Source organism: Chelonia mydas, chromosome 2 (genome assembly GCF_015237465.2).
Source record: "Chelonia mydas isolate rCheMyd1 chromosome 2, rCheMyd1.pri.v2, whole genome shotgun sequence".
In the NCBI taxonomy this organism is placed as follows: Eukaryota; Metazoa; Chordata; order Testudines; family Cheloniidae; genus Chelonia; species Chelonia mydas.
The window spans coordinates 185196310-185484667 of record NC_057850.1 but is presented as its reverse complement, the minus strand read 5'-3'; the positions used below and the strand labels follow the sequence as shown (position 1 = coordinate 185484667).

Below are 288358 nucleotides of genomic sequence, written 5' to 3'. Positions count from 1 at the left end.
AAAATCATGGCTGAATGTGACTGTAGCAATGACCGCAAAACTGATTACTGAAGCAATTTCTTAAGTAGTTTTCTTCTTTTGCAAAATTAAGAAGTTAAATAGTAGGCAACCGTAACAAGAAACTTAATGAAGTCAACTTATCCAAATACTAAAAGTGTACGGAGATGACTGGTATATTAACATAATTATACAAATATTGGGTGTACAAAAAAGACTGCAAAAGAGAGAAGCTGTTAAGATTTCAAAATACAGAAAAACCCTGTTGCCTTAATCTGTAACAGCACACTTGCTTCTCTACTAGATATCAGTGATGTACAAACTTTGATTTATAGCTAGTTTATCCATCCACGTTATAATACATCTTAATCTAAGATCTCCCCCCCCCCCCACTCAGAATAAAAAGTTGCTAGATAAAACCAGGTAGGTCTCCACAAAGTGAACCCCATCTCAAGAACTTGTTACAAATATTGTCAATCAAAATGCACTAAAATTAAGCTAAAACCAGGGAGTTTGAGTGAAACTCTGTCCAAGAGCTGTAACCAACTTCAAGTGAGTTTATCCCAGCACTACTCATTAATTTTCAACTATTACTACCAAGCTATTTTGACCACAAACCTTGGATGCACAACATATTTTTCCTTTCACTACTCTTGATTCTACAGAAGAAAATGTCTTCTAGGAATTTGCACAGTGCCTAGCACAATAAGGCCCCAGCTCCAATTGGGGTCCTGGAATTCTACTGCGATATAAACAAATAACTAGGCAGCAGAAAATGTTCAGTTAGACTGAATTTGTCTACCAATCTTAATGATAAATTCCTACCAAACAAGATAGATTCACGCTGGAGTTTCGAGAATGGCCAATTCCAAGAACTCAAAAATCATGAGACTTAGAAAAAGAAATGTGGGTTTCTTTTTATTTGCGGCCTGGTTCTTGAGCCTTTACAGTTCACATTTTCAAGCTTTTCTCCCAGTTACAAGGGCTAGAATTCTATAATGAACACTGAGATTCCCATTTCCCACCCCCCCCAATCACATGAGTCCATGAACTGTCTCTTTAAGAAATATACCAATTATTGCAAGACTTGTGATTAAAATCTCAGGAGTTGCTAATGTTGCTATTAGCACAGCCTTTCCATAACAGGGCTGTCCCACTATCTCCCATGCATATGTTATACCAGATTTCTTCTCCACCTCCTCATCCCCATGTGGATGCAAAACAGTGAAACTTCTTATAGATCTACACAGTAAAAGACCCCCTCAGGGGTTGGGGTGAACCTACACAGCCTGGGTAGACTCATGTTAGCAGAGCTTGAGCTATGGCACTAAAAATACCAGTGTGGATGTTGCAGCTCAAGCTCTCAAGCCTAAGGGATTGGGTGGGTTTGAGATCCTGAGCTCCAGCCCAAACTGCAATGGCTATAGTGAGTCAGTGTACTTGGGCTCAGAGGCTCACTCCCAGCTGCAGTGTAGACATACCCTGAGAGGCCGAAGGGAAGGGAAGTGTATACATTTTTCAGTAGTCCACTGGTAGTGGTAGTCTTATGCTATAGCTATATGAGGTCTTCTCCCCCCCTCCCCCCAGGTGTGTGTGGTCACTGCAATTCATTTAAGGGAGTCAGAAGGATAATTACTGACACTTCTGTTGGAAAACTGTAAACACTTGAACAGCCTGTTAATTCAAAGTCAAACTAAATCTGATAAATCATTTGCTTTCCATTGTTCCAGAAACAAACACTTGACTCAAAGCACTATTAATCTAAAATACTTGAGGAATTTAAAATGTATCAAGTACAAGATAAATAAGACATTTGATTTCCTTGTCACTGAGTATTTGTGACATTACCCAGTGTACAATCTCGATGGTTGAACAGCTGGGTCCCCTTAATTCTCTAAGCTGGGGTGCCTTTTACACTGCTTTGCTGTCAGAACATCCACTCCTGACCTGCTCACACAGCCTTCAGCAAGCAAATTCACTCCAAGGTAAGTACATGAGCACTCTGACCAGTCACTCATGAATTTAGCTGCAGGATGACACCCGCAAATTCTTAATCCCAGCCTTGTCTACCAGAAATGTGCATTTTTGTACTGTCCAGCATGCTACTGAACAATGCAAGCTCACAAGTCCATATATCACTTTCCTTCGATGAAATGATGCACCATCTTTGCTATCCCAAATACTTTTACCATACATCTTAATCCAAACATACTAGTTAAGATAAAACAATAAGATAAGCTTATTAACAGAAAGATAGAATTTAAGTGATTACAAGTATTGGTGCATAAGCCAGGATTGGTTACAAAAGAAAATAAGAGGTATTAGCTTGCGTATTACTAATTTAAACTAAGTGAACTTAAAAGCAAAGGTTTTGTCTCGCCATATGCTGTTGTAAATTTCACAGGCTGCATCTCCTTTCAGCCTGGGACCTCCTCCCCCTTAGTTCACATTTTGAATCGTTGATGTCATGAGCAGACAGATGGGAGGAGGAGAGGTGAAATCAAGTGTTTTTTCCTCCCTCTTTATAATTCAGTTTCTTGTATTAAAACATCTTTGAGTCATGGTGACATGCAGTCTGTTGTGAACGTGAGGTGTGAATCGTCCTTGTGATGAAATGTAAATTTCTTGTCTATACCTTCCCTTGGCTGGAGGATGGTTGCGTAAGTAGGTGATTGCCCTTTAACACCTGTCTGAAGTGCTAGTGTGCCCTTGTCTTTGAAAAACTGCTTTCTGGGTGTTGTAATTCTGGGTAACACATTTAAGTAACACAGACTTATAGAGTTTAAGGCCAGAAGGACCATCATGATCATCTAGTCTGACCTCCTGCACACTGCAGGCCACAGAATCTCACCTGCTCCTGAAATAACCTCTGGCTGGGTTACTGAAGTCCTCAAATCGTGATTTAAAGACTTCAAGTTACAGAGAACTAACCATTTACACTACTTTAAACCTGTGAGTGATTCATGCCCCATGCTGCAGAGGAAGGTGAGAAACCCCAGAGTCTCAGCCAATCTAACCTGGAGGAAAATTCTTTCTGGACCCCAAATATGACCATCAGTTAGACCCTGAGCATGTGGGCAAGACCCACTAGACAGATATCTGAGATTAGAATTATATGTAGTAACTCAGAACCCTCCCCCATCTAGTGTCCCATCTCCAGCAGCTGGGAATATTTGCTACTGGAAGTCATCGATGGTCCACATGCCATTGTCAGCAATCTAGTCATACCATCCCCTCCATAAATTTATCAAGCTCTGTCTCAAAGCCAGTTATGTTTTGCCCCCACTGTTTTCCCTTAGCAAGCTGTTCCAGAACTTCACTCTTCTGATCTGATCTAATGTTGAGCGTAACTTGTTGATGGCCAGTTTATGGCCACTTGTTCTTGTGTCCACACTGGCACTTAACTTCACTCCTCTCCCTGCCTGGTATTTATCCCCCTGATGTATTTATAAAGAGCAATCATATCTCCCCTCAGCTGCCTTTTGGTTAAGCTAAACAAATCAAGCTCCTTAATTCTCCTTTCATAAAATAGGTTTTACATTTCTTGGATCATCTTAGTAGCTCTTCTCTGCACCTGTTCCAGTTTTCATTCATCTTTCTTAAACGTGGGAGACCAGAATTGCACACAGTATTCTAGATGAGGTCTCACCAGTGCCTTGTATAATGGTAATACTTCCCTGTCTCTATGGGAAATACCTCACCTGATGCATCCTAGGACTGCATTAGCCTTTTTCACGGCCGCATCAAATTGACAGTTCATAGTCGTCCTGTGATCAACCAACACACCCACGTCTTTCTCCTCCCCTGTTGCTTCAACTGATATGTCCCTAATTTATAGCAAAAATTCTGGTTGTTGTTGGTCCCTAAATCCATGACTTTACACTATTACATTTCATCCCCTCTATTCTCCAATTTACAAGGTAATCCAGATCTTCTTGTATGAGATTCCAGTGCTTCTCCATATTGGCTATACTTCCCAACTTTGTCATCTGCAAACTTGATTCACACTCACTTTTTATGCTAACGTACGTAATAAAAATGTTAAATAAGATTGGTCCCAAGACTGATCGCTGAGGAACTCCACTAGTAACCTATCTCCAGCCTGACAGTTCACCTTTCAGTATGACCTGTTGTAGTCACCCCTTTAACCGGGTCCTTATCCACCTTTCAGTTCTCATATTAATCACAATCTTCTCCAATTTAACTAGTAATTTCCCATGTGGAACTGTATCAAATGCCTTAATCTAATCTACCTGGATTTCAGTTACTGCACTTCCTTTGTCTAAGAAGTCAGTTATCTCAAAGATCAGGTTGGTCTGGCATGGTCTACCTTTTGTAAAATTGTTATTTTATCCCAATTACTGTTCACCTCTGTCCTTGACTACTTTCTCTTTCAAAATTGGTTCCAAGACTTTGCATACAACTGAGGTTAAACTAATAGGTCTGTAGTTTCCTGGATCGCTTTTTCCCTCTTACTTAAAAATAGGACCTCTATTAGCAATTCTTCAGTCAGAATGTCTGACCCTGAGTTTACAGATTTATTAAAAATCCTTGCGATTGGGCTTGTAATTTCATGTGCCAATTCCTTTAATATTCTTGGATAGAGGTTTGCCTCCCTCCCCAATTTAGTCCCATTAAGATGTTTGCGTTTGACTTCCACCTCAGATGTAGTAATTTCTACCTCTATTTCCTACAGTAGAATCTTATAACTTCACATATAGTGTGGCTACACGTTTTAACAGGATAATGATATTCAGCAGATTATGAATTTTCAAATGAGACCTCACAAGACCTACTTTGTACAAAATTTATCATAGTCTTGTGAAAATGGTGACTATAATATAGACTGTTACAGTATTCAATAACTAAATACTTTAATTTTTTCCTCACATCGCGTTTGCCATAATTTCTTGATCACAGTTCTATGTGCTTTAAGCCCAGAGGTACAGTGACTTGAAAATAGGCTCACTGACATCAGAACTTGTCTTGCTACAAAGCCAGCTTTCTCATCAAACTCTAACACGACTCTGGCTTCCAATACAAACAGTAAAAAGCACTATGGATAGTAGTTTCTTAATCCTCACATCACTTCAATGACCAAGTGAAGAAAAGGCTCAAAGAATTGTGTGGGGGAGATGGAAGGACTTGTCACAATGATGGATTTCAACTAATTTAAAGAGCTAAGACAACACAACTGTGAAATTTTAAGTCCTGAAACTTTTACAAACTGTTCAAAATACACTGGGCCTACTGGAGGTTTTCTTCCCCGTGAAATGGAAGTACCACCCTACAACTATAGGAAACTACATCAGGGATTTTATGACATCTGCATATGCACAGTGTGCATCTTGTAACTAATCCAGGTCACTGCTCAGCATCGGGGCTCATCAAGATTCTCAGAGTTCTGACTCCTCCCTAGATGGCTGACTTTCCATATAGCACAGACAACTACAAAAACTAGAAATGTTTAACATTCTGCATGTTGATATTTCTTTCTTCAGCAAATCAAATGAGTGACCATTTTTGCAGGGGTACTACAAAAACACTCCATGCCAGAAATGAGCTTCTGAAATCTGAACATAAACCTGTAAATTGACCAGAACCTAGCAATATTTCAGATTTGGATGACTTTAAAAGTTAACGGCAAACATAAAAAGAAACTATCTTCTCCCAGACATGTATGTTTATTGCCAATTTTTGAAATCTAGAAACTGAGACACCTTTTAATTCTGACTTAAGGGACGTCACCTAGTCCTGGTTTATAACACACAATGGGAAATTTATGAATATTTTACTGAAAAAGAAACTTCTTCCTTCAGAATAGGCATTTGAAATTATGAATTTGTATAGAATGTCCCCCACTACAGATAATAGGGAGGATTCAAATTCACTTGTAATTAAGCACGAGTTTAACTCTTGAAAATAAATTAAAAATCTGGCCCCCGCACTTTCTGGTTTGCTGAAGATATACAAGAATGTGATGGATAACACTGGTTGCAGTATGTAACCTTGTATCCGCCACAAATATATGCTAGAATATTTTCAGTAAACCAGGAGAGCTAGCAGACTTCAAAAGAAGGGTGGGTATACACACAGTCTTATTCCTTGCCCTCTCCCTGGTCAAACTCCATAGCTGTATTGGCAGAGAGATTAAGAGTAAAATCTTGCTTTCATCCACTTCAGCATTTCATGTTATCTTAAAGCTACTGGTCTTTCATTCTAGAGTGTGTACTTTCTATAGAAATAAAGACAATAGCAACATGCTGCAGAAATCATTTAATCTGACTTTAAATAGATCTCTTCTAAAAGGGGTGGAAGAACCTCTAAGGGAAGGATAGATTTCTATTTCAGTGTAAGTAGTACTTTTTTGTAATAAAGAATGTGAATTGTCCTATAAGACAAAAGTTTAGAATAAATCTTTTGCCAAGCAAACTAGTATGCTTCCACTAGATTAAAATTTTGGCTCGGAGTCTGAATGAATTTATAGAAACAAACCCATCACCTCTAAGAACTCATCACTGAAATCTTACAAGTAGGTAAAGATCTATTCATTAACTTTATTATATAAATCCTCCTCCATCCCAATTTTCAAGACCAGAACAGGAATCCTGTAAATTGTCTTAAGTGTTGAGACAAGTGGCTTTCTCTTTTAATGTATGCAACATAAGTGAAATTCTTGGCATGTTAGCTTGGAATCAATTGAAACTAAGCTGCTCTACCACCACTAATTATTTTCATCTTGCTTCATAGTCTTATTGCTGGAATGTCTTTATGCTCCGCCACCAACACTTCAATACTGTAACTGAAACCTTTTAATAACACTCTGTGCTGGAGTGCTCTTCTTTATACTTTTGTTTTAAATTCAAGGAACAATCATAGTTTTTCCTCTGAGCCATAAAACATCTTACTCCTCTATGGAACTGGTAGTTATCTTTCATCCCTGCACTAGTACAACATCATGGCTTTAAGCCATGGTTGGTGTTGAAAGGATGTGGTGTGGCAATATTGTAGCAAGAGCCTCCATTGCGGCTGTCTCAGCTAGGCGCCCCGCTTGGCATATGATGCAGTTTAAGCTTCTGTTCCAGGATGGTGTATAACATGCACTTTCTTCCTAGCCTGGCAAGCTCTGTTGGCTATTTCTGTGAGAAGGGTCATGGGACTCTGCTAGTGTGTGTGAACAGGGGTGTTTAGAGCCCTATGTACAATAGGAAGATTCACCTTCTGTGAAGAGTTTACACTTGAGAACCCAACTTGAACAGGGGCAGTTGAGAACATAACAGCTGAAGATCCTTAGTTGTGTTAATGTAGGGGAAGAGCAGGCTGTCTGGAAAACCTACCCCTGAGTCTTTGACCTAACCCAAAACACAAGCTGCTGAAAGAGAGGATTAGCTGTGGTGTGCTCTGTATGAACTCTAGAGGAGAAACAGAAGATGTTAAGAGGAAAGAATGTGAGAGCGCAAAATATTATGAAAATGGAAGAAGATTAGACCTCTTTCCTGATTACAAAGTTAGAAAATGAATTCATCTTGTCTTGCTGACAGAGAATTGAGATGCTAGAGTCTGAAACCTTTATAATTATGCCACAGGAGGAAAAGAAATTTCAACAGTCTAATGTTTAAAGAAACATTAGGCATTTTAGTGTTGGTGGTCTCGTATTACTTGAAATGAATTATAAGTATATGGTTACTGCATTGTCACTACGGAACTAAGGTTGTTTGGGTACCTCAGTTGTGCATTTTTTACATGTGCTTAAACGTATTTTAAGCAAAACCTTAATTATGATTTTTTGGGGAGATTTATAACACTTTGTGAAAATTTTCAAACATCCCTGGAACCTTTTTAACTTGCTGGTACATCTACTCAAACTTTACTCCATCTTAGCACAGTTTTCTATTCTGGGAATTCTATACATCAGGGCTTCTCAAACTGGGGGTCATAACCCTTCAGGGGGTTGTGAAGTTTTTGCATGGGGTGGGTCTTGAGCTGTCAACCTCCACCCCTAAACCCCACTTCTCCTTCAGCATTTATAATAGAGTTAAATATAAAAAATGTGTTTTTAATTTATAGGGGGGGGGTCGCACTCAGACGTTTGCTGTGTGAAAGGGATCACCAATACAAAAGTTTGAGAACCACTGCTATACATAGAGCTGACGTGCCTGCCCCATTAACTGTCATGGATACTGTGATGGGGGGGGGGGGGAGCTCTAAAAATGATACAAGCCACTTACAAAATGTGCATTGCTATAAATGGAGATCTGCAGTGCCAAACTTTCTCCACCTGACTGTAGTAGCATAAGCACTTTGCTTTAACTCTCCTCCACAATGTAAGAAACTGGATTTACACTTTCTTCAATCCCTTCCACCAGAAAGAGATTCTCTTGTTATGAGGGAACATTTTCCTCCAAAAAAAAGCCAGTTTATGAAGTAGGAGGGAACAGGGTGCTCCAGGAGGCTGAATTCTCATACTTGGAGTAAAGAAGTAAACCTTTTAAAATGTATTTTAAAAAAAAAAAAAAGAGGAAGGTCCCAATGAGATTTCCTCCATTTCCCCAAATTGGATATCAGTGTCTCAGAACTTTGCTTCTCTCTTGGCATCTCTAAAGGTATAGACCATTTTAAAAATCCAGGGGTGTTTTAAAATATAAATTTAATAGTTTTAAAATTCTGTAAAATATTTCAGGTTATAATGTGTACAGATTTTTTTTAACGTCTCATGAGTAAAACAAAGTCCTGGGCAAGCTTTATTCTAGAACTTCTCAATGTCAATAATATTTAAACAAATACATCTTTAAAAGGATGCTTCAGTGTTGGTTTTGTGTGTGTGTCTGTGTGGGGTGAGGGTGGGAGGAGTTTGGATTTTTACCTTGAAGGAAAGGCGAAAGTGTTTCAGAATATATTAATCAAAATGCAAGTGAGATGGGAATTTTTTGAAATGCAATTTCAATATAAACTACCCCAGAATTTATTTCAATAAATGTTCTGATTCTACTTTCATATCAAAGATTTTTCAAATACCCATTGGTGTTATGTACTTTTTTGTAAGATCATTTCTCTGAAACGAGTTTAGTTGTGGAGCTTGAATATCTTTGTGGTTCTCCCTTTCCTGTTCCAATTAGCAGTTAATCACCTTCATTCTCCTTTTAATGATTCCGTTGGAATTGAAACAAAATAGAAAATATTACTCCTTTGTTTTGCAGACTAGTATTCTATTACAAATAGTTTGAAAATTGGGACACACTACTCAGGATTCTCAAAATGCATAGGACTGATGACCACAAATGAAAAACTTCCATTTTTATTCTGATTTCTGATATTTATCTTCAGGCTTTTAAAAATCTATTCCAACAATGTCCTTTTTTGCCAGATCGCTCCTGCTAAAACTAAAGCTTTCCAGTGGAATCTGAAAGTAGTAAGGCTGTCTTGACACTTTGGTTTGTGTATCAGGCTCATATTAGGGTCAGAAAACTTCTAAAAACTGCTGCAGTGGATGGAGTTTTACGCTATTATTATCTAGGATTTTTTTAATAAGCAAAACCCTGAAGGTAGGAGTAGGGATGTTGGAAACCAAATTAGTCACAATTTTTTTCTTATAAGCATTCTTTAAAATTCAGATATCACTAAATAATAGTTTACATTCAGTCAGAGACTGAAGTCCTATGGTTTAAAAATGTAAACACCTTTTTTGTAGTATGTGGATCTAAATATTAGCAAGAGCTAAAGGGCTTGCACTGACTTTTTCTTTAATCTTTCGCAAGGAAAATGTTAAGAATTGCTGTAAACTTACATACTTTGCCTTAAAATAGCAGTTGTAGTAGCTTTCACAAATTAAATGACAGGTTGTCCACTAAATGAGTCCTTATGCTCCTGCATTAATTTACTTAGTAAACTGAATTACCCTAGTTAGTTTCCCATTTATGCCAATTCCATGTTCTTCTTTGGTCTAGCTCATTGTGGCTCCTTGACTACTGCTGATGATAGCAATGAGAAGAGATAAATATGGAGGTGCACACATGCAAAAAGCATAAGAATGGGCAGGATATGTTTAGCTGTGATGCTATTCTTGCACCTTTTCCCACTGGAACTAAGTGGGACACAATTTTACAGATGAATCACTAAAATCTCTGTTGGTGACCCACTGTTACAATGGTAGTCTTTTGGGATACTTTGCAGTGGCATCCCTAAACTCTACAGGCTCACTTTCAGACAGCATGGACCACCATCTGTCATGGCAACTATTTGGGCAGAGCCTGAAATCATACATTTTATATTTCTGGAACAACTAACTTACCGGTTCTCCTCCTCCTCCTCCTCCTCTGAAAGCAGATATTTTTCTTATCTCATAGTAGGTTAAATCAGAACTTCTGTACTCCCCTCCCCCACTGTAAACAGTCAGATGCAAATATATCTGCATATAAACAAATTTAAGTATTAAAAAGAGACAAGCATTTAAATCTGATCTTGCCTAGCTGAGGCCTTCAGAAAGCCATGCTAATGAGTTATGAGACTTAATTTTAACCTTTGTAATTTGGTTGCTGTAAACACCACTTATGAACTGACAGATTGATTTTTGGTTCCCTGTTCTCTTGCTGAAGACTGATTAGCCTGTCACTTCAGCTTTGTTTGACAAGCCGTCAATGAGATTCCTTGTATGACCATCCTTTATATTTCTTTAAAAACCAGGTGTCAGGCCTGCATTAGCATGCTTAGATCACACTTTGACCTTGAATGACAAAACACATCACGTACTCAATACGTTATCTCCGAAGGAACAATCCTGTTTAAAAGATCTACCCTGGATGCTTAACACTTTCATTGGCATCCCAAAGGATGCCCTCCATGTTGTTGGGGTGTATATAACCTCTTATTAATAGGAAGGGTTGGGAGTTATATTTTCACTCAAAGGAAATAAAGATATCCTGTAGTTACACTCTGGTTTAAAATGTCTAGTTTTTAAATGTACTCAAATATTCCTCTTTCTGGTGGCTGGAAGCATATGCTAGCTAGCCTTCATAGATTAGTATATGATACTCTAAAGCAGTGGTTCTCAAACTTTTGTACCGGTGACCCCTTTCATAAAGCAAGCCTCTGAGCGCGACCCTCCCTTATAAATTAAAAGCACTTTTTAAATATATTTAACATCATTATAAATGCTGGAGGCAAAGGAGGTTTGGGGTGGAGGTTGACAGCTTGTGACTCCCATGTAATAACCTTGTGACCCCCCCCAGGTCCTCACCCTCAGTTTTAGAACCTCTGTTCTAAAGCATCAATTCAGTGTGTGATATTGGCCTTCATAAAAGGTGTGACTGACAGTCTTAGTGAACACCATAAAAGTAGCAGAGGAGAATTAGTTGGGATTGAGTCACAGGGACGAATGATGTTGATTTGTGGAGGCCCTGGGCTGGGATTTAAATATTTAGGTTTGTTGATAAATTGCATAGTCAAGCAATTGACTATGCTTTGGATTGTTATGAAATATACTCAAGACCAAATAACCAGTGTCAGTCAGGTGTATTAATAGGGTACAGGAAAAGGGGTTTATCTGATGCCAGTCTCTGAGAAGCAGTCCTGTGCAGCATGGTAAATTAACCTTTTGCAGAAGGTATGCTCACCAAATTACACACCTTGCCCAAGGTCACTTAATCTGTGCCTCTGTAAAATGAGGATAATGATGCTTACCTTCTGTGTAAAATGTTATGTAGTACTTTTAATCAACAGGTCTCAAAATAGCTAGGTATTAATAGATTGTAATATATTTGGGACAGAGACTGTCACACTGTTTGTACTGTGCCTAATATAAAAGAGTTTAATCTCAGTTGGAGCCTCATGATGTGACTGTAATACTAATGAATGAGGTGGGCACCATCCATCTCTCTACTTCCTTATCTACGAATCTATGAATGCGCTAACGCCAGTTTCAAGAACCAGCATCTCGGATATCAAAATACAGTAGCAAAGAGCGCTAAGGCTCAATCAGCCCCTTGGAATCAGGCCTGGTCTTAGGGTGCTGTGATGCCCCCGCCTCCAGGAGCAGGCTACTGTGAAAGGCAGGTTTCTTAGGTAAAAGGATTTTAGCAAGAGCACGAAGAACGAAAGGGGAGGTGGTGGAGCATGCAGAAGGGGGGGCCTTACTCAGGAGTGGGTGTCTACGGGCAGTGTGCGATGTGGCTCATGGTGGGTGGGGATGTGCAATCAGCTGGGGTGGGGACACCGAGGTGTGTAGGGAGAGGGGTGGGCACTAGAGTAGGGAGATGCTCAGTGCCATGGGGGGGGGGGGGGAGTGTCTATGGGGCACGATTGACGGGAACGCTCACTCAGTGGGGGGGGAGGGGCAGGGGTACGTAGCCGCTAGGGGGCAGGCGCGCGGGGGCGGGGGGTCGGTGACCTGTAAGCGGGCTGGGGGAGTTCAGGGGGGCGGGGCTGGAGCGTGCAGCAGAAGGGTTCCCCGGGTCTCGCTGAGGTGCTGGCGGGGCACGCGGGCGCTCCCGAACAGGTGGCTGCGGCGGGGGTCCGTGCGGGAAGGAAGTCGCTGCTCCCGAGACTGGGAGTGGCAGAGGGGCGCGCGCGCTCGCTCCCGACCTTGGGCCGCGCGTCTGGGTGGGGGAGGGGAGGGGAGAGGAGGAAGCTCTGAGGCGCCTGCGCATCTACAACTCCCTCTTCCCGAGCGGCCCTTCCGTTCCCGGCCCCACGGGTAGCGGAAGTGGATCGAGCGCTCGGGGAGCGGGGATGCGTCCGTGCCGCCGCCGCCGCCGCGCGGAGCCCGAGCAGTGAGACGTGCTCGGGGGCGGAGGAACCGCCGCCGCCGCCTGCGCCACAGGCGTCTCGGGTGAGGCCGGCGACGCCAAGCGGGGGAGAAGTCGGTGGTGGGGGGCAATGAGGAGTTGCGCGGAGAGACTGGGGGGGGGGGGGCGGCGGCGGCGGGGGGGGGGGCGCGCGCGGTGTATCGGGGGAGCTGCGGGGGCGGTGGGGCCAGAGGCCCTCCCTAGGGGCAGGGAACGAGGGTGGTCACAGGGTCCGAGTCTCTTCAAGCTGCCGCCCGGCGTGGGGAGCGGTTCCGGGCGGCAGGGTGAGAGGGGGGCGGGGGTGGGGGATTTCGTGTTGACGGGGGGCGGCGGCTATGGGGCTGCCGGGAGCTGGTGTAGGAAACGCGCCCTGCGCTCTTTCCTCGGGCGGCTTCTGTGCTGGCTTCGTTGCTGAGTCTCCCTCTTCGGCGTGGCTGCTGGGTAACTAATCCTCCCGTGGTAGCTGCCAGCCAGCTCGCCCCGTGAGCGTGTTTTGTCTCGGTGCGGGAGGCGGTGTATGTGCGTCTAAGAGAGCGAAGGGACCCGGAGATCTGCTTTTACTTTTGCTAGCGCCCGTTTCTCTTGCAGATGTTGCTGCAGGTGGGGGCAATGGGAGCTGTGTAACTGCCTGGGATCTGGGGCGGCTCCCCCTTCTCCTCTGTGCCAGCTCCGGTGCTGCTGTTGCTAAAGTCTTTGTAACTAACAACCCAAGTGCAGTTTCGATGGAAAATGAAGGTAAAGCTCTCATCAGAGTCACTGACTTCATTGGAGCCCAGAGGGGAGGGGGGTTGCACGTGATTTGATGGTGGTAGGTCATACAGCTGTTTGTACACCACTCTAGGTTTACACTGCTGCTTTGACTTGTTCATCTAGGAGCAGAGGGTTTTATGAGTTGCTGGGTCTTATTCTGCAATCATACCTTATGCATTATAAAGCTATTATCTTTGTGGCAACATCTGTTGAACATACTTGTGGTGAAGTTTTTATTTTGTTTTTGTCATCCTCTGCAAAATATAGTGAAATAAATTCTCCTCCCAGAATGTCTTAACAGTAAGTAGATCTTTGTGGTCTTATTGACATTGGAAAATGCACCTTAGTTGCTTTGAAAATAATGAATTAAATATGTATCCTAAAACTAGTGAATTCTTTTGTTGCTGGTTATTTGGATTGCCTGCTCCTTAGAAAGAGAATTAATATTGGAAATACTTTTATTTTCTTTAAATTGCGTAATTGTAGTTCTGTTTTATGTAGAGGAAACCTGTTTTAACTTCATACTGTGAATAAGTCATTACGGTAGTCTTTCAGCTCTGTTTTTTCCTAATTGAGTAACAGATGTTATGGTGTTGTGATGGTTATAAAAATACAGCACTGAGGAATCTCATGTTCATAGTATCTCTTGAAACGTCATACATAAAGATATAATGTGTCGATCTAAAAACAGGCTGCTTTGTTGCCATGTCACTTCCTTTTAGGTAGGATATCTAGGTGTTCCAGTAATAGAACTACTAATAGTTCACAGATGCCATAGTCCAGTGATGACCCCACCCAAGCCTTTCCTATAGTTTGAACCCCCCCATGCACATAGCAAGCCAATCCTAGAATTCTTAAAGCAGTGGTTTTCAAACTTTTTTTCTGGCGACCCAGTTGAAGAAAATTGTGGGTGCCCGTGACCCAACGGAGCTGGGGATGCGTGGTTTGGGTGAGGGGTTCAGGCTGTGGGATGGGACTTGAGTTTGGGGTTCAGGAGGGGGTCAGGGCTCTGGGCTGGAGGTGCAGGCTCTGGGGTGGGGATGAGGGGTTTGGGGTGCAAGAGTGGGGCTCTGGGTTTGAAGGGGAGGCTCAGTGGTGCAGCTGCGGTACAGAGGCAGGCTTCCTGCCTGTCCTGGAACCGTGGACCGTGCTGTGCCTCAGAAGCATCCAGCAGCAGGTCCAGCTCCTAGGCAGAGACACGCAAGCAGGCAACAGGACTTTTAACGGCCCGGTCAGCAGTGCTGACCAGAGCCGCTGCGACCCAGTACTGGGTCGTGACCCACAGTTTGAAAACCACTGCTCTAGAGCAGCATGGTTGTGATCCCAGAAACACTGATACTTCCCCCTCACCCTGGGCTGAGAATCCCTGTTATAGTTGATGACAAAGTCAGTCTGTTGAAACTTGTCAGTGACATCTGGATCCTCTGCAGATTTTGGATAGGTATGTTTGTGGCTTTGAAGTTTCCTTCAGCTGAATTTAGATTTTTTTTTTCTTCTGACTTCTACAGGTTCTGATTCTAGAGAAAGCACTGTTTGCTTAGCTTTAAATAGAAGTAACTCCAAAATCAAGACGAATTCTACTCACAATGGAATGGGTTCATGAGACTGTTTAAGATAGACATTTTTTTAGTCTCTAAATTGACCTGAGTGCTGTTTTTCTTCCTCATTTTGTGTCTGAAGTATGTGTAGTTAATTTCTCTTGATTGTGTACGTCTTTCAGGCAGCAACGGGAGAAATTATTTTAAAAACAAGATAGTGATTGTAGAACCACAGAAATTTGCAGTGGCACTGGAGCCACTTGTTGTTTTTTAGCCTGTACAAAGTTTTAAAAAAATCTTTTAGTTCATTACTTTGAAAACTGAGAGTTCTACTTTGCCACTCTGATATTGTTAATGAGTTTCTTGTATGGAATTTAACATTTTAATTGTCTTCTAAGGGAGTACTGTACTCTAATTGAAGAGCATTAATGTGGAACAGCAGGGCGTGTGTACTAGAGAGAACACATCATAGTAGGAAATAGACTACCCATTTGCAACCCTAGTTAACTTGTTGCATTGATTTTTCTTCAGTAATCTGCATTTCAAACATTTTTATTGTAACGAAATATGTAATTTGTTCTAAAAATGAGACTATTAGAGACTGAGTGTAAAAGAGATGAAAATAACATGTTATCAGATGAATGCAGGTAAGTGTTCATCCAGCCTGAATCCTCTATGCTAGAAATAGATAACAAAAAGAAGGCTTATAGTTTTTATAACTCTATTACACTGTAGAGGACTAATCTAGTTCAACTCTTCTTAATATCAGTCGCACAAGAAGGGGATTTCTTAGTCAATGCACAGTGAGGAAAATATCTATAGGAATAAATTAGTAAAACATGTAAGTTTAATGATACTTCCACTTTTTAAAATGTAGCTTTAACTTCTGGAAAAAAGGACAGGTTTCAGAGTAGCAGCCATGTTAGTCTGTATCCATAAAAAGAAAAGGAGTACTTGTGACACCTTAGAGACTAACAAATTTATTAGAGCATAAACTTTCGTGAGCTGTAGCTCCTTTTTCTTTTTACAGAAAAAAGGAGACATCTTAAAAGATGAACAGTTTCAACTCTGTTAAATTTAGATAGCGAACACTTGCAGTGTTAATACATGCTTTCTGTCTGCTATCAGCTCTGATTTATTTTCTGAATTAATTTAAGAAATGCCAAATCTGTTTTGTTCTTGCTGCCAAGATATCTCCTAAGCAATTCAGGTACTGAACCTGTGACTAATACAGTATAGTCTTACTTTGTGAGGACAGATACATTAAAAGATTGTGTAGTGCTTTGAAATTAGTGTGACCAGATGTCCCAGTGTTATAGGGACAGTTTTGATATTCAGGGCTTTGTCTTATATAGGTGCTTATTACCTCCACTCCCTGTCCCGATTTTTCACACTTGCTATCTGGTCACCCTATATGAAATCTCTTAATGGATAAATGCTATATAAGAAGTAGGTGGTGGTGGTATAGTATGAACGATGCTACACCTATCTCATCTGCCTTAGGGTTAGTGAGAGAAACTGAGGTGCAGGCAAGGGAAGGGAGTGACATACCTGAGATAAAAGGAAGTCTGATCCAGAAATATATGTACAGTTCCTTCTAAGTGATATTTTATAATATCAGTTTTTTAAATTAAACCGTAATTCTTTGTAAGTGCAGGTCCCTTCTTAATAGCTATGTTGTGAAATGTGAATGAAGAAGTGTTCAGGGATTGAAGTAATTGAGGAAGCCATGGCATTTATGAAAATGAGACGTACACAAATTTTCAACATTTTATTGTCCTGTTCTTCCTTTCACTTTTCAGTCTTTGAATTAGCTCTTCCAGAGGTTTAAATGGTTCTGTTAATAAGCATATATTCTCTTGTTTGCACATCTGCTGTTCTCTGTCCCTTTCCCTCCCCACTCTATTCCTTTTGCTGTTTTGAGCTCTTGTCTTCCTTCTCTATCCTGGTCAACACTTTTTACAGCTAGATACTAAGAGCTTTCATTTTAGTAGCTCTACTAGTTATCCCATCTGAAGTAGCACTTAATTTTTCAAGGAGAGAAATGTCAGTAAAGATTGCAGTTAGAACTAAAACCTTAGTTTTACATTTTTGAAAAAGGATATTAAATCTGTTTAATAAGATCTTGCTCTGAAACACTACTACTTTGGGTCTTGAAAGTGGGTTTTATTAGTCAGAGAAATGAGTTTGAATGGTTCACCTTGAAAGCAAAAACATTGTTCTACTAATTGACATTAGCTTCTGAAAACTGAGTTTTGGTAAGCAGTGATGTATTAACATACAAGTATGCTTCCAGGAAGACAACATTAAATACATTTCCCCATTTATAATTCCCTAATGGGGTCAAAGTGAATGAGAAAACCGGGAATCCCAGAAGCTGGGATTCCCACCAGTGTTGTCCCAGGACCTTGCTTATGCCTCCCTCTCTTCTATTGAGGTTGACAAACTAGGAATGTTTAAGCTGAGGCTTGAGAAGAAGCCCCAAATGTTTCCTGGTTGGTTGGAGGATAAGGGATGCTCATCTCAGACAGTTTTTACCCAGCTCAACCCCCTCCCCCCAGTCAGGGAGATGAGACACTCAAAAATAATAATCATGGAACACAGAACATAATACAAAATTCACTTAATAAGCAAATACTTATTCCTTAGTCATATGCTGTTCAAAATAAAAAGCTTGCAGTTCTGTACAACTCAAATTTAGTTCTCTGCCTATGAACTAGTTAGGCTTAACCACTTTCTTGTACCTGCCCTTAGATACAGATGCACTTTTACCAATCTATCTTGTTACAGGATTTTGATCAAACTAATCTGAATGTGTTAACACTGAATTTTTGCTAAACTAGAGAGAAAGGAATGCAGGTTTCTGTAAAACTAACTATTCTGATTCATCTCTGTAGTCTTTGACTTTATTCCCACAGTTTTTCACCACTTTGCAAGAAATTGTGACAACTTTTTTTGGCAGACATAGGCCTGGTGTAGAAATCTGGATATACAACTAAATGCTAGGAAAGCAGAAAGGAACCCAGGGTTATTGTTCAGTTACACCTCTTCATCCTGTTCTGAGCTCAAGCTATAATCTCTGTATTGGGGATCAATCACGTTGACAAGTGATATTGTATAAATGCTTTTCACCAGTAGATTTCACTTTACAAAGGAGATAACTATACTTATCCCCATTGTGCAGATGGCAAAACTCAGGTGAAATGATTTGCCCCGGGTCACACACTAGGCCAGTGGCAGAGCTGGGAATAGAACCCAATTCTCTTAAGTTCTGGTCACTTTCTGAATTATTTTGTAGCTATTATCTAGTCATGTTTCATATTTGACCAACCACCTCAGAGTAACATCAGTATTGATGCTCTACATTTTTAACATTTCCTTCATTTGCAGCATCTAGGGGTGGACCTGCAAGTTTACATCTTTCTGGAAAAGTATATTCAGGATGAAGTTGCTCATTTTATTTTTGTTGCTCGTCTTGTGCTACGTTCAAAGTGACTTTGTCCTTTTGAAAAAAGACTGCACCTTTCCTATCAAGTCTTAGCTTTTCAGTTGTTAATCTTGAACGTGAGATGCAAAAAAACTCCCAGATTAATGTGATGAAGGGGAGTTGTTGGAATGTCTGGAACAGGGACTTTATCGTTACAGCTCCACCCATTTCCCTTTTCCTCTAGGCTTGTAGGCAATTTAATAACTTTAGTGGTGGTATACCCTCTATTAGAAAACTATTCTCATCACTTCCCTTTTAACTTCTAGAATTAAATTAAAACCAGTATTTCTGGTTTCCAAAGCTTTCATATGTTCATACAAATACTTCAGTGGGGTATTTTAAAACAAAAACAAAGCCTCAAGCTGGCTTGGATTTCTTTTGGGGAGTGGGGGAGGGAAAGGGGAATTTCTTTCATAAACCTGCCTCCAAGCAAGCTTCAGTACCCACATCTTTGTTCTAAATACTGTCATTGTCCAAGCTGGTCGTGTTACTAGTTATTGTATTTATCCTAGCACTGCCTTTCTACCGTACTAATCAGGCAGACTTGTTTCCCAGATCCAGCAACCAGTGTCTCTTGTCTGTCTGTGGTGCTGCTGTAGTAGTATAGCTTATACTACACTACTTCAAATACTTTCCCTTTCCCTCCAGTGCCAAAAAACTTCATTTATCTACAGTGGCATGGAAATAGTTTTGAGACTGAATCTGCTTTTGAGTCAGGCTTTCATGAAAGCATGCCAGTGGGATCCTGTTACTAGGTTGTCTATTAAGACCTATTTGTAACTTAAACAGTTGTTGATGAGGCAGGAGAAAGTAGTACTCCTGGGGGCATTCTGCACCAAAAAGTTGAATTGTATACACAATATTTTAAAATTCTGCAAATTTTATTTGTCAAAACACACAATCATGCCATTTTCAATTATTTTGGTAATTTATTTCAAAATACCTGTCATCAAGTATGTCCAACTATACAGACACACACAAATTCCCCTGGGAGTAGAGAGTTAAAGAACCACCCTATGATAACCCAGTTCCTGTTCCTCTGCCCCCTTCCCTCCCTGCCCAGAGCTCAGCTGCGAGCCCCCCTCTCTCTCCCCCCCGAGCCCAGATAGCCATACCCTGTCCCTCGCCAGAGCTCAGCTGTGTGGTGGCCCCCCACCCCCCAATAACTTTGCAGTAGCTGCTCTGAAAAAAGTGTGAGGAATCAAGCTAACTCTTCCACAAGACATGCAATGGACCTCAATAGTGGACTGTTTTGAGTACTATATCAAGAACTGGTCTAATCTGATGACAGTTTGTGAACAAAATCGTGAGAAAATAGATGGCACTGTCACAGCCAAAGTTCTCAACATTGGGCTTAAGAGAAATGTTGAACACATGCTGAGTACCCTGAAGCCTATTTCTATAACCTTGAACAAAAAGCAGGGAAATAGTTCCTTCCAAATTTCAACAATGTCAGCAGTAAAACAGCTGAGTGAGATCTTAAAGAGAAATATGCATGACAGAGTTAAATTACAAGCATTAAAAAAAACAAATGGGAGAAGCACTCTCCCCGGCTCATTTTCTTGCAGATATTCTCAATACTCGGTACCAGAGTCAAATCTTAACTGCTGAAGAAGAGTTGGCTCTGACATGGACATCCAGCCATCATCCCTCCATAATGCCAGCTATAATAATCTTCAGAGCTAAGGGTGAGCCATTCAAGAAATGTTTGCTGATGATGCTTTAAAGAAAGTCACCCCAGTGAACTGGTGGAAGTCACTTAAGCAGTTGGATTCAGAGACTGTTGAAGTGATGATCTCACTTTTAACAGCAATAGCTGCTTCTGCTGGTGTAGGAAGAAAATATTCTTTCTTTTGACTAATTCATTCCAAATTGAGAAATTGTTTGGGACCTGAAAAAGCAGGCAAGCTTGTTTTTTCTTTTCCAGATTATGAACAAACAGGAAAATGAAGGTGAAGACGACAGTTAGCTGCAGAAGCCAATATTTTAAGTTTCTCATGTTGACCTGGCTGACCTAGTCGATTTCATTTTTTTGTTTTTAAAAACAAATATTTCATTAACTATTTTAGTTAAAAACAATTTTAACAAAAACAAACCTGATTTTAAAAAAACTTGAATGTTTAACTAAATTCAAAAATTCATATGCTTGTTTTGTTAAAATATCGTTTGCTGTTGAAGAAAAAAATCCAGAATACATAATGTTGTTGTTTTAGTTAACTAAAACAACAATGTAAATGTCTGTCTGGTGAGGTTCTCCTCCTAATACAGCATGGCAAGAAAATCCTCCAAATATTAATGGTAACCTGTTGAATTGGAGGTAGTTCACCTCCCAATGACTTCATAAATATCTGCTTCAGTTAGCTTTGGTAAATGAAATAACCAATCATTCATTTTCTGATATAGCTGTAAAACTAATCTGAAAAGTTTTTTCAAAATAAATCACTTAAAAATGTATATTGTCTGCCTTCTAAAAATGAAACCTACATCTATCTCTGAGTTGTGAAGAATGTTTTTAAGGTTATAACAACCAACAGGAATGCACTTTTATGTAGAAATCCATGATTAAATCAAGTTTTCCTGACTAGTGATTTAAATCCAATTGATTTAAATCAAATCCATCTTGTCACCTCGATTTCAGACTTCTCCAAGAAATGTGTCTCCACTATATGCAATGCATCTTTGGTATGGTAGACATCCTTTGAACTTTGTAGACTAGAAGATCCACATTCTTGGAAAGTTGAAAGCTAGATGAAAACCTCTTATCTGTTTTTGTTCTTTGAAGTTGTGTGTGGTTATAACAGATTATGCTCTCATCCTTCTCATATTCTGAGTTGGGGAATGGATGGTGGAGAAAAATGTTTTAACGTCTTTATTGATTTACAAATAACATGAGGGGCTTATGACTGTCAAGACTACTAGTTATGGCTCGCATGCAAATGCCTGCTTTTGGTTGGTGTCCAGAGAACTTGGAACAAAGCATGTACCCAAGACTGTGGTTTTATCATTGCATGCCCTTATAACAAGAAATAAAGAACTATATTTCTTAATTTGTCTTGAAGTAGAGGATTAAATTGCCAATATATCTAGTAATTGTAGATTACTTCGTAGAACTCATGTGAACTGGGTGTATATATATGCAGTGTAGTTGTAGCTGTCTGTCCCAGGATATCAGAAACAAGGTTTTCTGAGGGTACTGCAGGAAACTGCCATATCTGACACAGAAGGTACTTACACTGTAGTGAAGCCATCTCTGTAAGTTGTTTTCTGTAAGGTATTTTCTCTAAAGCTTGAATCATTTTTGACTTTTCTTTACCTTCCTTTTTAAAATGTGGACACCAGAACTATATGCAGTATTTGTCTCACCAATGTCATATGCAGTGGTAAAAATCACCTAAATGTATATCAGTGTCCTACTCACTGCTCCCCTGTTCATACATTCAAGGATCACATTAGCCTTTTTTGCCATAATATTGCACTGGGAGTTCATGTTCACTTGCTTGTCTGCTATGGTCCCTAATTTTAACTTTTAAACTTATGTGGTAATGGAAAACTTGAGGATGTAACTAGAAAAATAACCTTCTTTAGCTTGTGAAATGTAATGTTGAATGAAACTAACAGTAAAATAAACCAAGTAGGGAGAAAGCTGGGATCTAACAGATTCTTCCCTGCAATTTAAGTAAAACTATACATGCTGTATTTTGTAAAATACAGCACATCATTGTCTATTGTCCAGTCCTGACTGTCAGAATCCCTTTTGTTCCGGAATAAGTTATGATAAGCAAACTAACCAAAATTAGTCTGGTTTAATATTATGTATTTTTAAACAGATGTATTTGACTTGCATTTCTGATTCTTTTCTCTGACTAGTAAAGTCTACACAAGACTCTTTGTCTGTGATGCTAGTTTGTGAAGTTCTAATTGGTCTGTACAGCTTTATTGTCATTGATGTTACTGAGTTGTTACTCTGAAAATTGCTATACCATTGAATTCCCCTCTCTGTAAATCCACCATGGGCTGCCAGGAGTTACCTTTTCTAGTAGGGAAGTACTGTAACTGTTCTCCTGCCTTCAGACAACCTCTTCAGCATACCCATTATATAGTCAGAATACAGTCATTTAGGGACAATGGAGAACCATTTTTCTCCAACCCCTCAACAGGGATCTGCCATTTTAGAGCAGTGGAAAATTCCCAACAGCATAACAAGGGAATCGGGCGGTGGTGGTAGGGCATATAAATTCTAGGGACTCAGACACAGGAAGTTTTGGGCGGGTAGAGAGGAGCATATGCTTTTGTAGCATGGGCGTGGTGCTTGGTCCCACAGCCAGATCAAGGTGAGAGAAAGCAAGCCTGTCAATAGCTCAGACATAAGTGAGAGGTTTTTCGCAGGAGTGGGTGGGTGAAATTCTGTGTCCTGCGTTGTGCAGGAGGTCAGACTAGGTGATCATAATGGTCCCTTCTGACCTTAGTATCTATGACAGGCTGAGAGTCAGAAGTCAAGCCAGGAGCTGTAGCAGAAGGTTGCTGGACATCCCCCCAGAGAACCCCTGCCAAAATAATGCTCCAGAGTGGTGACAAAACTGAGGCAGGGAGATGCATGTACGATTTATCTTTTTGTACAGATGTCTGCATTTCTTGTGCCATTTGAAGAAAGAGCAGTGGTGTCTTACAAGAAGCCTATGCAAAGTCTATATGTTATGTGCTACACCTGTCATGTCCCTGAAAAGGTAAACTAAACTGGATGCTCTTGTTTTCAGGTGGAGTGCTGAGAAAGGGTGTCTTAAGAAATGGGGTTGTCTCAGGAAGTCAGCACTAGTTCCAGGGACTGGGCAGTTGGAGCATGAGGTCTCAGCTATCAGAAAAGGGGGCTAGATAGAGGATCTGCACCCTGCGAGTATGCTTAGGAACCCCAAGGTGGGCAATACCTGCGTTCTGTTCAGATTCTGGAGGCTTAAAGCACATGGGATCCAGCAGTTTCCCTCCTATCAGGCTGGTGGGTGCCTGAAAGAGGGTATTTGACTAAATCTGTGACATAATTGGAGTAAATTCTCCAGAGGGGCAAGATCCCTTTGTTCTGAACAGCACATGGACTTCTGATTTGGTGTGAAATTGTCTCTCTATTGAAATTATTTTTGCCTTTAACTTCAGTGGACCCGTGTTTTCACACTGGGGTCTACATCTACATGCAACTACATAGCTTAACTTTTAAAATAACAAAGTATTGTTGGGAGAATTTTGCCTTTGCCTCCTGTCATAAATATAAAGGGAAGGCTAACCACCTTTAAATCCCTCCTGGCCAGAGGAAAAAACCCTTTCACCTGTAAAGGGTTAAGAATCTAAAGATAACCTCGCTGGCACCTGACCAAAATGACCAATGAGGAGACAAGAACTTTCAAAGCTGGAGGGGGGAACAAAGGGTTCTCTTTCTCTGTGTGTTGTTTTTGCCGGGACCAGAGCAGGAGTGCAGGTCAGAACTCCTGTAAGTACAATCCTGTAATAAACAATCTAGTTAAATATGCGTTAGATTCTGTTTTGTTTAAATGGCTGATAAAATAAGTTGTGCTGAATGGAATGTATATTCCTGTTTTTGTCTTTTTGTAACTTAAGGTTTTGCCTAGAGGGATTCTCTATGTTTTGAATCTGATTACCCTGTAAGGTATTTACCATCCTGATCTTACAGAGGTGATTCTTTTACTTTTTCTTTAATTAAAATTCTTCTTTTAAGAACCTGATTGCTTTTTCATTGTTCTTAAGATCCAAGGGTTTGGGTCTGTGTTCACCTATGCAAATTGGTGAGGATTTTTACCAAGTCTTCCCCAGAAAAGGGGGTGTAGGGTGTAGGAGGACTTTGGGGGGAAAGATGTTTCCAAGTGGGCTCTTTCCCTGTTATATATTTGTTAGACGCTTGGTGGTGGCAGCAATAAAGTCCAGGGGCAAAAGGTAAAATAGTTTGTACCTTGGGGAAGTTTTAACCTAAGCTGGTAAAAATAAGCGTAGGGGGTTTTTCATGCAGGTCCCCACATCTGTACCCTAGAGTTCAGAGTGGGGAAGGAACCTTGACACCTCCTCTTAGTTCCCTACTTTTTGCTAAATCCTCTGCTGATTATCATCCCTGGTAATCAAAAAGACAAGTAGCTTTAAAGCTAATGTTTCTTGTTTGAGAATCTCTTGTGATGCTTATGTAAAGTTCATCTGGGAGTTAGGGGGAGAAAACAATAGTGGACAATCCCCCTCAATCAAGTTGACAGCTGCATAGTGTTTCAAATAGTCTGCTTTGTTGTTTTGAATAACACTTTTGGTCTCTCTCTCTTCCCCCCCCTTGCACCTCCCCTTCTGCTCCCCCCATCATTTTTGCTACTTATCACATCTTCAGTGTTCACCTTGGGCAATTGATTAAAGTCTTTTTAATACTGGTTTGATATTTTTAATACTGGTTTGGTACTGTATTAATTTCCCACAATAAATACCAGTAAAAGCTGTTATCTGGCACTTTACCAATCGGAAAGCTCTAGAAACTGGCATTTCTGGTCTCCATTAAAAGTCTGGCTATCTGGATCCGCGTGGTTCCCTGGAAGGGGGAACGTGTCCCTGCTGTTCTAAGGCGGAGGAATGGCCAAGGGGCTCCGTGCACTGCCTCTGCCCCGACCTGAGTGCGGGGTTCTGCAGTTCCCATTAGCCGGGAACTGCAGCCAATGGGAGCTGCGGGGGCACACCTGTAGGGCAGAGGCAGTGCGCAGAGTGGCATGACGTGCTTCCGCCTAGGAGCAGCAGGGATATGTCACTGCTTGTGGGGAGCCGCCCAAGGTGAGTGCCTCCTGGATCTGGCACCCTGAAACCTCTCCCATGACTCGGCCCTGAGCCCCCTCCCGCACCCAAACTCCCTCCTTCCATTGGTAAGTATAATTGTTAATTAACTGGAAGTTTTGACTAACTGGCATCCCCTATTCCCACAACATGCCGGATAACAAAACTTTTACTGTACTTGTCTTCATAAAACAAATTTTTCCTCCCCCTGCCCTGCACAGAATGACTCTCCTTTGGAAATAGGATACATCTGACCTGTGGAATTCAGAGGTGGGCCAGCTTTTCTTGGTGCTCCAGGACTAAGCCTTGCACTTCAGGCCACCAGAGTTTCAGCCTCCCGTGGTGGAACAAATTGGCAATTCAGTTTCTCTCAATCACTTTTGTATTATACGTAACTTCAACGTTTTCAACTTCTAGCTGCACTGTCCCTCTCCTCAACTGAGCACTCATTAGAGCATTAAGGCTCTAACCCTCTGGTTCCTCCAGTGTGATACCACTCTAGCAAACTCCTGCTGTACCTCTCTGCAGCAGCAGAGAAGCTCTGTAAACATCAAGCCAAGTCCAAGAGCAGGTTTTCAAGAACCCGAGGGAAAGCTGTGTCCTGCTGTTGCAAGTCAGTGATCCCTCTTGTGCCAAGACATGAGTTTTGAGTTTGGCACTATGCTGGAGCCTCGCCTGAAGCTGACTGTGGGAAGGTTTGACCAAGAGCGCCTCTCAGCCTGCATACTTGAGTAATTCTTGGAAACTGTAGAGGCTCTGGGTCCTCAAAAGACAAAAGCATTCCCTTAAGAAGCTGGCAGAGCTTGTGAATGTCTTACAGCCTGACGCACCTCTGCAATTGTCTATAGATTGAACAACTGGTTGGCATCCGTTAACAGTTTCCAGGATACTGCATTTCGTCTAGTTTATCCTTCCAATAGATTAACATATCCACACCCTGAATGACTAGTCTCCTGGACAGAAGGAAGAGTGGTGGTGGAGGAAGAGGGAAGTCTGAGGAAATGGGGGCATCCACATGCCCCCAAGGACTTATCTGTACTTAACATATTTCTGTATAACTTTACATTGTTCAGGAGTTTGAATAATCCATATCCCTGAGCAGCTTAAGTTGTACCGATTTTAAGTGCTTGTGTAGACAGTGGCTTCTCCCACCAATATAACTGCTGCCTCTGTGAGGCAGAGTTGTTATACTGATGGGAGAGTTCTCTCCATTGGCTTAGAGCATCTTCACCACTCTAGTGTAGACTATCCCTTAGTATGGGGGGAGAAATGGGGGGCACACAAACCCTTGGTGGGGAAGAGATTGGGCATCCTGGTATAGGTGAAGTGGGCACACAGAGCTCCATCCATGGGGCAAGAGAAGGGCATCAAGCAGGGGAAGATGTTAGTCTTTGCCCTAGGACTGAGGGCTCTCACAGTTCCCTTGTCATGGGGACCCTATATGGGAAAGGGAGAATAGAGGTGTACACAGAGCTCCTGACATGGGTCAAGTGGGGTTACACAGATCCCCTGGCAGTGGGAGTTTGGGGAACCTTGATGGGGGAAGAAGACAATGGAGGACCCACAGCCATGGAGGAAGGAGAGAATGTTGGTGTATGCAGGGCTGCTGGTGTGGGAGAATGGGGGGATCGTCCTATGGGAGGAGGGAAGGAATGGGGGTTGCAGAGAACCCTGGATGGGGGAGATTGGGAGAGTTGCAGGGAGCCCATAAAAAAGAGGGGAATGGATGGGTGTCACACAAGGGGGGCAGGATGTGAAAAGCCCCTGGTGTACGCAGTGTGCTGGGCCTACATAAGATACAAAGTGTCGGGACCCTTGCCCCCAGCTTATACTGTTAATGAGCAAGTGATATAAAAATCAGGGTTTGAACCGTTTTTCCTTGGCCTTCCACACTGAAAGAGTGTTTACTGGGGCTTCTCTCCTCACTGCGACTCTCTGTGCGCTATATCGAGCTCATTACTCTTTTCCCTACTCACACAATCATGTTGCCATTTGGGGGTGTGCAGAGAAGCATTTTACTACTGGGAAGCCTTGTCTCAGGTAGCTGTGGAGTGAGAATTGTGGGTGTCAACCTATGTACCCTGTTAAGGAGCACTTAATGCAGCCTGTGCTCGGAACAGAGGCACATAAGGATGCAGCTATGCCATAATGGGATTTCCTGGGGTGAGTGAGAAATCAATTCCCTTCCCATGTTAAAATGGCTCCTGACTTAGTAAAGCCCTGAGTCTTACTAGGTCTCTCCTAAAATACTCAGTGTTAATGCTTTCAGCTCCCCCTCCCACTCTCCCCAAAAGAGAGAATGCAGTAACTTCTCAGTAAAGGAAAGGAGCTGTTCAAGCATTTTTAGAATCAGGATTTTTCCTGCACATACAGGCTTTGAGGACATAAGACCCAAGTGGGTACTTCTGGTTAAAACCAAATGTTAAACTAAAATGTTACATTAAAAGTAACTAAGTTGGGAGATTCCTAAATCTGCAGGTGGATACAGCTGCTGCTCTACTATTGAGATGCAGCCATATCTTCAGAAGGGGACTTTGTTCCAAAAGATCCCTTACAAATGAGGACACTACATAGAAACCTCAAAGCCTTGACTGGAGCCATTCAAGCCAAGTATTTCCTATCCTTACAGGGAAAAGCTACTTGATGGAAAGCAAGTGGCTCGTCATCTAGCGGTATGATCCTTGTTTTGAGCATGAAAATGAAGGGAGGCAGCAACCCTCAATATCAAATGTAGCATAGGAATCCTGTACCAACACCAAGATTATTCTAGAAGGGACTGTTACCTTAGCAAGGGGAAAAATCTAGAACAAACTCCCAAGGAAGGCCTAGATTATATTTTCTTCCCAAATCACAGGAGCCAACAAAATCCTCACATGACAAACAAACAATGAGCATCTATATAAGAGCTTGCTATTCCTCTGAGACTTTTCCTTTTGACCTACCCTCTGCATGCAGAGTCTGAAACAGTGCTTGGTAGTAGTCATAGCCAGGCTCACCTTGCACATTATGCAGCTATACACATAGATGGACAATATGCCAATGTGTAGTGTTCAGAGAAACAGACCCACTCACAATTATCCAGGTGTTGAAAATGATTAACCCATCAGTTGAAAAAAGAACTTTCTGAACCCAAGAGAATGTTCAACTCGCTGTCATAGAAGGCATGGCTGTGGCCATCACTTTACCACCATAGTAAAGATTTAAAATCCACAGCAGCTCCTGGTGATTTTAAAAAAGCCTACAGGAAGGTAAGCCTTGGATTGGGAGTACGACTCAAGGTATGGAACCTTGGGGGAAGCTGGGAAGGCTGGGGAGTAGATGACAAGTGACTTGGGAAGCTGCTTGGGGCAGGGGAAGGTCTGCTGGTACCAACTGGGCCAAGAAAAGCTTGTGCTGCTTTAGAGATCTCTACAGGCACCGTGACTTGGAGTAGTAGAGAAGCCCTAGGAGCAAGGAAAATGCCAATCCAGTTGACAACTTCTTATTGCTTTTGGCAACTGTATCCTTTTAATTAATCACTTGTACACTTGATAGCTCATCATAAATCCAACATCACCGTAATGTTCTTTGCATAAAGTAAAAGTAGCTTTGTAATCGTGCCTGTGAAAGTCATGGATTTCATGAGCGTCTAGCTCTTTTTTTGGTGAAACTTTTTCTGCCTCCATCTTGTTGGTGGAAGACTTAGTCTGCATTCCTGCAAAGAAGGTGGTGCTAATAAAGGTATTACTGCCATTCCTATGAGGACAACTGCAAATCAAGCCTCCCCCTGTAGAGGAGAGAGGTTTTTAAATTAATCCAGTAGAGAGGTACAGTGGCCTCTGTAACCTGCTGCCTAGAGGGATCACCATTGAGACAAGGTTGCTGTTAGTAGAAGGATGCCTCTGAACAAGTGTCATCATTTGGTGGGTGGGGAAGAGACATTAATCCCTTCGTAAATGCTTATTGGGACTTAGAAATGCTTTAAGAGGGATGTCCAAGGGGAGTAGCAGATGCAGAATTCACTTTGCTGCTATGAACGGTGCGTTGAGGATTGCTCCTGGCAACACTGTTGCTGGCATAGAGAGCAGATATGAAGGGAAATGAAGATGTCACTGTGGGATCTCTTCTTTGAGTGGAAGGGAGAGGTGAAGATGTTTCCATAAGTTCAAATATCTGCTCTAGGCAACTGTCAACCATAACTGTATAGAAAAGCTACTTCCTGTACATAAAGGGTTCTAGGTGTTGTGTGCCTTTATAAGTGTACATAACACATACATTTGCAAATACGTAATTTGCAATCTTGGATTTCTTGGTATTTAGAAATGGCTAAGCTGGCATTAGCAATTTTGAGTGGTTGTCCAACTAAGACCTGAATTCTTAATTTGAGAGGAGGAAACTGCTTTTTTGGTGGAGAGGGGATGGAAAGGGGAGGTGGGAGGGTGGCAGGAAATGCGCTCAGTCCTTAATAGATCATTTACCTTCTCTGCAATTCCGTTAAATATCTTAGCCAGCAGAAAAGAAGCATCTTCAGTACTATGCTGTCCCATACTACTGATATTTCACAGTGCTAAACATCTTACTGCTCTCCACAGTTTATGAATTATGATGACATGAGACTCTTATCACACCTGACTGATTATAATACTGGCTCGTGTAAGCTTTTTCCATGTTACAACTTTTCATTTTGGTTTGTTTTACAAAAACTTTTAAAATTTTCTCTGTATCCTGCTTTAAAGAGCAGGCAACTTATTGGTATACTCTTCTTGAATTAGCCAGCAGGGGACATAGAGCATGGAGTGAAATCCATCAGGGAGTTGTCAGCATGACTTCTGTTTTGCTCAGCCATTAAGGATAGTGAGCCAGAGAATTATACATACATGTAATCATTAGGATTTACTTGGTGGAACATTTGCTACTTGTAATTTTCATGCCATTAAACATCTCCTGACAGTCACACAAACTTAATCTTTTATATTGTGCTGTCACTGCATTAAGCTCTGAATTTCTGAACGTGCTTTCTCAAAGTTAATATAAATAATTTGTTTGAGTTGCCTTTTCATAGTACAATATTGTATCATTACTGGATGCCTCATTTAAATAAGTGTAACAAAGTGAGTGTTCCACTGATTGTTGAAATGGACACATTAGTATACCTTGAAGTTAGCCAGATTTGATCACACTGGAGTGTAATTATTGCAACAGTATTAACAGTGGCAATTTTTGTATCTTAGGTTGCAGGTTTTCAACAAATACCTAATGGTGACAGTGAGACAATGATTCCCGTACTGACTTCAAAAAAAGCAAGTGAATTGCCCGTAAGTGAAGTTGCAACCATTCTTCAAGTAAGTAGCAAGTAAATGGTTAAAACAAGACTCTAGCAGTATTGTAGCAACTATTTAAGAGGCTATTCAAGGACCGATTCTATGTACTCTTTTATGCAAATAGATACAAACATTGGCCTTCAGCTTGATTTCAACTATTAGCTATTTTGAATGCAAGCCTGATTTTTTTTTTTAAATTGGCAGTTGAAACTCTGTTTTGAGAAACCTTTCACTAACATTTCAAGCACCATTTCAAAATAAAGTAGAAATTAAGAGCAAGTGTCTCATAGCTTAAATATTTTTAAAAATTCATAATGAAAGTACTCTGCCGTCTCTAAAAATCAAGTCTCATGAAAGAAAAAGTAGGTACCTTTATCACTGCCTTTGAGAATATTTAAAAAAATAAACAGAATTGCTCTGTTCTTACAGACTTCTTGGACTAGGCTTTCTATCTTAATAAGTAAGATGTTGAAGGCTTTTTAAAAAATATTTTTCCTTGATATGGCTTTTCTTAAATACTTTATTAAAATTATTTCCTAGACATTATTCTTGAAGCAGGTATCTGTCAAGTTTGGAAGTGACTTAAGTCTGCAGTTGTGTGTGAATAAGATTATAAATATTTTTTTAGTTTTAAAAAGGCAAATATTTTGCTTTGGAATTGCCAGTTGCTTGTGAGACATCACTTTTTTTTTTTGTTTTCTCCTACCAAGAAATGTCTTCCTCCTCCTTGGAAGCACTGGCAAAATGGCTGTTTGTACACATGCTATAAAATATATTTCAAGAGCAACTTGACTACATTAGACAGTTTAGTTTGACATCTAATAGCAGTTGTGTTAACTTAATCAATTTTTTTAAAACAATTTAAAAATCTGGTGTGTATTGGGGACCTGTTCAGCTTTAAAGTGTTCTGAGTTGTGCAAGCTCTGTAAGGCCATGAATGTTGGCTCTGTATCAACAGGAAAGGTTGGCTTTTTTGTGAAACACCATATTTTCTGCACCAGTTTCCTGCACCACTTTTTTCCCTTCACCTATCCCCCATATATCCTTAAAACGCTTTAGCAGCCCTCAGGATGGGTGGAACACTATCAGTGTCCTGAATCATCTTCCAGCTGCCACTTGTTCAGAGCTGGATGATCTGGCAGTCGCTGCGGTTCTGGATCCAGACGTTTGTACCAATGCTTCAACATTGGATGAAGTAAAGTGTGTCATCTCTAAACTGAAAAACGGATGTGCAGCCGGTGCTGATAGCACTCCCTCAGAGCTGCTAAAATGTACTATTGATCCTGTAGCACAATTACTTCTGGTCATCTTTCATCTAGTGTGGAGAACTGGAACCCTGCCAACTGCCTGGAAGGATGGTATTGTGATCTCACCCTATAAGGGCAGGGGACCACGCAGTGACTGTAAGAGCTACAGGCTGATCACCTTGCTCTCCATTCCAGGGAAGGTGTTGGTGCATGTTTTGCGGGCACACCTGGAGCCTTTGCTACATCAGCAGCATTGTCCCCAACAGTCAGGCTTTAGGAGGAATAGGTCCACATTCGATGCCATTTTGGCCCTTTGCTTGTTGTCAGAGATACACTGTGAGTTCAGGAAGCCCGTGCATGTAGCATATGTTGATCTCAAGGCTGCATTTGATTCAGTAGACAGTGTCGCATTATGGAAGGCCTTAAAGGGCATAGGTGTCCTTACCACTCTGCTGGACTTGATTAGAGAGCTGTATAATGAAATCACTGCCCATACTCATCTGGGGAACCAGATGTCAGCACCTTTTAAATCAGTATCTGGTGTTAGGCAAGGTTGCGTTTTGGCCGCTGCACTCTTTTGTCGGGCAATGGATTTCATAATGCAGTATTCCGTCAGGTCCAGAGGCATTGAGATTGGTGATCTCTCGCTCACAGACCTTGACTACGCTGATGATATTCTTATAGTACAACGCCCCGACAGGTTTCGTGAGGCACTCCAGCGTATGGAGGAGGAGTCTGCTAAGATTGGTCTCAAAGTTTCATGGTCAGGGACAAAGCTACAAAATTTAGGACCAGGTCCACCCATGACTCCAATCTCTTTGAACAACGAAACCATCGAATAGGGTGACCAGATGTCCCGATTTTATAGGGACCGTCCTGATTTTTGTGGTGGGTTCCCCCCCTTCTTATATAGGCTCCTATTACCCCCCCCCCCCCCCCCCCCCAATCCGCTGTTTTGATTTTTCACACTTGCTGTCTGGTTACCCTACCATCGAATCAGTTCTATGCTTACTAGCTGCTCTAATTCTCAAACGGCAGTTCTCCATAGGATTGGAATCGTAGCATCTCCCATGAGCTGTTTACAACAGATATGGAATCAGCACCATAGTATGACAACTAAGTTCAGGATTTATTCGAGCTGTATCTTTCCCATACTGTTGTACAGCTGCAAAACATGGCACTACGCTGCTCAGACTGGTTAAAACTGGAGGCTTTCCACACAATGTCCACATTGTATATTGGGCATAAACTGGAATGACTTCATCTGTAGTGCAGATGTTTATGGTCGCTCGGGCCTACAGACTATAGGGGCCATTGTCTGCAGGCAGCGCCTTTATGCTTTTTGGGCATGTCGCAAGGATGCCATGAGACATTCAAGCAAACGCTATTTTCTGGGTGGCTTGTAACATCCAGGATAAAATTCCACCAACCAAGGGGTGGAGGGGGCACAGAGGCAGACCCCCTATTACATGGGTTCATCAAGTCTGTTCCGATGTTGGACTCTTAGGCCGTCAAGCCTTTGCAGTTGCACAGGAACAGACCGAATGGCGAACGATTGCTACAGCTGACTGTTTGGCTACGTGTTGAAGAGGATGAGTGGAGGAAGGAGGACTGGGAAAACGGCATGAGGCTGAGGCAGCCTCATAATTCCTTATTCATGGTGCTAACTCTGACCAGGTTTTTGTGTCCATAAATCTTGGGTCAACTTTCAGGGCACATGGTCTTTTTGCTGCTGCTTTGATCCCAAAGGTGCACATGCTCTCTTGGTTAATATGAAATGGATGGAGTTTTTGGCCAGTAAGGGACCAGTACTTTCAGAATATGATCTTTCTAAAAGTGTTGACAAACTGAGTCACTAAGCCCCTGACCTAATCCTCAAGAGCCTGAATGCTGAATACATTTTGACAGTCTATCTGGGTGGGGTGAGTGGGTTCTGCAGAGAATGTGTTAAGGATGTGGAGCAGCATCCTGTACTATAGTGTTTATCACTATATATATCACTACAAAAGTTTTTTTTTTTCTCCTGCTGATAATAGCCCTTAATTGATTAGTCTCATTATAGTTGGTATGGCAACACCCATTTTTTGTGTGTGTGTATCTTCTACTGTATTTTCCACTGCATGCATCCGATGAAGTGGGCTTTAGCCCACGAAAGCTTATGCCCAAACAAATTTGTTAGTCTCTAAGGTGCCACAAGTACTCCTTGTTCTTTATAGTATTTGTGGGCTCTTTTGTATATACCATTCTGGTATAATCTGAAGAGCGTAACTTTTTGCTGCTGCTTGTAACCCCCCAATTTTTTTATCTCCTTATCAGTATGTGTGGAGTCAGTAATTGCACATTCTCTCCATGTTCCAATAGGCTGATCTTCAGAATGGCTTAAAAAACTCTGAAGTTTGTCATAGGCGGACATTCCATGGATGGAATGAGTTTGATATCAGTGAGGATGAGCCGCTATGGAAAAAATACATTTCTCAGGTGAGTATGTGGCATTCTCAAGGCACTCAGGACTGAGTGTCACCTTGTTACCCCTCTGACATCAGCAAGTGGGAGTCTTGCCTGTGCTTGGTGGCACCCAGCCAGCCTTTCAGTCACTGAAGCACGCGCTTCTGGGCTATGCCAGCCCTGTCTTTGCCTTGCAGGTTAACAGTAGGTACACCCCAGTTCCTGAGTCCCTTTGAATTGCTCCCCTGTAATATACAGCCCCTGATACTGGCTGCTTGCAGAAATCCCAGATCCTCTATACCAAAAGGTACAGTTTACCACCTTTTGCCTTAAATCACCACTCCTGTAATCTACACAGCACTTGTGAGCACTCATAGTAAAACAAGAACAGGTTTATTTGAGAGAATAAAGATTTGACTAGAAATAAGTGTGTGCTGGAAACAAATAGGTACAATAAAAATCACAAAACGTAAACCTGGTTCTATGCTTATTTATATAATTACCTTTCCTATCTCAAAGTAGTGCCCCCCCCAATTAAAAAAAAAAAATTCAGAGCCGTCTGGTTTCCCAAGAACCAGGATCCAAACATTAATGAAAACCCCTGCTCTAGAAAGGGTTTCTCAGTGAATGCATTGAGTGTTTCTCCTTCCTTCCTCTGTGCTATACTGAACACAGCCTTTTGATTCTATTCACAAACAGGGTAAACCCTTGTCTTGTTTTATAGTTCCTTTTGTTTATCTTAAAAAATGGTTTTGATTGTTTGCAGTCATCTCTGATTGAAAGTTTTAGTGTTGTGCAAGTCTAAACAATTGAGTCTTGCATTGCACCACTGGCTAAACAGGGCAGGGTGACACCCCAAATGAGCCGTTACCAAGACACATTATCCCCGGTTACTAATTTAATTCAAAGTCCACAAAGCATGTTTTCAATATAAATACATTATTCCTTAAAATATTACCCATGTATACATCTCACAATAATTATGAATCCTGACCAGTAATGAGCTTTCTGTAGATACCTTTATGGATAAATATCCTGTATCGTGTATTTGGTGTGTTGAGTTTGTCAGATCTAAAGTGCAAGTTGTTTGTAAAGAACACCTTTGCTTAGAAGCCCTTGTCAATTGTTTCCTCCACTTGGTTTTAATTTTTAGTACTTTGTAAAGATTGCTCTCCAGTCTTCAGTTCTCCACTTTCTTGGCCTTAGTACAGTGATCAGTTAGGAATCTGTAGTGTAAAACAGTTGGTTTATGTATTGTAAGGCCTTTTATTATTTAGCAGTACTCAGAGGTCTTAATTAGACATAATTTGTTTCTGAATCTCACATTCATGAATGAATAATCTAACCAAATTGGAGCTGGAACAATTAAGAGTTCTTTGGAGGCTAAAATGTGAACATAAATCACCCCCTCTAGGTGATCATATATAATTCCATATGTGTCTTTGACTGTTGGGTCAATGTTTGTGCCCTGTGTAAAGTACAGACCCCATGTAGATAAGACAATTAAAAAAAAAAAAAAAAAAAAAAAGGCAAGCCTGGGGATTAATGCACTGGTGTGAGGACTTCACCGCAGTGTAAAGCAGTGCTGCCAGATGAAGAGCAGCGTTTTTCATGTCAGCCTTGGCTTGTAGGTGTGTGAGCCTAAACATTTCGTATGAGTGGTGCAGGAAGGTTAGTTCTTTCCTTCCTTTCTCCTCCATAGGTCTACTGCAGCAGAGTACTCATCCTCTTCTCCCTGGCCCAAATCACACGAATCCCACACTACACACAATTTTCTGGAACAGCATAATGTTGTTTACAAGACTGGCCAGTTTGTTTCCTGAAACTTGTCAGAACAGCAGACTGTTCTGTATTTCACTGAGAAATGAGATGGTTTAGATTAGAGAGAGTACTGTGCTTGAAGTTACACTAGAAGCATATTCAATCCTCTGGTTTTGGTGGGAGTGGGAAAGGCTTGACCCCCACCCCCATTCCCCATGTACAGCTTTGGGGGATTCTAGTAGTGCTTGTAGCTTCCACCACATGGAAATCTAGTGAGTTTTGAGGATGTTGACCTCCACAATGAAACACCAGATTTTTTTTTAAACTACTGTCAACGCTTTCCAGAGAAACTTCCCACACACAATGGGCAAATTCTCTTCTACCCCCATTTTAAGTCTTGACTTCATTGAACTAGAAAAGGGGTTGACCATGTCCAATAACTAGTGGCACTACAGCATTATTTAAAAATTAATAGTAGTAGACTGTCCTAAGCTATCGAAAATAAACTTTAAATTTCAATTAACATATCTATCTGCTATGGGCATACTTCTCTAACAAATTGCTGATGGCCACATGGCCTTTCATAGTCATGTGCCCTTAATTTAGGTAGTGTAATCTCTGTTTGGACGGGTGGCATTTGACTCTTGTCTAAAAAGAAGAGTAAAACAAGAAAGGCTCCTATAGATCTGAAGCAAGTATGATGTGTATCTAACAAGAAATCTGTATGTACTATAAAATAAGAAAATGTGAATTGAAAACTAAATGCATATTTCTGCCTTGACACCGCAAAGTATTGGGAACCAAGTTTCTTTCCTAATTGTAAAGCATTTTAATCCAGTTCAAACATTTTTAACAGTCTTTCAATATAAATCAGTCTAGTTTTAAAAGGTAATAAAAACAAATACAAAAAAATTACTCTCATCCTGGGAAGACGGAAATCAAGAGATTTACATATCCAAATCCACTGTTGTCTTACATACTGTTAAGAATTTCTGTATTCCCCGAAGAGAGCCATTCAGGTCCCTTGAGAGAGTAAAGTTGTTCACACTTGTTTTAGCAAAATCTCTGTTACCATTTGAAGACCTGTTTCTAAATCACTCATCTAAACAAACTTGGTTCAGTTAGTTCAACTTGACCCAAAGGCAACATATCAAACTTGCTGTGATAGGGAGAGTTTGTAATCACTCTTCCAGAGTGTTGCTGAATTACTTTTCCTTTTTTTACTTTCAGTTTAAAAATCCCCTTATTATGCTTCTCCTGGCTTCTGCAGTCATCAGTATTGTAATGCATCAGTTTGATGATGCCGTCAGTATCACTGTGGTAAGAAACTGAAATTTGCTTTGTCTTTGGGTTTTACTTTTAAAAAATGGGTATTAGGTTCCAGTAAAATGGCAATTAGCTTGGAAAACACTGGAATATTAAAGTTAATGTGCACTGTATCACTCCTTTCTAACATATAAGACAAGTTACATGCTGCTGTTCAGTAACAGCCTATTCTTAATTGCAAAGGGAAAATCTTTTCCACAATGTACAGTTAATAAAACTAGATCTTACGTTTGTTAAAATGTTTGACCAATATATTGACTAGCTCTCAAAGTATATGGACAAAACATTTACTAAATTAAAACAAATGCCAGATGAACTAAAATTACTGAAGGTGTCTGACATGTTTGTTTGCAACTGCCAAGGTAGCAATAAATCTGTCCAGTATTTCTCTTTGATAGGGATATATGTTCCAAATCTTACTGACCTTCAATCCTAAATTGTGGCTGCATTACACAATTGAACCATACTTCCTATCAATGACCTATTAAGAGACTCCTTGTTTGTATGTTAATTAAGTTCTTTGAAAGATGCAATCTAGAGTCATCAACATCATAAAAGTACATTTCAATTATCTTCTTTTCATCTAGCGAGAAAGAGCAGAAGATGATGCTACCAGAAAAAAAAATCTTTATAGAAGTCTGTAGATAAGAGTGAAATAAGCAATACACTAGCGGGCCAATAAAATATTGCTAATTAAATCTGTCTGTCTGCAGTAAAGAGGAAATTGTCACTTTTAGTGACTTCAAAAAAGTGGTGTCCTAAGTATGTTGTAAATTGTGATATAAGGTGGGTGAAGCGGTAAATTTTTTTTTTTTATTGGATCAATGTCTGTTGGTGAAGAGACAAGCTTGAGTTCTCTGAGGTTGTCTTCAGGTCTGGGAAAAGAACTGAGTGTTACAGAAAAGATAGTGGCCGATTAACACCTCTGCGGTCAGAAGACAAAAAGAGAGGGTTAGTGGTTACAGATTGGATCTGTGGCTTATTACAGTAGTGTCTCTGTTTTGTCCATGATTTTTTCTAGCAGAATATTAAGCTCCAAGGCCCGTCTTTTGAAATGTTGTGCAGGTTTCTTTTCAGGATCAGGACTGAAAGGTCAGATATACAGTGTTTGCTTTGTGTAAAGTGTTCACGCTCAAGTGTTTTATCTTTTTTTCCCTGTGTTGGCTCATTCAAGAGTATGAGGGTGAAACTAGACAATCACTACAGTTAGGGCATTTAGTGCACTGGATGAGGTGCACCACACGTTGAGAGATGTGTAGGATCCACTGTTCTTTTTGGGGGTGTTGACCATTGTAGTAGTGGAGATATGTCTGCAGGTTTTGCATCTGTTCTGGTAGGGTTTGGTGCCACTTTGTGGTGGTGTGTCCTGGTCTGTGGGGAGTTGTTTGAAGGCCAGATGTGGGGGTTCAGGAAAGATTTCTTTCAGGATGGGGTTCCCATTGAACATGGGTTCCAATGTGGGTTGGTAGGTGTGCAGTCAGAGGAGGTTTTGTTTATGTTTTGAAGCAGGCTCTCTTGGTGTATTTAGGTGGCTTGTTTCATGATGTGGGCTACTTCTCTGGTGGTATCTGTTTGGCAAAGGTGAGTCAAGGTGTGTACTTTTGCTGGACTTTTTCTCCTTGGTGCACGTTCTGTGATATTGGAGTGCCTGGCTATAGATAACCGATTTCTTTGAGTTTCAGGTGCCTACTGGAACTACAAAGATAGGTGTGGTGATCTGCGGATTTCTTGTTTGTGGTTGTCTGTAGGGTTCCATTGTTGAAGCAGACTGTGGTGTCCAGGAAGTTGATGCTAGTGTAGGAGTGATCCAGAGAGAGTTTAATAGAGAGGTAGTGGTGGTTGAAGTTGTGGTGGAAACCTCTTAATCTTGTGGTTGCTAAAATACGCTCTTCTGGAAACTGTTGGAGAGGCTTTGTAATAACTTTTTAGATGAAAGTGCAGAAAATCTATCCAGCCCCTTAACTTTGAGTAACTTGTCTATAATAGTACACAGAACCTCAATAAGAAAATCAATACTGCTGGAGAGTAACCATGCCATGAAGGGGTGTAGAACATATAAATTTCACACTAAAATATACAATGCTTTGTTTTCAAAACCAGCATATACTTGTATATCTCAAAAGTGAGGCTTAAATATATTCCTTAGAGTAGTTACATAGCTCTTCTGGTTGCAAAGCTGTAAGTATCTTTCTTGGTTTTTTTCCCAGTAGTTAGAGTACATAACTCCAGCACTTTTGTAATCCTCTCTTCATTCATATAGATATAGGTATAAATGAAAAGAACATGACCAGTATACCAGCTGGACTGTGTACCTCTCCAGTATCTTTGTGTACATCTGCCTCTTGCCACCTTTTAGAAATGTAGCACAAACAGCATTTTTTCCCCAAACTCTGAATCTCCTTGTTCAAAACATGTATCTGCTTATGTGCTTGAAATTCACATTGAAATTGTTTCTCTGTAACCCAGTTTTATGAAGGCTTTAGATGTTCCCCAACATAATGATAAAACTGGTATAAGTTGCCCTGTTTTTAAAATAATCTATCTGTTTCAGGTAGTATGGCTTTACGTGTACTGGCAAATATAACTAAGCTAGAGCTAATATGACTGTTTACTCTACCTGATATTTGGAATTTCAAAAACGTAACTGCTTTTATTTCTGTTCAGGCAATACTCATTGTTGTTACAGTTGCCTTTGTTCAGGTAAGAACTCTATTTTGCCAACTTAAATCACATTAGTACTTCATATAAATTCTTCTTCTATGTAAGCAATTGCTGTAGTTTTCCTAGGGATATTGTGCAGTTGTGAATGGCAGAGAAGATTTGTCTGTTTCTCAATTTTTTTCATAACAATCTTAGATCTTGTCTATAAACAGTACCGCTTTAATCAGTGTAATAGTTAGTGGTACACTTACCCAGGAATAGCTGTGTCCACGCTATGGGGGTTGTACTGCTTTAATTACATTGGCAAAAAATCACAACACTAATAGTTACAGCAGTACAAAAAACACTCTTGACTACATAGTTTCTTTATTTTTTTGAGTGACCACAATAGGTTTGTCTTAACAGACTGGTTAACTTCTAAGTATGGACTTCCCTGGCTGTTTCAGTGCAAGTTATTTTTTCACTGAGCAGATACCATACTGACTCAAGCACTTATTTTCCAATTTATGTGGACATCAATGTGCAGAGCAGTCTTCATTTTTTATCTTGAAAAAGTTGACTGAAAAAATCATACTTCACAAAGCATATTTTTATTGAAAATTACATACAAAATACAAACTTGAGTTTTTGAAGCATCTGCTCTCCAAAAGTGTAAACTATCTATTTTTGTAATCCCAGAAAATGGACTAGTTTTCAACACTGTAATTCAAACACAAGAGTAGTTCCAAAAATAGCATCTGAGCTGAGAACCATCGTGAGAAATTTCAACTCAGAAAGTTTCAGTTTAAACTACTGAAAACATGAGCTTACAATGAAAGGACTATCTCAGCAGTAACTTAATCTTTGCTGGAAGCATTGCTCTAATAAGAGCAAAGTACTAAAGGATAAAAGAAGGAACCTACAGGATTCTTTCAAAAAAATTGCATATAGGCAAACTAGCGATATATTAAGATTGTGAGCTTGTCAAGGCTCGCAGTATACTTTTGTCTTACTCCTGAGAAAATTCTGCGCCAAAAAATTCTCTGCAAAATTCTGCATTATTATATTTGTCAAAATAATGCAATATAATCACACCAGTTTCAATTATTTTGGTAATTGATGTAAACTAAATACAGAAAAAAGTGACCACTATTCAGCATTTCCGGAACACATGAAAGTTAAGTTACAAATACTTGGTAACCAATACCCTGCATTCCAGTTGTAAACCTGGTTGGCTATTTTGGGAAGTGCTTGGTTCTGTTTGTCCTGATGTTTTGATTGCTTAATAAACATTTTATTTGCCCTCACTTTTTTACTTACCCATTTAAAAAAAAAAAACAGATCCTGAGCTGTAATCTAACCCCATTGTGCCACTCAGGCACAGGAAAAAAGCGAGAAGGCACAAAGGGAATCCTCAGCTAGGAAAATCTTACTGTCATTTACAGTAAGGCTCCTTTACACCCCTCTGGCAAAGTAAATGAGCCTTAAAACTTTTACACATGTTTTATGCTCCTAGGGGAATTGATTAAGAATGGAACATTAACAATTATGCAGGCAGGTTGCTACATTTCTGCTCTGCCTCAGGGGACGGAGCCTGCCTCACGCTTACCTCCAAACAGCCCAAAGCCCTACCTCTCCATACCTGGCGAGGCACAATAGCAAGTGAGGGGGCAGTCTCTCTCGCTCCTTCGTGCACATACCCATTTCCCCCCCCCCCCCCCCCCATTCCCTACTGTGACTTGCACTCTGCTGGGTGCTTGCACAGATGTCCCCAGGTTGACAGGGAAGGAGCTCATGTTCCCCTCAGATTTCTTTGCTTCCTCATTTTTTCTGCAGGGGATCAAAGAAATTTGCAGACTATATGAATTCTGTGCCCCTGCAGTGGTGCAGAATCCCCCCAGGAGTAGTCTTTGCAACACCTAGCAGCTTCTGGGCCTGATTTGGGTTATCTGGGTACCACCTTTAATACGTAAGGCTGGCTTTAAGTAGTAGGTACAGGTTTATAGAAAAAACAAAAAAAAAACCCACCCCTGTTGATTAGTAATTTTTTCTCTCTCATTTATGTGGTCAGTTTCAAAGGCTTTCTCTCCTCTAATTGCATCTTTTATTTCACTGCAGGAGTACCGCTCAGAAAAATCTCTTGAAGAGCTTAGTAAACTTGTACCTCCCGAATGCCACTGGTATGGCACCTTCTACTGTTTCAGACTTAATTTAAGTGACAAAGCTGGTTACGCATTAAACTTAATCTGCTGTGAGTGTAAAGGCACTTCAGGGAAAAGCTTCCTGCCATTTACATAACCCTTTGATTTCACATTAGCATGTCAAATTGTTACACTATTATAGAGCATGCTAGAGGAAAGGATTTCCAACCATAAGGATAGTTAAGCACTGGAATAGGCTCCCACGGGACTTGTGGAATCCTCATTATTGGAAGTTTTTAAGAACATGTTGGACAAACACCTGTCAGGAATGGTATAAGTTGGATGCAGGAGTCTGGACTTGATGGCCTCTGAATGTCCCTTCCAGCCTTACATTTCTATAATTCAATGGATCTGACTTTAGAAATAGTTCATTTTTAAAGCTTTTTAACTTAAGCATAAAATATCACCATGTATCAAGACACTTAGAATGGTGCAAATCAGGTTGTTTCACACCACAGTAATATAAGGACAATCTTGTTCTCAGTGTCCTTGTTTGAAACTAAGGTCTTTGATTGTAATGCAGTGCTAATCTTCTTAGAATCAGTTTTGTTTTTATCCTGCCTGTAGTAGTATGTAGTAGGGATTTCTGCCCCAAACAAAATACAGGGAAGTAATTCTTAAATTGATGATGCACTTCCACTTTTGATTATATATTTGTTCTCCACAGTGTACGGGAAGGTAGGGTGGAACACACACTTGCCAGAGACTTAGTTCCAGGTGATACAGTCTGCCTGTCAGTGGGAGACAAAGTCCCTGCTGATCTACGCTTGTTTGAGGTATGTGTTTAGAAAATTGTCTATTAAAATTGGTTTGGAGGGGGAAGGAGGCAGGAGGGACAGAAAAGGTAAATGAAAACGTATATACAGGAACAAAGATTATTATTGTCTAGTGGCTAAAATACTTTGTTTATAGAGAATGCTAGTGTTTTATTTCAAAGATTAGATTTTTGGGGAGTGTGTGGTACACATACATATAGGTGGTTATTAGTTTTCCTGTAACATTTGTGAGGGAATTGGGAGGACCTGATTCTAAATACCCTTTCAATTTTTACTCCTATTTACTGACTTAATTTATTAGTCAGTTAAGTACTTTCCCTAAATACATAAAATACAGCAAGTTGTGCAATGATCATTTTGTTTTCCAGTCTGAATCATCAACCATCTGGCAGTTGTTTGTAGCTGATTTTGATTTTTGTTGAATCTTTCCTTATATTAATCTTATTGGTTATAACTTAAATGTTCCAGTTTGTTCATAATTGAGTATTTAAGACATTATAGATGCTTATGTAGTTGTGCCATTCTGTTTTATATCCTTTGCATCAGAAATGTAATCTATAAAATTGCGATCTATAAAATTGCCTAGTTTACTAAATATCTGACTTCTATCACGAATATGAGTAGCTGTGTTTAGGTGGTAGCAATAACACTGATCATATTTATAAATCCTCCAAACACCACAAAAAGTGGGATGTATGTTCCTTTTGCTTTCTGTGATCCTTACTTCCCTTGAAGCTGAAAGGTGGTATGTTCTTAATATTGGTCTCATCTCTGATGTTAAACATATTGAATCTATTTCCCCATGTTAAGTATCCTCACACCACCTTGTCAACTGTCTAAATGGGCCATCTTGATTATCACTACAAAAGTTTTTTTTCTTCTGCTTATAATAGCTCATCTTAATTAGCCTCTTACAGTTTGTATGGCAACTTTCTTGTTCTCTGTGTGTGTCTTCTTACTGTATGTTCCATTCTATGCATCCAATGAAGTGGGCTGTAGCCCATGAAAGCTTATGCTCTAATAAATTTGTTAGTCTGTAGGGTGCCACAAGTACTCCTGTTCGTTTTATGTCTGATGTTAGGCATTTTGAGGCTGATGATGTCAGGGCTCTCACATTAATATTTTCAGGACTCTTGTTGAATTAATTGGAAAAGTCTTAGAAGCACTTGCTGTTTGTTAATGCAGGTTTTTCTATGCAGTGTCCTGTCCAGTTCCCTTTTGAGACTTCTTTTGAAAAGCTAGTATCAAATATAGTTATTAATCTACAGTGCATTTTTTCATTGCTCCTGTCTTATATCTGTCATCAGCTCCCTCTGACACACTGTCAAGCCATGGCTTCTTTTGCATTCCGTAGTCTCTATCCTAATGCAGCATCTGTTGTGCAGCATCGTATGTTCTGCAGAAGTGGCATAAAAACATGGTGGTTTTTTTGTTTTGTTTTGTTACGCACTTTCCCTGATAACTGTTTTTTTGCTGTTGTCTCACTCATAAAATTTACAGCATGTTGTGGTAACACTACTTGTCTCAGCACCTTTTCTGTCTTCAGAGTTGCACCTTCAGTACAATCAGTCATACATAGCAATAGGCCAGATCAGTGCTTACCACCTTGAGTTTCATAATTACTGATGCTCTTATTTTCCAATGGTTTTCTAATGATAGCCATTCTCCTTCATCAACCATTATAACACCTCCCTTTCCAACATGGTTGTGGAGTTGTATATGTATGTCCTCTCCTGATTTTGTACTTATTGGGTTCTAAATGTCCCTTCTCAGAAACTTGAAGGCCAATTTAGGTTTTTTGTGGGATAGCTGACCAGGTTAGTATATATCCTGATGGTATACTTGACTTGGACTCTTGTTCTGAACTGTGTTCTTTACGTTCCTGGTGTGGCAGAGTACAGTAGATACGCTCAGTTTTAGCATAGGTACAAAGGCATGATGGCTGTAAGCTACTATAGGTATTTTCTGTTCCAGCAGTGCTAAGGGGTTGGATGGGAAAGGGTGGCCTTGTAGGACCAAATCTGCATCTCTCATCTTTTGGTCTTTGTGTATGGAGAACTCAAGGGAGACGTACCAAGAGAAGTTAGAGGAAAACTACTAGATTCAAACTTCTGAATTTCATACAAAATTGAAAATTTTTACTTTAGATTCAGTGTTAGAGTGGCTTTAAGCATTTCCATTTTAAAGTGTCTTTGACAAAGTTAGAAGCATTTGCAAACTTCTAATTTTGGGCTGAGATTTTGTTCTTGATTTTCATTCTGAAAGCAAAATTTTGGCTTTTTCGCACATGAAAAGTTAAGCCCTTTGGTTTTTTTGCAAGGTGGTTGGTTCAAAAAAAAAACACAAAACATTCTAGTGCTTATGCAATTTGAGGTAGAAAATTGAAATTTGACAAGAACCCCTAGGTAAAACCCTTCAGTGGTTTTGTGAAAATTTGTTCTGACTGGGCCACAGTAAAGGATATTAAAACATGAATTTGCCATGTGCACTGGTTTTTATTATGGCTTTACTACTTTCCCAATGTTCCGTTGGCATAGAGCATGTGTGCATAAGAAAACGGTATGGGGGTGAAGGGAGGCAAGGAAATTCCAACAATTTTTCAAAAGAACAGATTTCAAAGTGAAGACTCAAAGCCAGTGAATGTCAAAGATAAGGTTACCCATGTGAACTTAGGTCTGCCCCCTTTTCTGTATCTGTCCCAGTTTGATCTTCAGTTATGTTATCACAGATATTTTTTTTTCCTTATGAGACCCCTGCCTCATTTGTCAATGCAGGTTGAACAGTGAATGAAACAAGGTTACGTTGTGAATGATGCAAGAGTCCTGCAGAAAATGACTGTGGGCCAGATTCTGTGCTATGTCCAGAAGTGCTGTACCTGGTAGGGGAGAGCAAGTGTGATTTTTGGGTTGTCTGTGCCCTTGGAATTCTGGGTCACTGAAGGGACCAAAATGGAGAATGTAAGCATTCGTATGGGTTGCCCTAAGTAATGGCAGCTTCCCTACTGCTACCTGTGGCCTGCAGCACAAGCTAGAATGGCTGTAGCTGTGTGCAATGTAGGTCTGGATCTTTCCACTCTGTCCCTATTTCGAGGCTTTTGAGGTGCTTAGAATCTCCTATGGAAACTCAATGCGGTGCCTGTGCCAAAGGTATTGGTCTACAAGGAGCTGTGGGAGACTTTTCAGCTCATTTTCACTGGTGGGGTTGCAAGGTGGAAGCTGCAAGGGGAGAATCCCTCTGTTTTCTAGATATGCTCTTGTGTGCCAACGGTCTGTCAGGTGTCCTACGGTCTAAAATTGGGTTGAAATATCCACAGGAACCATGATTAGAGGCAGACCATGTAGAAAAGATTAGATTTATTGCCCTTTGTACAGATCACCCACCAACTAGGTCCTCCAAAAACACTTAAGTTTATCTTAAGCATTATGAATAGTATACTTACCAAGTGAGAAATGCACTGTTTTTTTTACAAAAGAATATAACCATGTTGGTTTGACCGCTTCCAAAAATAATTAGCAGGTGGGTGAACTACATGGTCTGGGTCGTTGAATCCCAGATAGCATCTGGCTGGATTTAGGAGGTATGGCCTTAATTGGGATCAGCTTTATAACAAGCGTGTAAATCCAAGATATCTGAATTTCTGCTGAATAGGAAGAAACACTTAACTATTCTCTTCAATTTCCTTAAAAATGAAATGGACAACTTTAACAGCCTGCAGACATTGTCAAAGGTGGTTTGCTCTTTGTTGATTTCTTTGCATGCACTCATGTAACAAAATGTTAGGATTTGTGAATTAGTTTTTCTTCAGAGGGATTGTAGACGCTTCTGATCAGATATATTCCATTACGTAGAAAATGGAAACATAACTACAGCTGTGTGCACTGTACTGTATTGGTTTTAAGTCATTTGTCTAGCTTCTGTCTGCAACTCAGTGTTAGATTCTTTATTCTCTATCAAGACAGTCACTTTTTTTTTTCCAGCTGCCTTGAACCAATGGAAGTAATTTACTGTTAAGTTTCATAGGCGATTTCTGGAGAAACAAAAGACTGCGTTTATTTGCATTGTATGACAATTTAAAAAATTAGCTTTGCAAATACTCGGAGTGTAAATAGTTTAAAAGCATATTTTTGAGTTCCAGTATTCCTAGCATGACCTTTTTAACAGAGGTTGCAGTTGTACATGAGCATGTTGAGGTAAGGGCTTTTTGGGATAAGATCAAATCTGCTTGACTTTAATGACCTCCCTTACATGTATTTGGATCTCATTGAGAATGAGGCTTATTTTATTGGATGCTTAAGACTTCCACTAAAGGTATGCATATGTCTAAGAGTTTATTCTTAGCCCTTTGTGTCTACAGGATTTGACTTGTTTCATTTATAAAAAGCATTGCATTGTTTGTATCTTAGTAGACCTTTTGCTTGTCTTGTGCTTTTTTTAGATGAAGTTTAGTCCAATTCCAGCTAGTCTCCTAGATCTATATGGGCCTATCCTTTCACTTCTGTTCTTAATCAATGACAGATGTGTTTTTTCTTTAAAAAACACAGTAACTGGTTATTTTACAGTTAAAACCCTGGGAAAAATCATTTTGTTGATGACACATTAGTGTTCATCTGCACAGCAAAGTAGGCCAGTCTAAAAATGTGTGGGATTTGAAGATGCAATGTAAACATGTAGTCGACTTCATAATATTTTAGCATTATTAGAGAAACCTCTGCGAAGATGTGACTGCTTAAAGAGGTTTTTTTGATGCCCTGGGATTTAGACCAAATTAAATGAAAAGCCCACAGTGTGAATCTACATTAGATGAATATGTGGCTTTGCAACTTATTTGTAGGGAAGTGACACACACAAATGATCTAATATATTAGAAGGGTCCTAGAATAAAATACCTAGTTTCTTGCTTGATCATGTATGTATATACATGCATATAGATAATTGTTATATTTTCCTTTTTATTTATAGATATTCAACTGAAATTGCATTTGCTCTGACAAAACTCAATAAGTTAAACCTGAATGAGGAATATAGATTTAATGAACTGCCTGTTTTTTAGGTGATTGGAATTAAGAGTAGGTTTTAGAAAGGTTATACGCCTTAACAGTACTAGTCAGAGGGGGAGGAGGAATAGGACAGTTGAAAAACTAGTTGGTTTCAGAATATTTAAACAGCTTCTAAATCTTCAGTCTAATCTTCTAGTTGATGACTGTCTTAGAAAACTGCAGAAATTAGAGTTAAACAGTGTTTGTCCACTAAAGCATTTCAGGTATAAGAAAAAAGGAAAAATCTTTACTGAACTAACTCCCACAGCATTTGCTGAAAATCTCATTTTTCTAAAACGTGAAATTTGAAACTGCCTTTGTAATCTCTATATACTAATGAGCTATCCATGTATTCTGCTAATCCTCTCCAAAAATCAGAATGTAACCCTGACAAATAAAATATTGCATATTACAGTTCAGGCTTCAGACAAAATATCTCTTGGGAATGATTATTTAAATGTTTCAAAGTCTCATTATTAAAGCTGAACAAGGAGACCAATGCAGTTTGTTTTTTAATTCCATAGATAGACTTGAGGTACTGTACTGTTTACATAAAAAAAGTAGCACTTTCTGTAGCTGTTCAATTCTAGATTTTATTGATTTATGATTGAAAGATTAGTTGCAGTTTTTGACAAGTGTTCCTTTTCCTTTATTGATACAGCACCAACATTTTAAAAATGGGCACTGCCCTGGTAACTATTTGAGAGAATAGCAGGAAATAGAAGGGATATGGCTGATCACAAAGCGCTTTAGTAAAGGTACTATCCTTTTTTAATGTTAACTACATTTTTATCTAGTGATCTATATTCATCTTGCTGTCCAGCACTGATAAAGAATACCCAGTACATTAAAAATGGCAACATTTTATTTTTGAACTGGAAATACCTGAAATGCTGTGATCTGCCACAGCGTTAGCTGTTTTGAGTGCAATTCAATTGGTCCATGTTTACCTTTGGAAAGACCTCCTTTTGATGAGTTTAGGTGTTTTAGTGAAGGATCTTCCCATCTGTCCTTAAACGCTGTTCCTCAGGCAGCTGGCTAAAAGTGTAGACTGATTAGGGAACACCATTTATTTGTAATCTATTTAATCAACATCCCTTTACAGAGTGATTACAATCAGGGGAAGACTAGAGCAGAGTAGTCCTTTGTGATTGACTTCCGGCTCATTCAAGAGGCCAGAATAACTCCCATTAAAGACCATGGGAAAGCCTTTAATGGGGGGTTGGATTTGACGCCAAGACCCTTCTAGGTGATATATTTTTATATTAAGACTTCTATTTTTTGCTTTGCACTACCTTTATTTCTTTACCCCATGTCTTAACCTGTCTTATTTTTCTTAATACTAATTCTTCCTCTTTCTGCCAGACTCATTCCTGGGCGGTTCTGCTGATTAAGGGAATCTAGACTAAAGAAACATGATTGCATAGATGAAAATGTATCTTCTGAACAACAAGGCTGCCTTGACTATTGACAGGGAATGGTATTTTTTTTTTCAAGAAATTAAGTGTGAACAAGCACTTTAGGGAACAGGATTCTTGTTAGGAGTTGCCGAAGAATGAAGCTAAGAATTGTCTCATAGGTGAGAGTGAAAGGATGATGCAGCTGTGCGTATGTACTTGCAATCCTAATCCTTTTGGTTGGTGGTTGAATGGATCACAATAGCAGCCCTTCTTTGGGTGGACCAATAGGGATACTAGGGTTTGGGAATCCAGTTGGTAGTGGTTTTAATAAAGACAAGTGAATTGCATCCTCACTTATAGTCAGTACTGTGCCTCTACAGTTTTTTCCAAGCTGTTAGAGTATCTGTTTCTTGTTTTTCTTCTTCTCAAGTTTTCCTCTGGTTTAATACCTAAGATCCCAAAGACTTCTGCATTTATTGAACTGGAGGATACATTCTGTACAACAGCTTGTTCATTTACTTAGTTTTCAACTCACTTCAATGATTATAAGAGCATGTTTAGTTAACGTGTAATTTCCTTACACATATGCAATACATTTTGTTTCTAAGAAGGGAATCTGAGGGAGAATTTTTAACTGTCTCAGCATTCTGAATACTTTGAAAAACTCAGTGCTGTGGAGATGGACATGAAGCTTTTTACTTAGTCAGTATGTTTTGTTCCCAAAGGCTGTGGATCTTTCTGTTGATGAATCTAGTCTGACAGGCGAGACTGCTCCTTGCTCTAAATCGACTGCTCCTCAGCCAGCTGCTACCAATGGAGACCTCACCTCCAGAAGCAATATTGCTTTCATGGGAACACTGGTTAGATGTGGAAAAGCAAAGGTAACATCATATTGGTCGAGAAGAATGTACTGCATGTCTTAATTATTTCTAAGCTGTCAGATCTACTTTAAAGTTCATCCATCTATTGACAATGTAGCTTAATAGCTGTACAATATTTACATTTTTCTTAAACCAATATTTAAAATGCATGACCTTTTGTAATTAATATAGAAGTGTTTAACTACCTGATGTACTATAGCAGAACTTTTTTTTGTAGCTTACTTCAATTACTTGGTTCCAATGACCCATAGGGGGCAGAAAGTACTAAAAGGGGAGTGTGTGTTTTGTGGGGGGAGGGGGTGGAAATTGGCCTGTGAACACCACAAGGTCTCCCACATCGCATGAGCACAAGGCCCATCTGCAAAATTCCAGGTCTTTTACTTCTGGGAACCATTCCTTTCAACTGCACTGGAAACCAGCCACTGGGGGTGCCAGCGACTAGCTTGGTCATATCCCACCCATATTGCCTGGCATCAAAACTCCTAGTGATCCAGTCCCTCACATTCCAGAGCCAGATGTCTCTCCCAGCGTCATCCCTGAAAAACTCAGGCCAACTGTAACAGGTTTCCCTGTGCTGAACCACTAGTCTCTATGAATATCCTGGTAACCTCATGGTTCACATTCTTCTGGGCCTTATCCCCAGGAGTCAGTTCATCAGCTCTTTGTCAAACCTGCTTTCTGACCAGACCATTCTTATGTCTGGCCACAATTGCTTGATCAACCCAACATCCCTCTGAATTCAACCCCTCCGGTTGACTACAGTGCAGGCCCCAAGATCATTTTTCTCCAAGGTGAATAACCAGGACTTTAGGTGGATGCTCATTATTCATTAGTGAACCCCCCCCCGCCTCTCCTGCCGAACCACTGAATGTTTACAGCTTTAGTCTTGAAACTCAGCTGCAAATCACCTGACCATCTTCTTGTGGGTCCAGTGTGCTATAGAGAGCTGGCAAATCCAAACATCAACTGTGTTTTGGATGTCCCCCTCCCTTGGGGTGGACATAAACCTTTAACAATTCAATTTCCAGTGTCCTATAGCCTGAACCTTTTGAGACAAAACTCGCTGCTGCTGCACTCCTGAAAGAATGTGTACCAAAGTTAGCCAGGTGGAGACAAAAATAGGCAAACACTTTTTACATAACTGCAGCAAATAGCTTCCTGACAAGATATCAATCACCCTTGTACAAGTAGCGGGCCTGGCTCCTGATTATATATTGCTAGGAAAGTTTTAACTGCCCTTATGGGACACTGGTATTCATTCACACATTCCCAAAACACCACGAAGACCCCTTTCTTGTTCTGGTCTGTTTTTGAATACCCTAAGTGCAGTGACGCTGCTCTAGGTGACAGCCATATGTCCAGTAATTCCAATACCTGCTTGGGCCTGTCTGCAGCTGCTTGAGGCAGCTCACTTACCCTGAATGCAGCTGGAATGGAACAAAGAGACTCCCCATGGCCCAGACTACAGTTTAAATTAATGAAAGGGGATGGTGAGGGAACAATTGACTTTCTCCTCTGCTGGCCAATGAATGGCTAAAGCAGTAGTCCCCAAACTGTGAGGCGCACCCCCCCTTGGGGGGGGGGGGCAGAGGAACGTTCAGGGGGGAGTGGCGTTTATGGTGGTGTGCCACCCAGCCTTGCTCTGCCCTGGCCCCCTGCTGCAGCTGATGGGGGAGGAGAGGCACAAACAGGTGTAAGAGGGGGCATGAGGTAAAAAGTTTGGGGACCACTGGGGTAGAGCCTCTAGAGGGGGAGGGGCTACCCCTGCATTCCTAGTGAATGCTATCCTCCTTTGTGCTGGGGCTGTCCCAATCACTGCTGCTCCTATCAACTTTTCTGTCCATAGAGGCAGATGGGTGGCATTGTATTCATTGAGATATTACCTGAGAAGTTACTGAATACTTCAGCAGAGTGTACAAAAGGCTTGCAAAATGCTTTGCAAAAATGCTTATCCGACTTGTCCAGAGCACTGAGAAAGCTTTAATAAAAAAAAAAAAAAAAAAAATCAGTACAGCCAACTAGTCAGTATTTGATCCATAGACTGTAAACAAATTGTCAAGAACTATTAACTGTTGATGTAAAGTCTCAAATTGGAATGAATTTTATTTTTTAGGGGATAGTGATTGGAACTGGAGAAAACTCAGAGTTTGGGGAGGTTTTTAAAATGATGCAAGCAGAAGAAGTAAGTATTAATACTTCAAGCACAATACACTTTTTGTAAATGTAAATACTTCTTTCCACCAAAAATTTTGTTAGTGGAGCTTGCATTGGTATTTTAGCACAGAAATATGGAAACCTTTTCTCTTATTGGTGTCACTGTCTTTTAATTTTTCTTCTCTTACACGAAAACAAGTCTGAACTCAGAGCATGAAAGCAGTAATTGAATTCAGATCAGCAAACTAATCAAAATTGATGTAAAATGTGCAGATAATTGAAATAAGATTCTGAACTTGTTAAAGATTCATTGCTATGCTAGAACAGTTCTTAGAAAAATATGTGGAAATGTATTCACTGGGAATTGTTTCTATTTACATTAAATTGTCCTGATGCTCATCATATAGGATGTAATGGTTTCATAACTTGCTGAACAAAGGTTTTCCAGAGAAATGACCAAAAATCATGTCCTATATGGTGGTCAGAATTTCTTTAATCCTTTTTGGCTAAAGGGTCATTGTCAAGACTGACTGCAGCAAAATGTATATATCTTTAAATTCCTTTTTAAAGCACAATTTTCTTCAGAGAAAAATTACTTTCAAAAGTCAGCTTGCCCAAACAAGGGCTTCAGAAGAGAAACGTGTGTGTGTGTGTGTGTGTGTGTGTGTTTAAAATCTGGGCAACCGGCCAGAAACACAACAGTGCTGCAAGGTTTCTCCGGATTAATGGATTATTGTCGTTGTGCTCTGCTTGCCACTTGGTGTGGGGTTGAGGGGGAGAAGGAGGAAATGCCTTGTATTGAAACAAACAAAATCTTGAATTCACAAAACTTCAGAAAGGAGGATTTCATAAGTGATGTCTTTGCATTTGTGTATCTTCTTTTCTTTTGATTTAGAAAAACAAGCCCCCATACACAGGCTCTGAACACACCCTATCACAAAATTAAATATACATTTCAGTGTAGTGTTACAGTTAATTAGTATGTTTCCATGTTAATTGGAATGCAAAACAATCAATTACAAATGTTAACCCCATGCCTCCAACCAAAATAAATGTAATTATTAAAGTCTAAGCTCTGTAGGTGGAGGAGGAAAAAGCTTGGCTCAATGCACTTATATAACATTTTAATGAGTAGTTGATGTGTGCTGGAAAAGAGTGTTTTGTGAAACAGAAGAAATTGATATCAAACAAGTCATAAATCATAAACTACATCTTTATTTTTCCTTGATATGGAGATAGTTTGTTAAATTCCATAGTGAATAAATGTTAGATTTTACCTTGGTCACTTTCTGCACTTTGTTTACCTAATGTCTCTCTGCAGTTTTAATTGGCTATGGTATTCGTCACTTCCTTTCTAAACTGTTGTGCAATATTGTTGCTGTCCACTATTTTAAGCAATTTAAAACTATTGGGTTTCACTTATGTAATTGAAGTGACCCTAGTGCTTTTTCATCTCTAGTTTGTATGGAAATTATACAAAGTTCACTTCATAAGGTGTTCCATGCTGTATTGTCTGTGTCCTTTATGATGATTTAGTTAAGGCATCAGTGGTAATGGTTCTTAGTTAATGAAACTGTGAAGTCTGTTAATAAATTCTCTCAAAATAGTTCATTTTCTATGACTACTGAGTGTAAATGGTACTCAGGAATGAGATACCAGGGTTCTTAAGTTTGTCTGTAATGCATTTATGAGCCCACTTTTTTTAATCCTCAGAAGTATTTGTCCATTTTCTCATCCTTGTTGCAGTCTTTTTATTGCTTTATGTTCAGCCAGATATGGGAGAATTGGGAGGGTCTGCAGTAGGGAGCCTTATTTGGTGCTGCACCAAAATAATGTGATAGTTAAGGCAGTTCCCTCTTTGCTCTCAGCGGAGACCTGAGGTTTCTCTCTTCTCTTCCTGATAACAGAACATTTCCTAGATGTCAGTTGACACTGCAAAGTTCTCAATTATACCGTGGATATTAGGAAGTCAGAACACTTATCCTTCTACTTCCTGGGCACCTAAGCTAGACATGATTGCATCCCTGAGCTCCCAGATCTAATATTCTGTTTTAAGCCTCTTTGGGGAAAATACTTCCCATTGTGTTGGAGTTAGGAATGAGTCAAAGTACTATTCAGTAATCTGAAGTACCAAGTCAACTTGGCTATTCTCTGTGCAGTTGTATCCATAGGATTCTGACCCTTTGCTTTTACTCTAGTTTTTGGAAAGCTTTTCTTAACTACTTAATAGAGCATTCAGTATCTGCTATATGTATTTTTCATACCATAGTTTAACTTTTGTGTTACTGTGTAGATGACCATTGGAACATCTAATGTAAGTGTCTGCTTTCCTGTCTCTTATTTTATGGTTTCTAACTTGCTTTCTACAGAAGCTGGTTTTGTATGCAGTTGTCTGTTTTTTGGCATTAGGTGTTATGTATCTTTCTATGGAATGACGAGTTCTGAATCTCCTCCAGATGACCCAGCAAATCCCCTGGGATATATAGTGGCCTTTCATGACTCTGATACTTGTTTAGATCTTGAAAAAGTCACACTTGTTCCTCTGTTACCTGGAACCATGGGGTTGTCTGTCTGTTTTCAAGAACTACAGGGCTTCAAATCCACTTTGCCAACTTGTAAATACTCAAGATAAATAACTTGGTACATTCAAAGCGCTAGGAAGCTGCTAACAAATTATGTTCTTCACTCTAATGAATTATTCTTTGATGCTTGACTTCCACTTCTCGTAAGAGTGGAACAGAGCACTAGATAATGCATAGTGCACAGATATTTCTATAACCTAAATGTGGCTGATAATTGTACATTTTGGTGGTGTCAGCTTTGACAGAGTACCCATTACACTTTTACATTTTAGAAACTTAGTGTCATACTTTGTATTGTAGTGTTGCTTACATTTTTGTTTAAACATTAATGATTCAATTGTCACCCTGAACTCTTGCATTTCATCAAGGCTCCAAAGACACCTCTGCAGAAGAGCATGGACCTTTTAGGAAAACAGCTTTCCTTATATTCCTTTGGTATAATAGGTAAGAACATATCTGTATCTGCATTTCAGGTTTTTAGGAGCATTCATAATTAATTCCTGCTAGACACTTATGTAGCTGTAAACGAAAAAATGTTGGTCTTGTGAAATTTTGGGATTTAAAAACACTTTACTTTTCTGCTTGCTTTTAATTTTATGGGTCGGTGCTTATTGGTATGGAACAGCAATTGATTGAAAACTGCTAAACCAATGTTGCTTTCGTACTTGTAGATCTTTATTTGTTGCATATGTCCTGCTGACTGCTACAGATCTCTTCTCCCACTGTCATATTTTTCTGATATTTTCCTACTCTAAGTCTTCCTTTCCTTTTAGATGGCCATTTGTGCCTCCTATTTTAGTTCTGAGTCTCAGTGCCAATGCTGCTCAGTGGTTTAGCTGACAGAAATTTTATTTCACTTTTGATGCTGAAGGGTATCGCCATGCTAACAGACCCGCATCACACTGGCTAAGGAAACTAAGCTTGGGTTCTAGAGCTGCAATATATAGCACAAATGACAAGTTTACATGTGTTTAATGTTTGATCATCCCGAAGCCCTTACATTGTTTTATATTTAAATACACCCCTGCTTTGTTCTGTTTGTAGGTATTATTATGCTGGTTGGCTGGTTGCAAGGAAAGCATATCCTTGATATGTTTACTATTGGTGTGAGGTGAGAATTTCATATCAAAGTGAAAAATATTCTTCTTTGAACACTAAAGCAAACACTTGAAAATCAGTTGCATATGTATTTTGGTATGTCTGTATAATACATGCTATGCTTTTAAGCCACTTACATTTCAAATAAATGTAACAGATATTCTGCTATGACACGAGAATGGTCAGTCACTTCCATTTTTATGTTAAAATGGTATGTATACTGTGCTTGAATTATTTAAATCCCTAAATCTATGGCCTAATCTCTAGATGTAGTTGCAAATTAAAACACAACTAACATCTGTATACATACTGTAATAACCAGAAGTTTAGATTCTGTTTAATATAACCACTAGAACTCACATTTAAGCCCAAAAGAATAAAATTCACTAATTTGATGGACTCTGGTGAATGCTTGAGTAAATAAATATCTTGCTTCATGTCCTAAGACTGTCTCCCTCCCTCAGGGTGGTAGAGGGAGTAAGTTCCCCAGAAAGAGTCCTTCTGTGAAGAATGACCCTTATGTTAGGTGTCCCAACGATCTACTCTAGGAAATCTGCCTCACATACTAACTTTGGTAGTGCATAGGAAAAAAGGTGATCTTTTTGGGAAAAGACCCAGACCATATAGAGTTTTATATGTCAAACCAACACTTTGAAGTGCATCTGTGAGAAACTAGGAAGTGCTAAGTACTCTCTGCACCAGCTGAATTTTTCAAACATCCATGTAAGATCATCTTAAATATAGTGTATTGTTGTACCCCAAACTGGAGGTGACAATGATGGATCATTGATGCAGCCTGCATTAGAGAGGAAGTTTGACATTTTCCTAGAGGGATATATATGGAAAACGGACCCACGAAAGCTTATGCTCAAATTTGTTAGTCTCTAAGGTGCCACAAGTACTCCTGTTCCATATATGGAAAAGTTAATGATGTGCTGAATTACCTTTCTTACCTGCTAATTTGATACGATTTATGCACAATTCAGATTTTATTAGTTAGGGTTTGAGGGTCTTAGATGGGGCGGACACTTCAAAATTGATCTTCCATCCTTAAAACATTGTCTCTAACTTGATTGATTATGCTTCAGTTAGTACATTGACTTCTAAGCCAGTGTGTTTTGTTTACATTTTTATTGCAGTTTGGCTGTAGCTGCAATCCCTGAAGGACTGCCTATTGTGGTAACAGTGACATTGGCCCTTGGTGTGATGAGAATGGTCAAGAAAAGGGCTATTGTAAAAAAGCTACCTATTGTTGAAACTTTAGGTATGACTAAACCAAATAATAAAGAATATTGTGATATTAATGTTAGAGTTAACAGAAAAAACAAAGTTTAAAAAGTCTGTTCAACTACTGTTAGCAACAATTTTACCAAGAACATGGTAATACTTTAAATACAGAAAATTGAAGCATTTTTTTTCAAAAATTATTATACTGTTGAATTTACTGCAGGACCTGTGATGCATTTTCTCCAGGTTCTTGAGCCTAGCATCAGGACATACAGAATTCATTGGCCTATGTCATTATCAGGCTGTAGTTTCACAGGTGAAACATATGGAGGAAAACTGTTCACCAATTAAAACACTATTCTCTTTCCTGTGCTTGGTTAAATAAAATACTGATGCTTTTAAAATTGGCAGGTTGCCATATATTTAGGAATAGTACCATTGAAATATTTGTGAACACTTCTAAGTTTCAGTACTAGAAGATTGCATGTTGCATCATCAGGAAGTCTGTGTATTACTTTTCCAGTATGTATGATCTTAATGTCAAACATGAAGCTATATTTTAGATATTAAACAAGGACTCGCATCTATATCCTATGAGGTGCCTCAGTGCATTGATACTAATGGACATGCAGAGTGCTTCAATGCTGCAAGGTTCTCTTAACCCTTTTAGAGTTCCTGAAATGTCAAAGGCACTGAGAAGCACTATCTCAAGGTGCCATTATTTTTCTTGCATTGTATGGTTAATAAATCACACATTCCAAAAATCTCTGCCATCCAATTAGACATTCAGATTTAGAATAGTTTAAATAAAAAAAAGACAAATCAACTTTGACTTGAAATTTTAAATGCTCAACTTAGGAAATTCATGTAGATGCAATATCTTTGCTAGAGTAATAATAAATATTATTTGTTGAATGTAAGGAAGAACTTGTGGTTGCTATGGAAATAACTGCATTAAACTTTTTACTGTTCACAACGTTTTCTGACACTTCCTTATTATAGTTGTTTGTCTTCCTATTTACTGAACTACAAACACTTTGGAAAATTATAGTTCTTAGCTGCATTCATAACTCTTTGCATAGTTTTGTTGAACTATCTATTGACAATTTTGTGGTGAATCCTTTGAATCAGTTTACAAGTGACTAGAAATTTTTTGCCTCTGTGCTTAAAAAACAAACAAAACCTGCATTGAATCTTATAAAATCTAAAAAATGGAATTGTAATCAGGTAATTAGTTTTACTTTTTGGCATATGAGAGTTCTGAAGGAGATAGTGAGAAATTAAAGCATAAGTGAAAATTGTAACTGGCTAGATATTTTAACACCTCCCTCTAATGAAGTTCTGTAACATGAACATCTTATCTCCAGTTCCAAAGCACTTTGAAATAAATTTGTCTTCAGTGAGGTTTGTTTGCTCATAAACTACTCATGTTTCAAAGAAGACTTCTTGTTTAGTTTAATTTGTTTTTTTCAGGTTGCTGTAATGTGATTTGTTCAGATAAAACTGGAACTTTGACCAAGAATGAAATGACTGTTACTCATATTTTTACTTCAGATGGACTGCATGCTGAGGTATGTGGTAGGAATATATTTTTAAACTTTTTCTCTAGTGACTTTTAGTGCAGATGAAAGGTGCCAGACTGACATATGTTAATTACAGCAATCAGTCCTGGGGGAGGGGGAAACCCAGACATCAGCCCCTGCCTCTGTCCTTGGGCTCACTCTCACTCTCACACCCTGCTTCTGTGTTCAGCAGCACAAGCATTCCACATTAATGGTTTGCTTTGTGTCGTGGAGCAGATCAGCACAGCATGCAAAGGCTGGCAGAAAGGGTGCTTTGAAAGGTCAGGGGCGTGTCTCTCCAGGGCAGCTGGGTTCAAAACAATGAGCAGAGCGGTCATTTGAGGCATTATGGGACAGCTCTGGAGGCCAGTTACAGCGCAGAAAGCAATCAAGTGTCAACTGGCAATAGAGTGCAGGAGCCTCTGCACAAATAGCCTTACGGCTCTCCTCGAGGTTTGTTTGTTTTTTTAAGCACTGCAACAGAGGGGTTTCCGCACACAAAGTGGCGTGGCAGTGTGTACATGTCTGCAGTTTGAGCACAAAAAGCTGCTTTACTGCACAGAAACTTGCCAGTGTAGACAAGGCCTAAGTGATGCTGTGTGATAAGGCAGTGAACAAATGATAAAGGTGAAATCTTGGACTTACTGAAGGCAATGGGAGTTTTTCCATTGACTTCACTAGGGCCAGGATTTTGTCCTGTAAGTTTAGTTACTACCAAAAGGCCACATTCTCCAGCTGAACTCTACAAAGTGCCTATTAACAAAGTGGAAATTCCATTTGACTGTGAATCATTGGAGACTAACTTTTCCCTTCAGCCAACTGATTACAATTAAAAATGAAATTCTGCCCTCTCCACTAAAGATATAGGGTATGCTCTAGCCAAGTAATCAGAGTTCTGATTGTTACTAAGCCTGAATACTGGAATAAGCGTGCTGTGCCAAATACCTACTGAGTCACTTGTGGTGAACTGATAATGAAACATAAGCAAACTCAGTGGTGTCTCTCCTTGCATGTTTCTGAACCATATACCTTAGATTAAGAAATGTTTTTACAAAACATTTCTTAATCACTCACATAATCACTTCTGTGGGTTTTTTTGCTGTTGATGTGGATATTTTTGTAAAACGACAGTTTAAACAAAGCTATCATAACATCTGTTAAACTGAAATGGACTTGTTGCATGGAGTCAGGATATAGGAATGACGTTCTGATGCATAACTATAGATCAGAGCAACTCTGAAAATAAAAATATTTGGGAAAATGTAGTTCAAATCAAACTCACTCATAATTTTCCATGGAAAATTTGCCTTTTTAAAATCCATCCCCCCCTCCCCCCCCCCCAGCTGCAAGTCTTAAATATTTCAGGTTTGGGCTTCTTTGAAGAGCCAAAATTTGTCTCCTTTCTATGGTATTTTCCACAGACTTAGTCAAAACCCTGGTTTTCTGTCAAAACAGCTTTGGGAAACATTTTTGACCAGCCCTACCATATAAATTTTCCAGTCCTGCAGTTCTCTGCATGAATAGTTATTTGTCAATAACTGTAGGGTTTTTGCAGTCAGGTACTCGGATCAACTTACTCTGGTTGGCTCCTGCATTCAGAATTTCCAGCTGTTTACTATCTGTAACAATGGCTGCCGAAGTGTCACTCCCCTTCAGCTGAAGCAGAAAACTCAGCTACTCTTTTCTTTTATGCCAGTTTTATACAGAATAGGAAGAACTGAAAACTTAAACCAGTCTCAATTTCTTTGACTACTTTCAGGTCTGATTTTGCTCCCATTGCCATCAATGGGCATCTTTTCTTTGACTTCAGTAGAAGGAGGATGGTTTATCTGTTACCTACATCCTTTCTTCTCTCCTTCTTTCGACAACCACAGTCTTGTGTTTATATTGGGAGAAACATATAGTGCCTCTTTTCTGATTGAGTTTTGAAACACAGCATAAGCAAAAGTATATTGCTGTTATTCTGGGGAGAAGAACCTTACTGAATTGAAGGGAAAAGAAGAAAACAAAGACAAAGATGAGGGAATGAAAGTGGCAAAAATTAATTTTCAAAACAATGTACTGGTCAGCAGTTTGACAACTTGCTTAGTTTCTTGTCTTTTTAACTTTTTTACTTTTTTTAATTTAAAATATCAGTGTGGAAACTTGGAGGGCTCTATATATCCCTCTAATTACTATACCCAGAGTTACTAAACCAACCTTCCACACAAACTTCCTCGTGGCTGGACTTTACTAAAACTAGACAAGCCATTTACAACATACATTTTGCTTCTCTACAAAAGAAAGGACACTAAACTATCTAAACTACTGCATGCCACAAGAGGCCACAGCAGTGGTTCCCTTAACCCACCCAGCAATATCGTTAATCTATCCAACTATACTCTTAGGACACATTCTGCTGGGCTATCTCGGGGCCTCTCCTTCTGCCCCTCCACCCTCACGAACATGATACAATTCTGTGGTGACCTAGAATCCTATTTTCGATGTCTCCGACTCAAGGAATATTTCCAACATGCCTCTGAACAACATACTAATCCACAGAGACCTTCCTACCAACACTACAAAAAGAAGGATTCTAGGTGGACTCCTCCTGAAGGTCGAAACAACAGACTGGACTTCTACATAGAGTGCTTCCGCCAACGTGCACGGGCTGAAATTGTGGAAAAGCAGCATCACTTGCCGCATAACCTCAGCCGTGCAGAACACAATGCCATCCACAGCCTCAGAAACAACTCTGACATCATAATCAAAAAGGCTGACAAAGGAGGTGCTGTCGTCATCATGAATAGGTCGGAATATGAACAAGAGGCTGCTAGGCAGCTCTCCAACACCACTTTCTACAAGGCATTACCCTCTGATCCCACTGAGGGTTACCAAAAGAAACTACAGCATTTGCTCAAGAAACTCCCTGAAAAAGCACAAGAACAAATCCGCACAGACACACCCCTGGAACCCCGACCTGGGGTATTCTATCTGCTAGCCAAGATCCATAAACCTGGAAATCCTGGACGCCCCATCATTTCAGGCATTGGCACCCTGACAGCAGGATTGTCTGGCTATGTAGACTCCCTCCTGAGGCCCTACGCTACCAGCACTCCCAGCTATCTTCGAGACACCACTGACTTCCTGAGGAAACTACAGTCCATCAGTGATCTTCCTGAAAACACCATCCTGGCCACTATGGATGTAGAAGCCCTCTACACAAACATTCCACACAAAGATGGACTACAAGCTGTTAGGAACACCATCCCCAATAATGTCACGGCAAACCTGGTGGCTGAACTTTGTGACTTTGTCCTCACTCATAACTATTTCACATTTGGGGACAATGTATACCTTCAAATCAGCGGCACTGCTATGGGTACCCGCATGGCCCCATAGTATGCCAACATTTTTATGGCTGACTTAGAACAACGCTTCCTCAGCTCTCGTCCCCTAATGTCCCTACTCTGCTTGCGCTATATTGATGACATCTTTATCATCTGGACCCATGGAAAAGGAGCCCTTGAGGAATTCCACCATGATTTCAACAATTTCCATCCCACCATCAACCTCAGCCTGGACCAGTCCACACAAGAGATCCACTTCCTGGACACTACGGTGCTAATAAGCGATGGTCACATAAACACCACCCTATACCGGAAACCTGCTGACCGCTATTCCTACCTACATGCCTCCAGCTTTCACCCAGACCACACCACACAATCCATTCTCTACAGCCAAGCTCTATGATACAACTGCATTTGCTCCAACCCCTCAGACAGAGAAACGCCTACAAGATCTCTATCAAGCATTCTTACAACTACAATACCCACCTGCGAAAGTGAAGAAACAGATTGACAGAGCCAGAAGAGTACCCAGTAGTCACCTACTACAGGACAGGCCCAACAAAGAAAATAACAGAACGCCACTAGCTGTCACCTTCAGCCCCAACTAAAACCTCTCCAATGCATTGTCAAGGATCTACAACCTATCCTGAAGGACGACCCATCGCGCTCACAAATCTTGGGAGACAGGCCAGTCCTTGCCTACAGACAGCCCCCTAACCTGAAGCAAATACTCACCAGCAACCACATACCACACAACAGAACCACTAACCCAGGAACCTATCCTTGCAACAAAGCCCGTTGCCAACTGTGTCCACATATCTATTCAGGGGACACCATCATAGGGCCTAATCACATCAGCCACACTATCAGAGGCTTGTTCACCTGCACGTCTACCAATGTGATATATGCCATCATGTGCCAGCAATGCCCCTCTGCCATGTACATTGGTCAAACTGGACAGTCTCTACATAAAAGAATAAATGGACACAAATCAGATGTCAAGAATTTTAACATTCATAAACCAGTCGGAGAACACTTCAATCTCTCTGGTCACTCTTTTTCTGACCTAAAAGTGGCTATTCTTCAACAAAAAAAACTTCAAAAACAGACTCCAATGAGAGACTGCTGAACTGGAATTCATTTGCAAATTGGATACAGTTAACTTAGGCTTGAATAGAGACTGGGAGTGGTTGAGTCATTACACAAAGTAAAACTATTTCCCCTTCTTTATTCCCTCCCCCCGCCCCCCCCCCACTGTTCCTCAGATGTTCTTGTTAACTGCTGGAAATGGCCCATGTTGATTATCACTACAAAAGGCCCCCCCCCCCCCGCCCCCAGTCTCCTCACTCTCCTTACAGTGTGCATAATAAACACCCATTTTTTCATGTTCTGTGTGTATATAAATCTCCTCACTGTATTTTCTACTGAATGCATCCGATGAAGTGAGTTGTAGCTCATGGAAGCTTCTGCTGAAATAAATTGGTTTGTCTCTAAGGTGCCACAAGTACTCTTTTTTTCTTTATACCCAGAGTTAAGGTTCAGTAACTTCAGTGTGAGCACAGTCATGCCCCAAAGGAGGGAAATGAGTGAAAAGGCTTCTGAATTTTAGTTTTAAATTCTTCCTGTATGTTTCTAAATAGGGTTTAAACTAAAACTGCCACAATCGTTCAGATCAATGGTTCATCTAATTAGATAGCCTGTTTCTGATAGCAACCAGTACCAGATGCTTCCATGGAAGGAACTTTAATCCTAAACCTGGACACATAAACCAAATACCCACACTACTAACCTAAGGGATTATTGTAGGGCCCCTGATTGGGGCCTCTAGGTGCTACTGCAATACAGACACTTAATAAATATAAATTAATAAGTCTTCAGTCTAATCTCTCCCAGGCCTCATCTGCTTTGCTGTTCTTCAGGCAACCCACTTCCTGTAGCTATACTTCTGGCTCTCATTGCTTGACCCCCTGCAGTGGGTATGCATTGTAATCCACTTAACTGCCCTTGGGGGATGGTGAATGAGAGCAAGGCTATCTTTACAATAGAGATCTTACAGTGGCGCAGCTGTACTGCTGTAAGGTCTTCTTCTGTGTAGCCACTCTATTCTGGCAGAAGAGAGCTCTCCCATTGGCATAATTTAAAACACCCCAATGAGCAGCGGTAACTATATCTGCAGGAGAGAATCTCCTTCTGACATAGCACTGTCCACACCGGTGCTTCTGTCAGTGTAACTTATGTCACAAAAGTGCTAATGTAGACCTAGTCTGAGACAGCGGCTAGCGGATCCTGAGGGGCAGGGAAACCAATATCCTAAGCTTTTGCTTACCACTGATAAGCAGTAAGAATATAGCAGTTGAAGAATACTGAATTTGAATTACAGATTTGGAAGTTGTGGTCTGATAGTCTATAGAAATATTAAACTGTTCACAGATTGAGTTAAATACTGTTTTTAACCTAAACCCTCTGCAGTAGAAGCTGATTAGGAAATGTTGTGTGCGTGCACTTTTCACTTGATATAATTGTTCCATTTTTAAATTACTCATATTCCATTATCTGTATGGGGGATTATGGATTTATTAAACAAATTAGTAATCTTGCCTTTCAGGCTTCCATTTTATGCTGTTTTGTGTCTTACAGGTTACTGGAGTAGGCTATAACAGGTTTGGAGAAGTCGTGCTGGATGGTGATGTTATTCATGGGTATAACAACCCCTCTGTTAGCAGAATTGTTGAGGTAAGATCTCAACACAGTAAGCAATCTATTTTCATTGAATTAGTACAGGAACTGTATATTGCCTTGACCTCTGTTTTGTTTGTGTCTTTTTAGGCAGGTTGTGTGTGCAATGATGCCATAATTAGAAACAGCACTCTAATGGGAAGACCAACAGAAGGGGCCTTAATTGCACTTGCTATGAAGGTGTGCACCGAATTCATGGTGGTTCTTCTCCACATGTCAGAAACATTGTTTGTAGGAATGAGTGTTTAACTATAGCACTAATAATTAGTATGTTTTCACTGAAAAAACCTCATCTCCATATAAAGAATTTTTTATTATGAAAAATTTCTGGGAATCCTAACAATTTAGATAATGAATAGGAGATTAACATGAGTTTACTTCAGTTCCATTTTCATGTTTGGATCTGATTTTTAAGTTTATGGTTCAAAAATGAAATTTAACTTATATCGAGAATAAAGTAATTGATAACTTGTCTATTTTTACTTTGAATTTTTGACCGTTTACAGTTTAAAGTTGTCATTTAGTTTGGTGCTAGTCCACTTATCAAGTAATCAGCATCTGTTTTGAAGCTGGAGTGGATTAGAAAAGATAAAACAGTAACACATAAGCAATTGCTCATTTACTGGCACTTTAATGCTGCAACTCTGAAAGGTGCTATTTAAGTGTTGGATACAGGGAATTTCAGTTGAGTAATTTTTGGTTAAACAAGATTTCCTCTATATGCTGTGCCAATGAAGTACTAAGACTACTTGGGCAGGTGACAGTGAACCCTGGTACCTAATCTTTCTATGACTGTTTGGTCTTGCTTTATAATTTTGGGCAAGTCACTTAATGCAGTGGTTCTCAAACTTATTTGATTGGGCCCCTCTTCTTTGTGTCTGTAGTCATTCATGCCACCCCGGGCCCCAAGTTCATATGCCACCTCCCAGCTCCGAAGGCAGGGTGGAAAGCGCAGCGGCTGTTGGCCGGGTGCCCAGGTCTGAAGGCAGTGCTGCAGCAGCACAGAAGTAAGGGTGGGAATGTGAAAAGTGATATTTGTCAATATCATTCTTCACAGCAGATTTAGTGCTACCTTGAAACCTTCTGTACTACTGCTGCCAGCTGGAGCCCCACAGCTCCAGGTGTGGGGGAAGGAAAACCTGAGCCCAGAGCTACCTCCTGTTGAGGCATGTGGGGGGGAGGAGAGCCCAAGCCTGGGTGGTGGGGCTCCAGCTGTCTCCTTTATTCCCGCTTCCCAGGTGTGCACAACCCTTCTGCATGAGCCCCAGCCACCTGGAGCTGACAGCCAGAGCTCTTTTTTTAAAAACACTCCCCACATACACACAGTTCTTGTCTCCCATGACACAGTCCCATGCCTCCCTTGGGAGCTCGCCCCATAGTTTGAGAACCGCTGACTTAACATGTCTGCCTCTGTTTCCCAGAAATGCAATAGATGTAACACATGCCTATCTCAGGGGTATGCAGGCTTGAGTCATTGTAAAGTGCTTTTTAAAACCTGGAGAAGGGGCTATCGAATACTAAAGTATCTGTGTTCTAGAAGTTGGATATGTCTTAAAGAGCAGTGTGCCACAGCAAGATCTGTGTTTGCACCTAGGTATGACTGAGACACTGAGGTCTTTGGATGAAAAGCAGAATACTGTATAAGAACAAAGTAGATGTGATTTGAAAATGTAAAAAATATGCTGTTGGTGACTGACATTGAAATATAAAAAGGGGTGGGTTTGCTCATTGGTGTTTATCGAAGCTTATATCTAAGCTGGACTAGTGTGACTTGCTTTTAGTTTTAATAGGGAAATAAAAACTGAACGGGTTTATAAATAACTAAGAATGCAAATGAGCCATTTGAACTTGTGACTTGAAAGGCTAGTAGCCTGGCTAAATGAATAAAAATGGTTTTGATATTACTGTTACATTTTACACAGATGGGTCTAGATGGACTCCAGCAGGACTACATTAGAAAAGCAGAGTATCCCTTCAGCTCAGAGCAAAAATGGATGGCTGTTAAATGTGTGCACAGGACACAACAGGTAGGCTTTTCCATGGCTATTTCCTCACCCAGTGATGTTAAGTAACTTCCTGAGCACAGGAAATGGTGTACGAGCTATCTCTGTTTAACTTCAGAAGTTGTGTACAGGAAGGGAGTAGCAAGCCAGCAGCACAGCGCTACACCTGTGAGTGTGAAGGAGAAAGTTTGGTAGTGAAACTAGTTTAATTTTCTGTCTCTGAAGTGGTTGTTGAAAACTACAGGGAGTTTGTGCAAGTATACAGTGAAATTAAACATTTAAAATCCTAAATTTGAGCTCCTCCATAGAAATCTCACGAGATTCTGTTTATGTTCTGATGTTTTCCTTGGCAATGTAGTTACACGGCAAGAAGGAATATATCAGTTTAATAGAAAAAGGAATTTTATTACGTGAAATAACCATTTCATTTGGAATAATGGGGAAAAATAGATATGTTATGGAGAAAGTTACCTGTATGTTTATCTCCTCTCCTCCCCCCCCCCCCCCCCCCCCCAAAAAAAAAAAAAAAAAAAAGTGTGAGGTGGAATATTTTGGTATAAGTGAAAGTAAGAATCGCTGTTAAGTCTGACCAGCATGAAGTAGCCATAGGCTCCTAAACAGTATGTGTCATGGAAGGCAATGGATCCTGGATTTATGGAATATCTCCCTAGTGCTTACGGCAAAAAAGTTAGCTTGCTGTTAAAGCTTCAAAATAGCACCAGAAACTCTCTAGTTGTGGAGATGAAAGGTTCTAATTCGTGGCCTGCCCACTTTCCATGCTGCACTGCTTCAAATTTTCAGGGCATTAAGTCATCAGCTTTAGGATAGAGTCTGCAGAAGAATTAAGGAGAGCATAGCAGCCTAGATTTGACTTCTTAAAAATTACCTTGGAAGCCAGGAGGATGACAGGATTCCCTATCATATACTACAGGTAATCTCTTCCCCTACCCTCAGTGTTTTGGTGTTCTTGTTAAGTTTGAACCTTTTCGCTACTCCCCCTGCTGATCTCTGAAACAAAGGTCAATTGGGGAAAATTACAATACAAACAACTTGACTACCTACAATAACTTAAAATATCCTGGCTTCACCAAGACCTGAAACAATTAAACTCTATTTATTTGTATAATGTATAGAGGATTTTAACATAGATATTTCTTTGACTGGATAGCTGGCCTTCTAATTTAAGGCCTTGGATGTGGGCTCAGGAGATCTGAGGCTACCTCTGCACTGCAAATGGGGTTTGTATAATTTGCAGTTTGTATGGATATACCTGTGCTAGCTTTAATCTAGGGAAGACACAGTGGCATAAGCTGTATGAGCCTGCCTGACTCCCTGGGTAGGCCATACTGAAGCCCATGCCACCGTGTTCTCCTTGCTATGTTTAGCAAACTAGCTAGATTTAAAGCTATCACAGGTACATGCACCCCCTGCAAATTACACTCAGTTGCAGTGTAGATAGATTGTGTTCTGTTCCAGGTTCTGCCACAGGCTTCTTTCTGTGCTGCAGTTTCCCATCTGTTTGCCGTTAGTGCCATTCAAAATGTTTTTATGGCAACCAGGTCTCTCACCTGATTTTATTCTTTGAGATTACAAATTTGATAAAAGTAACTGCATAAGTCTAATATATTTAGACTTTGTACTACACAACTTGCTGATGAAAAAATTAGGACTACACAGTATTGAGTACACATTAAATGGATCAAGAACGGACATCTCAAAAAAATAGTCCTCGATGGGAATCATTCGTGAATGGGGATGTTTCTGGTTGGAGTTACAGAGTTTAGAACTAGGCTTGATGCTATTGAACATTTTAATCAATGATCTGGAAGTAAATATAAAATCACCGCTGATAAAATTTGCAGATGCAAAGTTATAAATCCACGAATGAGGAATGCAAACCATATTTACAGAATAAAGGATTGTATTCTGGAAAGCAGTGACTGTGAAAAAGACTTAAGGATCATAGTGGACATACAACTGAACATGAGATCCCAGTGTGGTACTGTGGCAAAAAGGACTAATGCAATCCTTGGATGTATAAATGGGAGTAGTGAGTAGAAGTCAGGAGATGATTTCATCTGTATGTGTGGCATTGGTGAGACTCATTGTGTATAGTTCTTGTCCACAATTTAAAGAGGATGTTGAAAAATTGGAGAGGGTGCAGAAATGAGCCACAAAACATGATTTGGGAGCTGGAGAAAATACCATTCAGTGAGAGACTCACAGATTCTACGAATCTGTAAACTGAGGTTTCCTTTTCACCCTTTTTCTTGTCTATTTAGGACAGGTCTATTCTACAGACCTATATCAGAATAACTGTTCAGGGGTGTGTGAAATCCATATCCCATAGCCACATAATTATACTGACCTAACCCCCTGTGTAGATAGCGCTGTCGACAGAGCTTCTCCTACCAACATAGCTACCATCTCTTGGCAAGGTAGATCAACTACACCGAGGGAGAAACTCTTCATTAAAGTGCTACCGATGCAGCTGCGCTGCTGTCAAGCTGCCCATGCAGACAAGCCCTACTGCGCTGTACATGGAGACAAGCCCTACTGCACATTAGACAGTTCATGTCCTGAAAAATTAATGTGTGTATCCACAATGCCTATAAAATGCCCTAATTTCAGGAGGGCTTTCTAGATGCCTTGGTAATACTACTAATTTATATATTATGTATTTAGAATTGCACTGTTCTGAAAATAGATTTTAGCTTTAAATGAATTAGTTAGCTCTTACATTTCAGAATGTATTATATAGGTTAGAGGACTGTAGTTATTCATGTGTGAATATTTTTTTTGCTTAGGACAAACCAGAGATTTGCTTTATGAAGGGTGCGTATGAACAAGTGATTAGATACTGTACAACATATAACAGCAAGGGGCAGACCCTGCCTCTCACCCAACAACAGAGAGAACAGTATCAGCAAGAGAAGATATCTATGGGCTCTGCAGGACTTAGGGGTAAGGCCGCTCTAGCGTACCATCTCTACAGGTTAATAAACCCTTTAAATGTGTTACTTGACTCACTTCTTCATAGTAAGAAAAAAAAACACAATTTGAGACCTTTAAAACTCTAAACTCAACCTTTTCTGGTTTTGTTGTGTTCACCAATTTCTTCAAATTAGGACTAGGTGTGAAACTTGCACTTTAGTTTAAGGGTTAAGTAATAACATGGCTGACAGTGGATGTTGACATATTGTACCTCAGGTTTCAGTTTCTTCTCATGTGTCTGACCACCCAAGAGATAAGACTCATTACCACTTAACTATCAGTCATCTCTTTCTGCAGGAATTGGTTTATGGGTTTTTTTGGATAATCCCAGGTTATCCACTGTTTTCTTCTGTTTTGTTTCATCTCATTTGAGTTAGAGACCCTTGTTTGAGTCAGAGGTGCATGTACTGTCTGGGTGAGGCACATATCTCTAAGTGCAGTATGTGTAAATCCTTCCTAGCCAGAACTAGAGAAGCCTGAGAGCTCTGACTGAAAGTTCCTGATGGAAGAGGCTATGAGGCCCTGCATGGACCTGGGAGACCCTCCCCACCCCCTGTACATCAGCCTCAGCTGACCAACAGTGGCCCTCCAAGTACGAACCTCAGAGTGGAGCCCTTAACATTGAAGCCCAAGGAGTTGTTACATAAGGTCCCCCATGAGAGTAAGACACTTACATGAACACAAGGACAGCTCCTGCAAGCGGACTGTCCAAAAGAAATGCGTTTGCTTCCCGAACTGGTCCGGGTTGGGTGAGATGATGTGTACAGAACTGGCTCTGCTGAAGACCCCCAGGCTGAAGGGTAAGACATGGAAGAAAAGGGATGTTAGTTCCGACGGAGACTGCGGGGGAGAATGGGGAGAGACTCTCATCAGTCCCATCCATGAGTGCAGGTCTGGACTCATCATCAGAGCTGCCTCGCTTATCCATTAATCATCCATCTGTGTCATCAGAACTGGTCCATCAGGAGTTTACTAGAACTCTCGTACTGTGGGCTGTACAGAGAGACCTTAGTAATGCTGGAGGATATCTTCCTCCCCTACCTGCAGGCTCCACTCTGTTCAGGCCATGCCCTCCTGAAAGACATCCTTACCCCAGAGGAGGAACTGGTACCGTTGTCTCAAAGAGGCCCATCTCCATCCACTGAGCTGGAGTGCCTCAGTACCGATGGTACCACTGTTACAAATGGAGCCATCCTCTGAATTGGAGGAGTCAGAGGAGATAGCTGCACCAGTATCTCCATGAAGGCAAAGGAGTCCTGGCAGACAGGTGAGGTCTTACTATTTCTCCAGCTATGACCCAATCAGGGACAACTGGTATTGATCCCTGTGGGGGCCACTGTGACCAATAGATCCTTACTTCTGGCCTTATTGGGGTTCTCAGGACCCCTATGGTAGCCACCCAGACCCCTTTCAGGATTTGTACCATTCCTCCCCTTCTTGTCCATTGGTATATGAGGAGGAAGAACTAGAACCAGTTCTGCTAGTACCCCTGCTTCCAACAGGAGCCTCCCCATCGTCCCTGGATGCTGCCATTACTCCTCCATTTCCTTCTTTGCTACATGACTACAGCAACATCAATGATAGTTGCAGAGGGTCGTTGTTGATCTACAAATCCCAGTACAGGAGGTCCAGGACCCTCACCATCAACTTCTGGGCATTTTGGCTATCCCAATAAATGAAGCCATATCTGAACTGGCCAGAGCAGTTCAGAAAACACCATCTTGAGCCCCTACACCTTCCCTGCGGCAAGAGCTTGGCCACACTACCAAAAATCTACTTCAGCAGATAAAGGGTCAAAGAGACTGGATCTCCTGGGTGGGAAAGTTTTCTCCTTTGCAGACCTCCAGTTTTTGTATTGCTAATCGCCAAGCCTTATTAGCAACATATGCTTTTAACACCAGGCTTGTGGACTTTAAAGACCAGCTACCCATGGAAGACCAAGCCCACTTCCAGTCCTCTCTGGATGAGGGAAGGTTGGTGTCAAAGATGGCTCCCCAGGCTGTGGGAGATGCTGCAGATACAGTATCCAGATCTTGAGCCAGAGGACTGGTCACATGAAGGCTTCAATCGCTGGACTTCCCTAGAGAGGTCCAAAATACTATCCAAGACCTCCCCTTTGAGTCCAACCTTCTTAATGAAAAGACAGACTAGCCTCTACATTCTGTAAAGGATTCAAAGATCCACCCTGCAGTCGCTGGAGATTTACACCTGTAATTGGCAGCATTGCCTATGGAGCTTTTTAAAAAAATTTGGCATCACATTAGCTATCCTCCAGTCCTCTGGTACAGAACCTGATTTAAATGGTAGGTTATATACCACAGTTAGTAGTTCTGAAATTTCACATTTGAGTTCCTTCAGAATTCTTATGTGAATACTGTCTGGTCCTGTTGACTTATTACTGTTTAATTTATCAATTTCTTCCAAAACCTCCTCTAATAACACCTCAATCTGAGACAGTTCCTCAGATTTGTCACCTAAAAAGAATGGCTCAGATTTGAAGGTCTCTCTCATATCCTCAGGCGTGAAGATCAAGGCAAAGAATTGTTTCTCTACAATGGCATTATCTTCCTTGAGTGCTCCTTTAACATATCCTCGCAGAGGGCTTCTAAATGCAAGACATCTGCATAGCGGTGACTTGGAGTTCCATCCATAGTTCATGTAACACTACGCTGTAACTCAAGCAGCAGTGGCAAATGCAGTCATAGGAACAACAGTACTACAAACATCTCTGCTGCCAGTTTCCTTGCACCTGCCTCTAGTTTGAATGCTGTTTGGTAGTCACCCACTGAGGAATATACATGGGGACCATCACTTGAGGAAGAAATGGAGGTTACTTACTGTAATTGGAGGTTCCTAGAGGTGTGCGGTCCCTATCTGTATTCCACTCTCCACCCTCCCTCCCCTCTGCTTTAGATCCAGTAGGCTTGCAGTAAGAGGAGGAACTGGAGAGGTGTTGACCCGCACTGCCTCTTATAGCCTCGGTTGGAAGCACAAGGAGAGCTACTGAATATGTGCTCCAAAACTCCTTGGCGAGGCAAGGCACCAAAAAGCAAACCAGAATATATCTAACAGCCGTTACAGTTCTCTGAATGGGGACCTGAGGGTGCTAGCACTATCTCACTTTCTACTGTAGACTGCTTACTGAATGAGGCCCCTGTCCTGCAAATATGCACATAATAGTTGCATTGATTTCAATGGGTAAAGTTATTCGTGTGAGTGGTTTTTTGCTGCTTTGGGCCAGCACTCTGTGTGCACCAATCATCCAGTCTTTTTCCAAATACAAATTTATTTGACTTTTATCCTTTTAGAAAATATATAGGGTGTGTGGTTGAAATCCTTATTTTGGAAGGGGGGCTGCTGTTAAATGTACTATGCTGGTTAGTTATTAAATTGTTTAGTTTTAAAAGATTAACTTATTTTTCTTGTTTTTGTAAAGTTCTCACCCTAGCCTCTGGCCCTGAGCTGGGACAGCTTACCTTTTTGGGGCTGGTGGGAATAATTGATCCTCCAAGGACTGGTGTAAAAGAAGCTGTCACTACACTTATTGCTTCAGGAGTAGCAATAAAAATGGTTACTGGAGATTCACAGGAGACTGCGATTGCTATTGGTATGACTATACCTCTTTCTCTCATTTTGACTTGTCGGAAGCCATTAACTACCTTATTAAATGTTACTCTAAAATGGTTTATGTGGTGCAAATAAAAAAATAGACGTTTACAAATGAATAGACTATATACAGTTTGTATTTTAGTAGACCTAAGATTGTCAAATGTGATATAACAGGAAAGCGTGTAATTTAAACTGAGTATCCCTTTAAAGTATAGTTGTCTGAAAATTGTTTTTATACCGAAGGTTTGCTGTAATTGAGACAATTTTGGTTTAGTTTAGTGTGTTTTTTTCCCCATCTAGCACTAGTGTATGCTCAGTCAATTTAACAGTTCATTTTTGTACAGTTTTCCCTGTCTGTGGGGGGCTTTTCACATAGCAGCAAGCGCTTTGGGAAACTGGGCCAGGTTACTCAGAGCAGGTATGGTACCAGAACTCTTTTGTGTATGTGACTGGATTTCAAGTTGAAAGTGTTTTTTTAACTTTGAACAAGTTATCTGCATGACTTCTGTACTTTATTGGTTTACAGAGTGGGATTCTTTGTGTGGGCTGATCACAAAGCTTTGTAAAAGGAGTTAAATTAGATTGAAATTTCACTTTTGCCTGAGTGATTTTTTTTATCTTTTCCACACACGCTTAAAAGTTCCCATTTTATGATCCCATCCTTTCTCTACCTGTTCGCATCCATTTGCTAATTTCCTATTCCTTTTTTTGGATTGTAAGCTCTTTGGGGCAGGGACTGTTTTCGCTATGTTCGTACAGCACCTAACACAATGGGGCACTGACCTGCTTGAAGCCTCTAGATGTTGATGCAAATATGAACATGTAATCAGAATAGACTTCATGACACGTTTTGTTATTTCTCAAGAGTTCAGGTAACTACTCCAGTCTAATGATTCCATAAAAGTTATGAAGCTACTGAAGTAAACATACATGTAGTAAACATGAATAGATGCACAAAATAATCTTGTATACCGTATACTAGAAAAACTGGTAGTCTGTTAAATCACTTTATTTATTTTTATTTCCCCTCTTTCCAGCTAGTCGCCTTGGGTTATATTCCAAAAATTCACAGTCCTTCTCAGGAGAAGAAATAGATACTTTGGATATTCAACAGCTTTCACAAATAGTACCAAAGGTTAGTATAACCCCTTCCCTTCGACTAATTACAGTAATGTAATAAAAGGATGTAGCCTATGCTGAGAGAAGCATTCTTATTTATAAAAAACTAAACCGCAATATTTCCTAAGAAACTGACAAGATGGTTTTAATAGAAAGATGATGCATTAAATTATGAAAAGCCAAACCCTCTAATTTAGGAACATGGAAACTGTCATAGCAGACCAGGCCAGCTGTTCACTATGGGGCAAGTCTACACTTCTGCTTCAATTGATCTAACTTGCATTGCACAGGGGTGTGAAAGACGCACACCCCCACCCCCGCCCCCGGATTGCCCTGGAGTCTCCAGGAATTAAAGATTAATTTTTAATTAAAGAAATGTCATGTGATGAAACCTCCAGGTATTTGTCCAACCACAGTTTGTAACCCTACCCCCAAGCGACGCAAATTACAGCAACCTAAGCGCTGTCCACACTGGTGCTATATTAGTAGGAGTGTGTCTCCCACTGACATACCTTCCCTCTCTTGCGGAGGTGGACGGGAGAGCACCCTCCCGTTGGCGTAGAGCATCTTCACCAGACGTGCTACAGTGGCGCAGCTGCATTACTGCAGCTGCACTGATGTAGCGTTTTTAGTGTAGACCTGCCCTTAGTCTGACCATGTCCAGATGCTTCAAAAGATGGTGCAAGAAACCCAGTCATCAGTAGATAGGGAATAGCTTGCCCCAAACTTTTTCTTGATCTCTCTCAATTAGAGGTTGTCATATGATATGAAGTATGAAGCTTTATATCCCTTCCAAACTTTGGATTTTTTAAACCTTACTAATTTAACTTCGGATGTTTTCATTATGTGTATAATCAGTTTGAGTGCAGCTGATCTCTTAGCCTCTAATACCTTATGGCAAAGAATTAATTGTGCATTGAGAGGTTTCCTTTAATAGATGTGTTCAATTTCATTGAATGGCCTCCTTCTTGTTTCATGGGAAAGGATGAATAGAAGTTCCCAATCAACCTTGTACATACTCTTCATTATACCTTTTGTCATGTATTCACTACCTCTAGACTATGCCAGTCGTCTTAGTCTCTTCTTATGAAAAATTTTCCATGCCTTTTTAATTTTTAATCAATCCCTGAGCTCCCTCTAACAAACCAGTTATTTGCAAAGGATAGTTAATTTGCTTGACTGATGAATAATCTCATTCAGTTTGCAATTTTGGCAGTTGTGAATGTTCAGTTACTAAAATTAAAAAAACACGAAGTTAGTTTGAGGCTCAAACTTGACTCTTCCACAACTTCTTTTGTTCCAAAATATTGTTTTATTTACAAAAGAATGCCAGTCTGCAAAAATGAGGACTGCAGCATTCTTAATCTGTGACCTTTATTGAAATATGGATAACATCTAATCTGATTAATATAAACCTAACTCCCTGAATGCTCCTACTTGAAAGCTAATTATATGGGGATATAGTTTGGTATTCAAAGTATTTTTGTATCATCTAATTTTACAGTATAAGTTTCAGCCTTAATTTCCCAAGTTTTCAATGCTCATTCTTTATGCTTTTCCTTTGATAGGTTGCAGTGTTTTACAGAGCCAGTCCCAGGCATAAATTGAAAATCGTAAAGGTATGTTTCTCCAGAAGTAGGAAGTGCAGGACAACTGCTATAGACATTATTTTGTAATGTATTTACTAAAATTGTAACAGGTTAAGATATGTCAGAATGAAATAGATTTGAAATGTATTTGGTTGTGAAACAGAAATTTATTTGAAAAGAAGACAAGTTGGGAAACCTCACAATGCCCAGCGGAGCGACTACATGTATCTGCTATTGTGCAGCATAACACTTTTTCAGATGCCAGAGAGCCAACTGAGATTGTCACACTGCAGTTGAATTAACTAGAAACGTATGGGAATCCATGTTTCTGCTGCATCCCAAACAGAATGAAAAGGCATGAATTTCAAGCCACTTCTGTGGTAATGCTTCAATTCTGAAGCTAAGAAAATGGCTAAAGTGACATAGAAACATTAGAAGAAAAGTGAATAAAGCAGGACTACAAAACAGATTTTCTCAAGATAACAATTAGCACAAGTAAAAGAGCAAAGATAATGAAGAAATCAAACATTAAGGAACAGCTGGAATGTAATTGAGAGAAGTATAGGAAAACAGTGTTAAATATAAACACATGGTCGTCTTCATGGACTTTATTTGCTCTTTTTGATTATTTCTTAAATACAACTTTTGAGCAAGCTCTCACTTCCCTACAAGCATAGGTTTTTAGTTGGGCTTCCTGGGAAGGATTACAGTAACTTTAGATTGAGGTGTGGTTTTCTTTAGGAGAAATCACAGGTAAGAGCTCACTTAAATGGGAACATAATACCATTTTTATAATTAGATGACATGATCTTAGACTGTCAGGAAACTGGTGTGGACCAGATTGCTCTGATCATTGCCTTAAACAAATTCTTTCCTTTTTTGTAGTCCTTACAAAACAATGGTGCGGTAGTAGCTATGACGGGAGATGGAGTGAATGATGCTGTAGCTCTGAAGGCTGCAGATATTGGAGTGGCAATGGGGCAGACTGGAACGGATGTTTGTAAGGAAGCAGCTGATATGATCCTAGTGGATGATGATTTTCAGACAATAATGTAAGTTTCTAATTTTTGCAAGTATTCAACAAGTCTTAAATAAAATAAGCGTTAGGAAATCACTTCCCCCTGCCCCCCAATGAACTATACTTTGCAAAAGGATACTTTCTTCTTCTTTATTTAGCTGCAGTTAACTTACAAATTCCTATGCATATCCTAAGAAAATAGATCTTTAGTGTTGATTAGCTTGTACTGTAGTCTAAAAAACATTAATGCCTTTATTCAAACCATTATTTTCATGGGTTCTAAATAAGCTTTTTATATTATCTGATTACCTTTCATAAGCACTTGGGCAGCTTGTCAGCAAGAGTATGCAGATTTCTATGGAGGGAGTTGTAGGAGGAGAAGGGAGTCGGTTCTTAAATGCATATTGGTATTAGAACTATTTAAGCCTTTAGGCCTAGTCTACACTGAACTTTTTTCCCATTAACACTTTCTGCTGGTATGAATGTTGGTAATTGAGAGTGCAGTGGAGAAAGGACATCCATATGTTAACCATTGTAATACGAACTGCTCTGAGCAAGGTTAGACCACATTGGAGTTAGGTGCTTTAAAAAACAAAAATGTCTGGTATGTAGTCGTTGTACTACAACAAGTGGAGCCGCAGTGATGGGAAACTGAAAGAGACGTCTAGCATAGGCACAGTTAGCTTAAATATAAGAAATGTTTGAACTTTTTTATGTTCAGATAAATCAAAGTGTACCTGCTGATGTTGCAGTTGTTCCTCCAAGAAGGAACTAATATCTCATAGTAAAAGTAATTGTTTTGAAAGCTGCAACTGACAATCTTTGATTTGGATTACTTTTCATTGTTTTGTAGTCATTCCTACAAAACATTGTTAGCTGAGAAAAACAGCGATGGTATTTTGGCTTAAACCAAAATAAATACAAGATAGATGGATGAGTCTCCAGCCCCATGCAAATGGAGCTCGGGGATGTTTGACATCTCCTCTTGAAAGAAATTACTCGAACACATCTATCCTTGTAGTATAGCAGGAGTATACTCCGTTGCACTACACTAGTAGTATTTCTCATTCCCTGACAAACTCTACCTTCCTATTCCTAGTCTGTGCTTCTGATTTCTACCTTCTCATCCACGCTTTACCTTTTCTTTAAGATTAAGCTATTTGTAAAACTGAACTTGTTTTTCATTAAGTCTGGGGAAAATAAAACGGGAGAATTTCAGAACACTCTTCCTGGGCTTTAGCCAACTTTTGCATGAATAATACACTTCAGCACTTACAAGTGTTTTCCTATTCATAGATTCCAAGGCCAGAAGGAACCATTGTGATCGTCTGGTCTGACCTCCTGTACAACACAGGCCATCAAACTTTGCCAAAATAGTTCCTAGAGCATCTTTTAGAAAAAGTCCAATATTGAGGATTTTAATCTATTTTATTTCTGAAAAGAAAAGAAACAAACTATTGAAATGTCTACAGATGAAAATATTTTCAGGCATTATCAGCGCCTTCTATGTAACTAATTGATTGATTATCCTTGCTTGTATTCATTAAGACAAGAATAGGGATATTATTGTCTTATTTAGATAGAAGCCCTGGAGTCAAACACTGCCATCTAATCGAGAGTATATATTAACTCCTCAACTAGCCTTATAGATTTCAAATAGGTTAACTTAGTCATGCTCTAACCCTTAAATTCTGAAACTAACCCCTCTGAAACTCTTCAAGCTGATTATTCCCTAAAGGAATATATTGTGATTTAGCCACATAGCATCAGGAAATTCCAGTTTCTTGTGCAAATGGGTTAAAGGTAGCTCTTCAAGATCAGGTATTAAGGTCACCTGTAAGTGATCTCTTTTTTTTAAATTATATCCTCTTATTTTGAAAGTCAAGTTGTAGCAGAACTGGAATGAGAAAATTAATATGATTAAATTAGTAATAATAGAAAAGCTGAATAAGCATGACTATAATTGCCTGAGTGGAATAGAAGGCTCTTATAACATTTTGTGAAGTTTGAAACAATTTAATTAAAACTGCTGGAATTCACTTTTTTCAGCATAGCTTAATATTATTTTAAGCTTTTTTTACATTACCTTCATTGGTCTAACTGTGTAAGTATTGTTTTTGTTTTGTTTTTAATTGCAGGTCAGCAATTGAAGAGGGTAAAGGAATTTATAATAACATAAAAAATTTTGTTAGATTTCAACTAAGCACGTAAGTTTGCAACATTATTGCCAATGTCAGAAGCTTCCAATTACACTGTAAATGAGTTAAGTTTCATACTGCACAGAACCGAATGTGATAAATATTAGCGTAGAGTCTACAAGCATTGGTGGTGATACACACTAGGTTAGAAGGCACATTGACCATTATTGTGAAAGTGTCCTAATCGTTCATTTCCCCCTGACCCCATTTTCTATTTTACTATTAGTATTTAGTAAGTATGACTTTGATCAGTGGTAATTTTGCTGTTTTTAAAAAATCTTGTGACACCTTGACAACCCTCCTCTAAGATGGAAAGGAACTACTTAGCCATTCTCCTGATCACCCTATAGGGCAGGGGTGGACAAACTTTTTGGGCCGAGGGCCACATCTGGGTGGGGAAATTGTATGCAGGGCAGGGGGTTGGGGTGCAGGAGGAGGTGCGGTGTGCAGGAACGGGCTCAGGGCAAGGGATTGGGGCAGAGGAGGGGTGTGGGGTATATAAGGGGGCTCGGAAGGGGATTGGGGTGTAGGAGGGGGTGCAGAATGCAGGAGGGGGCTCAGGGAAGAAGGGTACAGTAGGGGGTGTGGACTGCGGGAGGGAGCTCCGGCAGGGGGTTGGGGTGCAGGAAGGGTTTGGGGTGCAGGCTCCGGTCCGGTGCCGGTTTCCTAAAGCGGCTCCGGGGTGGCAGCGGCGCGCACCCGGGCCAGGGCAGGCTCCCTGCATGCCTGCCCTGGCCCTGCACCGCTCTGGGAAGCAGTTGGCACCACGTCCCTGCATTGTCTCTGGGTGAGGGGGGGCACAGGGCTCCACATACTGCCTTTACCGTGCCGCCAGGTATCTCCCATTGGCCGCAGTTCCCCGTTCCCGATCAGTGGGAGCTGCGGGGGGTGGTGCTTGGAGGCAAGGGCAATGCATGGAGCCCTCTTCTGCCCCCTGCACGGGCCACAGGGACGTGGTGCCGGCCGCTTCTGAAAGTGGTGCGGGGCCTGTGGCACCATGGGGGGCAATCCCGCAGGCTGGATCCAAAGCCCTGACTGGCCAGATCCGGCCGGCAGGCTGTAGTTTGCCCACTCCTCCTATAGGGTCATGGTTGGAGAGGGGCATTCCCTCTGTCACAATGTCCCTTCCTCTCTCCCTGCCCAGAATACACACATCAATCATGGGGAGGGGGGGCTGATAAGATTGGAAAAGACCTCAACCTCCCCTAGCCACCCACACCCATATCCAAGTTTCTAGGCTTGCTGTGGGCCTAACCTATCATCTTCTGGGTTCAATATTTTTTTTTTCCCCTTCTGGGAAAGATTGGCAAGCTTCCCAGTGGGTTTTTTTACCACCTCGAGCATGCTGCAGGTATGGTAGGTGAGGATAATAAGGATGAGGTGTTTTTGTTTTTGTGTTTTTGTGTTTTTCGTTTTTTTTTAAGAGAGACAGGGTATGCAGGGGGGATAACAAATGTCAACTTGTGGCTATACCTGGAGTATACTTGAGCACAAGACCCAGGAGGGACTGGTGAACTCAGCCTAGGGTGTTCTCAGGTCTGTGCAAACAGAGTGGTGTCTTTTCTGTGATTCATTTCCCCTTTGCAGGAGAAGTGTGGTAGGATTGGGTAGCTAGCAGTGGGCTGAATCAGGAATTCTTTCTTGGTTGTAATGTTAGGCCAAGTAACCTTGCGCTGGACCCAGTTAATTCCTAATAGTTTGGGGGGAGGGGGACGACAGTCCTCCTTCAGTATTAATAAAATTAGAGCCTGTCTCTTTGATTCCATTCACCTGTCTGTGTTTTCCTGTCTCCTGATCAATCTGTAGAGGGAAGTGTCCCCATACCTAAGTAAAATTTCTCGTTTTAGGAAGTCTGGGTAGTGTTTCACTTGGTTAATTAAGGTTATTAGTTTCTCAAACTAGCAGTTCTACACAGCGTCTTTATTTTCATTAAAAGAAAATTAATCTAGCAGTTTGCATTCCAAGGAACATAGTTAAAAGTTCAGCTTTCTACACACCCTGTTGCTCAAACCAACACAACAAAATATGCAAATTAATTACCTATTGCAAAATATATTAAGTCGTTGGGTGTTGACCAATGATACTTTTAAAAGATTATCTGGAAGTTTGGGAGTCATTTTTAGACTAAAAGACCAACTCTGATTTTTTTTGTGTTGCACTAATATAAAATACAAAACTTCCATATTTTAAACAAAATCTGTTTTGACAGATTAATTTAAGTGGCCCCAATGCTTTGCCTTGCAAAGTTAGGATTAGCTTTTAAATCAAGTACTAAGATTATCTAAACAAGTGCTGAAAATTAGGTATGTTGTGAAGTGTTGAGTAGAAAGTATTATCAACTAATCTTCAGGAATGTGCCGTGCTGACAATTATAAAATGGCTTTTCTCAACAGGAGTATAGCTGCATTGACTTTAATCTCACTGGCTACATTAATGAATTTACCTAATCCTCTCAATGCCATGCAGATCTTGTGGATCAATATTATTATGGATGGACCTCCAGCTCAAAGGTAAAACATTATTTTCACCTCTTGATGGAGTCTGATTCCAGCAAAATAAACAAACACCATAATCTTTTCAGGAAAGAGCAACTTCCTATGTATGTAACTTGAGAACTCTCTCTCTCAAACTTCTTTTAAAGTGACTTATAAAACCTGGGAGAACATCTTTTACTTGTGCAACATTGCTAGCTAGTGTGATGTTTGCAGCATAGCTCTGTATTGTTATCCCTTCTGTTCAATGTGTATAAAGAATAAGGAAGACTGACACTTCAAACTGCAGTGTCTCCCGTATGCTGATGACACTTAGCTTCATTTTCTTCCCAGCAAACCCAGATTCTGTTGCTCTACTGCTTTCTGCATATGTGGTTGAGAGGGGGATCAGGATAAAAATGACCTGGCCATAACTTCTCCTTGATAAGGGAGAAGTAACTTCTCTTTTTTCCAAAAGAGTCAAGAGCAATATGAACAAGCTCCTTTGTCCCACTAGAGTTTGGTGGTCTCCACCATGTAAAGCTCATCCTTTATTTTGGTCTGATTCTTATCTAATGAGTGATCTGTTAAGGTTCTGGTAACAATAGTTCTGTCTATGACTGCCCTAATCGAGAAATAGAATAATGCTTCAGATACCATACAGATAGATGTATCACTTCAGAGAAGAGGGATTTTTTGTTGTCAGAAGGACATGAATCCTTCCTACTGAACAAGGGAGATAGCCCCTTCCGAGAGTGGGCCTGGACTTCGGCAGGGGGACTGGCTTTTCTAAGCAGTGGCAGTGACCTCTCCATTATAATTCTCCTAAGGTTGGATGCAGCATTCCATGGGCTAGTAGCCTGACCTAGTTTTTAAGGGAATCTAAGAAGAATTCTGCATGATGTTCAAAAGGTTTGAGTTTACAGCTTATTGTACTTCTAAAAGTGAGTGCCAGGAAAGAATCAGGTGAAGGGTGACTGCTCTGAGGAGGCACTTTGCAACAAGTTCCTCTTGGATTGAGTAAACAGTCTCCTGATTTGTGGGAGAGAAGAGTACAGTCCATTAGCTCCAGATTAGGGGAGTTTAGACACTGGATACACTGGCTAAGAGCAAACCTTTTTCTGCTACTGCATATGTCACCTATATTTTAGATTTTTTTGAAAGTACATGGGAGCTATGGTGATGGGACTCTAGAAATCTGAGATGCATGTGATGCAGGAAAATACTACATTAAGTGACAGTGCAACCCTACAACTCTAATACTGCATAGCACTTAATGTGGAATAATAAGTACTCGTATGCTAGAGGGGACTCTTGTTTACAGATTGAATATTCCTTCTATTCAGAAAAGCATATAAGATCATTCTCTTTCTGAATTATTCACTATTGATTTGAAATCTTGTATTTTGGTGATAAATCTAGTATTCTAAAATGTCTTGATTTTATTTTTTTTAAAGCCTGGGAGTGGAACCTGTGGATAAAGATGTTATTCGGAAGCCCCCAAGAAACTTGAAGGACAGCATTTTGACCAAAAACTTAATTGCTAAAATACTAGTTTCATCAATAATTATTGTGTTTGGAACACTCTTTGTCTTCTGGAGGGAGGTATGAGAAATGGAGAAGTGTTAAAGCAACAAGTGAAACTTCATTTATAGCACAAATCCCATTAATATTAGCAGTTAAATTAAGAATGTCCATAAATTTGAATTTTTAGTTATCGGAAACTGTTTCATCCCAAATTGTATGCTGGGCAGCCAGATTATAGGGAAGAATTTCAGAAATTGTTGGAAGGGAGAGCTGTAATAGTAATAGGTGTGGTATTAAAAATAGACCCTCTTCAGGCAGGCACCCTGTGAGTGCTCCACTTCAAGCGCATGTGCGCCTCTCAAGCCTTTAATTGGAGATTTTTCCATTAGCTGTGGCTGTCCGGCCTGCACATGCATCCTATGCCACCTTGTGCTATGCGCCAAGCATAAATAGGGATGTATGGGCAAACCACCCTCGGTACTTTGGCCTAAGACCGGGCTTTCACTTGTTACCTTGAGTGTACCTTTGCTATCTTGTGTACCATTTCCTTTGGTGGTTTTCGTGTAGCATTAGCTTAGTGCAGAAGCCGCCTGGCCCCAGCCTCTGCATGGCTCTGCTCCTGGCCCCGCCCTCAGCCGCTGGCCTCGGCTCCATTCCTGGGCCAAGGCTGGGGACGGGGTTGGGAGCAGAGCTGCACTTAACCACGGGCCCGGCAGTGGTGCCGCTTCTGCTCCCACCCCCAACCACGGCCCCTGGCTGCAGCCCCACTCCCAGCCTTGGCCCCCTTATCCCTGTTCATGCAGCCCGGCCCCTGGGTAAGGGGTGGGAGTGCAACCCTCAAAAGTTTGGGACTAAGTGTGCTTAGTTGTTAATGATATAGTCATAAGAGGACTGATGTGACTCCTCTTCTTCCCTTCTGGGAGCCTTATTGTCCTGGCAGGGTATGCATGTCTCGCCACATTTTAAACACTGCCTCTCCTGCATATACCAGTTAGCGATGGCCACTCTGTGTGTCCATTGCTTGGGGAGTTGCACATCTCCAAGAAGTGCAATTTCTGCCTGGCCCTCTAATCCAGGGAAAGGAAGGACAGGGAGACTAAACTGAGGTGGCTGATAGAGTGCTCCCTTGGACTGCCTTCTGAGTCAGGAGCCTTCCCCCAGCCCCCCATACATCTGTCACCAAACAGATTTGGCACCCCTTCAACATTAGCACATTTCCCTTAAGAAAAGGAAGGCTATGGAGGCTTCATGGAATGTTTCCAAGGAGAGGGGTGTGGACACTCATCTTAAGGAGCCAGCTCCTAAAAAGCCCCAGTCCTCTCTGAGATTCATGGTCTTGGAAGCCTTGACCTCTCAGCTTGATACTGTAGAAGTGAAAAACTCATCCTCTGGTACCAACAGAGCTGGAAAGCCCCATAGCTTGAAGGAGAAACACTGCTCCTACAAGGCCACAGTACAGTGTACAAGGAACAAAGAGGCCAAGTATAACCACTTTGGCTGGTACCATCTGGCATAGCCCTGTTGTCAGTGCCTAGCCATTCAGCACCCTCAGTTCCAAGCAAACAGTGGCACCAGAGAAGATCAGTACCTGTATCAGTATGGTCCCAAATGATGTACCGTGTCTTTGGCTGCCATGTTATCCCCTACTCTGTACCACATTAATTCAGGTACTCTAAGGACCTGTCTGTGATGGATGAATCAGGGTCCTTACTGCTCATGGATACTGAGCATCTGAGTAGTGAGATCCTGGTCTCCAGGTTACCATGGCCTTTTGGTACTGCAGGACTCTCCACACGTTTCTGTGGGTACCCCCCCATTGAAGGATATTGAGTAGGATGAAGGAGACTTCAAAGAGACTGACTTGGTTCTCCTATATGGATATGTAGGAACCCAGTCTTTGAGTGACATAGGAAGATCCTTGTGCTCGATGACAAAAATGGTGGAACCATCCTCACTCCTGTATGGGACCCCCAGTGGCCATGTTGGGATCCCTGAGCTATCAGCAGCAGTTTGCCAAACCACTGACAGTCTTATAAGGATGCTAGATGTGTACAATCCTCTCTCCTCTCTAACCAGTCCCCCTGCAAAAGATGAGATGTTTGAGGAACAGGAGGCTAAGGTGGATAGAGGACACCCCTCAAACACATAATTCATCTTCTGTCTCCAGACGAGGCAGTTATGCCTCTTCTGCTTTCCGTGGCCGACGATTTCCGGCACTTTCAGGATCTTACAAAGAAGGCAGCTGGCACTCTTCTGATACTACTTGAAGAGGTCAAGGACTCGTGGCACAAACTGCTGGACATCCTGCAGTCAGCAATGCCCTCCAGGGCAATGTTACCCATTATAGAGGCACTCCTGGATCCAGCTAAGACTGTGGCAAACATCTGATACTTTTCTGCCAATGTGTAAATAGGTAGATAAGAAATATATTATATTATAATATTTCTCTGAGGACTCAGAATTTGTGTGTTCTCACCCCTCCAACTAACTCCCTGGTGGAGGATGCTGTAAATGAATGGGGTAAGCAGTACTAATCCAAGTCTACAAGGACTGTATGACTAGCACCAAAAGAAACTAACCTTTTTGGATGGAAGTCCTATTAGTCAGCAGCCAGACAATTTCAGATTGTGAAGTATCAGGCGATCACAGACCAATATAATTTTATAAACTATGATAGATTTATGGCCTTTATTGAATATCTGCTGCAGGAACATAAGGAACAAGTGTAGTCATTATTTCAGAGGGCCATTTATGCTCTCTTCAAGCATCCTTTAACGCTGCTGCCAGGTCCATCTCCATGGTAGTATTATGTGCAAGGCATCTGGGCTCCAACTCTCAGGGTTTCCGAGAGAGGTCCAGAACACTGAAGACCTCCCCTTCGATGGGCTAAAGCTGCTATTGGAGATCAGATGAGTCCATGCACATGCTAAAGGACTTCGAAGTCCTTTAGCATGTGTACTTTAGGATCCCAACGTGTGTATATATGTACACCTATGAATAAGAGAAGATTTAGTAGGTCAGACTGCCCAGAGTGTGTGTTCTGCTCAGTTCTCTGGATTTCATAAATTCTCTGACCCTCCCAGGAAAAGACACAGAGGGCTACACACCCACTCTCCACAAGTACTCAGTAGTCTCCAACAGTTTTGACAGGTTGATGTGAAGGTGCAAATCCTCCCACACCTCTGGTTTTACAGCTGGAAACCATTCACCCACCTCCTCTGCTTTGACTGCCTTTCCCATTTCCAGCTGCTTGGAGATGGGTCACAGACAAGTGGGCCATAAGGGTCATAATGTCAGACTACACCATCCACTTTACCTCTTCCCTTCCATCCTTCTTCCCCATCTTTCTTCAGGAATCCCTCTCACGAGCTTATATTCAGACAAGACATGGACTCTCTCCTTCAGTTAGGAGATCCCACCTCCTCACAAGGATAAAGAGTTTTACTAGAAATGTTTTTTGTGCCAGAGGAGAATGGAGCGTGGAGACTGATCTTGGATCTAAGACTTCTGAGTAAAATCCCAGAAGTTCAGGATTGTGACTCACAGCTATAACTCATTCACTAGAGGAATGGGATTGGTTTTTGACTCTCGACCTACAAGAAAATGGCTATGCTTCGCTATAGGCCAAGATAATTTCCAATACTGAGTATTTCCCTTCGACCTTTCTTGCACCCTAAGGCTGTCAAAGGTCCTGGTGGCAGTGGCTGTTTACCTCCAACAAGAAGCAATCCTAGTCTTCCCAGACCTCAACTGCTGGCTACTCAAAGGCCATTCGTATGAAACAGTGCCACCTGAAGTGGACTGTCCATAAGGACACTACTCGAAGAAGCTACGCACCTTATGCAGTAACTGTGGTTCTTCAAGACGTGTTCCTGAGGGTGCTTCACTAGCCACCCTCCTTCCCCTGCTTCAAACTGTTCTCTGTGGGATGTTCAGGTGTAGAAGGAACTGAGGGTGGTTCCCCTGCATGTCCCCAGATAACCGGTTTGTGTGGCCCAAGGAGGCACAGGATGTGTGCAATGGGCTGATTGGATGCTGCTAATGAAAATTTCTGATCCAGGGCTCAAGAGCTGCATGTGCACCTGAAGTGGAGCATCCCTGGGGGAACATCTTGAAAAACCACAGTTACTGCACAAGGTGAGTAAGTTCATTCCCCATTTCTCCCCTGCAGCTCCACAGATGCGCTTTTCAGATATGTTTCTGTGAGCATTTTGGGCATTGAAAGTGGTTGGTGGTCTAAAATGATCACATAACTTCGTATTCTTAAAGGAGGGAAATATCAAATATTGATTGTAATGTATTAGTTTCCTGAACTCCGAGTTGTGCATAAATATTTGCAAAATCACACCATTAATTTTAATCACAACCTGAAATTAAGAGTACTACTTAATGAGATTAAAGTTTATAAGCATGTATGTAAGTGCTTGTTCCTTGACTGCAACAAGCTGATTTAGCAAAAGTGGAGTTTTTGCTATTTCCAAATATTAGAACAAAACTTCCTTAAAATAAATGCTTTGAATGTTTGTTCATTTACAAGGTTACATACACTGAAGCCATTTTCTTGCTTTCTTCCATTAGTTACGAGATAATGTCATAACACCTCGAGATACAACGATGACCTTCACCTGTTTTGTGTTTTTTGATATGTTCAATGCCTTGAGTTCCAGATCTCAGGTATGCAATCCTATATCTAACATAAGTATCCTGAGATTTTTGTCCCTTTATATAGTAACTATACTTTTCTTCTGTTGAAGCTGTGCTCATTTCATTTCTGGGCTTCAGACTTTTTCTTAAATGTACTTTCTCATCATGTGAGAAAGTGATGTCTCACAGCTTTAATGTGTGCTAACAAGCTCAGCAGCTCCACGAGCTTAACAGACTAGCATTTGAAGTCACACATCAGTGTGCTAGGGTTTTAATTTGGGGTAATTAATGCATGAAACCCCCAAAACATTGGGCTAGCAATGCTGACCTAAACTCACAAGAGTAAGAAAACTTAATTAAAAACGCAAAAGCTAGTGTCTCTGTATTGCTGCATGTATGTATTTAATCATCATTCTTCCCTTACAGTATACCAGTTAATACCTTCAGTTGTTTAGGGACCTTCACAAAATAAAATCCCTCTAGTTAACTTGCTATCCACAAAAAGCAAGGAAAATTTGTTATGCTAAGCCTTGTTATGAAAATAAATCAGTGTGAATTACACATTTAAAAACAAACAAAAAAACAGTTGCACTGTGAGAAAATAGACCCTTAACTGGCCAGCTATATTTTCATGATACGTTCTGAATGAATCTGTTGCACTGACAATAGATGTCCATTAATACTTATTGTACATGTGCAGAAGTAAATTCCCCCTCATTTTATTTTCTTAGCCTAGGGCCAGATTTATGAAGGTGTATTTAGGCATTTAAAGATGCGGATAGGTGCCTAGTAGGATATCCAAAAGTGCCAAAGTAAGTTAGGCACTTTACTCCCATTGAAATCAATTGGAGTTAAGCATTTAACCTGCTTAGGTGCTTTTGTGAATCCCATGAAGTGACCATCTGCCTCTTTAGGTGCCTAAATAACCTTGTAAATCTGACCCCTAGTTATTATGTGGATTAATGAGAACATGGTTTTTAAGTTAAATATCACTAACTTTTTAAAATTTCTTCAGTTTTTTTAAATTGTCTTTCTGATATCTAGACCATGTTTCTACCTACAACAAGTGGATTCAGCATTGCTGAATATATTCTGTACTGTTATTGGTGGGTGTCCATCATATTGCCTCTCTCCATTCTGAAGGATCCCTAACGTTAAACAGAAAACAGCTCAATCTTGAGACAACATGCAATTCATTAAGTATAGAAGTCACATAGTTATCAGATAGGATCATCTCATTTTATCTTTTGGGAATTTGTTCTGGATTGTCCCAAATCTGTCACTGAGTTTTTGAATGTTGGGATAAAAACAAATGATAGGGAAAGAATTTTGCATTGTATAACTGGTTGCAAATAACTAAGGCACAGAGAGATCATAGAATTAAAACTACAGGTATAACGTAATTCACTATTTTATTTCACAGACAAAATCTGTGTTTGAGATTGGACTCTGCAGTAACAAAATGTTTTGTTATGCGGTTCTTGGATCTATAATGGGGCAATTATTGGTCATTTACTTTCCTCCGCTTCAGAAGGTTTTCCAGACAGAGAGCTTGAGTGTACTAGGTAAGAAAAGTATTCCTTTTCCACTTAGCTCTGTTTTAGGCATTGATGATCAATCCCCAAATCCAGTGGCGGAAGGTTATAGAACATATTTTGACCTTTTATACATAGATGAAATGCACATGGTACAGAGCCTTATCTTGTACAAAGTCCTGTTAAAGTTTGCTTAGAACAATGATTACATGTATATGAAAAGCACAAAACAAATGGATCAGTACTTCCAAGATCCATGAATACTTCATATGCATAGAATTCTTTTCTAGTATAAATTTCAATGTATGCAAAAGTGAAGTACTGATCAGTTTTTATTCTTTTGTGAGGTTCTGGGGTTTTTTGTGGGGTTATTTTTAATTCACTAAATTTTAAAAACTTGAGCTTAACCAGAAAATGTCTGTTTAAAAAGAAGTAGAAATTCCACATCATTAGGATTGTTTTCATTAAAATGTCAGTCAGGATTTTGAGAAGTTGCCATTTTACCACAGTTGCCATCACTTTAAGTATCTTAACTTTATCAAGCCAACAGTAATATAATGATGGCGATTTTCTACTGAGGTTTCCTGAAGATGAAAATTAATTACCTCCTATACATGTATTTCTCATTGTATAATATCACTCCTTTACAGGTTTCATTTCCAAAAAGCTGCCTATTCAGAATAAGATTGAAATATATATTTTATAGTAATATATTAGACATTCTTACTTTAACAAATGTTAATAGAAAATAGTTAAAAAATAGAATATGAAACATTTCGATTTAAATTTTCTGTCAATCCCAAGGATTCTGAGTAACATACATTAATTTTTATCCTGTAAAAATTGACTCTTGAATATATACACATTTTAACAATTAGAATGCCTATAAGAAAGAAAAGATACCTTAACTTGTTCTGGAGTACAGGACATAATGTATGACTTGGGTTGTAGAAAGACTAGCAAAAGCACAAGAAGCAAAGTTAAAATCAACCCAATTGTCTCTTCTAGATTTGTTGTTTCTTCTGGGCCTCACCTCTTCTGTCTGCATAGTGGCAGAGATCATGAAGGTTGTTGAGAGAAGCAAGGAGAAGATCCACAAACGTGGAAGTTCTTCTTCGTCATCTTTTCTTGATGTATGATGCATATTGCATTCTTTTATTTGCAAACTAGGAATTGCAGTCTGAGGATGTAAGAGAAAGCAAAACAAAGAATTTGGAGGATAAAGAAATTCTGAGGGCTTTTGTCAAGTTCTTTGTGTTTCACCAACTAAAGATGAACGTTGATATTCAAGACTGTTGAGATTTAAAACTTCCAGCTGTGGGAGTAACAAATTAAATTATGCAACTTTGGTAACATTTTCCCTCAAATATAAATTTACTTTTGAGATTGAGTGGAACTTTGTAAAGTGTGTTGGAGGGTACTTCAAAGAGAAATGTCAAAGCCTGAGTCCCACCTTCTGCACTTCGGAGATATACCTGTACAAAAACCATCTTAGATATAAATATTTTAGTTTGTTTTTATTTAATTGTTTTCCTTTACTTTTATGGTGGTGGGACTTTGTAACTAATGCAAGGATAAACTTAAACATTTCAGAGGCATTCCTTTTGGTTTAGAATCTGAGGCACCTGTGCCATATTTCAGCTACTGTATTTATTTACTTTATCCGGCAATGTGTAAATGGCTCAAGTACCTTGTGCTACTATTTTTTTGTATATCCTAAGTTTTTTTTGCACAGGATGTGACCACTGTCTGATCACTGTTTTTTTTTTTTTGTGATTGAAAAGCCTATACTGCAATTTGAAGTAAATGTTTGCTTTTCTTAAAGTATGTGTGAATGTCTAACTTGGTGTGTTGAATGAAACTGGCATTTACACTAGATCGTCATGCTTGGTTTTTTGGCATTCCTGCAGATACCAGTTTCGTGTTTCACTATCAACATTGTTGTTTTAATGTACAAACACTACATTATCACTCGAGTGTTTTCCACACACTCAACATTATTAAGAACATAAGAACAGCCATACTGGGTCAGACCAACAGTCTGTCTAGCCCAGTATCCTGTCTTCCGACAGTGGCCAATGCCAGGTGCCCCAGAGGGAATGAACAGAACAGGTAAATCATCAAGTGATCCATCCCCTGTTGCCCATTCCCAGGTTCTGGCAAACAGTGTCTGAGGACACCATCCCTGCCCATCCTGGCTAATAGTCATTGATGGACCTATCCTCCATGAATTTATCTAGTGTGGGGGGGTTTTTGTGTTGAACACTGTTAGTTTTGGCCTTCACAACACCCTCTGGCAAAGCGTTCCACGGGTTGACTGTGTGTTGTGTGAAGAAATACTTCCTTTTGTTTTTAAATCTGCTACCTATTTCATTTGGTGACCACTAGCTCTTGTGTTATGAGGAGGAGTAAACACTTCCTTATTCACTTTCTCCACACCAGTCATGACTTTATAGACCTCTAGCATACCCCCCAAGAAATGTTTTGATAAAGCAGTATGCAGTAACTTGTTCCATTGGAAACAAGTGCACTGTAATTCTCTTTGGCAGTATGAAATCATTTCCTCCCCGAAGAAGCTTAATTCTATCTATTATCTTTGCTTCTTTTGTTCCCCTGCCCTGCAAAGAAAACTCCTTGCTATTTCCTTTTACAGTCTGACTTCTCAGTGTAAATTTCAAGCTTTTCTGGAAGAAAACTTTTCAGGAAACTGTCTTAACAGGTTTAAAACTAGTTTTAAACTTAGTCTAGAAACTCTGGGAAATTACAGTAGAACCTCAGGAATGGAGGTTGTTCGAAACTCTGAAATGTTTGCAAAAAGAACAGGAGGACTTGTGGCACCTTAGAGACTAACAAATTTATTTGGGCATAAGCTTTCGTGAGCTACCCACGAAAGCTTATGCCCAAATAAATTTGTTAGTCTCCAAGGTTCTTTTTGCAGACACAGACTAACGCGGCTGCTACTCTGAAATCTGAAATGTTTGTAACTCTGAACAAAATGTTACGGTTGTTCTTTCAAAAGCTTACAATTGACCATTGACTTAATACAGCTTTGAAACTTTACTATGCAGAAGAAAAATGCTGCTTTCCCTTTTTCTAGTAGTTTGTTTAACACGGTACTGTACTGTATTTCCTTTTTTTGGGGAGGGAAGGGGGGTGTATCTGCTGCCTGATTATGTGCTTCCGATTCCAAATGAGAGGTGTGATTGACTCTTCAGTTTGTCACTTTGGTGTTCATAACTCTGAGGTTCTACTGTAGGTCAGTGGGACTTGTATTTTAAAATCTCTAGTACATGCTATGGTATAAATCTGAACTTCATTATAAATGTGAACAGTAGTAAATGACAAAGTAATGTCCTTGAAACCTCAGGCCCTGCATATCCTACAGCTTGCTTCCTATAGATAAATTATTAACATGTATTGTTGAACATCTGTATTTAATAGGAGTAGTAGCTGGATATTAATGTTTTTACCATTCCCATGATACATATAGGGACTGACACGTAGTCTCAATCTTTTTCAAAAGCATCTTGTATTTTAAAACTGCAGAAAATCTGGTTACTAGCCATCACAGACTTAAAACACTGGTCATGTTGCTCTTTGGTAGAGTCATTTTAATTTAATATTTTTCCTTACACAGAATGTTTGTTTTGCAGAAATAGAAACCATTTCCTACTCTGTAGTGCATGAGCTGATTTTAATTTTCAGATGTTTCCATGTTGTGTAAACAAAATTATGGGAAATATAGTGACATTGACATACTAAACTCTTTGGCTTCTGTTGAGTCCCAAATCCTCATTGGTGCCAACAGAAATCGGATTTTAATCTATTTTTGAAGTTATTTATATTCTCAAGCACATTACCTAATGTGAGTTTTAGATGAGCCTATTGCCAGTCATGGCACCCAGCTCAATTAAGAACAGAGGAAGTGTTTTGTTTAGGAAACACACTAATGTAGTAGATGTGAGTAACTCTCAAAGTATTTACTGTCCTTATGTTCTCTCCCACTGTTGTGATCATGGGAATTGCACTTGTCATGCATAATGTTGAGTAAAAAAATGTTCCTGTTGCAGAGTCCTGGGACACTTTTTCTTATCAGCCAGGAGTACTCTTTAGTTGGGGAGAGTAAGTGACTTCAGGGAGAAAACTGGTAGCCTTTATATTAAGGCTTCAGGAAAGAAAACAATCCATCCACTGCCATAGCTCCAATCCGTAGATCTGTTTCGGTAAGCTTGACTGTTCTGATGGGGAGATCTTTTTATGAAGGATAAGTCCACAGCAAAGCCAACAGAAATCTAGATGAGGCTGAAGTTTGAACAGCTGGGAAATATGGAAAGAGGTATTCTAGAACTCAAAGAAATGCATACTGTAGAACTTAGTCAGAAGTCACTAGAAGCTACATATGCACCAGATGCTGATAAATGAAATCTGAGCACAAACACCTCAAACTGCAGAAGAAATAACTGCATAAAGAATAAGAAATCAAATGGCATTGCAATAGTATCATGGGAGGGACAGGAAGGGGAAAAAACACTTAATTCATGAGTGCAGGACACTAGTTTAAACTTGCGACCAAGTTTTTCAATTATAGGAACTTAAATGTAGGCTCCTAAATTCATACTTAGGCACCTAAGTAAATGACCTGTTCTTCAAAAGTGAGTGTCTAACAGCTCCAATTGTGGAAAACTTGGGTGACAGGGTTTCTCTTGCCAGACCTCCAACTTTTGTGTGACTGTCTGAGGATCGGCCTACAGCATCTCCAAGTGTCTACAGATTAGCATCAGTGATTTTAAAATGGGTCTTAATCCTCAGCAATGTGGATCACACTGCCTTTCTGGTGCTGAGCAGGGCACTTCTAGTGGCTAGAGTGCAGCAGTGGATAATATCTTATCAGCATCTGTTTTAAACCCAAAATACCACCCGCACTTGTGCACAATTGGTTAATGCCTTCCTAAATCAGTTAAAACTACATGTTCGCATTTGTTCCTTTCTTCTGATGTTTCAGGTGTTAAGTGTCACATTTTTAATGCTGATCTAAAACCCAGTAACTCTTCCTTACATTAGCCTTTAACTGCTCTTTCTCTAGCCCCATTTGCTTCAGGAATGCAGACCTACCTCACCTTGCATTTTAGGAACCTCTGCAAGGTTACTGTAACCAGGAACTCTCCCCTCAAAGTTCTTACCATGGAACATCCTAAAACAAGTCTCTGAATTGGCCTGGTGACGGAGCTTCAGGAGCCTTGTAGAAAGGAAGCACTTAGATTGGGGTTGTGCAAGTGCCCACTTTCAGCGCAGAACATTTAGAATTCTCAGCTACCAAAAGGGCTGTGCAGCCCCAGCTGCCTCAGCTCCTTCCTTTGTTTTCCATAGCTAGCTGTGAGTTTTGGACCTTCTCTTCAGGCCCAGAGCAATCTTGAGCCTTTAATCCAGTATCCCTATTACAGTTAAATGGCATCTAACTTCCTACTGCATCAGAATGTTAGGCGTTTGAAAGAATAAATTTTGAGCATCGATGTGTTACACCCTTCAATAAAATTAAAACCTAGTATGTGGGTAGGTCATTAGAAAAATATTTGGAAGGTGATCTTAATTACAGAAGATTCCTTTTATGTAAAAGTAAAATAAATATGTGCTATTGTTTTCCACTGTAAATACAAACTTTGGCTATCTGAATCTGAGGGATTAAAAATTCATATTAGCCACTCTAAAAGTAACTAATCTCACAACTTTAAAGGCTTTATACCTTTTCCTTGATGCATATGTCACCTGATTTTCCTCTAACTTTCAATGCAGATGCATTTTTAATTTGCGTGATTTTTTTCTAACCTTTAAATAAGTGACTTATTACATTTATTCTAAATAGTAGAATATTAAATCCGACCTTAACTTTGGAACAAATTTGTTTTGTATATCCAAACTTAGTAAAACATTTTTAAAATGTAAATTTAAAAAACATTTGCTCTGTCAAAATTAAAATATTTATCTTTTCTCTAAACTGTACATTAAACTCCATTTAAAAAAAATTATACATTTAAAAAATATTTGTCTGTTATACCCCCAAATAGTCAAGCAGACAGACCAGTTATGACAGTTTACTACAGTTATCTCACTGCATTGATACTATCTTCCACCTCTTTACTTCTTACAATCAGCCTTGAATACACTACTTCTTAGGGACAAATCCTGAAGTCACTTACTTAATTTTTACCCATTCAAAACTGGCAACCGTTTCAATGATAACACTGCCTGATAAAGGACTTTTGGTTTTATCCCATCTAACTTCAAGGAAAGTGAGAGGGGCTACACACTTAAGTTTGTATAGCTGTCAGTTGATGCTAACATGACTTGTCAGTCTGCTGTTAGGAAAACGCTTCAGAAAGGCGTCTTTAAGTAACTTGCTGCAGGAATGCATTTATCTGCATTTTTGGGTGCCATCTGCAGATAAAAATTAATTAAAAAAACCAGTAACAAACTTTCTGGAATGTTCCATGTCTGATATATTCAGACAATCATACAAGTAGCACTTCCAGAAATCTAAAACAAAACTATACATCTAATTTCTTTTTAAATAATTCATTCCACTACTTATTGTAGTAATGTAATAACTGCAATCATGTCTTTCCCACATCAATTACATCTTTTGAGCTAAACACTTAATGCTAAACTTATTGTGATCCACATAATGAACTCAGGGCACATCAGGTTTTCCAGTTCTATTCACATTTCTCTAATATTTACTTTTTTGGACCGGGGGGAGGAGGGAGTGGGGGGTTTCTCCAAGCTTTTTCAAAATTCACAAGTTTGAATTTGAGCAAAGGAAGATTGAGAAATATCCTTCCAGCAAATGTGTAAAATTGCATCAGTCTTGTGAAAGTTTGACACAATTTTCCTGTTTGAGAATTCATTAATGTTCATTTTGCCTATATTGGTATGTCCCCATTAGATTTAATATCCCTACAGAACTTGTACTACTTGAGCCAATCTTGAAAATATTCAGATACGCTGAAATTTTTAACTGCAAGTGAGTGCTTCTGAAGAAGCAATACTATCATATTTGAGGCTGCTACTCTATAAAAGTTCCTTCTTGAAGACAAGGTGGGGTGGAGGGGTGTGTGTGTGAGAGATCCCTCTTCCTTGCGGGGGGGGGGGGGGGGGGGGGCAGGGTTACTGGATAAATTGGTTGGAAGTTACCAATGCAGTTGGGCAGTGAACAGGTCTCAGTCCATTAGAATGAAATAGCTATGACTTTGTAACCAACTTATTGATAAACTAACTGTATGTATGCAGAACTTTCCCAATCTCATCACCTGTACAAAGGAAAACCCCCAATCATTTAACAAAATAACCAACATAGCTGCTATCTTGGGCTTTACAAAATAAACATCTGCACCAACTTGCTCACTTACTACCATGAGGCTTTCCTGTGATAGCCTGCAGCTAGAACCTTGCTTCTTGAGACCACCTTGCTTGCCTTCCACTGAAGTTCTTTGTTCTTCTATACAGGTTTTTATACCATGCTCATCACCATAGTATCTGAGTACCTAAGACAACACTACGCAATCCTGAAGACTGGTGATTATCCAGGGGTTGTTCATTTAATCTGTCAGTATTTTTTAGTTTCTATGTGGAAATAGTGCTGAAGTACAAAATAGATATGAAGTACAAAATTTCACTAAATAGAAGCAAGAATCACAGGTATAAAATGAATGGCCAAGAAAAGGCATCCTTCTAGAAAGTTTGACAACTGAAAGTAGTAAAACTAACTTAGGTCTTAAACTAATTGTGAATTTTGGAAAAGAACTTTAGTTTTGACCATCTCCTCGCTTTGATGGGAGAAGATATACTCCAGCTGAGAGACTTCTATCTAGAAAAATATTTAGATCATTCTGACAAATCACCTTTACTTCACATATTTTTGTAGTCTGAGAGCCTACAAGACACAGGATTGAAAGGTGAGCACAGCCAAAGATGATGCAGAAATCAAATCTAGATATCCTTTTTTTAGTGTTTGTCCACATAATTGCACATGTGCCACAGATCAGATTCTTTTGAATAGCTGTGTCCACTGGGGCTGTGCCTGCACCTTGGGAGCCTTCCAAACAGTAGCCAAAAGATATAAGGGGTGGGATGGCCTCAACTGCCTCTCATTCCTTCTTATTTCCCATAGCTGTGAGACTGAACCCCACTGTGTGTACATCTCTTCACCTACAGAGAGTAGCTAAATCTACTGCTGATAAGCTTGGTTTACCCAGTAGTAGTAAAAAGTTCTGCTGAGGGCACTGATAGGATTGCTACCCCGCCACCACCCCTGTATGAGAGCTAGACCCCACTGTACCTAGGCCTAAAATAGCCAAAAGTCACTTCTCCAAGAGTCCAGATTTGCCCATCCTGCTGCACAGCAATGATTTTCTACAGGTGTTTGGGATGCCTCTTATGCCTAGGACAAGTGCCTGAAGGCTGCTTGGTATGCAAGTCTCGCTCAGAGGACATGCTGAAAGCTAGAGAAGGTAGACTGAAGCTTCATTTCCTAGAGTCATTGATGTGGGCAACTTCACTCCCTGACAAACAACCGGAAAGACAGCCTCCACCTGGTCAGTCACACTCCTAGTGCCTCATTGAAATCTTTTTGTCACCCCAAGCTCAATGGACACTCAGCAACCCCACTCTTCTGGCATTGACCTAGGAAAGGGGCCACCAAGAGCAGCACTTCAGAGCCCAGGGAAGGCACAGATTTCCTCTAGTCGGGAGCCAGACAAAAGTATTGCCCCAGTACTCCAACATCCTAGAGCCTCAGACTAAACCTTGCTCAAATCCATCTAAAGCAAAATCACAGATCACACAGTGCTCCCGGTGCAAAGTGACTGTCTCCATTACTGCTCAGATAGAAGGCCGAGTACTGGCACTGGATGGCTCCATGCTGGCTGAGAAGCTGTGGTGTGCACATTGGCATGACTGTTGTGGTGCTGGAAGCTCATCCAGCACTGACTCATTAGCACTGCTGCAAGCCAGTTCTTAGCAGAGGCTGACTTCGCTGTGGGACCAATTTCAGAATCTCTGACCTTGGACAGACACAGGCAATGAACAGGCCAGGTCCCTCTTGTGATCTTTTGGTACTGCCCATAAACTTGAGTAGGCAGGACTGTGGACTGGGGTATCCCACCTATGGAAGAAGAATTTGCTTTCTCGGCCTCTTCAGAGGAATGCAGCAGATCCTCCTCACCAGAATGTAACCCATCTCCACCATGGATAACCTAGTGGGATGAGAACAGACAGTCGAGGCAGAAATCCCGAACAGGCACCCAAAAGCCTTCTGGACTGAGAAGGAACCACCAAGATGCTAGCCTCCCATATGCCCTCCTCCCCCTCACTATCACCACCACCCCTGGACCTCTATTGGTCTCCTTGAGGTATGACCCATATGTTAAGAAACTGCTTCCTTAGTGGCATCCAGACCAAGTTCACCCCCTCCAAAACAGATCCAGCCTGTTCCAGCACATCACCAACTACTAGGAAAGCAAGAGGTCTGGGATGGTGATCTCTCCCTCTGCTTGCTATTTTTTCCTTGTGCTCTGATAGGGTATAAACCCACAGTAGCACCAAAAGGGCTAAAGGAATCTGAGAGCACTGTAATTTCACTGATTACACCTGGGAAGGGTGTGATCAGGTAAAAGGATGGACTTAAAAGGAGGGGGAGAGAGAGAGGGGGGGGTCAGGGGAGAGAAGGAATCCCTCCTCTCCAGGAAGCAGCCTGAGGGAAGGCTACAAGCACTGGACAAAGTGCCTCCAGAATTCAGAGGGAAAAGTTTCTAATTCCACTACTTAATCCTGAAGAAGAAAGGGGAATGGAGACCCATCCTGGATCCTTGATGTCTCAATGCCTTCATTCTTCACTTCAGATCAAGGATGTTACTTTAGCCTCTACCATCCTCTTTGGATTGGTTCATGGCTCGAGACCTGCAAGACACTTACTTTCACAGTACTACACTACAAGTAAAGTCTCCTCCCCTTTGGCCAGTCCACAGTCTCAAAGGTGTTCACCAATGTTCTTGCTGTAGTGGCAGTGCATCTAAGGAGACAAGAAGTCCAGTTATATCCCTACTTAGATGGGATTCATCCTTACAGCATGTCAGAAAAGACTTTCTCTTCACCTCTCTGGGCCTCTGAGTCCAATTCACACTAACGCAACACAAAACATCAAATTCATAGGCGTAGTGTTAGATTCCAGGCTAGTGAAGATTACCTACCCCAGAAGTTCCAGACAGTAATTGACATTACAGGCAGCTCCATGAGCATTCCATGATGCAAATGAAAACCTGTTTGACGCTTCTGGGACCCATGATATGTTGCATACCAGACTTCACCTGCATTCACTGCAAGGGTGGTTGAAATCAACATGTCCATGCTATGTCTGTTTTTGTGTTCCATGGAAATCCTGTCATCATTAAACTGGTGGATGCAATCTACCAATGCAGATGGAAACTATTCTTTTTTTGGTCAGTTACCATGGCTCACCTCTGCAGAATCCTGTTCTCCATATATTTGTATTTGCTCTCACTAAAGCAGTCATGGTTGTCCCTTAGCTCAATGAGAGTCTATCTGGCTGCAATCTCAGCAAATCATCTTCCAAAACAGACATTAGTATTCTCACCCCACTGCAGTGGAATTTTCTGAAAGGACTGACCTATGCTTTTCTACTTGTCAGAACTCCCTCCTCCCCTGGAAGAGTGACTAGATGATTTAATAGGTCCCTCCCTTTGAGCCCATGGCTGCGTGCTCCTTCCATCACCTCTGTAAAGAGAGCCTTTGTGGTGGTCATAAAGTTGGCGGAGAGATTCAGGCCCTTATGGCACAATTTTCTTATATGAACTTTCAGCGTCAACAGTAGACCTTACCTGCAGTTCTTGCTTAAGGTAGTGTCAGATTTTCACATAAATCAGTCTCTTCATCTGCTGGTCTTTCCCCAAAGCAAAAATTCACATATTGGACATCAGTAGAGCATTATCCCCTTATCTAGACCAGACTAAATCAACCAGAGCATCAGACTTGTGGCATTTGTGAATGGATGAGAGGACAACAGTTTCTATGAGGGGTATCTGAATGGTTTTCAGACTTTCAATATAAAACTACTACATGCTAACAAAGGGAGATCCCCAGGACACATCAGGTCCCATTTGATTTGAGCCCCTGCAACCTCCACCACCTCATTGAACATCATCCCATTGACTGAGACGTGCCTGGTGATGTGCTTGTACTTGGTTCATACTTTTACTATGCATCTATAACCTTCGTGCAGGCCTCTAGATCAAATGTGAACTTTGCTAGCATGCAATACGTCAATATTTACATAGGAGTCCTATTACCCACATCTGAGCATGGGATGCTTGTCACCAAAAGTGGAATTTGTGGAAATCACTTGAAGAACCTTGGCGCTGTAAGGTAAGTAATTGTTCTTTCAAGATGTGTAGTCCACAGATTCCTTGACCTCCCCTCTGTCCCACTAATTTGAGTCTGAGAAGTGGTTGAGGCTGCCCCCACCCCTTATGCCCTGGGCAACAATGGTTGCGAGGGTTCTCAGGGTGCAGCCATGGCCCTAATGGACACCGCTATCCAAAAGAATCTCATCTTCTGCACAAGGAATGCATGTGCCCCAAGCAGGCAATCTGCATGGACAACACATCTCAAAGAACCACAGTTACTTTAAGTTAAGTAACCGTTCTTTCTGGTGAGCAGTGGACACAACTCTGATGACTAAAGAGAGAGGTAATGATCTAAAAACCTTTATAACCTTGAGAGAAAGAAACATCACATTGATTCTTGAAGGGGAACAAGAGTAGTAAATACTAGCTATTTTATTGCAGGAGTATGTCGGAAACCAAATCAGATGGACTCTCAAACCTAAATGCATAAACAATTTATTTAAAACAAATCTTTGTTTTAACATTCCTTTATTTTTGGAATCTTCTGGGAAAAGACCCTTGCTTGACAATTTTTCAAGTGGTATCAAATGTCCTTGATAGAAGAAAAAATTGTCTACTTTAGCTGGTAGCACTCAGGCTTGGTAGTGACTATCCAAACCTGTTTCTTAAGAGAAACACAGGAGAAGAAAAGGATAAGTTCCAGTTTTTTTCCCTGTCCCCAACAGTTCAGTAACTAGAATACGTACGCACAGCAGATGACCCAATTTTCAATGGAAGTCAGGCACCCATGTTCCTCCCTTGGAAACTTTTGAAAATCTCACTAGTGGACATTGGCCCTGCAGAATTAAATTTGTGATTAGCTTTCCATGTGTAGTATGTAGTTGTGATGGTGGATTTGTTTTTTTCCAATGGTGGTTGGAGGGGTGGAGAGAGTACTGTCCTCTTACTGCTTTACTTTAAAATTGCAAATTTAGTTTCTTCAGTTGTATTCAATGACATCAAAAGACATTTTTTAGAAAGTTCAGACAGTATCCTATAACATTTATAGAAAAAAATCACTGGAGCAAGATTCATGCTAAAAACTAAAAGGGCCAGTTAAATTCCAATGCGGTTCACCCACTTCCTTGTAACTGTGATTCATTCACAAGGCAGAATTATTTGAATGTCATGTATGTGCTACTTTCAGTCTTCCACCATTAGTGATGCAAACCTATTGTTAATATCACACAAAGGCTGAGCTTCCAATGTAGCATGCTGTCTGGTAGTCTCTGCCTGACTAGTGGCTTGCTTGTTCTTTTCCTTGCAGGATTTGGTGGTCTTGGTTGTCTCCTGGAAGAAGTCTGGAGGTACAGTTGACTTTACTGCATGGAGCAGATCACAATAAAGCTGGCTCATCTTTGGAGATGAGAGAAGCTGATTCTCTGCTGCATGTACTGATTTAAGCTCTTTGCATAGTCTATGCACAAGGGTCCCACAATAAAGCCTGCCGAAGGAAAGATTAAATTTAGAATTATATCTAACTCTAGCTAGCAAAACTATACTGTTTAGTGGAAAAAACAAGACAAACTAGTGTCTTATTTGTGGCTTTATGCTACTCAGTTACACACCTCTAATGAATAATCATTGAATGTGAACTCTTTAAATAAAAGCCTTTTAAAGAAACAATCCCAAACTCATTTTCATGATTTCAAATCTAGCTTGTCTGCAGGTACATATTTACATTATTACTGTATTTCTTAATTTTATTGGTTTTTAGAACGAGCAGGCAAAATAAAGCCAAAGAAATTTCAGGTGACAACTCAATTTAAAACTGTTCTAGGTTTAATCAGAAGAAAAATCAAATTACTTTAGTTGCTGGGAATTAGCTGACATACATAACTGGTATCTTCAATGCCTGCTTTTTCATTTGAGCACTCTATAGGAGTGAAGTATTATTGAGTTAAGAGACCTAGACATGAATATAGGGTAAAGAAGAACTTTACACATCTATGCAAGTAACAAGAAGTGCAGAACTCACTTGCCCAAGGAAGAGAAACTGCTTTTTAACAGCACCTTGAATATTTGAGAGCACTGAATTTGAGTAAAATGCATTTTTAACCCTACATAAGACTTGCATCTAATGAAAGACTTTTAAAATCAGATTTAACATTGAAAATACAGATCCTAGATAGAAATAATTTGTGAATCTTCTGTAGTAACAGGTAAAGAATTCTGCTCAAGTGAAAATGCTTAGGATCATTCATTATATGCTGGTGATTTCCAGACTTTTACTCTAAATTTTTTTCATGTTTTCAATTTATTGTACCCTTTTCCCTTTCTTGATGCACTTCTACATTATGTAATCTCCTAGATGTCTGTCTCAGGTGGTGATGCATACATGTTTACATACTTTAGTTATGATCTTAAAGTTTGACTCATGAGTCATTTTCATTGGCCTCAGAAAGGGTATGCAAGATCAAGCCCAAACTTTCCAATTTTAACACTAATTATCACAGTATGTCCTAAAGAATTAAGAGTAAAGTTTTAATATTTTGGTTCAAAAAATTTATATTGGAATTTTATATGTAGTAATTACCAAAAACATGATTTTGCTGAAACATTAGAAGCTGTTACCATTTATTAAGTGCCAGAGTACTAGTGCTATACAACAGAATATGAACTGTACCAAATTTAAAAGGTCCCTCACCCAAGGAGCTTACATTCCAGAGGCACAGCAGGTATAATACAAGGCAAAACACAATATAAGGGTGCTTTATATTTGGAGCACCTTGTGAAGAAGGCAGGTCTCTTACAGGTTCTTACCGAGTTAGGTCTGGTTCAGTGAGAGGAGTAGAGAGTAGCTGGTTGAGATGCAATCCCATCTGGAGGCAGCACTGCCACTGGCAGAAAGTGTGTGCTGTGTCTAAATCCAGTAATTTCTGAAAATTCTTTTCTTTCCATTTTAGAAACTGGTCATAGACCATTTTATCATCTTCGACATGGAAAACTGCAGGATCTAGATTGTGAATGGACAAGAAAATAAGGGTATTTCTAGAGGTTCCCATGCATTCTCCTATACAAAGAATGACTGGTATGTACAATTAATGGTGCCTGTGAACCTCTAAACACTAATCTGTTTTCAGGTGTCTTAAATTGTTACTGTTCAAGTACCAAAAGCCATGAGTGTCTGAAACAAAAGAATTCAATCTATTTGCTGGCTCAGTTATGTGTGTCAGAGTGCACATGCTCATGTGTTGTGGGCCAACTGGAAAATTTTTAAAAAATCCCACTATGTGCCAGGTTAATGAGAAGCAGCTGAGAATTGCCTGCTCGGCTTCTGTAGTCTATAACCCTTTCTTCCTCCCATACCGTCAGGAATGCCACCTAAATCGAACGCTGGCATATTATGTTACCTAAAAACCTCTCCCCACAACCTTATAACTTTAAGATAAAACCAAACCCTTAAATCTTGCTACTTTTGCAGTATTAAGATGGCTTCCCCCCCCGCCCCCCCACGTTTTGGGGGAAAAACCCTGCCTTAAACAGGATTTAATCCTGAAGTACTAATTATTGCTTAGCATTTGTATAACAAATTAGTATGTTAAAGTAACATTTCCAATAGATTCAATCATAAACCAGCAAAAGCAAACACAAACCCCTACCAGTTCTGAATTTAGATAGTAACTTGGCCCCCCAGTGTGTGTAAAGCTTATAGCTGATCATTGCGCATAATACCTGGGACGAAACACTCCGTCACAACAGGCCAAGTTAATTACAGCTTTAACATTAATCCTGAATGTTCTGGCTTCTTGTTAGAATATAGTTAAGGCTCTGACTTAAAAAAATAAGATTAATATAATCAGTAGTGCCTAGAGTGCCCAATTAAAGATCAGGACCCCACTGTACCAAGCACTACATGTATACAGACTATTCCTGCCCTAGAATTCATAATCTGAAGTAGACCCTCAATGCTTAGCTGCTGCCAGTACTGAGTTTGCTTAGTTTCTTGGACTTCCCTGTTAACTCTCTCAATACACGATTTTATTTATTCTTACTGAAACTGACAGTTTCTTTGGCCAAATTTCTATTAGTATTTCCCCTTCCTGAAAGTATGAAGGAGAGGTAATAGCTTTGCTTTCAAAGCTTCCCTATTGAGCCTGCTTTGAATTAGAATTCATTGTTAGACTCGCACATGAACAATGTGTTTCCTGTAAGTACAAACTGACTTTAGTAAAAGTTCATTACTGAGTAATAACAGCCTTATAGAAGTATTAACCTTTGATGCATGTGTATGCTAAGTCTGAAAATTTTTTGCACTTCTTTATAGTATTCCTGAAGCACAATTACAAATGCCGCCACCACTACCTGACAAGGTCCATTTGAATTTTACCCATTTAAAGATAGGCAACTGAGGCACAGATAAGTCAGATGTCTTTCCAAAAGTTGGGAATAGAACTCAGAGTTTAACTTCAAGTCCCTCAGTCTTAACTGTGACACAGCACTGTCTCTGACCTTCACCAGTGTATCAATTGAGTGCTGAGGGCAGAGTGTAAATCACCATTAATTCCTATGGAAGTGGAGAGTCCTTACAAAAACAAAAGGGGAAACTGTGGCTAGAATGTAGATTTGCATATAAATATGAAACATCCAGAAACATGTCAAAGTTTTTAATTCTTTGGGGACCTACCTGGGCTACTTGTTGTCCTGTGCAATTCCCCAAATACCATTCCTAGAAGTAATGCCTGTAAATGATGCAATTTCACTTTGGGTTCTGAGTAACATGTCCAGTAGCAGGTTACAGCAACAGGGAGCCACAAGGGATTGGGGATGGGTTGTAGGATGCTAGCTTTCACTCCTAATGTCTCCAACAGCAGTTTTAGCCGAACTGATCTGGGCACCTGCCAAAAAAGTCATAATTATGGATATACTGTGAAGAGGTCTGGCTTTATTTTGCTGTAAGAAAGTCCATTTACACTTGCCATCTTCACCCAAAGGCAAATGACTTCTGTGTTAATGCTAAGATAGCATTGTTAATTTTTTAAAAAATGTCCAACCTTGTAAATATTGAACTAATGAAAGTGACATCGATGAAACTTAGACCATTCTGTAGAATAAATTATTCCAAAACTATTCAATCTTTTTAAAAAGTAGTCAGTATATTTCCTGTGTTATCTATTCAAGGGTCAAATTTTTTGGAAGTGTTTCAGTTGCAGTTAGGTGCCTAAATGGAGTTGGGAGCTGAGCACATTGAAAATCTAGCCATTTATTATGCATTCGAAACCACCTCCTTTGGCTATGTCCTGGAGGGTGTCTGTCCTACATCACCTGCATTTCAGGGGTTAGCACTGCACCATAGGCTGTAAACTTGTGCTACCACACATCCAACTATCCATACCATTGATCTATACTCCCAGTGGAATCTTCTACCTGGATTTTGACAGAGAACTGCAGTTATCACTTATATGCATTGAGAGCTCATACAATACAAGTGAAAATCTGGCTTCATGAATTGTGACTAGTAAATGAGACTTGACTCGTTTAAAAAAATCCTAAGCCATCACAGTAACACTGGTGTGTGTGTGTGTGTGTGTGTATATATATACAAAAAAATTTAAATTGCAGTTGCAGTATTATAGGAGCCAGGGCAACCTTAGTTCAGCTGCTTTGTGTACATGCATTATAGTCTTGCCCATTATTAGGGCCCTACCAATTCCATGGCTGTCAAAAGCATTTCAGACTGTGACGTTTAAGCCCTTCCCAGTGAAATCTGATCTCTCCCTCGCTGCTGGGAGTGCCCCAGCCAGGGGGCTCCTAGCTGCAAGTCCGGGCTGGGCCAGGAAGGGAGAGGACTTGTCCCTCCACTGCATGGCTGCTCTCAGGGGGAGATCAGAACCACCTTCCCCTGCTGCAGGAAGCTCCAGCCCATGAGGTTCCTGCAGCTGAAGGAGACTTGTGGAGATGGGTCCAATATGGCCCTGCTTCTGGAAATGCCCCAGCCAGGGTGCTCCTACCTGCAAGTCCCTGCTGGGCTGAGGAGCGACAGCACTTCTCCATCCCTTACATGGCAGCTCTGGGGGTGCAGATGAGATCAGATCCACTTCTGGGTAGGGACCCCCATGGTTACAACACTCAAATTTCAGATGTACACAGCTGAAAATGTGAAACTGACCAATTTAAGAAGCCTCTGGCTGTGACCTCAAGCAAAATGGACCATGAATTTGGTAGGGCCCTACCCGTTATCAGACAAGAAGTCTGCAGTAGAGCAGAAACAGAACCCAGCTCTATTGGGCCCCAATCCCATGCTAAAAATGCAAGAACATCTTTTCTCTCCTGTAATCCTTTGCTTCATTTATGGGCCACCCCATGTGTTGAACAAGGCAGAGTGGGTCCTAGAGCACAAGAGTATGTAATAATTTAAAGACTAGCACAGCGCCTACACATGGAGACAAATTAAAGTTGCGTGGACGCTTCCTAACTTGTGCTTGACTCTGCAACCCTAACGTTCATTTGAAGATTTTTGTATGCAGTTTCCTTTAATTTAAAAAAGAAAAATGAAAAACATACATGGGTCAGCAGTAGGGTTTGAATGCAGGTCCTCGAGATCCATAGCACCAGTTGGGCTAAAGGAGTAAATGGTAGCGGTCACATCCGTGTCGTCCCCCCGTCCCCCCCCCCCCCCCCCCCCCCCCCCCGCCCCGAGCCATACACACTTTGACAGTTTAATGGTTACATACAGCACTGCCAAATACAGATCTGGAGCATTCACTCTGAAAGGTAGAGCAGGCAGTGGATGAGAGTTGAGGCTACCATATTAGAACCAGATTCTATTCCTAGCTCTCCCCAAAGTGACCTTGTGCAACCTCACAATTTATGTACCCTTTGAAAGGGGATGAGAGAGATTTTTCCTTCCTCTAAAGATAGGGGTTACAAGGCCTTGATCAATAGTGACAACCATACAAGATTGCCACCCCTAGTCAATAGAAGAACTGAGACTAGAACTGTTTCCTTCTAGTTCCCAACCCAGCACACCACCTCTACCCCAAAATGTTTTCTTCAGCTGCTGCTTTGTCCATTTACTATCTGGAGCCATGTAGGGAGCTCTATGGAACTGGCAAGTATATGAACTGCAGATGGCATACAAAACTGCGGGGCTGAAGCTTGCTCAGTGCAGATAGCCTCTAACATACTCAGTATAGCTTGTGACTTTTCCTGAAGTGTATAGCTTTATCAAACCTGGATTGATTTTCATGACAAAAAAAGCACCTCTTTAAATCAAGGATTACTCCTCATGCAGATTTAAAAAAAAAAATCTGCTCTGAAAGCTCTCTTAAAGGGTTAGTTTGGGAAAATTGAATGCAAATGAAAACAAGGCTATAATGGGAAGTTTTAGGCCTCTACAACCTCTGCCTATAACTTGTCAAGTGTTCCTTTCTAAAAAGATTATGTAATTGTAACATCTCTGAATGCTGCAAACCAAAGGCTATGACCCTACAGTTAGTATTGCATGTTCTGCTTATTACCATGAGCAGTCTTATAGAAGTCACTTGTAAGTACTTTATCTGGTACTAAACTGACTGGACTGACACCCAAGTTTTTTCCCCGCCCCTCATTACACTCACAACATTGATTTGTTATCCAGGATATCTGTTCTGACAACCCTACCTCAGTTAATGTGGCCAAACAGCGATGGTCTTCACAAAAATCCAGAGGCAGCATTGTTGTTGGAACAAAGGATTTTTTAAGTGTCTTTTGGATTCTGTCAAATTCACGGACAATTGGCAGCTTGTTGGACTGCTTACTTGGGGAAATAACTTCAGAATTTTGAGAGGCATTCAGAAGTAGCCCATAGATGACTTGACGAATGGGTAGGGCGACTGTGTGAGCACTAGGTCTCTGCATGTTCTCCACCTGGACATGAAGGATTGTTCTTCTTAATAGAAGGGCATCACTAATGAATGGAGACAAATGACCTTTTGTCAAAGCCTCAAGCATCCATTGTGGTAACTCTAATTTCCTGATCACCTGAGACTCATAGGTTCCATTCTGAAAAAAATCCTCAAGCTTCACATCAGACTGTTCATATTCCTCCATGGAAGAGCACAGAAGCTCCCTTATTTCTTCTCTCTCATGCTTTTTAAGATATTTCAGTACATTGTCTATAGCCTCTGTGGGATCAGCAAAATGGGATAACCAGTTTAGAAGTCCCTGAATGCGGACATGCTTCCTCCCCCTCCCGCCAGAGCCTCCAACTGGCAGGCGCACCTTGCTGAAGAATGTCTCCAGAGCTGGCAAATTAATGTAATCATTACCATTCATCACAGCAAAGAGAGGAAGAAGGGCTTTGTTCATATGACTGAAGTGGCTACACAGTCTCTCTGAAGAGAAGCATCGAGCTGGAATGTAGCAGTCTAGTGTGCCTTCACAGGTACAGAGGTTTCTCCACTGAAAGTAATTCAGAGGGCAATACCCAGCTTTCAAATCAAAAATACAAAAGTCACTGTCTAAAGTTAAGACTGGACAATTCCAATGATTAGCCAATGACATAATATCCCTATCTGCTTCTGAGAAGCACTGGACAAAAGGTACTTCCAGTTTGGTCAAGACTTGCTTGAAAACCTCTCTCGTGAGCAGGGGTAGCACGCTTCCACCACCACCTCTAGAGATGGAATATGCTACCTGGATCTTATCCCTGGCTCTTTCCTTTAACGTCACAAACTTCTTATCGGACAAGTCGGACCCTCCATCTAACACAACATATGGGTATATTTTGCATACAGACAAAGTTTCAAAAAACTTGTGCACAATATCTGTAAAAGAATCATAATCCCCTCCATGTTGGAGGTCTAGATTTGATTCAAAATAAAGCCGATGAAACAAATTATTTCCATCAATGATGATTTTTGTGTTCCTTAATTGTAGATCAGTGAAGAACTGCTTATGCTCTCCCACGTAGCTCATTAATCCATGGATGCCCATACTCTTAACGTGTAACAGCTGTAGTCAAACAAATGAACAATTTAATTTTCAAATACCGTATACAAAACTGATGATCAGATTAATAGACACTAGTGCTCTCCACTTACCTCAGCTCCTGCTACCTTTGAGTCCAAAAGTGCCTGTTACAAGATTTTTCCCCAGGCCAAAAGGAACCAACGGACACTGTTTACATATAGCTTTTTCCCCTGACAGGCCAAATTGTTTTGAACTACAGCTGCTAGAATTGCACTACCCTACCCCCATGTGACTTGGAGCTAACCTATGCGAACTGACTTTTCTAGTGCTATCCATAGGCATTGAAAACCACACCTCTGAAAAGGGACATGCGGCCACTTCTGTCCGCCAGCCTTTCCATGCCGTCGTACTCAGTGATCCCCACCGAAGCAGTAGCTCAGTGTAAGTGGCTGAGTTGGTCTGTAAGTTACAGAACAGGTCTTGGTGATTTGTTAAGCCGCACTCACCCTCTGTAACATAGTGAAATAGACACGCAAAATGAAGGGACCTCCCCGCTATTACGTGACCTGCGGCCAGCTCGGGCGGGCGGGGGGAGACACTCCCGGCTACAACGTTTTACCCAGAGAAACTCAGCGCAGGGACCGCCTCACCCAGCCGAGGCCTTTCAGCGCTCAGGAGCCGGGGCTTGCTCGGGCTTACGACACGGCATGGCTCGGGGAGGGGGGGGTGCAGCTAGACAGGGCAGACATGAGCGGTGCCTCCCCCCCGGAGCGCGAGCGAAGCCAGGGGGGCTCGTGGCGCTGGCCGTTAAATCGCACTCGGGCCCGCGCTTCACGCAGCGCCTCGCGCCTCCTTCCGTCCCCCAGGGGAACTCCAGCGCTGCCGGAGGGCTCAGCCCCTCTGTGCGCGCCGTATAAGGGACCCGTAACTGCCCCAGCTCGGGCGACTCAGTTCCGCTCCTCCAGACACGACCCTTGCCACTGCAAACATCCTCCCTTCCTCCACTTCCGGGGGGGGCGGGACGCATCAAGATAGGAGGACGCAGGAATCACGTCTGGTAAAGCCACGCCCACTCCAGCGCCTCACTGTTGAGTCGCTCATCGGCGGGTAATATTAGCGTCCGTTTCCATGCGAGGAGGGTAGAGCGGGCGTAGCCGGGTCACGTGACTAGCCCTCTCGGGTTCTCTCTGGGAGCTGGTTGGGTCCGGCCTGGGTGTCTGTATCCCGTCAGGCAGCGCGGCGTCTCCAGGAGACCAGTACCAAACAGAGGCCGGGCGGGAGGGGAGCTAGCTGGCGGGTGGAGCGGGGCCGTGCACAGGGATCCCGGCTGGGACGCAGGGGTGGGACCCGCGCCGCCTCCTCTTCTGTGCCGGGGGCGGGGATGAGAAGGTAAATGGACGTGACCCCCTCCTATGTCCAGCACAGCTCCTCTCGTCGCCCCACGCTCATGCCCCCAGAGCCGCAGGCGCCGGAGTCACTTGGGCGGAGAGCACCTGACAATGCCCTGCCCCATCCCGTCAGCGAGCTCTGGGTACTGGGGGCAGGCCTTGCGACAGCGGGTGCGAGCATGAGACTGGCCACACGGGATCCGACCAATGGACCTTCCAGCCCACTATCCTGTCCTCTGACAGTGGCCAGTGCCAGGTGCCCCAGAGGGAATGACCGGAGCAGGTAGTCATTGAGTGAGCCATCCCCTGTCGCCCACTCCCAGCATCTAGCCGTCAGAGGCTTAGGGATGCCCAGAGCATGGGGTTGTGATTGTCTTGGCTGATAGCCACTGGTGGACCTATCCTCCATGAACTTATTTAATTATTTTTTGAACCCAGTTATAGTTTTCATAGCACCCCCTGGCAACGAGTTCCACAGGTTGACTGTGCATTGTGTGAAGCAGTGCTTCCTTCTGTTTGTTTTAAAGCTATTAATAGGCTGCCTGTCAAATTCATTAGCAGACCCCTGGTTCTTGTGTTTTGTGAAGGGATGAATAACACTTCCCCATTCACTTTCTCTACACCATTCATGATTTTATAGAGTTCCATCGTATCCTGCTCGTCTCCCCTCCCGTCATCTTTTTTCCAAGCTGAACAGTCCCAGTCTTTTTAATCTCTCCTCATATGGAAGATGTTCATACCCTTAATCATTTAAAGACTCTGTTCTAAGTAGGCTTGGAAGGATTAAATGTGTCCTTGGTAAATATAGGTAAATGTCAATTTCACCGTTCACACACAAACCCATGAAAAAATAGTTCCGTCAATAATAATAGAAATTTACAGATAGGCAAAGTGAGAAAAATGCTGCTTGAGAACATATTAGAGTTTAATTTAAAGCTATTTACTTTATATATTTTGACCTGTGATGTAGAGAATTTGTGTTTTAATGTAAAGCTTTAACATTTTGAATCTCAATATCGACTATCGTTAAATAATTATTGGCTGACCAGCCCATAATTTCCCACAATAGTGAAAATTTAAATAGATAAAACTCAAAAAAGTTGCTTAAAACTTATATACTTTTGCACAACTGTGAAAACTGAAATTGATAACAATAGAAAAAATGCTTTAAAATAAACATTAGATAATATCCATCAAAATTGTAAAACAATAAACATTGAGTCCCACCAAACCTAATTATATGGGAATTAAATCCTATTACTAGGCGTTACTGCTTCCTGGGCCTTGCAAAATTGTCATGAAAACATGGCCTAGCCACCAAATCTAGTTGCTTGCTTGGGTATATAAACAGGCAGTACAGTAAAATCTGCCCTAAGGCACAGCTACACTAGAGATTACAGTGACGAAGCTGCACCGCTGTAAACTCTCTAATGTAGCCGCTCTAAGCCAACGGGAGACAGGCTCCAGTTGGCTTAACTACTTCGGCCGCAAAGAGTAGCAGTAGCTATGTCTGCAGGAGAAGCTCTTCTGCTGACATAGCGATGTCCACACCGGTGCTTACATTGGTGTAACTTATGTCGCTCAGGAGGGTGACTTATTCACCACCCTGAGCAACATAAATTATGCCAACCTAAGCTGTAGTGTAGACACAGCCTTAGAGACCACCTCTGAAGAGAGACTAGCTGTCACAAGTGAATACTTGCAGAGGCCACAGAACACTATGGCTCTCTCCTGTGCAAACCTTTGAAAAGAGACTACCTCTTACAAGAGACCACTTTTGCTAACTCCCATGAGTGGTCGCTCTTGGCAGGTTATACTGTACTCCGTCTAAGTTTGTGGACACCCTATAAGGAAGGGCTCTCTAGAAACAGATCTAAATCCTGGCAGGTTCATTTCTCTGTCTTTTTTCTGGAGTAGATAAACTGCGTTCTAGGAAATTTACTCAGTGGGCAGATTGGCATGGATGAAATTGACACCACCACTTCTTGGTGCTTGCCGTTGAAGTCTCCCACCAAAACACTGACCACTAATCATCCTGCTTAGCTTTTCCAGTCCCCCTCAGAGGTCCAAGGAGACCCGAGCCACTTCCATCTTTTGAGGCCCCTAGCCGTAATAAAAATAAAAAATGACAACACATGAAAACAAAATAAGGCACCAAAAAAAAGAGTGAGACATAATATGAATATTTTTTAATTTAATAAATGCTTTTCTAGCCTTTTTATGGGCCAATGCTCTAATTATTGAGGAAAAATCAAGCTTTCCTGCAGTGTCACAACTGATATTAAGCATGGCAAGCCCATTCAAACGCTCTTGTCCCATAGTTGAACGGTGATAGTTGTTTACCTGCTTCACTTGAAGGTGCTTTCACATGAAGTCACTGATGCAGGCAAACTGACAAAAATACACAATTATGATATTAGGAAACACCCCAGAGAGTTCAAGTTTGAGTATTTCTTGAAGCAATTCCTTTGGCTTGCAATCCAATTTAAAGTTTGTGGAATATATTTATTTGAGGAAGATGACCTTGTCACTGAGATCTTTTGATATGTCTTTGTTGCACTGTTGCTGAAATTGTTCAGCTGCAGAAAGTAGATCTTCATTACTCAGTGTGTTGAACTGCCAAAGAAACCCAGAAAGGGTACACAGTAGTCACAGTGACTCAGATTGATGTGTAAGACCTGACTGAATAGAGTCAGTGATGACAAGGAAGACATTGACCCTATAATGCTGCTCGGCATTGGATTCAGTAGGTAAATTGCAATTGGTGGAGATCTCAGATGAAATGCCAATATTCTGTGCTACTAATTTGGACTCAGTCAGGATCACATCCCATTGTTCATGAATCTGTTGAATGTCATTAATAAGACTTTCAGTGTTATCCCTCTTAACATCAAGGGTAGCATTGTGTGCTTCAATTACCAGATTAGTTTGGTGGATCATTGTAAGTAGCTTCATCCACAAAGATGACATCAGAATGCATTCAAATTTGGACACGTGCTTCTGAATAGACTGAAGTTCAGTTTGAGCCTGGGCAGTGAGATTGAGAGATTCAAGCTCATTTAAAGCCTTTCTCACTGAGTTCAAATGCTGGGCAACTGGTTGAACACCATCAATCTGTGCAGACCATCTAGTTTTGGACATCCAATGCAGTGAAACAGGAAGATATTGCTTCAGAATTTCCCACCTTTGTGGACTGCTACTGAAGAGATTGTACATTTGCTGAACAGTTCCAAAGTATGTAATTGCCTTCTTGCATGATTCAGCACAGTCAACACCTGCAATGTTTAGTGTGTGGTTTCCACAGCTGGGGAAAATACAGTTTGAATTATGCTCAAGCAGAACTGCTTGTACACCTTTGTACTTCCCAGCCATGTTAGATCTATTGTGATAGGCTTGACAAATGCAGACTTGAAAATCTAACTTAAAACCTTCTAGAATTGCTAGTACTCGAGCAGCAATTTCTTTTCCAGTTTTTCTCTTGAAATTATCAAACAAAATAAACCTTTCTTCAGTTGAAATTTTTGACCTGTCTACAATCTTAACATATCGAATAACCGTAGTAGTCTGTTTCTTGTGAGAACAATCTGGAGTGGCATCAACAATGACTGAAAAATACTTGGCCTTTTGAATATCATCAAGAATTGTTGTTTGTATGAATGATCCACATAGCTCAATAATCTCATTTTGTATGCCGGTCGAGAGATAATGGACTTGCATGCACTTTTGACTCTCTTGCAATTCTTGAGCACGTTTAACATGCTCTGATAAAAGTGGGTCATATTTGCTGAGGAGTTCAACTATGCCTAGAAAGTTTCCATTTTGCATGGATCACCAATATGTTGACTGGAACCAAAGAAAGCCAATCCCTGCTCAGAAAGAAAAAGGATGACATTCAGGATGCACTCAAGAAGTTTTTTCCAGTTATTAGTTTCTGTAGAGAGTTCAGTCAAGAGTAAATTCTCAATTGAACTTTCAGCTGATGCTGCTCTACTGGGTGATTTCCAGGCAACACAGTTTCTTCGTCGAATGATTGCTCATATTGATTCCAATTAGGTGTGTGCGCGCTGCATGCACAGCTGTCGGAAAGTTTTTCCCCTAGCAGCACCCATCGGGTCGGCTGTGGAGCCACCTGGAGTGGCACCTTCATGGCGCTCAATATATGACCCTGCCAACCTGGTGCCCCCTCAGTGCCTTCCTACCGCCTGAGATGGTCGTTGGAACTGTGGTGTCTTGCTTAGTGAGTTTCCCTAGCTTGTTTTATAGTCGTTATAAATTTTCTTTAGTTCTTGTAGTTTATTTTTGTTGTAGTTAGTAGCAGTTGGGCTGGGGGGTTTACCCTGAATCCCAACTGCTTTTTCTTGGGAGGGCTTTCATGCCCAAGGATTCAAGCCTTGCAAGTCCTGCTCCAAGCCTATGCCAGCGAGTGACCCCCACGGTTCTTGTCTGAAGTGTCTGGGGGCGGCTCACGAAGCTGATAGGTGCAGGATTTGCAAGGAGTTTCGTCCTGGGACCAAAAAGGAGCATGACTTTCACCTTAAGCAACTCCTTATGGAGGCAGCACTTAGACTTCAGCTTCCTTTGGCGCGGCAGGACCTGGCACCAAGTTCTTTGATGCGCAGTAGCCTGGCGGCAGTGGTAGAAGCAGCACCGCAGATGGACTATGGCAGAGACCCGCGGCACCGCCGCTTCCTGGCGCTGAAACCGGCGGCATCAACCCAGCATCGCTCCCACTCCCCAGTGCAGAAGCAACACTGGAAGCAAGGGAGGAGTGGCTCTCTGTCCCAGAGACCCACACTCCTGGAGGTGGCCAATGGGGCGCATCCCAGAGAGGAGTACCCAGGGCCAAAGCCTGTGGAAGAGGCACCGTTGACTTCAGCCCCACAAGGGGAGCCATCGAGTCCAGTGCCATTGGACTCCCCAACCCACAGTACTGAGGAAGTACAGCTGCCATCCACTCCAGACACCTTTGCGGCCGTGAGGGACCCCATCTCCATGACAGCACCGAGCTCGCCTATGATACGCGCCAAGCCTCCGGTACCACAGTGTATGGCACCGTCTTGAGGCAAACCAGTGATGATCTGGCGGTCGGCACCATTGGTCGAGCCCTGGCACCGCTCGGAGTCCCTCCACCGCTCCGGCTCCGGTCGTACTCGCAACACCGGTCGAACTCATGGCGCTGCTCCAGATCACGCCAGCACTCCCAATCATGACGCCAATCCGCACACCTCTCGCCTTCAAGGAGCAGATCCCGGGCTGGGTACTGGTCCTGGCGTCACTCACCGTCCCTGTGTAGCTCCAGGTCACAGTAAGTTTCCATGTCGTGGCACCACTCCCCAGCCTTGCGGCACAGCTACCTAGTTTCTCGGCAGCACTGCTTGCTGGCTCAGCTTTGCTTGGTACCATCCTGACCCTCACGGTCCCGATCCCATTCCTTGGGCTCGGAGGCAGAGTCTAGGTACTCGGAGCGGGACCAGCACTGGTCAAGCCGTAGATGGCCTGAAGTGAGGGAAGGGCCATGGCTGGCACAGTGGCAGGGACTAGCTCAGTGGCCATTTTGGACCCCGTGGGTGTACCACCAGGCCCAGGGTGCACAGTCTAAAGCAGGGGCCACAAGACGTTTTGTTGGCCTAAGCATCTGCAGGTACGGCCTCTCCCAGCAGCTGTGGTTCGCTGTTCCCGGCCACTGGGAGCTGCGAGCTGCCGAACCTGTGGATGCTCAGGTAAACAAAGCATCTCATGGCCTGCCAGGGGCTTACCCTGAACAAGCCGCGAACCAAGTTTGGGAACCCCTGGTCTAAAGGCTCCCGGTTGGCCACCTCTGAACTGAGGGTGCCTGAGGCCTCAGTCATTCGGCCCCTGCACCGCTTCAGAACTGATTCCAACTCTGGTTCCTGAGGCGGATAGTGAAGCAGGTCATCGGGCTCCTGATGAACAGGAGGGTCGGGAGGACCCTATTCCTCCCTTGGCCTCTTCGTCGTCCTCCCCGGACGAGGCCGTCACAGGCACTTCCATATCCAGGCCACCTCTTATAGACACCCGCACCCACCAGGACCTTCTGCGCAGGGTGGCGCGCAACATGGGCCTGCAGGCCAAGGAGGTGGTGGAGTCAGAGGACCCGGTGGTAGACATTTTGGCCCCGGAAGGTCCATCGAGTGTTGTCCTTCCCCCATCAAAACTATTCAGGCCAATGCTAAGACTATCTGGCAGACTCCAGCCTCCATCCCCCCCACAGCCAAGGGTGTGGAGAGAAAGTACTTTGTGCCCTTGAAGGGGTACGAATATCTCTTCAAGCACCCGCAGCCCTGCGCTCTGGTGGTTGAGGCCGTGAATCAGAAAGAAAGGCAGGGGCAGCAGGCCCCAGCACCCAAATCCAAAGAGGCCAAGTGACTGGACTTATTTGGCCGCAAGGTGTATTCCACGGGAGGGCTCCAGCTCAGGATTGCCAACCAGCAGGCAATCCTGAGTCGATATAACTTCAATTCCTGGAACTCGATGCTCAAGTTCAAGGAGCTTGTGCCACCTGAGACCAGGGAGGAGTTTGGGGCTATAGTAGAGGAGGGCAAGGCAGTGGCACGGACCTCTTTACAGGCCTCACTGGATGCTGTGGACTCGGCGGCATGTACCTTGTCCTCAGGAGTTGCCATGAGGTGCACATCTTGGTTACAAGGCTCGGGCCTACTGCCTGAGATTCAACAGACAATGCAGGACCTGCCTTTTGATAGGGCAGGCCTGTTCGCGAAACAGACAGACTCTAGGCTGCATAGCCTAAAGGACTTGAGAGCAACCATGAAGTCCTTGGGTATGCACACTCCAGCAACCCAAAGGAAGCACTTCAAGTCCCAGCAGCCGCAATGGCGCTCGTACCCTCCTCAGCCAAGGTAGACTTTTACAGGCAGAGGGGAAGGAATGACAGAAGAAAGCCTTCCAACCCTCGCTCTGGACAAGGTCAGGGCCCAACCAAACCATCGTCTGGTTCCAATCAGGCCTTTTGAAGCGATGCCCGAGGACGGCGTACCAGACTTACCCCCGGATCCTTCCCTGCCCTTTTTGAATCATTCGTCCCACTTCTACTGTGCATGGTCCCAAATAACCTCGGACCACTGGGTCCTCCTCACGGTGGTGCGCGCACACCTAATTGGAATGGATCTGAGGAACACATCTCGAAGAACAACAGTTACAAGAGGTGAGTAGCCGTTTTTTTCTTTGTGTGACGTTGAACTCTCATGTGATGGTATTTGGTTTTTCAACTTTCTCCAACCTCTGTTGATGCTCCATCCTGATTGATCAGAGACAACTGATGCATTTGCAGCACTTTTGTTCAAAATGAAGCAGAGTGCACTGTACAGAGATTGTTTTTCCGTACTCCAGCATAACCAGTCTCTTGTGCAGGTCTCACTATTTGGAAGAGTTTTTGTCAGCAGATGAGTAGGGAAAGCATGATTATCAGCATCTCATGCAATGTTACTTGGAATTTCAAAACAATTAATTTGAAGAAAAGATTGCATTTGGGCAGCACTGCTCTTCTCAATAATTCCAATGTCAGTCACAGTCAAACCTGTAATACTCATGAAATGCTCTTGCTGCTTAAGATCTTCCTGTTGCTGTTGAGTTTCTTGATTGTACACAGAATCTTCTGCTGCAACTGTTACTGTTGGCACATCTCCTTCTTGACTACTGTCCTCATGTTCAGGTATTGGCATTGAAATATCATATGTTGCAGTTGTAGAGTTTTCATTATTTGTAGCATTGTTTGTTGGGTAAGGTGTGTTTTCCAGTGGTTTGAGAAATAAAGTTATTCGCTTTGAGCTGTTAGCTGCTGCTTCACTCAGTTGTTTTCACCATCCGTTGCTTGCACCACTTTCAAATCTCCTCTTCATAGTGATCTATGTGGTCAATATGTAGCCTATCCACACTTGAAGTATTCTGCTGCGAATAAGTAGCTTATCTACACTTGAAATCTTCTACTGTAAACATGTACACAAATGCCGAATGGTACACAAATGCTGAAAAGACGTAAAATGAAGAAATACTAATTAAGAACACAAAATGAAACAATCAGACAGATTATTATCCTTATCACTGAATCAAAACTCAAGCATGCAAGGTATAATATAACAGGCTTAGCTGAAGACAAAGGGATGACATATACATACATATATATATATATATATATATATATATATATATATATATATAAAGCACATAGTCTGAGTGTACCAAAAAGTCTTTTAATAACAGAGAGAAACAATGTGGCATTATGTTGGGGAAACACCAACAACAGGATTCATAACACAACCCATGAGCAAAAAAACCCACCCCAAGCAAATTGGGGCATGTCCTTTCCCTTTGGTTCTTGAGTCCAGCAACCCAAATCACCCAAAGTCCCAAAAGTCCAATGACCCAAAAGTCTCTGTCCCTGGTCAGGGCAGCCCCAGAGCTCAAAAGTTTATCTGCAGAGTTTTACCTCCCAACCTGGGTGGAGATTGGGGGGTGGGGAGAGAGAGTAAGGGCACCTTACGTGGTCCAAAGCTGATGGCTCCACCTCTCCATGGGCCTCCGCTCTGCCAGCCACCCCATGGGCTGCTCTAGGCATCCAACAAACTGCTCTGCTCCACCAGCCGCTCCGCTCGCCGTCCCGCAAACTGCTCTGCTCCATCAGCCGCTCTGCTCGCCGGCCCGCAAACTGCTCCACCATATATCTTCAGGCTCCCCCACTACTTAACACAACACTCAGTGATTTCAGCTCTTCATAAGTTTATCTCTTTTGTGATTTCAGCTTGTAGTAGGGGAGCCTCAGTGCTGGTGCACCATTAGCCCAAAGGGAATTCAGCTCAGCAGCCTGTAACGAGACTCCTAATGGAATCAAAATTAGCTCTGATATTCCACAGTGGAGAGAGGGGGAAGTGCAATTAGCATGTAAGGCCCTCACCAGGGGGCCCATGCCACGAAGTATTAATACCTGTCCCCAGCCTCTCTCAATTCACAGAGTTTTGGAACCCATGTCCCTTGCCTAGCGCGTGCTACTTAGTTGATGGCGAGTCCCTCCATCATAACAAAAGGCCAACTGCAGTTCCACGGTCCTTGATTCCCATAATCAGGGTAATAACAATTTATTCTTCCTGCCCCAAAAACAGAGACACTGGGGATCCCGCAGCAGCCAAAGTGACCATTTGGGCAGCTATGGCCTCATTCTAGGTGGGGTGGGTGTGCCTATGCAAATGAGATCAGCCCCTGAAGTTCTTTTCCACAACTTGCCCCACCTCACCACCAGATGTCAGGGTGGAGCTCATCCTGACTCTGCTTACAATAGTAAACACAGACACGGATATAGACAGAGGGATAATGTCCAAAAATTTCAAACATGTGTCCTCACAAAACTCACTGTACAAGATTATCCTCACAAATTTTCACCTTGAATCTGGGCCTATAGCCTACGAAAGCCTATGATGATGGCCAAACTACCAAGCTAGGGCTCAACCAACCAACCAGTCACCTCTTTTAGCTACCATATGAAGATAATAATGAGGAATTTTCACACATAAATAATTCCTTAGTCAAATAGACGTAAAACTATAAAAACAGTAAAATGTAACAATTCTGTACCTTTTAACATGCACTTGATCCAGCACCCGCCAGTAGTAGTGGTTTGTTTATATAATCAGGTGATCTGAGAGTACACGTTCATCACGGTCTAATCTTGTGCCATCAGAACCAATATATATTTATTAATATTTATGAACATTTTAAACTCTTTAATATGACAAAATCTATATCAGTTAACAAAAAAATTATGTCTGTTACCAAATCACATCTCTTATTTGCTTAAATTTGCAGCTCTAAGCTGAGAGAGTGTGTCACATTTTGATCCGATAGGGATGCGCATAAAAACAATTTACGAAAGTTATCAAATACCAGAAAATTAACAAGTGTCTAAATTGAGCCCCCCTTTGAGCTTGAGGCCCAGGCCAAATGGCTCTCCTTCCCCCCCCCCCCCCCCCCCCCCCCCCAGCTGATTGGCCCTGAGCTTTTGATATGTGACAAGATGATAGCTTGAGGTGTGGTATTTTAATTAGCAGCCTGAATATCTTGATAAAACTTCAGAGTATTACATAAAATCTTATCTATTTTTCTGTTTTAGGTGTTGTCCTGTGAACATCACTGGAAGAATAGGAGCATTACTAAAGAGACTTGAATATGAAAGATACGTTATAGATAAACGCATGTGATCTCTGTTACATGGAGCAATGCTGAAATTCCAAGAGGCTGTTAAACATGTCAGTGGTTCCGCACCTATTTCCACTTGCTCTGAAACCTTGATTGCAAGAAGATATGTTCTTCAGCAGAAACTTGGCAGAGGAAGCTTTGGAACAGTCTATCTAGTTTCAGACAAGAAGGCAAAACAAGGAGAAGAATTGTAAGTAAGCATCTTATATAGTGTGTTGACTCAATGTATTTGGGAAAAAAATTGGCCCATATTTCTAATTTTTTTTGCTTTTGTTTTCTTTGGTGCCCCATTACCTCCCAATTTAGTATTACCTGCAAATTTCATTAATACACTGTTTACCCTATCTTCACTGATGGTGCTAAATTGGCTGACACTGAACCTGGCACTCCACTAGATACCATCTTTCCAACTCAATACATTATTGTGTAGGCTTCTTCAGTAAGATTTCAGTCTATGTTGTGGTGGTCTTAACCAAGCCAGTTTTAACTGATTTTATAAGTTAAATTTTCTGTCTATCTTCCATATATATCCCTCCTGTCCGTAGTATCTAAGTACTTCTCAAACAGTAAAAAGAACTCTATCAAATGGATTACTAAAATCCTGATACATCTAGGGTTAAATTCACACCAATCTCTATCCATTACTTAAATGCCAGTTACAACTTATATGAAGCTTAAGTGGTATATAGGGTCTTGTGCTAATTGAACAGAGGTGAATTTTATCCCTTCTGTATAAAATGTCGTTTGTACATTCATGTAATTGAGAGGACGCAATGAGAAGGCATATATCCACCATAACAGTTTTCCTTTTCTTCAGTGTACCAAAACTGCTTACTCCTGACAAAAAAGGAAAATAATGTGGTCCACAAGATCTTTCTTGAGGAGGTCTATTAAAATCTGCACCACTCATAATGAATTTCCATTCCATGCTCAGTGACCTTCATGAAAATATCGTCTTTATTTACTTGAATATTTAAAAATTGTTATAAAATGCAAAGAGAGAGATCCCCAAAAATGATACAGTTCAATTGCTGTGATATCTAACTCTGTAATGCTCTGTCCAATTATAAATGGCCTTTAAAGCAATCAAGCTGGGAAAGATAAGAACAAGGTAAGAACATTTCAGAATTCCTGCTTTTCTTTTATGGGTCTGTCCCCTTCAGGTGACTTTTCCCAGGGTTTGTCTAATCTATCTAAGTTTTTATACCATGCCAATCACTTTAGTGTTGTAGTCAGGGTACCATCAAAAAGACTCAGTTAGATTGTTGGAGGGGACCTAAGAGAAGCTGGTAGCTAAACCAGCAGAAAATACAGAAGACTTTTTCTGTTTTTGATGATAAAATTGGATGCATGCTTGTCTAATAAGAAAGGAGAGGTAATGACTATAGAAATCGTAAGGTGAAAGCTACTGTGGCTACTGTACTTGTAATTGATAACAATTCTTTTTTTTATTTAGTCTCAACAAGTCTTAATTTTGTCTCTACCTGAAAATGGACACATTTTCATCAATTTATTTTATAATTTCAGTAGGATCACAAAATATCACAGACTTAACACTTCCAAGGAATGTTAACAACTCTGCATGTGAAATCAAATTTGGGTGCATGTCTAATATCATTGGATGAAATTTCTTGTTGTATAAAACTATATTCTCATCACTCTGACAATTTTACAGACTGGGACTTTAAAAAGTATCTTTTCCCTGTAATCTAGAACTTTGTGTGTTCATTGGACTTGATACTGGTTGCTTCATGTCTGACACCTCAATTGGATAATTTTTTCATCCAGAAATAGGCTCTTTTCCTTAAGCTTGGAACCACTCAGTAACCTATGTGAGGAATCAGATTTTCCATGATGACTTGGATATTGGCTCAAAAGGTAACATTAGTGTTGGTAATCCAACTGTGGTCAGCACATATGTAGTATTTCTTGTTGAAGATACTGATAGCGTATCACCTAGCCATATTTGATAAGAATATTCAGCTAATAGAAGTTCTGATTTCTGAAAAATTTGGACACTTGCTTATTGTGTAGAAGAGATATCAAGGCTCATCGGAGTGTGTTGGGGAGCCCCCTGGTACCTGGAACGTTTACAGATCCAAGAGCTAGGTGCATGCAGCAATATTTCAGTCAGTTCAACTAGTGTCAGTAATAGCAGAGTTCTTTTTCATATTTTTCAGAAATATTAAAGTGCACATTGTACAGTAGCCATTTTGGTAGGTCACATTTCCAATAAATGATACATTTGTTGGTTATTATGTTATAGTAATTAGGTTAACAGGGAATTGAAAGAGTCCTGTTCATTTTAAACCGAGGCATTTTTTGTTATCTTTTTCCAGGACTAAGAAAGAAAGCTCTTTCAGGCAGTTTTGTGATGTTTCAGCACTCTGTATCCATAAAGACGCTTTATGACATAAGAGACCTACATATAATCTACAGAAGATACTTTCCCAACAGAAAGGGGCAGGGAAGCAGGTTTTAGTAGTTACACTGTATATTAAGGGTACATTTATAAATAGTTTATAAAGATTTAAAAATGATTGATAAATGCTTTAATAGATAGTTAGTCAATTGTTATACAGTTCCACGGGTCAATAGGTTGTTTATAACCATCTGTTACACCTTCTGCTGATGTGCTTACAGGCTTCTATAATGTATGCTACTCATATCTGTAACATGCTTATAACATCTATTAATCATTTATTAACCTTTGGTAAACTATTTATAAGTGTACTTTTTATATAAGGCATGACCATTTTGTTTTCTGATTTTTACATGTGCCAAATTAGTTTCCAGCATTTTTAAGGCAACTTTCCATTACAAACTTGTGGTTATGCTGCATTTGTGTGGAAGCCTGCAGAGAGTTAGAGACCCACAAAGATATCTTGACTATTAGTGAAACATTATAGTTTTGCCAAAGCAAAGCATTTTGCTATTTTACCTTGAAAGAATTGCTCATTTGTGAGAAAACTAAAGTCAGTTTTTGCAATTGGAGGGTGACATTGCACTACAAAAAATGGCAACATTTCTTGCTGGAATAAATTAGCACCGTCTTAACAGTGAGAAGCTGGAAATGATGACATCTCACCCTAGATAAAATTATTATTAACAATATAAGTATTTATTTATGTTGCTGTAGTGCCAGGTGTTTTCTAAATGCAGAAGAAGACAGGGTACGTATGCTGAACAGATTACAATCTAATGTTTTGTTACTGTACTGCTTAGATGCTTAACTTTATGATAATCTGATCATGATAGGCGTGACTTTGCTAGGACCATTCATGTGTAAAGTTAGCCATGTGCATAAAGTCTGCAGGAATAGGGCATTCAAGTTGTGATGCTGAAGAACAACTCTGAAAAATATAATTTGAGCATTCTAAACAATGTTGATCAGTTAACTCTTCCAAAGACTCCTGTCTCCATTTGAGAGATAACTGAGACAACCTTCATGGAAGAGTTTATTTCTATTTTGGACATACGCAAAACTTACAAAATAAATCAGACCAACTCTTATGAATTCATATCTGAAGCAGTCTGCTCATAGTCTGCTCTTATTTTGTTTTGGTAATCTTTGGATGTTTCCGTGACTGAGACAGTCCTAATGAAGACTGGCCAACAGAAAAAGCTGTGTGTTTTGGGCAATGTCTTCATGTATTCTTGAATATGGCATGAGCAACTCACTGTAAATGAAAGCACTTTGCATGATTGAAATTTGAATGTTTGGGGCTGAAGTGGCTGTATTTTCAGCAGCAAAAACATGAATTAAATTGAAAAATATATTTTTGCCTTCACAGAAGTGGCTGTGCAAATCCATATGGTAGAATAGGATGACATTAGGACTCATTTCACATTTATCTCTGTCCCAGGTGGTAAAGGCCATGCAGTTTTAAGTAATCTCAGAGGAAGTGCCCTTCACTTCAAACAATTTGCATGCTGATCTGTTATGACATCTTATCAGTAGATACACAAACCTGCCTTCCCCAGATCCACTATTCTGGAATTATAAGAGACGCGAGAACAAGAAGCAGTAACATTTATTTTTAGAAAACTCCAAAAGTACCAACTGATCTTAACATTATCTAACTAAACTAAGTTATCTAACTAAACAAAGTTATCTAACATTATCTAACTAAACAAAGACTATGTAGACTAAAACCTGAAGTGAGCAGCATTGAGAAAGGAGAGAATAGATAGTTCCATGGCTACTGTTACTGGCAAAAGAGGATCTATGAACTGTAAGAGGTACTAATCCTCTACATCTTCTGTTGGAGAATTTGCTTCCAGGAGTCACTGTGTGCACTCCTTCCTCCACCCCCATTGCTTTAAATTGGTCCTGGACATATGAGGCATTCTGTGTGTCCCCTGCAGCAGAGCCATTACCTTTGGAGAACTCCAGATACTGGTAAATTATCTTCCTTACCAAAGTATGATGAAGCAAAACATTTCTTAAATCCCAAACTAGCAGAAATTGCAAGGTCTGAGGAGCCTCAAGTGGATGAAATGACTATTTATTCTTTTCTACCAGATTTATGATAGGTTTAGGTTTGAGGTGAATGGTTCAGGAGTACTACTTCTTTAGCAAGGCTTCACTGTAACTCTGGTATAATCCCTACTTCAGTGGTTCTCAACCAGGGGTCCGGGGCCCAATGGGGGGCCATGAGCAGGTTTCTGGGGTTCTGCCAAGCATGGCTGGCATCAGACTCGCTAGGGCCCAGGGCAGAAAGCTGAAGTCCCACCACACGGGACTGCAGCTCGGGGCCCTGAGCCCCACCACCCAGAGCCTGAACAACTTAGCTTCGCAGTGCCCCTTATGGTGTGAGGGGTCCCAGGCAATTGCCCTCCTTGTTACCCCCTAACACCGGCCCTGATTATTATATGCATAAAAGCAGTAGTTGTGGCACAGCTTGGCTGTGGAGTTTGTATAGCATGTCAGAGGGGGCCTCAGAAAGGAAAAGGTTGAGAACCCCGCCCTACTTCATGCCTTCATAGTGGCTCTCGTATTTCTATTGGAATTTTACAGCTGTTTGCATTTATGTGGAAGGTTTAATGAGTGTTTTTCTTTGTTGATCACTAGGTCTGACAGGAGATACTTTAATTAAAGTTTCAGAGTAGCAGCCGTGTTAGTCTGTATTCGCAAAAAGAAAAGGAGTACTTGTGGCACCTTAGAAATTTGTTAGTCTCTAAGGTGCCACAAGTACTCCTTTTCTTTTTAATTAAAGTGTAAGACCTGAATGTTTCTTTCCTACTCCAAGTCCTAACTATTTATCTGTTTAGGCCCTTGTGACCCTAAGAGCAGCCTAATGCTAGAGGGCAAGGGGCTGCCTGGTACCTAGCAGTGAGTCTCAGCTGGCCTGACGAGTTCAGTGTACTACTGTTGTCATAATCTATATTTAAAAGGTGCGTATGTATCTAAAAGGTATCATATGCAAACTGGTAACACGCATTCATATTATTGCATGGTGTATGTGTGGGTGATTCAGTCATTCTCCTCTGCTGATGAAGTGTAGTGTGCACACTTTGGATCACCCATTTCCAGAGAGCCCAGTCTCCTGCCAGTGTTGCAGCCTGTTCTATATTAAGGCTGAGGCGGGCACGGTCGGAAGCCACTTGTGAGACTATCCAGTTTTTAAGGATCAAACACATAAAGCTGGTGGGCTGGTATGGACTCCAGCATACACAGCAGATGCCCAAGCCACCTGAGCCAGCATTGTCACATGGGAAGACCTTGGAGGCTGGTTGGTCTAACACGTGATATCTTTGTTCATAACATGATGTAACCACTGTATGCGTTCAATACATCATTACTGTTTCATGTCAAAAGGGTCCAGCAGGGGCATTTGCATCTCTGTGGTGGCTCAGGTTTCTGAGCCATACAAATGGACAGAAGTACTGCTGCTTGATAGATGTGCATCTTTGTCCGAGTTGATATGTGTCACTGATGCCGCAAAGGCTTCTCATTACAAATCAGATTTTTGATCCTCAGTTGAATTAGTAGCACATAGACGAATTAAAAAACATGTGATTCAAATGTCACCTCGCTCAACCACATTAAGAACATAAGAATGGCCATGCTGGGTCAGAACAATGGTCCATCTAGCCTAGTATCCTGTTTTCTAACAGCGGTCAATTCTAGATGTTTCAGAGGGAATGAACAGAACAAGGTAATTATCAAGTGACCCATTCCCTGTCGTCCAATCCCAGCATCTGGCCGCCAGAGGCTGAGGAACACCCAGAGCGTGGGGTTGTGTCCCTGACCATTGTGACTAATAGCCATTGATGGTCCTATCCCCCATGAACTTATGTAATTCTTTTTTGAACCCATTTATAGTTTTGGCCTTCACAAGATCCCCTGACAACCAGTTCCATAGATTAACTGTACGATGTGTGAAGAAATACTTCCTTTTGTTTGTTTTCAAACTGCTGCCTACTAATTTCATTGGGTGATCCCTGGTTCTGGTGTTATGTGAAGGGGTAAATGACATTTCCTTATTCACTTTCTTCACACCATTCATGATTTTATAGACCTCTAGCATATCCCCCCTTAGTCATCTCTTTTCCAAGATGAACAGTCCCAATCTTTTTAATCTCTCCTCACATGGAAACTGCTGCAGACCCCTTATCATTTTTGCTGCCCTTCTCTGAATCTTTCCCAATTCTAATATATATTTTTTGAGATGGGGTGACCACAACTGCATGCAGTATTCAGGATGTGGGCATACCATGGTTTTATATAGTAGCATTATGATATTCTCTGTATTAGTATCTATCTCTTTCCTAAGGTTCTAACGTTCTGTTATCTTTTTTGACTGTTGCGGCACATTGATGGGTGTTTTCAGAGAACTATCCACAATGACACAAAGATCTCTTTCTTGAATAGTAACAGATAATTTAGACCCCATCATTTTGTATGTATAGTTGAGATTGTTTTCCAATGTGCATTACTGTACATTTATCAGCACTGAATTTCATTTGCCATTATTTCCCAGTCACTCAGTTTTGTGAGATCCCTTTGTAGCTCTTCCCAGTCAGCTTTGGACTTAATTATCTTGAGTAATTTTGTATCGTCTGCAGACTTTCCTACTTCACTGATTACCCCCTTTCCAGATCATTTATGAATATTATAAAAGCGGCATTGGTCCTCGTACAGATCCCTAGGGGACCCTCCTATTTACCTCTCTCCACTGGGAAAACTGACCATTTATTCCTACCTTGTGTTTGCTGTCTTTTAATCACTGATCCATGAGAGGACCTTTCCTCTTATCCCATGACTGCTTGGTTTGCTTAAAAGCCTTTGGTGAAGGACCTTGTCAAAAGCGTTCTGAAAGTTCAGTTACACTATATCCTCTGGATCACCCTTGCCCACATGTTTGTTGACTCCTCAAAGAATTCTGATAGATTAGTGAGGCTACAGGTGCTGGAACTAGGAGGGGCTGCTACACTCCCTAGCTTGAAGTGGTAATAATAACCCAAATACATGGTTTCTGCCTTCAGCACCCCCAGTATAAAAATTGTTCCAGCACCACTGGGTGAGGCATGATTTTCCTTTACAAAAGCCATGTTGACTCTTCCCCAATTCTATTCTTTACTATAGGTTCAACCAATTTGCCTGGTCCTGAAGTTAGGCTTACTGGCCTATAGTTGCCAACCTCGCCTGTGGAGCCTTTAAAAAAACTGACATTACATTAGCTATCCTCCAGTCCTCTGGTACAGAGCCTGATTTAAGTGATAGGTTACGTACTAGTTATCAGTTCTGCAGTTTCATATTTGAGTTCCTTCAGAACTTTCGGGTAAATACCATCTGGTCTTGGTGACTTATTACTGTTTAATTTATCAATTTGTCTCTAAACCTCCTCTCTCGACATCTCAATCTGGAACAGTTTCTCAGATTTGTCATTTAAAAATAATGGTTCAGGTGTGGGACTCTCCCTCACATCCTCTGCAGTGAAGACCGTTGCAAATAATTCATTTAGCTTCACTGCAATGGCCTTGTCTTCCTTGAGTGCTCCTTTAGCACCTCGATCATCCAGTGGCTCCAGTGATTGTTTGACAGGTTTCCTACTTCTGATGCACTTTTTTTTTTTGCTGTTAGTTTTTATGTCTTTTGCTTGTTGTTCTTCAAATTCTTTTTTGGCCTGCCTATTTATGCTTTTGTACTTGATTTGCCAGAGTTTATGCTCCTTCTATTTTCCTCAGTAGGCTTTGACTTCTAATTTTTTAAGGATGCGTTTTTACCTCTACCCAACTCTTCTACTTTGTTGTTTAGCCATAGTGGCATTTTTTTGGTACTACCTACTAATTTGTTTATTTGAGGTATACATTTAATTTGAGCCTCTGTTATGATGTTTTTTAAAAGTTTCCATGTAGCTTGCAGGGATTTTACTCTTGTGACTGTTTCTTTTAATTTCCATTTAAGTAGCTTCCTCATTTTTTTTTATAGTTTCCCTTTTTGAAGTTAAATTATACTGTGGTGGGGTTGTTTGGTATTTCCCCTCCCCGCAAGGATGTTAAATATATTTACATTATGGTCACTGTTACCATGCGGTTCAGCTATATTCACCTCTTGGATCAGCTCCACTTAGGACTAAATCAAGAATTACCTGTCCTCTTGTGGGTTCCAGGACTAGCTGCTCCAAGAAGCAGTCATTATTGGTGTCTAAAAATTTTCTCTCTGCATCCCATCCTGAGGTGACGTGTACCCAGTAAATATGGGGATAGGTGAAATCCCCCATTATTATCGAGTTTTCTATTTTTATAGCCTCTCTAATCTTCCTTAGCATTTTACCATCACCAAACTAATCAGGTGGTTGGTAGTATAGTCCTACTACTGTACTCTTATTAATCAAGAATGGCATTTCTGTCCATAGAGATTCTACGGTACAGTTTGATTCATTTAAATTTTTTACTATAGTTGACTCTTCCTATGCATTCTTTCACATATAGTGCCACTCTCCCACGAGCACGACCTACTCAGTCATTCCTATCTGTTTACAAGGCAGGTAATCATGCATGCTGCATTTGTGCAACAAATTGAATAGCCCCCACTGTGCTGCTAGACTTCTGCCTGCATTATATTTACTCTTGTAGCTTTTTGTTTTTGTTTTGATTTTTGTTTTTTTATGTGTGGAGTGTTTGTTGGCCTAAGATTAGAAAATGTTAGGTATATCTGGCTCTCTCACTCCCTTTCTAAACTCTTTTGCAAAACTCCCCAATTCACTAGCTCCTCTGGTTGTTTAGGAGTTGGCTTTTTAACTACTTTTCTCCCTGGGTAGCCCCACTCCCTGGTTAAGGGCTGCTAAAGGAATTAGGGGTCAAAGCCTTGTTAAGAAACATGGCCTCCCCAAACAGGTTGTATTATAAACTTCAGTCAAGCAGGCACACTGCAAGCAGCACGCATACAACAAACAAATGAACAGACAACAAACTCACCCCAAGGGTCACATAGTCATTCTTCCTTCACTTGGAGAACTGTCTTGCAATGTTTCATGTCAGTAAAGCAACCTCTCTCCTTGGTAACAAAAGAGCCAAGATGCTCTAATGAGTAGATGAATTCAACTTCTTGTCCATCGATTATAGTGGGTAGAGGTAGAGGTCCATCAGCCACTTTCATCAGTTTGGTCTTCTTCCAGTTAACCTGAAGACCAAGTTTACTTGCATCTTCTGTAAATGTATTCAGTACATTGATGAGATTAGTTCATCAGGATTCAGATAGAGCTGTGTCATCTGCATATTCCAAGTTTGTTATTCAGACGTCCACCCCCAGTATGCAGCTAGTGTCTGCTTCCATCATTCGGTCAATAACACGTAGAACAGATCGGGGCAGGCACATGCCCTTGACAGATGCCACTTTTGTATTCGAACCAGTTTATATTTTTTTCCTTGTGAGCCCTTTTACTGAGAAATTTAGTTTACAATAACATCAGCTGTTTATTTAATGGGATCATCAATTTGACTGCAGCATTTTAAACATTGCCTATTCTTTGTAAGAGACAAAACTGAGTGTGCCCTTTAATTCTATTGATGTAAAAGTACAATAGTTATGTATTAAATTATGGCTTCTTATTTTTATTTTATTACTTTTTGTTTTGACTTGCAGCATTTAGCAACAGATAATACCTGTAAATGCTTGTAGCTACCTATCTTGTGATAAAGTTCTGCAGTTCACCAGTATACCACTTGGAGGCACCTGTGTATTGCAGTTATTCTCCTTAGCTGCTGCTGAACTTTAATTGTAAATTAAACATAGATTCCCTTAACTTTCTGTCATTTACATGTGCAGTAGGTATAATTTCAGATCCAGTGAAAATAGCATAACTTGAATACAGCAATCAAGATGGAAAATATTAATCATTGGTGTAAATTTCTCATATTACAGGGAAATATATTGCATGAAAGTTCAAATATTATTCTAGGACAGAATTTATCTACAGTATTTAAGAATTTTTCCCTTCTAACAAAGCTGATTTTGTAAGGTAGTAAAATTAAAACATTTAACAAACCTTTCTAAAATTAGTCTTTGTGCTGAATTTACCCATGTTATGGTCCATGTCCATGCTCTGTGGGCATTTTGATGAATCAAAGGAACTGAGTCACATAATCCCCCAAATTACATCTCCATAGAGTATGCTTATTATTTCATAGCTGATTCAGGACATGATATACGGATGTTAGAGAAAGTATGAAATCAGCTGGAATTTGCTAATGCAGATAATGTTCAGGAAACATACTCTGTCAACCTATGTAGTTGTCTAAATCGCTATGGGGAGAACACAAATGAACTTTAAGAACAGAAATTCTCAAAGAGAACCGAACCTCAGCTGTTGATGCATCTGGTTTGTAGTTGTTGTTGAAGCATATCTTTTGGATTTTTTTTTAGCACAATGCCTAGGAGTCATTTAACAAAACACTAACAACATTTAGAATGTTATTTCAGTGACCGCTCAGAGCAATTTTTGGATGGGACAAGGAAATACATTTTTGGGGATCTTTTACCCCTCCCTATCTGCTAATGGCTTTTGTTCATTATGATTATAGAATTATGCATGCAGCTGGCATATTATCTGGTGCACACCTAAAGTTAACTGACTAATTTTAAATAAGAATGTGTGTGGAAATGGTGAGATCAGCACCAACCTCCTGCTGCAGATGTGGATCCCAGGTGCTTGTGTGGGGGTCAATCCATATTTACTAACATTTTAAAAAAGTTTTCTAAGGGTCAGTTTTCTAAATAAATGTAGATTCTATGGGCTGCTAGGTCCTCAGCCATTGGCTTTGTGTGCTTTCTGGTGAATGTTAGTACTTACTGGGAGCTTTTTACAAGAGTAAATTGATTGAATTGTCACAATAAGCAACATTTGCTTTGTGAATGGACCCTGTCTTCGTATGTGTTTGGCTTATATAAAATTTGTGTACTGGCATTTGGTTAGTGTGTGACTATAACTATTACAGCAATAGTTATATTCACATGTGGATGCAGTTATAGTGGATAAAGGTGCTTTATACTGGTATAGTTTACTCCTCTTCCTGTACCAGTGTAGTTACAGTGGTATAACTGTTGTGTGTAGACAAAGCCTAAGAGTCTGGGGCAGCTAGTCTTCCAGCTGTTGGAGAGCTATGTGAATGGTGGTCTCTCCGCCGTCACTTCTTGCCATTTCCACAGGTTTCTCTGCCTCTGCCTTTCTGCCCCACTACAGGGATTGTATGCTCTTGAGCAGGCTTCCTCTTCAGCTACCAAACCTTATAGAATATGGGGCTGGCTTCAGAACTCATGCCAGCTGCTGCTCTCTGGCTATCTCTCAGCATCAGGTAGACTAGATAAGAAAGAGCTGCAGGGGGGCAGGATTGTAACTGGCTTTAGGTGAGGCAACCAACAGGGGGTGGAGAAGAGGCTGCTGAGCAGGCAAGAGAGATGTTGCTGTCTTATGGTCCTACACTGCTACTGCCTCCTCCTGCTGTGTCTCATAAGCCTGTGACTTTGGCCAGGACTGTAATTACTAAGGACTGGTCAGTAAAATGTGGGCCAGCCTCTGTGAAACCAGGGCTGCTGGTTATGATAACTATGTATTAAATAAACCCATAAACCAGGACATGTGTGCATTCAGCACAAACATTAATTTTAGAAAGTTTAGTTAAAACTACAATAGCTTTCAACCTCTGTGATGGGATGGACTAGGCCCTGAGGCCCTCTGCTGGAGGCCTTGTGGCCCTGCCACACCCCATTCCGGAAAAGTGCAGTAGAGAGGTCCTACAGGAACCCTATAGATAGCAGACAGCTACTATCTATAGGATTCCTGTGCTGGGACCCAGAGTAGAGGGTGGGCCTGGGTCCCCCCCCCCCCCCACCAGCCACTGGGAAAGTGGCCTGGACTTTGAGGCACCCCACAAGGGGGACTGAACTGAAGCGCTGGGGCCAGAAATGCCCTGAAAGGGCGAAGACATTGCCTCCAGGTAAGGCCTCCAGGTAAGGAGCCCGTGGCACTGCTCTATTCCGGAGCAGGGACAAACTGAGGGAGACGTTACAGAGTGCACTCAGAGAGGCCCCTGTTGGACTTGTACCCTGAAAGAGGTTCCCTTTGCTTTTATCTCACAAACAGACTGTGTATGATTTGGCCGGAGAGCGGAGTCAGCGAAGACCCACCACAAACAGGTAGAGCGAGAGTGCAGGCGCTTCACTCGGCCAGGGGGCGCTTGTGAGAAGTGTGTGCAACCCCGTTACAGCCCCATTTAATTCTTTGGACTCTTCTGGGAATTCTGTAGCAAACTCTGAATGATGATATATGGTATCTTATGAGCACCAAAGAGAAGCTGTCACACTAAGATACTTGGTACCTGTAAAATCTCTGGGCATCTCTACAAAGCCAGGAGAGGCAGCATGCTTCACGGTAGCTGAAAACCAGTTTTTAAAATGCTTGTTAAAACATATTTATATGCTGGCTGCTCTCCTGGCTTGGTTAGAGGAAGTATTCAACATAAATGATCCCAAATAGTCTGTGAAGTCAATTTCTCAATGTGAAGTCATGAGGTGAATTTTGCGACACAGTGGCAAAGGTTACTCCACTGTTGTTAAAAGGGTTGATACTTTTCTTTAGGCTGGGCTATCTAGGAAACCACAAGCTATCTCTTACAATGGGGTGCTACTTAAAACTTAAGTTATGCAGAAGTTGGCCAAAATTGTGGAAAGGACCTAAAATTACTGAAGTTGTAACTACAGTTTTCTTCTAGTTCATCCCATTAGCCAGTTTTTACCAGAGTTAAAATATATGTTATTAATAGAATAATTAGCTCATTACAGCTAATTACAGGTTGGTATATTTTTAATGAGATTATAAATGTGATTGATAAAGGTAATAGTGTTGATGTAAAAGACTTCTGTAAGGCATTTGACTTGACTTGATGCACAACATTTTGATTAAAAAACAAGAATGAGAAAATTAACATGGCACACATTAGATGGATTAAAATGGCTAACTGATAGGTCTCAAAACTGTAATTGCAAGTGGGGAATCATGGTCAGGTGGATATGTTTCTAGCAAAAACCATTGAACCATTATCCAGTGTTTTTATTTGCTGTTTTTTCCACCTTGCTACTGATACATAAATATTAAAAACCTTTCACTGGTTAAGTGTCCAAGGGAGAGGCTGACAGGAGTAATTTCTTTGCTGTCATTGCACAACTGTATCCTTCCTCATAACTAATGGATGAGGTCACAATCCTCTGATTTACAGGATTATTTTTAATGGGTTATTTCTCTCTCTCTCTTTCTCTCTCTTTCTCCCCCTCTCTCTCTCTCTATGTACAATTAGATTCAAACAGTCTGGATTTACGGACCAGTGTTTATGAAAAATCATACCAATAAAATATTTTAGTCCACTCTGAACCATTTCTAAAAGTTTATCGTACAATGTGACAGGTTTCAGAGTAGCAGCCGTGTTAGTCTGTATTCGCAAAAAGAAAAGGAGTACTAGTGGCACCTTAGAGACTAACCAATTTATTTGAGCATAAGCTTTCGTGAGCTACAGCTCACTTCATCGGATGCATTCAGTGGAAAACACAGTGAGGAGATTTATATACACACAGAACATGAAAAAATGGGTGTTATCATACACACTGTAAGGAGAGTGATCACTTAAGATGAGCTATTACCAGCAGGAGAGCAAGGGGGAGAAAACCTTTTGTAGTGATAATCAAGGTGGGCCATTTCCAGCAGTTAACAGAAACGTCCGAGGAGCAGTGGGGGGTGGGGGAATAAACATGGGGAAATAGTTTTACTTTGTGTAATGACACCTTCACTCCTAGTCTCTATTCAATCCTAAGTTAATTGTATCCAATTTGCAAATTAATTCCAATTCACCAGTCTCTCATTGGAGTCTGTTTTTGAAGTCTTTTTGTTGTAATATTGCGACCTTTAGGTCTGAAATCGAGTGACCAGAGAGATTGAAGTGTTCTCCGACTGGTTTATGAATGTTATAATTCTTGACATCTGATTTGTGTCCATTTATTCTTTTATGTAGAGACTGTCCAGTTTGACCAATGTACATGGCAGAGGGGCATTGCTGGCACATGATGGCATATATCCCATTGGTAGATGTGCAGGTGAACGAGCCTCTTGATAGTGTGGCTGATGTTATTAGGCCCTATGATGGTGTCCCCTGAATATATGTGAAATACCTGACAGAAGAGGGTAAAGGTTTGGGCTTGCCCTGAAGAGTGGCACCAGACTAGCTGACTGACTGTTGTATCAGATGGAACTGAGCTAGCAGGCTAAGGGAGTTAAGCTTACAAAATGTATTAGACAAAATGGCATACCTACCCACCTGCAGACTGGCTGAACCACACCGTATCTGTGGAGAGGTTATCTGGTGTTAAAACCAATTATTCATCAGTTGAAGAGAGGAGTAGAGACTAAAACAGTGACACACTGTCTGGTGGGGGAAGGGCTTTGACTTAATTATTTTTTCTGTTTAATTATTAGGGTCTGCTGTCCATTATCTTTCTTTTTTGAAACAACTGTGGGTAACTTCTTCCTTCTTTCTCCCAAACCTCCAAAAATCTGCTGCTAGCTTGATGGCAAAAACAATCAGACACCTGTGAAGCAGATACAACAGTTTTACAATATGTATGAATCTGCTGAGCTATTTGCCATACTGTCCCACATCTCTGTTGCTTTACTTGTAGAGAGTTGGCGGGGAAGATGGGATGTGTATGTGCACAAAGGATATCCACTTAGATGGAGTGTGTGTCCTGTGTGGAATTAAGGGGCATTTTATTTCATTTACACTGTTCTCTTTAAGCAATTTCCTCCCCCAAGAAATCTGATTTAGATTATTTGTCTTTGATTCTGTGAATCATATAAGTTGTAGACATGATAAAGCATCATAATCTCCATATTTTTTCTCACTTTTTACTTCTAGTCAATATTTTACGTTTACTTGCGATACATATTTTCATAAGCTTGCTGTGAATTATTCTATATTACGTATTTCTCTTGAAACAAACTACAGCCGTAATGCTGTCGGTGATCATGCTGCAGTTTCTGCTGCGTTACATATTAATGTCTGGCACTGTAATTTCAATTGTCAGTGAATTACTAGCAACAGTTTTCTAAATCAGTACATAAGAAGTAAAAAGCCTATGTTTTGAGAAAAATGGAAAGCCACAGAGATCAAATTTGCAGTACTTTATACAGTTTGTCAAAAAGAGACTGTCAGCAAACATTTATTAACCGTGTGGTAGGATCATAGTCTCTCTCCTGCTAGTTCTGTCAGAAAGGCAGAGCAAAGTCACAGAGCTGGGTGCATAGTGGAACTGAAAGAAAGAGGACAAATAACAAAAAATGCTGGCAGTTCTGTGCCAACACTGAATAAATAGTGCAGTTCCAAGTGAAGTATCGCAACTGCCCTGACCTACCTGCCATGTGCAGTATGGAATGGATTTTTTTCTATGAATTTCATTGAGAGGCTGGAATACATGATCCTTAACCCAATACTTTAGAAGCTTCAAATGGAAAGGCTTGAAAGTGAATCAGAACAAGATTGAAAGGGTTAGAATGCAAACAGATAACCTGCATGTATAATTTGTTCTCTATCTGACCCCGATGTGACAGAGAGGAAAGTTAGGTTTCTATATGAAGCGCAGTAATATAAAAATCTAGCATTGTACATAGGATTCTATTCGATTCTCAGATCCAATTTGCATATCTATTTTGATTTTAAAAAGATATAAGCAACTAAAATTTTTAATTACAAATATATGCTTAGGAAATTCCTAATAAAAAGTAGGTAAGAAGCATCATGGATTATTACTCCTGATGTGCAGACAATTGCAGTTATAAACGGCAAAATTTATATGCTCAATTGCTGATCTTATATCTATCTATAAGTATAGAATAGGTATGAAGTATTGCCAGCATGACACACATGATCCTATGTGGCTCTGAAATACCGGTACCTGTATTACACTATGTCACACTCAACAATACATTCCAATGTGAAGTGATTGAGTTAACTGGTGTATCAAGTTTTGTAATTTATCTGTTAATGTTTATGTCTGGCCTCTAGAATTTTGCCTTCTTTTTTTATTTATTAGATAATACTAAAATACTTTTCACTTCTGCAATACTTCTCAACCTATAGTTTTTTAAGGTGTAGTCTAAACTAGAAAAATCACCGTGCAGCTGTAGACTGCTGTGAGCAACAGGTGTAGCGAAACACCTGCAAGTCTAGACTAGGAAAAAACATTCAGCCTGCATACATTTTCTAGTGTTGATCAGGCCAATTTCACTTTGGAAATCCTGTTTGTGACAAGACCAATCTTCTTGTGCCCCCAAATCAACAGCCATACAATGATCTGTGCACATGTAAGCTCTAAGTGACTTTTCTTAGGTTGCACAGGAAGTCCCTGACCAACGCAGGAATAGAACCTAAGATTCCTGATTCATGTCCTGTGGTTAAGGCACTAATGGAATTGCACCTGCTTACACCAAGTCTGAATTTGACTTGTTTTGTCATTTAAAAGAAACAAACAACCCCGCTATTCATGTTGGGGGAGAAAATAATTTCTAGTGTATTAATGTTCTTTTTGTTGGGGTTACACTAGGCAAGTCTATGTATCTCTTTTTTTTTTTTACTTAGGCCCTGTGGCAAGTTTCTGCGCAGTAAAGCAGCTTTCTGAGTTGTAATTCCCGAGGTGCACACACTGCCAAGCCACTTAGTGCGCAGAAACTGCGCAGTTGCAGCGGTGTAAAAAAACCACCCTGACGAGAGGCATACAGCTTTTTATGCCAGGGGTACAGTGCCGCGGTACCAGTCTAGACACCCTGGTCGATTACAGCGCTGTGACTGGCCTCCGGGAGGTGTCCCACAATGCCTGTTCTTGCCTCTCTGGTCATCGGTTTGAACTCTACTGCCCTTCCCTCAGTTGACCAACCGTCATCCCCACCCCGTAAATTCCTTTGGAATTTTGAAAGTCCTATTCCTGTTTCCTCAGTGATGTGTGCAGTGGTGTCAGTGGTCTTTCCAAGTGGCCATGCCTGCTGCACACACCAGGCGATCCCCTGCTTGGAGCAATGCCGAGCTGCTGGACCTCATCAGCATTTGGAGAGAGGAGGCTGTCCAGGCCCAGCTGTGCTTCAGCTGCAGGAATAATGATACCTACGGACAGATTTCACAATACATGACAGAAAGGGGCCATGACCGGGACACACTGCAGTGCAGGGTCAAAGTGAAGGAGCAGCAGAATGCCTACCACATGGCGCGGGAGGCAAATTGTCGCTCCGGTGCTGTGCCATGAGTTGCTGGTTCTACAAAGAGCTGGACGCGATACTCGGTGGAGACCCCACCTTCGCTGTGAAGGCCACTGTGAATAATTGGGTGGCTCGCATGCAGGGGTGAAAGTAACATTCAACACTTACCGGTACGGGGGCCGGCTCTGGGCCCCCGGAAGGGGCGGGGCCTCGGGCGGAAGGGGCAGGGATGGGGGTCAGTGTCCCCCAGCCAGCCCATCCACATTGCCTGGCCCACACTGGCCGGGGCTCCAGCTGCGATTTAAAGGGCCCGGGGCACCGGCCGCTGCTGAGGTAGCAGCAGTGGCAGCCAGAGCCCTGGGCAGTTTTAAATCGCCGGCCCCAGGGCAGCTGCTCCTTTTGCCCCTGCCCCCCCCGTCGGCAGCTCCTGCTCGCGTGCCAGTCAAGAGTGGACCAAGCCAGGAGGAGGAAATATTGGACGAGGAGGGAGAAGGGGACCCAGATGCAGAGGACAGCTCAGAGGTCAGAGATGCATGCAGCCAGGAGCTCTTTTCTATCCCTGAGGAAGCTAGCCAGTCACAGCTGTCGGATCTTGGCAAAGTGCAAACAGGAGAGGAGACCCCTGGTAAGTGGATTTGATTTTTGGGAATCACTGAAGTGAATTGTTGCGGGCAGGAGAGTTGCAGAAAGCAGGCTTGTGTCTGTATGCTGCACGTACCACCACATGCCTAGTCTGAGTGGCGGAACACTTCAAGAGAGTCTGCCTTAGAGATCTCCAGAAAACTCTCATGGAGATATTGGGCAATCCGCTGCCACAGGTTCTTTGGCAGAGTTGCTTTGTTTCTTGCCTCATTAATGGTAACTTTCCCGCACCACTCTGCTGTCACTGGGGGGATGGGGGGACCATTGCTGCGCACAGGTGAGTTGCATAAGGGCCAGGGCAGAAGCTGCAGTCTTGGAGATTGGTTCCCTGATCACCCTCAGCAGTGAGATATCTTCCCTAATGAACACAGCCTGTGGAAAATGTGGGGACAGGAATGATTATCAGGCTCCCCCTTCAGAGCTGGCTCTCCCCAAGAGCCCCATGCCCAGGGTCCAGGAGCACTGATTTACCCTGCCCTTGCAACTGATCACCATTTTGGGGGTTTTGGGGCTCATGTGTGCTTGCCTGGGGTCAGCCAGTTAGTTACAGGTATGTGAATACAGGCAATGTTTTAAATCACTGAATCGGTGTTCCGTGTGTTGCAAACAATACTGCTTCTGTAAAATGTTGCATTTTGGCTTTACAGAGATGACCTTGGGAGCCCAGCCTCCGTCTTTGTTATCGGTGGCAGAACGGCTGCGCAGAATTAGAAAGCGGCCACGAAGAACTAACGAGGACTTTCTGCGTAATGTTATGATACACTCTGTGGCCCAAAAACAGGAATTGAAGGAGTGACGGGACAGCGAGAAGAGGGACCGAAAGGAGAATGTGGCACGCCAGAATGAAGCCACGGAGCAGCTTTTAAATGTTATGGAGCACCAAGTGCACATGCTCCAGGCAATACTAGCACTGCAAACCGCACAGCTCTTTCCCATGCACTCCCCAAATACCACCCACACACTCTTATCAACCTCCTGGCTCCAGTCTGTACCCGCGGCATTCCACTCCTCCCCCGTCACAGTCCAGCACTGCGGACTCCCAGTACTCACTGCACTCAACACCCATTCCTCTGCAGTTTGACCCTGCTGAAGTACAGTACCCGATGCACTGTACTCCAAAGGAGAAGGTTGGATATGATCCCTGGACATACACAAATCTTTAACTGTCCTGGGACCCCACTTCCTCCTGGGACCTTCCCTTCCCCCATCTCCCTCAGTGCTGATGTGGTTTTTCTGTTTGACTCTCTCCTACAGGTTTTTTGTTTTTTTAATAAAAGAATAGTGTGGGTTTGAAAGCAATCTTTATTCTATTAATTGAAAGCAAACAGAGCCCTGCAAAGCAACAGACAATTATCTTAAACTTTCATATTGCATCATCTGCATCAATCACAGTCACCTCCTAGCATTACAAGAGAATAGCAACAAATATTAGTGGCTTTCAGCTTTAAATTGCTGCCTCAAGGCATCCCTGATCCTTATGGCCCTGTGCTGTGCCTCTCTATTAGCCCTGGTCTCTGCTGCTCAAATTCAGCCTCCAGGCACTGAGCCTCAGATGTCCAGCCCTGAGTGAAGCTTTCACCCTTCCCTTCACAAATATTATGGAGTGTACAGCATGTGGCTATAAGCATAGAAATATTGTAATCGGCCAGGTCCAGCTTCCCATATAAGCAGTGCCACTGGGCCTTTAAATGGCCAAAAGCACACTCAACAGTCATTCTGCATTTGCTCAGCCTGTTGTTGAACCTCTCTTTGCTGCTGTGAAGGTGCCCCGTGTATGGCTTCATAAGCCATGGCATTAAGGGGTAGGCGGGGTCTTCCAGGATCACAATAGGCATTTCGACTTCCCCGACAGTGATCTTCTGGTCCAGGAAGAAAGTTCCTGCTTGCAGCTTCCTGAACAGGCCAGTGTTCTGAAAGATATGAGCGTCATGCACCTTTCCGGACCAGCCTGCGTTAATGTCTATGAAATGCTCACGGTGATCCACAAGCGCCTGGAGAACCATTGAGAAATACCCCTTCCGATTAATGTGCTAGGTGGTCTGGTGCCAGAATTGGAATATGCGTACCATCTATTGCCCCTCCGCAGTTAGGGAAACCCATTTGTACAAAGCCATCCACAATGTCAAGCACGTTTCCCACAGTCACTGTCTTTCGGAGCAGGATGCAATTAATGACCCTGCACACTTCCATCAACATGCGTCCAACGGTTGACTTTCCCACTCTGAACTGGTTAGTGACCGATCGGTAGCTGTCTGGAGTAGCCAGCTTCCACAGTGCAATCGCCACGTGCTTTTCCAATGGCAGGGCAGCTCTCATTCTCATGTCCTTGTGCCACAGGACTGGGGCGAGCTCATCACACAGTCCCATAAATGTGGCTTTCCTCATCCAAAAGATCTGCAGCCACTGCTCATCATCCCAGACGTGCATGACAATGTGATCCCACCACTCAGTGCTTGTTTCCCGAGCCCAAAAGCGGCCTTTCACTATGGTCAGTACCTCCATGAATGCCACAAGCAATCTTGTGTCATAGCTAGTATGCGTGGTGAGATCAATGTTGCACTTCTCTTGCCTTTGTAGTTTAAGGAATAACTCCACTGCCACTCACGACATGTTAGGCAGAGCAAGCAGCATACTAGTCAACAGTTCGGGATCCATTCCTGCAGACGGAAGAGGTAGAGCGTGCAGTACACAAACGGTTGAAAGATGGTGCCAAATGCGAATGGAAGCACAGGGATTGCTGGGATGCGAAGCAATGTATCATGTAGCATTGGGACAGGACCTAGGATGCCCTGTGACTCCCTCTACCTTCCCACAACTCTTAGCAGCAGAAGAGAAAGAGATGCTCTGTGGGATAGCTGCCCAGAGTGCACCGCTCCGAATACCGCTGCAAGTGTGAACATGCTGTTGCGCAGGCAGCTGACAGTGTGAACACACAACAGCGGTTTCCCTTCAGCGCTCTCTGAGCGGCGCTGTCACTCTGCCATTGTAGACATACCCTTAGTGCTGTGCACATTTAGCCTAAAGGCATTCTTTGCTACTCAGTCATTTTTCTAGCCCAAGCATATGTACTACAGCATATTACATAATAAATAATAATCTTTTGCATGTATATAACACTTTTTATATTTTCATCTGTGAGCAATTTGTAAAACTATGAAAGTAAAGAATTATTATCCCCAGTTTGTAGACAAGTGAACTAAGAAGCTGAGAGGTTAAGTAAATTTGCCCAAATTCATACAGCATTTCAGTGGGAGAGCTGAGAATATAACCCATGCCCTTCCTCCAGAAATCATTTCTTGGAGTTGACAATTTGCTAACTGTCACTATGTCTCTAATTTGTCTTTGTTTAGATTGTAAACTCTTCCCATATGTTCATGCAGCGTCTACCACAATGGGGCTTAATCCTAATTGGGGCCTTTGGGTGCTACCTCAAGTTTGAGTAAGATTATTGAAAATGTGGTGCAAGGAAACTATGGAGTCACACGTAGTTTTCAGATTTTTTTAAATCTTTAAACTTGCTGCTTTGTTTTTAGGTCAGGATATAGAATGAAGAGTGTACTGGACACATTGGGAACAGCGTGGGATGGATATACGTGCTTCCATTCAATCTGGGGATTCATAGTATCAGTTTTATTGGCAAAATTAGGATTGAAGTGTACTAGAAGCTCAGAGGCTAGTAAATCCTTAGTCTTAAAAACTTTCTCATACCCATCTGTTGAAGACCAGGTTTTTGCTTGATGTAAAACATCAGGAAGAAGTTTCAGCATTGTAGCTAGATGCGGAACGATGCTTCATAGCTGGAAGGAAACTAACTGACATACATTTTGGGACTAGGGTGTCATTGTTACATTGATCTTTAATGGTTCCTTTTGAAGACTGTTGGGACTAGTTATATTTATTGTCACTTACAAAATGCAGGAAAAAATCCAATTGCTCTTGAGATTCTTGAACCAAATCCTCCAATATTTATATGGTTGCATTTTTTTAGATTTCTGAGAAGTTTACTTTCATTTTTCGCAATCAGTACTGTATTGTTTCTTGATGATCCACTCAAAATCAGATCCATAGCCTTCTAGAGCAAGAGCTTAGTGCCAGTATTTAAAAATAAATATGGTGATATCAATGCAATCACTTCTTACATCACTGTTGTTAGCTACTCCTGGGATTCCTCCCTCCCGCCCCCGCAAAAGATAATTCCTTACTTAGCCTATAGCTGAGTTATTTATTATAGTTAAATTACTTAATATATCAATGTTCCTGTGATATCCGTGGCTTGCTATACAACTGTCTACACTGGGAAGACAGTGCTATCATCTGTGGATAATGAATGTCCCAATCAATTGTATGAAAAGGATCTTTGGGTTAAGTCTCACTATTTCATAACCATGCATGGACAAGCAACAAAAGTAAACAGTAGGCAATAGGGATTTCTACTTCATAAATATTCAATAGGTATTAATATGTCCCCTTGGTGGAAGGCATATGCTGAGAAGTGCCAAACACCCTGCACTGTTCCTGCATGTGGTAATTGTGGGGTGTCAGCTCAACTTCTGCCTCTGACTTGCATTATACCATTAACCTAGACTCATGCTATGATTCCTTGGAAACTGTGCACTTAGCTGAATAATTTATTACATGACTTTTAATTATTTATGGCTTCTTATTACAACTGAAATAAAATCTAAAGGTGGAAGAGTTCTGTGACTTATGAATATCCAAGAGACAATCGGCAGATTGCTGTGTAGTTAAGTCCCTGCATTTGCTCCTGTTTGTTTCTCTGAAGGTATTCCAAAGAGAACATTCATCTGAACCTGAATCGATTAAAACAATAACAAATGACTTCCTGCTGGTTGCACTGCATTTGTTCATCTAATCATGCTGTTTGCCTTTTCTCTAGTCTCATTTAGGCCTAAATATAAAAATTATAAAATAAAACAGGAACTGTGCAGGTCATCATAGGTTTATGAATAATCTTGTCCATGCTAGAAAGTGACCAAGAGAACTGTACTGACAGAGCTTCCTTAACAGGTCATTATTTTTAATAAGCTTTTCTTATTATACAGTAATTTTCACTTATTTCAGTCAGGTGTGCTCCTTTTAGTTCAACGAAAGTAAGCAGTTAATTTTTCTCTGTGTACAATCACCAGAGTACATATTACAGTAGTTTAGCGCACAACTGCATATAAGCCAAGGTTTTCAAAAGTGACTAGTGATTTTTGGGTTCCTCTGTTTTGGGGTTCCTAACCCTTAAAGGGTCCCAGTGTTCAGAGTGTGGGTGCTTAGCACTTTCTGAAAAAATCACATCCATTTTGGGTGTTTCATATGAGCACACATAATCACAAGTCATTTGAAAATCTTGGTCGTGATATTAGTAGACAGGATTTTCAAAAGCACTTCCTGTTCAAAGTTAGACTGGTCAGTGGAACTTGGGGTCTTAAATCACTTGGGTGATTTTGAAAATCTCATGGAATAACAATGTCTAATGTTCTTCATTTTATTCTTTCTTGAGCTCTTTTCTTCCCTTTTAGCACATTCAGAATTTTACCTTTCTTGATTAAATGGCAACTTTCTACTGAAAGTTATTTGAAGTATCCAAAGATATCTGGCCAAGTTGATTAAGGAACCTAAGGGAGTAAGGTGTCCAACTCCCATTGAATTGGGAGATTTGGGCATCTTACTCCCCTAAACTTCTTTGAAAATCTGAGCCTAAATAAAGGATTGGAATTAATTATATCAGTATAGCCTGCTAGTGCTCCTATGTAGGCAGTTTGTCACATTTGCAATTAAATGCTGTTTTTCAAGGTTTCCACAGGTTGCCAAAAAATAAAATAAAATTCTATTGGTGTAAAGTTCAGCGTTTTGGTATAAAAGGTCCTACCTGAATTTGGTTTAAAAAAACCCAAACAGCTAAAATATCCATTTCACAGTTTTACAATTACAAAAGTATATGTGCACAAACAAAAATAAAAAGTACATTGGTTGGAGATGATTTTGAAAATCTCCTTAAAATAAGTTGTAAATTATTTTTTAGTACAGTAGTCTTAAAAAGTGTGCTGGGTCTGTTAAACAAACAAAACCCCTTTTAAAACTGAATATGGCCATAATCCTGCAAACACTTACATGCCTAACTTCAAGAATTAGGACAGTTTGAGTGGCTCTTTGCTCCTCCCCAGTTCAGCCTAAAAGAAGGGGCAGTTCTCCCCCGGCTAATCAGAGTTCCTTAAGGAAGGAGGAGGAATCAGTGGCACTACCTAAGGGAAAGCCAACCTGTAATTGATCAGAAAGGGAGACCCAACATTCCAACATTCCTAGCAGAGCCTGCCACTCTTCTGTAAAAAGAAAAGGAGTACTTGTGGCACCCTAGAGACTAACACATTTATTTGAGCATAAGCTTTCGTGAGCTACAGCTCACTTCATCGGATGCATGCAGTGAAAAATACAGTGGGGAGATTTTATAACCACTCTTCTGTGGTTCTTTGGGAGGAAGTGGTGGTGGCGGCTGACCTGAATTTTCCTCAAAGTTAAATATTGTAATAATTTTTATCAGTATTATTCTCAAGTCCAGGTAAAGATAATGCTTTATACAGTTGTTTGAATTTTTATGGATTTTTTTCCTTCTCTGAGATGTACAATAAAGACAGCACTGAATAAAGATTTTTGTAATAAAGCAAAATCCCTTGGAATCATCTTTGCGTCTGCATTTATTTTATTGTAACTGTAGTTTAAATTTTTTAATCTAATTTTTGCAATAGCAGAGGTTGAAAAGAGCATAGAATTTGCTACCTCTGGTCAAAATGGTACTGAATTCCTCAGAGACATGCAAGATATCTGAATGTGCCTATTAATAGTATATTACTGCAGTGTGTCTGCATTTGCAAGATTAATTAGCTTTTAACTCTTGATCAAGTATATTGTACTTTCTTCCCTGCAAAACTGGCCTTTAGGCTCTTTGCTACGTTCTATACATTGTAATGAGAAAATTGCTGCAATGAATGAAGTACATTCTTGATGCATTGGACTATTCATGTATTTGTCTTTGTTTATTCTGTTGTTATTGGGGTAGTTGTTGTGAAACGCATTTATGTTGATAAACATAACCCCTAATTCAATACACATTTATATGTATGGTGAACCCTTCACCCAATGTACAATAACTTCAGTGCTGATAGCTAATTCCTTCCCTGTTGATCTTCACACATCACTGAGTTCATCTGAGACCTCAGTATCATTGCCACTAAGGCTGAAGTACACACACAGCTTTTTGACCAAGGATACTCATTATACACAATTAATTTTCTCAGTCATTTCTCAGTAATTTTATCCCATTGTAAGTTGTCTGGCTGTGGGACATTTAGCATTCTATTGTCACATTGCAGTCATTTATGTATTAGCTAATAATGTACTTTAGAGATATGTATTTAAAGAGATGCATGCATGGAAGAGAGGTGCAAGGAAGAGTGGGAATTCTGATTTATCAAAGTTGAAGCAGATTAGTGTGATTTAAATTGCATATGGGAAGTGATTTTAAAAAGGTAAACTGTTTAAATGCATCAAGGATATTCACGATATGTTAAGGAATATAACCATGCAAGCAAAAGCATTTACACACAGAAGACAGTCAGTGAATTTTTACTTTACAAAATCTTTTAATTTGACTTGTACTATTTGCATATGCTTACAACAATTGCTTAGTATACCTCTGAGCCTTCTTGCGTCTCCTGTGATGCAAGGTTCACTGTAGCATACACTAAACTCATAAAATGTAGACATTATCCATGGTGCAATTAATATGTAGGGCTCTCTTTCAGGGAATTATTTTTTCAGAGTAATCTCCACTTCCTCACACAAGCTAACTTCCTTTTTGTGGTGTTTAAAGTACAAATCTGGAGATTCAATAAATGTGACATGGCAATTACAGAATATTTCATCATAGAATGGTGCTTAAAACCAAACAATGCAATGTTAAACTTTATTTTCCTTAACCATTAATCTATTTCCCTAAAACAGAATCTGATTTAGCAATCAGTGATTACAGGAGTTGATATTAAAACTCGGTATGTCAAACATGTACAGTTTGTTGATTGAATGGAAGTCACAATGGGAAAATGTCTATTTCAGTTGCAAGCTTTTAGCCATGTTCATGGAATGCAGTCTTCAGATATAGATTGTAAACAGATTCCTTGGCCCTTGAAACACAAATCCCCAAAGAATATTTTGTTTTCCATTAAAATTAGCAGCAACTGGCATCTGTGACATTTAATTATATTTTTAAACATGACTAGTCAGGAGGAGAAAGTGCCTATCCGCTTTCGTTCTCTCAGTTAAAACAGTGACGAACAGTAGATGGTAGTAATGCAACATCTAGAGAGAGACTTCTAAAAATCGTGATATATAGTCTGTATCCGGCAATATTTTTAGTAACTATTCCTGAGTCCACAGCAATTTCTTCATTTTAATTACAGTCTATCAATATTTGAGTTTAAATGTATAAAAGGGCTAAAAAAGGTAATTAAAGTATTTCTGATTTCCTCCAAGGAAAGGTATACATGAGCTGAAAAATATGGCTTTAGAAGGAGGATTCTTTTTGTCTTTATTAATCATTTTATTGGGATAGCCAAATCAGTGTCCATCTCTGTTAGGTATCATAACTTTTGGGGTTTTTGTTTTTGGCCAAGACTACCTGATCATAGACAAGTTAAAATAATTTAAATTCTAAAAAGGTAATAAAAATAAATAAATCCAAAGGAAAAGATTTCTAAAATACAAATCAAGGCGCTTGGATGACTCTTTGTAGAACAGTAATATGGCCTATTGCTTAGCAGGAGTGCCACAACTATTCTGGTTTGCTATTCTGCGTTTTTTTCCCCCTACCATAACCATGTATGATCCACTAAACCAGTCTGAAGTTTGTCTTGCTTATGCAGATAGCAGCCAACTGGGCAAATTAATCCCTGCTGTAACTTTATTTCAATGGAGTTACATCGAGGATGAATTTGACCCAATAATTTTATATTTTCTACATTTCTTTAATATTAAAGAAGATTATTGATTTAAGTAATAACTATATTGAATTGCTCAGTGGTAGAGCATAAGTTTAAGAGATTCAACTAAATGTTTTAAAAATATTGTAGGTAAATTCAGTAATTTTGACTTTTTATATAAGGAAATATTGAAGAAAATGGAGAATGGAAACTTTTCCTTGGATGATTGTCATCCATAAAATGATAGCCAGTTATCACAGGTTGATCCACAGGTGGCTAATGAGACCAATCCAGGATCCATAGATGTCGTCACAATTGGGGCAGAGATTTCCCAGTGGAATGGGCGGATCTGGAGTGTTGAGTTGGGCTGCAGTGCATTCTTACCTCCTAATATGTGGGAAGGGGAAAATGGGGGCAAACAGAAACACTGGTGGGAAGATTGAGGACCATGGTATGGAGGGCATACAGATACCTTGGCATTGGGGGACTAGGAGGCTAGCGGGGAAGGAGGGCACACATAATGCCTGGCATGGGTGGAGAATGGAAGGCAATGGTATGGAGGAAGCGACACAGATCTCCTGGCATGTGTATGGGGGGAAATGGGCAGGAGGGGACAGAGCCCCTAGCTTCGGGGGAAGGTGGGAATGGGGGATCTGGAGGAGGGGGAAATGGAGACCACACAGAGCCCCTGGCACGAAGGACTGTTTGTGGGGGTTTAACAGGGAGTTCTTGATAAAAAGGGAGATGGGAGGGTGATACACAGGGAGCTTTTGAGAGAGAATGGAGGGGTGCAGAGCCCCTGGTGTGTACAATGAGCTTGGCCTACAGAGCTCCTTTGGTTTTTAATGAATGCACAGACTGAATTGTCTTCTCACCTCTAAAGCTGATCCATTCAACTCAAGGATAAGGCATGCTGGCCAAGCAGTGTGTGAAAGCTTACAATATTTGTATTATACCTGCACTAAATTTGCTTTAAAAAATCTGAAACCACTTCCTCCCTGTCAATAAACCAGAAGGACTATAACATTAATTTAAAATAGAAGCAGTTTGGATGGTAATCTTTATATTGGTTAGATTGCAGATAATTTACTGGAATTGTTGTGGAGAGATTCCTAACTCTCATAACATTTTTATTTTAACATAATATAAAGCTATATATAAGAATTATCAAAACCATAAGTCAAGAAGTAATGTAACCAAATTATAATGCACAAACAACATACACGTCTAACTAATATCAAAATTCTGAACTGCTAAAACATTATTCCACCTGCCTTCTCTATCAATCTCTTGTTATTTTCACTTGCAAATCTGTACTTTCCTTTATATAAGAAACTAATTCCTCCCATGAGATACAGAATTAATCGTTTTTGTAAAGAGGGGTGCTCTTACAATGCTTTTTCTGCTGTACCAATTTATCAGTCTGTATATGAAACATACGCATTCTTGTACCTTCTCAGGATTAATCTCTGTGACCAAGCAAGGGCAACTGCAATCCATTTTTAAAGGACTTTCCCACGTAGTGATGAGAAATCATATAGCAACTCTAGTTCTGAGGTGGCTGTTAATTTATTATTCCATATAATTTCTATACCATTTTATAACACTTGACCTAGAAACTTCTAATATTAGAACACTGCCAAATAGATTGTCAAAATTCTACCCTGACTTGCACAGTAGCAATACATTATTGTCCAATTTTCAGAGTAACAGCCGTGTTAGTCTGTATTCGCAAAAAGAAAAGGAGTACTTGTGGCACCTTAGAGACTAACCAATTTATTTGAGCATAAGCTTTCGTGAGCTACAGCTCACTTCATCGGATGCATACTGTGGAAAGTGTAGAAGATCTTTTTATACACACAAAGCATGAAAAAATACCTCCCCCCACCCCACTCTCCTGCTGGTAATAGCTTATCTAAAGTGATCACTCTCCTGTAAGGGGGGAGGTATTTTTTCATGCTTTGTGTGTATAAAAAGATCTTCTACACTTTCCACAGTATGCATCCGATGAAGTGAGCTGTAGCTCACGAAAGCTTATGCTCAAATAAATTGGTTAGTCTCTAAGGTGCCACAAGTACTCCTTTTCTTATTGTCCAATGCAGTATATTTAAACATGGTACATTGTATGCATTATTTTAAATCACTGTGATTTTAGTTTAGTCTCACTAGCAGATATTATAGCATAGTCCCATGTATTTGACTGTTGTCTCTCACAGAACATACTATACATTTAACTTGTATGCTTGCATTCCCATCTGAAGAAAGACTAAATGCACATTTAGGATAAGATAGCCCAAGTAACAATCATATGAGGACTTGGTGGTTTTTGAGGGGTCACCATTGTGTTACTGCTTTGTTGATCCCCTCTCCTATTCTTTTTCTGGAGTCCCTGATACACAGCAGTGGGTCCCACCATCTGCAAACGGGCCAATATTTGTGCATTTCAGATTGAAATTATTGGTAGTCCTAGCTAACTCATACTAGATGATCATAATATAAGAACCTGAATAGAAAATAATAGAATAAGTTTGTGTAAGAGGGATCTTTTTAGTGGGGAAGGTTGGGGAGAAGGCTGACTTGTTAGTTTTATTTTGTTAGTCTATTTGCAATATTGCAATAGAGTTGTTTAACTAGTTTTTTTTCTCAATTTTGTACCCTTGTTAGTTTCTATAAAGCTTATTCAGTTTACATAGCTCACCCTTTGTATTTTTAGTGTCTACTTTTATGTTTTATTGACTTCATAGACCGTAATTATTGCCCCAGTCATTTTACATGAAATATTTTTGGTTTCCCTATTTCCCCCAGATGGAAGTCTCCATCCATTTATTATTTTCAATAATTTTGTAATATTTCTATCATTACTCAAATAAAGCCATAGAGTTCATGCAAAGTGATAAAATAAAAAGGCCAACATTTTCCAACTTGGGTGCCTAAAATTTAGGCTGCTAAATCCATATCTAGGCAACCTAAAAATGGCCTGATTTTTTAGAAGTGCTGAGCACCTACAGATCCCATTAAATTCAGTGGGTGCTACAGATATTCAGCACCTTTGAAAATCAGGCCACTTTTATTTAGGCATCAAGATATAGACATAGAAGCCTAACTTCAGGAACCCAAGTTTGAAAATTTGACCAAAATTTCCATTTATAAATGCTTTATATGAGTTTATTAAATTATTCATAAAAGTATATTATGGACACATTTTTTGAATTCTTATTTCATAATACAATGAAATTATGTTAGGTTTTTGACTTTATTTAAACTATACTAAGACAGACTTATGTGAGTTGTGCTACAACTCCCCATATTGAAATCAAAATTATTCTGAAATGTAAAATATTTGTTGCGATTAGTTCACAGATCTGCAAGCTATGAGTAGTTTGTCTGTTTTACTATTAGGGTGGCATGAATCAAATGAACACCTGATGTATGTGAAACTGAGATTTTGTTTAATTAAACCTTCAATTATTTTGTCATATATTCTCGTAGCTTCAGCCATGATAGTTTATTAAATACATCCATTCTTGACATTAAAAGAGTTGTATTTTTTTCATTAAAGCAAATAAACTTACCCAGTCAATAATTTATGTGCTGTTTAGATAGAATGAAAAATACACTGGCTTTTCCCCCCTAGACTTTTAAAATCACTTCTGATCCAATAAACCAAATTATATATATATATTTTGTGAGGCCATCAATGAAAACAGATACCAGATGGACTCTAAAATAATGTAAATAGTGTAAATAGACTGGGATAAAAACCACTGTGTCATTTAGTCACTCACTGTTAATTAAAACTTAAAAATTCCCTTAGGGTGCCTGTATCCTTGAGGGAAACCTTAGGATACCACGTTTGATTTTTTTTTGTTTGTCTAGGTCCCTCCTTGCCCCATATTAGCACTTTTTCAGCCAAGAAGCATTGGGCTGGCTCTGGCCTCATTTCAAAGCTTGCCAGTGTAAGCCAGAAAGGGTTAGCTGTTGGGCAATATGAGGCAATCTCTTTTCCCACAAGATGAGCATATTGTCTCCACAACACTGTGAGTCCCAAGCAAGTCCAGGTGCAGGTGCAGTGCACTGCTAGTACTGGCCAGCTTCTATAATTATTCTGAGGGACAGGATTTTCTGAGAGTTTCCCCTGCTTGTTGTTTTCCCTTGTGCATCAGATTGATCTCTGCTTTTAACCATACCAGGCAAACATATCTTCCTCTGGAACAATATATGTTGGCTGGAGAGGATCAATAGAAAATGATAGAAAGGGCTTTCTCCTCCCAAGATATGAGTGCACTTCAGTACAAGAGTTTTTCAGTTTCAGCCAGCTCAGGGTTGAGATTGGGGTAACAAAATACCAGTAAATTGCCAGGTCGGGTTTATATTTATTATTTTATACTCAATAAAAATTGCAGGAGTAACATGCTTACCCAGGATGAAGAGTTGATTCCTCAATTGATTTATGCTGGCCTGATCCCAGTGCTACTATCAGATTGGTGAGGTTTCCCTGTAGTGGTGACAGTGCTGTAGCCAATGGGGTGATTGGTCCCTTAGGACTTTGAAGAACCTTTACATACTGTCATAGTTTCCAGTGATATATTTTCTAGTGCTTTGTGCTGTCTTAAATGCCTCTAAGAATAGGGCTCCCACCACTTTGAGGAAAATCATTCCACATACTCTTAAAGATCTATGTCAGGAAAACTTTCCCTGATTTTTAGTGTAAAACTCCCTTTCTAAATTTCAGCCAGTTACTCCAGTTTATATCCTCTTTTACTGTGCTGTCTCTATTCAGTTTTATGCCCTTCAAAGATTAGTACGCTTATCAGGTATCTTGAGACTTAGCTAATCTAGATATATATTACATGCAAAAAATTGCCTTAAATGAATATTAAGACTGAAAAGTCAAGCACTCCAAAATTGACACCCATATGAGTCATCAACAGGGTATGAACATTTGGGAACTGTAAGGGGCTGGAGCGTGGTGGAATCTTTGAAGATTTTAACTGCTGAACTCTAAGAAATCTCTACAGAGCATATGTGAACTATGATTTTTCAAAGGCTTAACCAAATTTGGTTGGATTTTCATCAGATCATTAAAAGGCACATCTCTGATAAAAATAGCCTCCTGCTGCTCCAAAAAATGGGTGCTAGAGCTTCTCAAAGAAAAGGTTGCTAGAATTTTTAAAATTTGGATGAAATTTTTCTAAAAAATTCAGCCTGAGGCAGTTACCTAGCATGTAAAACTTCAGCACAAACAGTTAAAGTTTGGCAAAGTTATAAGCAACTGAAAGGGTCTTACAGTGGGAAGTGTCAGGCAGCCTTTGGTACTAAACCTGCCTATAATTAGTTCTGTACACTTTCCTTCAAACCAATCAATTATTCTGGCCCCTCAGTCATTCTTATTGCTCTTCTCTGAACTCCCACCAACTTCTCTTTAATTTTGGTAATGACCAAAATGCAAATTCCAGATGTGGGCTCACCAGAGTCCTAAAGAGAAGGACTATTATCTCCCATCAAAATACATAATAATATGTGCATGGCAGAATCTTGCCCATATGCTCAGGGTTCCGCTGATCGCCATATTTGGGGTCGGGAAGGAATTTTCCTCCAGGGCAGATTGGAAGAGGCTCTGGAGGTTTTTCGCTTTCCTCTGTAGCATGGGGCACGGGTCACTTGCTGAAAGATTCTCTGCTCCTTGAAGTCTTTAAACCATGATTTGAGGACTTCAGTAGCTCAGACGTATGTGAGAGGTTTTTCAAAGGAGTGGGTGGGTGAGATTCTGTGGCCTGTGTTGTGCAGGAGGTCAGACTAGATGATCATAATGGTCCCTTCTGACCTTAATATCTATGAATCTGTGTTTTAAAGTGGATAGTTTAAAAACATTTCAGTTTGCCTGATTGCATCTTTTTTTAAATGGTTCATTGCTTGTGGATTTTCATCAGATGGACTGCAAGTACTATAGGTGTACCATGTACAGTGTCTAACTTGCACTTTAATTTAGACCAGCCTTATATTGGCAGTCAGCACCTTATAAAAAGAAGCACTTTGTTTTGTCTCCTTAGAAGTTCAAGGTTGGCAGTTTTTTTGCTAGAGGGTTGTACTATTTGACTATGAAATGTTTTTGGGTTTGGTTTTTTTATGTTCACTAACATTTCTTTTTTCCTAAGAGAAAAGCACATGAGGAGATGTTAAATCTGCAAGGGTTGTCAAAGTTGAGAATTCTGACAGGCCTTCAGATCATGGAAATGTAGAAGATATTTTTCCTTGCCTGGCAGGGTAGCCATTGCTTGTCTTATAAGTATGGTGGTCTGGGAGATCCTGAGCATGTGAATGCATACTATCAGTATTGATCAATGCAGATAGTTCACCACAAGATTTCTTAAATTCGAATCTACCTGGCAGCGTATAGCTACATGTGTTTTTTGTAACGGATAAAAAGTAGAAGTATGCAGTTTCTTTCCTGGACTGAATTATGAATGTCTAAAACCATGGGTTTATAACAACAGATGTTTGCAGATGCTTAAGCATGGGAGTGTGAATCAAGCTACTGCAACATAAACATGGGGAAATAGTTTTACTTTGTGTAATGACACATCCACTCCCAGTCTTTATTCAAGCCTAAGTTAATGGTGTCCAGTTTGCAAATTAATTCCAATTCAGCATTCCCCCCCCCCCCCCCCACACACACTGTTCCTCACATGTTCTTGTCAACTGCTGGAAATGGCCCACCTTAATTATCACTACAAAAGGTTTTTTTCCTCTCCTGCTGGTAATAGCTCACCTTACCTGATCTCTCTCTTTACAGTGTGTATGGTAACACCCATTGTTTCATGTTCTCTGTGTATATAAAATCTCCCCACTGTATTTTCCACTGCATGCATCTGATGAAGTGAGCTGTAGCTCACGAAAGCTTATGCTCAAATAAATTTGTTAGTCTCTAAGGTGCCACAAGTACTCCTTTTCTTTTTGCGGATACAGACTAACACTGCTGCTACTCTAAAACCTGAGAGTATTTTGGTGACTGGCAAACATTCCTGGAAAAAAAATAAACAGTAAAAATCACATTTTTCCAGAAATTTTGCATAGTATGCCTCATCAAATTGTATGTCCCTTTTGCTCAAAAACTACATCACCCACCAACTTCAAAATTCACCCTAATGTCAGCCACCCCCTCTTTTGAATTACAAGGCTTTCTGAAATCTTTTGGCCCTTCTCTTCAAAAGTGACAATTTCTACTTAAGTAAAAAAAAGCACGAAAAAGAGGCTGCTGAATTGGAGAGGGAAAGAGAAAGAGAGAGACTTCTTCCATCAAAATAATCTTTGGCTTAGGGGGATAAGCACTGGGCTGGGAGCCAGATGACCACAAGTTCAAGTCTTACTTCTTTTGGACTGGTTTTAATAATTTTATATTTTCTTCACAGTCATTATTGAGCAAGCCCTTATATGCCTATCTTAGGAGTAAGGCAAGTATTATTTCCCCCCATTTTACAGATCAGACAACTGAGGATCTGAGTTGCAAAAGGCCACCTCTGGCAGGGAATAGTGTTTACGTTGCTACTGTTGCAAAACCAAATCTCATCCATTTAGCTACACTGCATCTCAGAAAGTTTAGGTTAAAGCTATATAGTTGGTTTTGCTCTCTCTAAAATGGGAGTCCCAGTCTACTCCCTCCACTATGACTCTCAGGTCTGACTCTTGTCCTGTCTGCGTTCCAATCAGGCAGTTTGCACTCCTCTACTTTGCGTAAGAGCCAGCAACAGGAACAATGAGAGCACAGGAGAGACAGTGTCCCTGCTCTCAGTTCCAGTGCCCTCACCACAGCAGCCAGGAACAGCAATTGCAGGGAACATTCTGCTCAGTTTCTACACCCCGGAATGGAGCATACTCATTAGCATGTAGAGTTTAGCTGCCAAAACCCTAACAAGAGTCTACTAGGCATGTGCAAACTGTGATTTTTTTCAAAGGCTTATAACTTGGTCAAATTTGAATAGTTTTTCACAGGAACATGAGCAACAGCACATTCTTGGTGCCATGATGTCTCCCCTGCCAAATTTAAGTCAAAGTATGGAGGTACTAGAGCCTCTTAAAAAAGCAGTTCAAATAATTTTGATGACATATGGAATAAAAAATATTTTTCCTTTCCTTGTTCTTGGAAATGGCTCAGTTCTTTTTGCCGAAACTTTCCAAAACATTCAGCCTGAGGCAGACAGCTGGCATGGAAAATGTCAGCCCAAAAAGTTAGTTTGGCAAAGTAATAAACAACTGAACAGAGTGTTTTGTAATGGAAAGTGTTGGGCAAGCTTAACTAGAGACAGAACTATATGCCCATGATATATGCCTTACCTGTATAATACACTTTATGCACAGTAACTCCAACTGGTCTGTTTAATGTAGGCCAGGCCACTGTTTAGAGATGATTTATTTACCATTTCTTATTAAAAAGAAATTAAACTTTATTCCTGGAGACTGTCATCTGTTTTTGTTACCAGAATCCTGATGAGTTTGAGCTAATTTCCTTGACACTTTATTACCAATTCAAAAAGGCTGCTTTGCAGAAAGTATCTTCAAGTGTCTTTTTTATATTAAACATAGAAAAATCAAACATTTTATATGTATATAATGTGTGTGTGTGTATATATATATATATATATATATATATATAACTATATATATATATAACTACCCACGCAAACTTATAGTATAAATAAATTTAATCTTGATAACTTTGCAAAATTTTGTTTCCCAAATGCAAGAAAATTGCCAATTCTGGATAGGAGTTAGCATTGTATAGTAGTAAACCAAAGCTCATTTATAAAAGTACAGCTTCTTGATTTGCTGCTCTGTGGTTGAATTTTAATAAGATAAACATCTGTCAGTTGTCTGACAGTTAATGGCAGCATCAAAATCACTGAGTGACTAAGGTGACAAGTTACCTTGACATGTCAGGTTTTTATTGCTGTCCTTGGCATTTAAGGATCATGTATAAAGTGATATTTAATGAAGACTCATTCTGTTTGTCAGTTCCATGACATGATCTGTGTGATGGAAGGAATAATGTCCTGATGTCAACTTAAGATGAGAAGATTGCAGTAGATATTACCTGTCTTAATAGCACAGAAGTAGTCTGAGGAGATGTAGGCAAATCAGATTGCATGTTTTATCATCAGGCTGCCAGATGGAGCTTAGGTGAGTTTATGTGAAAATTCAGGCACTGTAACTCAGTAACTGATGGGTTGTGTTTGGGGGAAAAAATCACTTATGGGGATTTACTACATTCGCTCCTCAGAGCAAGTGAATTTCTCTAATTTGTGTAAAATTCTATTACTGTCATGTTTAATTACGGCAACTTTACAAATATGTAGCAGGGAACAGCAAATTATTTAAAAAAACCAATATGAACACATCATTTCAGCTTGGAATATACCTTTAATTTATTCAAAAGTCACTGGAAATTCATAAATTTTGCTTCAGTAAAATACAGTAATATTCTCCATATGCTCAAAAAGCTTCTTCAGCTACAGATCAGCATTGTATATTCTCTAGTTCCTGGTTCAAGTATATGAAAATGCACACCTTATTTGATACACATACATTTTTCTTTCTTAAATATTTGAACGAGAAAATCATAGTAAGAGTAATATTCACTTCTGTAGTCCTGTCATCACAAAGTGTTTTTCCAATAATTATTAAGTTTCACAACACTCTGGAAGTAGATAGAGATGGGTCTGAGTGCCAAATCCAGCCATGAGTCATTCACATGCTTAACTTTACATACATGCATAGCCCCATTGATTTTGCAGGATTGGAGAAGTTTAGATCCTCCAGAACCAATCTTTGACCCCAAAGTTTGGTAATTTTGAATATGGAATTTTGCTTCGACCCTGTAGTTAGTATTTGTACTTCTTAGTTTGGCGGGGTTCAGGTCCTGGCCAGTCTCTAGTTGGTATTATTATCCCGATTTCATAGATGGGAAGACGGAGGCATACAAAAGATAAAGTGACTTCCTCGTGCTCACATAGCAAGACAGTAGCAGAACTATGAATACAAGCCGGACTCCCTATTTCATGTTTAAATCTCTAATTTATGTTGCTTCTCAATAGTGTTTATAAAATGTAATCTGTTTTTTTCCCTGTACAGTAACTCCTCACTTAAAGTCGTCCCGGTTAATGTTGTTTCGTTGTTACATTGCTGATCAATTAGGGAATATGCTCAGTTAAAGTTGTGCAGTGCTCCCTTATAACGTCGTTTGGCAGCTGCCTGCTTTGTCCACTGCTTGCAGGAAGAGCAGCCCGTTGCAGCTAGCTGGTGGGGGCTTGGAACCAGGGTGGACTGGCAGCTCCCCATCAGCTCCCCGCTTCCCTAAGTTCTCTGTGAAGCAGCCGCCCAGCAGGCTATCAATTGACTGCAGTTCAGCTCTCCCTCCCCCCACTGCCATGTGCTGCTCCTGCCCTCTGCCTTGGAGCTGCTCCCCAAGCCTCCTGCTTGCTGCGGGGCGGGGAAGGGGGCGAAGAAGAGGGGGGCTAATGTCAGGGTGTCCCCCTCCCCCTTGCTCCTGCACCCCACTTACCCCATCTCCGTAGAGCAGGGGACACACGACAGGGCTCAGGATGGAGGGAGCTTCCTGGCAGAAGCTGTGGTCTCAGCTTGCTGATTAACTTAACAAGGCAGTGTATTTAAGAGTGGGTCAGCGTACACACACACACTCACACGCTGTCTCCCTTCCTTCCATTCCTGCTGCCTTGTAGAGTGTGAGGCTACATTAACAACGAGTTAACCCCTTGAGGGCTCAGCCAATTGCTAGTTCATCATTTAGCAGTAAGGCATTTCCTGGGAAATATCCCACCCTCTGACTTCACCACCTCAACCAAGCTTCACAATCATCACTGCTGTGTACAGTATTAAATTGTTTGTTTAAAACTTATACTGTGTGTGTGTATGTATATATACACATACATACACACACACACAGTATAAGACTATATATATGGTATTTGTCTGGCAAAAAAAAATTTTCCCTGGAACCTAACCTCCCCTATTTACAGGAACATAACTACAACATTAAGTGAGGAGTTATTGTACATTCAATATTATATGATAGGCCATAATAGTGAAAATATGTCAAGAAAAAAATAGTACAGTATAAGTTACTGAGCAAAATTATTTTCTTAAATCTTGCTGGATTGGCAAAAATATTTTTCGCAAATACACCTGAGATCATGTGCAGTGGTATTGGACCATTTTAATATCTAGCATGTTTGCCAATATTTTACGGTAGTGTCTTTATATTTACTTGATATTGCCTGATCACTTCACATTACAAAGCCAGATCAAACTTATTCCAGTTAAAGGTCTGGTATTAAGATGTCATGGTAGGAAACTATAACTGTGGCTGAAGCTTTATTTGATGTTGTATATTGCTGCTTTTATTAATCTGAGGGATCTTTTTTTCCAGAAAGGTTCTAAAGGAAATCTCTGTTGGAGACCTCAACCCCAATGAAACAGTTGAAGCAAATCTAGAAGCACAACTACTCTCCAAGCTAGATCACCCAGCCATTGTCAAGTTTTATGCAAGCTTTGTGGAACGAGAGAGTTTCTGCATCATCACTGAATACTGTGAGGTAAGACTTCTTGTAAATTATTCTGAACAAATTAGAGGCAGTGTGTTTCTCAAAATAGGCCTTTTAGAAGACTTAGTTCATAACATTATTTATTTGCAGTATCATCTGCTATTTAGTAGGCACATTCCAAACACTTAAGAAAGATGGTCCTGCTCTGTGGAGCTCATAGACTAAGGATAAAATGAGTAGACTGACATCAGGGGAAGGGGAATAACAATAGGTAATTTAAATGCAAACCAGTTTGATTCACTGTAGGCAGCATAACATAAGTGCGTCTTTAAGAGGAACTTAAATGTGGATAGAGTAGCGCCCTTGTGGATGAGCTCAGGGAGGTTGTACCATGTATAGGGGCTGTATGGAAAAAGGCATGGAGATCTGACAAATGGGCAGATGAAGCCGGGAGTGTTGGCAGAGTGCGGGGAATTGGGGCGGATATTATTAAATTTGTTAAGAGAGGATAAATAGAGAGGGGCAGAGTTATGTAGCTTTTTGAAGGTGGCGACAAAAAGCTTAAATTTGAAATGATGTTGGATAGGAAACCAGTGGAGGGATTCAAAGAGAGGAGCTATATGATCAAACTGATAGGAAAGGAAAATGAATTTAGTATTGGTATTTGCATGGACTGAAAGGTGGGCTTTGGTTGTATATGGGAGGCCAATGTGGAGAGGATGCTATGGTGGTATAAAGCAGAGTATAAAATGAGGGCCTGAATGCGACATTTGGCTGTGAGGATGGATACACAACTTGCTTGTCCATTACAAAGGATGTTCCTCATTGTTAATGCAACTGTATTTCTACTTCACACAGACTTGCTATCGCACTTCTATTATAATAATTTATGGAAAATGCAGCATTCTGATATGAATCATACAACATTTTAAGCTTCTGTTCCCATTTTTTGTGAATTCCACATTTGGTTCATGGCAGGTTGAAAGACTTAGATAAAATATATTGTAAGGTTTTAAAATGAAATTGTAAAAAAAAACAACCAAGTCTAACCTTTTAATATTCTTTAAAAATTTTCCACCCAACTCAAAATGTGCAGTTATCCTGGATACTTTTATCTATAACTTGGCTGTTACTTTCTGGCTAGTATCACAAATGGATTTTGTGCTGGAAAAATCACATTGTTGCAATCGTCCAAATTTGGTCTTAACAATTAAGAAAATAAAATTCCATCGAATCAGAAATTAATTCACTCCTTAAAGTAACTTTGTTGATAATTAACTGTTCTTTTATTGTTGGTCTGGTCAAGTTTGTTCTGGAAATGACATAGTTTTTTCAAAGTTGTGAGACAGTGAATAACTGTCACTCTGTTGATCCAACATGTGTTACAAAAGGACTCTGATAAGTTGCAAATAACGCTTAACGGGGTATTTCTTTATGGTCAGATACTTATGGAACCGACATATAAAATTAGGGAAAAGTCAAGTCAAGGGCCTAGATTCTTCCCTGTGTTAGGGCTACTTTTTACTGTGCCACTGGTACAAAGTGGCCCTAAAGCCAGAATAACTAGCCACAGGCACATCATACCAATGTAGGGGCTTTCTCTTCCTCTAATGCTGTAGAGCTTGCATAATGGATCCTATACCCAGCCCCTCCCTCGAGCTGGTATAGAGAGAATGGCTGAAGGAAAAGGGCATGGCAGGGACTCCCCTGCACCCAGACAATCACCAGCTGCTGCAACATGCCCTTCAGGTTATATGTAACCTGGGCAAGTAAAAGCAGCCTTCAGGCTGCTCTAATGTGGACTAGGAAAGCAGAAAATGTACTTCTATATTTGCATAGTTCTAATACAGCTTTATATGTAATGGCATACAGAGCTTTTCACCTAAAAGTTGTCTGTTTAAATCCTGCCTAAATTAATGGTGAGCAAAATTTGCTGCCACCTGATGGGTGTTTGGAAGCTTACTGTGTTCTATGTCCAGTTTCTAATGCACAGAACTACTTCCACAATTGGCAGTAATTGGTACCCTAGCTGACAGGTTAAGAAGAAGGACAATCATTAAGTTAGCATGGGAAGATGAGGTACCCCTTGTTCTATTTCCTCCAAACTACTGTGGCTTTGAACCTTGCTGATGGAACAGTGCGGTGCAAGCCTCCCATGCAGCTGCCTGAAGCTGTGCCTGTTCTATGAATAACAAAGTACTTCAGTCTGGCACTTTTCATCAGCGCTAACGACACTCGCAATTATAGAAGAGAAGTGTGTGTGTTCTGGTTTGTTTTTGTGGACTTCTTTGGTGGCTGACCCATTTCAAATATTTTAAGGCAATATAAAAACAGTCTCGTCAATCTGATTTCAAACAAAAGTACCTAGATGAACCTCTGATTCTATTTTGGTGCCTAAAACTGGACATCAGTGAAAGATAATTCTTAAAAACAATAATGGATTACTTCCCCTAAATGACATATGATTTTTTTTAATACAACAATGAAATGTAAAACATAAGTCATTACATTCTCAAAAGAAAAATAACTTCATTTCCTTTCTTCAGTGCAGTTTCAGTTCAGCTTGAAATACACATTCTCTTAGGAAAATTAGCAACTTTAGTCACGAATGCTTGTTCACATTATCAATCATAAAAGCCAAAAAAGCAAATCCCGTTTGAAAATAGTTATTACTGCATGTTATACAATATTCATGAAATTTAAATGTCTGAAGTAGCTTGACATCTTCCTTGTCCTTTGCTTTATTTCCTTCTCTCCTGAACATTAATATACTGACCTTCCCAAACACAAAATAGGAAGAGTGCACTTCTTCAGGGTTTCCTGGCAACAACATTTCAGAGTTGTTTTTCTTGAGCAGTTTTTCCTAAGGTACTTACCTTTTACACAGAATCAAGCTTAGAACAATTTGTAGGTCATTGAAGCCAATCTTTTAAGCATGAAGGCTGAACGTTATTTCAAAATGGTTATGTTAGGACAGGGAGGAAGAGTGGGTGGAGCATGGTCCGCTGTGGTAGTCCCCATCAGGTGTATGGTCCTTATGGGACCATAACCAGCTGGAACAAGTTAGAGCAGGCACTTTGGAGTCGGGTGGGGAATCAAGGAGCTGTCACTGGTTGTGAGTTCTGAGCTTCTTTTCTTTTCTCTTCTCCCTCTTCTGGACTGGCTTGGTTGGCTCCATGGGATAGGGGAACTACCCCTTTCTAGGTACATCACTAGGCTCAGGCAGAGGCCATCTAGCTAACCTGTGGAAAAACAGGTAACAGAGAAACTAGTACTACTATCTCCTACCTACCTCATCATAGAAGGCAATGAGGTTGGTCAGGCATGACTTGCCCTCGGTGAATCCATGTTGACTGTTCCTGATCACCTTCCTCTCCTCCAAGTGCTTCAAAATGGATTCCTTGAGGACCTGCTCCATGATTTTTGCAGGGACTGAGGTGAGACTGATGGATCTGTAGTTCCCTGGATTCTCCTTCTTCCCTTTTTAAAAGACGGGCACTACATTTTCCATTTTCTAATAATCCGGGACCTCCCCTGATCACCATGAGTTTTCAAAGATAATGGCTAATGGCTGTGCAATCACATCAGCCAACGCCCTCAGCATCCTCAGATGCATTAGATCCGGCCCCATGGACTTGTGCATGTCCAGCTTTTCTAAATAGTCCTTAACGTGTTCTTTCACCACTGAGGGCTGCTCACCTCCTCCCCATACTATGCTGCCCAGTGCAGCAGTCTGGGAGCTGACCTTGTCTGTGAAGACCGAGGCAAAAATAGCATGGAATACTTCAGCTTTTTCCACATCATCTGTTACTAAGTTGCCTCCCCCGTTCAGTAAGCGTCCTACACTTTCCCTGAACACCTTCTTGTTGCTAACATACCTGTAAAAACCCTTCTTGTTACCCTTCACATCCCTTGCCAACTGCAACTCCAATTGTGCTTTGGACTTCCTGATTACACCCCTGCATGCTTGAGCAATATCTTTATACTCCTCCCTAGTCATCTGTCCAAGTTTCCACTTCTTGTAAGCTTCCTTTTTGTGTTTAAGCTCACCGAAGATTTCTCTGTTAAGCCAAGCTGGTCGCCTGCCATATTTGCTATTCTTTCTGCACATTGGGATGGTTTGTTCCTGTGCCTTCAATAAGGCTTCTTTAAAATACAGCCAGCTCTCCTGGACTGCTTTCCCCCTCATATTAGCTTCCCAGGGGATCCTGCCCATCAGTTCCCTGAAGGAGTCAAAGTCTGCTTTTCTGAAGTCCAGAGTCCATATTCTGCTGCTCTCCTTTCTTCCTTTTGTCAGGATCCTGAACTTGACCATCTCATGGTCACTGCTGGCCAGGTTGCCACCCACTTCTACTTTCCCTACCAGTTCTTCCCTGTTTGTGACCTGCAGCTCACGAAGATCCCGGCCCCTAGTTGGTTCCTTCAGCACTTGCGCCAGGAAGTTGTCCCCAACACTCTCCAAAAACTTCATGGATTGTCTGTGCACGACTGTATTGCTCTCCCAGCAGATGTCAGGGTTATAGAAGTCCCCCATGAGAACCAGGGCCTGTGATCTGGAAACATCTCTTAGTTTTCTGAAGAAAGCCTCGTCTACCTCATCCTCCCAGTCTGGTGGTCCGTAACAGATGCCCACCACGACATCTCCCTTGTTGCTCTCGCCTATAAACTTAACCCAAAGACTCATGGTCTTCAATATCTCTAACTGGAAGGTTGTTTTCCTTTTAGGCTGCATGTATTTTGAAAAATTGTATTAAACAGAATTTTTAGAAAGCTACATTGATAAAGATCAGCATTAGAATTAAAGGATGTGTCCTCTAGCCAATATCCCTCTGGGTCTCAGATAACAACTGAGTCTTATATTTTGGCATAAGAAGAAATGTTTATAACCCTTCTCTTAAACATGCAAATATCCTCCAATGTTTCAGGGTCGAGATCTAGACTGCAAAATTCAAGAATACAAAGAAGCCAAGAAAATATTCACTGAAAGCCAGATAATAGAATGGTTTATACAGTTGTTGCTTGGAGTCAACTATATGCATGAAAGGTACAGTAATTTACTTTAATATGAAAGCAGTTAGGTGTGATATGACAGAGCAGACTTGTATTGGCTAATTACAGATATTCAAATGGAAATAAAACCCTGCTGATTATTTTTTTCTTTGATATAAAACACTTTTGAATTAATATAGTATGTGTAACATGGTGATTGAAAAACCATTTTGCAAAAACAGTGCATTTTTGAAGGGTCTGACCCTTCAATATCTATACTTCTGTTTCAACCTATCATCTAGCAATATTATGATGACCCTCTTTTAGCAGTAGTCGTCATTTGCAGAACTTTATTTACTAAGATCCAGGTGACAGCCTTGAGAATATAGAGTAGAATCAAAACAGTTAATCAAATCTTGTGATTAAAACAAATATTCAGCCTTATAAGAGAGAGAACACATCTTAAACATAAAGAGTAAAATTTATCTCTGGAGCAACTCCATTAATATAAATGAAGTTACCTCAGGGATAAATTTAGCCTAATGTTCCTCATTTTGGATATGTGTTTGAAGGCACTTACTACTTTCATTAGTACATCAACGATTTAACCTAAAAAAATACTGCAGGTGACTCATGCAATTATGTTTCAAATCTCTAAGTGATGAGCATATTTTTATAACTAATAATGTAAGATCCATGACACCAGAGGAAATAAATTAGTCATTCCACAAAGTTCCACAGGTTATTTATTTCAAATCTACTTATAAGGTCCACTTATTCTTCTCTAGTCTAGAGATATGAAGAGAGAAATAATGATTCCACTCAAAGGCTGAATGGCTTTGTCTAGGCTAGATAAATTTGGCAGGCTGACCACTGTTTGGTCTCACCAGCACATCTGTAACACCCCTCCACCTTCATGTCCACACACAATTGCTCCCAGCAATCTGCAGACAGTTGAAGTACTATTTGGATTAGTTTTGCTTTGAGCAAGGCTAGCCACCGTATGATATTCTACCTAGCCAGTCTCCACTAATGTACTCCCAATATGGACAGTGATTTCTGGCATACTAACCCTGGTGGTGCAAATAGTCCTATCAGTGTACTGGACACTACTTAGGTAGCTTGTCTAGTCCACTTTTTCACATTTCATTACACAGGTTAAGTTTGACCTAGATGGGACTCCTCACATGCTGAAAGTTACGGATGGGCTAAAGTGCTTTGCTGGATCAGGATCAGCGCGCTCAGCACTTTGCAGGATTAAGCCCTAGGAGAGCAGACACGGGATGAGAGACTCCTTTCTCCGTGGCTTTTGAGAAGTTCTAGAGCAGGGAGCCTAACTTTCAGCATCTTCCCTTTTTCTCTCTTTTTCATCAAAGTTGTTTGTGGCTGTTGGCAACACTGAAGTACCATGGTGATGAGCTTGATATAATATCCTATATAGCTAGCTCTACCCTCCCAAATCCCAGCATATTTCATCCTCCCATACTCAAAGACTTGGACCCATGCCAGTCTTTTAGGGATAAGAATCCCCTAGCTGTGCAGGCAGTTATTTTAGCAGAGGTTGGTACCTTTGCCTATACATCTACAGACTGTGCTGATGAGAGCATGATGGATAGAGGTCTTTGCTTTGAGTGCTGCCTTTCAGATTATCCAAGCAGTGCTTTCCCAGCATTTGCCTCAGACAGAAAATGAGGAATAGGATTGAAATGAAAGACCTCAACATCTAATTAAACTACCAGTTTTCTTTTTCAAACTCCAGTTGGGGAATTAGGCATTAGGAATGCTGATATCCTGGAAAGACAGTTTTGTGTGAAACCCTTACTTAAACATATATACATGACATAAGGGGATACACTATGTAATAAAGTGAGAATAAAAAAGCTTTGCTGTCCTAGGCTCTTAACTTCTGTCTTTCCCCTGTGACTTTCATCTCTCTATGCCTTCTGTATCTCAGGTTCCCCCTCAGGTGCCTTTTATCAACTTTCTCCCTGTACTGTATTTTTCTTGTCTTCCACTTGGTCTGCAAATAAATCTTTAGAATTCTCTCTGGTAAATAAACCTCCCTTGGTAAATAAATGTATTAAACTACTGGGCTTCCTGAGAAGTACAGTTTAATTCTCCAGTGGCAGCAACAATTTGAGTTTTGAATAGCTATTTATTTTCTCTCTTTGAGTCATCACTGTTTAATGGCACTTCCCCAACCATGCTCAGATAGTTTGACAATTTTTATTTGCATTCCTTTTAATGTGTCATATATTTGTATATAGATGCACATTTTAAAAAATTATTCTGTACCTTTCTGGTATTGCTTTATTATCATGCACCATAAAAACTACATAGCAAGAATTAAATATGTGGACTTTTTAATAAGTCTATAACAGGCATCCGTTCTAGGTACTAAAAATATAATTGCCAGCCTCTATTTATATGATTATACTGATTTCTTCTCTAACAATATGGAAAAATTATAGCACGCTTTTAATCATTTCCAGTTCTAGTGCGAAGACAACATGGCCCTAAAACTGGAAAACATGAGTATTCATAAGCAATTGCATTTCATAATAAAAAAAAATTCCTTGGATAGTGTGAAGGAGAACTTTTGCTCAGGAGCATTTAAATTGCATACATCTATCCACATAGCTGAGCATGTGCCTACAGCTTAGCTGAAACTACTGGTTCAGTACTGTATTTAAAAATTCTATTTTCAAAACAAGATGTTTTTTGCTTTGGATTTTTGCAATGACAGTACAGATTAGAAAGATTTTCATCTTTTTCTTGTGCCTCACAAATCTCAAAGGGTATGATTATCTCATGGTGACCACACCACCTACTGTGTATTTTACATAATTGGAAGTTTTTTTGGATTTGAACTTGACAGCTAAATTGTCTAGAATAAATGGATGCACATCTCATCTATCATTAGTATAACAGAAGAGAGAAATAATGGTCTGTGTGCTTAATGGCCTTGTTTAGGTTAGAGAAAGTTAGCATGCTAACCACCATTTGGTCTAGCGCTTGCAACACATCACATGTCCACACACAAAATTGCTCCTAACAGCATCCAGGCAATCACGCCATTGTTGAGACTTCTTTTGAGTAAAACTAATCACTGTGTGGTCCTTCCCCTTGGTAATTTCCACTAGAGCAGTTTCAAAATGGAATGATTTTGGCATGGTAGCCCCAATGGTGCAAATAGGCTTTCAACTACCATCCTACAGCGCACGAGGCACTGCTTAGATTACATGTCTGGTCTTTCCGCCTTCTACTACACAGGAGTCAAGTTTGCCAGAAGCCACTTAGCTCTACAAATAGTTCTTCACACTGTTCAAATTAGTTCCACAATATTTTCACAGCAGTAAACTTCACTCTGTTTCAGTTGGTAGCATATGGCAGAGGAAGCCTTATTCAGCATGAGCGGAGCATGTTGAAAAAAGTTCTTCCATACTTTTCTATGAAAATAGATTGTTTCTGTCTACTGCACCTTGAAGTATGGTGCTTTTATATGACAAGTAAGGATCAAATGCACAGTCTGTTGTACATAGGCATGGATAAATTTATAACATTTTTAATAACTAAATGTAGCCACATTTGAAGCCCACCCTTTGGAATCCAAATCCTACCCAGAAATCAGTGACTGGTTGTTTACTTCAGAGTTTCTTTGTGATGAATAGTAGCCACAGAATGTATCCATCTGTACAAAGTGAGACATTTTATATAAAAATAAATATGTATACATATGTGATATAAAGATGAATGTCACTTTAATGTTCCTTGCTAATTTAATGCATGACAAATGCATGTATACTGCTTTAAAAAGTTGCTATAACAAGTATATTTCATTTGTTTATTTAGAAACCTTGGTAAATACCCACTGCATAATCCATTGATAATTCATTCTCATATTTTAATGCACTATAGAAACAAATTGGTTAACTATTATCCTTGATGACAAGAACTGGAAGAAGTAGTTGAAATATTAAAATACTATTGAAAACTTTTCTTTATATTTCACTAAGCATAAAGACTCATTTTTCAATCTGCAGTCTATAAATATACAATAATGCCTAATATTAGGTATGTATTATCTGTATTTTATTGTTTGTTATTTGTAAATCGTATATATTGGATTCAGTGAAATTAACTTTGTATCTCATGAAAAAAGTACTTTCCCAAAGATGTGGACTACATTGCTCAGTTAAATGATACATCAGAAGAAGTTATTGTCTCAATATGGAAAACATTTTAGAAATCACTACACTGTTCCAGTTCAGAGCACTTTAAAAATTTAAGGAAAAACAGGGCAATATTTGAAGACAGCTGAACAACGACTGTAGTCAGTTACCATATTTGATTTTATTGCTCACCCCTAAAGATTCTAGAGCCTCTGGTACTCTCTTTATCTATTGTAAATGGTTGAAGAATTGGTCTCAATGAGACTACATGCAATACCAGTAACTGTAGGTATTGTAGACTGTTTTTCTAACTCCACTCGGGGGCAGATTATTGCCTGAAAGAACACTGTTGCATATGCCATGGACACTGCAGAAATCAAGTGGGCAAGGTAAGACCTAGATAGGATGGTGGGACGTGAGGGAGCCCTATGCGGGGAGAATTAACAAAAATTCCTTGAGCCTGTGATTTGCGTGTAATATAGATGATGGTGATTATTTTTTTTTTTTTTACTTCGTGGGGGGAGGAAGATAAGGGTGTCATGGGTAGAAATTTCAAGAAGTTGAGAAAATATGGTTACACACAGCACTACTCATGACTTATGGTGTCATGTGAATCTCTGAGGAACAGCTTGGTTAAAACTGATTGGAGAGACAGAGAAAGAGAGAGGAGAGAATGATATATATTTAATAGATATATTTTGTTTTTTTCAAGGAACACTTTTTCCCTGAGGGGGGTTCTCAGATCTTTGAGGATCCTCCACTTTTTAATTCCTCTATTCTGAAGTATCTCATGGTGAGGATTATCTTTCTGGCAGATGACATAACATAGCTCCCTTAAGAGCACCCAGATGGGTAAAAAGAGCAACAGGTTTTGTTCCCTTCCATCAAAGGCTGAATAGGTTACCTCTGCAGCTCACCTAATTCCTTACATCAGAGGAGTGAGCGATAGTCTCAAACTGTGATACCTGCATTCATGTGTTTTATGCTAGGTTCCTAGTTCCTAGTATTGCAAATGACTGCACATGGATGCATTTCTGCACCCCAAGGAGCCCCATTGAAGGCAATGGAGCTAGATGCAGGTACAGGGATGTGCCTGTGTATTGTGAGTTGCAGGACTGGGTCCTAGTCTGCCAGGCTGGCCTTTAGTAACACAGTTCTAATGACGGAAGTGGCTGGGTTAGTGCGTTTGACTATACTTTCCCCAGATCAGATGAAATTGAATTCCCCTTTGTGTTTCAGGCGAATACTTCACAGGGATTTAAAAGCCAAGAATATTTTTTTGAAAAATAACCTTCTTAAAATTGGTAAGATTTCCTTACTTTCTTAGATGACTTCTAGTACTATAGAAAATTCCATCACAGATGTTATAAATATGTAGATTTAAATTAGATGGTATCTAGAGGTGTCTAATACACTGTATCTTTTTTGTTGTATAGTTCTAAAACTATGGTAATGCCTAGTTTTGTGTATGGCTTTTTAACTTGGGGATGTCAACTTTTCATGCACAAGCATTTGAAAACAAAAGGATATCTTAAGGCATTATTTTATTTTGAACTTGATCTAGACTTGAGAAACAGTGTATATCTTTTGTATAGAAGATTGATGACCAATTGATTTTTCTCCATGTTTGAAAAATCATTGCAAGTTTTGCTTGTAAAATCATTTTATGTCCTTATGAACATTCATTATAGATAATTAAAATGTGCATAGAATTTAGTCTCCAGCCTTTTCTAATAGTTATTTGTATTTATAATAGTTATTTCCACCCATTACACCCTAGATTTACTAATCTTTAAATAAACTGGTTCTTTTTCATTTCAAAATGAAATATTTGTAGGAACATATTGCAAAGTCCTGTCAAGACACTAGAACTGAGAAAACTCTGGTCTCTCTTATTTTTATAATATGCAGTTGTCTTATTTTCAAAGATTGCACAATATTAACATTAATAAAATAATGCCCCTTTTCAAAATCTTTTCTGCTGAAATAATTGCAAAAGCAATAACTTTTCCCCCCTTATAAAACAGTTCTTGCCTTTTCTGTATAAGGGCATATGTTCTTTCACTGCATCTGTTTTATTCCCCTATGTAAGGGGGATAGGTGTACTGACTCTTATACTCAGTATGTTTGTGTCAGTCACAGCCATATTGTTAGTTAAATTTATTAGTAATTTTTGTTTACTTCTTATAAACATTCTTTTATATGAATATCATGGTAATGAAAGGTTCCAGGCTGATATTGTAGCAATTTGATCTAAACTAATCTCTGATTTTCTACTGCACCCATCACCATGGTGACGAGGTGTCGAAATCCTCTATTTAAAAGGTACAGCATGCATAGGCATCAGCAGTGCAAAATTCTCCACACTGCCTAGACATTATGCCTTGGCCTTGAACTGTAGGAATCACATCAAAAGGGGAGACAAAGTTTATTCTCCAGTCCCTTTCAATCCTTAGCATCTCTGCTGAGAGTATAAGCAACGTTGCCAGTTAGTGCTGCTTTCTGTGAGATGGATGGACATTATTCCATGGGGGAAAGGACTGACTCTGTCAGATCAATTTATAATATACCAGACAGCCATAAGATGGAAAAAACTTCTGTTTACTGTTAGCTTTGGCTGCATTTGAATCAACAGTGTAGAAGTGAAAAGTTCTCTATCTCATTACCAATACTCTGATCCATTCAATTACCCCAATTTTTGTGTTTCAAGAGGCAGATCTTTGCTGATAATTGTCATAGCTCCACTGATTTCAGCAGAGTTATGAGAATTCATACCAGCTGAGGATCTGGCCTCAAATTTTTTAAATAATAATAAATTATAAAATGTTATATTAAAGACACTCAAAGTAAGTTTAGAGTTCCTGATTTGATTTTTAGTCTAGATTTTCTTACCTACCTAGTATTTTTTTTAAAAAAATACAATTTTATTTTAAGGGGACTTCGGAGTTTCTCGTCTCTTGATGGGATCGTGTGATCTGGCAACTACGTTTACTGGGACACCTTACTACATGAGCCCAGAGGCACTGAAACATCAAGGTTATGACACAAAATCTGACATTTGGTGAGTGGGCAACATGCTGTTTGGACTGGAGTATTCATTTCTTTGTAATGAACAAGTCAATTAAAATGCATTGGTTTTCTAGGTCACCGTCTATTTGCTTGTATTATGTGCTTGCTATTTTTTTCTTTAAAATGTTTTTTGAATACAAAAGAAGTCAGGGCCACCTGGTTAGAATGCTTGACTACTCCATTAGAACTATTCAAAGGCATTTATTTCAGTTCATAGCTATGTTGCAATTTGGAGCTTTGTTCCTCATGTTTAGAAGTGAGTAGGCTGTTGTCATAGGACGAGCTGGGCCTTTAAGGGGAAGATCAGGCGCAGCCTCTGCCAGTACCTGTCTTTTCTTCCAGGTCAAGGAACTTGGTGGAGAAGGATCAGGTGATCATAGACCAGGAGCAAGGCCAGTTGGGAAGGGGGAGACAGGATAAAAGACAGGTTCCGTTCATTGGTGGGAGAAGTAAGAGGAGAGCAGCAGCTTGCTGTTAGGCTTTTTAGTGACTGGGATCTGGGAAAGGACCAATAATGGTTCCCCTTGCAAGGGCACCAGGAAGATCCTGTGAGGGGCTTGATTGAAGAAGCCTGGAAAGGGTACGGGGAGGAAGGAAACAGTAGGAGGTAGTCCTTGGATCCATGAAATAGAAATTTGTAGTGTGAGGACAGACAGATGTTTTGCACCACAGGGTCCTACGGTCAGATCCTAGAGTGGTGGGAGAGCTTGGGCTCACCTATTGTGTCACTGAGGGCTTGGCTACACTTGCAACTTAGAGCGCATTAAGTCAGCCCCGGATGTCCTAACTCCTGAGGTGTCCACACTGGCAAGGCATGTAGGGCGCTTGGACTCTGCGGCTGGAGCGTCCCTGGTAATCCACCTCCATGAGAAGCATAGAGCTTGCTCCGCCCTGGCTGAAATGCCGGGGTGTCAGTGTGGGCGACATGTTGCATTACTGTGCTGTGATTGGACTCCGGAAACATCCCATAATCCCTTGAAGTCAAGTGGCCACTCTGGTCATTGTTTTGAACTCGGCTGCAGGCATGCGAATATCCCCTTTCAAAGCTCTGTTTCTGACAGGCAGCATGCTTATCTGCTCTGGGACACAAAGCAAACCATTACTGTGGAATGCTCCTGCTGCAGAGGCAGGCATTTGTGCCTGTGTCTGAGAGAGAGAGGTGGGGGTGGAGGCTGATGTCGGGGTTTCCCCCTTCCCCCTGCCGCTGTCTGAACTTCCAAGACAGCTTGCTGACACTCTCTGCCCCCCAAAACACACTGTCTCTCCCTCCACATACACACAACACACTCCCTGTCACACTCCACTCTCCCATTTGAAAAGTATGCTGCAGCCACTTGCACACTGGGATAGCTACCACAATGCACTGCTCTCTGTGGTGTTGCAAGAGCTGCTAATGTGGCATGCCGCTGCCCTTGCAGCTGACAGTGTGAACACACGTCAGCGCTTTCCCTGCTGCTGTCTCCGAGGGTTGGTTTAACTCCCGGCGCTCTACATCTGCAAGTGTAGCCATAGACTTATAAGTGGTGGGAAAAACCACGGTGCCCAAGGTTGAAGAGCTTTATGAGCCCCTGAGATAAAGGGCAAAGGACCAAGTCGAGATACTTAAGCCTAAGTGATGAAGGACTTTGGGTAAAGGGTATGTAGAAACCCCTGCAGACAAAGGGAAATAGTTTTGGTTTGGGGACTTTTATTTGCTGTGGAATGGTAGGATTCTTGATTTGGCCAAATCACCCTACCAGCCCAAGGGAAACCTCCAGGGGAGGTTTCAGAGTAGCAGCCGTGTTAGTCTGTATTCGCAAAAAGAAAAGGAGTACTTGTGGCACCTTAGAGACTAACAAATTTATTTGAGCATAAGCTTTCGTGAGCTACAGCTCACTTCATCGGATGCGCATCCGATGAAGTGAGCTGTAGCTCACGAAAGCTTATGCTCAAATAAATTTGTTAGTCTCTAAGGTGCCCCAAGTGCTCCAGGGGAGGGAAACTGAAACACGATAGGGAAACAGAGGCAGTGGCACGCACTTGACACCAGAGAGGTAAGCACACTCTCACAGTCATCTGTCATAGACAATAGTTTATCATTTTCCTGCTATTCTAAAAATATTTGTAAGCGACTTACTATCTCATATTCTAAAATGGCCCATTACCTTCCCAAAGAATGTAGTATTTCTTTAAAAAAGGGACTTGTTTGTTTTTTTGTAGGCACATGTATCTGAGTGATTGCTTTTTTTTTTAATATTCCAAATCATAAAATTCTCTGTACAAGACTTTGAACGCTGGAGTGCAGTTTTATTACTGAATTACTTGGAATCCCTGAAGATTTATGCCACCTTTTACTCCAGTCCTTCTCAGATATATTGGTGGCACCTGGGGACAGTTCTAAATATTGAGAACAGATCACCAAACTTTTAGACACTAGTAACATTTACTATTATTCACAGGCAATATACTGTAGTATTCAGCTTGTGTCAAGGGATGAGTCAGGAATCTCGTCTCATGCTTCCTGTAGCTGAACTGAGAAAGATTTTATGTCAGATTCTCCACTGTTAATCTGGGCTCAACGCTATGAAAGTGTCATTCCATTCAATAAAAAATATTGAGAGGGATTTCAAAAGATGTGGGAAATAACTCATTCAGCCCGCAGTGAAATCCTTTTCAAGCCATGAATTATAGTTGTTGTTACTGAGTTGCCATAAAGAGTATTTTATTTTCTTGCAATATGAGCAGTTTTATCAGTGCAGCTTTCGGTACATTAAACATAAAGAAAGTGGGACAAATTCTATTCATAACTACATCTATGCAATCCCTCTGATGTCGTTGGGGTTGTAGATGACTAAATGAGAGCAGAAATTGCTCCAGTATATTGATACAGAATCTGTTGATTACATTTCCTTATGGTAAAGCACCAAACCACACAAAACAGAACCATCACAAGCAATAACTTTATTCTAGATATTATACTTCAAATATTTCATGGTACTTTTCAGATCTAGTCTTTAAAGGCTGTCTTCTACACAGGATTCTTACTCTTGGGTCTTGTGCTCCCAGTGCAAGAGACGACAGAACTCCTATAACTCAAAACTTTTTGGCTCTTTGAGGTATGGGTACTGAAGATCCACATGCACCATCAAATACCAGAACCTTAGCCCTAAGTAACTTCTCATCAGCTCCTTGTTAGTCAACAAAGCTGAGATCAGATCCCATCAACCATCATTGCTCCAATTCTACTTTGATCTGTGACAGGTTTTGAATTTCTTCTGTTGGTTCCCTCAACCCTTCAGTTAGTCTTTTAATACCGCATCTGTTTTTTTGTGTGCATCTGCTCATCCTTACACACTTGAGGCTACGTGGCCCTGAAATGCTGGCCTTGGTGTTAGCTTTAGATTCTACTTGTTAGTCAGTTTGTTTGGGAACCCTTCTTTGCATGCCACTGAATTGTTAATTTGGTTCCTGCACTTCATATTTTGAGTTGACATTTTTCAGTGCTTTATGTATGAAACTTTAACACATTAAGTTCCAACAACAATACTTAATTTGCCATTCTTTTTCACAGCTTTGATGCATTGAGGTTTTGTGTCCAGACCTTAAAACGCTTTGAGACTTGGAGATGTTGTATCCTATTTTGTTTCTGATGCTTCTGAATGTTTCTTTCTAGATCCATTCTGAAGCTTCTGGATGTTCAATTCAGATATATTTTCCTTTCAATCTACCTTGTGATCTAAGATGCCATCATTCCTCTCATTGCCAATAATGAAAGATCAAGAGTTTTAAAAAGTGTGAATGTGACAAAAAGGTTTCACCAACCGGCAAGTGTGACTACTGCATTTTTGAATGAGCTTGCTCTGCCCTTGCATCCTATATTGATAAGTTGGTGAAGACACTTCACACCTCTCTCCCCTTCTCCAGGGACTCAAGAAAAAAGTACAATTTGCCCTAAAATACCACTGACTGTACTTCCCTGTCCCCACAATAGAGTGTGATGGTGGAGGTGGCTATGCCTGGTGGGGAGACCTTTATTTTAAAACCCAATGTCACCTTTATTTATCTGAGGCTGGATAGAAGACTGATTCCATCCAAGTTAATTTGACAGCTATTTTGACCTTTCATGAACTAGTAATTGAAGGTAGATCAGTATTTCTGTGCAGACTCTTATCATCAGGTTAGTGCAAGCTTTGACACATTTGAGGGCCAAAGTCCACTAATGTGGTTCTGACAAAGCTGATGAAAACTGCTTTTGAACCATTCAGTATATGAGGAGCTTGGTTTTTTTTATGGAAGCTCATTTTCCTAGGGATAGTTATTTCAGCTCGTAGATCTGCTTTATACTATATTTTACAAGTATACAGTGGTGTTACAGACTCATCCTACATTCCTTCCAAAGATGATGGTAGGTTTCTACATTAGTGAGCCTATCATCCTGCTAACATCTTCCCATGACTGCATATCTTTCATGTATCTTCTCCTCAAATTTGATGTTCAGATATCCTTTGGTTTCTACTTATTGTGAACTAAAGACCTTAGAAAGCCCACCCAGATTTTTCTTTCTTTTGGCAATGAATCATTAAGCACTGCTGTCTTGAACGAGTCATGTTTATGTGACTGTAAGATTGTATTCTGGCAGGCCTGGAGACAGGTTCCATTTCAGGACACATGCTAGGCAAGATATGTACATTTGCAAAGCTCTGTTGTTAAGATTCAGCCTGTAGAGAAGAACTTCAGTTTGGTTTCTTAGTACTGCAGAACCCATCCTAGTCCTTAGAATCTCTTTTTTTTTGGAATATCTTTTATATAAAGCTTTGTTTTATGAGGACTCATCCTTAATGCTTTGTCACTTTTCACCTTTTGTTCCTTTTTTTTTCTTCAAATTAAAAAAAGGCAAAAAAAAAAGTGCTCTAGGAGTGAATGGGACAAGGTCAAAATAGAAATATTAGCCCACTGCTGGCTGAAAAATAGTGTTGTCCAAAAATAAAAGTGAACTCAAGTAATTTCTACAGCAAAGGAGAAAAATAATCTATAGAAAAACTGCCATCTGTTTAACAAATAAGATGGATGCCAGCTTAAAATAGTGCCAGCAATTCCTACATAATATTGTAAACAAGAAGGATGTTATAATCAAAAGCAACACTTGGTTCAAGCAAAATTAAAACATCCAAACTGCTGGCATCATACTACTATAATAAATCATTAAAAACTCTGAGAAATTCCAATCTAGATTTCATTAGGATAGAGCACAGAGATTGCTCTATTCAGAGGTTGTTTTCTACTTCATGGTGATATAACTGAGAAGCCATTACCAGTTCTAGGGTCTTGACCAAAAATAGAGAATTTGAAGTAGGTTATTAATTACATAGAATATATCTAGATTAGGTCTGGGTTTATTTGACAATTGAATTTCTGCAGTTAGTTTTAAAATGGCAAGAATGACAGTGCAGTATTGATAATTATGGTGACATTTTAGCAACAGTATGTGAGATAATCTATGTGAAGTACTCTTTTTGTATGAAGCTTACAGCAAATGTGTTGACTTTTAAGGTGAGCAACCTGTTTTTGGTAATGTGTGCTTGGCATATTTTGCAAATGAAATACATTCATCAACTAGAATTTGTATATCTTTTCCAAGATGCATAATTTTTCACATATTGTCCTGAGGGAAGTCCAGAACAACAGATAGGCAAACATGAAAGCTTTGTACAACTGCCTGTTCGTGGTTAGGTTCAGACCTGAAACTCTGGCAAGGTTTTATTCAGTTTTGAGCAAAACTCAGGCCAAGTTTGGGGTTCTAGGGAAAGGAGTTATCATTTTGGGTGTAAACTTAGTTGTTTTAACGGAATTCAACCAGAAATGAAGCAAAACTCTTATGGTTTTGTATGAATTACATTTTCTTTTTCTCTTTATGCCCAGAACTCAAACTTGAGATGTAAACCCACACAAAACAATATTTTTAAAAAGATCATGTGAAACCTTGGAAACACTAAACTGTTGACCTTAGACTACTACTACCACTGTTAAAAGAAGTCAGGATAGCAGAAGGGAATAAAGAACTCCTGTCAGTTGTATCACTGATTAATAGAAATGTCAGTTAAATTATAATAAATTGGGAAGGCCAGAAAAATGTGGGTTTTAGAAAGATCTTACGAATTAAAGGGAAATTTCTGAATCTAAATGATATTTCAGCATCCTGGGAGGCTGACTTTCTCTTGCATTTCACTGTGACGGTGAACTCCTAGCCCTGTTAAAATCAATGGTAGTTCAGCTGAGCCAAGATCTTACTTTAAATCTTCAAATTATATCCTTAATTGGCATATCTAGATTCTTCATGAAAGTGACCTCTGGGAATCAAAAGAAGATGAAACAAGGTTAGTTCTCTACTGACTCAGTTGACCCTGTTTTTTTTCAGATGCTTTTTTTATTCGTTGTCTCCAGAAAATTCAACCATGTCAGCAAAAAACCAGGGTAAGAGGAGACATTTTGAGTAGAGGTCTTGTTCTTTGGCTGCCTGTTCATTCTCTGCACCTTGCTGACCTCAAATTTGATGAGTTGCATGGCCACTATTGGATCCTTGAAGCTGCAGTATACTTCATGACCTTAATGCAGCCATCTGTGAGAGAGGGGAAGAGGAAGGAAAGATCTGTTTAGCTGTGGAATCTCCTACTCTCACTTTCACATAGTTTCTGAGCAGTGGCATACAAGGACACATAGAAGAGATGAGCTCCATGTTCACCCTGTAAATCTTGCCCTTCACTCTGCCCTGTGCAGCAGAACTGGCCTAGTTCTGCTGTGAGGGGAACCCCACATAGTAGCAGGATTTGCACCAACTTGAATGAAAGAGGATTCAGCACCCTTCAATTCTACACTATTTCTAATAGCTACATCTACTATACTTGCCTCTTTTAATGGTATTCAGTCCACGCTTGTGATATTAATATTTTCTCAGGATTCACTTCCTAAAATTAGCTGAAGTAATTTAAAATGAAAATATCCTAATGGTAATCCAAGTTGGCAATCAAAACTTCTGGCATAAAAACTGCAATAATGGTTGGAGGAATGGGGCAGAAATGATTAGAAATGTAATTTTGTTGGAAACAGATTGGATTTTCATTCAGGGACCTAGTAAACTCTTTCCAAGAATTATATCAATAACTGAATTTTGTTTTCCTGAGCTAAGTTAATGTCCCTGTTACATTTAAAGCCTTTACCTTCGAATTCTTCTGTGTGATCTTGGCAGATTCTGACAGATGGTCTATGGAGTTCAGGTGTATTGGGCTCCACATGCATCCTGTCATGGGATTTTCATTTTAGCTTCACTTGTTTCTCTTTGTTTATGTTCCTGTCAGATTTTATTTTGTTAGTTTTTTTAAAAATTATTCATCTGAAGATGGGACTGAAGATGCACAGAAAAGGTGCATAATTGAGACTACCGCGATTCTAAAAAGTAGCAGTAGAATTTGTGTATTGTAGAGATTACTAATACTTGACATATGAAGCATTTTGTTTCTAATTAATTTGCATTTTTTGTTTCTTTTTATTGCACTGTTTCATTTTAATATTATAGCAATGCAGTACAGAAAGGCAAGGTTAAAGGCAAGATTCACCAAAGCTCTTCCTAACCACTTTCAAAAAGACGTGCAGAGAAACATGCAGGGCTATGAAAAATAACACATGTTCTGCAAGTTTGTAGGGTAAGGGCTAGCATACAAGTGTTCGGTTCAAATAAACCACTCACGTATGTTGTCTAAACTGCACACACACAAACTGTTTTTGTTTGAAGTCCTATCCCTATGCTGGATCATGCAAAGCATACTTGTGTACTAAGGGGGTGTGTTCTATTTCATGCGCATGTGTGTGCCTTTAAAACTAATGGCTATTTTATATGAGAATTAACAGAAAAGCGTAGACATTTTGGGTGTAATCAGGGCTTCATTGTCACTCTGTCAGGATGTAACTTTGTTACTTACATCAGACTTTCCTGTATAACAATGTAGTGCAGGAGTCCAGAGTCCATCTTTTTTGAGGTCAGGCTTATTACATGTCCCCTGCCGCACCAAAGACATACAGAAAGTTTTCTAAAGAAACAACTCTTCTATGCTTTAGAGCAGTGATTTTCAAACGTTTTAGGCAGCATACCCCTTTCCAAATAATGTAGTCTACTGCATACCCCCTTCTGAGATAGGGTCATAATATACCTATGATTAGATTGCCAAGACTTACTAAATAAAATGTGTTGTGTGCCATTACAGAATTTTTCTCACATACCCCATGATGAAAGCTCATGGACACCTAGGGTACACATACACCAATTTGAAAACCACTGCTTTAGGGTAACCTTCTACTCTTCTAATTATTTGAAATATAGTTGTATTTAAATAAACGTGGTCAAAGCAAAGATCACAGATTTCATATTCATGTACAAATGATAAGTCAGACACGCAGATAGTGTAACTCAGGACAACTCCAATGAAGTCCTCTCCAGTGGCACCTCCCAGAAAAAAATTTCACGAGAAAAACTTCACAACCCATGTAAAGTGTGATATACGGAAACAATCTAACCAGATCTGGTATTCTTTGAGTGGTCCTTACCGAGCTTTTAGGCAACTCTGGATGAGTAATAAGAATCTGCTGAAATGTAATTCACGATGCAGAAAATCCCAGTTTGGTCTCTGACTGATTGCCCAGATTATCCACAGACAGGGGCGGCTCTACCAATTTTGCCGCCCCAAGCAGTTGCCGCCGAATTGCTGCCACCGCTACAGTGGCGAAGCTGCTGCCAAATTGCCCCCGCGCCTGGAAGAGCGGCGGAGCTGCCGCCCAAAAGCGCCGGATTGCCGCCGTGGGACATGGACTGCTGCCCCATTCTCAATGCCGCCCCAAGCACCTGCTTGGAAAGCTGGTGCCTGGAGCCGGCCCTGTCCACAGATAAATACGCATAAAAATGAAAGAGTGCTTAGTACATTTTGCATGTTTTATTATTTCGTATATTAGAATACAGCAAGTTGTATACTTGGGAAAAGTCTTCGGAATTTTTATTTTTTGCCAGAGTTGTAGTTTGTGCAGCATTTGTGAAAGGCATGTATAGATAGATAGATAGATAGAAATAACTCAAATAGAATTGAGATTGTGATTAATTTAAAGCATCTAAAGCTTGTTTTTTCTCTTTGTTCCCTTCCTTGTCTCCAATAAATTTGGAAAGAGAAGAACCAAAGGCTGACTGTGCTGGCACTGTCATTTCATTCATTTGAGCTTTAGGTCCAAGCATACAATCCGGTGTCAAATACCCCAGAGTTGTTAGCATGCTGATTACTTTGCATTCCAAAAAAGTTTGGGTATAGTACAATAATTGCTTAATAACGTCAGTGCTTTTTCATTATCTCTGACGTAGTCATCTAATTGTTCTTAATGATACCTATTTCCCTTCCTAAGAATAATGGGCCAAATCCTCAGCTTATGTAAATCGGTGTAGCTCCATTGAAATCAATGCAGCTATACCTATTTACATGAGCTGAGGATCTGGGGAGGCTGCTTCATGTGCCCCTACCCCCATGCCAACTTCCCAGATCTTTATCCTTCTACTGCACCCCACTCTGAAATCCTCCAGGCCACTCCAAGCTTTGGCTTCTTCTCTTGCCACCCTTCCCTGTCTCCACTCCCCATCTCAGGCTATGAAACCCCAGGTCTCAAGCTCCTTTGCTCCCAGAAAAGCCCTCTGCAAGGTAGGGGTTGACACCTCTGAGGTACAAAAAATGGGACATCCAGGATGATCCTGAGCCCATAAAACTGGACATCTGACAGTGTATACTGAACACCCTGACAGATTTCCTGGGAAAGCTGGTGTGTGTACTGAGCACCCTTGCGGATTTCCCAGGACAGCTACCTCAAAAAAAGGGATGATCCTGGGAAAACCTGAACAGGTGGCAATGCCTAATGTCACTCTACTCTAATGTCACTTCAATATCTTAGTATCTATTGGCTTTCCCCACTTCTCCCCAGCTTTCTGTGGCTCTTGTCCATCCCCCTCTCTCTGAGGTGTGCCAGGGTGAGTGGGATCTTTCTTCCCTGCCCCAAAACTCCTCAGAGGGAGGGGGATGAAAAGCAGGTAGAGAAATGTCCCATCAAGAAATGTCAGCTTGGCAGCTATGCTACATCATTAGCTGAGTGTGAGGACAGTATCTAAATTTCAAAAGATGTGGTTCTGTCACAGAATTTTGAATTGAAGAAGATTTGCAATTTCTACTGTAGAAATTATAGAAAGTTATAACTAGATTAATACAAATCTGGGATCATTAAAAAAGTTTTTTATAATAAATAGTTACCAGCATATGTAGAAAGCCTATTTTACTTCCTTAAGACTTATTTTAATGTAAGTGTTCAATTCATATAACTTTTTAAAGGTCCTAATCCTGCAAACCTTTATCACATAACTAGTCTTTACTATCACATGTAATCTCCTTGAAGTAAATAGGTCTACTCACCTGAGTAAGCATTTGTGGTATCTGGCCCTAAATAAATATAAAACACAAAATCCACTTAACTAATAATAGTCTTCCAATGTTCCTTCTAGTTATTTGAATTTGCCTCATGTACGTGAATGTTTTGGAAATTTTATATTGAAAGGAGCTTCATTAGTTGGCCTAAAATAAATGATCCTCTGCTAATTTACAATCCACCCACACTCTGGAAAAGAGTGACAGTTCCTGAAAGCATATAAAACACAGTTCATTGCTTGGATTGTGTCCTTTTAGAGCTGCAAAGAGAGTTTTGTTTTTACATTTCCTAAGATGAATAAAAGAAATATTTTTCTGAAGTACTCTACTGAAGTACATGTTGTTTTCTTGTGATCCTTAGTCTTTAGTTTACTGAATTCCCCCTACACAAATCCCAGCATGTCATAGCAGGAGGATATCTGCTAAACACCATAGAGCAGAGCTTTTCAACTTTTTCCCATTTGTGGACTCCTAACATTTTTTGAAGGGTGGTGTGAACCCCTTTGGAAATCTTAGACATAGTGTGCGGATCCCCAGAGGTCCATGGGCCACAGGCTGAGAACCACTGCTGTAGAGTATTGTGAGAAATTTGAAATGCTTTAAACATTGGGGCTCGTTGGTCAACATAATGGCAGATGAAATGGAACTTTGATAAATATAACGTATATTGGCAATCAGCTATTCTGTGCTGCTTATAAAAGCTAATGAGTTCTGAACTTGCATGCCCGCTTCCCCCCCCTCCCCCCGCCCCCGATGGAAATGACAGTGATTTTTATGGCTAGCTCAATGAAAATGTCCACAGAATTAGGTAAACAAGCAAACAAGGTGGTGGGTACATTTAAAAAGGGATAAACTATTATGGAAAATTTTATACTGACACTATCAATGGCACATCCTCAACAGGCATTTATTTTATCCAGTTTTGGTTGCTTCTATAATGAAAACTCCAGACAATAATAATAAAATTTTTTACTACCCTGAGGCACCAGTCAGGATGGTTCAAGACACTATACCAACACATGAGAAGATGCAGACCTTGTCTTGAGGAGCTTACAATTGTTGGGTGAGAAGGTTACAATAAATAATTTTTCTAGAGAGAGACAAGTATGTCAGGAAATTATTTTCTTCAGAATTCCTTGTTCTATCAAGCTCATAGAGTGCTCCACAAAGTTACTGGAATTTTGATTTTCTGTTTTTTGAGTGTTTAATTGAAATGTCAATTTTGGCCTCACTACCTTAAAAACACTGTAGCAGAGGTTGGAAAGATCCACAGAAGAGCAACAACAAAGGGTTAAAAGTACAACAATACTTACATATGAAGACAAGACTGACAAAGCTTGGATTATTTATTCTGCAAAGCAGAAGGATCAGAGGGATGTTGACTGTGATTGTGAAAGGTATAGTGAAAACTGATCAGGCTCTCTTTTCTATGTGATCAAATAATATGAGCATAAGGGGCCATTCTATGAAATTAATGTGCATCACATTTACAAAAATGAAATGGTACTTTACACAGCTAGCAAACCTATAAATTTCACTAACACAAAAGGTCATCAAACCAAATCTCTGGCTGGATAATTTTATGACCACTAATAATATTAGTAGCTATTCCAGCTAAGATTATAAAAGTAATCAAATTATATGCTTCAAGGCATAAACTGATTGCTTATGGTAATCAGGAATAGATTTCCCTTCCCCATGTGCAGCAATGCACAGATAGCTGAATGCATCCAGGTGTCTTTTTCATCTTACTCTGAAGCCTCAGGTGTGGGTAGGATACTGGACTAAATAGATAAATGCACTGACCTGATATGGCAAATCTTATGTTCCTGATGGCATCTTAAGCAATTTCAGGTGCCAAAATCTGCAGCTTCAAAACAGATTGTATCTGCAAAAGCCAGCTGCAACACATTGTCTGTCAGATTGGGATTCTCCCTTCTTTTCCTTCCCACTGCCTGCTTTCATTTCTGTTTAACAATTTCAGATACCATGTATATATGCACTTCTGTGTATAATGTGTGTGTGTACCTGTGTTGAGAGAACATTTCCTCATGTAACAATTGTCTTGTCTCCTAGTTTGACATTCTAAAAGACTATCAGCATAAATACTTCTTTACTCTATTAATATTCACTGTTTTGGGGGATATGGGAGCTGCTAGGTACCCAACACTTTTGGAAATCAGGCACTTATTTAGGTGCTTAAATATGGAGTGAGCATAACTGGACCTTAAGCACCCACTACTGATAATCTTGGACCAATTGTACTGAGGTTCAGTTTTAGAAAGCACCACTGAGAAACATGTACCTGATATTTTGCCTCTTTTTTGTCTGTATTATGTGTACAGCATGGGCCTCACTTTCATCTCCAAAATGTAACAACTTGGTCTCATTTTTAATTGCAAGCTAGACCAATATGCTTTCTAAAAGTTGTATTTAACTAATCAAAAGTGAATAACTGAAATTTGTCATATCTGCTATAGTTGTTTCCTTGGACTGTCATTGTATCTGCTTGAATCAGTTCTACCCACACATATAGTAAAGTGGTTTAAAGTCTTTAGAGGGAATACTTGGTGGAATTGCAAAGTGGTGTTATTATTATTATCTAATATGTAAGTCTGTCACCGTATCTCAGTGGGTCACAGCTGAGAATGCCAGATTCAGGACAAACTCCTGAAAAATAGAGCAGACTCACCCCAAACTGGTGGTTATTCTATCATTAGATTATACCAAGCCAGTAACAAAAGTAAACTTCTGTTTTACCACATTGGTTAACAAGAAGTCAAAAATGCAGTCTCCTTAGGCATTCCAGCCTTTGTCTCACCACCCAGACACTGGACTTTATGATGAGTGGTTACTGAAAACCAATTTAATCAAATATAGGGTCCTTCCAATGTCAAGAGATCAGCCACTTAGCCAGGTCAATATATAACTCAGATCTTACCCAATAATCACATTGCTGCCAATCTTTGAGTAACTAAAATCTAAACAATTATTAATAAAAGAAAAGATGAAGAGAGTTTAAAATCTTTAATAGATCGTATACATACAATAATTGCAAACTCCTTATATCAGGTTTGTAGCAGTGATGTTATAGACTTCTGGCTTGTAAAGTCTCTGCTAACTCCCAGAAGATTGGAAGGCCCTCAGTCCATAATGCAATATGCTCCTTTTAGTTGTAAATCCACAGTCCAGAGAATCTGGGCAGGAAAGAGGCAAAATGGAGGTATCTCAGAGGTCTTTTATACCCTTTGCCATATGTCTGTAAATTGAGTAACTCAAACACAGTTCACAGCCACAGTTTGTGGAAAGTTACTGGCCTAAGATGGAGTCCAAGGTCACATGAGCATATCACATGTCCTTACATGCTTTGATGACTCTCAGAGTCAGCCATTGCCCATATCTGTGCTGAGGTGTCCACGGGAAGACTTACTGGATGGGATGAATTTATTGTATGGCCCATTGTTAGAGTGAAGTGTCCTTAATAGGCCATCAAGCGTGAATAGTCCATTCACAATGGGCTGGAGAGACTGGATGTAAACTACCCTGTGGGTTTCAAAGCGGTAGCCGTGTTAGTCTGTATCAGCAAAAACAACAAGGAGTCCTTGTGGCACCTTAGAGACTAACAAATGTATAAGCTTTCATGGGCTAAGGGGTTTAGCCCATGAAAGCTTATAAATTTGTTAGTTTCTAAGGTGCCACAAGGACTCCTCGTTGTTTTTACCTTGTGGGTGTTACCCCAGGAACAAACACATTTGATTTATAGATACATAGCCAATATTCATAGCTTCAGATACAGTGACGATACATGAATTTAAACAGGATAATCTTATTTAGCAAAAAATAACTTTTCCATTGACACCTTATATGACAGGCTTTGCACAAGACCTGTTGCAACTGTACAACACAGGCAACATCAGTGACACAAATGGTCATATTTCAGTCATCACGAGGTTATATGAGTATCAGGATATTTGTCCTAAATATATTCTATCTGGAGATCTTTCAGCTCCATTAGAACCTTGAAGAAGAGCCCCACAATGGGTGAGAGAAGGGGAAATCAAGGCACCCATTTAAAATTCACTGTTCACATAGCATCCTCTTGATTTTGATAGTTTAAAAGTGGAGCTGGGCCTGAGCAGGTCCTCACATTTAAACATTCTTTTCTCTCATGTCCCCTGTATAAAATTTTCAAGGGGATTCAGATTTGAATTTTTTTATATGAACCCACCACTTAGGTTTTGGTTCTGGTTTGACTCTAAAACTGGAAGGGGTCTAATGTCTGAAATAATGAGGCTTGGATGTGTGCCTAGGTGACTGCAATCTCACTAGAACGCTCTCTCCTGTGAGTTTTCCATCATTTTAAGCCATTTTAGGTGCTTTTCTAGTCCTGGTTTGACCTCAAACCTAAACCCCCAAAGATAGCCTAAACAAATCTGTATCTGAACATCATCTCTCTGCCGGTCTCTGGTTAAAACAACCAGTACTGACTGTAACAAACAAATACTTCTTTACTCTATTAATATTCACTGTTTTGGGGGATATGGGAGCTGCTAGGTACCCAACACTTTTGGAAATCAGGCACTTATTTAGGTGCTTAAATATGGAGTGAGCATAACTGGACTTTATATAATAATCTTTTAATGTGGTTTAACTTTCCTGCCTATGTCTGTGGAAATGAAATGATAATGGCTACAGGCTTTACAAATGCTAAGCAGTAGCAGATGATTCTATGGTCTGAATGAAGACTATTTCAGATGAAGAGAACAGTATGACATCGAAGTGTCCTATCATCAAGAGAAAAGGACACACACTTCAGCTCTTTACAGACACTGTTATAGTTAATATACTGTCACTGAGTATGCCACTTCAAAATATTGTCTCTGTTATTTCCTTACATCATTGTATTTTGTTCTTCTAGGTCACTGGGATGCATTTTGTATGAGATGTGCTGTCTGGATCATGCATTTACTGGACACAATTTTTTGTCTGTTGTGCTAAAAATCGTGGAAGGCAACACACCTTCTCTTCCTGACAGATATCCAAATAAACTGAACACAGTCCTCCACAGGTTTGTTGTTCTCTGGCTTATCATATATGTTCAATTATTTTCAAAATAATTGAGTTAGCTTTCTTCCATTAATATTTCAGCATGCTGAACAAGAATCCTTCTCTGAGGCCATCTGCAACAGAGATTCTAAAAATCCCCTACATTGATGAACAATTACAGGTATTTAAAATGAAAAAGCAATAGACATGCACTTAACATGCAAATATGTATGTTGCAAAAATGCACTAAAGTAGAAGAACATTTGATGAGAAGAAATGAGTCTGAGAGGCGTCCATGCAAGTTTGAGATAGAAGTTTTCTTTACAAATGATGGTGGGAAAACAAAGCTCTTGTCACCAAACCCTCTAGAAAGGGGACTGGGTGAGTGAGTCTGCTTAGCATGAAATTTTATAAGCAATAAAGAGAGCATTCATTTATATATTGCAAACTTCTGAGATCATTGGGGGTGAGGTATGAGGAATCTCAACTCTGTTCCACTTGGCCAATGGCCAAGAGGTATCCAACTGTTTAATGAAAAACAACACATTCAAGTAAACATCTTGCTTTTCTGTTTCATAGTCTTGCTAAAGTGTATATTATTTCTAGGCTTTATGGGAAGAGGGACAGAAAAGTTGTTAAAACATTTTATATTGGGACTGTACCAAATATTGGATCATAGATGAAGATGTTGGGTCACTGCGTTACTATAATTTGTTGATTTTGCTGCTGTTTTATTTTTTTAGCAGAATGTCAAATGCAAATTCATAAATATGGCTCTGAAAGACAAGACATTTAATTGTCAGAAAGAAGCTGCACGCATCGTTAATGCTGTGTAAGTACTGCAGTGTTTTTATTAGTAAAAAGTACTACACAGGAAAGAGTTGCTAAATGCATCCATGTTTTAACATGTTAAATTAAACTCATAAGACCAAATTTTTAAAAGGGATCTGTGCTAACAAATGCACATGCTGACGTACACCTACATTTTTAAAGCACTTTGAGAACTACGGTAAAAAGCGCTGTATGAGAGTGAAGCATTCTTTTTTCTATGTGCAAACCCATAACAGCATGTACACATTGGTTAATTTTGCATGCGCATAGGGTATTTTTACATGCAAATATAGTACCTGTTGTATGTGTAATTAAATTATTCCTGCTCACAATTACAAGTTAATGGACATTTTTTACATGTGGTCTTCAGATCTGTACCTTTTGAAAGATTAGGTCATGATTTGAAGTATGTTATGATTCAGTTATGCATGGTGTAGTTTGTGACTACAGTAATATCAAAGCTTTTTTTCTAAATGGTTTCAAACTGAAGACGTAAACATTTAAACTAATATTCAGGATGCAGGCCTGTAGGATATCATACAGTTGCCTTTTTACTATATTGAGAAATTAATATTAATCATATTTATTAGATCTTATACTAATATGCATTGGACGTAACCTGTCTGAGATAATTCTATGATATTAAAGATATTTAATTTAAACAGTATTAAAACACAATACTGCAATAATTAGGACAAATTTCAATGCTGATAATTTCATTTGCCTTCTTATATTATCCCTGTAGTTTCAGTTAGATCTGGTATTCCACTTCACTTCCTGTCCCTAGAGATTTTGTGTCATATTGCTTTGCACTATTAAACAGCTGCTGTTTTCCTGCACAAAGGTGGCAGTAATTCACAGCTGGGTGAAGTGATGCACATTCCTTGTCTCGTACTTGCTTCCTGGTTTGTTATGAGGCTTAATTAATTGTTTGTAAATTTCTTTGAGATCCTTAGATAACAGGCAATACAGAAGTGCAAGTTATTATTATTATCCCTTGTAATCATATAATACAAATCAATGGACATAAATATTCATAAAATATTACAGGACGCTTCCATGTGCTTCACATTTATTACTCAGATTTGTTATGGGACCCATGTAAGAGCGAATTCATAGCTCTTCAGAAGAAGTACGGTTGTTTGGTAGTGGAGAGTTGTGCTCCTAAATGTGATCGGCACAATATGCAGGCAAGGTTTTCAGTTTCCAAAAAGTGTTTGAAATGTGTTAGCTGAAATACATACTGAAGCATAAAATATTTGAAATATCAGGGATGCGATTTTCAGTCCTGGCCTTTATTTTGTGGACACAATTTTTCACCTCCATTGAACTGCACACACCATTTTAAACTTAAATCACACTTTTTCTTGGTTATTTATTTGGGGCCAAAAATTGTGGGTGCAGCTTATTATGGGAGCAGTATTACACCTGAAAAATGGAAAATCAACCTCCAAATTTCCCAGTGTTTCCAGGATGGACTGATCACACCTGGACCCTACCATTGAAGGAATACAGTAAGCTCCAAAGATGTTTTAATTGGATCCAGTTTGAATATATTGAAACAGATCACCTTTCTAATTGATATTACATATGGCAGAATTGGCATATACAGAGAGAGAGTGTGTGTTATTCTGTGGTCAGTAACCTTTTGCATCCATTCAGCATTGATGGGTCTGTGATCTTCCTCAACACAAAGAACAGGTTCTAAGTGTTAACAAGTTCTTTGCATAAATCTATAGAGAAATTCTTGATTTCTGTGACAAATAACAATTTACTTTTTGATAAACCTTCCTATAAACATCCATTCCTTTTCCATGTGTCCTTATGCAGTAAAGCTCGTAAAACACTCATTCCTAGGAAAAGGTGTATACAGTTTTGAAGCTTTTCACCTTGCATTTATGTTTGTTCCATATGAAAAGTCAATTTCTCTTGGCAGTGGTGATCTCTGTTTTCAGAGGCCCAGAGTTCCGATAAAATGCAGCACAGTGCAGATCATCTATTTTTGGCAGAGATTAAAAATTTACCCTTAAGCTTTTCAAATTAAAGGCAACTGTTTTTTGTTTTTAAAAAACCCTTATTATTAAATATAAACCCTCCCAGAAATATGCTATATTCTGAATCAGTTGGGTTAAGTATTCAGAATATGTATGAAAATAATATGTCTGAATCTAATTACAATAATATATAAAGGTTTTAAATAAAATTCTGATGAGATCGTTAAAAATCTGTATTGTGATTGTTGTTAAGCGAAATGCCAAAGAGACAGATTAAAAAAAACCCTGGAAAGTGTTGTCATTCAAAAAGTCAAAGGACAACAATTTAAACTTGAAAGCTATATAATCATAAATTGCTATAAACTTGAAGCTGTATTTCATTTTTGGAAGTCCCTACCAGGAACAGCTCAATGTACATCTTTCCCAACCACTTTGTCATTCTACATCTGTGGGGTTTTTTTCTTTCCATGAATTGCTTATATATCAAGTCCAGCCTAGCTTTATGTTTTCTAATAAAAGTCCATAATAGTTTACTGCCGTTCTACCCAATTCATAAATTTTAAATATTTAAACAAGCATAAAGCTCTACAAATTCAAATTCAAAACTTGGAAGAAGAATGGCTTTGTTATCCCAGAAGTTTTTGAATTATAAATCCCAGCTCTGTTATAATGCATAAGAAATATGTCTAAATTATTCATTCTTAAAGGATTTGTTCCAAATTGCTTAATAACTGAAATCTTCTTGTCTTTGTCTTCAGTGTCATATGTTTCCCAATTCCACTGAGATCCTTCTACTATTTTCCTCCATAGACAACATTTGAGAAATATGGTGAAAATATATCTCCCTGCATTGTAAACATTCTGATGTTTCCCAAGATAGTTCCCCATGGCCTATTATGTGATTTATTGGGGCATAAAATTAAGCTCTTAGATGATCACACATCAAAGTAGATGAAGACTTAGAAGCTAAATCTTGAGAATAAGAGTAACAATTTGAAATGAATACTGCTCACCATAAATTCCAGTACTCTAAAATTTGGTTTACATGGGAAGTCATAATGTATGACTGCAGTTGCATTTTTATAGTCACTGTAGGCTGTAAAATAGTCTGGAATCTGTACAGTTTTTTCAAGTATAGGACATGTATTGGTCTCTTGTGTTTATGGATACAGTTGAGATCTTGAATAGGTGAGTTAGTAATTCATGCTTAACTTTCAGGAGAGGTCTATGAAAACCATTTGAGTCATGAAAAAACCACTACTATTCTGTGGGACCAGGAAATGAATAACAGCAGACAGCATTTACAAGGAAGTAAATGACTATTATAAAAGCTCATTAAAGGAGCATTAACATTTTCTTCTTTTATACTTCTTCAAAATTGATCATTAAAAAATTCTGGTTGGTATTGTTGTTATCAGTTGATTTAATTTTAAACTAAAAGGCAGAATTTCTGCTTGTGATATTCTGAATGAGACAAGAGACTATAACTTTTGTAGGTGTGCTTCCATATTTATTATTTTAGTGATAAAGTACTGAGAATTTCACTTTGTCTATCCTCTTATGAAATATTTAAAATGGTGTATGCAAAATGTTCTGGGTTTATAGGTCTACATTTTGCATACTTTCATAATGAAAATAAATCTGATATAACACTACTGTAAGTAAACAAACCTCTGTTTAGTCCATTACATTACCTATGCTTTCCTCATTAATGTACTCAGAATGTCAACATCTCAGTATCACAATGATGTAATTTTAAATATTGCTGTTTACATTTTTATATAAATAGAGACTTGCATGCTTTTATTTTTAGGCAGAAAAAAGTCCATTTGCAAACTCTGCGGGAACTGTCTGAGGTGCAGAAAATGACTCCACGAGAGCGAATGAGGTTGCGGAAGTTAAATGCTGCAGATGAAAAAGCAAAGAAGCTTAAGTAAGATGTATAACTAACACTGTGTTTTCACCATGCATTCCTTCACCTGTGCAATTTGCCAGGAAAGCAAGAATGAAAAGAGTTGACTTACAGACACTCTGCAGGTTCTTCAGCTACTGATGGGTGAATGGTGATTTTACATTGGTTAGATAAGAGTAATTGCTGAAGCGGGGGGGAAAGTCAGAGCATTAGCCCAAAACTGTACTTCAGATGCTGACTTTTTTACTAAATAAATGAGTAAGAAATCTTCAGATTCATTTATGTAAAAGAAGTTTTTTTTAAACGACTTGTTGAGGCCCCTACTCTGACAAGGCAGCCACCTGGCTTTGACTGGCAGTCCAGTTTGGATGAAACTGTCAGTCATTTTGGCCTCTGGGATTTGCGTAGAGAGGCAGAGTCCTCAAAGAAAAGATGTTAGGTAATGGCCTTATTAAGTGAGCAGATACAATGGTGATGGGCATGGTATAAAAACTCTACTTAGAGAGTTTTTCCTGAGACGTGATGGGTCATAATAGAGAGTCTTTGAAATACAGTGCATACTCTTCATGAGAGGGACATGAGGAAGACCTTGAAGTGATGATTGAATGCCAAGGCTGGCTCCACCACAAAATAAGGAAGAATTTATTAGGTTGCTGATCTGCTCGATTTTTTCCCCAGTAGAAAATTTGCAACTCTTTTTATTTGAAGTGGGGAAAAAAATCATAGCTGCACTGCTTGAATTCATGTTAATATCCTCTTCAAAACAGTCTCTCAAAGTTCAGATTAGATTAACTAATGTATATTTTGTTATTTATAAATGTACAATGGAGTGGTTAATTGTTTATGACCATTGGGATCAGCATCTTAGTCTTGTCGTGCCAAAGCAAGCATGCATCTTAATTTAGTAATGACACCCGATTACAACAAAGACTACAAACAAGAAAATAGCTGCGGTTTTAAATCCCAATTTGAAAAAAATTCTGAATCACCATTTGTTGTGTCTATTTGACATATATAAAAATTAGTGTAAGGGAGGGGTTAAAATTACAACTGGATTGAAGATGATGATGATGTTATATGGACATGAATTTTCATACCAATAGAAATTGTTCTCCCTGGAAACACAGTCACTGTCAAACAGCTATTGGAATTTCACCATCTCTGCTATGACTTGTGGCTGTTGCTTAAAATCTTTGATAATATTCTTAACTATGAGAAGCCAATTTGCAAATGTATGGGAAAAATCATAAATAGTAGATTACAGAAGCAACTGAGTATTTTGTAGATTGGGATTAGGAAACAGTATAGAATGGCAGTTTTTTAATTCATGTTTCAGCAGATAAAATAAATCTATCTCTTCAGTAGCATAAAGAGGATAGTCATCTTCAAAACCCATTCGTAATTATGAAATTAAAATACTTTGGCCTAGATTCAACTGTGGGATATCCGAGCATACTGTAGAACAAGTGCACCAGGGATAGAAAGTATAGGTATTATAAAAGATACAATTCCATTTCAAGTGGGCTACCTGCAGTCAGCTAATGCAGTTCCAAAAGTGAGTGAGAAGAGAGCATGGTGTCCAGAGGATTTGCCGAGTTGGCAGATGACTAATACAATCTCCTATGAGGAACATCTGGCACAATGGGCAGAATATGAAAACACTGCCTCTCTTTCCTTGGGGTGAAAACTTCCCTGGAGCATTTGGTGGAACCAAGGCAACAGTATTTAAGTTCTTCTGAGTTGACCAGGTTCTTGTATGGAACCAACAATTTGGAACCTCATGGCTCTTTTATACAAAGCAGGCAAGATACATTTTATAAATTCTGTAACTAAGGACTAAACTCTCTACCTAGATGCATCCACACAAGACCCGCTGGATAAATAGAGGTCCTTTGTGCACACCTGAGCATGTGGCCCTATGATAGAATGTACTTTTCCATTTATTTATGTATGTGTAATAAGCAGTAGTACCTTATTGTAGAAGCTCCTGCATGGTATTTGTGATGCATAAAATTGAATAAATGTACTCTTTATTTATAGACAACTGGCAGAAGAAAAATATCAAGAAAACCTCAAAAGAATGCAAGAACTGAGGTCCCGTAACTTTCAGCAATTGAGTATAGATGTGCTTCATGTAAGTATGAACTCACCCTTAGGGTGTTTCAGACATACACTCAAACTACAGTACTTTTCAGTTTCTCACACTTCTACAGTATTGTGGGCCAAATCTTGGCCCCACATATGTAATTTGGATTGTGCATAGAAATCTAGAAAACTCAGTCGAACTTGGTTCTGTATTGAGAAAAAGTTCCTTCGGTAACTCAGGTACACTTCAACAGATGTCTTTATCAGTCCCATGGCATCATTTCCTTTTCTTAAACTAATTCTTAAAACATATGCACTGAAATTTTGGACTCTACTGTCTGCTTCTGCTTCCCCCCCCCATGAAGTCATAGTTCAAAATAAATTCATTTTCAAGATAGTGTTAAGACTGTAATCTCTAAAATACCATACTTTGGCAGGACTGCTGCTTCCTTTTATTTATTTAGTTAAGAAGATTACTTTGAATTTTCCACCCAGACTTTAGTAAGAAGGAAGTCTCAGAGTGTCTCCCCAGGCAAGCTTTTATTTGGCCTGAAGCTATCTGTAAGAGAAAATAAGTCAGTATAGCACCAGCTCTGCAGCTCATCACAGATGCAGCAAAGATAGTTTGAAAAAGTCAATCGATGCATCCTAGAAATTATGCCTTTTTGTTTAGCGTTTAATAGCTTCTCTCTGGCATGCAGATGTTTCTGTTTCCCACTGTCTCTAGTGAAATAGTGATGTTTAATCTGTCTTTAAGAAATAACAATTGCTGGTGCTCAGTTTTTAAAAAATGATTAAAAAGTCCTTTTTTAAAAAGTGACTGCTCATTACAAGTACCCAGCAGTTGTATAGATCAGAGTATCTGTTACACTGTGGTCATGCTGAGGTTTCTAACTGATTATATTTACTAATGTTGCTTCAAATAAGGAATCTGATGAGCAGACTTCAAAGCATCTGATTCAGTCTCAGCCAATCACTGCACTGGACTACATATCCATAGGACATAAAGAACCAAGTGAAAATGAGACACCGGGCAGGCTCTGTATGTCTGAACCTGTGGAGCACGGTAAGGGTTTGAAACTGTATGGCAAGTTAATCCACTTTCTATTTGAAACCTCATATAAACAGGGCAAGGTTTAATTTTTTTCTCCTTTGGTTAACCTATAGCAGAGAAATTTCAGTAAAAATCGATTAGGCTTGCTAAGGAGTTAAAAATCTACAAGAGAAGGAAGGATGGATGCTGAATATGGGACTGCAGTGTAGAAACATGAGGGTTTTATGGTTCTTGAGCCTATGGGAACTGGGAGTATCAAAAGGTGGTGAACTCCACCTCCAAGTGAGGGGCTGGGTTAAGAAACGGACAGCTTTCATCTTCACACCTTCAGGTGATTGGTATTGGAACAGCATTATGCTCGGCAGTTATCCTCCCAGCTGCAAATCAACTGTAGGATTATCCTAGGATATATGCATTTGCTATGTGTGCTGGGATTGTACCCCAAAATTGTATCACAGTGAGAAAAGCAGATGAAAAACCTTTGAGCCTTGCTTGTCTGTACTGGCCTAAAATGCTTAGTCACTGTCCTGGGGTCATGAAAATCTATATAACATGTGCTTTGCTTGTGGATGAATGAGCAAAGGGAAAGCTCAGTCTTCCATACCTGGCATACTGAAAATAAAGTTTTACATAGAGTAATGTACTCTCTTTTAGTATAATATTTCTGATAGCACACGCATGTGTTCTGTTTCTTTCTAGTATGGTAGCTCACTTTGCTTCTTAATGCTTAGAAAGCAGATCCTGTCTTTTTTTGTGTGCCTATTGTACTGGTGAAAGGTCAAAAAACCTGGGGACCGAAGGCTTCCATTTTTTCACAGGATAGGCATATTATAGCCAGGACAGTGACAGTGCAAGTGTCCAATCCATATGCTTCAACCGTGACCTGTAAGGAATTGCTTCGAGGACCAAAGTAGTTCCGTCTTCATGCTTGTTCAGTCATTTGCCTCTCTGCTGAGACTTCCAACTAGGGGCAATTTGTAGTGGCGGATTTTGTGATATGGGTGCCTCTCCACTGGGAACAGGACTGAAACAACCGAACTCCAAGTCAAACTGAAGAGATGTGATTTTTGAGGTCAGTGGGCTTTGGATCAGGCCCATAAAGTGTAAAAATAAAAAAGGGAGCATGTATATGAAGTGTTCATGTAAATAATACATGAACTAGGTCTATATCTGAAAAGTTCAAAGGTTTTAATTAAATTATATATCACTTCTGTGATATACTAACTTCACAAAATCTGACCCATGTGGTTAATGAGAGTGACATATTCACTGTGAATTACAGCCTCTTAAAACAGTGTGTTTGTTAGATATCTCTATATTTATACATAAACGTCTGCATTAAATGTATTAATATTGAAAACTATTGAAACTACTTTCCATTGGTTGCTCTGGGTTTAAATGTTAACTTTTTAGTTCGATATATCTAAAAACCTAACTGGGAACATCAAAATTGCTTTTTTAAAAAAATAGAAAATAGCTTTTAATTTTCAATGTAGCGACATTTATGCCTAACATGGCTGGCCTGCTCTTTCATAGTAACAAGAGAGACACTCTGTGTGAGAGAGAACACAGCTGCTAGAAAGTACGTCCAGGGGAGAGAGACAGTTGCACATAGGAGACCAAGAAGGAGCAATGGAAATGAGGCTGTGAGTGGGAGTGTACCAGGGAAGAAGCAGATGCAGAACAGCATGTGAGCAGGGAGGAAATCTATGTCTATCTTTAGAGTTAATCCGTTAATAAATCTGATGGGTACTTATGATAAGGATTCATTGAGAGCATAGGAACACTACCTAATTTTACACCCCCATTATTCAAAAGTTTGGCCAGCTGCTGTTAATTTTCAAGTTGCAATTTTCTGCTGAAACTATATTTCCACAATAAAATTTATGTTTGTATCAATATAATATAGAGCACAAAAATAAAAAAAACTTGGAACAAGTTTATACAATGACTTTTTGAGGTTCTTACGCTTTAATTGAAAGTTAATCCAGATGACTGTAGGAAATACTTGTACTCTACTAGGAGAGATCATCCAATGAGAGTTGGAAGATTTAGTTTAATTAGTACCTCAGCTCTAAGTGGCATGGAGACTCAATCAAATTTTTGAAGTATTAGGTACATCTATTAAAAGCTGGGGGGGGAACCCAAAGTGTTGAAGTTAATTAAAATTATGAACAAACACAGGATCATTGGTGATCACGAGCTCAAGCATGAAATGAGGCTTCAGCTTGCTAGAGAAATCCACACCAGTTAATTGCTTTCACCGTGAATATAACTTTCATGAAGCGAGCTAGTCTACCTGTGAGTATGCCTGTCAGAATGATTTTCATTTCACTTGAGGCACAGGAATTACCTGCAATTACAAATAACTGACCAATTTCGTCTTCAAGCAATTCTCTTTTTCAGAGGATGAATGGGGTCTAACTAAATGCTCACTGCAGTCTGCAAACTGGTAGCAGGTAGAGCTAGATGCAGAGAAAGCCACACTTCTTAAAATGTCTAACACTCTAGTTATCAAGTCGACTCTACATCATGCTACTGTTCAAAATCAGGTTACACACAGATAGTGAATCGTTGTAAAATGACATAATTCTCCAGAACTGTGAAGAAATAATCAGTTTCTTACACTGTCTATAGAAGCAGAGGTGATGTTTGCCTTTTGGGGGCCCTGAGCAGGAATATTTTGGGGTCCCCCTTATCTTTCATCCACCCCCTAAAAATATGTTATAGCCACAGACCAAAAAATTCTCAAAGTAATCTGCTTTTTAAAAAGTCCATGTTAAATAAGATGAACAGTATTTGGGGGTAATGCTAAATCAGGGCCCCCTTTAGCTTCTTGGGGCCCTAAGCAATTGCTTAGTCTGCTTATGCCTAGTGCCACTGCTATATAGAAGGATGCTGATGGCAATTCGAATATTATTTTTAAACAAGAGAAGATTTAAATTAGTTCTCCAACATTTCACTCCTTACTACGCCATCCAGATGAATTATGGAAATTTATTCCTTTCACTTAGGGACCAGGACTGCTGCAGAACCATCTGAGGCTCGCGGGACTGCAGCTGATTCAGAGCATGACTCCTGAACCCAAGTGTTCAGATGTCTACTGTTAAGCTAGAGCGGTTTGTGACTGCCAGTATGCCTTGACATTCTGTCATTTTTCCCTATCTACTTCAGTGGCTTTGTGCACATATTCTGTACCACCCTCTTTTACTCAGCAGAGAATGCAGAATGCAACTAAAGAGAAAAAAATATGGGCTCTAGCTTACAGAAAGCACTTTGAAAATCTTATACAAATATATTGGTTAAACTTGAGTAGACGGGAATTCAGTCTTAGCCTGATAGGCAGTAAAAGCGACAAATGAGGTGAATCACAAATTATACTGATTTTCTTTTAATGAGCCAAGTTCTTTGCTCCTGTGCAAAGGAGATAAAGGGACGAAGTTGTGTCTGTAACAAGCATATCTCCAGAACTCTGATATTTACTCCTCTTTGTGCACTGGGAGGCAAAATTTGGCATTGCCGACATATGCAAGTTTCTACAAATGGGAATACAGGCTAGAAAAGAGTCTGGCTTCTGGGAAGCAATGTTAGGCATACCGACCCCAGAATGAGAGAATCTTCACTGTGTATACTATGCAGAATTTATTTCACTTACCTGCTGGAATCTGCATCTGTGTCCCGCTCCCTTTGCAGTCAGTTTGCTGGCAGAAATGGGAATCATTTGAAACCTGCCTGCCATGGTGTTGTCAAGGTTCACTGGAAAGCCAACAGGGAGTGGACAGGTCTCTCTTTTCCTGAATCATTAACCTGCAGGCTTAGGAGACCTAATTCTGATGTAGTAGCTCTCAGCATTAGTAAGTTGGGTGGTTTATGGACAGATGTGTTTGTATTCCATTGAGTCTGCAGCTTGTAGGATTCTGCCAGTACAGCCCCAATATTTAGGAGAATTTTTGTGCCCATTCTGTAGTAGAAGATTTAGCCATTTTGACCAATTTTATTTAAAAGTTTGCAGTGTGTAAAACATAGTGCTTACCATGGTAGGTGTTCAGTGAGAGTGCCCTGCAGCCAGTGGAAGTTAACAAAACTATCAGAAGAATTTTTTTAAAAAATTTTAAATTTTTTTAAAAAATTTTTTAAAAATTTAAATTTTTTTTTTAATTTTTAAATTTTTTAATAAGTGTTTTTCGTCACTAAAATTCATGCATCTTCACTCACCAGTCTGGATTAACAGGTTGTTTCCTCTTTCTACCAGGAGGCAGCAGAGTCATGCAAGAGAGCAAAATAATTTGCTTCGGGGTATTTTACTGAAAGAAACATTGTTATTAATCATTGATAGTTACACCAATTCAGCCAGCTGTAGCCAGGCCAGTGTAGATCAGCTGCATCCTTGCCCACTCAAAAGTGTAGAATTTGCTGAATAAGTGCAAAGGATTTATGATTTATAAAACAATAATTAATGCGTTATAAAACAACTTTTTTATTCTTGAATTTGTTTCCATGTAACATAGTTTTCTTCAGAGCTGATTCTTTTAGTATTGATAATGTCTTCCAAGTTCAGTGCCCAGTTAACTTGGATAATTGGAGATTATTGGAAAGAAGTATAATATAGTTGAATTTAGTATTCAGTGAGAAATGTTGATGTTCCGATCATATTTTTCTGAGAAGTAAGGAGTCATTCATCATCTGAATACTTTAAAACAGGCTAGGCAAAGCAGCTGAGAATATTTTGCATTGTCAGATAATCTCCTAGGATTTTTCCACCTCTAATTTCTTTGCTTAAAAGAAAGAGGCATGAAAACTTTAGACAAAATCTTACATTGGGATTGTGTGCATATGCTTTGCTCTTTATTTAATCACTGTTAGTATTAAAAGTAAAGTAACTGAATATTTATTATTTGCTTCTGATTAAGTTATATATAATGTTGCTGATGAACAATGTTGCATTTACTTATTCCAGCTCTATTCTGACCTATTAGAAAAAAGAAAACAAAGGAACTCCACTGAACCATTGCACAACTTGCCATTTAAATAAAATGAAAACAGAAATCTTACTAGTTTTGCTATAGATTTCATGTCCTGGCCAAATTTCAACTCAGATAATTGCATTGTAGCTGCCTAAATTCCCCTTGCATGTGTTTATTTTTCCACTTCCCATCCAGAAATACTAGTTTTCCAGCCCATATCCATTAATTATTTTTTTATATTCCCTGTAGATTAAGGAACTCATTTTGTAGATTATGGGGACAGATGTGTATTGGGATAATCCTGTATGCATATTTTCCATTGTTACAAGTACATAACTGGGAGATATAAGTTTCAAAGACCCCTCATCCCCATCTTCTCATGATCATAAGGAAGAACAACCACCTGGGGATGATTTGGCTGATATGGACTTGCTTTTTGTTTTTGAAAGCCCTTATCTTCTGAAGTTTTGATTAGCTTTTACTATTCTCTTTTTTATTCTCTCTTTGATTTGTTTCATTTAACAAAGCATCCCAATTTGTATCATGTGAATTATAGCAGTGTAATGTTTTCTGGGTATGGCTCGATGTCTTGTGATTATATATACAGTACTTTTCCTCTAAACTGCAGTATATCAGAATAAAAACAAAACTGGCTGTATAACACAGCTGGTAAGTAGAGGCCAGTTTATGTGTGGGGGAGGGCAAAAGATGGCACAAAACAAGAGTGAAACTCCCCTTATCCATCCAGCTGTTCCCAACAATGAAATACGTCTGCATCTGGAGTGAATTGAAACACGTACAGCTGCATCTGGAGTAGAGTGGGAATTTATCTATAGAGGAGGGCAAAAGCTGTTATAAAATAAGAGTAAAAGTCTCCTTGAAGCACAGTCAGCCTCCTGGTACAGGGGAGTATAACTGGTGCCTTTTTCGGCCACCAGTGTGAATTTGGCCCATATAGGTAGGTAGGTAGATCAGATATATAATGCAGCTTCTGCTCTCGTTCTTCTGTTTGAAAGCTACTGAAATATAATGTAAGATAATATTATTTTATTTCTTACTCATCTAGAATAGTATAAAGATAATTTCTTTAGAATAGCAGGTGCCCATTGTCCTGCCTAATTAGATTCTGAGTAAGGGCTTGGATGCTAAAGGCCACGTTCTGCACTCAATTTACATCTGTGTAATATGATGTAAGTCAGTGTAGCTCTGCTGTTTTACAGCAGTGGAGGATCTGGCCCTTAATATTTTATTGTTCGGCTACTGTGGATAGAAGATGTATGTTCTCATGTGATGACAATGTATGTGATGGCTTTGCAAGGCAGTACCTAATAGGTTGACAAGAGTGGTGTGGTAGTGTTAGATATACAGAAGAACAATGCTTATTCTGCTAAAGGCCTAATTCTCTTCTCACATAAGTGTTACACTGCTAAAATCGCATTGACCTCAGTAAAGTTCATCCTGATTTACATTAGCATAAATAGAAGTAGAATTGGGTTTTAATAAAAACGGAAAATGAGGAAGAGTATATTACAAACACACACTCATTGTAGTCCTCATGTGAGACTCCTATGGTGCTTCTCTGCTATTACTGAAAAATACACTCACATTTAATTTCTGGGCTCGCCAAACTGTATCCGTCTTATCATTTCATCTTTACAACAAAGTGATTCATCTAAGTGACAAAAATGGATAGAGCAATGAAAATTTAAAGCCATGTACTCTTATTTTTGGCTCAAAGTGCCACTTTACATTCATATCAATTTCACAGCTGAAAGGTCACGGTAAGCAAGAGGGGAACAAATGTTTATTATTTTTTCAAAAGTATTTATGAACCCATGCATGCAAATACAGTTAACCCACCCATGGTATATTTCTAAATAGGAAAAGGAATATGAAAACTCTGAATAGGATAAACATCTAACCTGGAATTGAAAGGACAGAGCTCTTTTCTCTGTTACACCAGAGGAAATCCAGAATAGTTCTTCAGTTAATAATTACTCCAGATTTATACTGGGGTGTAAAAGAACAGAATTTGGCCCACAGAGCATGTATAAGGAGGTGCACAGTTCCTGTACACAGTGAAGGATTCATGCACACTGTTGTCCAGGGCTGATATGTGGATGTGTTAGGATCAGTAGATCTCCTACTGCTATGAATCCTCTGATTCTCCCTTCTTCTCCACCCCCTTCCACCTCGTCCCTGTGGAGCTCTGGGGCCACGGAGCCTAATTCAACCTCAGTTCTGCAAAGCACATGCTTAAATTTAATCATGTACTTAAAACCATCTGTATTAAATTGAAGTTAAGCACATGCTTAAAGATTTTTCTGAATTTGGGCCTTAGGCTGCAGTGCTGGCTGCAGAGATCCCCAGTTCCAACTCTGCAGCCTGGGGAGAAGAATTTCTTCCTTCTTTACCCCTCATTAGATCTCCAGTACCTAGATACATTATTTGAACTGAGTGCTGAAGAGGGCTTGTCCCTTTGTTTTCATAGATTAATAGATTATAAAGCCAGAAGGGACCACTGTGATTATAAAACCAGAAGGGACCACACTGTGATCATCTAGCCTGATCTCCTGTATAATGCAGTCCACAGGACTTCCCTGAATCAACTGCTGTTTGAGCTAAAGCAGATCTTTTAGAATAACATCCAATTTTGATTTTAAAATTGGCAGTGATGGAGAATCCACCAGGACCCTTGGTAAATTGTTCCAATGGCTAATTACACTCACTATTAAAAACGTGTGCCTTGTTTCCAGTCTGAATTAGTCTAGCTTCAACTTCTGGCTATTGGATTGTGGCTCTGCTAGATTCAAGAGCCCATTATCGAATTTTTGTTCCCATGTAGGTACTTATAAATTGGATCCAATTGCTCCTTAACCTTCTCTTTGTTAAGCTAAATAATTTGAGCTCACCACTATAAGCACATATTCCAATCCTTTAATCATGCTTGTGGCTCCTCTCTGAACCCTCTCCAATGTGTTAACATCCCATAAGGCTCTAAGGGTCATCAGTTTCAATGGGTGTAGAACCTGATGCTGTGGGGGACCTTGGGCTCCGACACTCCCTTGTCACCACCAAGGGAGACAGACAAAGTAACACCTCACTAATCTTGAAAGGTCAGGTCTCACAGCAAGTACTGTCAGGACACCCAAGGTCTGGGGCATCTGATTGGCTTGCACCCACTATTTCAGCCAGAAAGAGACCCAGGTGGGTTGCCTGAGCAACTGCATAGGCTCCCGGTGGCTGCCACATTGGACCCCACTCTTTGCCTGTCTCCTGCAGTCTGCATCCAGTCTTGTTCTGGTTCCTGCTCTGCTCCCATTCTGTTCCTACTTACTGCCTTGCTTCTACTCCATGTCTGATCCTTGCCTTGTCTCTGGTTCATGACCTTATGCCTCGCTCTTGACCATTGGCTCTGACCCTTGGCTCAACTCCTGACTCTGACTCCAGTTCTGACCCTTGGCTTGACTCCTGACCATTAGGCCAGACCACCTATGTTCCAGTTCCTAACAGTTGCCAAGACCTGCTTAGGCTTCACTCTTCATGGTACCTGAATGGAGGAGGAGGGCTTGCTGCTACCCAGCAGTTCCCCCCCTGGCCCTAGTCCTCCAGAAACAAGTTAACTAACTTCAAACCAGGAATCTAGCACTGTGGACCCAAGTGACTCAATTTTCAGCAGAGGATCAGTTGCTCCACAAACAACTTGTTCATTCCTACGGAGAAATTGCCACACTCCAGGCTTCGGGGGGACCTCCTTCACTCAAGCAGGATCCCTCAGTTCTCCTACCTGAATGCTTTGATGATGATCACCAGAAGTTTAGGGGATTTTTGAGCCAGCGCCATTTGCTTTTCTTGCTCTGTACTCACTTGTAACCACATAGACCAGGCAAAATAGATGAGCCTGCTTACAGGGGAAGTGTTGCACAGGGCGTTGCCCCTTTTGGAGCAGGGCAATCCACTTTTTGACAAAATAGGATGCTTTTTTGGAACCATTCTCTGCTATATTTGATAACCTATATTGAGACTGTACTGCTGATGCAGTGCTGTGTAAGCTTAGGAAAGCACTGTCAAATTACAAAGGATGAATATAAACAAATAACACAAGTATGTAGGGACAAAATTAGTAATGCCAAGGCACAAAATGAAATTAAACTAGCTAGAGACATAAAGGATAACAAGAAAACATTCTACAAATACATTAGATGCAAGAGGAAGATCAAGGACAGGGAAGCCTGTTACTCAATGAGGAGAGTAAAACAATAACAGAAAATGTGGAAATGGCAGAAGTGCTAAATGACATTTTTGTTTGTTTTCACCAAAAAGTTTAGTAGCAATTGAACATCTAACTTAATGAATGCCAGTAAAAATGAGGTAAGAGCAGAGGCTAAAGTAGGGAAAGAACAAGTTAGAAATTACTTAGAAAAGTTAGATGATTTCAAGTCACCAGGTCCTGATGAAATATATCCTAGAATACTCAAGCAGCTGACGGAGGCGATGTCTGAGCCATTAGTGATTATCTCCGAAAAGTCATGGAAGATGGGCGAGATTCCAGATGACTGGAAAAGGGCAAACGTAGTGGCAATCTATGAAAAGGGGAATACGGATAACCTGGGGAATTACAGACCAGACATCTTAACTTCAGTACCTGGAAAGACAATGGAGCAAATAATTAAGCAACCAGTTTGCAAATACCTAGAAGATAATAGGGTGATAAGTAATGGCCTGGATTTGTTAAGAACAAATCATGTCAAATCAACCTAAAACTTTCTTTGACAGCGTAACAAACTTTGTGGATAGGGGAAGTGGTAGATGTTGTATATCTTGACTTTAGTAAGGCCTGTGATACTGTATCACATTACCTTCTCATAAACAAACTAGAGAAATGCAGTCTAGATGGAGTTACTATAAAGTAGGTGCATAATGGGTTGGATAACCATTCCCAGAGAGTAGTTATCGGTGGTTCCCAGTCAAGCTGGAAGGATATACAGTAACTCCTCACTTAAAGTCATCCCGGTTAACGTTGTTTCATTGTTACGTTGCTGATCAATTAGGGAACATGCTCATTTAAAGTTGTGCAATGCTCCCTTATAACATTTTTTGGCAGCCGCCTGCTTTGTCCACTGCTTGAAGGAAGAGCAGCCCGTTGCAGCTAACTGGTTGGGGCTTGGAACTAGGGTGGACCGGCAGCCCCCCTATCAGCTCCCCGCTCCCATAAGTTCCCTGTGCAGCAGCCGCCCAGCAGGCTATCCATTGCCGGCAGTTCAGCTGTCCCTCCCCCCACTGCCATGTGCTGCTCCTGCCCTCTGCCTTGGAGCTGCTCCCGGGAGCCTCCTGCTTGCTGTGCAGGGGAGAGGGGAAGATGGAGCTAATGTCAGGGTGTCCCCCTCCCCCCTACTCCTGCCCCCCGCTTACCCCTTCTCCATATAGAGCAGGTTGGGAACACAACAGGGCTCAGGACAGAGAGAGGTTGCTGGCCGCAGCTGCTGTCTCAACTTCCTGATCTTTTTAAAGGCAATATACTTAGAGTGGTGTCAGCGTACTTAAAGGGGCAATGCGCATCTCTCTCTCTCTCACACACACACACACAGGGTGTGTGTCTCTGTCTGCCGTGCTGTCTCCCCTTCCTCCATTTGTGCTGCCTTGTAGCGTGTGAGGCTACATTAACAACAATGTGTTAAACCTTGAGGGCTCAGCCGAGTGCTAGTTCATCATTTAGCAGTAAGGCACCCCCTGGGAAATATCCCACCCTCTAACTTCAACACCTCAACCAAGCTTCACAATCATCATTGCTGTGTACAGTATTAAATTGTTTGTTTAAAACTTATACTGTGTGTGTAGATATATATATATAATATAGTTTTTTTGTCTGGTGAAAAAAATTTCCCTGGAACCTAACCCCCCACCACCACCATTTACATTAATTCTTAAGGGGCAAATTGGATTTGCTTAACATTGTTTCAGTTAAAGTCACATGTTTCAGGAACACAACTACAATGTTAAGCGAGGAGTTTCTGTATCAAGTGGGGTCCCACAGGGATCAGTTCTGGGTCTGGTTCTGTTCAATATCTTCACAAATTATGTAGATTCAGTAACTCCCCACCTAACGTCCTCTCACTTAATGTTGTTTCAATGTTACGTCCCTGCTCCATTACAGAACATGCTCGTTTAAAGTTGTGCAGTGCTCCCCTATAACGTCGTTTGGCTGCCTGCTTTGTCCACGGCTGGCAGCCCCCCATCAGCTCCCCTATGCCACCCCCCCAGCATCTCCCACCCGCCGGTGGACCCCATAGATCAGCACCTTTCCCCTGCTCCCCCCTCCTCCTGCCCGCGGCAATCAGCTGTCTTGTGGCGTTCAGGAGGCCAGGGGCAGGAGGCAGGGGAGCGAGGGGAGAGGCTGCGCCTCGCATTCTCGCTCCTTCCCACAGCCTCCTGAACGCCACAAACCAGCTGATTGCCACGGGCAGGAGGCAGAGGAAGGAGGTGGGAGGCTGCGCGCCGCGTCCTCACTCCTCCCCACAGCCTCCTGAACCCTGCAAACCAGCTGATTGCCGCAGGCAGGAGGCTGGGGGAGGGGAGGAGCAAGGGCGCGGAGTAAAGGGGAGGAGGTGGAGTGGGGGGGGAGAAAAGGCGGTTAAGGGAGGGGGATTGGGGGAAGGAGTGGAGGTGAAGTCAGAGGACATTAAGTGGGGAGTTACTGCATTAAATTGCTTGTTTAAAATTATTTAAAACCTATACCTGTATTAAATTGCTTGTTTAAAATATATATAATGCCTTTTGTGTTGCAAAAAAAAAAAAAATTCCCTGGAACCTAACCCCCCTATTAATTCTTATGGGGAAATTGGATTAGCATTTTTCAGGAACATAACTACGAAGTTAAGTGAGGAGTTACTGTAATGGCATAGAGAGTACACTTATAAAGTTTGCAGACGATACCAAGCTGGGAGGGGTTGTAAGTGCTTTGGAGGATAGGATTGTAATTCAAAATGATCAGGACAAACTGGAGAACAGAAGTAGACAGGATGAAATTCAATAAGGACAAATGTGAAATACTCCGCTTAGGAAGGACCAATCAGTTGCAAACATACAAAACTGCCTAGGAAGGAGTACTGCGAAAGGGATCTGAGGATCATAGTGGATCACAAGTTAAATATGAGTGAACAGTGTAACACTTGCAGAAAAAAAGCAAACATCATTCTGGGATGTATTAGCAGGAGTGTTGTAAGTAAGACACGAGAAGTAATTCTTCAGTCTACTGCACGCCTCAGCTGGAGTATTAGACCTCAGATGGAGTATTGTGCCCAGTTCTGGAAAATTGGAGAAAGTCCAGAAAAGAGCAGCAAAGATGATTACAAGTTTAGAAAACGTGACCCATTAAGGAAGATTGAAAAAATTGGGTTTGTTAAATCTGGAGAAGAGAAAACTGAGAGGGGACATGATAATAGTTTTCAAGTACATAAAAGGTTGTTACGGATGAGGGAGAAAAATTGTTCTCCTTAACATCTGAGGATAGGACAAGAAGCAGTGGGTTTAAATTGCAGGAAGGGACATTTAGGCTGTCATTAGGAAGAACGTCCTAACTGCCCAGGTGGTTAAGCATTGGGATAAATTTCCTAGGAAGGTTTTGGAATCTCCATCATTGGAGATTTTTAAGAGCAGGTTAGACAAACGCCTGTCAGGGATGGTCTAGAGATAATACTTAGTCCTGCCTTGAGTGTAGGGGACTGGACTAGAAGACCTCTTGAGTTGCCTTCCAATCCTAAGACTCTATGATAGGCCTACCACCACATATGCCACTCACTATTGGCAACTGGCGGCAGATGTGGAATGGAATGATATGGCCCAGTTACATCAGTTCCAGTGGGGCTTGAGTGAAGAGGTGAAGGACAAGTTGGCGCACATCGAGAGCCTCTCCCAACTGAATACTTTCATCAGCCTAGCTCACCACATAGACATCCGATTATGAGGGAGAAAGGAGAAGAAAAGCTTTGGTCCACCATTGCAACCACACATGGAACCAAAGCCCCGCCTACCAACACCTGAGCAAATGGAGACTGACCTAAGCCACTGCCTGACCCCAGAATAAAGAGAACGATGATGTCACTAGAATTTGTGTTTCTACTGCAGGGCTTCCAGACATGCCCTCACCTCCTGTTTGATCAGAAAGCTTCTGGGAAACAAACAGGCCTAGGCATGGTAAGAGTAACTGGCTTGGGTACCGTTAATTTTCCCCACCCCAGTACTGCCTCCTGATGGGCCACCCACAAATGAACTGAGACCAAAAGGGCTTCTCCACATCTCCAAGTTCCAATATAAATAAACATCCTTGATCTAGCTACGTCCATCCCCCTCCAATGGGCTCTGATCAACTCCGGGGCCATAGACAATGCTATCAGTGTTGAGGTAGCATGAGCCTTGCACATCCCCTTCCAGCCCAAGGGCACACCAGATTTTGTAGAAACTATTGATGAGTCCCTCTGATCTTCAGGTCCAGTGACCCAAGAAACTGTTCCTTTAGAGATCAACCACTAGGAGGTCATGCAACTAAATGCAATCCATTCACTGCACTTTCCCCTAATTCTTGGCATTGCTTGGCTGCTGCAGCATGACCCTGTTATTTTCTGGCGGGAGAAGATTTTTCTTCCAAATATTGTCAAAAGGTCTGCCTGCAACCTGCCAACTCCCAGTCTCCAACCCCATGTTTGGAGCACTAGCAGAATGGAAAAGTTTCACCAGGATCATCCCAAGGTGACAGGCCCAGTGCTACCCCAGAAGGAAGTGTGGCTGAAGAGGGTGGTGGTGTAATGAAAGTGAAAGGGTGAAAGGCCTCAGTTTTGACAGGTCTAGCACCCACGGCTGCAGGGGGCATAGATCTCCGACACTCCCCTGTCATGACAAAGGGAGACAAAGCAACACCTCATTAATCTTGGAAGATCAGGTCCCACAGGAAGTCCTATCAGGATGCCCAAGGACTAGGGCATCTGATTGGCTCACACTCAATGCTTAAATCAGGAAATGACCCACATGGATTGTCCAAGCAATTGTGAAGACTCTGTTGCATTGGACATTTGCTCATTGTGTTCTGAGTCCACCTGTTCCCGGTTCCTGCTCTGCTTCTGTTCTGCTCCTAGTTCCTGCCTTGCTCCTACTCTGTGTCTGATCTTTGCCTTATCTCTCGTTCCTGTCCTTACTGTCACTCCTGATCATTAGCTCTGACTCTGGCTCTGATCCTTGGTTCAACTTCAGATTTTGACTCTGGCTCTCATTATCGAGCCAGACTGCCTACATCCCAGTTCCTAACACATCTTTCTTGAATTGAGGGTACCAGGCTGGACGCGGTATTGCAGTAACAGCCACACCAGTTTCAAATAAAGAGGTAACATACCCTCTCTACTCCTACTCAGTATTCCTCTACATCCAGTGTAAAAAACACTTAAAGTGCAGAATCTATCCTTGCTTCTCACCATAAACTCTCAGAAGATCTACTGAGGATCTTGGCATTAGTGGTTTTCTTTTGTTCTAATTACTTTTCAATTGTTATAAAGTTTTCATCTCTCACCTTTGTCCATCAGTCAGCTCCATTCACCTAGTTTCTCTGTTTTGTAATCTATTCCCTTTTTATTTTTGTATACTCCACTGATTATAATATTTTAAATTCATTAACTTAATAAATATGTTGCAATATATTACATCTGGCAACCCCCTGATTTCATTATAATTCCAAAATAGCAAAGTACATTACAATAATTGCATACATTATTTCTATATTTCCATTGCTAATTGTAAGGTTTGGATGTATCGCTTTGAATTTCAAGTGGATAAAGTTTCAACTGAATTTAAATAAGAAATTCTCACACCTACAAAGCAAATGTAGTTAATGGTTAAATTTTTCACTCTAGTTTTTCATAAGCCTTGTTGGATAATTTTTAAATATGTTGTACCTAACTGAAAGAGAGGAGCAAAGACTTAAACATTTTAGACCACATTTTTAAAGGGCCTCCGTTGTGAGCATACACCATCTGAGTTATGGCTGCATGCATGCATATTAGGGAACCGCACACTAAAAGTAATTACCCAAGATGTGATCTCAGAGATAGTCACAAATACGAAATGCCTTTAGAAAATATCACAATTTGCTTTTTGACTCTGGACATAAACTATAATAGAATAATTGTTATAATAATTAATTGTTAAGCACACCTCTGTGTGATTAGCATAGTATTCTCATAACCATAAAGACTACAGTATGGATATGTCCTTGTGATTCCATAGTTAAGGTTACATTACAGTTTCTACTCTGTGCCACCCACTGCAGGAGCCCCAGCCATAAGGGCAGGATGGGTTGTGGCCTGGACGTTGCTACACCCCAGATATTCCCTTGTCATGTAAAAACCTAACTTGCACAGGGGCCAAGCTGGCCTTCTGCAGCCCCATTATAGAGGAAACACAGGCTGCCCCTACACTGGGTTCAGCACTGGTGTAGGGATTAATTCCTCCCAAGGAGCAGCTCTGTTGAGCTAGATGGTAGTTTAAAACACAGTCACTTTTCAGAGCAGAACCACACTTTAAAATAACTATGTCCAAAAGCTAATCTTGGGGTGGGCAAATGGGGCACAACATTTTGATTAGCTAATTCTGTGTAATGTAATTAAACTATTACTAAAGAGGAAGAAAAGAATGAAATCAATAGAGGCCAAATTCATCCTTCTCTGTGGGTTTTAGTAGCATTATAGTAAGGATCAGTTTGGTCCATTGAGAATATTTTATGCAAAGGAACTTGGAATATAAACATAAGAATGGCCATACTGGGTCAGACCAAAGGTCCATCTAGCCCAGTGTCCTGTCTTCCGACAGTGGCCACTGCCAGGTGCCCCAGAGGGAATGAACAGAACAGGTAATCAAGTGATCCGTCCCTTGTCACCCATTCCCAGCTTCTGAAAAACTTCACTAGATATAAGAGGAATGAAACTATTAGCAAGCCAATATAATAACATAATGATAATATTGTAATTGTTATAAAACAATGCAACTTTGCTTAAAAGATGTGGCTGTGTTTACTGTCTACAGTGTGTGTTAAGTACTGCATTTATGCATAAAACCCTATCTTTTTTTCTGGATAATTGGATGTGGATAATTGTATTTAGAGCACCTTATTCATGTAAGTCAATCATTAAAATATCAAAGCTGCAGAGACTGAAGGAACATCAGTTTTTCATCATTCCAGTGACCCAAATGAGATGCAAATCATTTGATAAATGCTTTGGTGTAACTTCTCATCTTCTCTCCACATATTCTCTTGAGCGAAAAGAACAGGAGTACTTGTGGCACCTTAGAGACTAACCAATTTATTTGAGCATAAGCTTTCGTGAGCTACAGCTCACTTCTGTAGCTCACGAAAGCTTATGCTCAAATAAATTGGTTAGTCTCTAAGGTGCCACAAGTCCTCCTTTTCTTTTTGAGAATACAGACTAACACGGCTGTTACTCTGAAACCTCTCTTGAGAGATGCGTCTTCAACATTAATGCAACAAACATATTAAGAGTGGGATAAGTGTAAGCTTTTGTCTTCATTCATATAAACACTTCAAACATTTTGAAAGCATGGGGACAGCAAAATATGTTCCTACACAGTTGCCATTATTTTCGGATGTGTCTTTTTTATTGCTTTTGTTTAACATCTTACTATTAATAAATGGAACCTACGTCTATTTTTATATAACCTTGATCAGCCATTTACCTGCCCATGTTCTTACTGGGTATTTTTTTAAACCAACCCTGGGAGTCCCTTAACTCTTTTGTTGGATGAATGATCAGGTACATTCATATATGATTCTGATATAGAGTCAGTAAACAGTAACTGAACACGAAATGAAATTAATAAGCAGTTAAAGAGCGGACACATGCTCAGATTAATTTATAATGTTTTTCACAAATGTACAAATTTTGTAGCAAATATTTACAAAATTTTACAGTGTTTACATAGCTTCATCAGGACTGGCTGCCAATTTTATAATAATGAGGCTATAACAGCATTTAAGGAGGGGCAGAAATACATTCCATTCTGTAATTCTGTGCATGGGGCCTAACTCTTCTCTTTCTTAACCAAGTTCAGGAGTGGTGTAACTCTCTTGTCTTCAGTGGAGGAACTCTAGTGTGAATGAGAGGAAAATCAGGCCCACCCGGTCATGCCAGTTAGGTCTGATAAAGTATTACAGACTGTCAGGACAACAAACATATGATCTATCCCATTGGCCTACTCTCCAGTGGACTAAAGAACCCATTTCTAGGTCGGATGGTGTCTCTGTCGCAATGGAATGAGTGTAATTTTTACAGTCAGGAGGATGCATGTGGAGTGTGGCTGTGGCCCTTTATCTGGTAGATAGGCAATGGAAAATTGTACGGCTCTTGAGGCATTACTGAGGGCCGGGGCATTTGTGTGGCAGTCTAGTGCCCCATACTTTCTGAGCCTACTTGTTCCTCACAGAAGCATGTATTGATAAATACTTTACATAGGAGTATAACTTTTCATTGCATTTTACAGAGATGAGCTGAAACCCAACCAACCACCAACCAAAAAACCACGTCAGCCATTGACTTATAAACAGAGCACATGTGATTAGGAAGCTATTGATAGACACTAAATACGATACTCCCTAGTGCAGGATTTACACATTCAGTTTGCAGATTAAAACTGTACTTCAGAGTAGCTGTGCCAAATCTGGTGGTGATGTAAACAGTCAGACTCAGTAACTAAATAAGTTAAAGCTGCTCAGAAAACAAATGTAAGTGGCAACTTCCACCAATTTGGGTTTCAGTGCAAGTGAAAAATAGGTACACTATAAATACCCAAGCATGTGGGATTTGAGGAGGTAACAAGAAAAGCGACTATTTTAGCTTAGTTTATTTTTCTATGCCCTCCCATTAAGTCTCCTAGGTATGTAATTTTTACACTGTTTTTCATCTCTGAAGTTGACCTGGCTAATTTAAAGTTAAAAGATAGGAAACAAAGGGCAGGAATAAATGGTCAGTTTTCAGAATGGAGAGAGGTAAATAGCGGTGTCCCTCAGGGATCTGTACTGGGGCTAGTGCTGTTCAACATATTCATAAATGATCTGGAAAAAGGTATAAACAGTGATGTGGCAAAATTTGCAGACACTACAAAACTACTCAAGACAGTTAAGTCCAAAGCAGTCTGGGAAGAGTTACAAAGGGGTCTCAGAAAACTGGGTGTGACAGGGTGGTGAGCAGAAAACTGCTTAGTCCACCCCCGTCATTCCAGCTCCAATTAAGGAGCTGGCTAGATCACCTGGCCCTGACTGGGGAAGCTGGAACAGCTGCTGCCTTATCAGGCTGGGGCTGGATAAAAGCCCCAGAGGAAGGAAGCTAGGAGGAGGAGCTGGAAAGAGGGGAAGCTGCAGTAGGGGGAAAGGAGGTGAGAGAGTGCAGGCATCTCTCTCTCTCTCTCTCTCTCTCTCTCTCTCTCTCTCTCTCTCTCTCTCTCTCTCTCTCTCTCTCTCAGAAAGGGACTACGTGTATGGTGGAAAGGTGGTGGAAGTACAGCATGTAAATAAAAGTGCCAGGTGAGTACTGCAACAAAAGGTCTCTGTGTGACTTTCTCACCCCAGCAGGAGCCAGGAGGGCCCTTCAGGGACCCTGTTATACTGGGTGACTGGGCAACAAAATGGCAGATGAAATTCAGTATGGATAAATTCAAAGTAATGCATGTCGGAAAACATAATGCCAACTATACGTATGAAATGATGGGGTCTAAATTAGCTGTTACCACTAAAGAAAGAGATGTTGGAGTCATTGTGGATAGTTCTCTGAAAACATCTGCTAAACATGCAGTGGCAGTGAAAAAAGCTAACAGAATGTTAGGACCATTAGTAAAGGGATAGATAATAAGAAAATATCATTGTTACTATATAGCCATGGTATGCCCACACCTTGACTACTGCATACAGTTCCGGTTTCTATAAAAAAAAAAAAAGACAAATTAGAATTGGAAAAAGTTCAGTGAAAGGCAACAAAAATAATTAGGGGTATGGAATAGCTTCCCTATGAGAAGAAGATTTAAAAATCCTGGGACTTTTCATCTTGGAAAAGAGACGACTAAGGGGGAGTGTATATGATAGAGGTTAAATGGTGTGGAGAAAAGGGAGGGTATATGATAGAGGTCATGAATGGTGTGGAGAAAGTGAATAAGGAAGTGTTATTTGTTCCTTCTCATAACACAAAAATTAGGGGTCACCCAGTGAAATTAATAAGCAGCAGATTGAAAACAAACAAAAGGAAGTTCAATGCACAATCCACCGTGGAACTCATTGCCAAAGGATGTTGTGAAGGCCAAAAATATAACTGGGTTCAAAAAAGAATTAGATAAGTTAATGGAGGATAGGTCCATCAGTGGTTATGAGCCAAGATGATACGGGATGAAACCTTGTGCTCTGGGAGTGGGTGACGGGATGGATCACTGAAATTGCGCTGTTCTGTTCATTCCTTCTGAAGCATCTGGACTGGCCACTGTTGGAAGACAGGATACTGGGTTAGATGGACTATTGGTCTGACCCAATATGGAGGTCTTATGTTCTTCAGAGTGGATCTTTTCTGTTAATACCTGAGATATTCTTCAATCACTTATTTTCTGATCAGCATACATCCAACATGTAACTTACATCCCTGTTTACATCTAAACTAAGTTTACATTACATGTTAATATTTTACATCCAGACTTTCATGGGTGATATAGCTGCTTACATCATGTGTGAATCTGACCCATTCTATGTGACTGCTACTGTTCCAATAGACCAGGGGTTCCCAAACTTGGTTCATGGCTTGTTCAGGGTAAGCCCCTGGTAGGCAGTGAGACGCTTTGTTTACCTGAGCGGTGTCTGCAGGTACGGCCGCTTGCAGCTCCCAGTGGCCGCGGTTTGCCGTTCCTGGCCAATGGGAGCTGCGGGAAGCGGCACAGACAGGGCCACCACTTCCCGCAGCTCCCATTGGCCGGGAACAATGAACCGTGGCCACTGGGAGCTGTGAGCAGCTGTACCTGCGGACGCTCAGGTAAACAAAGCATCTCGTGGCCCACCAGGGGCTTACCATGAACCAAGTTTGGGGAACTCCTGCAACAGATCCTAGAAAATATCCCTTATTTACTGCTTGAAAATGGCACATTTGAATGGAATCTGGGGAGGAGGTAACTGCCTTCCCAAAATAGCAGCTAGTTATTTGATACATAAAGACTTCCTCCTTCACACTCACTGTCGTCAAACTGAGACTGATAGTAGCAGGTAGTCTCTGCTATTTACAATAGTCATACAAAGGTATTATTTAAAACTTTTCTCTGACTGATCAAAAAGTTGAAAATAACCCCAGGACTAAGCATAGCTTTTAATATAGTTTTGTGGTCAGTTTTCCTTTAATGAGATGTACAGCACTTGCTGTGTTTCTGCTGGACACTACGCATGTTATAGGGCAACCTTTGAAATAATTGGATCTCCTCATGCATAAAGGAAATGGTTTCCAAAGACTGTTACTGAGTCTCCTCTGTTATCTTCATCCTTATACTGTTTCTCCCCCCGGCACCATCCTCACAAGCATTTCTGAATATTCAGAACTCATATGGGAGATTATGAGGCTATAGGACCTTCGAGCTGATCTTGAACGGCAGCCACACAGTCATCCATACCACTGCTGCCTCACTATTTCTGGCTTTTCAATGCCCACTCTGAATAGAGCCAGTGAGGAAATTATTTGGTTCCCCCCCAAAATGGTGATGAAAATCATCATTTCCATTTTTGTTTCCATTTTTCTGCAGAAGGTTTTGGGATTTTATCAGAAAATCAATTTTTGTTTGCCTTTTGTTGCCCCAAACAAAACAAAATTGCTTCAGCTGAAATTCTGTTGTTTTTTTGTTTGTTTGTTTGTTTGTTTGAAAAAAGGCACATCGAACATGGCCATTTCTCACGGAGATTTTCCATATTGATGATAAAGCTATTTTTCACTAAAAGAAATATTTTGAACAAAATATTTCTAACAGCTGTAACTGTGAGTCATAAGAAAACTCCAAAAAGCTTTCTGACTCATTTTAGAGCAAAATGTTACGTGAGCTCAGTTATTTCAGATAGGCTCTCACCTGCAGAGCCTTTCTTGCTAGGACACCAAACTGTGTGGTTCTAAATTCCATTCTGACTTACACTCCATGCAACTCCACTAACTTAAGAGGCACTGCACAGGAGGTAAATCAGCACTAAGCAAAGCCCACTGTAGATAAACGAAAGCTCTTTCCTGCTGTTAATTCTGTATACCAAAGTACAAAACACCTATTCTTTTTTTGTAAATTTTTTTTGTATTCCTGATTCTTGTGTTACTATGGAATTCTGTCTGTGATTTGCTATTGTTTTTGTTCAGTCCTAGAAATGAGGGATAGAAAAGACCCATTGGATCATCTAGTTCATTTCCTTGCCAATACACCTTTCTTTGTCCCTACTGTATATTTGCTAGTGTTTTTGAGTGTTTGTTCCAGTCTAGCATTAAAAGTTCCAAGCAATGGGGCTTCCACCTCTTTCTTCCCTGTGGGATGCTGTTGCACAGCCTCATAAGGTATATTGCTCTCTTGAAGTCAATGGGAACTTTGTGAACGAGCACCTCTCAGTGGCCTAAACTGCCAAAAAAAAAAAAAAAAAAAAACCACCCCAAGCCCTGTGTCTACAGACTCAGGCTCGCGGGGCTCACGGTGCTAAAAATAGCAGTGTAGATGTACCTGCTCAGGCTCTGAGACCCACCCACCTCACTGGGTTTTAGAGCCCAAACAGGAATATCTACGCTGCTGTTTCTAGCACAAGGCCGAGTCTGTAGACCTGGGCTCAGAGTCTCACTGGCACAAGTATTTTGCATGTAGAAGGAAGAGTAAATATACTGCAGGTGCCTGGGGGGGAAATATGCATTCATGTGCTCAAACAGATAATTGTGTGCATAAAATATATGGAGATAGATAGATATGGATAATGGTAGATACTTGGTTTATGGAGCAACACACAAACCCTGATTTTTATAAAGCTTCCTGGAGAGATCCATGATCTCAAAATCCAAATGTTGGATTAAAAAAAATCTGTTATACCAATTTTAAAAACTGGTGACCAAACAAATTTTGGATATCTGGGATTTACCCTCGTACCGTTCACAAGCCTTTACTCCATCTGGGGGTTGGGCACAACATGGAAGTGATAACCCCAAAAGGAAACTGTGATACGCCTGATATTGCATGTGCATATAAGCTTAACTTTCCATGGGGGGAAAAAATGACAAACCCCATTTTTACAGGTGGTTATACTCTCTCAACGTGATCCTTTGAAATGTGCCTTCATGTGCTGAACATCTTGTATATTTTTTTCATGCTTGTGATGACTGAGAATAACATACCACAGTTTGGGTCATTCTCTACACTGTTTCGTTTCCTTGTTTACAAATCATTAAGACATTGATTTTTCTTTCCTTAGGCAAAGGATCAGGAGTACATCATGCCACAGACTTAAATTGCATGAGAAGCTCTCAGCTTCCGATCTGAAAGGGATATAAAAACTGATATGAAATACTGACAGGAAAGCCTCCTGGGGGAGACTCGCTGGCCATAATTTCAAGGTTAATGATGGTAGAAAATGCCTTGTCAGTGCTCAGAGTGGTCTCCAGACCAGCACCATACTTTCTACTAGAGGCATGATACTCTGCTTTTATCGCAGCCCTAACACTTCCTCAGCCTGTCCTTACACTGGATGAATTGCTGCACCTTTACAATTTTCCTTGTTTCGTTAATTAATGCCCTAAAAGCCAGTGGTAGGTGACACCCTCCTCTGAGTTGTTGCATTTTCCAAGTTGGGATTTCAAGCTGTGCTGCGCAGAAGAAGTGGAAGGCAAAAGTCACTTTTTGCCTGAATCTGAGCTGCTCTAAGGGCCAAAAGGTGCTCAGTGAAAGGCTGTAATATATGGCAGCTTCCTGCTGCTGCTTGTGGACTGCTCTGTAGCCTGGAGCAATCTAGAATCACCACAGTGGTATGCACTATAGAGACACTCCTCTTGTCCCTGGCTCTAGCTCCAGTATGCCTGCCGCAGCAGGGCTTGCAATGGAGGGGCAGCACAGGGCTATCTACAGTGACCCTATGTAGGACCTGCGCCAGGGAAATGCTTCTCTGGTTCCTTGGGGGCTGTTATGGCCCCATACAGCAACAATGACATGGTGGCATATAGAGAGCGCAGTGGGCTGAGAATCTCTCCTCCAGTGCTGCAAGGTTCATTTCCAATTTAAGATCAGAGCATGACATTTGAGGAAGATTCTAGCTTGTTCCTGTGTTTCAGAGGCATTACGAGGCAATGAGGGGTATACGATGTGATACTTTTTAAGGGCCATGCTCTCAAAGGTGCCTCACCCTATCCTTTGGTAGTGTGCATTATCACTTGTGCAGTCATGTAGAATTTACATGTCCTAGGACCCATTTATGGATGCAAAGAGAACACAGATGTGTTTACGTGCATAAGTTCAACCATGTGAGTGCACAAGTGAAAGTACACAAAACGTGTGCTCACACTAATGTGCAAAACTTGTATGCACAAAGTCGCATGCACATAAATGGAGGCCAGGTTTTGAAAATTGTATCCTAAATGTTGTTCAGTTTCCCCAAGAGGTTTTCATTCATAGACACGGAAAAAGTGCCATGTTTTGTAATGAATGGGTGAATTTATGTAATATTTTCAGATCTGGGGTGATGGGAGAGTTGTTTTCATTTGATCATGGTGAGGTTTTTGATAATCTATAGCAGCTTGCAGATAAGGATCTCACTGTATTTTGTGAAGATTGGTAAACTGAGACACAGAGAGGTTAAGGCCCAGCTCCTCAGTGGTATTTAGCTGCCTAACTCCCATTGTTTTCAATGAGAGTTAGGTCCCAAAATACCCTTGAGAAACTAAGCCGAAGTGACTAGCCTAAGATGAGCACAGTGAGAAAGTGTCTTGGAGAAGAAGAATTCCCAGCAGGTCTTCTGACATCCTGTCCCAGGCTCTAACTGCTTCTTTATGTTAATAGAGGCTCCCTAAAAAACCTGCTGACAACAAGATTACATTCTTTTTTACTGTCCATTACAGATGTGCATCTACTAGTTACAGTCCTATGGTAGGGCACAGCCACCATAGATTTTTTTTTTTAATATATAAATGAACTCACCCATTAGCTCCTAAATGCATGGGAGCTTCTGAATGCAATATTAATACATTAGTTATAAGCCTGGCTTCAGGGTAAGAGAAAATTAAATCTATTAATCAAGCAGTGTTTTTTACCTCACTGAAGGAAACTGCTGTTGTCACAAGGGGATCATACTACCTAGAGAAGGCTCTTAGCGATTTGGCAAACAAAATCATACAAGTTTTACATTTCTCTGTTTTCTGCAAAGTTTATCTTTTTGCAAAATGAATTAATTTATAGTTAGGGCCCTACCAAATTCACGACTATGAAAAACACGTCATGGCCTGTGAAATCTGGTTTCTGCCTGTGAAATCTGGTCTCTTGCTTGCTTTTACTCTCTACTATACAGATTTCAGAGGGGGAGACCAGGGTTTCTCAAATTGGGGGTCCTGACCCAAAAGGGAGTTGCGGGGGGGGGGTGTCACAAGGTTATTTTAGGTGGGTTGCAGCATTGCCACCCTTACTTCTCCACTGCCTTCAGAACTGTTTGGCCAGAAAGCAGCGGCTGTCGGCTAGGCACCCAGCTCTGAAGGCAGCGCCCTGCCAGTAGCAGCACAGAAGTTAGGGTGGCAACACCATCCCATCCCGTCCTTCCTTCTGCGCTGCTGCTGGCAGCAGCTCTGCCTTCAGAACTGGGCTCCCGGCCAGCAGCCGCCGCTCACCATTGCCCAGCTCCGAAGGCAGGGCCGCTGCCAGCAGCAGTGCAGAAGTAAGGGTAGCAGTACCGCAACCCCCCCCTACAATAACCTTGTGACACTGCGCGCCCCCCCCCCCACTCCTCTTTGAGTCAGGACCCCTACAATTACAACACTATGAAATTTCACATTTTAAATAGCGGGAATCATGAAATTCACTATTTTTAAAATCCTATGACTGTGAATTTGACCAAAATGGACAGTGAATTTGGTAGGGCCTGATTTATAGTTTAATTTGATAAAATTACAGCATTCATTGCACAACCCTAAATGTTTCTGAGTTGATTTTTTTTCTTTTTTGGTCCACCTTTAGTATTTCAGTAGTAACAAAGAGAAATGTAAGGTATTGTTAATTATTCAGAACCACTTTCATTTGAGCTCAAACATTTACAAACATTAAGTCTCTCAGTGTCTCCATGAGGCACTGTGGTTGCTCTTAAAACTCAGTTTTCTCTATCACAGCATCTGAGATCCCGCAGTTATTGTAAATGTAAGAAAATTCTGTAGCATCTCAAGATATCCTGGGTGATACTTGGTAAATATTGGGGGGTTTTTTAATTGTTTTTTAAGGTCTCGATTACTCAAACCATCCTTATTCAGCAAAGCATTTAAACGTGTTTCACTTGAAGCAAGTGCTTTGATGAAGTACAGCCTTCATGGGACCAACATAGATAGTAATAGCCACATTTTCCAGATGAGGAAGTTGAGTCACAGGGACGTGAAGTGACTTGTCCTAGGGAAGCACAAGTCCATGGCAGATCTAGAATTAGAGCACTAGTATACCTGGCTTCTAGCCAGTGCCAAATGGCAATTAATGCTATAGCCGAGAAATATAATCCAGGAAGGCTAATTTCTAGTCCTTTCCTCTAATACTAGGCTGCCCGCACTGAATTATTATCATAGTATTTCACAGCTGCTCCTGAGAAGGGCTATTTCTCTGCATACAGTATTTTAAAGGAAAATTTTTGGTATCCTACTGTCACTCAATGTCATAACAATAAATTGATATTTGAAGCTAGAAAGGGCCAAGATGCTTAACAGTAAATTACTGTAACTTCATTGTGGCTATGCTGATTTCCACCTTCAAGTCTATATTTCTTGGTCAAAGTCTAATCTCTTCTAAAGAAGTAACTTTTCGATGGAATGTAAACAGGGTTACTCTAAGTGGTACTACACTGACATAAAATAAACTTTTACCACAATTCATTAAAAATGATCAATGTGTTTTTAAACTGTTCCATTTGGATGGTTTAAGTAAGGATCTGAAAATAAGAGAGGCCATTGTAGAGTTGTCATTTTGATTTGAAAAAAGCTGCCTAAAGGTCATAAGAAGGAGCATCAAGGTTAAAGCTACATTTTGTCTGATGCACAAGCTGAAGGAAGCTTCCCAGCTAAAATATCTCTAATAATACATTCCATCCCTAGTATATATCTTCTTGTTTTATATATTTGATTTGCATCCAAATGCTGACACAGCTCCACTTGGGTCTTTCAGTCTTACAGCATTTATGCAGGCAGCACAATAGCAGAATGCTTCATTGCCACAGTTTGTTTGAGGGGTTTTTTAATTCTCTCCACTTTCTAAAGAAGCATGTTGAAGTGGTATTTAATTTTTCAGTGTGTGGACCTCCAAGAAAAAAGAACTTTACCAACAAAATAATTATTATTCAGTTATTGCAGTGACCTGCTTCAAATTGTCTTTCTAAACAAATAGTGAGCCCTGCACTGCACTTAAAAAAAACTATCTAAAATGTGGAATATACTCACTCCTTATAATAAAAAGGAAAAAAATTGAAGATATATTATTTTGTCTGGGTGGGGTGAGCAGAGACTCTTCCTTTCAGTAAGGGGTTCATAATTGTATTAAGTTCATTTATATTACATGCATGCTTGTGCACACATGAATTCACTTGAACTATGTTATATATTAACTAATTCTTGGAATGTGTAGAGTTTTTTTTTTTAAGGAGTTTTGCTTATTGTTCTTTAAAAAGAAAGCTCATCAATCAGTCCTGGTACTATTAATTATGTATCTGCTCTTGTAATAGAAAACTGTTCTGCTTTCCCATCCCCTGAGTGATAATTTATCCCATTTTCACTTTACCTAGGTGGATTTTTAACACTGAATTGCTGAGACCTCAAAATTATCAAAGGGCTAGTTTGTACCTTTTAGAGCATGCCAACAGGGTCTCCGTGGGGCAGTTAGAGTGCTTTACAGATCACACCCCTCTAGAGCGCTTTGTCACGTCATGTAGACTAGCCTTTATAGGGCTGTAAATGCTCATCTACACATAGCAAACATATTTCAAGACAAACATTTGTGGAGTGTCTAGACTAGCATTTATTGGTGTTTAATTTGCATTGATTCACAACAGGACTTAAAACAAGACCCTGGAATGCAGATTTAAAAGAATTTATCTAACTACAAACTCTTACTCCATTCCAGAGATCCCTGAAGATCCACAAATCGCAGAAGAATATTATAATGATGTGTTTGATTCTTGTTCAGAAACAAGTGAAGAGGAGGAGCAGAGGGAGGAGGAGAATATGGAAGTATCACAGACTGTCTCTAAAACCAGTCAACAGGTATACATGCTTCTTTGTGTAAAAAGCATATGTGCAGGTGCTAATTTTTCCAGTTAAAATAGCAAATAGTAAAATACCAAAGTGTCTAATCCTGAGAGGTTACTGACTTTGAGAACTATGGGTGTTTGGTGCCTCTTGAAATCATTGGGGGGTGGGGGGGAATGAGGGAGAGAGTGAGTGAGAAACTCCTGCATCACTTCAACATTAGGGGTAAAATTTCCAAAGGTGTCTTCGGGACTTAGGAGTCTGAGAATAAAATTTTCAAAAATGTCATGGGCACTTAGGAGCCCAAGTCTCATTGAAAGTGAATGGGCTGTAGACTCCTAAATGCCTAAGTCACTTCTGAAAGTGAGTTTTAGCTTCCTGAGTCTCTTAGGAGCTTTTGAAAATTTTATACTAGACCTTCAACCTATGTGTTGTATGCATTTGAATTATAGTATCTGTTTTTAATTTCAATTGCAAGCTCTTGATGGGACTGACTTTTTACATTTTTATGGAACCAAACATACTGCTACTGCTAAACAAATTATAAATAACTTCTAACTAGATGATTGCCCCAAACTGTAGTTTTTCTTCTTAAGACACAAATAAGGTTGCTTGCTATTTAGTAGGGAAATAACTGCCTTTCTAACACTGTGTTAGGGAATCAGGAATCTATGCCATCAGTTAAACTTGGGTTTAAAACGTACAAAAAAACCATTTTACTTCTGATCTGGACTGGAAATGTCCAAGTATTAAACAGAAACCAAGGTACCATTCAAATTAAACACAAAAGAAGGTGATAGGGTTTCAATTGTCTTTTCCTGCAGAGAAAGTTTTAAACAAGAAATTGTCTTAAAAAAACTTACTGGAAATCAAAATAGTCTTAAGACTGTGTGAAAACAGCCCTTGATCAGATAGATATGTCCTTTCAAAAAGATGAAGCCCCTTCCCGCATTGTTTTTACTGCAGATGTATGAACATTCAGAAGCAGTATGTGTATCCTGTTAAAGCTGCCGGGCAGTGATCTTACAAAGTAATAATTAGTCAATCAAAAATCAGTGGAATATGTCAGGGAATGCTTTTGATGTGATTGTTCAGGATCTGTAGTCTGCAGGGGCTACATAGACTGAATCTAACAGTGGTGCATAAGCCACTCAGTTGCTTGAAAAATCCATCATAATGTACTCCCAAAAATACACTATTGCTCACTTTCATAGCCCTTACTGTATTTTTCTTCTTAGCGCTATGCTTTGTTTTCATTTGACTTTATTCCACGATGTCAGAGTTCTATCATAAAGTGTCAGTCAATAGTGGTTTTGAACATGAAGACTGCTCCTTAGAATTAACAAAAGACAGCAGATATAAATAGAGTTCTTAATAATGCAGAGTAAATTAGGTATTGGCAGTCAGATTTAGGCAGAGTGACATTTAATCATTCCTTGGTGATTCACAAGTCAATGACAAGAGCTAGTATTGGGGCTTCGAAGAAATGTTTAATTGACACTCCTTGTCGGATTCTGACCCCTCCATCTACATATGCCTATTTGTTTTCCCCTACAGTGCACACTCATAGATTCTGTTCACATTATGGAAAGATGCGTGTGCATAATGAGAAGAGAGCACACCCTGTAATATCTACTTTTTTAGCACTGCCTCTGTCAAAGAAGTAACTTTTTTTTTCCTTTGGTTTCCCCCTATACCAGCATCCTTGTTGTGGCAGAGGCTGATCCCGTTTCAGAATATTGTTAATACAATCAAACTTCCGCTTTTCAGGGGGGAAAAACGCTGAATTGTAAATTTTCCATTTTACAAGTGAAGAATTGGGAACTGGGCCTGATCCAAAGCCCACTGAGGTTAATGGGAGTCTTTCTATTGACTTCACTGGACTTTGGGTCACACCCAATATGAGTAAAACTAAAATCTTTTTTTGGTAGAATCTGCCTTCATGGTAAATTTCAGGGACTGCTTCTGCTCCCGCTGATTTTAATGGCAAAACTCCAATTGATTTCCATGGGAGTACAATTGGACCCTTAATGTGGAGTGAAGCCCTTTTGATATATCATACCCTTCCTTCCTTGAAATAACCTGAAAAAATACAACCACCAGTGAAGTGGTTTGGATGTGTTTTTAAATGTGTTGTACTGTGTTACCTGTGAACTCCTGCAGAGCCTTCATTCTGTAAGAAGTTTACCTTCATAGTAGCAGTAGTGGCATTGTACTTCACCGGGTAGTGACCTGTTCAATGAATCCTTGATTACATGCATGGGGCATAACTCCATTTCACCTAAGGGAGTAGGGTATGCAGAGGAGCTCTGCATCTTGGCTGCCATTTGGGATGGGTTCAGTGTCCCAAACCTCTGCTTAATTCTCCTGCCCAAAGCCAGTTTACTCAGCTTTTTTGTGCAGGGGAGAGGGAAGATTTAACCTTTAATGAATCTGACAGTTACTTTTACAGGCTTCTGGCTCCCTGATGATCTTATACATGTATTTGTTCAAGGAACACTGATTTTTCTAATTGCATGAGAGCTAACAAGGACAAATAGCAGGGGAATCTGAAAACTTTCTTTAAAAATCATCAGCAAAAGAAGTCGCTGTTCAATAAAAGTTCCATGTTGGCTTTAATTTAGCTGAAGCAATAATGGACACACTCCATTTCAGTTGATTGGATAGAATAGAATATCAGGGTTGGAAGGGATCTTAGGTCTTGCTTCTTATGCTTGCTTTTGGTGCTAATGCTAATATAGGACTTGTCTTCAATGATTTGGTAAGGCAAAAGTCTAGTTAATTCTATACATTAGCTTCCTTTTTTGAATGCTGGCTTAGACTCCAGAGCCAGGTCAGCAGCTGGTGTAAATTGCTATACCTCTGTGAGCTTCATCAGAGCTGTGCTGAATTACACCAGTGAGAATTGGACTCAACATATCTGAGATACAATAACAAACTTGACTTTGTTGTCCTGCATATAAAAACCCATGCAGTATGTTTTAATATGCCAATAAACCAGACTTGGTAGACTATGGGTGTTGGCAGACTGTGCTGATGTCAACCCAAGAAGTGCTCCATTAGGTTCCTAATGCATGCCTTGGCATAGACTGTTGCTGTTAGAATACGATTCTTTATTTTTACGTTTAACTTATCTATGCATTTGTCCAGGATAGCTTCTATGCATGGAAGAGCCCTTCCATGTTCATTTGCAAAGCCCCTTACTGCTCCTTATTTAGGGCTTTGCCTTCTCAGCAAAATAGGTATATTTTTTACATTGAGGTAATTCTCTTGATGTAAAATCTGAGTGGAGACAAGACACAGGTAGTTTTTTACTTCAGTGTAGCTAACTGAAATCAACCGTATTACCTCTCCCCTGCACTCAGCTAATTAAGATTGACCTTGACTACCTACATCGAGGCAAAAACTACAGTACCTTTGATTCACCAGGATTTTAAAAACACACCATTTTTGCAAGGAAGACATAGCTCCAAAGGGTACGTCTACACAGGGATAAAAGACCAATGGCACCACCACATATTGCAGGGTTCAGGGTCCAGGGCTAAAAATTACTGTGTAGCCATTCAGGCTCAGACTGGAGCCCAAGCTCTGGGGCCCTCCACCCTCACTGTGTCTTAGAGCTTGGACTCCAGCCTGAGCCAAATATCTACACAGCAATTTTTCAGCCCCGGACCCTGAGCCATGTGAGCTTGAGTCAACTGACCCAGGCCAACTGTGGGGGTTTTTTAATCCCTGTGTTGACTTACCCTAAGTCTCTCTTGAAGATCTGTTGTGAGGTCTACAGAAAATGTGCTACCTGATAATGACATGCTAGAGGATCCATTTGGGAATAGTTAACATAATCTCATATAGGTTGTGCCTAGCCCCTTACCCAGCTATTGATCTGTCCGTCTTTAGAGTGTCCATTCCTTGGGGACTTCTTTTCACTGTTGGTGCTACTGGAAATACACAATTATGTAAAAACTCGATTTGTGGGGATATTGAGGAAGGAGAAGTCGGGCACTGTATCCTTCCACCAGTTCCTAGTAGACAAAGAAAACAAGGAGACAGTTTTATAAACACTTTCCCCCTGCAATTTTGAATATATTCCTTGTGTGTTAAATTTTTTTTAGAACCTCATTTCCTTTTTTTAAAAAGAGCTCACTAGTCATTGATACCTCCCTGATCCCAGATGAGTGAATTTAAGCCCATTAAGAATATTAAACACTTCCCTTTTTAACTTTGACAGCAGAAAATGATTTCAAAGCAGCTCCTTAAACTGCGGTTGAAAAGGCATCTTAGTGTTTTGGGGTTTGGGTAGTTTAAAACTGTCACTTTTCTCCTCCTGACCTTCCCGCCTTCTCTCCTCTCACCATATGCCTGCAGCCATCCTGAGCAATGAAGAAGTATATAGTAGTGGGGAACTGTCTGGATACCCATAACCTGTTCATTTCCAGGCCTGAATATTTTGTGGGTTGGAGGGTTCTGATTATGTAGGTTTTATGTTGAGAGCATCTTCTTTTATTGAGGGGTGGGGTGCGCAATCTGGACTTCACTGAAACTCACCTTTCCATATTAACTCTTGCTAGCAAAGTGTTTTTGTTTGTTACTCCATTAGGCTACTGTACACACAGGATATCAGTTATATGCTTTAACTAAGGGTTAGCAATAATGGAAAATTTGGAAAATCATTTCATCTTAGTAGCTTCGGGACACACCAAATGTATAAAGAAGGGATGGTGGGCAAAGCAAAATGATCAATAATGCAACACAAAAACTTTTAGCAAAATACAAAGTTTCTGCTGAAAAGCAATATGTCCTCAACTTACATGCAAAAGGCTCTTTTCTCCATAACAGCTCATTTCTTAACCAAGAGAGGTTCCGCCCCAGTGAAGGCATGCTTCCTACCTGGGCCAGGAATGGGACCAAAACTTAATATATTGCCTTCATCTTAAGTATATTGCTGCCAGGCACAGTAGGAACAACTGTCAGAATTCAACTACCAACCTGGATGTTTCCTCTAGATGTCTCCTCAGACTCTAGAGCCAGACCTTCAGCTGATGTAAATCAGCATAGGTCCACAGACTTCCTCAGAACTGTGCTGATGTGTCCCAGTGAGAACTGGACTCAACATGTCTCTTCGAGATACAGCAACAAACCTCATTTTGTTGTTCTGCATATAAAACCCCATACAGAATGTTTCCATATGGCAGTAAACCAGACTTGGTAGGCCCTGGGTGCTGGCAGACTGTCAAAGGGTTTACAGCAAGCTTGTCTGTAAACATCTGAAATAGACCTCTGAATCCCCACAGCAGAGCAGAAATTTTATTCTCTCCCCCACCCCTCACCCCTTCTCGTCTCCCTTTTTTTAAAAAGTAAGGCCTCGTCTACATGGCAAGTGAGTGCGCAGCAGCCATGGTGTGAATCTACAGCGCTTTAGCCTGCTGCACACTAACTTCTTGTGTGGATCCTGCTATCACACATGACAAGTTCCATACCTCAAAGCACACTATGAAATTTTGTGTGCTGTAGGAGAGTCCATGCAATGAGTTAGTGCATGGCAAGCTAGTACGCTCTAGATTCATACTCTGGCTTGCAGTACACTAAAACTCCACGTAGGCAAGCCATAAATTTGTTACTGGTGTGAGGTGCTGGTTTGACACACCTAGTTACATACAGAACAGATACAGCATTGGCAGCAGTATTGCAGATTTCCCCACAGTATCTAGTCAATCTGTTTCAACCCTCTTTTTAGGGACTACCCAGGTGAAAGGATAGTTCAACCACCACTGAATCTTCAGCTTCTTTGCTGAGATTGCTAACACAGATACCATTTAATGCCCTACAAATCTAACTTTAAAATATCAGTCTGTTTCAGATATAAGTGCATTAAACAGCTTAAGGCCATAAAAAATTAAATCCTGCTTAATCCTAAAAGTTCTCACTTGAGCACAAACAAGCATTAACCAGCTAAAGATTGCCAGTTTAACTTGGCATGTAGTCAGTGAAGCATGGCTATTAGCCATCTGCTAGTATTTGAAATACTTAGTAGAGTACCAATAGCAGTTTGTGTATAACAGCCATTCCCCCCCCCCCCCCGCCCCCACTAGAGGAGCCTAGAATGGACAGCTTAGTAAGATGATGTTGAAACTTAAAATAGCATGCCAGTCTTAAAGTTTGAAGGTAATTCCATGTGGCTAGTATAGTTTGTTTTACACAATACTATAATTTATTCCTTACACAGGACATTGATTTAAATTTAAATTTTAGAATCATTGATATACGGTTTTAAGATATTGTGGATGAAATCCTGGTCCTATCAGAGATTTGCCATTGACTTTAACGGGACCAGGGTTTTATCCTGTAGCTTTAAATAGTACAAAAATGCCACACTTTTAAATAGCATACTGTAACCTGTCTTGAAAATTGCACTTAGAGTTTACCTCTTGACTTCAGAAGAATATGTTAATTTCTCACTGAAACATGCCCTGCTATGTCCTTTACATTCAGGACTTCAACTTATCTTCACCAAAGTGCATGAATAATTCTTGGAGGAATCGGGGCCATAATTGCAGAAAACTCTGGTCTATTTATCTAGTGCTTCAAATTTAAAAAGCTATAATCTTTTTTCTTAAAGTAAAAAATCCCCAATTTGTAATTGCAGCTACAAATTATAATATTTTCTATGAGATGTAGACAAGTAAAACATGAGGTATTAATTCCTTATGGCATCTGCCACAGGCCTTGGAAACTTTGGAATCATTAAGGTGCTCTCATTTTCCCCTGCTCAGCATGATATTACTTTAAATATCTCAGGACTAATTAATGTTAAATGCTGATGTTTTTGCTGAGATTGCAAGTGATACTAAACAGCAACACAAATGCTATAAAGCATCCTGCATATTTGTTGCACATGTTTGCAGTTCTGTAAGGCAACTAACGTCAGAAAATCATTCTTTAATGTCCCCCGAAACTTGACACTTGGGAGGAAAAAAAGTAGAAAATGGCCTTGCTCAGTGGGTTCGATTGTCTATATTTTTTTACAATTTGGAGTCCAGTGTTGATGTCAGTAGGATTGCTCAGAGTAGGAAACTCCTTGACAGTAAGTGTTTTCAGGATCACACTCTTGGTGTAGAATATTTAACATTCTAATGTTTTAATTTTAATATTCTTTCTCATCCTTCCACATCCAGGACAGTGATGTCAAGGCAATGGTCAGGTATTTGGAGAACGTCCTGAATAACAGCTCTCTAGGTGAGATGATGTCTCTTCTCCAGAACAAATAGTAATATTTACTAAAGTCTTCTGCAGTCTTTATGGTCTGCACTCAGCTCACTCCCTTTTCAATCCAACTGCTTTAAGGTGATTTTTATAAAAAGTGACCTTCTTTAAAATTGCCTCTTTTGTCAACTCCACAAAGCATCATATGCAACTGCACATAAAGCTGACATTGTTTTGCTATCATGTTGTGAAATGGACAGAAAGCATTATGGATAGTAAACTGAAGCATATACTGGTGGTGTACATAAGAAAAATTTTTGAAAACTAGATATCGGAAGACTTTCTCCTCCAAAGAAGAAAAATCTTTAAACCGGCCATATGTAAAGAAGCAGATTGTTTTCACTTAGGCCAAAAGGAGAGTGACCATGGAGTTCAGTTGTAAAGTGAAAGTTGTTAGGCATTAAAAAGTCTGAAGTGTCTTATTGCTCTCATTTTCCTAGAGTGGAGAAAAGATTTTGGTGCTTTAGGGATAAAACCCTGTTTTAAAATTTATTTTTAGAATGGACCAACTCTAGTCTGCTAAAGCTAATTAGCAATTTATCACAAGATATGAGAGAGAGAAAGAGAGAGAGGAGAAATATTGTGTCACATTGCCCAGATGAAAAATACTGCATTCGTGTATTTGTGACTGCAAGAAAAAGAAAAGAAAAATAACATGTTTCAAGTTACAGTATTTATGAGCTTCATGACATTACATGTGATTGGATATTTTCTTCCATTCCTCCTCCCTCATCAGTGATCTCAGCATTGTCAAGTGAATAAAATACAGATCTGGGAGTCTAGAGGCTAGTGTTCTATTTCTGGCTCTGCCATTGACTTGCTGTGAGACCTTGGGCAAGTCACTTTATCTGTGTGTCTCATATTCTGCTTCTGTAAAATGGGGATAATAAGACTTATCCTTGTAAAGAACTTCACAATTTTCAGATGAAAAGTGCAGTATAGCTGTTTAGTCTTATGCTAATTGTGCTCAAAATAAAGTAAGTGGGGCTATGTCCAATCAAAAATTGACAAAGACAAAATGTGGTAATTTGCTTTATATCATGTGAAAGGATTTATTTTTATAACCTTTACTAGAATTCTATAGATATGTCATAGATATGAGCCCATATTATAATGATAGAAAAGGCAATTAAAGTTCTTTTTTTTTTTAAATTCACCCAGGGTTGGAACGAAAACAATGTTTTCTTTAATATACAGTGTCACTCTTGGCAGATATGTAATAACAATTGATTCCTAAGGTTGCAAGATTTTAGCTCCAAAGTCTCTTTTTCAAATCCTAGTTATGAATTTTCAATTTCTTAGAAGTTAAAAGTAAAGTTTAAATGAGGGAAGAATATTAGGTTGAGACTGGCACTGTCGCTTGTCCTAAAGAACACAGGATACATTTTTATTTCTGCTCCTAATAGATCTGAGTAATGAAATTTAAGTTGTTGAAATATGTCTGACAAGTTCTGTGTTGAAGGTTAACACCGTTCTCCAGGCAGTGGTAATAACTAGATTTGTGTGATCTATTTTAAACAAATATAAGTGATAATGATGAAAGAGAAATCTGTTAATGTCTATTTTATCGTTATTTGCTCAATGTCCACTAAGGGTATTAAAAAATTTATTCTCTTAAGCAGAGGCAGCGCTAGCCCATTTGGAGCCATAAGCAGGAATATTTTGAGCGGCTACCCCCGCAGAACACATACTAAAAAAGCGAATAGGGGGCCCCATTGAGCTGGTCAGGGCCCTAAGCAATTGCTTAGTCTGCTTATGCCTAGAAACAGCTCTGCTCTTAAGCTCTTCAAATATAAAGCTACAAAGTTGCAGAGGAAACTACCATTTAACGTAAACTTACTATAGTTTCCATTCTATGGTATACATGCTAATTAGAAGAGTCCCTTAAATAAGATATTTCTTCTTTAGCTAGGTTGTGAAAACCAGAAATGTCAAGATTTCAATCCAAGGAAAACAAGTCTTATATCATAAACAGAAGTCATTAGTAAGGCTATAATTTAGTCATGGGTATTTTTAGTAAAAGTCATAGACAGGTCACGGGCAATAAACAAAAATTCATGGCCCAGGACCAGTCCATGACTTGACTTAGACCTTAGTCCATCCCATGCTTTGCTGCACATTGGGCTACCCACACTTGCCATCCTTGCCTGTCAACTGCCCATCTCTCCAAATCTTCCCATTTCAAGTTAAGGCGCTTGATGTCGTTTAGAACTGTTCGTTTCCATGTTATTCACGATCTTCCCTCTTTCTTCTTGCATTTTCTTGCTTCCATTCAAGGGCAGTATTTGGTAAGCACTTTTTCCATTCTCAGCACATCTCCCAGCCACAGATGTCTTCTTTTGTAGATTATTTGTGAGAGGATACCTTGTCCAGTCATTTTTCTGACTTCTTCCTTCATCTTCCTATCTCTATATGTTATTCTCAATATTCTTCTCAGACACTTGTGATGAAATGCATCCAGCTTTTGCATATCTTTCCTGGTAAGTTGCCATGTCTCACTGCTGTATGTTGTGATGGTGATAACAATTGCTTTTTACACATTCAGTTTTGTCTTGAGGGAGATGTTTTTGAGTCTTCCAAATGCAGCATTTGCCTTCCTGATTCTTCTTCTTGTTTCCTCGGAACTAGTACCATGTTGGCTGATAGTACTTCCAAGATACATAAAATTGTCCACCTTCTCCAGTTTCTCTTCTTCAATTTGATTTCTGTCCCTATGGTCCCCATTAACATGATTTTACATTTCTTTGCATTGTATCTCAAACCTCTCTTCTCCATTACTTCTTTTACTTGGTTTGTGCATTTTTGTAGTCCATTGGCATCTTCAGCAATAAGAGCGATGTCATCAGCAAAGTCTAGATCAAATAGCCTTGAATTGTTCCATTTTAGGCCATATGTATCACTGTTGCATTGTTCTAATGCATAGTCGATGACTAGCATAAACAAAAAGGGAGACAAGATGCACGCCTGTGCCTTACACCTGTCTTGATGCTGAATGGCTTACTCAATCCATTTTAATGTAGCATTTTGAATTGGTGTAGAATGCCTTCATAATGTTAGTTAATTTTATTGGAATTCCAATAAGTTCCACAATTTTCTGCATTGTTTCTCTGTTTACACTATCAAATGCCTTTTGAAAGCCCACAAAATTGATAGCAAGACTGCCTTGGAATTCAATTGTGTTTTCAATAATCCGTCTGAGGGTGAAAATAGCATCTGTGCATGATCTTCCTTGTCTAAATCCCAATTGTTGTTCATGTAGGATGGTATCCATCTTTCTTTTTGTTCTGTTCCCGAGGACTGCTGCTAATACTTTCCCTGTGACAGATAGAAATGTTACTCCCCTCCAATCTGAACAATTGTTTAGATCACCTTTCTTTGGTAACTTGATTCTGATACTGAGGGTCCATTCTTCCGGCACTTTCTCCTCTGTCCATATTTTGTTGCACAATGAACAGGGGTACTATATATCCCTGACTAAATCTTAGCTGGAGGTTAGGCGGGCTGCTGCTTGTGGGGGCGGGGGTCAGCAGCACAAGCTGCAAGGGGGCCATCAAGGTCAGCAGCACCAGCTGCCGGGGCCACTGAGCAGCAGCTGCTCCGGCCGCCCCTGGGGCTGCCCACCTGCTGCTGCTCCCACTGCCCTGGGACCACTGCTCAGGTCGTTCCCTGGGGCCACACCAGCAATGCCGGTGCAGCTGGCTGTGGGGCTGCCCGAGTGGCTCACTGCAGAGCCACTCCAGCAGCAGCCGGTGTGGCTGTCCCTGGGGCTGGCTGGTTGGATGGCTCTGGGGTCAGCCACACTGGCTGCTGCAGAAGTCATAGAGGTCGCAGGAAGTCATAGAATCCATGACTTCTGCAACCTCCGTGACAGACACGGAGCCCTAGTCATTAGAAATGAGAACCTCACATTTCACTTGGTTTTTTGTCATTTGGGCTTTTCATTTGGGATTTATAATGGGATTAAGTCGAATTGTTTCAGGAAGATTTTAAAATAAAAATATAAAATTTTTCTCTGGCAACTTTTTGTATGAGGTACCATTCCTTATATTACAGCTTCCTGTATTACATATTGTAACACATAAATAAAGCCTTTCACTGAAGTTAGAAAGTGGAATGTGAAAAATCAGGATCCACTTCAGTAAGATCGCTGATGCTGTGAGCAGCTACTAAGTACCATACTTGTCAAGAGTATTCAGAAGTATGCTGGAAGTATTCATACCAGAGTTAATATGTTTGTGTGTCACTGACACAATAATTAGAAATGGGATCCATGGCCTCCGCTCTTCTCACCACCATTTTCATTCTGTGAATTCTCTTCATTTGAATGTGGTCCCCGAGTCCATATGACTTTCGCAAAGCAGAATACCTAGGTCACGGGGTAACTTGCACACGACATGGCATTTACAGATTTGGCATGGATTTAATTTAATTAAACAAGAACCATGTGAAATTAAAGAGCTGTTCTAAAGTGCTATGAATTGTACAGAAATATCGGGAACTGATGCAGATTTTGTGCTGGTCAGAATCTACTGGGACACTTCCATTTTTAAAGCTATCATGAAGCAAAAATTTGCAGTTTCACATAGCTCTGTGGAGGTCTAACTAGCACATACCACCTTAAGTCAATAGAGGCAATGTTATTGGTGATGCATTAAGTATGCAATCTATTTTTCAGTGTATAAGTGGCTGTGAGTAGGGTTTTTTCAGTGTAAAAACTCAGTTTTAGTTTCAAAGGATGAAATTCTGACCCTTTTAAAGTCCGATTGACTTCACTGGGAATAAAGGGTTTTTACTGGGTCATTATGATTATACTAACAATTCAGTATAGTCCACTATTCGTTTTGGGTTGCCTGTACAGCTGCGTACAGGGTAAGTTTTTTGCATCAGACAGGACAGGGATGGAATCCTCTCTCCATGCTGTTTATATATTTAAAAAAAAAAAAGCCACAGGAATGAATTAAAATTTGGAAATGAAAGACCTAAGGAGTTCAGTCTGTTTAGTTTATAGAAGAAGGTTAGAGGAAGTTTGATCACTTTGTATTAGTAGCTGCAAAGGGCAAAGATATTTGATACTGGAGGGCTCTTTAATCTAGCAGGTAAGAGTATAACAAGATCCAATGGCTGGAAGTTGAAGCTAGAAAAATTCAAACTGAAAATAAGATGCAGATTTTTCAGTGAGGGTAATTAGCCATTGGGACAACTTACTAAAAGATGTGATAGAGAATCTATGAATGAAATAGAAGTATAAAATATATATATATATATATATATATATATATATATATATAAATATACTATAAAATGAAGCCTTTAAGCTTGGCTGTCTACAAGATATGCTCTAGCTCAACCACAAATTATGGGGCTGGAGGTAGGAATCGCTGTGTGAACTTCTCTGACCTATGTTAGGAAAGAGCTAATCACAATTGTCCCTTCAGGCCTTAAAATCTGTGAATAGATGTGGACCACAGGATCTGTTGCTGTGGAGATCCTCCAGTCCTTCGCCAGCCAGGGGAAGGAGGGGGAATGCTGGGGCCATAGAGGCTGCTGCTTGGTTACTTGAGGGCAGGAGAGGGTCTTCCCCCATTTTCCCTCTCCAGATGTCCCCAGCAATCAGGCTAGCTAGCTGGGCTGGATGCTGGGGAGGTCATTTGCCCCTAAAATAAATTTAGAAAGCTGTCATCTTATAGTTTTGAAATGTCTGTGCTCTGAATAGTTTATTTTACATTATCTGAAGAATCAACAGAGATTTCATTGTGTTAAATAAGTGTGCAATGATTGGCTATTCTCCTTTAGATAGTGGCCAAATAACTATCATTTAATGCTGATTTATGGGTGGATTACTCCTGGGGGAATTCTGCACCACTGCGCATGCACAGAATTTGTATTCCCTGCAGATTGCTTTCCCATCAGAAAGTCGTTTTTCTGGAGGGAAGCAAAGAAATGGGAAGCCACAAGAAGGGTCATGCGCCCCTCCCCAGCAGTATGTTTCAGGTGCCCAGGGCAGCTGGTAGAGAGGTAAATCACTGTGGGGCAGGAGGTGGGACTGGGGAAGACCTGGCTGGTGGCTCCTACCCTGTGCTTGGCTCAGCTGCTGTCAGACCCAACCCCAGATTTCTCCCCTGGCTGTGGGAAGCTCTGCAAACTCACTCCCTCCCCTACGCTTCCTGCACCCATCACTCCTCAGCTATAGAGGGAGGGATCACTGTACAGGGAGCTGTTCCCCAATCTGCCCAACCCCTGTGCATCCAGACCCCCTCATACCAGACCTTCATGCCAAGCCTCATGTCCCCCCGCACCCAGAACCCCCAGGGCGAGCCCCACTCCCACTGCAGCTGGGCCACCCTGATGAGCCACCCTCACCCAGATCCCCACCCTATGGAGTCTCAACCAGCTGCACCTGGATCCCCACTCCCCCAGTACCTGGATGCCACACTGAGCCGCCCCCCGACTCAGACCCTCTCTGCTGAGTTCTAGCCCCACCACACCCAGACCTCCTCCACTGAGCCCAAACCATCTTCACCTGAACCCCCCTGCAGAGTCCCATTACCGTTGCACCCAGAACCCCCCCCCCCCCCAAAAGCCCCTGTGCATCCAGATCACCCACTGAGCTGCTCACACTCAGATTGGTTTGAGAGGTTCTGTGTGGGGCACACCTGGATCCCCCAACACTGAGCCCCTCCACATTTAGATCATGCCTTCCTGAGCCTGCCTGCCTGCCCACACCTGGTGCACCTGGCATGGAGGAAGAGGGCCCTGGGGTGTTTTTGGGGCCAGCCCGGTCCTTGCACTCTGTCAGGATTGGGTGCAACCTCACCACTGGGTCTGTGCCCTGGGAGGGAGCTGCACAGTGATCTCCCACCTCTGTGCAGCCAATGGCCTATGCTCTCCAATGCCATACTGGAACCTCCACATTTATTTGAAAAAATTTGCAGAATTTTAAAATATTATGCACAGATTTTTTATTTTTTTGGCACAGAATTTTTAATTTTTTTGAGCAGAATGCCGTCAGGAGTAGTGAATAAACTGATCTGAACTAGATGCAAAATAGCGTGTGACTGCTTACAGAAAAATACCTCTGATGAAATAAATACCTTCTTTGAGGCCGGGGTTACCGAGCACCCTTGGAAAAGTCTGTGAGGATTGTTACACTAGCAGTACAAAAAGCTCTTCACCAACCTTAACTGAAACCCCATATTTAATTATAAGAGCCCCTTCCCAGGATACTCCAGCCTGATGCCCTTGCATCAGCTATACAATACCCATAAGATGTTGTTTAGTGGAGGGGATGATATTAGTTTGTGTTTTGAGACCAAGTTTTGTTTGGCCACTTGCCAACATGAAGAGAAGGCAAAGTAAGAATGGTTTATTTTGCATGAGTTCCCAGAAAGTCAAGAAGGATGTCTTTAATAAAGAAATGTCAGAGCAGAAGAAGCAAAAGTATTGGAGCAATAAATATGCCAGGACACTACTACAAGGAGAATATACTAGCTTCTTACCACAATGGTCTACCCTGCAATATTACTATTCGCTAGAATTTATCGGGCTGCCAGGCTTAATACGACTTTGTCTTAAGAAAAGTACCATTTGCGCCTTCTTTTTAAGCCACAGGTAGTCAGGACATCAGTTTTATCTCATATTTGAAATGTAGCAACAGCACTGAGGCCCGAAGCATCATACGAGGGCCTTGGTACAATACTGATTGAGAGCGAACAATGCCACCTACCAAGTCATCAGCATCATTTTGTGAGGCACCTGCAAAGTCCTGACCACTCCAACATTTCCTAGGCTTGGTCTACACTAGCAACTCATGTCAGCAGAACTACGTCACTCAGGGGTATGCAAAATCCACACCCCGGAGCGACTCAGTTATACTGACCTAAACTCCTGGTGTAGACACCACTATGTTGATGGGAGGGCTTTTCCCAGCGACATAGCTACCACCTCTTGGGGAGGTGGGTTAACTGCACTGATGGGAGAAGCGCTTCTGTCAGCAAAGGAAGCGTCTTCACTGAAGCGCTACGGCAGTACAGCTGCACCCTGTGCCGCCGCAGCCTTTTAAATGTAGCCAGGCCCTCAGTTTAAGGGCATGGCTACACTTGCAGATGTAGAGCGCTGTGAGTTAAACCCGCCTTCCGAGAGCACAGGAGGGAAAGCGCTGCAGTCTGTCCACACTGACAGGAACAAGCGCACTGGCGTGGCCGCCTTTGCGGCACTTGCAGTGGCATTTGGGAGCGGTGCATTATGGGCAGCTATCCCACAGAGCCCCTCTTCCCATTCTGGCGCTGTGGCTTGTGGGAAGGGGGCAGAGGGTGCGGGGCATTCTGGGTCCTGTCCCCTGTCCCAATGCCTTGTGATGCATTGGTTCGCATCCCAGCAATCCCTGTGCTTCCATCCACATTTGGTGCCATCTTTCAACATTTTTTGTACTGCGCGCTCTGTCTTTCCTTTCCATCTGCGGGAATGGAGCCCGAACTGCTGAGGAGTACGCTGACGAGTCTCGTTTGGCAGTCAAGTTATTCCTTTTGATCCAAAGTGACAGTGAGGGCTCCGACGATATCGACTCGAGTAACGCCTATGACACGAGTTTGCTTGTGGCATTCACGGACATGCTCACCACCGTGGAACGCCGCTTTTGGGCTGCGGAAACAAGCACTGGGTGGTGGGATCACATCGTCATGCACGTCTGGGATGACGAGCAGTGGCTGCAGAACTTTCGGATGAGAAAAGCCACTTTCATGGGACTGTGTGAGGAGCTCGCCCCCACCCTGCGGCGCAAGGCCACGAGACTGAGAGCTGCCCTGATGGTGGAGAAGCGGGTGGCTATGGCAATCTGGAAGCTGGCAACTCCAGATAGCTGCCGATCGGTCGCTAACCAGTTCGGAGTGGGGAAGTCGACCGTTGGAATCATGTTGATGCAAGTTTGCTGGGCTTGAATGCTGCATTACTTCATGCAACATGTCTTCCTTGCGTCTACGTGGCCTCTTTCTGATTCTTTGGAGTCTGTCGGCTGGTGATAACACAGACAGATGAGATCTCAAGGTTGTATCTGTAAAGGCAAAATGCAACACGTAACAGAGGCAGCATTGTTCACGCCAGACAGAGCAATGATTCCCCGCACTTAAGGGCAAGCACAGTCTACACAATAGTATAATTTGCCCGTCCCAAAGCGAGCGCACATAACCCACGGGAGCCCCAAAATGGTGATTAAGCACAGGGTCAAGCATGACTGATTGTTTCACGGCTGTACTGTCCTCTGGGTTTCTGTGCTTTGGGGAGAGGCAACAGTGGCAGGGGCCCCTATACTGAACACTGTCCCCACATTTTCCACAGGAGTTCATCCTGGAAGATATCTCACTGCTGAGGATGACTTGGGAAGCAAGAGAGGGTCTTCTACTGCAATGCGGCTTCCGCCTTGGCCCATATGCAGCTTGCCTGTGTGCAGCAATGGTCCCCCCGCCCCTCAGGGCACAGTGGCGCGGACAAGTTAGGCTTACTGGGACAAGGACCACAGTGGCTCTCGCGAGAAACCTGCGCAAGCGCATTGCCCAAGTTCTGGATGAGACCTTTGAAGAGATCACTGAAGCCGATTACCGCGATATGAGAGAGCACATAGACGCCCTATTCTGCATCTAGGCATGCATGCAGCCCTAACCCTCCTCACCCCAAGAGCTCACACCGAATAACTTCCTTCCCAAAATAAAAGCTGCTTACCGGGAACCTCCTCTGGTGTTTGTCCTTCCCCAAGCACCAGCCACCACGACTGGCTACCTTCATTCTGGCTTGAGAACAGCTCCTGGCTGCATGCATCTAGGGATTCCGGGGTGTCTTCCTCCGCCTCAGCACCCTCGCTCCCACTTTGCTCCTCCTCCTGCCTTGTTGAACTGGCCTATGAAGGGTACTAGGAGTGGAGGTGGGGTCGCCCCCAAGTATCACATCCAGCTCTTTGTAGAAACGGCAGGTCGTGGGGGCAGCACTGGAGCAGCTGTTTGCCTCGCGGGCTTTGCGGAAGGCATTCCACAGCTCCTTCACTTTAACCCTGCACTGCACTGCATCCCGGTTATGGCCCCTTTCCATCATGTCCCTTGATATGTGCCCGAAGGTATCGTAATTCCTACGGCTGGAGTGCAGCTGGGACTGGACAGCTTCCTCCCCCCAGACACTGATGAGGTCCAGCACCTCGCCATTGCTCCATACTGGGGATCGCGTGGTGGCATGGTCACCTGGAAAGATGCGCTGAGAGCACTCCACGCCTGGCTGAGCAAACAGGAAGGGGATTTTCAAAATTCCCAGAGAATTTAAAGGGTGGGTCTGATGGTTGGTCACCTGAGGGCAGGGCAGTAGAGTTCAAAGTGATGACCAGAGTGGCTAGAACAGGCATTGTGGGACATTTCTGGAGGCCGATCAGAGCACATTAATAGACCAGGGCATCCACAGTGGTGCCTCAGTGCTCCAGCGGAGGCGCATCAACTGTTATTCCACTCACCGACGTGGAGGTACCAGGAGCAGACCAACCGCGGAGTCAGAGCGCTCTACGTGCCTTGCCAGCGTGGACAGGTAGTGAGCTAGTGCGCCCAGGGCTCCTTTAATGCGCTGTAACTCGCAAGTGTAGCCAAGCCCCAAGAGATTGAATGATAACACAGTTGAAGTTGATAAGGGGCTTCTGTACACAGAGACATTCAGGGAAGTTAATCTGCATTAACTAAAGTTGTAAATTAAAAGTGGATTAGTTAAATTGCATTACGCCCCTGTGAGGACACTCTCATTCACAATTAAAATAACCTTAATTCAGTTTAGTTTGATTCAGTTGGGCATTGAATTTCACTAAACTGAATTAAGGTCACTTTAATTCTTAATGAGAGTGTTCACACAGAGTTTAATCCAGTGTATCAAATATACTTTAAACTCACACCGTTAGTTTATTCGAATCAGCTTTCCTCAATGTCTCCCTGTTGATAAACCCATTCATACACATGTTTGCATCATGCTTGACCAAGTTACTAGAAGAGCGTTTACATAGTTTTGCCCTGAAATTGAACCGCTACAAGCATAGAAACTTAGAGTGACATTTTTTTAACTAGCTGCGGTGCAAATTAATTGTTGACAAGAACCGAGCAAGTCATTTCTCACCATTTTAACTATAAGCACATAGACAAAACCTTGGGTACATAGTAATATTCAGGCACCAGACAAGTAGCTTGGGCTACTGAATGCAACCTCGCCTATCTGGTAAATGGCCTTCGGTAGTCTGTATTTCACCATCACCAGTGATTGTCTTAGTTTTCAGTGAAGGGTAGCTGACATTTTCTAAACCTGGAGGCTTGTGAGCTGTAACCTCACTTATAAAACATATCTCACTACTCCCACTCGTCTTATCCCCCCTCACTTCAATAACAACATGATTTTAGTGGCCAGTATCTCAAAAACTGCAAGAAACAAGGCTGGGCACCATCTGAATGCTCGTAATCCTATCGTTCAATGGTAAAGCATCAATTATTAATGCTCGTATCTTGTGAGTATAATGGCTGCTAATATATTATAACTGAAGTGAGAGTAAAGAAGAAACTGGATTTTAAAGCATGGGTGTTGTGTAATTGATTTTCCCCCCCCACCCCGGCTATTATTTTGGTTGCCATTGTATAGTAGTTACATAAAACCTCTCAGTTTCACAGAACATATAGAAATATTAATATTAATCCTGTGGCTGCTGTTTCCTTCTGCCTTCAAAGTCTGAGGGCTTGTCTACACTAACATTTAGTTCCTGGCAAGCTGGGGTGTGAATCTTGCCCGCTACGGTCTAACTGTTCATGTGCACCCCGTGCATTAACAGTCCTGCTAATGCACTTTGGTCTAGGCCTGTTTCAAAGACAGCTAGATCAAAACACTGTACTATGTATCAGCAGGGTGCCCATGGCAGGCTAGTGAGGGTAGATTCACTCCCAGCTTGCTGCGGTCTAATTGTTTGTGTAGACAAGACCTGAGATACCAATTGAAACCCAGGCTGCTACTGACATCATAAGGACAGGTTTCAGAGTAACAGCCGTGTTAGTCTGTATTCGTAAAAAGAAAAGGAGTACTTGTGGCACCTTAGAGACTAACCAGTTTATTTGAGCATGAGCTTTCGTGAGCTACAGCTCACTTCATCGGATGCATAGCATATCGTGGAAACTGCAGAAGACATTATATACACACAGAGACCATGAAACAAAACTTCCTCCCACCCCACTCTCCTACTGGTAACAGCTTATCTAAAGTGATCATCAAGTAGAGCCATTTCCAGCACATATCCAGGTTTTCTCACCCTTCCCCCCCACACACACACACATACAAACTCACTCTCCTGCTGGTAATGTGGTAATAGCCCATCCCTCTTTGAAACCTCTCTTTATAATGCGCATGATAATCAAGGTGGGTCATTTCCAGCACTAATCCAGGTTTTCTCACCCCCCCCCACATACACCCCCCTCCAAAAACCACACACACAAACTCACTCTCCTGCTGGCAATAGCTCATCTTACAATGTGCACAGCAATAATCCAAGTTTAACCAGAACGTCTTGGGGGGGATTTGTAGGAAAAAAACAAGGGGAGATAGGCTACCTTGCATAATGACTTAGCCACTCCCAGTCTCTATTCAAGCCCAAATTAATAGTATCCAATTTGCAAATGAATTCCAATTCAGCAGTTTCTCGCTGGAGTCTGGATTTGAAGTTTTTTTGCTTTAAGATAGCGACCCTCATGTCTGTGATTGCGTGACCAGAGAGATTGAAGTGTTCTCCGACTGGTTTATGAATGTTATAATTCTTGACATCTGATTTGTGTCCATTTATTCTTTTACGTAGAGACTGTCCAGTTTCACCAATGTACATGGCAGAGGGGCATTGCTGGAGAACACTTCAATCTCTCTGGTCACGCAATCACAGACATGAGGGTCGCTATCTTAAAGCAAAAAAACTTCAAATCCAGACTCCAGCGAGAAACTGCTGAATTGGAATTCATTTGCAAATTGGATACTATTAATTTGGGCTTGAATAGAGACTGGGAGTGGCTAAGTCATTATGCAAGGTAGCCTATCTCCCCTTGTTTTTTTCCTACAAATCCCCCCCAAGACGTTCTGGTTAAACTTGGATTATTGCTGTGCACATTGTAAGATGAGCTATTGCCAGCAGGAGAGTGAGTTTGTGTGTGTGGTTTTTGGAGGGGGGTGTATGTGGGGGGGGGGTGAGAAAACCTGGATTAGTGCTGGAAATGACCCACCTTGATTATCATGCGCATTATAAAGAGAGGTTTCAAAGAGGGATGGGCTATTACCACATTACCAGCAGGAGAGTGAGTTTGTATGTGTGTGTGGGGGGGGGGGGGAAGGGTGAGAAAACCTGGATATGTGCTGGAAATGGCTCTACTTGATGATCACTTTAGATAAGCTGTTACCAGTAGGAGAGTGGGGTGGGAGGAAGTTTTGTTTCATGGTCTCTGTGTGTATATAATGTCTTCTGCAGTTTCCACGATATGCTATGCATCCGATGAAGTGAGCTGTAGCTCACGAAAGCTCATGCTCAAATAAACTGGTTAGTCTCTAAGGTGCCACAAGTACTCCTTGACATCATAAGGATTTCCTCTTTCCAGATACAGGGGGAGCTATAGCAACCCCACAGCATTTCTGACTCTATGGGACAAAATTTGCTTGATTGTCATGCTCCATTATATAGAGAGCACAGGTCTAAGCTTGAAAGGCATAAAAAAGACCACAGGTCAAAGTGTGGCTGGCCATTCATAGGTGAGGGAGAAGTAAAGGGGTCTGCTAGTGTACCTAGGCAAGAGAGAGCCATTATTTGGAGGGGGTTGAACAGCCTGAAGCTCTAGCAGCCCCAAGAGGTGTGTTTGGGTTAAGTAGAGGTGGCTCCATGGTCTCTCCTCTTCTGTACGTCGGACACTGTCAGAGGGGTGCTGGCTATATTTTATGAAAGATGCGTCAAGAGCTGCAGCCCTGCACCTTCCTCCATGCCCCAGAAGGTATTATGCCTTGCTTTGTCATAACAACCTCTTCATAGCAGTCAGGCAGCCTTCCTCTTACCCATCACCCTGAGCAGCGCTGTCTCTTGACCCTTTCTAAAAGGGCTGGAGCTAGTCTTATTCTGACACCGGCTCTTTCAGCTACACTCCTAAAATCACTGGGGAGCTCACAACGCCCCTGTGCAGTAGGTAAATGGTGAATACTGCGGAAATCCCTTCACCTACAACAGCAGAAGTCTGATGTTGTAAGCACAACACTGAAACCTTAGTACACGATCAAGCCAAAGGAGGAACTTGGCTGTCAGAAGGATCTTGTTCCTATAAATAAATACAAGGAAAGTGAACGAAACAGAAAACGAGTCTAAGTAGATTTCTTTTTGTTGAATAGTTTCTCTGTCCCAGTTTTTTCCCATGTGAAAGACCTTTTTGTGTAATACAATGGTTGGATGACAATTATTGTAAACTGTAAATCTGCTTATCCCTCTGAACTGAGTTGTCTCAATGTGCATATAATAATCTAATTTATCTTTAATACAGCAATACCGTGTGACAATGGTGAATTATCTTCCGTTTTCTGATTGCCCTTGAATATTGTCCTGAATCTGCAGCACTACTGATGAGATAAAGGTGAATAAGGTTGAGTGTCTGTGCATTGATTTGTAGGTTCTGGGACTGTCACCAGCGTGGCTCCAGTAGTGCCCCAGGGATCGAGAGCAATCAACAACACCATGGCTGAGACCAAGCTGAAACGCATGAGGGAGTAAGTAGCTCATATCTGTCTATGAAAGCAATACTTGGACCAAGTTGAAATGCATGAGGGAGTAAGTAGCATATATATCTATGAAAGCAATACTTAGACCAAGTTGACAGTTTTGAATGACGACAGGATAAAGGGGGGGGTGGGGAAAGAGAGATTAGAAAAGAGAGATTGTGAAATGGATCCCAGAATGTTCATTACAATGGAACGCTCGTCTGCACCAGTTGAGGGAAGGCTTAACTGTTGCTTCTGAACGGTTCCCCTGTAATCGGCACAATCCCTGTCAGCCTTTCCAGGAGCGTACTGTGTCTTCATAGCTTTCTGTGTTGTTCTGAACTTCCCCTTTTTTATCATCTCAACACAAACCCCATAAATCAGCAGCAGATGTTCATGTTGTGTTCTTTCCCTCACCTGCCCTTTGGCCTTTATTCCGTCATTCCTGCAAAGGATTTTTTCCGATGGTCTTGTACCAGTTAAATAAGAATAGTAGTGCTGTAAGCTGGGATTTTCAAAGAAGACTAAGGAAGATAGGCATCAAACTCCCCCTGAAACTCCATTAGGCTCCTTTGAAAATGGCTCCTTTGAAAATCTCAGCTGTAATAAATAATTATTTCACTTCCTTAATAGAACAGATATCTGTAGTTTCTCTTCTAATTATATATATATTAATACAGCTCATGCCTATTACAGTAATTAGAGTATTATTATTAGTAACTATGTCAGGTTTACTGTACTTCTAGCTAGATAGTGACCTATTAGTTATGATGCTCTATCAGAACTGAAGTACAGCGTTACAACATTTCAGCTGATCTTAAATTGTGAGTTCTTCCAGACAAGGACACTGTTTTCCTGTGTGTGCAGACAGTGCCTAGCACATTCTGTGTGTTACCAAAATACAAATAATAAGCACAAATTATTAGCAATAGTAATTTAATTGAAACCTCTACAGAAAAAGAACCCAACATTATAGCACTGATGCACTACTCAAAACACTCTGCTACACTAAAATGCCCAGTAGAGATGGGCCCAAGAGAAGTAGCTACCAAATATCTGTCTTACTGATGGTCACCCTGAACCAGCTGAGGCTATTCCGTTTTACAGAAGTCCTAAATGTACCATCTCCCTAGGATTTCACTTCCTGGATTGGCCATAGCACTGAGGTCACGCAGCGTTGGCCAATCTGATTCTTGTCAGTACCACTTTCATGGAGAGCACTTTTGAAAGAGACACTGTGCATCATGTGCCCAGTGGTTCAGAGGTGAGTTTGGTTACACAAAATACCCAATAACCTTGCAGCTTTCACCCTGCAGGCAAATGGAGTTACAGGATAAATCTGCACCATTAAAGGCATCTTTATATGTCTTTAGACGTCTTTCATTTCCAGCTGAAAAAAATAGAGTTCTGCCAAATTACTCTCTGTGCAGGACACCAGACAAAACTTACAGCTTGTAGACCAGGTTTTCATTATCTGTGCTGCTTGCTGGGGTCAGCTTTTGGACCATGGTCTTGCTAAGCTATTTAAAAATAAAGTTGCATTTTCCAACAAACAATGTTTGTCAGTTTCCATGGGCTGCTGAGCCAGACCATGTGTAATGTAAATTATTTCTTGGCACCCAGAAACTTGTAGGATGGGCTCCTTATGTAAGTTAAAAATCATGACAGAAATGTTAGGAGAGTGCTAGGCTATACTAGCTTGAAAACATGTCCCAGAAATATTTTAATAAATACACATATTTTGGTGAAAACCCTGGTTTAACATGTTGAGAATGATGGGTTGTTTTTTTTTTTACACTGTGGTCCCTTTATGCTTTTTTAGTTTTTTGTAAACTAAAACTTAAACTTGTAAAACTTTTTTTTTAGTTTTTCGTAAACTAAAATCAGAACCTATTTTTGTAAGTCAAAGTAACCACTTAATTATGTAAGCATGCACAGAATTTGTCTGTGGTTAGAGCGCTCTAGGGCCCTTTGTCCATCGTATGCTGTGCACCATGCCACTGTCCGAACATGCAAAGGTGAGGCAGTGTGTTAATTGCAAGAAAATGGGGCTGGAAGTTGAGGTGGAAGAAAAAGGCTGATAAGCAGCACATATGCAAACACACACCCCCGGGGATCACAGCAACCTCCCATGTGTTAACAATGCATGCTTAGAGTACTGTTGTGGGGGCATACAAAGCAGGGTGGGTGAATAGGAGTGTGTGTCTGGCCAGAAGGGGACCATCAAGTATCAGCTGTTCTGTGCTCCCCTAAAAAACCCCAGCATATAATGCATTGCAAATCTGTGCAAGTCAATGCTGCTTAGAGCAAGATTAATATAATTCAGAGGTATATTGTTCAGTTTCAGTCAGAAAATTGCAACTCTACAAACCTTACTGTAGGGCCTTCCGGTTGACAGGCTCCAATAAAAGAGAGAGATTGTATATTTTGCCATCATAAAATCTCAGTCGGTCAAGAGTGCTCTTTGGGACATAGAAGGTAAGATCAATAAGGATGGAATGGAAGTGCGGTGGAATCCTTGTAACTGGTACATTTTTATGGAACCAGAAGCATGCCAATTAATGATTGTTCCCATTATCTACTTTGTGCTGAGAGATACTCTTTTATTTTATGAAGTGCTTTAAAGGTAAGCATTGTACACGACAAACAGTACAAATTACATTAATGAAAGAAACGCATTTAGTCAACAGAGGGTGAAACAGCAAAAAGCGTGTGGTGGCAAATTTTAATTGACATCTGTAAATAATGTGAATGGGGTTGCAGACAACAGCAGGCAGGACAGTCAGTGGAATAGATGTCATGTATTCATTGTTTGGAGTCGTTACTAAGTATTTCTGTGGCTCCGTTCCCTGGCAGTGCATAGACATGCAGTTTATCAGGGTACTAATATAAGCAGATTCGGCTCTATTGGTGCACAGGGATTTTTGTAGTGTATTCATAATTAGAGGATGTCAGGAGATGGTGCTAAAAGAACATCTTACAGGAATGTAGAATGAGGTCATTGAGCTTTTTGAATATAATAACTCAGATACCCAGCTGCAGTTTGCCATATTTAGGGAAACTAATTTCCTTCTCTGAGTGATTGGCTACATGGATTCAACTCATGGCGCGCATGCATCCCAGACACTTAAGATTGGGATCTTTTGGTCAGCAGTGTCTGTTGAGGCCACACCTGCACCCTCCAATGGTCTTGCATCACCCCTCGAAAGGACTTGAAGGACAGAGTGGAGCTAACTGTTCCTTAGTACCTTCTTACCGCCATGGCAATGAGACAGAACAGAGAGAGCCGTGTCACTGTCTCTTGCACTTGTGCTCATTAAAATGAATTTGTTGGTATATAGTCACCCTAGCAGTGTTGTTCGTAGTTAGTTAGGATAATAGTTTTATTAGGTTTTACTTTAAGTGAACTTTTTTCCTAATGTTTGTTTACCTGGAAGCGGGTGGGCAGCTTCATGGTTCAATGAAAATCTCCTGGGTCTCAGTGTTGTTCATCTTGTAAGGCGGCTGTATCCCTCACTGATGGACACTCAAAATGTTTGTTTGGTATCAGTGAGGGGCATATTGCTGAGAAAGGTTCTGTTTGTCATTCATTCTTCAAACAAACTTTATTAGTGAAGGATTCTTTTTAAAAAATATTTATTTATTTATTTATTTATTTTTGGACAAATCAATGAGACCTGCTTCAGATCCAGGCTAACAAACCCCTTCTGGCTCTGAGTAATCCGCCACTGAAAATGCCCCAGCAGGCACCTGCTCTGGGCTAACCTCCAGGGCTCCTGCTTCCTCACTAAAGCATTCCTCAGGTGCTCCTCCCATCAAGTCTTTGGGCTTATCTTCTCTACCAGGGTAAATCAACCTAAGTTACGCTACTCCAGCTACATGAATAACGTAGCTGAAGTTGACTTAGCTTATGGCGATTTACCCCGGTGTCTTCACTGAGCTGCAGTGACGGGAGACGCCCTCCGGTCGACTTACCTTACTCCTCTCAGAGAGGTGGAGTACGGGGGTCGACCAGAAAGCGCTCTGCCCTCAGTTTAGTGGGTTTTTACTAGACCTGCTAAATTGACATCTGCTGCATCGATTGTAACAGTCCCACGTAGTGAAGATAAGCCCTTCCTCTGCAGCCAAAAGTAATAGGACACAGCACTGTTCCTCTAAGGAGCACAGGTAGGGTACAGCAAATCAGGGTGACCTCCCCAGGCCCCATGCTTTTGGGGGCTCCGTGCTTCGTGAGGAGGCAGGCAGGGAGGTGAGGCGGGGGGCGGGCAGGCAAGGGGGCAATTGAAATACCATCATCCCCCTCCCCCTAGTGCCTGCTGGTGGGCCCTGCCAATCAGCGCCTCCTCCTCCCTCCCAGCACCTTCTGCCGATCATCTGTTTTGCTGCGATTGGAGGTGCTGGGGGGGGAGAGGAGCGAGGGCACAGCCTGCTCGGCGGAAGGGGCAGAACTGGGCGGGGAAGAAGCGGGATGGGGGCAGGAAGAGGCAGAATGGGGGCGGGGCAGGGGTGGGGAGAGGTGGAGTGGGTGCAGGTCCTGGGCAGAGCTGGCAGGGAGCACTCCCTGGCAGATAGAAACTCGGCGCCTATGTCCTGGGCCCCGCATCCCCCTAGGGATGGCCCTGAGCACAGGTGTAGGTCTCCATCCCAGGGACCTAGCAAAAAAAGAGGAAAACATCTCCTCTTCCCACTTTAAATGAAGGTAGCTCAAGGCCTGACTTAGGCCCCTCTGGCACCCATAGTGATGCCAATCCCATGCTTCAGTACCATCTAAACATCAGTCACAAGCTGCCTTTGGTACAGAGTCTGGACTGCCCCCGTGTTCTCAGTGCTGGCAGTGGGATGCCAATTCCTTTGGTATTGTCCACATTGGCACCTTTTCCAATTTGTTACTCTTGATACTCAGAAGTTTATAGCACTGGGCGGTTTAACTGTTTCAGCCCTGCTGGAGTCCCCTTTATCGTTTTTCACAGTGAAGATATCTTCAGTGGGGGTGGAGGTGAAGGGGGAGCAATCAACAAAGTCTTTTGTCGTGTGATGTTCCACAATAGTTCATCTGGTGTTGAGACGTGCAAGAGAATTCCTCCCAACAGCTGAATTTGCAACTCAAAGCAGAAGAGGGAAGAACAAAAAGTCCTAGAAAGGAGGAACTGTATCTTTTATGCTGGTTGGACTCTGAGGGGGCAAGGATTACCAAGCATAAGCAAAAGATCCCCAGTACTTGCCAGGGTTAGCCCTAAAGAACACCTAGAACTTGCTTACTATAGAAGCTTCTATTAGTTTTGGAAAATTAAAATTGGAACTCATTTGTGTGTATGTCTTTACTTGCTTTAACCTTGTAAATGACTCTCTTATTTCCTTTTCCTAGTTAATACATCTTTAGATAGTTTATTATAGGATTGGCTACAAGTGTTGTCCTTTGCATGAGATCTAAGGTGCAATTGACCTGGGATAAGTGACTGGTCCTTTGGGACTGGGAATAACTAGAATATTATTGTGATTTTTGATGTAAGGGACCATCTGTCACATAGGCAAGTTTACCTGGGTGGCAACACAGACTGGAGTACCCAAGAGGACTGTCTGTGACTCCATGTTAAGGCTGTTATAGTGCTTGAGGAGTTTACACTTGATACTTGGTTGCTGAAATCTAAGTATAGAACACAATCCATTTGCATTTTGTGCCCTGCTTCTTAACAGTCTGCCCTGAGGTTGGTACCCATGCTCTTGAACTGCTACAGGACAGCTTGACAACCAGCCATAGCAAAGACCCTCCAAACTGCCTAGAGACAAACAGAAGTTTCATTGGAGAAGGCCGCCGTCTTCTTCTACTGCGACTTCAATGAGACAGACACCAGCTTCAAAACAGTTTGGTGGTTGTGCTGAGAGTTGTTGGGAATGCCATTAGGAGATCAGTCGATTTATTTTGGGGGAGGTTGGAACAGCATTACCACTGACCAGTGGGTCCTCGAGAACACTGAAACAGGCTATTCAATTCAGTTTCAAGCAATTCCTACTCACCACCTACATTTCCCACCCCTTTTCAGGGACTATCTTCTTGAGAGACTGTTGCAACAAAAGGTGGAATCCCTCCACACTCTTCGAGCAATAGAAGAAGTTCCTCATCTGGTCAGTGGGAAGGGGTTTTATTTCCTTTACTTTCCAAAGAGAATAGGATGCTGGTGCCCTGTTCTGGACAGCAGAGAATTCAACACCATTGTTCACAGTTCAAGTTTGGAATGGTGAGCCTGGCATCAGTAATCCCTATTTTAGATCCTGAAGACTGGCTTGCAGCTCTCCACCTCCAGGATGCATATTTCAATGTATCAATCCATCCTACTCACAGAAGATACTTAAGATGTGCAGAGGGGACTTCACACACCCTGTCCAGAGTACTGTCAACAGCCTCAAGAGTTTTCACAAAAGGTCTGGCTGTCATAGCAACACATTTTAGGAAACAAGGCATTCTAGTTTGTCTCTTGATGACTGGCTGATTTGGGGACGCTCTCCTCAGCAAGTCACAGGCAGCATACATTGGCACTCCAGCTCTTCACCACTCCGGGCTCCCAGTCAACAAAGAGAAATCATCACTCCTGCTGATGCAAAAAATAGACTTTGTAAGAGCACTTCCAGACTCTACAGTAGCGAGGAGCATATTTACCCTGAAGCAGGTTTGCCCCATTGTCAGACCTCATAAATCAGTTAGCCAAACCCATTGACAATGGTCAGGACTTGTCTAGGAATGTTAGGCTGCGTGACCTTGTGCCTGTGTGGGGCTCAGTAGGTTAGACTTCACCATAATTGTTTTATTTTTTTTTTTGAAAGGGTGGTTGAAGTCCACTCACCACTCAAGCAGACATGACATAGACATGGCAGTTCAAATACCTCAAGAAGTCCTATTATTATTAAATTGGTGAAATTTGCAAGGTTGTTCTATTTTCTCCACCTCTACCAACAAAGATTTTGCCCAAAGTCCTCTCAGAGTTTCATCTGAACCAAAGGATATATTTACCATTTCTCCTTCTAAGCAATATTCTACCCAAGTGTGTGTGGGAGGGGGGAGTCTAGGCATCACACTTTAGATGTCCCTAGAGTCCTGTCTTTTTATCTGAACAGAACTAAACCCTTTAGGGTCTCACTAAACTTATTTCTTGTTTTTGCTGAAAGAATGAAGGGACAAGCTACATCATCTCAAAGACTGTCCAAATGGATTTCAGATTGGTACCCGTGTAGCTAGACTAGAATCCTCTGCCCAGGCGAGAGCCCACTCTGTCAGAGCACAAACAGCTTCTGCAGCATTGTTCCCATTGTTGAAATTTGTGAAGCAGCGACCTGAGGTTCAGTACATACGTTTACTAAATTATTTTCTTTGGTCCTGGCATCTAGATCTGATGCCTGCTTTGGCAGATGCCGAGCGCCAGCCCCTTACATGAGGGCACCTCTTGTGAGTCGCCAAGAGTGGAATACATAAGGACAATCATTCAAAGAAGGATCAGTTACTTTACAGTAACTATTGTTCTCTGAGATGTGTTCTCTCTCTGTGTTCCACAGCTCGCCCTCCTTCCCCACTACTGCTGAGTCTGATAGCACCTGCTTTCTCTGTTGGCGAAGGATCTGAGGGCCAGTTGGTCCTGCTCTGCTCTCTGCTGGGTGGGTGTAAGGGCACTCAGGGCATAGGCATGGCCCCACTGGACACCGCTGGCCAAAAGATTCTGGTCTGGAGTGCATGAGCTGTATGTGCACCAAGAGTGGAACCCATGTGGACAACACATCTCGAAGAACCGCAGTTAGCATAAAGTGCGTACCTGTTCTTTGTTTCGTTTTGAAAAAGATAGGTGATGTGTGCAGCCATGTATCTGGAAGGTTTCTGGGGATATTCTTAAGTGCTTCCCAAGATGTGGTGCAATTATATAACCAAGGGAAAGTTAAGAGGGTTATTCAAGACCAGGATAGGAGGTGACTGGATCACTTTCTATATATGCACCACAGAGAAGATTTTTTTGATAGGAAAGGTCTCTCTTATGTAGCAGACAAAGTGGCTAGAAGCTGAAGCTAGACAAATTCAGACATACTCTTAATAGTGGTGGTAACTAACCATTGGAATGACTTACCTAGGGATGTGGTGGAGTCTCTGTTATGGTGTCTTTGCATCAAGACTGGGTATCTATCTAAAAGATATGCTCTAGGTCAACCAGAAGTTATGGGCTTGATGCAGGAGTTACCAGGGTTCTAAAGCAGGGTCGGGCAAACTTTTTCGCCTGAGGGCCACATCGGGTTTCCAAAATTGTATGGAGGGCTGGTTAGGGGAGGCTGTGCCTCCCCAAACAGGCAGGCATGGCCTGACCCCCAACCCCTATCAGACCCTCCCCTGCTTCTCACCCCCTGACAGCCCCCACCCCCACCCCCCCAGGACTCCTACCCCATCCAACCTCCTTGTTCCTTGTCCCCTAACAGCCGCCTTGGGACTCCTGCCGCATCCACCACGCCCTGCTCCCTGACAGCCCCCGGACCTCCCACCCCGGACTGCCCCCCCGCCACGCCATCCAACCCCCCCCCCCCACCCCCGCTGCTTCCTGATTGCCCCCTGGGACCTCTGCCCCCATTCAACCTCCCTGTTTCCCGCCCTCTGACCGCCCTGACCCCTATCCACACCCCCTTCCCCTGACCACCACCCCGAACTTCCCTGCTCTCTATCCAACCCCCCCTGCTCCCTGCCCCCTTACCGCGCTGCCTGGAGCACCGGTGGGTGGCAGCGCTATGGCCGCGCAGCACAGAGCACCGGGTCAGGCCGGGCTCTGCAGCTGCGCTGCCCCAGGAGCTCATAGCCCTGCCGCCCAGAGCATTGTGCCAGCGGCGCAGTGAGCTGAGGCTGCGGGGGAGGAGGAACAGCAGGGGAGGGGCCAGGGACTAGCCTCCGGGGCCAGGAGCTCAGGGGCCAGGCAGGAGAGTCCCACAGGCCAGATGTCGTCTGCGGGCCGTAGTTTGCCCACCTCTGGTCTAAAGCCTGCATAATACAAGTCAGTCTGGATGATCAAAATGGTTTTTTCTAGCCTTAAAAGCTATGAACGTCCCATCTTTCTAAGCAGAGGGTAAAGTCTTTAAATCCTAATCTTGTACTTGACTAATCTGGAGCATTAAGGCCAAAAGCAATTTTAAAGCTATGGTGCTGGTGCCTAATGGGGGACAAAGCAGTGGAGATCCCATGCAGAAGAACTGTAACCCCCACTGCGCCACAAAGAAGATCTCCATACAAGGGTTCATGTCTCATTGTGGAAGGGAGTAATGTAGGTGGACCAGGAACAAGACAGCCATTGGCAGCAAAGGCCTTTTGTGGGGGAGTGAGGTGAAATTGGTCACATTCACTATTCCAACTCTTAAAATGTTGTAGCATTTGCAGCCCATCTCTGCCAAAGAGCAAGGATTTTGTTTCCCTCAAGCCTTCCCAGTATTATATGCAGGACTCTCTTCTTGGACTTTGCTTGCACTTTCCTTGGACTTTGCTTGCAGGATTGGGATTTGGGCCTTATTGAATATGGCTGGTTTTAGAATAACAGAATATATACAAAATAGAATGCATATCTTTTTCTTTTGATCCTGAAAATATCAAAAGGAATAAAAACATTAAAAGGGAGAAAGGACTATCAATGCAGAGTGTTTCATGCTCCTTTACAAAGGTATCCGTGAACACATACAGTGAGTCCGTTGAATAGAAGTGCAGGTGAGAATTCAATAAAATGTATATGGCTAAAAAGAAAGGGCTCTTATCCCCCAAATTTTAAGTAAATTAAGATCCTAGAGCACAGCAGTAAATGCCTCTTATTCAGTTCCCAAAGTCTTGCACACAGCAGCATACCAGGATCAGGCAAAAGACTTCATTATCACCTGCTGAGTGTAAGTAAAATTGCCTTTCAGGCAATGCAGAGAAAGGCACTTGGTGATATTTTTGTTCTGGGCTTGTGATTGCTCCTAGCACTGTTGGTTTAGATTCATGAATAGTAAGTGTATGTGCTGTTTGTGCTTGTGATGTTGGCATTGAATGTGTTTGTTTCTCTTGAAAATTCAGAAAGAAAGGTCAAGTGACGTCATCGAATGAGCTCCACGTGGTCTTTAAGATTAGCATCTCAGATTACGCCTACGCTAAGGCACAGGTTTTCTAAATTATTTGGGCATGTTTCCAAAGGATTGGGGTAAGGAGTCTAGTAGGTTTGTTGGGTGGATTTTCAAAAGTGCTTGTCGCTGTCCTAATGGTGCTGCCATTGGTATTTTACCATTGACATTAATGGGAACAGCATTAAGCCAATGCTCCAAGTAGAAAAGGGTCCATGTTCAAAAAAACACCACTATGTTTGGTGCTTGCCGGCGCCCACTTTAGAGGTTGCTATTTGAATGGACACTAATTACTGGAGAGGAAATACACCCTGCCACTGCCTGAGCCATAACTGATTTTTGCATCTGAATCGAGGACACCATTCTGCAGTGCTATTAGTCCAGGAACTTTCATGGGCACTAAATTCTCTCTCATTTAGCATGTCTGTATTGTAGTTCAGCACTTTATCTACATTTTTAAAGTAGTAATTTCTGCATTGTGACAAAAGGAGCTTTAAAATATAGTTGCTTTTTTTTTTTTTTTTTTGCTTCCAGTGGTCTAATCTTACGAGTCATTTACATACACATCCTCTCAGTCGCACGCAGACTGAGGGCTTGTCTTCATGAACAATTAGGTCGGGACAAGCTGGGGTGGGAATCTATCCTGCATCTGTCCATGTGGATCCTTTTGAGATCTATTAACAGTTTGGTAATGCACTATGATCTAGTCCCATTTCAAAGAGGACCAGATCAGAGTGCGTTAATGAACTATGAAAGTGCCCCCACTTGATCCACGTGGACGTTAGTACGCGGCCAGCTAGTGCGTGGTACTTTCCCACTCCAGCTTGCCGCGAGGTAAATGTTTGTGTGGACAAGCCCAAAGTCTCTCTCACACATAGTTTAAAGATGCACTTCTTTTTCTGTTAATTATGTAGGCTCTTAGTCAACAAAGTAGAGAAACATAAGCCTCACTTTAAGCACATTACCATCAGTGGGCCTGTTCATGCACTTAAAGTTAAACACATACTTATCTTTGTGTCTTCGATATTTTAATTTTTCTGGTTGCTTTATAAAAAAGTAGGGCAAGATTGTAGGTTAGACTGCATGCCTAAACAGGAGCGTAAGAGGGAGAAAGAACTGCCCTTACACAGGTTACCCAGACCCAGGATTCTGGCATGTAGGAGTGAGTGGGTGCTGCAGGCCTGGTACTCCATCCTGGCTCTTGCCCACCCCTGCTGTGTCAGCTGCAGAGCCGAGCTGGTAAAGAAGAAATTCTGTATGCCAGGTGACTAATAAATGGTTACCTTCTTCTGAAACAGCTGCCTGTGTTGTTGTAAACACTCGCTGAGAGCATTGCAGCCTGAAAGGGTAAACAGGACTGTGGCTTGGCTGGACTCGCTGCAGGTAGCCATGGAGTGCGACAGCGTTCGCTGGTGCCAGAGGCCCCATCTCAGAGTCTTGGGGTATGTCTACACTGCAACAAAAAAAAAAACAAAAAACCATGGCACTGAATCTCAGCGCCCAGGTCAGCTGACTCAGGTTTGCATGGCTCTGGCTGCGAGGCTAAAATTTGCAGTGTAGACATTCAGGCTCTCGTTGGAGCTTGGGCTCTGAGACCTTGTGATGGGGAGGGTCTCAGAGTCCAGGCTCCAGCCTGAGCATCGACACTGCACGTTTATAGCCCTAGAACCCAAGCCGCACAAGCCACGGGTCTTTTATCAAAGTGTAGATGTACCCTTGGGAGCCACGGGCCTGCCCCCACAGAGCTACATGGTTCCTTAGGGCACAGTATGCTAAGGGGTCACTCCCAAGAGACTGGTTACAAGCTGAGTCATACACCAGACCCGGTGACAAGCCCCTATACAAGAAATACATCAAAATGCTTGATTAACTCCAGTTTTCTCTAGAAGGAAATGCATTACCAGTGACTGCCCCATTTCCGTTGAATACATGCAGAGTCACACAGAGAGCGACGGAAACAGAATTAACACACCTCAGGATTCACATTTCCAGTATAATTTTTATCCTCCTGCTGAACAGGAAAAGCAGTCTGTATTTTGAGTTTGAAATTGTCATCTTTGAAAATGTGAAGACTATGCCTTCTGTGCACCCAAATAATGCAGAGGGATGCCTTTCATTTAGCTTGTTTTTCAGCTTTATGGCATCTGCCATTGTTATAAATAGGAACCTATAAATAATACCAGACGTTTAGTTTGTGATTTTTTTATTTATTTAGCAGGAAGCATCGGCAAATACTGAAAAAACTGAATGAGTTTAATAAGGGTTGGAACTGATCTGCAGTTTTAATTATTATACTGTGTTCAAAGTAACAGTAGTTCGAGGTGTTCTCATGTAAATGCACTTAATGAGCTACCCTTTCTGTCCACAAGCAGGCCAAGTTTCTGTCTTTTTTGTTTATGTGAATATGATGTTCCCAGATGGTTCCATACTGATAATTTTGGAAAATGAAATCACACCTTCGTACCAAATACAAATCTGCTCCAGAGCCCAGTGCAATCAGTGGAAATACTCCCATCGAGCGGAGTTTTGGTCAGGCACATATGTGCTGTAGTACTTAAAGCATTCCTGAACTATTCCCCCAATATATATCACTCAGCTCTATAGCCTAAGTGACTTGGTCGTCCTTTTGCTAGTCCTCCGTACAAAGGGTACCAGCACAATGGGTACTAATTAGCCCCCTGGATTGCTCTCTCAGGAGAGGTGCCAAAGAATAAACCCAAGTTCAGCAAAGCATTTAAGAATGTGCACAGGAGCAGTCCCCTTGTCTTGAGTCAGACTAGTCATGCTTACAGTTACAGATATGCTTAAGTCCTTTGCTGAACCAGCCACTAAATGTGCACAGCGATCGAACTTGCACTCTCACTTGTAGGGACCGTTCTCGCAGGTCAGCCTTTTATCTGCAGACTGTCCTCAGGGCAATGCAGGGAAGCTTACATTGCTCCTCCTTTCTGAGCTATACCTGTGGATAAAGCGAGAACGTCACTTTATAGGGCTGTCACCAGAGGTGAAAGTAAGCCGGTAAGAGCTGGTGTGCCGTACTGGGACCGGCTTTCCCAGACAGCAGTTTAACTCCCTGGGGTAGCGGCAGTGGGGCTGCGGCGGGGATTTAAAGGGCCCCGGAGCTCCAGCCTCTGCTACCGCCCCGGTCCTTTAAATCCCCTCCGGAGCTCTGCTGCCAAAGCCCTGGGATAGTGGCGACGGGGCTCCAGAGGGGATTTAAAGGGCCAGGGCGGTAGCGGCAGCTGGAGCCCTGGGGCCCTTTAAATGCCCGACGGAGCCCGGCTCAGGGCCCGGCAGCAGGGCTCAGGCGGGGATTTAAAGGGCTCGGGGCTCCGGCAGCCACTACCACAGCGGAGCCCCAGCCCCTTTAAAGCTCTGCCAGAGCCCAGAGCCCCGGGGTAGCGGTGGCAGTTGGGAGCCCCCAGGGCTCCTCAGTGATTTAAATGGCCCGGGGCTCTGCTGCGGTAGTAGCAACTGGAGCCCTGGGCCCTTTAAATCGCCCCCGAGCCCCAGGGCTCCCAGCCATCTCTGCAGCTGATAGCTCGGGGGTGATTTAAAGGGCCCTGGGCTCCCAGCTGCCATGACCGCAGCTGGAGCCCTGGGCCCTTTTAAATCAAGATTTAAAGGGCCGGGGGATTTAAGACCCTGCCTCTTCCGGTTAAGGCCACGCCTCTTCCGGTTGAGGCCATGCTCCCTGCTCAGGGCTCCAGCGTACCGGTAAGTCCTCTAACTTACTTTCACCCCTGGCTATCACTTCCACGCTTTTTGCCAGCACTAAATTCATGATGAGTAAATTTAAAATAAGTAAAGATGGCAGTCAGAGTAGGCAGAGGAGCACAAGATCTAGAGATCCTACTAACCATGGTGCAAAAAACCACTGTTAAGCCTTGGTATGTTTTCTTGGGAAAATAAAATGAGCTAAATGAGTCCTGGGACTCTTAACAAGAAACACATTCTAACCTCTAAAAGAAGGCAATACGCTTTAGTGTGTGTATGTGTATATATAAAAAGAAACCTTGTTCAGATCCTTTAAATTTCTTAATTGAGCTAAGAGTTGTAGCCCCATGGTATATTTCACTATCTCTTGCTGCCGTGAATTGTTTATCGTGACATTTATTGTTTATAGAGGAAGGTGAGCTTGAACCTGCTTTAAATACCCAAGATCATCTGTATACAGTCTGATAATGAATTACATTCCGCTAACGTACATAGCACAAATTAATACAAATATGCATTTTAAAAGCTCATTTTAAAGAAATGTCAAGTAGCCCATAACGTTCGCAACATTAAGGAAATTGTATGACTGTTACATCTTATTTTGTGTGAAAAGCACGGATTTTTTTCCGTGTTTTTCTAATGCTGTGCATGCACAATAAAACACAGATTGAGCTATTCAGATTTCAAGCTTGAAAAGGCTTAATAAGACAGTTGATTTTTGTCAATATTTTGCAAATGTGAGAATGTTTTCGCACATCATTAACGATAGTCTATTTCAATATTTAACATATCATTACAATGTTTAGTAAACCCAACATTCTGACCCTGCAGGATTTACAGATATGCAAGAAAATAATTTAGCTAGCTAAAATGTAAATATTGTTCATTTGTTCACCAGGGCCTAGGTAGGACTACAAATGCATTCCTATTTGCTCCATCATTTTTGTCTTGCACAGATATGTTCACTAAGTTGTCTAATGCTACAGTGTTTTCTGAAAGGAAAATCAGTGTTTCTTTTTCTCATACATTTCTCGCACAATATATTTTAATTGTCATACTGTGCTATATTAGTTGCACATCGTGCAGCATATGTAAGCCATTAAGGTGTAAATCTGGCCCTCTCCTGACACACACAAGATATGGAAGGCCCTGAATACAGCAGGACTGGTATACAGTAGTTCCATCATGCATGGTGGGGGCCGGAGGGTGGGGTCCTGTGCAGGATGTCTGAATACCTTCATGAAGAATATTTGGGGAAGGAACTAGCGTATGCGGAACGATGGATGGGCATCTCCAGAACCCTCTGTAGTATTGCACAGCAGCCAAAAGGACTACTGCAGTCCTGAGCGTGCAGTAATGTCTGAGGAGTGACCACTGCTGCTTTGCAGCTTGTGGGAAACTCTACTGCCTTTCCACTCCCTTCATAGACCTTTCCCGAGCTCAGCCCATTTTGTCAGGTTGTCACTTGGATGCAAGCTTTGGGAGCAAGTCCTCAACACGTAAATTGTGCTCTATTGACAAACGATAACATTGGACATGGACAAGGTGTATGTTAAAAGCAGCGGGCATTCGTTAGAAGTGAGGTAATTCATTAAACAAACACGTCTGCTGATTGTTACCAGAAGGAGACGCTTGATACTAAAAAGAGAAGCTTTACCAATAGGAATACTGCAAACATTGTCTCGGGCTTTTTTATTACTATATTGATTTCTGTGTGTACAGTGTTGAAGATGCAAATATTGAATAGTGAGGCATTCCTCAGCTATAAATGCAAGTACACGTCAACTCAAGGGCAATTATTTTGAAGTCAGACGTGGTTCAGGGAGGATTTTAAATTTGCAACATACTACCTGATACTAATTAAAGTAAATATTGGATTTTGCTATTTATATTCAATAAATGTAAAAAAATCTTTGTTAAGTTGTTAATGAAAATATTTTTAGGCAGTGAAGCTATGTTCAATTTTTAGGAAAAATTTCAGCTAGTAACATTATAGATTTGGTTAATATAATTCATTCATTTGTATGCCATTTCTCCATTTTTCGTATGGCTGTATTGTTTTACAGGATCCAGTGAGAAGTTTCCTTAGCACATTGCTCTCCTGCAATATGCTTGCTATTACTCATGACAAGCCAAGTCCAACTTTTTGTTAGCTCACTCCATTAATCACTCTTTTGACATGACTTCAAGTATTTACAGCTTTGACAGAGTTGGCTCGTTTGTGACTAAAAAATAGGCCGTCGTACATCCAGTATTAACTTATGGTGCACGATACCAAAAGATGATTTTTCCATTGTTCAAATAATTGTCTAGATTGATGGCACTGTCTTGTTAGTTAATTAAATGGATAAGTCTGTTCGTCCCTTCCTTTTTCTGATATTCAAATTCTAGTTTTTTATGCTTATATGTGAATTTAATTTAAAAAGAAATGTTACTTTTTGTTTCTGGTAAAGGATATATACAGAAATTTCACCTGCTTCTGAGAATATAATATGTCAGCTTTCAAACTAGCTTTTTATGGGTAGGTCCCTGGGCCACAGAGAGACCCACAGAAATCAAGTCACCGTTTAAAATAAATAATAATCAGCTTTTACCCTCAATGACCAAAAAGTGGTAGATACAATTCTGCAGTTATTACCCTATTTTAAGTAAATCTTATGTGATGACTGTGGGTAATTGTTGACTTTTAATGGCAGTAATTGTGTGGTGTATGGAAGGAAGCTACTATTCAGACATATCTGCATCTGGTCTAGTATAATAAATACAACAGACATTAATAGGCAAAGTAAATTGGGTCAAAAATCTGTCTGTCTATTGTGTTCAGAATTTTTGCTTCATCTGGCTCAGAGATGGATGCTGTTGGACTGACAACTTATAGGAAGTCTTTGTACCTGTGACTGTGCTAAATGCCAGAATATTTACTAAATTAATTTTACCCAGGCCTCAGAATGTCAGCAGGTTTAGAAACAGTTTGCAATCTGGGGACTGTTGTCTGATCTTTTTTTTAAGGCTCTGGACTGTGTCAGTTGTTACTAAGGACCTGGATACTAACAATTGTTTCAACTAAATCTAGAAAATAGATAAATACTGCCTGATTGAAATGGCCCCATGAGTGAAATTCCTGGGTCCATTAAATTATATATAATATTCTTTCTTGCTCAGCAAATGGGCAGTCCCTTAAAATGACCCATCTGAAGAAACAAGGTGGGTGAGGTCGTATCTTTCCAAATCTTTATGGAAAAAGTAACATTCTAACGAGTTACCCAGGGTCTTCTGTGCTACAGCTGTGCTGCCTATTGTATATGGTGCAGCTTTCTTCAGCACTAGAACAGAGACAGATAATTGCTTTCAGCACTTTCATGTCTAAGCATTGCAATGTAATGTATTATGTTCATCAGTTACTGACCATTTTCTTTACTGATTTGTTTAAATTACTTTGTTAATATTAATCATTGCTGTTCAGACCGAGATTTTGTGTGAGGTGTGTAAAACTCATTTAGGGAGTAGAAACAGTGTATCATGGAACTATGAGCCCATCAACAGAAATGTCCTTTTATCCATCATTAAGGCTACGTTTTAGTCATGGGTATTTTTAGTAAAAGTCCTGGACAGGTCATAGGCAGTAAACAAAAATTCACAGCCCGTGACCTGTCCATGACTTTTACTATATACCCCTGACTAAAACTTGGGCCAGGGGGCCACGGGTGCTCTGAGGGGGTGGGCCGGGGCGCTGTGGGTGCTGGGGAGTGGCTCAGGACCCCTGATGGTGCTGGGGGAGAGATGGGCAGTGGCACGCAGCCTAGGACCCCTGGTATGGGAGTGGGCGGGTGGCAGTGGCACACAACCTGGGAACCCCACGGGTGCTGGGGATGTGGTGGGGAATGGGTGGCAGCGCACAGCCCGGGAACCTCGGGCAGCCCCTGAGCCAGCACTGGCCGCTGCAGAAGTCATAGAGGTCATGGAAAGTCACAGAATCCGTGACCTCTGTGACGGACATGCAGCCTGATCCATCATTATTAAATCTCACTCTGGAGCTTTTCCACCACACTCGTACATGAGCACATGTGCGCTCTCTCTCTCTCTCTGCTATGTATTTGCTTATGTCTGTACTTTGCTGAGTCTTATAAGATTTACCAAAACAGACCTTGAAAGTACATGGCAGCACAAAGCAGATAAAATGTATTGGAATATCTGGCTTTTAGCTACTACTAGTACTTTTCTGAAGGTGAAGAGCTAAGGGGAGAACAGATCCCTAAATGACAAGCCTGTGACAGGAGGTGATGAGACAAAATCATTGGTATGTGATCTGGATTCCAGCACATGGCCTAAATCAAATGGCAGGACATGTTAAATGATTTTTTTGTCCTCAGCACTGGATGTGGAGCATGCAGGACAAAATAAAGATCTATTGTGTCTTTTCAATGAGTGTTTTATAATCTCAGAATTCAGGACTCTGCCAATAGAAGGTGCAGTACCACAGTTAGCTTTCAATTCACACTCCTTTCAAGAGCAGGTGTCAGCTTCAATTACTGTTCTACAAATTCATTTTAGTCAGTTAATGAAATCCTCTGGAGAATCATATTGATATTATTCTCCAGCTGTCTGTCGAAAGCCTTATATAACATGTTCCTTCTCACCCCATGGGAAAATTTGTTCCAAATATGCTTTAGACTTCACAGGTTGTTCAAGCAGGGCATCAGAGAGTTGTGTGTTATCAAGTTATGGTGCCATAATGCAGGAATTATGAAGTTATTAAGGATGTATTATTAAAATTATCATTGCATCTTCATGCGAAGAAATTTTCACTCGACAAAACAATGAAAGTCAAAATCCACTGGGCGTTGAAGGTGAAGGTATATGCTAATCTTCCACAATTAAGGTTTTGTTCTTTTTGCTATTAAATAGTATCTTCTTGTCATTCCCACACAACCTTTTGTTCCCAAATGCTTGTCCTTGTGTATATTCCACGCTAGGTGTGTAAGCACCCCACACACCTGATATTGGAGATTTTATTGTTAGTAGTGTCCATTTGGTCTGCATGCATACCCTGACTAGCCTCGTGCCTCATTCCAAGGGTATAAACTTTGGGGTGCGGCAGGACCAACCACCATTTGAGTTTCTTCTTACCGCCCTTGGCCTTGGTGTCCGCACTCCTTCAGCTTAGCTCACAGCCTTTTGTAACTAGTATTTTAGATCGCTTTCAGTACAGTTTTTTATATATATAGTACAAGGTGGTGGAATATTGCCCTTTGGCACTGACACTTTAACAGTCTATATAGTTTGAGGGAGTTTTCACTTCCATCATGACTCCCCTCTCTTTTTGTTGTTAGCTCCAGGCCAGTTTTCCTTGTAATACCCAAATTCCCCAGCTTTCAGTTTTGTACATCTTGTGAGGGAAACTTTCCCTGTAATGATGGTCATACATCCAGCCTTTTTTGTTTGGGGTTAGAGCCTGTTTTATAATCAGTACTGGAGAGGCAATCGTTACCGGTGAAAGTCTCATATGCCACACCACTAGATGGGCCTCAAGTTCATTAGAGACTTGTCAGTCCTCTGGTACCATACACCTAATTTATACTAGGGCAGGTGAAGGAGTGGGGCCCTGCGTTAGGGATGTTCTATGGGATGAAGTGCTTGGTACTGGCTTCCATGGCACCGATAGTTTGCTTGGTGGCTTAAAAAAAACTATGAATCTATGAGCCTCAACTGATTTAGCCCGGGCCCCTATTTTAAAATGTTTGATACATTTTAGTATTTGATCCCAAGCTGCATTCTAACATTGCAGCTACAGAACTAAACATCAGCTGAGTGCTTTTGTTTTCTATGCCAAGAAGGCAGTTTAATGCTTACATGGAATTTGACATGAACAGTTTGCATTTTACAATAACTGAATTTCCTACAACTTATTCAGAAGCAGTGCTGAATGCTCACTAGTATGGTATAGATGACGTATTATTTTTGATGTCTATATATAACCACTATGTATTCAAATACATAACCACTTTCATCCCCATTTCATTATTCTGGTATCTCATATTGTTACTTCAGTCCAATATATAGACTAGTAACCCAAAGTACAGTTTCTTAAAGGGATTGGTGAAAACTACTTTGTTTTTAGAAGCAAACAATGCTGCTCATTCTTCTGGTGGAGGAAGAAAGGAGAATGCGATTCAGTGGTTGCTATGATGCTAAATGAAATTTGGAAGCAAGAAGCTGAAAAACACCTTAGCTGCAGATGTCTGCCATAGTTGCCTCACACAGAGACAAGCTGTTGAGCAATACTAGCTCAGCTGTTAACACCCACAGAGGAGTGCTGACGCTAAGCATTAATCTTACTTTGCGGCTTTTGTCAGTGATACATAGTGATAGATATATTGTAATTGATCTCCAGACCAGCAGGAAAATGTTAATGGACAGGTAGTAATGCAGTCTTTTTCTATAGCCAAGACACAGATTCACAGGCTGACTAGTGGCAACTTCCACATTAGCCACTAGGAGAAGGTTTGTAAACATCACAGATTGCTGAGATTACACCATTCATATATTGTAGAATACTGGTGAATCACATTAATGCCAGAGAGAGATCCACTGCAAACCATCGCATGGCACATTAAAAAAAAGTAAAGGCCTGGCATCATAAATTCTATTTTGTACATTTGTTTTCACAGATGCGGCCTCGTTTTAATTTGATAAGTATACTGGTAAACATACTATTGGGCCAGATCCTCAGCTGCTGTAAATTGGCTTAACTCCATTGACTTCCATGGAGCAAAACCAATTTATGCCAGGTGGAGAGCTGGCCCAGTATATTTTGTTAAAGTAACAAAAGCCTATTAATATAAGACCTCATTAATAGCACTGCGTTATTAATGCTTTGTCATCTCTTGGGGCAGGAAATGTTTTTTGTTCTGCATTTGTACAGCATAGCACATGACTAGTGTTCCTGAGTGCTATGCTAATACAAATAACAATAATGATACTTGGCTGAAAAATAAAGTGATGACACCATTACGGGGGAGAATTATTGGAAATGAGTGAAATAATAAATAATGCAACAACAGTGGATGCCAGATTATCAGAAAACAAGATCCACAGTTGTGTGCAAAATATACGTATGTGCACATACCCCTTTGCCTTTGTGACAACTAACAGAATTTTCCAGATCACAGGCCCTGGTTCTCATGGGGGACTTCAATCACCCTGACATCTGCTGGGAGACCAATACAGCCGTGCACAGAAATCCATGAAGTTTTTGGAGAGTGTTGGGGACTTCCTGGTGCAAGTGCTGGAGGACCAACTAGGGCCGTGCTCCTCTTGACCTGCTGCTCACAAACAGGAAGAATTGGTAGGGGAAGTAGAAGTGGGTGGCAACCTGGGCAGCAGTGACCCTGAGATGGTAGAGTTCAGGATCCTGGCAAAAGGAAGAAAGGAGAACAGCAGAATATGGACCCTGGACTTCAGAAGAGCAGACTTTGACTGCCTCAGGAAGCTGATAGGCAGGATCCCCTGGGAGGCTAATATGAGGGGGACAGGAGTCCAGGAGAGCTGGCTGTATTGTAAAGAAGCCTTATTGAGGGCGCAAGAACAAACCATACTGATGTGCAGAAAGAAAAGCAAATATGGCAGGTGACCAGCTTGGCTTAACAGAGAAATCTTCAGTGATCTTAAACACAAAAAGGAAGCTTACAAGAAGCGGAAACTTGGACAGATGACTAGGGAGGAGTATAAAAATGTTGCTCGAGCATGCCAGGGTGTAATCAGGAAGGCTAAAACACAACTGGAGTTACAGCTAGCAAGGGATGTGAAGGGTAACACCAAGGGCAAGTCATGCCTGACCAACCTGATTGCCTTCTATGATGAGATAACTGGCTCTGTGGATACGGGGAAAGTGGGGGACATGATATATCTTGACTTTAGCAAAGCTTTTGATATGGTCTCCCACAGTATTCTTGCCAGCAAGTTAAAAAAAGTATGGATTGGATGAATGAACTATAAGGTGGATAGAAAGCTGGCTAGATAGTCAGGCTCAATGGGTAGTGATCAATGGCTTGATGTCTAGTTGGCAGCCGGTATCAAGCAGAGTGTCCCAGGGGTCTGTCCTGGGGCCGGTTTTGTTCAACATCTTCATTAATGATCTGAATGATGGGATGGATTGCACCCTCAGCAATTTTGCGGATGACACTAAGCTGGGGGGAGAGGTAGATACACTGGAGAGTAGGGAATGGGTCGAGAGTGACCTAGACAAATGGGAGGATTGGGCCAAAAGAAATCTGATGAGGTTCAACAAGGACAAGTGCAGAGTCCTGTACTTAGGACAGAAGAATCCCATGCACTGCTATAGAAGAGTGAGGGGGGATTTGATAGCAGCATTCAAATGCCTGAAGGGGGATACCAAAGAGGCTGGAGCTAGGCTGTTCTCAGTGGTGGCAGATGACAGAATGAGGAACAATGGTCTTAAGTTGCAGTGCGGGAGGTCGAAGTTGGATATTGGGAAAAACTATTTCACTAGGAGGGTGGTGAAGCACTGGAATGGGATACCTAGGGAGGTGGTGGAATCTACATCCTTCGAGGTTTTTAAGGCGCAGCTTGACAAAGCCCTGGCTGGGTTGATTTAGTTGGGGGTTGGTCCTGCTTTGAGCTGGGGGTTGTACTAGATGACCTCCTGAGGTCTCTTCCAACCCTAATCTTCTATGAGTGTGACCGCCACAGAGCACACACAAATTGCGCATTTAACTTTATACACTCAAGTGCCTTATTTGAATGCATAATTGCAATAACTACCTGCACAAATGTAGTGCAGACTCCCATGCATGTGCCTCAATGGGACTTGACATGGATGCAAAAACTAACACTAGCACACTTTGATACAGGATCAGAGTTATAATGAGGGTATTATTGATAGCAGCTCCCAGTGATCTTGATTCTGGTGTCAGACTGGTTTTTACACCAGTGTAAATCTTTTGATTTCAGAGGCGTTACCCTGATTTTTGAAGTTGGATAGTAAACTACATTTGAAATTTTCTGTCATAGATTCCTCTCTCACCCCCCTCCAATACTCTAGGAAATATACTTTATGGCAACTGCCTTTTCCTAGGATCTCAAGCCCAAATGGCACCTAATGATCTCTCTCGAAGAAGCAGATGTTAACATTTTTGACACATGCTCCTTCATTGTCAGCCTTTCAACATTTGTTGCCTAATCCCATTGGTATGAATTTTATACAGATTAGCTTTCCTGGATGCTAATTTGTGTGTTCTCTCAACCTAAACAGAAAGGATATAGTCCACAGGTCACATTTATTAGCAGCAGCATGGCTCCTGAGGTGCCCATTTCCTTCATTTCACATCTCTAAATCGATGGGAGGGGTAAAGAATTAACCATGTTCCTTTTGAGAGGAAGAGAGCAGTCAATGAAAGGATTGATGCAGAAGGAATTACTTCAAAATATTTTCTCGTTAATTTATGTTAACCCTTAGAAGTAAGTGCTGTAATATTGCTGCAGAAGATGGGTTAAAGTTATTTTCAAAAGGAAACCCTATTTAACTCTTTGAAATCAGCGATACCCCAGATAGCCATCATCTGAGCACTAGCTAATTTCCAAGGTTTTAATTTCTCCATTAATCAGTGACAGGGAGGAGTGAGGCTTTCTAGCTCTTGGAGACAGGGATGAGGCAAATCTCGTACCTGTGGGGCCACCAGACTGGCCCCATCCCTGGCCCCATACCCAGACTGGCCCCATATACTGTTTCCCATCTCCACTTGCTGGCAGTTCCTAACCCATCCCTTGTGTCAGGAATCAGCCAGGGAAGACAACAGAGCTGAAGAGCAGGTCAGAAGTGGGGATGAACAACATGGAAGAACAAGGTGATAGCAGGAGTGAGGTAGGGAGGAGGTGTCCGGTTCCTGTTGTGTGCGAGATCAAAACAGTAATACGTTCTTCAGTTAAGGAACCTTTGACATGAGCTGGGGGCTGATGCCATCTGTAAGGCCTACGGTGCATAATTCTATGATTTTGGGGGACTCCTTTATATTCTACTGAGGCTACTTAGTGTTTCCAGTTACATTCAGGAAAAAATAAATTGCAAACAAAACCTTTTTTCATAATTTTAACAGCCATTACTGCTTTCCAAGGACAACCAGAATTCACATTAAGAGTCGTTTAGAATCATGTCCCTTCTGGGCTCTTAGTACTCAATGCTAATATAATAGGGTGTTGGGTGATGTTGATTGTCCTCTGGACACGCACTGAACAGTCCCATGATATTGTGCACAACGTTGTTTTCTCTGTTTATGTGCTGTGCCCTTCCCCAACTCTCTCCTTTCATTATAGTGCTGACAGTATGAGGTTGTTGCTGCCCCTTCAGCTAGTTGGGCTGTCAAGTTAGGCTTAACAGCAACACCAGGGGGGCTGCCAGCACGGCTTAGCACTGAAGCGGTTCATGTATAGAAGAGGGGAGTCTGATGCCCATTTCTGAACATTTAAACAAATATTTGTAAGGAAAACAGCTGCACCTTCAGTGGAGCTTGAACGCCCCACATGTATGCGAAGTGGTGCAGCTTAAAACCCTCATGCCAGCACCATGGTGCTACTTAGAGTTGCCAGGTGTCCAGTTTTCGACCAGAATGCCCGTTTCAAAAGAGACCCTGGTGGCTCCAGTCAGCACCACTGACCGGGCTGTTAAAAGTCCGGTCAGTGGCGCAGCAGAGCTAAGGCAGGCTCCCTGCAACTCTTGGAAGCAGCGGCATGCCCCCCCCACACCAGCTCCTACACGTAGGGGCAGCCAGGGGGCTTCATGCGCTGCCCTCGCCCCAAGCACCGATTCCACAGCCCCCATGGGAGCTACGAGGGCAGCGCCTGTGGACGAGGCAGCGCACAGACCGTGTGGCTGCGCCTCCACGTTGAAGCCGGAGGCGGGACATGCCACTGCTTCCGGGAGCTGCTTGACGTAAGCGCCACCTGGAGCCTGCACCCCGACCCCCTCTCGTGCCTCAGCCCTGATCCCCCTCCCACCTTCTGAACCCCTCAGTCCCAGCCCGGAGCTCCCTCCCACACCCTGAACCCCTCATTTCTGGCCCCACCCCGGAACCCACAGCTCCAGCCCAGAGCCCATACCCCCCTCCCACTCCCCTGCTTCAGCCTGGAGCCCCCTCCCACACTCTGAAGCCCTCAGCTCCACGCCCCCAGCCTGGAGCACCCTCCTATACCCCAAACCCCTCATCCCCATCCCAGAGTCTGCACACCCAGCTGGAGCCCTCACCCCCCCCCCACACCCCCTAACCACCTGCCCCAGCCCGGAACCCCCTCCTGCCCCACAAATCCCTCATCCCTGGCCCTACCCCAAAGCCTGCACCCTCCGCCTGATCCCTTACCCCCTCCCGCACCCCAACCCCCCTGAGCCAGCCCGGTGAAAATGAGCAAGTGAGTGAGGGTGTGGAGAGTGAGTGACAGAGGGAGTGGGGGGATGGAGTGAGTGGGGGGTGGGGGCCTCAGCAAAGGGGCGGGACATGGGCAGGGCTTCAGAGGAGGGGCGGGGCAAGGGTGTTCGGTTTTGTCTGAGTAGATACTTGGCAACCCTATGGCTACTGTGATTCCTCCCTCTGTGAGACAGCAAACGTAGAAGGGCATGCTCAGCCCTGTATGGCAGAGGGCAGCTCCTGCCTACCATTGAAGGAGTAGATTAGATATTCCCAATGCCATGAGGGTGCGGATTCCCAAGGTGCAAGTGTCAGATGCAATATGTGACAAAGGCCCAATAGGAGGGACACCAAAAGATTTCTTCTTGCTAGAACCTTTAAATGGTTTCTGAGTCATTTCTTTAGTATATGGGACTTTTTATTAGCTTGATGATGTTTTCTCTCCATTGTAAAGAATTTTTAACACTAAAAGGTACAGGCCATCAAATGTGCGGAACGTGGGTGTCTTGGGGAGTAAAATGAATGACAGCCCTCCAGAGGAGGGACACTTGAGACTGAGAGGTATGTTGAGAGCGCTAGTACAATGGCCCCAGGAGAATAGATACTACCAATTTATGTAAATATATTACAAATAAATTAACATGTCAGATAAAGCCCTCAAGATATATAAAGAAACCTTATTCAAGAACGCCTGGTTGCCAGAATGAATTTCTCGGGCAAATCCTCTAGAACAGTAGCATCTGTTCATTACTGAAATACTGACAAAGATAACACAAATGCCCTTGGGAGGACAGGCTGCACTATAAAACTGCTGCTAACCGTAATCAGTTAGGGTTATATTAGCAAATTTCTGGAATTTCTGCAAGGGAATCCCATTTGGCCTGCTGCTATTTTGGCCAACTGCAGAAAATCATTGCTTCTAATGGGGGAAACCATGCAACTCTGATAGTAAAACAAACAAAATAAACTCAGAGAAGATTAAGTTTGCATGCTTCAATGTTCAAAAGAAAAGAAATGACAAATATAGGGTTGCACATGCAGCCACAACTCATATAACTCTGTCCCGCTGTGCGGAGGTATTATGATGCAGTCTCATACAATCACATACTCTTGCTCAAATGATACACTATCAGTTATTTACTTTAAAAAAGAACTTGATTGCACCTGGAGCAGTGGTTTCCAGGGCCCCTTATGAGGGATTCACCCCCTCTCTTAAAATTATTCAGGCTGGATGCTATGCTGTATGTTTCAGCATACTTTTCAGGAACAAAGTATAAATATTTCTATCACAATGACTTTTAATGCTGTATTAGGCCCCCAATCCTGCAATGAGCTCTGCATGACTTCTAAAGTTGGACAGTTTTAAATCAGCAGGTCAGCATAACTTATATCCAAAAGTTTTAAGGGAGCTCGGTGGACCAATAATACTGATTATCAGTAAGTCTTGGAACAACAGGGAAGTTCCAGAAGACTGGAAGAACACTAATGTTGTGCAAATATTTAAAAATGGCAAATGGAATGAGCCAGGTAATTATAGGCTTGTGTCTCAGGGTGCTCACTCCCCTTGGACAGTGCCTCCTACTGGCTGCTCTGGGAATAGTTCTCTTCTAGGTCCGACACCTCCCCTTGCAGTCGCTCCACCTGTCCTCTCTTTCACTCTGTGGCCCCTTTCTCGCACCGAGAGCTGCAGGTTTCCTTTTTTCCCTCTGGCCAGGTCACTGTTTGGTTTCCCCTTCTGGACCTGCTGCCCTGGCACTACCACTTCATCGGTAGGGGAACCTGGGCCTGCCCACTACTCCGGGTTCTAGCCCAGGGACCATGTGACATGCAGTCAAGGTCTGCTCAGTCCCCAACCTCACTGTTCTTTTCCTGGGCTGCTTCCTATCCACCTCCCAAAGGCTTTCTTCTCACCCCTTCTCTCTGAGTATGCCCTTCCCTCAGAGTCAGTGTGGTCTCTTTCCCTGGGTTCCCTCCTTCCCTCTCTTATGCACAGAGGGTGGCTGCAGACTTCCTCACTGCCACCATTTCTCTTTCCAGCTTCCTGGCTTTATATTAACCCAGCTACTCCTGCTCAGCTGAGCTCCACCTTCCAATCAGGGGTTGCTTGTCCAGCCTAAGCCCCTCACATGTGGCCTGTCTCTCTAATTGGCCCTTTCTCAGCTCTGGTGTGGGGTGAACATCCCATCACAGTCTGCCAGTCTGACATCAATCCCAGACAAGATAATGGAGCAGTTGATATGGGACTTGATTAATAAAGAATTAAAGGAGGGTACTATAATTAATGCCATTCAACATGGATTTATGGAAAATAGATTCTGTCAAACTAACTTGATAGCTTTTTGATGTGATAATAAGTTTGATAACGGTAATAGTGTTGATGTAATATATTTAGCCTTCTTCAAGGCATTTAATTTGGTACTGCCTGACATTTTGATTAAAAAAACTAGAAAGATATAAAATTAACATGGCACACATTAAATGGATGGCTAACTGAGGTCTCAAAATGTAACTGTAAACAGTCATTGAACAGGTGTGTTTTTAGTGGGGGTCCTTCAGGGATTGGTTCTTGGCTGTATGCTATTCAACATTTTATTAATGACCTGGAAGAAAACATAAAATCATCACTGATAAAGTTTGCAGATGAACAAAAATTGGGGGTGTGGTTAATAATGAAGAGGATAGGTCACTGGTTCAAAATTATCTGGATTGCTTAGTAAGCAATATGCATTTTAATATGGCTAAATGTAAATGTATACACATCTTGAAACAAGGAATGTAGGATACTTACAGTAGGAGGGACTCTATCCTGGGAAGCAGTGACTCTGAAAAAAGATCTGGGGGTCATGGATAATCAGCTGAACATGAGCTCCCAGCGTGATGCTGCGCCCAAAAGGGCTAACGCAATGCTTGGCTGCATAAATGGGAATCTCAAGTGAGACTAGAGAGGTTATTTTACAGCCGTATTTAGCACTGGTGTGACTGCTGCTAGAATACTGTGTCCAGTTCTGGTGTCCACAATACAAGAAGGATTTTGATAAATTGGGAAGAGTTCAGAGAAGAGCTATGAGAACGATTAACATGCTGTGTAGTGATAGACACAAGGAGCTCAATCTATGTAGCATCATAAAGAGAAAGTTAAGGGGAGGCTGATTACAGTCTGTAAGTACCTACAAGGAGAACACGTATTTAACAATAGGCTCTTCAATCTAACAGACAAAAGTATAACACAATCCAGTGGCAGGAAGTTGAAGCTAGATGAAGTCAGACTGGAAATAAGGTGTTAACTTTTAACAGTGAGGGTAAGTAACCACTGGGATAACTTACCAACGGTCGTGGTGAAGTCTCCAATTTTTAAAACAAGATTGCATGTTTTTCTAAAAGATCTGCTCTAGGAATTATTTTGGGGAAGTTCCAAATCTGTGTTACATCAGATGATCACAGTGGTCCCTTCTGCCTGGGAACCTATGAAATCTATAAATGGATCCACATGGAGCTTATTGAAGGCTCTAGGACTAAGTTTGTTTTCCAAGTGGTGCTACCTCCCTTCTTGGTCATCTTTATGAGAAAGCTGTTTTGTTCAAAAGGTAAAACGAATAGAGTCCCCTCTGCAAACACATGCACCCCGGCACATGGGTTTATGACAGCCTAAAGAGGAAAGTTACTACAAGATCCTCTTGTTATAATATTGGTAGCATGACACCGACCATAGCCCTATCTGTTACTTGTGGATTTTTACATGTATCATTAATTTTTGTTTTTAATCAATGAGTAATCTTACAATGGTCAACTGGAATCTTTGTGTAAGTCAGTATTAGGTAACCATGAGTGTATTTTTCATCGCTGAAGTACAGAGAGCCCGTCTGATCAAAAAGGGAGGGTGTTGTTATAGTAGAAGAATAATGTGTGTTCAGTTCTCATTGCATCTTGTACAACAGTTTTTTTATAAGAGTTTAAGGGATGATTTATGAATAGTGAATGTTCACAATATTGCCACTGGCAAATTGTTTAATGTATTTTTTTATAAAATCCAGAGGCTGTAAATATGTCTGTATGAACTGGAATCACTGTAGAATGTGTTATAAAGTAGTTTATCAAATTAGACATTAAGAGTGAAATCCTGGCTTCATTGACAACGATGACAAAAGTCTCACTGACTTCAGTAGTGCCAGGATTTCATCTCGGGACTTTTGTTCATATTAAAAATGCCCATAGGGAAATTCCATAATGAGCTTTGTTCTATGCAAATGGTGTACATAGTTACACTTTGATCTTAAGCTGAAAGCCATTTTGTTTTAGCGCTACAGTAATTTACCAGATGAATGTCTCTTGCTACATGTTTCAATATGTAAAATGGATTAACCTGTGAATAACTTTTATGTAACATTTTTCTGTAGATCAGCAATTCAGAAGCTGGGAGCAGAAGTATTTGAAAAGGTTTACAGCTATCTCAAGAAAGCAAGACAGCAGAATGCAAGTGAAGACGAGATCCGGGAATGTCTGGAGAAAGTGGTTTCTAGAGCAAGCGACTGTTTTGAAGTGGATCAGCTTCTCTACTTTGAGGATCAGCTGCTTGCCTTAGCTCCAGTGTAAAATGTACATCAGAAATGGACAACACTGGAGATATGTGAAAATGCTGAGCTACACCCTTACAGGCCAGCAAACAAGTACTGTATTATTGGGGGTCAGAAAGGTGTCCATCATGGTGACAATCTTTTTTCCCCATTTGTTTTATTGCATCAAGAAGTGTATTCCCTTAGGTCCAGATTTTTCACCCACGGGTTGTTCCCATTGACTTTAATGGTGCATGATCAGGGTCCCAGTGAGGTCAGTGGGAGTTTTGCCATTGATTTCTATAGTAGCAAGAGTGGGCTTTGATCCAGCAAGACATTAAGCACATACTTAAATGCTTTGCTGGATTTTGCCTTGGACAGCAGTATGTATATATGAGTGTGTTTGTGTGTTTATATACACATATGTGTGTATATATGGTTACTCAATTATCAGAAATCACACATTAGTTATTGCTCTGTTGAAGGCCTGTATTTCACCTGAGTGCCCTTTGAAAGAGCCATGCAAAAGAGAGAGAGAGAGAGCGAGAGAGAGAGAGACATGAAGCCCGACCTGAAGCCTGCTGAAATCCATGAAAATATTTCCATGAACTTCTGTGGGTTTTGGATCAGGCCCATAGTATACAACTAGAAAAATAAATCCATTTTAGCTTGTTCACAGATCTTGTTAACTTTTTATCTCCATATTTATGTTGCCTGTTCTAAAAGCACAACACTTGTAGTTATATCAAATACCCCTCACCACGCTCATCATAACACCTTACCTTCTCTTCCTAACATTTTCCCTTTTCGTTCTGCATGCTGATCACCTTCACCGCTACTTGTTAAACTCTAAACACGGAATAAATGCCACACTGTACAACAGGTTCTCATATGAGCCTTGGGCCAAATTCACTTTAGACTCCCAGCCCCCATCGGACTCCTCACATGGCCTGTTCATGTGCAGCACACTGCAATCCTTTAAATGTACTCAGGCGGGGAGTGGGCAACAGTGGCCTTCAAAATCATTGCAATTTGATCTTAGGCAGGCCATTATGGCTGGGAGGTGCAGCTACTTAGCACCTCTGGAAAGAAGGTCACCCACTAACTTCTCTATGCCTCAACTTGCCAATCTGTAAAATGGGAATAATGATACTTCTTCTGGTGTGTGGCTTCTGATGGCATAAACAATGAATTAGGTGTTGGTATCTATCTCAGTGATTGTAATAACTGGTGTGGTAACACACTTTTATCCATGCCAAGCAAAGTGTTGTGTATGATCATAGTCCAGCTTATATCAGAGGCAGTTGATAGCACTCTCAGAAAAGAGCAAGCTGGTTTTCGGAAAGGGCGTGGATGCAGAGAGCAGATCTTCACTCTACGAAACATAATAGAACGGTACTTAGAATGGCAATGGCAACTCTACATAAATTTCATTGACTTTGAGAAGGCTTTTGATAGCATTCACAGGAGCAGTCTATGGCACATTCTGTGGGCATGTGGAATTCCTTTTGGTATAATCAACGTCATCAAACGCTTCTGTTTCAACTTTACATGTAGGGTTGATTACAGTGAGCTCAGTTTTGAAGTCAAAACAGGAGTACGTCAGGGGTGTGTCATGTCTGCAATCCTCTTCAGCATTGCCATCGACTGGGTAAAGCGGCTTACAACAGAAGACATGTCAAGAGGCATTAAATGGACACTCTTCTCATCCCTTGAAGACCTGGGCTTCGCAGATGATCTCGCTCTTCTATCACATACCCAACAACATATACAAGAAAAAACAACACAACTCAACGCATTCAGCCAGCAAATTGGACTGAAAATCAACTGAAATAAGACAGATATCATGACCTTTAATATTGCCTTACCATCACCAGTACAGATAGAGAATTATGTTCTCATCAATGTAGAAACATTCACATACTTGGGCACCACCATTAGCTAGGTCGGTGGAACAAGCCAGGACATCCAGAAAAAAAAAACAATAAAGCCAGGAACACCTTCAGGAGCTTAAATACAGTCTGGAAATCATCAAAATACAACACCAAAACCAAATTCAAGATTTATCAGAGCTGTGTACTTTCAATACTACTTTATAGTGCAGAATGCTGGGGAATGAGAAAGTATGACATGTCCAAACTGTCTTCATTCCATACAACCTGACTTAGAAAAATCTCCATATCTTTTGGCCCAGAACAATCTCAAGCCAAGATCTATTGACACAGTGCAGCCAAGAGGATCTGAGCACCATCATTGCCAGGAGGCGTTGGAGATGGATCAGTCATGTGCTTTGGATGAAAACTGATTCCATCACCAGAATAGCAATAAGATGGACACCTGAAGGCAAGCAAAAATGAGGCCGCTTGAAAACAACATGGTGAAGAGCTGTGGAAGCCGAGCTGAAAAACCTGGGGCACAGCTGGGAACCACTAAAAGACTTGCCAGAAACAGACAGGAGTGGAGGAGCTTCGTCACTACCCTAAACACCAGAGGCGTAATGGGAACATGCTGATGATCTATCTATCTCTATCATGGCAGCAGCATCCAGAGACATCAAAAGCATCTGTCCACCATCAAGAGGATCAAGTGGGCAGTCCATAAGCAGATGACACGCTGTTTTCTCTTGAGATCCCCAGGGGCAGGATGGGGAGCTCAAGAAGCTCCAGTGGTAAGATGCAAGTTAAATTGCCTGTGAGCACAACATATCTTGTAACGAGGAAGGATCTTTTGGCTCATATGGTTGTTCTGAGGGGCATATGAGTGCTCATCCAGAGAGACTATGGGACATAGATCTGAGTTGTCTATCTGCTAAGAAATGCGCCAGCAATCCAAAATATATTCCCTCACCACCTGTTGCTGTTCCTTAGAAAGGTCGCGTCTGATATATTGTCTGAGAGGCTCAACTATTTTAGAGAAGGGGCATCTTGACTTTGGCTAGCATGTATGATGTGACTTTGAGATGAAATTGTAAAGTAAGCTGTCTTGATAGTTGGCTGTGTGCAGTAATGTGGCCAGGGTCCTGCCCTCACACCTAATCACGGCAGGAGCAATGTCAGACGAGACAGGAATGTTGGACACTGGAGTCGTCCGGGTTGCACCAGTGATGATGCAAAGGGCAGAGTGGATCATTGAGTCCAACTTTCCACAATGACTTCTGGACCTCATGCTGCCACACACTATTAAACAGCTGCAATAACTAGAGCTTTGGTAGATGTCCATAAGGTTGCAGTGCCAGCACCTCGCGAATTGCCACCAAGCCTGCAGAGAAGTGCAACGCTTGATTTTAGCACATCTTTTTGATGTGCTGTCGGAAGGACAGAGAGTAGTTATGCTTTATAATGATAGTGGCCTGCCTTTGTAAAGTGCTTTGAGATCCTTGGAAGGAAGGTGCTGTAGAAGTGAAGTATTATTAGTCCACTTTAGTATTAAAACAAACTGCAGAAACAAAGAATTTGCCCACATAGCGAAACAAGGTAAGGCATTATGATCCCTCCAGAGCAAGCCGATTAGAGTTTTTATTAAGAACACAGATCAGGGTGGAGGCTGACCTCCAGTGTGAACTTTCAAAGTAGGGGTCCAAAGTCCTGTTTCTCACTTGTGGTGATTAGTGACCATACACTGAAGTCGTGGCTCTAGGTCAGGACGGCTTGAAGGTCCTCTTACATTATCTAGCATGGTACATATGGCCCCCCTCGCCACAGTGGCTGGGCACCTGTTTCTGTTCCTGCACATCATTTCTATTAAACCTGTTAAAAGCTGAAGTACCCAAAGCACAGGCAGCAACTTTCCCCAGGATATGGGAGAAATGCCTGGGGCCTGCAAGAGCCAATTAGCTAGAAAAGCAACCAGTAAATAATTTATATATCGCAATATTCCTGGGGGGCATTCTGCGCCAAAAAATTAAAAATTATGCACCAAAAAATTAAAAATTCTGCTCCCAATATTTTAAAATTCTGCAAAATTCTGCCGATTTTATTTGTCAAAATAACACAACATAACCACACCAGTTTCAATTATTTTGGTAATTTGTTTCAAAATATCTGTCATCAAGCATGTCTGTAACAATACAAAAATTCCCCCAGTAGTAGAGAGTTAAAGAAACCCCTATGACAACCCAGTTCCTGTTTCTCTGCTCCTTTCCCCTCCCCAGAGCCCAGCTGGGGGGCCCCTGCAGCCAATATACCCAAATGCTCTCCTCCCCAGAGCCCAGCCATGGGTACCCCAGCCCAGACACCCACCCCCTCTCCCCCAGGAGCCCAGGGATCCAGAGGGAGAAACAGCCTGATGCTTGGTCCCAGGCTTATGTGGTGTTTCCTGCATGCTGCTGTCTCTTTCCCTCAGAACATGCTGGGAACTGCAGGTGCCAGGAACCCTCTAGCTCCCTCCCCCCAGCAGTGTCTTCTATGTGCAAGCTGGACTCTGCCACGTCCAGCAGCCCCTAGTGGTAGCTAGCAGCACTGCAGTCCATGACTGTGGGGGAAAGGAAATTCTGCGTGCACAACATTAATTTCTGCAAAATTCTGCATTGCGCAGGGGCGCAGAATTCTTCCAGGAGTAATAGCAAGAAGGAAGCCCAAGGAAGACAACCTTGCCTGCTGTACATATCTCCAACTCACTGTGGTCCAAAGTAAGTTACTCCAGCACCTTGAAAACAGACTCTGTAAGTAATAGATGGCTTTTATGAATGCTGAATATTGGAGTCATCAACTCTTTTAGAAAACAGGTTTTTCCAAGAGCAAGTGAAAAAGAACTGCATGTGGGTGTACCACGCCCTCTGGAGCAGTCAAGCACTTAGAAAATCATTAAGGGTCTAATCTTTGAAGTTTGGAAATCATGTTTTGTCCAGACCGTCAGTCCTCAGGCAAACAGTCCCACTCTGATGTGAAGAATTCTTGCTTGACGTACATTTAAAAGAGATCATAATGGCTTTTAAAGCTGTTTTGGTCATTTTCTTATCTCTGTGGGGGAAGTGTGCTCCAAGTCGCAGTTTGAGCTCTGAGGATCTCTTCACCTTCTCCTCCATCACAACCAACTCCCACCCTCACAGGCCCACGTCCATTATCGTCCTTCCAATGGTGAGTGGTAGGATACCCTATCTGAAAATCATGTTTTCTGCTAGTTTAGGACTAATAGGGATACAAGCAGTCCCATCCCTATGGGCTTCATGAGTTGCCTTCTCCTCTTGCCAAACACACACCAGACAGTTACTAAGATAACATTAACTGCATAGGTAACACGAATAGAAGGAAAACTCATGAGCAGAGAAAGTCCTATGAAATTAGTGGTGGAAAAAGGTGACTTGAATGTGAGTTCTGCTTCTGCACTCCTATTTCCACTAAATTTATGGTATCTACACCCAAGTCTAACAGTCTTAAATAAAGGAACAAAGAGAAATTTTTACCTACAAAACCTACTGTACTGTCATAGTTCTGTATGCACAGAGGAATCCGCTCCAGTTCCTTTATGGCTAAGGGCAGAGAGGAGAGCTGAATAAAACTGAGGTTCTCCAAAATGTAGTTTATTGAAGAGCCAAACCCACCCACCCTTTCCTTAGAACCTCTTTTTTGCTTAAGCAAACGTGCCTTGGCAGTAGACTGAGTAAGAGTGAGAGTGCTCATAAAACAGATGGCTAGAGGCTGTTGGCTTCTTAGCCTTCACCCACCATATAAGGATTTTAAATAGAGATGGAGGGTGGGAAATATCTTTAGGGACCCACATCCGCACTTTGGAATTTTATCAGATTTTTCTTTAATTTCCTCCTTGACTTATTGAATGTGTAGTTCTTGTGTTATTATCCAGACAAGGAGTCCTCTTTTTCCTCACAACTAGACATCGGCTTTGCTCTTTGATCTGTCCCAGCCCCACAGAAGTATCACTTGGAAGAATACCTCCTAGCAGGCAGTTCATGGGCAGCTCCCTTTCTCCAGGACTCAGTGGGACTAACAGCTCCAAGCTAGCTCCGCCCAATCAGGGAAACCAACCCCAAAAGTAAGAATCAGCAGATATGCTGGTAGGAGTGAAAGTCACAAGTCAGAGGTATTTTTGGAATGTTTCACCTATCTGTTGTAACTTGTCACTAACAAGAAATGTAAGCTCCTTAGGGCAGGGACTGTCTCATCAATACATGGTTCTATACTAGGCCTAGCACCATGGGTCCCTAGGTGCTGCTATAATATAAATAATATCATATGCATACAAAATATTGCACATATAAATTGCATGAAGAAATCTGAAGGCTAAGTTGAGGCCCCCTTTGAAAATTAGGCTCATAATATTTGTTTTACTTCTCTTGAATATCCAAAGTGCCTAGCCTGAAGATTTAGACACTTTCACAACACTAACAAAACTATTCTTATTAAATACAAGCTAAACCCTACATCCAGCAGTAAATCCCACCCCACATAAATAAACCAACCAGCCAACAACAAAAATATACCCTCCCCCTCCACAACCCCCCCTGCCCTCTGCAGATCTTATCGATACCCAGAATCTGAGCAACTAAAGGGCTTTGCAGTGCATCCTGAAGTTGAACAAATTCAGGCTGTTTCAGACCAAAGAGGTGAATGGTGATTTTAGGAGCTGCATTATATATAAACATATACCAGGAGGATTGACACTTTTAACATCCTAGAGTAGACGGACAGATGTCATATAATGGCAGGTAGAACTACCTTTGTCAAGTTTGGCTGATGAAGTGGTCTCCTGGTGCATTTGTTTCAAAGACACTGGTCTCAAATACAATGGTGTTAATTAAAACACAATGCTGATAAACTCTGTAGGCAGGTTATCAGTTCTATCATTCTTCCATAATTGAATCTAGTACAAAAGAGAAGTGGTCAGTTTTGAATGAACAAAAGATTTACTGAAAAATGGTCTTAGAGAAGTTTAGGGCCTCAGAAGTGCAAGAGAGAGAGAGAGAGAGAGAGAGAGAGAATGTACTATGCACAGTACTACAAACTGCATTGGGAAATGTACCAGCCTAGGTAGGCATTTAACTGGCTTCCACTCTCTACCATAAACAGGTCAATACATAATGGGGCATAATGCAGAGTTCTCTGCTATCTTAATAACATATTTATGGAACTAAAGAAATAGATCAAACCCATCACATCATCATCCTGAAAGCTATAAGACAACACTCAACAGGTCACTTTTTAAAAGTCTCTTCTCACAGTATCATGCCCTGTAAAAGACACGTGCTTCAATTTGCAACTTAGGTTTTAAACTAAGAAAGGATTATGTCCTTATCTCTTTTTAGCTGAAATCTATTGTTCTATTAAACATGTACACAGTCTCATTTCCAGCAAGATCCTCCTATTGATATTCATTAGTAGAAATCTAACAAGGATGGGGAAAAACTAGTAATACTGGTGCTACTTGGTAAAGAACAGACTAGCGGCTTTAAATGAATTGTGGAGACATTACAGGCTAGATCCATAAAGGGATTTAGGTGCCTAAGTGCCACTTTAGGCACCTAACGCCAAAAATTTAGAGCCCCCAAACACCTGCTCAGCTGCTGCTTAAATCTCTTGGTGCCTAAAGTCCCTAGGTGCATACGTTTCCACCAGTAAAGTCCTCAAAATTTCTGCTGGTGGGCATACACTAAACCCCCTAAATCCTGATGCAGCCTAACTGCTCAGTACCTCACTCACACATAAGCTCTGGCAGGATCCTCAAACTAGGCATTTCCCCCACCTATCTTGCCTGCAGGGCCTGAACTGATAGGCTACTCAGAGACCACCTATCAGATCAGGCACCACACAAAACAATGACTGTGGTGCCCCCTCCCATTATACCCTACATCCCAGTGGTTAGAGCACTCACCTAGGATCCCACCTCCCAGGTGAGTGCTTTAATCACTAGGAGGTATAGGGGTATTCTGGGATGAGTCTCTCAATCTCTTTGAAAACAACAAGGAGTCCGGTGGCACCTTAAAGACTAACCGATTTATTTGGGCATAAGCTTTCGTGGGTAAAACACCACTTCTTCAGATGCATGGAGTAAAAATTACAGATGCAGGCATTATATAATGACACATGAAGGGAAGGGAATTACCTCACAAGTGGAGAAGCAATGTGGACAGGGCCAATTTGATCAGGGTGGATGTAGTCCACTCCCAATAAGAGATGAGGAGGTGTCAATTCCAGGAGAGGCAAAGCTGCTTTTGTAATGAGACAGCCACTCCCAGTCCCTATTCAAGCCCAAATTAATGTTAAATTTGCAAATGAATTTTAGTTCTGCTGTTTCTCTTTGAAGTCTGTTTCTGAAGTTTTTTTTTCAAGTACAGCTACTTTTAAATCTGTTATAGAATGTCGAGGAAGATTGAAGTGTTCTCCTACTGGCTTTTGTGTGTTACCATTCCTGATGTCTGATTTGTGTCCATTTATTTTTTTATGTAATCTCTTCGGTTGCTGTTCCACTTTTTATAAAATATTTAAATATTCATGGAGCCAGCAAGAGCTTGAGTCTATAGCTTAGTGCTTAGGGCACTCACCTTGGATATGGAAAACCCAAGTTCAAGCCATCTCCTCAATGAATATTTATACAACGTGGAACAGCTTCAATGGGAAAGACCACACCAGGTTATGCTGTAGGCCAGTGGTTAGGGCACATACCTGGGAGGTGGAAGACTTGGGCTCAAGAGTCTTCTCTACATCAGGCAGAGTGGAGACTTGAAACCAGGTTTCCTACCTCCTGGGTGAGTATTCTAACCACTGGGTTAGAAGGTGGGCCTCCTTCTCAGCTTTTTGTGAGAAAAGGCTGACCTGGCTTAGGAGCCTTACTCCAGGTGAGGGTTCACAACTGAGAAACCAAGTGGAGCCCAGAGTTATTTAAGTATGTCTACACTGCAATTAAAAAAACACAGCTGGCCCATGCTGGCTGACTCGGACTAAAGGACTGTTTAATTGCAGTATAGATATTTGGGATTGGGCTGGAGCCTTGGCCCTAGGATCCTGCAAGGTGGGAGAGTCCCAGAGCTCAGGATGCAGCCTGAGGCCGAACATCTACACTGCAATTAAACTTCCCCTTATGCCAAGCCCCTTAGCCCATGTCAGCTGGCATGGGTCAACTGTGGGTTTTTAATTGCAGTGTAGACATACCTAAGAGGCATTTCTTCTTTGAGTGCTTGCTCATGTCCATTCCAAGGTAGGAGTGTGCTTTCCCCGAGCACCACTGGCGGAAGGTTCAGTGGTATCTGTCGGCTTGGCTCTGGTGCCCCCTGAAGTCACGTGCCCATAGTGTTGGTATAATGGGCCCTACCAGCCTGCAGTCCCCTCAGTTCCGTCTGACTGCCTGTAACGGTTGCTGGAACGACCTCATCCTTGCGTTTGCTAGTACTCCTTCAGTCAACTTTTCTCTGCTTGTTTTATATAGTTACCTTTATTCGTAATTGTTAAGTTTTGGTTGTTAGACAGATAGGTTAGCGAACCCCACTCAATGGGGTTCATTCCTGCCCACTACTGGGGCATGCCTTGGTCTCTGGGGTTCAAACCTTGTGTTTCTTGCCACAAGCCTATGCCCATGTGTCACAAGCTGCCTTCAGTGTCTGGGGGAAGCTCACGCGTGGGATCTGCAAAGACTTCAGGCCCCTCAGCAAAAAGATAGAAACATTATGTGCAGAATTATCCCCATGGAGGCAGCACTTCAACCTCCCTCAGTGCCAAGTCACTTGGACTTGGCACAGAGTACTTCAACCTCTGTTAGGAGCGGCCCAGCTACTGTTATGGAGACTCAGCGCCATTCCTCATCTCCAGCACAGAGAAAGGATGCTCTGTCTGCCTCTCATGAACCTCAGTACTGTGAAGAAGATCACTCCATCGAGGGGCTCTCAGCACTGCTCTCCATCAGCGCTGAGAAAGCAGCAGAAAAATATGGACAGACTTCAATCCTCAACCCCGAGTCAACAGGGCAGAGAGATGCTACTAGAGTGTGACCCGCGCCGAGCCACTCTGAGGCTCTAAAAACCCGTGTGGTGCCGTTGACTCCGGCCACGGAACAGGTACCATTGAGTCTGGCACCGATGGACTCTCCACCGCAAGAGAGCCAGCGAACCTCCACTGCCCTGGTGGTAGCATCAACACCAGAGGCATTTATGGCAGCAAGAGATCTACCCTCTCTTCCGGTACCGCCATTCCTGGCCTTATGGGAGATGTCAGTGGTGGCATCGGTGGGAAGAATTTCCATGGCACCGTGGCCTCAGCTGCCTTCAAAAGGGAAACTGGCCATGATGGTTCAGTCCCAGTCTCCTCCCTTCCGGCACCGCTTGCTGGCACAAGTCAGCACCACTCCAACTTGGTCTCTGGGAAGGGAATCTTCAGACGGACTCCAAGATGGAGTCTTACATCTCCCACTGCAGTTAAACAGCCCATTAGCACGAGCCCTGTGAGCCTGAATTAGCTGGCATGGGCCAGCTGCAGGTTTTTAATTGCACTGTAGACATACCCTAATAGACATTTTCTACTGGCTAGCTTATGCGGCTTCTCACTCAGCGTACTGGCTTTTGTGATCTGATTCTTTGGCACCTAGCTCTCCCTGTCCATTATATAGGGCAGTGGTTTTCAACCTGTGGTCCATGGACCTCTGGGAGTCCACAGACTGTGTCTAAGATTTCCAAAGGGGTCCGCACCTCCATTCCAAATTTGGTAGGGGTCCACAAATGAAAAAAGATTGAAAACCACTGATATAGGGAAACAGAGGGCCTAACATAGGGATGTGCATTCCACTAGGTGGCAAGGTGCCTAAATGTTAGGCATTGTGATCCCGATTCTAAGTCCCCCTTCTGGATCTAGGCTTAAAGTGTCCCCTGGATCCCACATATTTGTACAAAATACATATTTCACAAACGCCAGTTAACCTTGTTCCTTTCTATTCACATTCCTAAAAATGACACAAGCAGTATTATTCGATGAAGAGATATGGCACGCAAAGGAATTGATGGGAGTTAATTATTGAACATCTTTGGGCTCTTGGACTATTAAGGGAAAAAGAACATATGACCATTTCGATAAGAAGTATAGCTGTCAACATCTTGTCTGCAGCTGGATTAGAAGGCAGACCAATTATAGCTGTAACAGCACACAAGAAGTAAGTCCTTTCTCAGAGGTGACTGGACTGCCAATAAATCGTACAGAAGGAAACAGAGCCTCCTGTCTATCAGACAAATTTACAGAGAGTCATGGGGCCTGAAAATTGCACTTGCAGGCAGGGAGTGTCATTTTTTGCAGGAACTCAGTGTGACTTGATGGAATTCACTGTGCAGGGCAGGCAATCTCCAGCAGGACAGGTGAATTGTATGGCATCTGGAGTGTATAGGTATGCAAATATATTTATTGTTTTATAGGGTTTGTTTTTAATCTGTAGTCACCGTACAAGTTTAAGAACACACATTGACTTGCTGAAAGGTGACTCTAGGGAGCATGACAAAAAAAAAATTAAGGAGGGAAAGTTACAACATAGCTCAGGTTCCGTCTCTTTTCCCCCCCGGTTGATTTTTGGTTGATGTGCAGACAAAGCTACTTAGGAAGGTAAATCCTAAAGCTGAGGTATGCTACTGTAAATTAGAGTAGTCTGGGAGCTGCTCTAAATTATGCCAGACACCAGGGTAAATAAGTATTTTTGTCACCTTTCTACAGATGTGGAAACTGAGACAGAGAAAAAGATTTACTAAAAGCCATTGAGACATTCAGTATCAGGGCTAGGACCAATACTCAGGCATTCCTGGCCCTGTGCTCATAGCACAAGATAACGATCAATGGCTCTCTGTGTTTCTACCACTATGGGTCCAATTCTCCTTTTGGTGTATTGTAAATTACTCCTGATTTGTAGAAATAGGTTTGTTATTTGTAAGGTATTCATCACATAATTTACGCAACCAGGTTTCAAACAATGTTCACTTCAAATCTTTGCTGTGCATGGAGTGTGCAGTTGCTCACATGACATTGTTTCTGCACCCTGATTGAAACAAACTTTGTAGAAGGGAGAATTATAAAAATAATAGAGAACACGCCACATAGAACTTGCTTCCAAAACATGCTATCAAATGAGTAATTATTCACAATATTTTTAGGATTCATGATTATATTTACAAAGAAACTGGTGGCTGTCCAAATACTCATACACAATGATTATATAAGACCCTCATGAATAATAAAAAGGGTTTTTTTTTTGTTATTATCTGGCCAGCTCTAATCCAAAGGCAACAATAGCTCAAAGAAAAAAACACGTAATGTAGAAGATTAATCATCTTCCTGCTAGCTAAATGCTCTGTGCAGTTAATCCAGGGTAGGGCAAACTATGGCTCGCGCCTCCCTGCCCTGGCCCCGCACCGCTCCCGGAAGCTGCTGGCACCATGTCCCTGTGGCTCCTGTGAGGCAGGGGAGCAGAGGGCTCCGTGTGCTGCCCTCACCTGCAGGCACCGTCCCCCGCAGCTCCCATTGGCCAGGAACGGGGAATCACAACCAATGGGAGCTTGTGGTGTGGTACCCACAGGCGAAGACAGTGCGTGGTGCAGCCGCTTGCCGCACCCCACCCCCAGGAGCCACTGCCACATATGCTGGACACTTCTGGGAGCGGCGCGGGGCCAGGGCAGGCAGGGAGCCTGCCTTAGCCCCACTGCGCGCTGCTGCCACCCTGAACCCCTCCTGCACCCCACACCCCAAACCCCTGCCCTGAGCCCCCTCCCACACACTGCACTCCCTCCCCACCCCACCGTACATTCATGGCCCTGCATACAATTTGCCCACCCAGATGTGGGCCTTGGACCAAAAAGTTTGCCCACCCTGATTTAATCTGTATGTGCATTCACTGTTGGATTTAGACTCTATAGTATGCCGTAATGT

At 41.2% G+C, this 288358-nt stretch overlaps 3 protein-coding genes and 1 long non-coding RNA gene across 23 annotated transcripts in view; 2 read left to right on the top strand and 2 right to left on the bottom strand.

Annotated features, from left to right (window-relative positions):
• Window positions 1–91584, top strand: part of ATP2C1 (ATPase secretory pathway Ca2+ transporting 1) — a 108749-nt gene extending 17165 nt beyond the window's left edge. Inside the window, exons 1-29 of one of the 12 annotated variants that reach the window (XM_037890317.2) lie at window positions 12595–12820; window positions 13365–13511; window positions 23171–23275; window positions 30563–30673; window positions 34261–34377; window positions 37336–37425; window positions 40096–40131; window positions 42190–42251; window positions 42940–43048; window positions 50210–50365; window positions 52479–52547; window positions 55470–55545; window positions 56146–56212; window positions 57339–57463; window positions 58900–58997; window positions 64955–65050; window positions 65144–65233; window positions 66976–67080; window positions 69864–70020; window positions 73487–73657; window positions 74697–74794; window positions 76347–76397; window positions 77253–77419; window positions 79524–79592; window positions 81977–82093; window positions 83512–83659; window positions 88160–88255; window positions 89649–89790; window positions 90769–91584. In XM_037890317.2, the coding sequence (XP_037746245.1) occupies window positions 13506–13511; window positions 23171–23275; window positions 30563–30673; window positions 34261–34377; window positions 37336–37425; window positions 40096–40131; window positions 42190–42251; window positions 42940–43048; window positions 50210–50365; window positions 52479–52547; window positions 55470–55545; window positions 56146–56212; window positions 57339–57463; window positions 58900–58997; window positions 64955–65050; window positions 65144–65233; window positions 66976–67080; window positions 69864–70020; window positions 73487–73657; window positions 74697–74794; window positions 76347–76397; window positions 77253–77419; window positions 79524–79592; window positions 81977–82093; window positions 83512–83659; window positions 88160–88255; window positions 89649–89790; window positions 90769–90899 (2865 nt within the window). In that variant the 5' untranslated portion in view covers window positions 12595–12820; window positions 13365–13505 and the 3' untranslated portion in view covers window positions 90900–91584. Of the gene's footprint in view, window positions 1–11836; window positions 12055–12363; window positions 12821–13155; window positions 13218–13364; window positions 13512–13793; window positions 13827–23170; window positions 23276–30562; window positions 30674–34260; window positions 34378–37335; window positions 37426–40095; window positions 40132–42189; window positions 42252–42939; window positions 43049–50209; window positions 50366–52478; window positions 52548–55469; window positions 55546–56145; window positions 56213–57338; window positions 57464–58899; window positions 58998–64954; window positions 65051–65143; window positions 65234–66975; window positions 67081–69863; window positions 70021–73486; window positions 73658–74696; window positions 74795–76346; window positions 76398–77252; window positions 77420–79523; window positions 79593–81976; window positions 82094–83511; window positions 83660–87641; window positions 87719–88159; window positions 88256–89648; window positions 89791–90768 lie in introns of those variants that run through there. The other 11 variants (XM_037890322.2, XM_043540828.1, XM_043540830.1 and 8 more) reach the window with 11 other exon arrangements.
• A 10068-nt stretch (window positions 91585–101652) lies between these two features.
• ASTE1 (asteroid homolog 1) lies at window positions 101653–111118 on the bottom strand. Of its 3 annotated transcripts, XM_043540834.1 has the most exons (6): window positions 110237–111118; window positions 109463–110147; window positions 108816–109318; window positions 105841–106051; window positions 103977–104169; window positions 101653–102657 (listed from the first exon to the last, which is right to left on the bottom strand). In XM_043540834.1, the coding sequence occupies exons 2-6, from the start codon at window positions 110127–110129 to the stop codon at window positions 102357–102359; spliced, it is 1875 nt and encodes a 624-aa protein (XP_043396769.1). In that variant the 5' UTR covers window positions 110130–110147; window positions 110237–111118; the 3' UTR covers window positions 101653–102356. The 3 variants fall into 3 exon arrangements, with proteins under 3 accessions (XP_043396769.1, XP_007064364.2, XP_037746242.1); XM_007064302.4 differs by having other exon boundaries at window positions 108816–110147; XM_037890314.2 differs by having other exon boundaries at window positions 108816–110147; window positions 110460–110716.
• A 27-nt stretch (window positions 111119–111145) lies between these two features.
• NEK11 (NIMA related kinase 11) lies at window positions 111146–276197 on the top strand. Of its 7 annotated transcripts, XM_043540839.1 has the most exons (17): window positions 111357–111494; window positions 121632–121907; window positions 160519–160684; window positions 165559–165677; window positions 171034–171098; window positions 172729–172855; window positions 188257–188406; window positions 188487–188565; window positions 189128–189216; window positions 193023–193142; window positions 195162–195255; window positions 196134–196272; window positions 223593–223732; window positions 230890–230950; window positions 245650–245746; window positions 246871–247001; window positions 275364–275492. In XM_043540839.1, exons 2-16 carry the CDS (start codon window positions 121738–121740, stop codon window positions 246962–246964), a joined length of 1710 nt encoding a protein of 569 aa, XP_043396774.1. In that variant the 5' UTR covers window positions 111357–111494; window positions 121632–121737; the 3' UTR covers window positions 246965–247001; window positions 275364–275492. The 7 variants fall into 7 exon arrangements, with proteins under 7 accessions (XP_043396772.1, XP_043396771.1, XP_043396775.1 ...); XM_043540837.1 differs by lacking the exons at window positions 111357–111494; window positions 246871–247001 and adding an exon at window positions 111146–111212 and having other exon boundaries at window positions 189131–189216; window positions 275364–276197; XM_043540836.1 differs by lacking the exons at window positions 111357–111494; window positions 246871–247001 and adding an exon at window positions 111146–111212 and having other exon boundaries at window positions 275364–276197.
• Window positions 239983–240745, bottom strand: LOC122464669. The gene is made up of 2 exons (XR_006288929.1): window positions 240689–240745; window positions 239983–240023 (listed from the first exon to the last, which is right to left on the bottom strand). It is a non-coding gene; the product is annotated as an uncharacterized LOC122464669 (long non-coding RNA).
• Window positions 276198–288358: the final 12161 nt, after the last annotated feature.

Coding starts and splice junctions, on each gene's coding strand:
- ASTE1 (XM_007064302.4), bottom strand. CDS start 110,129: ATGGGCATCCATGGATTAATGAGCTACGTGGGAGAGCATAAGCAGTTC. Junction 106,052..108,815: donor GTTTGGCCACATTAACTGAG/GTAGGGTTGTCA, acceptor CTTTTTTGGCAG/GTGCCCAGATCAGTTCGGCT. Junction 104,170..105,840: donor CAGGACAACAAGTAGCCCAG/GTAGGTCCCCAA, acceptor TTCACAATCTAG/ATCCTGCAGTTTTCCATGTC.
- NEK11 (XM_043540836.1), top strand. CDS start 121,738: ATGCTGAAATTCCAAGAGGCTGTTAAACATGTCAGTGGTTCCGCACCT. Junction 171,099..172,728: donor AAATAACCTTCTTAAAATTG/GTAAGATTTCCT, acceptor TTTTATTTTAAG/GGGACTTCGGAGTTTCTCGT. Junction 230,951..245,649: donor CCTGAATAACAGCTCTCTAG/GTGAGATGATGT, acceptor ATTGATTTGTAG/GTTCTGGGACTGTCACCAGC.